At 38.6% G+C, this 258,567-nt stretch overlaps 3 protein-coding genes, 1 long non-coding RNA gene and 1 pseudogene across 17 annotated transcripts; 3 read left to right on the plus strand and 2 right to left on the minus strand.

The window, feature by feature from the left end:
* Window positions 1-5,762: 5,762 nt before the first annotated feature.
* On the minus strand, window positions 5,763-27,458 carry LARP6 (La ribonucleoprotein 6, translational regulator). Of its 4 annotated transcripts, none has more exons than XM_015142589.3 (3): window positions 27,185-27,458; window positions 10,513-10,723; window positions 5,763-7,316 (listed from the first exon to the last, which is right to left on the minus strand). In XM_015142589.3, exons 1-3 carry the CDS (start codon window positions 27,382-27,384, stop codon window positions 6,252-6,254), a joined length of 1,476 nt encoding a protein of 491 aa, XP_014998075.3. In that variant the 5' UTR covers window positions 27,385-27,458; the 3' UTR covers window positions 5,763-6,251. The 4 variants fall into 4 exon arrangements, with proteins under 4 accessions (XP_014998075.3, XP_077795778.1, XP_028706915.2 ...); XM_077939652.1 differs by lacking the exon at window positions 27,185-27,458 and adding an exon at window positions 26,646-27,114; XM_028851082.2 differs by lacking the exons at window positions 10,513-10,723; window positions 27,185-27,458 and adding an exon at window positions 9,058-9,252.
* A 4,410-nt stretch (window positions 27,459-31,868) lies between these two features.
* Window positions 31,869-33,454, plus strand: LOC699796 (keratin, type II cytoskeletal 8 pseudogene; annotated as a pseudogene).
* A 19,871-nt stretch (window positions 33,455-53,325) lies between these two features.
* Window positions 53,326-64,957, minus strand: THAP10 (THAP domain containing 10). Its single transcript, XM_001089200.5, has 3 exons — window positions 64,061-64,957; window positions 54,776-54,923; window positions 53,326-54,665 (listed from the first exon to the last, which is right to left on the minus strand). The coding sequence occupies exons 1-3, from the start codon at window positions 64,487-64,489 to the stop codon at window positions 54,469-54,471; spliced, it is 774 nt and encodes a 257-aa protein (XP_001089200.2). The 5' UTR covers window positions 64,490-64,957; the 3' UTR covers window positions 53,326-54,468.
* A 91-nt stretch (window positions 64,958-65,048) lies between these two features.
* LRRC49 (leucine rich repeat containing 49) lies at window positions 65,049-234,359 on the plus strand. 11 transcript variants are annotated; one of them, XM_077939643.1, is made up of 16 exons: window positions 65,049-65,159; window positions 65,798-65,869; window positions 68,043-68,130; window positions 73,083-73,185; window positions 76,744-76,947; window positions 84,316-84,382; window positions 91,706-91,849; window positions 109,095-109,156; window positions 144,037-144,184; window positions 160,323-160,406; window positions 164,289-164,452; window positions 180,937-181,174; window positions 182,351-182,536; window positions 185,341-185,450; window positions 222,221-222,374; window positions 233,690-234,359. In XM_077939643.1, the coding sequence occupies exons 1-16, from the start codon at window positions 65,112-65,114 to the stop codon at window positions 233,891-233,893; spliced, it is 2,076 nt and encodes a 691-aa protein (XP_077795769.1). In that variant the 5' UTR covers window positions 65,049-65,111; the 3' UTR covers window positions 233,894-234,359. The 11 variants fall into 11 exon arrangements, with proteins under 11 accessions (XP_077795769.1, XP_077795776.1, XP_014998076.1 ...); XM_077939650.1 differs by having other exon boundaries at window positions 65,798-65,854; window positions 109,095-109,198; window positions 144,016-144,184; XM_015142590.3 differs by having other exon boundaries at window positions 65,798-65,854.
* On the plus strand, window positions 164,492-177,225 carry LOC144329939 (uncharacterized). The gene is made up of 3 exons (XR_013395692.1): window positions 164,492-166,423; window positions 175,669-175,749; window positions 177,078-177,225. It is a non-coding gene; the product is annotated as an uncharacterized LOC144329939 (long non-coding RNA).
* Window positions 234,360-258,567: the final 24,208 nt, after the last annotated feature.

The following is a 258,567-nucleotide window of genomic DNA, read 5'->3' on the forward strand; positions in this document are numbered from 1 at the left end:
GGGTGTTGTGCAAACAGTTGCTCAACTGGACCTTGGTCCAAATGAAGGTAGCTTGGTTCACCAATGGGCTGTCTACACACTCCAGATATATTTCCCACTGACCCAGAATGAATTGCAAAGGACTGATGCAATCAACATGACTGTCATCCTGAGGGATGCTTCATGAGGATGAAGTACTAAGATTGTCACTTACAGGATTATTATTATTATTTGAGAGGGAGTTTCGCTTTTGTCCCCCAGGCTGGAGTGCAGTGGTGAGATCTTGGCTTACTGTAATCTCTGCCTCCCGGTTTCAAGTGATTCTTGTGTCTCAGCCCCCCAAGTATAGGCGCATGCCACCACGCCTGGCTAATTTTTTGTATTTTTCAGTAGAGATGGGATTTCACCCTGTTGACCAAGCTGGTTTCAAACTTCTGACTTCAGGTGATCTGCCTGCCTCGGCCTCCCGAAGTGCTGGGATTACAGGTGTGAGCCACCCCGCCTGGCCCAGAATTATTTTTTCATTACGGGAACTAGCACTTATCAGTATCTATGTCAGTGTTAGGAATAAAAAGTCCACATTCCTTGTTGATTCAATCCTTTCTTCCTTAGATCTTTGCTGTTAGTTTCTAGGTAGCTTTTCTGTCATGTTTACAACTTACAAGGAGTAGAGTAGATGGATGAAAATTACTGGGAAAAGCTAGCTCACATGTTACGGAAAAAGTATTTAAAAATAATCGATGAACAATATGTCTTCAATGAGTACTTGCTCATGTGTCTGTCTTGTGTGGCAGAAACCAAACAGAGCCTTTTTCAACCCAGCCACACCCTGGAGTGATGCAATAGTAAATGAGACACAGGCATGGTCACATATTCGGGATATGAAGCAGGCCTGCCAGCTCAGGAAGTTACCCCAGAGTCGGACGGGTGGTGGATCAAGGAGGAATGTTCAGAGAGCCTTCCCCACAAAGCACACAGCACAGCAGGGCATAACAGGCAGTTGGGCTCTTTTTCTCTGTACAGGAAGCGGCAGACAGCAATTTTTTATTTTTATTTTTTGAAATAAGGAAGGTATGCGACCAGAACCCTATTTTAGTAAGATAGATTTGGTAGCATGATGGCGGATAAGTTAACGCAGAGGCTTAGAGACAGAGAGACCTTGGGAGGAGGGTATGTGGAACTAAGTAAGCACTAGGGGAGAAGGGAGCATGTAAGAAATATTTCAGAGCCAAAAATGGAAGTTCTAGATTGTTGATTGAATACGGGAGATTTGGAAGGGAAAGGTATAAATATGGTAGCCTCACGTTCTTTGAGCATTTACCATAGGCAAATTACTAAGCATTTTACAAGTATTGACTCATTTGATTTTTTTTTTTTTTTTTTTTTGAGATGGAATCTCACTTTGTCATCCAGGCTGGAGTGTAGTGGCTTGATATCAGCTCGCTGCAAACTCTGCCTCCCAGGTTCAAGCGATTCTCCTGCCTTAGCCTCCTGAGTAGCTGGGACTACAGGCATGCACCACCAGGCCTGGCTAATTTTTGTATTTTTACTAGAGTCAGAGTTTCACCATGTTGGCCAGGCTGGTCTTGAACTGCTGATCTCAAGTGATCCACCCGCCTTGGCCTCCCAAAGTGCTGGGATTACAAGCATGAGCCACCATGCCTGGCCTGACTCATTTAATTCTAACAAATTGTATGAAATAGGAATTATTATTATCTACTGTTATTATCTATTATTTATTGGAGAGGAAACTGAGACATAGGGAGGCTCAGTCATTAGTCAGAGGTCACTTGGTCTTCAGAACCTGCATTCCTCACGTATTCCACATGGCCTTGTCTCCAGTCTGGGTGACTCAGGAGATGGTGATGCCACTGGCTGAGATGGGGAAGTCAAGGGAAGGAGCAGATGGGCATGTGTATGGAGCAGGAGGGAGGGCGGACAAGGTAGTGTTTTGGATATGTGTGGCTTGTAGATGTTCTGCCAGCACCTCAAGTGGAGATGGTCAGCAGGCCTCGTGTCCTAGTGTGGAGAGGGAACTGGTTTTCATTAAAAATAATGAAACATCTGTAAAAATACCGTTGGCTGAGTTTCTCAGTCAAGCTCCTTAAGAAAAGTTGGCTATGCTAACAAACAGGAAGCCCATGCCCCAGCTGAAGATTTGGCCAGAGAGTTACAAGGAGCAGGTTCATCAACAAAGTGCTCAGACCCCTGGAACACCTACAAGAGACCAGGACTAAGCCTTGAAAAAGGAGGAGGGAATTAATGTGCTCCTCATTCCAGTGGGCCAGAGCTTTCCAATGCTGCCAGCCCATTAGAATCGCCTAGGAGTTTTTCATTTTTAAATTTTCTTTTGAGACGGACTTTTGCTCTCGTTGCCCAGGCTGGAGTTCAATGGCACGATCTCAGCTCACTGCAACCTCTGCCTCCCAGGTTCAAGTGATTCTCCTGCTTCAGGCTCCAGAGTAGCTGGGATTACAGGCCCACGCCACCATGCCTGGCTAATTTTTGTATTTTTCTTTTTTTTTTTTTTGACACAGAGTCTTGCTCTGTCGCCCAGGCTGGAGTGCAGTGGCACAATCTCGGCTCACTACAAGCTCCACTTCCCGGGTTCAAGCCATTCACCTGCCTCAGCCTCCAGAGTAGCTGGGACTATAGGCACTCGCCACCACGCCCAGCTATTTTTTTTGTTTGTTTTAGTAGAGACGGGGTTTCACTGTGTTAACCAGGCTGGTCTCGAACTCCTGACCCCACGTGATCCACCCGCTTCGGCCTTCCAAAGTGCTGGGATTACAGGCGTGAGCCACCATGCCTGGCCGAGTTTTTTAATTTTTATTTTAATTTTATTTTTTTGAGACAGAGTCTCGCTCTGTCGCCCAGGCTGGAGTTCAGTGGGACTATCTCAGCTCACTGCAACCTCTGCCTCCCGGGTTCAAGCAATTCTGCCTCAGCCTCCTGAGTAGCTGGGATTACAGGCAAGAATCACTAGGAGTTTTAAAAAATGCTCATGCCCTGGCCTCACCCCAGAACCAATTACATCAGAATATCTCAGGGATGGCCAGAGGCAGTTGTTTGTTTTCTTTTGTTTTGTTTGAGACAGGGTCTCACTCTGTCACCCAGGCTAGGTGCAGTGGCGTGATCTTGGCTAACTGCAGCCTTGACCTCCTGGGCTCAAGCGAGCCTCCCACCCATCTCCCTAGCAGCTGGGATTACAGGCAAACATCACCACGCCCAGCTAATTTTTTATCTCTGTAGAGCCACGGTCTTGCTATGTGGCCCAGGCTGCCTCAAACTCCTGGCCTCAAGTGACTCTAAAGTGCTGGGATTGCAGGCATGAGCCACCATGCCTGGCCTATAGGCAGGTGTTTTTTTTTGTTTTTGTTTTTGTTTTGAGACAGAGTCTCATTCTGTTGCCCAGGCTGGAATGTAGTGGTGTGATCTCGGCTCACTGCAACCTCTGCCTCCCAGGTTCAAGCAATTATCCTGCCTCAGCCTCCCAAGTAGCTGGGATTACAGATGCGTTCCACCATGCCCGGCTAATTTTTTTGTATTTTTAGTAGAGATGGGGTTTTACCACATTAGCCAGGATGGTCTCGATCTCCTGATCTCGTGATCTGCCCGCCTCGGCCTCCCAAAGTGCTGGGATTACAGGCGTGAGCCACCGTGCCTGGCCCCATAGGCAGTTTTTAAAAGCTCTTTAGGTGACTCTAATGTGAGGCCACGGTTAAGAATTGCAGCAAAAGGAGGCTTGTCTTTGGAGGTGATGATCAGAGAGCGGGATAAGTAGTGAGTAATGCCTACAAAGTACTTTTCCATTCAGAAAGCACTTGCACATATATGACCTTATTTAAGGAACATCTTGTTGTTATTCACTGGTTTGTGGGAAAAACTGTGAACCAATAAAACAAATGACTTGCTGAAGGTCACAGTCGTTTAGTAGAAAAGCCACGACTTGACCTCAGATCTGCTGACCCCCACTTCAGTGTTCTTTTATAATGTCACACAGGGCAATGCGACCGAAGGAAGGCCAAGTTCATCTGTATTCACATGTAAAGGTGAGGGTGTAGATATTTTTGAAAGTAATTATGATCCACGAGGGTTAATCTAAAAATAGAGCTGTGGCTTGTATAACAGGCATAATGGGGTGGAACAGCCTTGAATGTCACTGGCCAAGAAGAGCTGGTGAAGCCCAGATGGCCCGATGGCCAAGGAGCAGGTGGAGTGGCTGCAGGGAAGCAGCAGGCAGGAGGCGATGGGAGCAGAGTCAGGGAGGGAAGTATAGGGCGGGGCTGGAGGGGGCCCTGGCATTGCCCAAGATCAGGAGGCCTGGCGGTCCAGGCACAAGCCTTCAGGCACCTACAGCTGGTAGTGGTGGAAATGGCAAATCCAGGACATTCCTGGAGGCATTTGCCAGTTTATTGGAACTCTTCTGCATCTTAAGGGACATAGCACCTTACTATCCAGATGATAATCACCTGCTAATTTGTATAGACCTGTGTCATTTAGGATATACTATCTTTGTCCATTTTCACAAGTTTAGGGTATTATTTTCCTACCTCAGCAGCTGCATGTGTGATACTGGCATAATAATACCTTATGATGGACACTGAGAGTAAGTGAAATGTGTCTAACCAAATGCCTAGCACGTAGGAAGCTGCTGAATAAATATTAGCACCTTTTAATAGTGGATTCTTTTTTTGAATGTGGATAGTAAAGATCAGAAATGTTGACCACCACTTAGTGGTTAAACAATGTGGGCTCCAAAGCCAGACCACTAGTTTCAAGCCCAACTCTACCAATCTAGCTGTTCAGCCTTGGGCAAGTTAATTACCCAAGTAAAGTCTGTTTTTTTCTGGAATAAAATTGAGATAACACCTGAACATTTCTCTTGCACTTGTTGGGCAGATTAAATGAGATAATGCATGGAAAGCTGTTAGCATGGTCCCTGGCACCTAATCAGTGTTCCATAATTATTAACAAGCTCTATTAAATCCTGACAAATAGCCAGTGCATAAGCCAACACTGGAATCTAGGCCAGTGCTCTTTCTGCTACACCAAGGCAGCTCCTGATGATAACAAACATGAACCCAAGTGAGAAGGGAAGAGAGCTAACATTTAGGGAGGGCCAGCTGCATTCCAGACATGGACATCATGACAAAGCAATTCACAGGGAGATGATGAGGTTCACGGGGCTTAGTAACCTTCCCAAGGTCACAAAATAGTGAGAGATGTGGGGGTCAAATGGACTGACCTCAAGTCCTGCAGCCTTTGTCCATCCGGTGGTTCTCTAGCATGCATCAGAATCACCTGCAGGGCTTGTTAAAACCCAAATTCCAGAACTTTCTCCCAGACTTTCTAATTCAGTGGGCCTGGGGTCGGCCTGAGAATCTGGATTTCTAACAAGTTCCCAGGTAAGATCGATGCTGTGGGTCCTGGACTGTACACCCTCAGTATATGCCAAGCGGCCTTTGCTCAGTAAAATTCATTGTGATGAGACACCTCTCAGGCTGCCAGGAGCCCAAGGAGAACCCTGGGGCTGCCCTGGGGTATAGTGAGGAACCCTAAGTGCCCTGACTTGATCACTATGCATTATAAACATGTAACGAAGTTTCTCATGTAGCCCATAAATGTGTACAAATAAAAAAATGTTTAAATGTTCTCTTAAAGAAAAGAAAGATGTCTCAGCTAATCGCCTCGAGGCCTCATGACATGCCACCCACAGCTCTGTTAGACAGGCACAGACATTTGTCAGGCACAATCTATAACCTCAAAGTCAGCACTCCCAGTGGGGTGTTTTATTATTTATTTACTTGACAGGTAACATCGATTTGGTCCTATAAGACACCATGCTAAAGGCTTAACTACTTGTTGTTGCACAAGGTAACTCTCCTGAACTCTCAGGAAGCCCTTGCATGGCCTATCAAGGACAGCTCAGTCACTGAAGGGAAAAACTCCATACCAAAGAAGAGAGATGCTGCCAGAGTTTCCCAAGGGAACCTCCATCCCACAGCCCTTCAGGGCCATCACACTCACTCACATCAGCCATCATCGAAATAGTGGCCACGCTGGGAAGAACAGGAGTCCTGAACTAGAAGGTGGTCTTCAAACCATGGCGTACCGGTTTATATATATTACAGATAGATAAATTAAGAGGTCTATATGTATACAAAATCTCTCAAAGAGGAATGAATTCCATTCTGTCATGCCAGGTATTTGTCAGAAACTTGAAAATGAAGGTGGTTTTCAGCGGAGCTGGTATTAAAAATAGAAGGTATTTATACACAGGCCCTGCTTCTCTCATGGCCATGAAATCCTCTGGTGTTGTCAGGGCCCCTGGGCAACCTCAGCACCCCCACAGGTAACCCATCTGCAGTCTGCATCTTCCGAGAGAGCAGGGGACTCACACCAGGGCTTTTCTCCTGGGTCCCCATCTCGGCTTGGCGGCGCCTCCGGACCCAGGGGCTGCCAGAGGGAGTGACGCTGCTGTCAGAGGAATAATCCATACACTTGCGGAAGATCTCAGGGCTGGTGCTGCAGTTCAGTCTACCTTCCTCCGCCAGTGGGGACTTTCTGGAAATGCCTTTGCGTTGGGCCAAGGGGCTGCTCCAAGGACTTGTGCACGGGGAGGCATTTGGACTCAGAAAGAGATTCTGGTGGCCAGAAGGGCTGAGCTTGTTGGTGGCCATGTGCCGTCGGCCCGCCATAGGGGACGTGGGGTTGCTCTCGGGGTCAGAGGAGCTGTTGGCAGAAGACTCATCACCCATGTACTGAAGCTCCTCCACTCTCTTGTTCAGGGACTTGTTCAGGTGGATGCTCGCAGTGGGCTCCTCGTCATGATTTTTGTCTTTGGCAGGTTTCTTTTTGGGTGGCTTCATACCAATCAGGACAGCTTTCATGTTCTCTTTGCCCTGAGATTCTGTGATCATGAACTCATGGGCTTTGATAGCTGCTTCCACCTCCTCGAACTCCACGATGGCACACTCCTGGGTCCCCACTTGGCTGTAGCGGCTGCTGATCCTCCGGATGTCAGGGGGCAGCTCTCTCCCAGGTTTGAGGATCCGCACTGACGAGATGACTCCAAAAGTCCCAAAAAGCTTGAGCAGGTGTTCCATCACCTTCTCCTGCACCCTGCCATTCTTCTGGGGGGTGGCCAGAGCCCACAGCTTAGGAGACAGGTAGAGATCATAGACCAGGAGCATCTTGCTGGGGAGGTTCTCGTTGGGGAACAGTGGGACGGGGGTGGTCCTCCTCACCTTCCGGTGGTCCTCATTCAACTCAAGGACCACTGAATACTTCAAGGCATGTGCTGTGGTTCTCCAGTCCCGCGTAAGGTGTTTCACCTGCAGAACAGAAAGCAAATCTGAAATAGTATCTAATGCCCTTGTCCATCCTTGTGTACACTATAAGCTCTCTCTCTCACTTCCTTATCCCTGTAACACCAGAATCCCTGTATTCTAGTGTCTAGAATCATACGTAGTATGTGTAAACACTCAAAAATCTAGTCAATGAATAAGTAAATGAAAACAAGTTCTACAATTTCAAACAAGGGCACCACAGCAGTGTTGTCCAACAGAACTCTCCATGAAAATGGAAATACTCTATTCTGTGCAAGTTTAGAGGTTAAATTGCAGGCTCTGGAACAAGGCTGTTGTATACACAAATCAAAGACCCACCTCTAGCTTGCAGTAAGACTTAGAAAGTTATTCAACCTCTTAGTGCCTCAACTTGCCCTGGAAAATGGAGATGTTAATAGTGCCGTCTCAAAGAGCTGTCCTGAAGATTAAACGAATAAATATATACATGTACATATGTATGTACAGACACATACAAACTCATTTACATATAAAACAGAACAGTGTCTAGCTCACAGTGAGCACCCAATTATCATGTGCTATCATTATTTCAAATATTACGTGTCATCATTTTGATAGGATTTGGAGATTTTAACATTCAAATGCTTCTCTAAAGCAGTATTTCTGCATTTCGGCATTTGATACAGAGAAGGTTCCAAAAGATCTTTCACATTTCACTGCAGTATCTCCTGAGAATGACATGAACTATTTCAACTTGAAATTAAATCCAACTTGGGCCTCACTAAGAATGGTGAAATAATCCCTCCCTCCTCTGTTGGTGGAAATTGTGTGTATCAATGTTGTAGTATATGAAAGCTATATTTATACTGTAAAACAGTAATTTTCTAGAGGCCCACTTCCGGTGAAGTGAATGCCAGGGGGAATGAGTCATCCCAAAGAAATAGTGAAGGTGGGTGGGGTGGGTGACCTGAGCCCGTAATGGCGAGATCCCCCTAAGTCCTCTGAGAACAGGCCAACATAGCTGCTCTGCAAAAGAACTGGGAACTCCAGGTGCCTCTGAGCATAAAGCAGGAACTTCATGAAATTCAAGAAGGAAAGGCTCACTCACTGAGCAGGATGGGGAAACCCTGGCAGACCCATTACTATACACAGGCTCCTAGAGAGATAGTACTGTCCACTGTAGCCTGCAGCCTCTGGGTGAAATGGCTCAGACTTAGGCTACTAGAAGAACACGGGGCCAAGGGCACAGAGAAGGCGGCCCAGGCCAAGGGTCGGATTTTAGGTGGACAGAGTTGAGGAATCCAGAAAGGGTGAAGCTGATGACTGCAGGTGAGTGTGAGGCTGGGGGAAAGCCAGGCAGTGGCTCACTGTGGGGTGAAACATGGTGGAGCCTTCTCCAAAAACAGCTAGGGAGGGAGCACTTGGGAGATAAAAAGAGACAATTTCCTAAGCCTGAAGCTTGAGCTAGGAGCACCTGGAGAAACTACAGCACTGCCTTACTCAGAAGGCTACAGAAGTCTGTGGGGGACCACATTTTGTTGCAAGAGAAGCAGGCTCTGCAAGGACTGAATATCCCTCCTGAGCCAGAAGCAAGGTCCACTGGAAAATCTCGGTTACAGTCCGAGCATCCTAAGCCTGGGTCCGTGACCATTCATAAGGAAGGTCCAGGTAGCACCTGAGAAAAGGGGCCAGGGAGCTTTCGTCCTTGTGCAATTACTAGAAGAACTCTAAGGTTTCAGAAACATTGTAATTTCCCTGTGTTTTTTACCTTTGTCATGTATGTTTCCCTTTTGTGATTAACAGGAAATCCTTCAGAATGAAAAGGATCTTTGCTCTGATTTTGGAGGTGTTAGGGAGTCTGTCTGTACTCTGCAGCCAGGTTTCAACAGAGAAGAACATTCCTAAATTGGTCCATAAGTGGCAGCTTAAAGAGGAAAGCAAAACAGGCTGACTCTCGGGGTCCCTGGGGAGGAATAAAGAGATGTGCGGGATGATTCCACTGGCTGCTTCATTTTGGAATCCCCCACAAACACTTTTCATATGAAGGCTTGCTCACTGTTCTCTGGTCATTAAAATATCCCTTCCATTCCCCTGTACCTAGAAAACTCCTACTCATCCTCCAAAATCCTATTTCAATGTCACCTTCTCTGGGAAGACTTCTCAATTCTCCAGACAGGGTTAGTCGCTCTGATCAACTAGCACCCAACAGTACTGTGTTCTCTCTTTTGTCCTACTGTATGTGGTCACATTGTAATCTTTCAGATCTCTCTCATTTATTGGACTGTGAGCTTGTCAAGTACGGGGGAGTACCATCTTCATTCTGTACATCCTGCGCCTGGCACACCACTCAGCAGAGACAATGAGTATATTTGATGAATGAATAAAGGAAAAACAGTGAGAGGGCCAGGCAGAGTACACCAGTGGGTGAGGCAGGGAAGAGGTCCAAGGAGAAAAGCTCTCCTCCAGTGCTCTCTGACAAAGTACACAGACAACTTGGCCGGGACCCACTTGTTACGCATCCCGTTATGCAACAGGCCGCGTGGTGCTTTTCCATTCTAGTAAATGCACTTCCCCCAAGGGAGACACAGAGTTCTTATTCCAACTCGTCTGTCAACTCTCTGAGAAGTAGACAGTACACAGCCCAAACACTGGATCTATATACGGCAGGGACAAGCAGTCTGCTGCCCAGATGGCAGCAATAATTACAAATCTCATCTCCCTATTGTATAGATGAGGACGATGGCGCCACACAGGCAGAGCATTTGTGTCTTAGAAAAGGTTCATTTCTGATAGAGCTGGGTGCTCATTCTCTCCCTTTACTTATTCAACTTGACAAATGAAAAGCTTGGATTTCATATAATTTTAGGTCTGGCAGGTATCTCTCAAGACCATCGAGTCCCTCTGTCCTGGTACCGCATCCTCCCGGCCACCCACTTGCCTGGCAAAAGTGCCTGAACTTTACTAAGAACAAGTAATACTTTTTCATAACTGCTGCCAGCTGAGATTTGTCCCAATGCCCAGGACCCTTTTAATAGTGTGGGAGTGTATTCCTAACAATCCTAAATCCCTTCTCCTAGCTATTTTTCTCTTTGTCAGGCACAGACTTAATTTTAAAAATTGTTCGTCATCAGGTTTCAAGGGAGTAAAAAAAAAAAAATGTTTAGAACCACAACCCAAAACACACTTGAAATCCTTGAAGCAGCTTCTGAGAACCAAGCCTCACCTTTTTAAAGGACGTGAGTAGCTTAACGCTCACATATCCCAGCTTGTTCCTCCTCACGTGCTTTAGCAAAAAGGCGTCCTTCTCCAGGTTTTCATCTGAAAAGTAGAATTCGATCTGATCCACCAGTTTCTTGATCAACTCCTCGTCCGGGGGCTTCCACTCCTGCTCCAGGTCCTCACGCTCATTCTCGCCTCCACTTGCAGTGGTGCCACTGAGACCAGAAGGAGACACCAGGTGTTAGGGGTTGAACTGTGTCCCCCAAAAATTCATATGTTGAAGTCCTGACCCGCAGTACCTTGGAATATGATGTTATTTGGAAATGGGGGTCACTGCAGATGCAATTAATTAAGATGAGGTCTTACTGGAGTAGGGTAGACCCCCTAATCCAACACAACTGGGGTCCTTATCAAAAGGGGAAATTTGAACACAGACATGCACACAGAGAGAACATCATGTGAAGGCGAAGGGAGACACTGGGGTGATGCAGCAAAACCCAAGGAATGCCAAAGACTGCCACTAGAAGTGAGGAAAGATGCCTGGAATGGATCCATTTCTAGTACTTTCAGAGGGCACTTGATTTCAGGCTTCAGACCTCCAGAACCATGAAACAATATATTTCTGTTGTTCTAAACCATCCAGCTCATGGTATTTTGTTATGGCAGCCCTAGGTGATGACACTGGGTCACATGGTCACAGAAGGAGAGATTTGCCCCCAAACAGCTAAGAAGTCAATCTTTCGTTTTTAACAAGTATGGAAGATCATAAAAATAATAACTGGCCAGGCATCGTGGCTCCCATCTGGAATCCCAGCACTTTGGGAGGCCAAGGCAGGCAGCCTGAGCCCAGGAGTTTGAGACCAGCCTGGGCAACATAGCGGGACCCCTGTCGCTACAAAAAACACACAAAAAAATTAGCCAGGTGTGGTGGTGCAGGCCTATAGTCCCAGCTACTTGGGAGGCTGAGGTAGGAGGAGAGCTTGAGCCTGGAAGGTCTAAGTTGCAGTGAGCCAAGATTGCACCACTGCACCTCAGACTGGTTGATAGAGTGAGACCCTGTCTCAAAATAAGAATAATTATTATTATAACAACACCCTCTGCTGACATGTATGTGGCGCTCTGCCCCCATATGTTTTTCACATATGGCAAAATGTTTTTCACATATACCCTCTTATTCTTCCTCTTCTACTCCACCCCCTCAAATCCTAGTTTCTAGAAGACAGTATAGCAGAGTCACTTGACCTTTCAGTAAGATCCTCCATATTTATTAAAGAAAAAAAGCTTGATTTCTTAGCTGGTTCAGGACAAGACCTGGAGTGCAGTGGTGCGATCTCCATGTGGATACATGATCACTGACTCTCAGGAGTCACTGCAGTGGTGCGATCTCCATGTGGATACATGATCACTGCCTCTCAAGCCACCTGCCTTGGCCTCCCAAAGTGCTGGAATTACAGATGGGAGTGTAATTTCCTAGGGCTGCTGGCTCTAGGAGTCCTGGCTTTAGAGTTAAGACTGCCTGGGTCCAAATGCTTGGTTCAGACTGAGTATCCCTTATCCCAAATGCCTGGGACCAGAAGTGTTTCAGATTTCCGATTTTTCCAGAGTTTGGAATATCTGCAGATACGTAATGAGATATCTCAAGGATAGGACCCAAGTCTAAATGCAAATTCATTTATGTTTCATATACACCTTCTACAGATAACCTGAGGTAACCTTATGCAACATTTTTAATAATTTTGTGCATGAAACAAAGTTTCTGAACCAGCGGAAAGCAAAGGTGTCGCTGTCTCAGTTTTTAACCCATGTTAAACCTGTGGTGTCATGGTGGCTCAAAATGTTTCCGATTTTACAGCATTTCAGATTTTGAATTTTTTTATTAAGGATGTTCAACCTGTACCACTGTTTATTAGTTAAGTAAATTTAGGCAAGGAACTCCACTGCATCTCACTTCAGTTTCATCACCTGTAAATTGGGAATCATGATAGTCCCTACCCTCATGGGAGTGTTGTGAAGATTCAATGAATTAATACGTGAAAATATCCAGAAGAGTGCCTAGCATACCCTCAAAGCTCAGTAGGCACAGATAAATTCCTTCACTCATTCATAGGAGGCAGATCTAGAATTTAAACTCAAATCCTCTGTCTCCAAATCCAGTATACATAATAGCTTATATGTTTTGCTAGGACCCTGCAATGGACTCTGGAAACAATCCCGTCACCAGGCTCTTCTTAATAAAGCCCACCACCACCAGCAGCACCACCTGGGTAGACTTCCTTCTCTCCCTCTCCCTAAGAACATTAGGTGACGGGAACAAGCCAAAGCAATCCTGGACAGAGCTTCCTTAGGAAGGCTAATCTTTCATAAGGGGATTATAACAATTTCAAACCAATAAACATTTAGAGAATACTGATTATCCACATCATAACTGATGCCATTATTAGAAGTTAGCAGAAAGTTGCAGGTAGGTAGTTATAGGAGTTGGTTTAGCAACTCAATGTCAGGACCAGTAATCTCAACAGGCCTATTACTGTGATTGCTTAACGCTGGAAAAGACACATACATATATGTCCTTCAACAAAATTTTCATTGGCTCTCAGCCTCACAAAGAAAAAAAAGAAAAGAAGCAACTGTGGAATACTCAAAATGAGGGAAAAAAATATGGCAAGAGAGAAAAAAGCAAATAAATCTATTTAATAATTTTTCAAATTCAGAAATTATAATTAGTATAAAATATAGGCATTGGTTGATTAAAAATAAAGAGTTTTAGCTATTTGCCTGTAGGCAGCCTGGGAATGGCTTTTAAAATACCTTATTGATGTCTCAAGGTAAATACGGAGTGAAGAGGCCTGGCGCGGTGGCTCACACCTGTAACCCAGCACTTTGGGAGGCTGAGGTGGGTGGATCACTTGAGGTTGAAGTTCAAGACCAGCCTGGCCAACATGGTGAAAGCCCATCTCTACTAAAAATACAAAAAAGTAGCTGGGTGTGGTGGTGCATGCCTGTAATCCCAGCTACTCGGGAGGCTGAGGCAGGAGAATCCCTTGAACTTGGGAGGTGGAGGTAGCAGTAAGTGGAAATCACACCACTGCACTCCAGTCTGGGTGACACAGCGAGACTGTCTCAAAAAAAAAAAAAAAAGAAAGGTATAGTGAAGAAAATAACAGGGAGACTCAATTTTAAAGTTTTTTTTTTTTTAAGTCTTCTTAAAATGGGATGATAAAAATCAGGCATTAAGCTGACTCACCCAACATCCAATAGCAAACACTTTCTCAATTGCTTTCTTCTTCTTCTTCTTCTTTTCTTTTTTTTTTTTTTTTTTTTTTTTTGAGAAAGAGTCTTGCTCCATTGCCCAGGCTGGAGTGCAGTGGCGCGATCTCGACTCACTGCAAGCTCCGCCTACTGGGCTCACGCCATTCTCCTGCCTCAGCCTCTCGAGTAGATGGGACTACAGGCGCCAGCCACCACGCCCGGCTTCAATTGCCGTCTTTACTCTAGAGGCTATAAAAACTAAATGTTATGGCCGGTAACGCTTAAGTGAAAATCTCTTGGCCCTGCCCCTTCCCCTTTTATCTTCTTTGAATGTGGATGCGATGGTTGAATCTGTAGCAGCCATTTTACTACCATAAGGAAAAGGCCAAGAGAATCAGCTTGGCCTGATTTGTTGACATTATTGGCCCTGACATTATTAAGTTGTTGGACAAGCTCTTGCAACTATCTACCTGCAGATTTTTTATTATTACATGAGAAAGATCAAGTCCAATTTGTTTAATTCACTTGTTGGGTTTTCTATTACTTAAACAGCCAAATACAATAGTAACCTCAGCAACACTGCATGGAGAAAAGAGGTCCTCAAAACATCCCGAAGGCAAAACATCAGCAGGACAACCAATAGAATGAAAAAGGAGATGCAAGAAGGACAGAACAAATTTCACTTTATTAGGGAAAGTTTACCCCCTAAATAGTAATTAAAACAGATGGGTTGAGGCCAGGCATGGTGGTTCATGCCTGTAATCCCAGCACTTTGGGAGGCTGAGTCGGGCGGATCACCTGAGGGTAGGAGTTTGAGACCAGCCCGGCAAACACGGTGAAACCCCACCTCTAACAAAAATATAAAAATTAGCTTGATGTGGTGGTGGTCGCCTGTAATCCCAGCTACTTGGGAGGCTGAGGCAGGAGAATCGCTTGAACCCGGGGGATGGAGGTTGCAGTGAGCCGGGATTGCACAACTGCACTCCAGCCTGGGCGAAACTCCATCTCAAAACAAACAAACAACAACAACAAAAACAAAAAACAGATGAGTTGAATATAACAGACAAAATAAGTACAAATGCAAAGGGAATTCCTGGCCCAGCTAACAAAGATGTCAATAAATCACAGGGGATGGGGCCAGGTGTGTGCTAATGGCCAGTGAAGAGTTTTGAGCAGACTCAGGAGTATTGGCAAAATGGTCTAACTTACTACAAATAGCTAGTATCTCAGAAATGACTGCACTACCAAAGAGAGCCACAGGCAAGTTAGTCCTACTCCCAAACCACAGCAATAGATGCTATGACAAAAGGTAAACTCATAAACAAATAAAGCATAACGGAAGAAAGACAGTATAATTTCTCAGTCTCTCTAATGCTTATTCCAGAGCTTCCCAATCTTCCCAAGGCCTGCCATGTCTGCTTTACTGCCTGCAGATGATTCTATCTCAGACTGGATGGAGAAGATGGAGTTCATCCAATCAAGTTTCTCTAGACCTTCATTGGGCAACCCCTTCTCCCTTTTCCCAACCTTTGCTCTAGCTTCTTCTGTGTCTCTAGACATCCATCAAAGAACTTGTAGCCATATCCAGGTGTCTCTTCTCCATCTTGGTTCTTGATATAGTTTGAATGTATGTCTTAGCCAGATCTCATGTTGAATTGTAATCCCCAGTGTTGGAGGTGGGGCCTGGTGGGAGGTAGTTGAATCAGGGGTGGTTTCTCATGAATGGTTTAGCACCATCCCCTTGGTGCTGCCCTTTTGATAGTAAGTTCTTGTAAGACTTGGTCATTTAAAAGTATGTGGTACTTCCCCCCACCCCCACCATCACCAACTGTCTCTCTTGCTCCTGCTTTCATGATGTGATGTGCCTGTTCTCCCTTCACCTTCTATACCACGATTGTAAGCTTCCTGAGGCCTCACCAGAAGCAGATGGTAGTGCCATGCTTCCTATACAGCCTGCAGAGCCAAGAGCCAATCAAGCCTCTTTTCTTATAAATTACCCAGTCTCAGATATTTCTTTACAGCAATGCAAGAATGGCCTCACACAGTCCTCTTGCCCCAATGCAGGATCTGACACTATTGACCACCTTCTTCTTGATACTCTCCCCCTGGGCTTATGTGACTTATTCTTTTCTGATTCTTGTCCCCATTTTACTGCCCTCTATGTCTCCTCTTTCTCTCTCCATTTATTTCATTTTATTCATTTATTTATTTTTTGAGACTGGATCTTGCTCTGTCGCCTCAAGTTGGAATGCAGTAGCACAAACACAGCTCCCTGCAGTCTCAGCCTCCCAAGCTCAAGCAATCCTCCCACCTCAGCCTCCCAAGTAGCTGGGGCTACAGGCATGTGCCATCATGCCTGGCTAATTTTTCTATTTTTTTTTTTTTGTAGAGATGGGGTTTTGCCTTGTTGCTCAGACTAGTCTTGAAACCCTGGGCTCAAGTGATCCACCCACCTCAGCCTCCCAAAGTGGTGGGATTACAGGTATGAGCCACCATGCCTGGTTTCTCTTCATTTCAAAGTGTAGGTGTTACCCAAGTATCTATCCCTGACACTTTATCCCCTAGCAACCTCTACACTTCAGCTCCTATAAGCTCATCAAATTCAAATCTACCCCCACCAGCCTGTCTGCCCCACACCTTCCTCTCCTTCCTGAGCTCCAGTCCTCGATTCCTAACTGCATGCCAGACATAACTGCACTAGGACAATCTGATGTAGTATCAGATTAAATATGTCCACAGTCTAACTTCTCACCTTCTGCAGAACCTGACCTTAGGCAGGACTGAAGCCTGGGCCTATCAACAGGCATTCTATCTGGGAAGTTGACCTTCCTTTCACACAGTCTCACAGTAGACTATCCATAATGTATCGGGGGTGACTCTGCATCAATTATTTGCACCCACTGAGCAGACAGGCAGATAGCCAGAGATTCCAGAACAGGTGAGTGATACTGTGGAGGTGACATAAACCCCTATGCAAGTGCAGAGGTGAGCTTCTTGGGCTTGGAGGACTCCACCCTCTGCATGAGTGCTGTCAGCAGCAACTGTGCATCTCCAAAGGGGGATCTTGGGGGAGTTGGAAACCCTATGTTATATCCAGGAGCAGGCTGCATTGTTTCCTGTTTGTGAAATAGCCTTCAAAAGGGAAAAGATACCATATCTTTTAAGAATATTAAGTTTATATCCTTTAAGTCTGAATATTGTCAACTTTTTGTCGATTACAACCATCCTGTGAAAATCATGTATCTTCCCTCCCAATCCACCCCGCCAACTACTTTCCCTATTCACTCTTCTATGTACTTAAACTCAAGACGTAGGATGTATCCTTTCACTCTCTCTTTTGCCCCCACATTTAGTCAATTATAAAGTGCTTATTTCATTTTGAAGGGTCTCCCATCTGTTCTCTCTTTGCCAGTCCAACCATCCTCATTATTTCTCCCTTGGACACAATATCTCATTGAAACATGATTCCAAAAAATTAAAGTAATAGATAAACATAGCAAAAACTAAAATAAAATAGTAGGGAACTTATAAAGAAACCAATAATTCCCCACTCCACCCTTCCTCCCTAAAGGTAACTTCTCTTCAGCCATTTAGTTCTTAGGAGAGTTATCTCATAGCTCTATAAAATATGCTTATAGCTCTATTTCTCACTTGCCAACTGTAGTCATTCTCTATTCATGTCTTACTATATAAAATGAGGATTTGGGGTCACTTATGACTTATGTCCCTAAATAACCTTCTTCAAATTTTTAAAATTTTCTTTTCATTTTGGTCCTTCTATTAGCCTTCTATTTGTGGTTTTAGTGTTTTTCTTCTTTCTTTTTTTTGAGACGGAGTCTCACTCTGTCGCCCAGGCTGGAGTGCAGTGGCATGATCTTGGCTCACTGCAACCTCCACCTCCGGGGTTTAAATGATTCTTCTGTGTCAGCCTCCTGAGTAGCTGGGATTACAGGGGCACGCTGCCATGCCTGGCTAATTTTTTGTATTTTAGTAGAGACGGGGTTTCACCGTGTTGCCCAGGCTGGCCTCAAACTCCTGAGCTCAGGCAATCTGCCCACCTTGGCCTCCCAAAGTGCTAGGATTAAGGCATGAGCAATCACACCCAGCCTTTTTTTTTTTTTTTTTTTAAGATGGTCTCACTGTCGCCCAGGCTGGAGTACAGTGGTGCGATCTCGGCTCACTGCCACCTCTGCCTCCCAGGTTCAAGCGATTCTCCCACCTCAGCCTCTCAAGTAGCTGGGACTACTGGCACGCAACACCACACCCGGCTAATTTTTGTATTTTTAGTAGAGACAGAGTTTCACCATGTTGGCCAGGCTGGTCTCAAACTCCTGACCTCATGTGATCTGCCTGCCTCAGCCTCCTAATGTGCTGGGATTACAGGCGTGAGCCACCATGCCCGGCCCTATTTATGTTTTAAAATAATACACTTTAAGTGGTTTCTTATTCCATAAACATTAAAAAGTATTTTTCAATTTCTTGCTACATATGATATATTAATACACACTACTGTCCTATCCTCTTTTCCATCTCACCTATTTCCAACCTTCCATATTGCATCAGATGTACTTTTATTTCATTTTGCCATGGTTGATGATAATATATCATTCTATTAGGTAACTAATATTCTATATTTTATCTATAGCTACGTACTGAAAATTGAAAGTCAATCAGTTGTATTTTATTATTATGACGATGTAAACACTGTTTCCTAATAGGGCTAAGTCATTTGCTAAGATTACATTTCTTGTCCTAAAGTTCTATTAGTTGACTGACCACGTGGATTGGTCCTCTATGTTTATTTTTCCTTCCATATGATCTGTCCTTGTTTTTGTTTGTAATTTACACACTAAGGGATTTCTTTGACATTATATTCTAACCTTTCTTATGGAATTTTTAAATTTTAGTAGTTATTTATTTAGTTTCTAAGAACTCTTTTTGGTCCTTAGATCATTGCCTTCTAAGAGCTTCCTACTCTTGTTTTGTGGATGCAGTATCTTAAATTCACTCTCAGGGTCCCAGTTGGAGTATACATTTTTGAGTCCTTTGTTTCAACATCATCACCTCTGTATCCTTTGGGGTCAGTTCTTCCATTTAACTTTCATGCCACTGATTTTCTTCATGTGACTAATAAATGATTCATTTTTTCTTTATTAAAGAGTTTAATAAACTTATTTTTGAATAGTTTTAGATTTACAGAAAAGTTGTGAAAATTGTACAGAGAGTTCCCATATATACACCCAGGCTTGCTCTGTTATAAATATCTTGCATTAGTATGGTACATGTGTTACAACCAATGAACTAATTGCAATTAGTTCATTAGTTCATTATATATTATTATTAGCTAAAGTCTATATTTTATTCAGATTTCCTTAGTTTTTGCCTATTGTCCCTTTTTCTGTTCCAGGATCCCATCCAGGACACCACAACACATTAATACATTAAGCTGTCGTGTCTCCTGAGGCCCCTCTTGGCTGTGACGGTTTTCCTTGTTTTTGACGACCTTGACAGCGTTGAGAAGTACTGGTTAGGTATTTTGTGGAATGCCCCTCAATTGGGATTTTTCTGATGTTCTTTGTCACGATTAGATTGGGATTACGGGTTTTGGGGAGGAGGACCACAGAGGTAAATTTCCATTCTCAGCACATCCTGTCAGGGTACATGCTATCAACATGAATGATCACTGTGGAAGTTAACCTTGATCAGCTATCTGAGGTAGCTTTTGTCAGGTTTCTCCCCTGTAAATGCCTTTATCCCCATTCCCATACTGTGCTCTTTGGAAGAAGGTCACCGTACACAGCCCACACTTAGGGTGTGGGGAGTTATACTCCACAGCCATTCACTGTGAAGGCAAAAGGTACGTGTGCTTTTTCTTGGAGGGTTGTAAGTTGTACACTCCCACTGGTTTTCTTCCTAGATGGCGCTATGTACACAGGTGGGGCACGCCAAGTGGCAGGCTTCACATGAGGGTGAACAGGCAGGGAATCATTAAGCTGGGGGCTCTACTCAAATGGGGAAGGCTTTACTCTGCAGCTGCCAGCTCTGCTTTCGCATCCCTAGATCTCCGTAGTGAGCTCATTCAATTCCTTTAGAAAATAATCTTGTCTCTTTTTTTTCCCCCCTTAAAAATAAAATACCTGCTACTTTTCACTGGCAGACAGAGAGGCTAGGAAATGGTTCTAAAGGAAGAATTTAAATTACCTTTCAGATATTTGTAGCCCTTTTTACTCCTGCATCTTTGGTATATTTCCCAACCACAGTCTTTCGAGGGTTCTGTCTTCCCACCTCCTGCCACCTCCCGTGTTATATTTTAGGCTACAGCCTCCTCCACTCTGTGCTGTATTAAATGTTTTGAAGAACAGCTAGAATATGTCACTGCTTTACTTGATGTCACTGATTTACTTTAATAGTAATAATAAAAGGTTTTCTATTTCCTGTTAAATAAAATTCAAAATCTTCAGCTCCCAACCAGGCATGGTGGCTCACACCTGTAATCCCAGCACTTTGGGAGGCCAAGGCAGGAGGGTCATTTGAGGCCAGGAATTCGAGACTAGCTTGGGCAACGTAGCAAGACCCTGTCTCTACAAAAAATTTAAAAATTAGCCAGGTATGGTCGTGCACACCTGTAGTCCAGGCTATTTGGGAGGCTGAGGTGGGAGGATTGCTTAAGCCCACGAGGTCAAGGCTACAGTGAGCCATGACCGCACCACTGCACTCCAGTCTGAGTGACAGAGTGAGACCCTGTCTCAAAAACTACATACATACATACATACATACATACATACATAATAAAAAAACCCTGTCTCAAAAACTACATACATACATACATACATACAGAATAATAATTAAAAAAACCCACAAAGTCTTCAGTTCCTTATTCAGATTCATTTAGAATCTGGCTGTAACCAGCGTCAAAACTTATTTCCATCGGTGTCCTTTCAGATCCTTTGCTCCAAACAAACAGAAAGACATGGCTATCTGTAAGTGTCACAAACTTTCTGGACTCTGTGCCTTTGAACTTGCTGTTTCTGTCTCTGAATGCCTTGCTCCTCTCTCTCGGGTCTAAATTCTAGTCACACATTAAGGTCCATCTTAAATGCAATTCTCCTAGGAAAAAAAAAGTCATTTCTACTTCTCCCAATACTTATCTATATTTGTATTATAGCTACTTGTGTGCATATTTTATTAGCAGCCTGAACACTGAGTTGAGAGTAGAACTCGAGCTGGTTTCTTTCATTATAGTATTACCCCAGAGCCTTGCACGTAATGGGAATTTAAAATGTATCACCAATGTAAAGCAAACAGTTTTGAGGGCAAATCATACCTATCAGGAGGGAGGAAGGATGGTTTCTGATGAATATGTTCTCAGCGGCCTTTCAAGGAGGCTTGAAAAAGTTTTACACTTAAGGTTTTGCTTTGTTTTGTTTTTTAATAAAACATTGTAAAACATTGTAAACTGGGAGTGATGAGGTCTTTTGTTATAGCTATAAACCTGTGAGAAATGGGTAGAAATAAAGGGGTACATTTTAAAACAGATAATTGGGTTCCATGAATCAGTGTTGAATTTTTTTTTTTTTTTGGATATTGTCTCACTCTGTCACCCAGGCTGGAGTGCAGTGGCACGATCTTGGCTCACTGCAACCTCTGCTTCCTGGGTCAAGCGATTCTCCTGTGTCAGCCTCCTGAGTAGCTGGGACTACATGTGTGTGCCACCATGCCTGGCTAATTTTTGTATTTTTTAGTAGAGACAGGCTTTCATCATATTGGCCAGCTGGTCTCAAACTCCTAACTTTGCGATCTGCCCATCTTGGCCTCCCAAAGTGCTGGGATTACAGGTGTATCATATTTGTAAATGATTTAGAGAAACAAAATGATTTGTAGCATAAAACATCCAAGGCTACTTTTTAAATAAAATATCGAATCTGGTTATACTGATTGCACAGTTAATCAAATGATACCCTACAGGAGGAAAATATCCAAACTAAGATGGTGGAATAATGAGACCCTCGCCACAACTTTCAATCCAGGAATGATTTCTCAGACGCATCATCTATCATTGTAGATGGCGGAATATGGTATTTTGACCACCAAGACCAAGAAAATGGTGGACACCAATAAGGAAGGTACCAAACACAAAAGAGAAACATCATTTCTGAAAAACATTGGGGTCCAGGTCCTGTTTGTGTGAGATTTCTTTTGACTCACCTCTAGAACAAGATAATGAATGTGAAATGGCTCAAAAAGGGCAAATTGATAATGCAATATAAAAACACCAGGGTAGATTCAAAAGATAAAGATTCTTCACTGAGACAGATTAAAAACATATACAGGTATGTTCTCAACTTTGTTAAAGGCATCACCCTTTTACAAACCATATTTTGGATGGTGCTAGCAGGGTCACATCTTATGCTTCGGTGGCCCATGGGTTCTTATATATTTATTACAGAGACACGAACTTCCTCTCTGACCCTGTCTTCTGCAATGCTGTTCTGGCATAAGCCCTTGAGCCTGGGAAAGGGATATACAACTAGTGGATATCTCTGCAGGTCTAAATAATGATTTGTAGTACGGAGTAGAGACTACATATATAAGGCACTTAGTTCCACATCTGACAAAAAATTGACATTAACAAAAAAGTAGAGGCCAGGGTTGGTGGCTCATGCCTGTAATCCCAGCACTCTGGGAGGCCAAGGCGGCCAGATTACTTGAGGTCAGGAGTTCAAGACTAGCCTGGCCAACATGGTGAAATCCCATCTCGACTAAAAATACAAAAATTAGCCGGGCATGGTGGCGGGCGCCTGTACTCCCAGCTACTCAGGAGGCTGAGGCAGGAGAATTGCTTGAACCCAGGAGGTGGAGGTTGCAGTGAGCCAAGATTGGGCCGTTGCACTCCAGCCTGGATGACAAGAGCAAGACTCTGTCTCAAAAAAAAAAAAAAATTATATATATATATATCTTAGTTCTGTCCACTGAAAGGCTCTGAAAGCAACAATACCCTGGCAAAAGTTAGCTTTCTTAGTTCCAGGTCTTGGTTTCTAAATACTTTCTTACTAGTATTTGAAAAAACCAGAGATTCCTGTGGAAATGGCTGAATTCCATGACTGGAGTAGGAAAAGTACAAATTATGCCTGGAATATCTAGTACCAGAAAGCAAGGAAGTGCTTAAAGACTAATGGGCATGTTACAAAAAGACACAAGGAGGCCAGCTTCAAGGGGGTCTGCTAGCTGCAATATAGGCATTTTGAGCACCAGAAATGACTGTGACTAATTATTAAAAAGTGAATAAATACAAATCCATGAATTGGAGAGAGAGGGAGAGTATGAGCTTGAGGAAGAACCCTCATTTAAATTATTTAGTGTAACTATTATATCAAATTATCTCTTTGAAAACTGTAATTAAAGGGAAATAATTAAGCATTTTTTTGCCTCTTTAGGAGAAACTTTTGTTCAATCCAGATGATGAGACAAAACTCTTTAAAAAAAAATAGAGCAATGCTAGCTAATAAGTGTACAAAAAAATGTGAAAATTAGAAAATCCTCAATTTTCCATCCCTGGTGAAATAACCAACTTAGGTAAGGATCATCAATAGATGCTAAAATAATTAGGTGAAAAGTCACTGGGGAAAGAATATTGCAAGAGGAATGGATAACTTAGAAGAAATGCACAAATTCCTAGAAACATGCAACCTACCAAGACTAAATTATGAAGAGACAGAAAATCTGAACAGACCAATAACAAGTAAGGAGATTGAATCAGGAATCAAAAATCTCCTACCAAAGAAAAGCTCAAGGCCTGATGGCTTCATTGCTGAATTCCACCAAACATTTAAAGAACAACTAATACCAATACTTCTCAAACTCTTCTAAAACTTTGAAGAGGAGGGAATGCTTCCAAACTCATTTCAAAAGGCCAGCATAACCCTGATACTAAAGCCAGGCAAGGAAAAAAAAAACTATGGGCCAACATCCCTGATGAACATAGATGCAAAAATCCTCGGCATAATATTAGCAAACTGAATTCGACAGCATCTTAAAAGGATCATTCACCATGTTCAGGTGCGATCTATCCCTGGGATGCATGCATGGATCTACATATGCAAATCAATACATGTGATACATCAACTTAACAGAACCCAGGATGAGAAGCCCACAAATAACTTGTTAACTGCAAAGGGAAAGACAACCTGTACGATGGAGAAATCTCCTAATTGAATGGTCAAATTTAGCATCACTAAAGGTGAGATGGCTCCTGAGGTGATGCAACATAAAGTTCCAGGCACAGAGTATGAGGCATTCTTGCCAAAATGTTTAAACAGAATCAAATCAAAATCTTAGCCCTAACTTCCAGTTTATAAGAAGCACATGGTACAAAGGAGCAAGTAAAATAAGACCATGAACACATTACCAGACTAATCAAAAATGTGAGACATTCAACAAGATATCTGGCCTCTTCTGTCCAAAATAGCAAAGCATTAGGGGAAAAAATGGTGGAAATTTCTAGATAAACAGATTCTAGAGACATAAGAAGCAAATGCCTCAACCCAGACCATATTCTGGTTTGAGGGGAAAAAATAAACAGCTGTAAAAGACAATTGTGGAACAATCTGGGGAATCCTGAATGTGGAACTTGGCGATTAGCTTATCTTCAGGATTATATTAGGGAATGATAGGTAATTTTCTCAGTTGCAATAATAGTGTTAGGGCTTTATAGGGAATGTCATTATTAGGAGTTACAAAATGAAGTATTTAAGGTATAATCTTGTGTAAAACATATCTCAAATGGTTCGGGGGAAAACACATACATTATATATCCATTCACTAAATATGGCAAAATATTAAGTGTTAAATCTAGATGATGGGTCTATGAATTCTCATAGTACTGGTTTTTCATATTTTCTTTATGTTTGAAAATATGTATGTTAAAAAGGTGAGAATAAAAGGAAAGGCATCTTTTTAATGAATGAGATGTGGGGAGATGATCCATGAACATTTTAGAGGTTGTAAAGGCTTTTCTTTATTGTTCGTTTATTCTCTGTTCCCTTATATAAGCCAGGTATTAGGCTAGGTATGGAAATACGAAAAGGAGTAAGATAAGGCAGCTGCTTTCAAGGATCTCACTGTCTAGGGGAGGGGAAACACACATATCTCAACACCATGGAGTGAGTGTGATGACAGAGATATGCATTTGGTCAACAAATATGTCCTATGTGCTGGGTGCTGTGTTAGGTGCTGAAGATACAATGAAGGAAGCAAGCATGGTCCTTGAATTCACCGAGCTCCTATCCCTGTGAGGGAGACACAATGATAGAATCACAATTGTGGAAGGTGCTAGGCATAAAATGTACAGAGTACTACAGCAACAGAGAAGAAAGGAAACACAGCCAGCTCTGGGGTGGGGATTGGGGGTGGGTGGAGAAGAGGCGGCAAAGTTTTAAAGGCTGACTAGAAATCAGTCAATCAGAGGACCTAGAGGTGGGGGTGCAGAGACATGTAGACACAAAATAGCCCCCTGTGCTCAGGCAACTAGATGGAATTGCGGGAGCAGGGAAGGAAGCAATGGGCTGAGGAGATGATGTGAGTGGGTGTCGCATCTTAATGAGCAGATTGAGGAATCTGGGCTTTCTCCTGTAGGCTCCAGGAGCTGAGAACATTCACATCAGGTGATGGCTGCTGCCATGCAAGGCTGGGCCCAAACAGGGGATAGTGTGAATCCTGTTCTTGGCTACATCTCCTCGTGCTTTGGGTGCCTGCCCACTGGGCTCTGTCGGCTCCCTGAAGAACCCCAGGGATTTTCTGGGGTCAACTCTATGCCAGTGGGCAGCAGGAAGGGCTTCAGACTGAACACTTGCTGAGACTCAAGCCATGGGAGCTGGGAATTCTGGAGGAAGAGCAAGAGGGGTTCAGGCAAGAGGCCCACCCATACTGAAGCTTGGTTTCTCCTAGACTTCCATAGGGGATCTTTCCAGGCCTTAAACATAAGTAGAGCTTTAATCCTGACTAATGATACAATCTCACAAATTTAGCCCTCAGGATAGGGATGGCTATTTGCCACTGCCGCAGGAAAATAAAGTTATAAGGATAAACTACTCGGGGCTATTTTACGTACTCGGATATTATCTAACTAGGTGACTGCCTTCTCAAGACTGTGAGCTGTCAGTGACTATGGGTTCATCATTTTTACGCTCTCGGTACTTAGCACAGAGCTAAATGAATCAGGCCTTGCATTATAAAGCCACAGATCTATCTACCGCGTCATATGCTATGGTCCAGCTTTCCTGCCCTACCCTGGTGGGCTGACTTTTCTCCCCTAATAACTGTCTCTACTGGTCTGCCCCGAATCTCGGGGTCCAGAAATCTGACCCTTTAACCTGGGGAAGGGTCAGCCAGTAATAGAGAATGGCTCTGGGCCCAGTATTCATCCACCCTTAAGTTGAGGATTCTCCCAATGAAGTAGATATATGCCTGCCAGGACAATCCTGCAGAACGTTAACAGCTAAACGCCTGGGAAAGGGTCCTAGAAGAAAGAAAGCTCCTAACAAGTGCCTGTTGGCATCCCCCAGAATGTGCAAGTTCTGTCATTTTCCCACTCTCATGTCTATGTCTATGTTGTATCTCCTTTCAACAGCAGGAACAAAACCCCAGTCCTTAAGGGTCTGGGCATTAGTGGACAGGAGCCAAGGTGCCTGCGGACAAAGCTCAGGACCCGGGACAAGGTTAGACAGGTGCCATAGCAGCTCCAAACTACCCAAAACCCAGGAACCCACCTACCCAAGACAGCAAGATGATGATGCAAACATAAAGGTCGGGTGGGAAAGGCTGTGTGAAAATGGGAATCCCCCCAGAGCGGGAGGATGTAAAGCAGCAAGTCCTGTATCTGTCTCAAATTACCATGAAATCCCATCTCCTGGAATCCCCCATCAGCAAGTGTCCGCTGTACCTGGCCTGCCACCACCTAAAGACTGAGCGCATCCAGCGGGACTGGGAAAGGCAGGGCGATGCTGGCAGTGAAGGGTAAGTGGGACCACTCGCAAGGAGAGGGGAAGGCGGGCAGGGATGCACTTTGCAGGGATGTGGGGGTGGTGTCTTGAGGGAGCCCACAGAGAAGAGGCCTCCTCCAGAGGAGCGGGTGGCTTGGATGGCCCGTGAAAGTCCTCCTGGATCCCTGAACATCCCCACGTCCGGGCCCCTCAGATCCCGGCCGCCAGCCCTGGGAACCTCGGTGGGGCGACGAAGCTGCGGACTGGGGCACCGGCTGCCTCCACGGGCCGGTTCTGACTCAGGGGCTCGGCCCGGAGCTGCTTCATCCGCAGCGGGGCTGACTCAACCCCCTCTGCCCACTGAGTTGTCGCGCGCAGTCAGCGCCCCGAACTCGCGCGCGGCCTGGCGCCCCCTCGGGGCCCACCTCCCTGGCCGGCCGCCGCGCCTACCTGTGCCCGCGGCTCGGCTCCTCCTCGCTGGCGCTGCCCCAGCCGGGGCTGAGGTACCGGGCCGGGTCCCCGGCGCCCCGCGTCTCCGCCCCCTCCTCCTCGTCCTCCAACTCGTCCACGTCCTCGGCCTCCTGGATGGCGACGCGGATCTGCACCGCCGTCTCAGGCCCGGGCCGAGCCTCCCCGCCAGACTGGGCCATGGCTCGCGGGACTGCGGCGCTGCCGGGGTCCTCACGCCGCGAGGCCCAGCCAGCCGGTCGGCAGCGACTGCAACAAGGGGGCGGGGGCGGTGCGAGCGCGCCCGCCGCTCGGCCCGGGGGAGGAACAGGGGTCGCGGCGCCCCGCCCCGCGCCGCCGCCGCCGCCGCCACCACCACTACCACCCCGACCGCTAGCTGAGCGCCCGCGCAGGCGGGGCCTCGGAGGTGGAGGGCGGCTTTCCGGAGCTCCTCCCGCGGAGGCCTGTCCCGGAAGGATCCCCGCGACCCCCGATCCCTCCCTCCGTCCTCTCGCCGCTGTGGGGCCCTAGCCGGAGAAGAGGCGTCAGGGCTCCCTCCTCCTGCGCCTACTTTCACGGCGCTGCAAGGATGGGCACAGCACAGCTGACTTCTGTTTGTGCTTGACTCCGGGGGTGGCAGGCGCAGACCACAGCTCCAGGGGCTTCCAGGCCTCCTGCGTGTCTTCCCCACTGACGTGCCAAGATGAGAAAATCTCCATCGTTAGTCTCTTTGACATAATAACCACTCTAGATCGTGTCTTAGATCAGGGGCTTGGCTCCTGCCATGCCCTGTATCAGTTTTTCTCCAAGTGTGGTTCCCAGATCAGGAGCATCAGCTGTACCTGGGAACTTGTTAGAAATTGAATTCTTAGGGCTCATCCAGACCTCCTGAATCAGAATCTATGATTCAGAACTTTGTGTTTTAACAAGGCCTCTAGGTGATGCTGAAGTTCACAAAAGTTCGAAAGCCGAGGGCCTATAGAGTATGCCCTGCACATAGTATGCTCTCAGATATTTGTTGAATGAATAAAGGGAGCTATTGAAACGTCAGGATGTTCTAAAACACTGCCACCTTTACACGTGTAGCTTCAAATTGAGTTCCATCTCACCCCTCCAAATGTGACCCAGAAACTAGGGACAGGAGCGTAGAAATGAATAAGACCGGTCGGGCGCAGTGGCTCACGCCTGTAACCTCAGCATTTTGGGAGGCCGAGGCTGGCGGATCACGAGGTCAAGAGATTGAGATCATTCTAGCCAACATGGTGAAACCCCGTCTTTACTAAAAAAATACAAAAAGTAGCTGGACGTGGTGGCGTGCCCCTGTAGTCCCAGCTACTCGGGAGGCTGAGGCAGGAAAATCACTTGAACCTGGGAGGCAGAGGTTGCAGTGAGCCAAGATCGTGCCACTGCACTCCAGCCTGGGCAACAGAGCCAGACTCCAAGAAAGAAAAGAAAAGGCAAGGCAAGGCAGGGCGGGGCAGGGCAAATGAATAAGACCTGAATCTGCTTTCGTGTAGCACTTTATTTAGAGCCTTAAACATAATTTATCATATTAATTTTTCACACTGGGACCCCCAAACAACAGAACCCTGCACCAATATATTTGTTCTGATATAGGAAAGCAAGTTAGGATCGGCTCAGGAAATGAGGCCTCCTGGAGGGCAGTGTCCTTGTAAAAGAACACCGTGTATAGGGTCCTGGGTTTCTGGGCAGGGCTGGGGAGAGATCCAGGGGCCCAGCGAGGACAGTCCCTCTTCTTAAGGACACTAGAATCTGTGTCCCTTTCTTTCTCGGATCTCTCTTTTGATAGAAGAGGTCCTAAAATAAGTAAGTAAAGGAAGAGAGAGAGACCTTTGGTGCTATTGCTGTTTGTGCACCAGAACAGCTCACAGCCCTGGATCTGAGCTACTGGGAAAGGAAGAGGCAAGAGGTTGACAACATCTTTTTCCAGCCAGCTGTGCCTCCCTCCAGGGCTACAGAGGCTATAAGTCCTCTGCACAGACCTGTGATGAGGCTCAGAAGGACAGAGCTGCATCAGCCACCATGCCTTCCAGTTTGATAATTTCGGTTCCTGACTTTCACAAAGTGATACCCATTATCTGTCTCATTTAAGCCATCTCGTGTGGCAAAGACATCAGGGGTTATTATCCCTACCCACAGTGATGGCTCACATTCGTCTCAGGTTTTATAGTTTATGAACAATTCATACATGTCATTTCAGGGTTTCCAAATGCCTGATCATAAGAGTCCCCTGGGGACTTTTCTTAAAATATAGATTCTGAAAATATAGTTTGAAAACTGACAGTTGGTGGGTGAATCTGGGCTGCAAAAGTGTTTTACTTGGTGAGAGTTTTGAAAAAAAGAAATTGAATTTATATGCCCTTACATTCAAACATATCTGCCTATGTTGTTTCTGTTATTACTAATTTCGGACTCCTCATAAAGGAATTTTGGATCTAGAAAGAATGCCAGACATCATCTAGCTCGGAGCTGCTCCTGGTAGGGAATGGGTAGTCTGGCAGAGTACCCAAGAATGGGTACTCTTGGGGGTACCCATTAAGTCATAGGATAAATATGCGGCATCTTTCTGGGGTATCAATTTTACTTAGATGTTTGAGAGAAGAGCCACAACGTGTATATTAAAACAACTTGTAATATCTGTGAAATCAAATGCAAAACTTGCACAGAATGTTTAAGGCAACTCACATAAGTTTCTCATTTATAGTAGTTGGCTTAGAATAATGCCTAGAGGAGCGGAGGACAGAAACCCTCATCTGCACTAGGGGTACTTCATGGGAGAAGTACAACTTGATCACTTTTGCAATGAGGAGAGTGAGTCTCAGTGAGGCTTAGAGGGAAGGGCCTCTTCTTCCACTTTGTTGCACCCCATTTTGTCTAGCAGGGAGCCTTGCATCTGGGAACACTTGCTGATTTGCTTTGATTAGTCCTACCCACATACCCACTGTTTGTGTCACTGGTGAAGAAACCAGGGCTTTTAAAGGGCTCCTTCCGGTTTCCAGCTTATTCCTCCCCAGAGCTGTGGCAGGGGAAGGAGACCAGTCCCACCCAGGCCTGTCTTGAACATTGTTGCAGGGAGTTTGCATCACCACTGAGATGACTAGCAAAGCCTCTTTAAACAAAATCATGACCTCAGCCTGGAGCTGGCATCTTTCCCTTCCCTGGAATCTTGACAGCTAATTTTCATAGTAAACTCACAATGGGAAACAGCTTTTTCCATAGCTCCTGAGGATGAAACAAAAGGAAATACATTGACAAGCCATCAGGATGGACTGAGATTAGGTTGAAGGAAAAACTCAACCCTAGAAGACCTTTCCAGTATATACAAGGGTGTTGTTTGGAATCAACTGGAAATATTTTTGAGTGTGCCTGGCACTACAGCTGGAAACAAAGGACTTGGAATAAAATATTGTGGTGAAGCTGGGAAGTTGGGACAAGGCTAAGTGTTGAAGAGAAGAAGTGCAGTCCCAGCTACTCGGGAGGCTGAGGCAGGAGGAGCCCTTAATCCCAGGAGGTCGAGGCTGCAGTGAACCATGATGGCACCCCTGCACTCCAGCTTGGGCAACAGAAAGAGATCCCATCTTCAAATTAAAGAAAAAAAAAGAGGTCAGTTTTAGCTGTAGGTTAAGAGGACTCATTTAATCATTTGTTTAAGCATGTACCAAATACCAGGACCTGTGCTATACTCTGTTTTGTAAAATGCCTAAGACATGATCCATGAATACCAAGAGATGGAGGGAGCCTAGGAAAGACAGCCTTCAATAATAAGACTGTGTCTATGCACTAAATGCTGTGACAGAAATCCATACAGGGAGGCACAGCCAGTGAAAACATCCCCAAGGATGCTTTGAAACTGGCTAGAAAAGCTCACACATAAGCGGCAGGGTATAATGGAAACATGCTCACTTTGTCATCAAATAGATCTGAATTCAGACTCCAGCCTTGCTGCTTCTTGGCTTCATAACCTCTCTGCTGTTCAGTTTTCTTACCTGTAAAATGTCCTGAATGATCCTTACTTAATTGAGTTGGGCACACAGATCAAACTAGGTTGTTTGTGAAAAATGTCTAGCAAAGACCTGGCCCAGATTAGACACTCAGTGTATGCTAGTAGATTATGATGCGGCCTTCCAGGAACCTTCATACCAGGAAAACCTAGACCTGAATGGGAAACACAAACATTCTAGTTGCTGAATGTATATATTGCTCCATTGTAAATTAATAAATCAGGTTTTTTTCTAGATGCCATACTCTTATAAGTTGAATCTGGTCTGCAGAAGTGTTACTTCAGAGCCAGCCTCATCCTGAATACACTAACAAAATGGAGGACTTCCCTGGGCCAGAAACCAGCATTTTTCTATAGTGTTTTTTTTTCTTTTTATGTTTCGAGACAGAGTCTCACAGCTGGGTGCAGAGGCTCACGCCTGTAATCCCAGCACTTTGGGAGGCCGAGGCAGGCAAATCACTTGAGGTCAGGAGTTCAAGACCAGCCTGGCCAACAGTAGTAGTAGTAGAAACTCTGTCACTACTAAAAATTAAAAAAATTTAGCCGGGCATGGTGGCAGGCGCCTGTAGTCCCAGTTACTCGGGAGGGTGAGGCAGGAAAATCGCTTGAACCTGGGAGGTGGAGGTTGCAGTGAGCCGAAATTGTGCCATTGCACTCCAGCCTGGGTGACAAAGCGAGACTGGGTCTCAATTAAAAAAAAAAAAAAAAGGACCAAAAAGAAGCTTCTCCACTCCTTCTGGAATCTCTGCCTTATTCAGCCCACCTGCCTCCACTCCTGCCTCCACCATGTCCACCAGGGTGACCCAGAAGTCCTACAGGGTGTCAACCTCTGGTCCCCGGGGCCTTCAGCAGCTGCTCCTACACAAGTGGGCCCAGTGTCCACATCAGCTCCTTGAGCTTCTCCCAAGTGGGTAGCAGCAGCTTCCGGGGTGGCCTGGGTGGAGGCTGGGTGGTGGGGCCAGCGGTATGGGTGTGTGTCACTGCTGTCACAGTCATCCAGAGCCTGCTGAGCCCCCTTAACCTGGAGGTGGACCCCATCATCCAGGCTGTGCACATCCAGGAGAAGGAGCAGATCGAGACCCTCAACAAGAAGTTTGCCTCCTTCATAGACAAGGTACCGTTCCTGGAGCAGCAGAATGAGATGCTGGAGACCAAGTGGAGCCTCCTGCAGCAGCGGAAGACGGCTTGGAGCAACATAGACAACATGTTCCAGAGCTACATCAACAACCTTAGGCGGCAGCTGGAGACTCTGAGCCAGGAGAAGCTGAAGCTGGAGTGGAGCTTGGCAACATGCAGGGGCTGATGGAGGACTTCAAGAACAAGTATGAGGATGAGATCAATAAGCATACAGAGATGGAGAATGAATTTGTCCTCATCAAGAAGGATGTGGATGAAGCTTACACAAACAAGGTAGAGCTGGAGTCTTCCCTGGAAGGGCTGACTGACGAGATCGACTTCCTCAGGCAGCTGTATGAAGAGGAGATACGGGAGCTGCAGTCCCAGATCTCCGATATGTGTGTGGTGCTGCATGTGTGTGGTGCATGGACAATAGCCGCTTCCTGGACACGGACAGCATCATTGCTGAGGTCAAGGCGCAGTACGAGGAGATCGCCAACAGCAGCTGGGCGGACGCTGAGAGCATGCACCAGATCAAGTATGAGGAGCTGCAGATGCTGGCTGGGAAGCCCAGGGATGACCTGCGACTTATAAAGACTGAGATCTTGGAGATGAACCGGAGCATCAGCTGGCTCCAGGCTGAGATTAAGGGCCTTAAAGGCCAGAGGGCTTCCCTGGAGGCCACCATCGCAGATGCAGAGCAACATGGGGAGCTGGCTGTTAAGGATGCCAATGCCAACCTGTCCAAGCTGGAGGCCGCTCTGCAGTGGGCCAGGCAGGATATGGTGTGGCAGCTGCGTGAGTACCGGGAGCTGATGAATGTGAAGCTGGCCCTGGACATTGAAATCACCACCTACAGGAAGCTGCTGGAGGCCGAGGAGGGCCGGCTGGAGTCTGGGATGCAGAACATGAATATCCATATGAAGACCACCAGCGGCTATACAGGTGGTCTAAGCTCGACCTATGGGGGCCTCACAAGCCCTGGCCTCAGCCCCAGCCTGGGTTCCAGCTTTGACTCTGGTGCGGGCTCCAGCTTTCCTTCAGCCGCACCAGCTCCACCAGGGCTGTGGTTGAAGAAGATCGAGACCCGCGATGGGAAGCTGGTGTCCCAGTCCTTTGATGTCCTGCCTAAGTGAACAGATGTGGCAGCCCCTCCCAGCCTACCCCTCCTGCGGCTGCCCCAGGGTGCTGGAAGGAGGCCACTGTGCAGGGTATCACAGGAGACCCACCTGAGGTTCAGCCCTAGCCCTCAGCCCACCTGCGGGGGAGTTTACTGCCTGGGGACCCCCCTTGCCCGTGCCTCCAGCTACAAAATAATTCAATTGCTTTTTTTTTTTTTTTTGGTCCAAAAATAAAACCTCAGCTAGCCCTGCCAACTGTCAAAAAAAAGAGAGAGACAGAGTCTCACTCTGTCACCCAGGCTTGAGTGCAGTGCAGTGATCGTAGTTCACTGTATCCTCAAACTCCTGGGTTCAAGCTATTTTCCTGCCTCAGCCTCCCAAGGAGCTGGGACTACAGGCATGCCAACACATCTGACCAGTTTAAGTTTTTTGTAGAGATAGTCTTTCTATGTTGTCCAGGCTGGTTTCTAACTCTTGGCCTCCCAAAGTTCTGGAATTACAGGTATATGGCATTGTACTCTGCCCTATAGTTTATTTCTAACTTCAATATGAATTAAGATAGTTATCCATAGGTGTGAGATTTTTATGAGAATTGTCCATTAATATTTATTCTTTCTTGTCTAACAATATCAATCCCCAGTTTTAGATGTCTATATGGCCACTTAATTAGTGATTACATTTCCTAACCTGCCTTGCATATTGGTATAATCGTGTGACTAAATTCTGGCCAATAGGATGTGAACAGAAATGTTTTCTGGCACTTCTGGGTTGTGCGTCTCTGGCTTTTTCCTCTACCCATTGGCTAAAGTTGTCTTGTCCAATCCAAGGATGGAAGTCACGTGTTAAGGAGAGTTGAAGCAACAAACACGCTCTGTGCTTGTTTGCTGGGCCATAATCTGCATCATTATTTTAGAAAGAAAGAATCTCATACCTTGTCTAATAGACTGTATTTTGAGATATTTTTGTCACAGACTTAACCTATATCCTACTTAATATCTAATACTAATGCCTAATATTAATACAAGATTGAATTGTATAACACACGGAAGTACCTAGTTCAGGGCCTAGGATATAGTAGCTACTCAATAAATTGGTGTTGAATTTGAATGTAACAACTTAAACATTTATTGCATGGCAAAAGCACGCAAATTATGTGGTCAGATGCAGGAGTCCAAAAGGAATAGAATGTAGTTTCCCCATTAGCATAGGAGCTCGTGTTCTAGTGGGGGAACTAGATTCTTTATTCCTTCTTCTTCTCTCCCTTCAGAAGAATAGCATTATCAGCATTATCAATGGAAGTCAGGTCATTGCTGCAGGTGGTAAAAACAGTGGGGTTTTCTAAAAGGCCCTCAGTACTGTCTCCCACTCCCGTAAGTTTGAGGTGCTCCCCACAAAGCAACAACATCCCTAGTTTGGGTCCCACCATTTAAAAATAACGTCTTGCTCTCATTAATTTCTGTGTAGCATATTATCAAATTGTTTTGACACATAGTTTGGAGCTTATATTTGAGCTTTACCTGCCATTTATGTCTTGTGGAGGATTGGTTTATCAAACTGATGTGGAATGTCACATGTTAAAAATAGATGGAGACCCTAAGCCGGGCGTGGTGGCACACACCTGTAGTCCCAGCTACTCGGGAGGCTGAGGCAGGAGAACGGCTTGAACTCGGGAGGTGGAGGTTGCAGTGAGCCAAGATCACACCACTGCACTCCAGCCTGGGCGACAGAGCGAGACTCTGTCTTAAAAAAACAAAACAAAACAAAACAAAAAACAGATGGGTTCTATTTTAAAGGGGTGAAAGAAGGACTAGATCTAGGTGAGTGATCAGTAACCACAGGTATAAAGGTGATTGGTAGAAATTCTGAGAAACACAGGCACAGGTTCTCACTTTGTTCTTGAGGGAAAACCTGAAGAACTTATACAAAGCTGGACCACATATAGCAAGAGAGCCAGCTGCCTACTCCGGCCTGAAGAGCGAGCCCACCCTGGTCCTCCATTCCCCAGGAAGACACACAGCAGTCAGTGCTTCTCCCTGATCACGGTGAGGGCTCCATTAGGTCAGCGATTCTCAACTTAAGCTGCATGTTAGAATCTTAGAATCACCTGGGGGGCTTTTAAAAATTCTGATGCTGGCCAGGCATGGTGGCTCATGCCTATAATCCCAGCACTTTGGCAAGCCAAGGTGGGTGGATCACGAGGTCAGGAGATCGAGACCATCCTGGCCAACACGGTGAAACCCTGTCTCTACTTAAAATACAAAAAATTAGCTGGGCATGGTGGCATGTGCCTGTAGTCCCAGCTACTCAAGAGGCTGAGGCAGGAGAATAGTTTGAACCCTGGAGACAGAGGTTGCACTGAGCTGAGATTGTACCACTGCACTCCAGCCTGGGTGACAGAGCAAGACTCCATCTCAAAAAAAAAAAAAAAAAAAAAAAAAAAAAATCTGATGCCCTGCCAATTAAGTTCTGGGTTAAGACCGAGGCATCAAGCATCAGGCATCAGACCTAGCTTTCAAAGCTCCCAAAATGATCCCAACATGCATCCAAATTCAAGACCTCTGTGTTCGATCTTTCAAGCCATATTTTTCAGGTTCCTCCCAACAGGTCTGGAGATGCTGGCTACTGGTTCATCTGATCTCCAGGTGCAAGTAACCAGCACAATTCAACCCCAGCATCTTCCTAGAGTTTACTGAGGGACTGGGTGACTTGAAGATGCATTTCTCATGTGCACTATTTCTTTGCAGGAACAGGCATCAGACCAGGCTGCTGCAAACAATTGTTCAGGTTGTGCACAGCACAAGGATGCTTGGCAAAGGGGATAAAGGGATGAAATGACTGCCTAAACTGTGCTCACCAATCTGTCACCCTGGCCTCGGACTTGGTGCAATTAGAGGGGGAAGAGTAACTATTTCTAATTCTCCCCAATGAGCTGAAGTGGCCCTTTGTGCTAATAGTGGCCCTGGTTCAGGCCTGCCTAAGGTAGAGGCAAAGTGAAATTCGAGGACCACGTGCATCAGAATTATTAAGGAGCTTATTTAAATGTATATTCCTGCATCTTCACTCCAGATCGAATGAGTCATATCTCTGAAGATACAATCTAGAAATATGTGTATTTCACAATCTCCCAAGTGGTTTCCATCAAGCTGAAGTTTGGTGGCCACTGACCGAAGGTATGGGATGGTCTTTCAGTAAAAATAACAAACTGAACATCTCCTACATGCCAGGCCCATGCCACCATTCAAGGATATGAGAGCGAGTAAGACCCCATCCTTTCCTCAAGTATTCTGGTCTAATAGAAGACAGACAAAAGCTGTGGGTCCCAGGAGGAGCCCAAACTATGACCTCTGCTGGAGTTCAGATATCTGGCATATTCAGAGAACCAGTTAGCAGATCCAAAAATCCCTACAGGAGGGACTGAAGCTCCTCCGAGAAGAATAGTCATCCCGGAGAAATAGGAGCCAGGCACCACAAGCCTGATCCACTAACAAAGTCTCCATTGTCAGAAAGGATGAGTGATTTGGGGGACAGACTAATATCTGATATGTGTTTGTTTGCCTGTGGGCCAAGGCCCTGCTACCCAACCTCTGTGGTCATATATCTGAGCCCCATGGAAAGCTAGGGGACTGTACATGAAAACTGACCTGTTTCCCTATCACCCCCATAAACTATTTCAGCAGAAGGAATATGACTTTGGGACCCCACTATCTGAGGGTGCACATCACAAGGGGAGGCATTTTTTGCCACTGCTCACAATAACATCTCACAGCTTTGGCACCTCCTGTGCTGCTCATCAGCTGCAGGAGGAGACTCTGGTGCCTGGTGGACACAGTTGTGCCCAGGGAAGTGCCTGTAGTGCCCATTGGACAGGGTATTGTCTGGCAGAGGCTGGGGCAGTAAAGGAGAGACCACCTGCAGACACCAGGTGGTGACTAGCTAGATTCATCTATGAACACATATGAGACACCCCCAGGGAATGTTCACAGATACTTGGGCAGTGTTTGAGGGGCTAGGATCATGTATTAATAACATTAGTGGGTAAAAGGAGGCAAGTGGAAAGAGCTCCCCCCGGAATGGGTGACAGACTCGCTTTCTCTCCATTTGTCATCACTTTTACAGCAAGAAATTGGTGCCTAATCAGGATGACTTCTAATTTGTAGCCCAGACTGCACATTCTAAAGACACTGAGATGCCCTGAGGCGTAGGCGCCAGGATGGATGGGGCATTGGGAGGGAAGGAGCAGGGCCCTGGAGTTCCTGAGGGGAGAGGTGTGAGTGATTTCCTTTGCCTAGTTTGGAAGGTCTAGTGCATTCTGGCTCCAGGCTGCCTTTCCACCCTCAGCTTGTGTCCATCTTGCCCTCATTCCCTCTGCTCTGGCCATACTGAATTTCTCTTAGTTTATCTCAAGGCACCACTCTTCTGTCCTTTAAATGTGCGGTTTCAGATGTGTGACATGTTTATTCTCTCCTTTTTACCTGGCCAACTTCGAATCTTTCAGATTTTAGCTAAGATATCACTCAGGGGAACGTTTCTGGATTTGCCAGTTTAGTGTACAGGACATTCAATGCCGTCCATAAACTCAGATGTGGAGAAAATGTAACTCTTTGGGGTGATGGAAATGGAATCTCAATTTCAATTTGGGTTCTTCTCATAACTTTTGCTAAGGTCAAAATTCCAGGTGTCTGCTCATCAGTCATCTGTGTGTCCAGGAATCTATCAGCGGAGATGTCCATATCATTAATTCAGGGCTCTCTTAGCTGCTTCAGTGCCAAATTTGGGGCACTAGGGTCTTTGCTAGGCCCTCTATAATCCCATGTGCCTAGAGTCAACACCACCAGCACACAGTCATTTGCTTCCTTTTTTCTCCTGCTTCCATTCTGGAAGAAGTCTTTTCCAATTCAGGGACAAGTTTCTTTCATCTCAAACTTGGATCCTCCAGCAATCCTCCTGCCTCGATCTCCCACAGTGCTGGGATTACAGGCGTGGGCCCCATGCCTGGCCATTTCTCTTAACCCAAATCCCTGTTCTCCTCAGTGGTTACTGACTTCTTGTCCAAAACTTTGTATTAGTTTCATAAATACAGAAAGGTTGAAATAATAATAAAATGAACATTCTTATACACTCTACTGAATTCGAAAATCGTTAAAAATTTATCACCATCTTTTTTTCACCTCTTAGTACTAAAGCCTGTCTTCTAAAGAGAAAGACATTCACCTACAAAACCACAATCAATACTGTGGTTGCATCTAACAGAACTGTTGATAGCTCCGTAAAATTGTCTAATATCTAGTTCATAGTCATTTCCCCAAAATGTTTCATTCCAAGAATGTTTGTTATGCTTCAGAACAAAAACCAGGATCCAATTTAGAGTCACACATTGCATTTGCTGTTTATGTCCTTCTAGTTTATTTACATCTAGAATAGTCCCTCCACCATTTTATATTGTTATTGTTGCTTCATGACATTGAATTTTTGAAGGATTCATGTCCATTATCCTAAAGAATTTAGGCTTTTGAAAACAAAAGCCAGAGAACTCTGCCCCCAGACTTTCCCTGAGGCAAGAAGTATAACCTACCTGTCTGGTTTTTCGAGGACTGAGAGTTTTCCCTGGCCATGGGACTTCCAATGTCAAAATCAAGAAAGTCCTGGGCAAGCCAAGATGAATTGGTCACCCTAGAGGCAAGAAGGTATGGAATTGGATATTTGCTTGAATGGTTGCAAGGCATAGAGTGAAACATTATTTAAAATGAATAATCCAATATTATGCAGCCACACTTGGTTAATAAGTAGGTTTATAACATCCTGTGGTTATACTCTTGCAATATGCATCATATTTTTGACTCTGTTTGACGTCTGAATTTCCCAATAGGTAGTAAACTCCATGAAGGCAGAGACATGTATATCTTTCTCATTACTCTAATCTCATTGTATCCCCATAGTTCTGGTACATGTCAAGTATTTATTTATTTATTTATTTATTTATTTTTGAGATGGAGTCTCACTCTGTTGCCCAGGCTGGAGTGCAGTGGTGTGATCTTGGCTTACTGCAACCTCTGCCTCCGGGTTCAAGTGATTCTCCTGCCTCAGCCTCCCGAGTTGCTGGGACTACAGGCGTGCGCCACCATGCCCGGCTAATTTTTGTATTTTTAGTAGAGACGGGTTTTCACCATGTTGGCCAGGATGATCTCCATCTCTTGATCTCATGATCCACCCGCTTCAGACTCCCCAAGTGCTGGGATTACAGGTGTGAGTGACCACATCCGGCCACTAAGACATGTTGAAATAGTAAGGCTGCAGCCTACTGGTAATTTCCACACCCCTGTTCACTGAGTATTATTAGGTTAGGTTCCTGCATAGAAATCTTAACAAGCATTCTGTGCAACTGTCCTGGCCTTACAGATGAGACTCCAGAAGTTTAAATCATCTTCAAGATCAAATTAAGACCTTAACTTCTAAGTCCTCAGGGTCTTCATGCAGTGAGGGGATACAGATAAGGGTAGAAAAATATCTGGGAATCTGGAGATACTTAATCCATTGGCTAAGCAGCACTGGACCATATACCAAGGTCCTAAGGAAATCAATCACACCTTAAGAAAATTTAATTAAACTGGACAGAAATTAACATAATAATTTCATTCAGTCCTTGCCTTATTCTCCAGATTTGAATCCCCCAGGGTCATTAAATGATTGGTCAAGGAGAGGTTAGGGTTGGGAAGTTGAAATAAGGTATAATTCAGAACCCGGCCTGAACTCCAGATCGACTCAAGGCCAAGTCTGGCCTTTGGAAAGATTTAACCCCAAAGTCTGGCCTTTGGGGTTAAAGATTTGGTAATGGACTTATTGTATTATTGGGTACCTGATTATAGAGAACTCAGGTGGAGGCTGATCGGAACGGAATCCTGAAGGCCGAGTGCCCAAGGCTATCAAGGTCCAAGCGGAAGACAGCACATCTCAATGCCTGCTCTCTCATTCCATTCACCCTCTTTGGAAGAAGGTCCAGTTGAAACCCGTGCTGAGTCATATAGGCCCGCCTTTGTGACAGGAATCCTCATATCAAACACACTCCAGAGAAAGAGGTGATACTTCACCACGAAGTATCAAAAGAATGATAAACAAGAGCATAGAGAAGAAAAGAACTTCCTATGAAGAAGTTTTGAAATGCATCATGAGATTTGTTTTTTTCTTCTGGGCGTCCACAGAGTATTTTTCCTGTCCTTCACATCAGGGTGAAGAAGACACCAAAGTACTGTCCAGGACATGACGGGAATGGCCATTTTTGGAGCAATTACTGTGTACTTGGCCTATGACCTCATTTAGCCCTTGCAGCAGTCCCAAGTCACAATGATCCCAGTGAGGTATTGTTAGAAAACTGAGGCTCAGCAAAATTAAGTAACTAGCTAAAGGTTATATGGCTGGGATATGGAAGTGCATAAAGATTTATCCTCACGCTGTCAGACTCCAAATCTATGCTGTTCCCACCATCCCACCCTGCACTCTTCTGAAGATGCCATGGGCCTAACAGTCCTAAACAGTCTCAGAAGTGGGGGCATTATTAAATCCAGGTGAAAAAGACAATCATTGCTGGAGTGCTGTATGAAAGGCACTGGGAAGACTTTTGCTCCCCAATTTTCTCGACCACATCTACCACAATGCCTGCAATCTTGGCACGCATTTCTTTGAGATGAATATTGGGGTCCCGCCTCTGAGAGCCATTCAAAGTGGACTAGTCTGATCTAGAGGTTGTGGGGTGAGGTGCTCTGTACTCCTCTCTGTCATCTCTATTTTGACACATCCCAGATACTCCAGCAGCTCCATTTCTGGGTATTAGCTGTGAAGTTGAAAACAGAGTATTTTTCCTTCTCTTTGGCTTGATTGTCTTTCACCCTTGGGGGAAAGGGAGGGGGTGCTAATGGCTTGGAGGGTGGCCAGACTATTCCATTTTGCAATCTCCAGCCACAGCTGCTAAAGAAAACTTACATTGTGTTTTCATTCTGTGGGGAAAACATGTTTTGTTTTGTATTCTTGTGTAACCATGAAACATCTGGGGTAACCTTAGCTAAAACTTCCTTCCAGTGTCGTATTTGGGCTCAATGATACAGAGAAATTTTCACCTTGAAATGTAAGCTATGACAGTGTAATAAGTTATTATGACTTGTGCTTGGATGCACACCCAGTAGGGAGCCATCCAGTTCTTACAACTCAGGCCCTCTAAACTAAAACCCCTTACCCTTATGTTACATCACACTGTCCCTTATAAATGGTCAGGGCCGAGAAAATGATATTTGGGCGCTCAGAATTAGGGAAACACTGTGAGGGCTTAGGAAGAACTCTTCAATGCTTTCAACTGGTGGCTCTCCAACTGCAGCATGCATCAGAATCACCCAAAGGGCTTGTCGAAACTCAGATTTCTGGCTCCCATCCCCAGAGTTTCTGACTCAGTAGGTCTAGGGTAGGGCCTGAGAATTTGCATTTCTAACAAGTTCCCAGGTGATGCTGATGCAGCTGGTCTGGGGACAGTAAGAATCTCAGCTTTAAACTTTTTTTAAACTTGGGTCAACCCAAATGCCGAATCGAATAAAATACAAGGAGAGGCAAAAACTATATACAGTGACAAGCTTCAGTTTCATGCTTTGTTTTGTTTTTCTAAATAGGTAAGGGCTGATGCTAAGATGAGATGACCTCATCTAATCATTGTCACTGGGAGTACAGGTTGGTATAAACATTTTAGAAAACAAATTGGCAGTAAATAAATATTTCTAGGCATTGATTCCACTTCCAGGTACCTCTAAGAAAATAATCAGAAATATGCACGAAGATTAAGGTACAGGGATGTCTATGGCAGCTTTACGTAAAATGATAGATACTTGGAAATCACATGAATATCCAATAGTTTATCAGTTATAATAATATCTCTACAGTGGAGTGTTATTAAAGTAATTGGAGAAAAAAATTTAATGACAAGAAGAAATGTTTATGATAAATTATTGTAATACGTGAAAAGCTAAGGTCATAGAGCTACATGTATCATTTATCAACTATATAATACATATGTACTTCTACAAACAGCATACCAACTAAGGAAACACACTGACATGTTAACAGTGATGATTTCTGGATAGTATTATATTTGTTCTAAGATATCATTCACTTCTTCCCTGCCTAATCTTCTAAAATAATCTATCCCACTCGAAGCCTCCCCTCTTCATAATATCCTCTTCTGGAAGGAGCTCTTAGGCTGACATATTTAAACCAAATGATCCCACCCTTTCAGTGGTAGGCGGTTGGCTGTATGGACATGTGACCCAAGGTGAACCTACTAGTGAGTGTCTATCAAACACTTTACTGCTAACCCCAGAAACTAGGGCTAGAGAGCTGTGGGATGTACATATATTGAAGTAGGGCTGGTGGGCATTTTAGGCTGTGTGCAAGCAGAGGAGGCTACTACAGGTCTGCTGCTTTATCAGCGATTACTGTCAACACAATACAGGCCCAGGAGCTAAGCAGCACACACATGCAGGAGCCCACCCACACGGGCACAAATCCTCCTTAAAAAGCAGGCAATGGGGAGAGGTTGTAAATATTAAACTGTAATACCCTTGTCTGTGTTATGCTTTCAATATTCTCCCTTTTTGCCTTGAGCTAATGAGAATGGGTTTCTCTTCTTTGCAATTGAGTCCTAAATTAACAGGTGATTTTTATTTGCTTATTTGCATGTGTTTGTTTTTTTAAAATCAATTTCCCACACTGAGTTTATTACTGATTTTATTAACAGAAAAATATTAAAATTAAAATCATGAGTTACGGCTAAAAAAAAAAAACTTATTTAGTGAAAGTTTCCTATTTGCTCACTAGCCCCTACATCCAGACCCTTTTATTTCTGACACTCCGAGCTTCAGGAAACTGAGAGGTATTCTTTGGTTTCTTTCAGTTTGGGACAAAATCCAGAGGACAATTTAAGTTTGGAGTGTGTCCAAGCAAAATTCTTTCTCTGTACTGAGCTAAGAGGATTCCAACAGCAAAGACCGATGCAGAATAAAAGATATAGAGCATGGTTTTCTCCATCGATTTATAAACATGAAGATTGGAATGGATGAGTCATCAGCAAATTGAATTGGGAGGGATTGCTGCAGAGCAGCCCACACTTTGTCATAAAAATTCTGCTGCAGTATCACACTAGCTCAACTGTGGTTTACCATTTTTAGAAACATGAGCAAATGCACTATAGTTGGTTACCACTTTTTTGTGACACTTGAGGTTCATGTGAAGTTGTATCAATCCCAAAGAGTGATACAGTTCAAGACAGGACCATTTGGTATAAGCAGTAGGTAATTTTTTTTTTTTTTTTTTTTTGAGATGGAGTTTTGCTCCTGTTGCCCAGGCGAGAGCACAATGGCGTGTAATCTCGGCTCACTGAAACCTCCACCTCCTGGGTTCAAGCAATTCTCCTGCCTCAGCCTCCCGAGTAGCTGGAATTACAGGCATGTGCCACCATGCCTGGCTAATTTTGTATTTTTAGTGGAGACGGTTTCTCCATGTTGGTCAGGCTGGTCTCAAACTCCTGACCTCAGGTGATTTTCCCACCTTGGCCTCCCAGAGTGTTGGGATTACAGGTGTGAGCCACTGCGCCCGGCCAGCAGTAGGTAATTCTTAACCCTTTCAAGGTCATCATCTCAATTTCTTCCCCACCGGGAATCAAATTGTAACTAAAAAATGATTGCAACTTGTTTTAAGAAAGATATGCTATAAGATATTTGAGGGCAGAGATGGATTCTGCCATGCTTAGTTTTATCTCTGGTTTGTTGAATGACTGAAAAAACATTCATATTGATGCTAAGAGATGAGCCTAGGGAATAAGTGCTTGGGAAGTAACTTTCCAAAGGGTCCATTTCCGGGACTGGGTTTAGAAGCTTGAGATGATGTCGAAGATAAAGTTGTGATACGCTTTAGGGTTTCCAAAAGTATGTGTTCTAAAAGGATGAGGTAATTGTCAAGAAGGAAAAATTGCTGACATTTTTAAAAAAGAGGAAGTTGAGACCAGAGAAGTTCCATAGGCAGCATCTCAGAAAGCTCTCATATCCACCGAGGAGAGTGATTTGCATCTTCAGCCATGGAGACCCTAGAGAGAAAGGGGACCTTTTCTCCAAGAGATTCTAAGACATGTGAGAGAACCGACTCTGGCTCAAAATGTCTTATAAACTTGACATAACTTTTTTTCTGAGACGGAGTCTCACTCTGTCACCTAGGCTGGAGTGCTGTGGCACGATCTCGGCTCACTGCAACCTCCGCCTCCTGGGTTCTCCTGAGGCAATTATCTGCCTCAGCCTCAAAAGTACCTGGGATTACAGGTGCCCTCCACCAAGCCCAGCTCATTTTTGTATTTTTAGTAGAGACAGGGTTTCACCATCTTGGTCAGGCTGGTCTTGAATTCCTGACCTCAAGTGATCCACCCACCTTGGCCTCCCAAGGTGTTAGGATTACAGGTGTTAGCCACTGTGCCCGGCCAACTTGACATAACTTTTAAAAATGGATTGCCAAGATGAGGTAAGTCTACACATTCAGTTGACATAATTTTGTGTAACAATTATGCTCTGCTATCTCCTCACTGAACTAAAACATCATATGTGGTCAAAATACTAACTAAAGCTGTTATACAAGAATAAAAAACAGAGGGTTATGATGAGGAGGGAACAGGAAGATAGTGATTGCCTTTTCCTTAGGGAGTCTTTACCACTAGTGTATCAGGTAGTGCTTGCTGCATGACAAACAGCCCTACAATTTAATGGCCTAAAACACAACCATTAATTCATCTCACAGTTGCATGGGTTGACTGGGCAGCTCCTCTGTCTGGGCATGCTTGGCGGATTTGCTGGACTTTCTCATCCTTCTCTGGTCAGCTGGCATGTTGGAGGCAGCCAGGTGATCTAGAATGACTTCCCTCATGTGTCTGACAGTCGGAGGGCTCTTTGCAAGGGACCAGCTGCTTCTCCACATGGAGTCTCAACCACAGTGGGCTAGCTTGAACTCAGTCACATGGTAGTCCTAGAGTTCCAAACACAGCAAGAGGACAAGCCACTTTTTTTTTTTTTTTTTTTGAGACGGAGTCTCACGCTGTTGCCCAGGCTGGAGTGCAGTGGCGCGATCTCGGCTCACTGCAAGCTCCGCCTCCTGGGTTCACGCCATTCTCCTGCCTCAGCCTCCTGAGTAGCTAGGACTACAGGCGCCCGCCACCGCGCCCGGCTAATTTTTTGTATTTTTAGTAGAGACGGGGTTTCACTGTGGTCTCGATCTCCTGACCTTGTGATCCGCCCGCCTCGGCCTCCCAAAGTGCTGGGATTACAGGCTTGAGCCACCGCGCCCGGCCGACAAGCCACTTTTAAAGCCTCAGTTTATATTACCTTTGCTAATGTCCTATTGGCAAAAGTAAGTCACATGACTAAACCAAAGTCAAGAAGTGGAGAAATCGATTTTACCTCTTGATGGGAGTGGAAGAATTTTTGGCTGTTTTTACAATCTACTGCAACTAGATGGTAAGGTTAGTAAAGAAATAAACCAATAGGTACATGGAACTGTAGAAAAGGATTGAGATATCAAGGATACAGTCCTTGACTGTAGAAACTTTACATTTCCTGGGTGTTGTTAGCAAAACAGTCTGTGAATATCATTTAGTCCAGCTAGGGAACCTTCTTTTGGGGGATTTCCCTGGGTTATGTTATCTCAGAGCCCAACATAACTTTTGGGACTCTGATCAGAACTGCAAACACCATCTTGGAACAATCCTGGAAGTGTTCTAGACGTCTGGGATCCTTCTGTTCTGACACTAATCAGGGAGGAATATCTGCAAACCCATCCCTGCTGGTTCAGGTGAGAAAGAGGATCTACCTTTTCTTCTCAAAGACAGGGACTAAGAGCCAGGAGGTACAAAGGGCAGGTGGGTGGGCAGCAATGATAGAGTAGGCTAGTTATTTGAACTGGGGTCAGGAAAAGGAAGGATGGAAATAGTAAGCCTGCTCCAAGAGGGAAGTAATCAAATTGATAATTTGATAATAAGCTGGAGACTATGACCTGGAGACAAGGTTAGGGAACATTTAAAGGGCAGGTGGAAGAAGTTTGACAGTTTCTTGAAGCAGTTTGCATTTTTTGGTTTTTTAGATGACAAGCTAGAGAAAATTCTAATCTCAGTTCTGCCACTAATCAGTTATGTGAGTATGGACAAATTGCCTCAGTTAATTTTCTCATTGACAAAACGAGTCATTTTAACTGGAAGATTTTTCTAGCTATAACACCTTCTGGGAATCTAGAAAAAGAAGAAAAGGACTGACATATATATGAAAGGAATAAGTCTACATTAGAAGGAATCCCCTTCAGAAAGCATTGGAACAAGTACCGAGGAAGATTTTCAATCTCTAAAGCTTTAAAAACATGATAGATCCCTATAATTCTTCAACAAATATTAACCGAATGACATGCTAGGCATTGTAGACAGAGTAGTCAGCGAACAACAACAGCAGCATGCCCCTGTGGTGCTTACAGGATCGTTTGAGTTTGATCAAATGGTTCTAGACAATTTCGCTAAGTAAGAGTTGCAAGCACATCCAGCTTCGTTTTGCAGGCAGGGATTATACCAGATAACTTCTCTGATCTTCAGTTTCTTCATCTACAAAATAAAAAGTGTGAACTAGATCATCCCTAAAGTTCCATTCAGCTCCAAAATTCCAATTCGGCTGCCCAGCAGTTCTTAGGTGCTTTAGCTCAGCAACTCCATCTAGTGTCTCTGTGAAATGAACTTAGAAAACATCCAGTGTACTAACTATTCACTAAAATGAGAGACCACTAAAGAGACTGGACATAATTGAAGGCTGGTCTCAGAATCAAGATATATGGGCAAGGGGTTGATGGGTTATATGTCATATTTAACATAATGTTTACAATGTGTCAGGCGCTGTTCTAAGTGGTTAGCATATATTTAATTCTCACAACAAACCTATGATCGAGGAACTAAAAACATCCCTACTTTACAGATGAGGGAACGGCCCAGAAAGGCACAGTAACCTGCCTAGCAATCGGCAGAACTAGAATGGAAACCTAGGTAGTGGGTTACAAAGTCCATCTTCTTAGTCAATATCCTTTCCTGCCTCTAGCTAAGAGTTGTGGAACACTTACCATGTGCCCAGCAGTGTTCTAAGGTTTTTCATATTGTAACTCGTTTAATCCTCTCAACAGAAATATGATGTAGGTACTAAAATCACAATTTTGCATGGGAGTAGACTCAGGCCCAGAGAGATAATGTAATTTATCTAAGTACACTATAGCTGATAAGTGTCTTGGAGCCTAGATTGGAACTTCAGTATTCAGCCAGGGTGAAGGAAGCATCCAGGCTGTTGCCATGTCCCAAGAATTTTTTTCTCCCACTTTCCTAAATGTCACCGATCATGATTCTTGGTACACAAAGGGAAGATGCAAGCAGCAAGTGCTAGACAGTTTTTTTTCTTTTTTTCTTTTTTTCTTTTTTTTTAGCATATTATCTGCAGAGCCAACTCTTGAATATTCAGAAGTTAATTCAATTAATGGATAAGACAGGCTTGGGTGCATTTTCTTAGTCTCTCCTGCTTCTCATTTTCAGATCAGTTTTGCCAGGTAAATAATGAAGACTTTAAGTGCCACAGGAGGTTTAAAAATTCTCCTTTAGGGGATCCTACATGATGGTTTCAAGGATCACTTTCATGTAAATGCCTTTGAAGGCTGCATCTCTATGGCTAACTACTCTAATTGCCTGAGAAACACATCTGCTTGTCTGTTTCATTATCTTCTGAAACTCAACATTCAGTATTCATTTAGCAAATACTCGTAAACACTTACTATGTAGGAAGAACATTTGGAAACCCCTTAGACCCTTAGAACAGTGCTTGGCACAGTTAACTACTGTCTTTACCTTCGGGTTGTGCAGAGTCCAGTGGGGGAGATTAGTAAACAGTCTCTTACAACACAAGGTGATAAATGCCGTGATGGGCTATGCATGACATGCTTTGGTAGTCTGCAGTGACATTTCATCCAGTCTTCAGAGAAGGTAAGCGTAGGGTCAGGGTAGGTTTCTCAGGCAACTCATTTCTAACATTGAAGTCAGCACCTTTCTCCCCAGACTGGCTTCTTCTTATGTCTACTAATAGTACTGCCAGTTCTTGTTACTCACGCTTGAAAACTCATTGTTTACTCTTTCCTTGTTCACAAATCCATAAAGTAACCACCATGTCCAGTCAATTCTTCCTTTTCTATCTTCTCCTTTTTTTTTTTTTTTTTTTTTTTTTGCCTTTCCTCACTCTAGGTCAATCTTTCACCGGCTCAAGCCAGGACTATTGCAAAGGCATGTCACCTCCAACAAATTTAATCCATTCCAATTCTTCCTGCACTATCCTCCAGATTCATTTGCCTGACATACTTTCCTGCCTCCAAATCTGAAAAGTTCATTCGGTGCCCAAAGGTTAAAGGCCGTTCCTCTTGTTCTGGCAACATTCTGCTTGTCGGTCTGAATCTTTCAGAACTCCCTTGTAAATCTTCAGTCTAATGATGCCACCCCCCTTCTCACTCATCCTTTGCTTTTTAAGCATCCATGTCTCTATTGACTTTTTCTGTGCCTTCAGTTCTTTGTGTTGGTTTTTAAAGCATATTTATATCCTCCCTCTCCTTAAAGGACCATTACAATTTCACCTATTTTGTGAAGCCTACCTTAAGAAACTACAGATTTTATTGCTTGAACTAGTCATTTGGCAAAATAATAGTGTATTGCTTTTTCTTTAACATGCTTTATGAAGGTATAATTTACATACAACTATTAATACAATTCATGTGTTAATGTAACCCTTATCACATTAGGGTATAAAACATTCCATCTGCCCTAAACATTTCCTTGCATACTCTTGCAGGGAATGTCCCCCTGCCCTAGTCCCAAGCAACCACTGATGGGTTCCTTTCTGTCACTATAGATTTGATTTTTTCTTTTCTAGAATTTTATACAAATAGAAATATAGAATGTGTACTTTTATTTGTGCCTGGATTTTTTTCACTCAGCATAATGCTTTCAAAATTCATCCAGATTGTTTTGCATATGTTTGTTTTATTTCTAAGAGATCATTATTTGGTTATACTTCAATTTCCTTATCCACTCACCTGTTGATGGACATTTGAGTTTTCAGACTTTGGTTCTTATGAGCATTTGTGTAAAAGTCTTTGTGTGGACATGTATTTTCTCTTGGGAAAGTACCCAGGAGTGAAATTGTTTGGTGGAATGATATGGGTATGTTACCTTCATGAAAGTTTGCCACATTGTTTTTCAAAGTGCTTGTAGTATTTTTATATTATTACCAGCAATGTAGGAGAGTTCCAGTTGCTATTGCCCTCCAACACTTTGTTATTTTAAACTCTTTGCATTTTCCATATTGTAAATGAAACTGGTTTTTTATCTCACTTTCCAACTGTTCATTGCTAGCATATAGAAATAAAGTTGATTTTTGCACATTTGATTTGCTAAACTCACTTACTGGTTCTAGTAGCTTTTTAATAGATTTCTTAGGAGGTTCTATGTACATAATCATATCATTTCTAAAAAAAGGACAACTTTATTTCCTCCTTTTAAACATCTATGCATTTTGTTTTTCCATCTTTCTTCCTTTCTGCCTTCTTTCCTTTTTTTCCCTTTGCCTTTATTGCACCGACTAGGATCTTCAGTATGATGTTGAATAAAAGTGTTGAAGAATGGACATCCTTACCTTTTTCTTGATGTAGGGATAAAGCTTGTAAGGGAACATTACCTATGGATATTAGTGGCATATATTCATGGCTGCTATTAGGTGAAGAAAGTAAATTCCTTTCTATTCTTAGTTTGTTGGTAGGTTTTATCATGAATAGATGTTGACTTTTGTCAAATGTTTTTTAAATCTAGTAAGATGAAGGTGACACGATTTTTCTCTTTCGTTCTCTTAATATGGTGAATTACGTTGATTGGTTGCTGAATGTGAAACCAACCTTGTGTGGCTGAGCTAAACTCTACTTAGATGTGATATATTATTTCTAAAATATATTGCAGGATATGTTTGCTAATAGTTCGTTAAGATACACATATAACTTCACAAGGGATGTTGGTTTATAATTTCTTTTCTTGCAATGCCTTTGCCTAGTTTTGGTAATAGGTTAATGCTGAACTCATGAGATGGAAAGTGTTCTCTAGTCCTTTTCTCTTAGAAGAGCTTGTATAAGGTTGGTATTCTTTCTTATGTTATTTGACAGAATTTAAAAGTGAAGTCTTCTGGGCCTAGAGTTTTCTTTGTGGAAAGGATTATAATTGCAAATTCAATTCCTTTAACAGATACAGGCACTTCAGACTTTCTGTTTCTCCCTGTGCCAGTTTCAATAGCTTGTCTGCTTTAGTTCTAGAATTTCCATTTGGTTCTTTTTTTAGTTTCCATTTCTCTGTTGAGATTCCTCCTATCTCTTCATTGTGATTACATTTTCCTCTTGGAATATATTTATAATAACTGCTTTAAAGTTCTTGTCTACCAATTCCAACTTCTGGTCATCTTTGGGTTGGTTTCTATGATTCCTTTCTGTCTTGATATTAGGTCACACTTCCTAATTTCTTCACATGACTAGTAATTTTATATCTTATACAGGACATTTTGGATGACAAATTGTTATCTTCTTCCTAAACACTTGAATTTTGTTGTAACAGCTGGTTAACTTGGCTGGACTCAAACTCCAAACTCTATTTCCACTGTGATGCTAAGACTTGCACCTGTTGTTTTATGCTGGGCCCCCAGAGGTCACAACACAGGCATAGCTCATGATTAGTCAGAGGTTTGGGTGGAGTTTATAAGAGATTTGGGGCCTCCTCCCCTCTGGGTTTCCTCTTTGCCATGACTTGCCCCATCACTTTTCACTCTGGCAGCACTGAATTCCTACCTCTGATTCCTCAGGCCAATAAGACTGCAGCTTTCCAGAAGTCCCACAGAGGAATATTTTTGACTGAATAAGATTTACGTTCACATACTCTTGACATGTCCCTCATCTCTCACCTGAAGCCCAATGATTTTTCTTTTTTTTTCTTTTTTTTTTTTTTGAGACGGAGTCTCGCTCTGTCTTCCAGGCTGGAGTGCAGTGGCCAGATCTCAGCTCACTGCAAGCTCCGCCTCCTGGGTTTACGCCATTCTCCTGCCTCAGCCTCCCGAGTAGCTGGGACTACAGGCGTCCGCCACCTCGCCCGGCTAGTTTTTCGTATTTTTTAGTAGAGACGGGGTTTCACCGTGTTAACCAGGATGGTCTGGATCTCCTGACCTCGTGATCTGCCCGTCTCAGCCTCCCAAAGTGCTGGGATTACAGGCTTGAGCCACCTCGCCCGGCCGAAGTCCAATGATTTTTCATGTGTTTTCAAGTAAGTTTAAGAAATAAATACTGGCAGATAATTAAACCAGTCATAAGAACACATTTAAAATAGAATTTAAGCCCAGAATAAAAATTCCTGATTGCAGCCTCTGATACCGTAACATGGTCTGGTCCTATATACCACTCCAACTTCATCTCTTACCATTCTTTGCCTCGTTCATTATCTCTAGCCACCCTAGTCTTCTTACTGTTCCTCAAACACACCAGAGCAACCGCTATTCCTATCACCTGGAATTCTCTTCCCTCAGATCATTGCATGGTCACTCCTTCTGATATCCAGGTCTCTGATCATACATGCTCTCCTTAGAGAGGTCTTTTCTGATTACCCTATCAAAAACAGCTCAACAAACCTCTCCCCCCACCTCAATTAACATCTTCTACTTTATCTTCTTCAAAGCACTAATCACTATCTGAAATTATTCATTCGTTTTCTTGTTAATTGTCTGGCTCCCCCACTAAAAGGTAAGCACCAAGAGGCCAGAATCTTTGTCTTAATCACCAATGTATCCTTAGTGAACAGTTGTCCGGCATAGAGTATATGTTTGATAAATACTTATGAATAAATAAATGAAGAATGAGATGGGAAGTACTAAGGTAAATCTAAATTTTCCTCCCAACTAAACTGATCTAGCAACAAAATAAATTAAAATTATTTGTGCAAAAATCAAACAGTATAATATAAACTATGAGTTCCTTATATGTCATTTAAAATAAAGCCAGTATTTCCTTTTACTGTGTAGGGCAGTGAAACATTACACAATAAATTATGAAATCATGTAAATCAACAAATCAAGTACAAATACTCAATTGGTAGAAGAAGGAAACTAAGTGAAGAGTGAAAAAACAGTGTTGACATGGCTGTCAAAACTGTTTAACATATAGAAATGAAGTAGATTCATGGCAGTGAAATTTGGGGACAAATGGGCATGTAACTTCATTATGGTTTGAATTAAGGAGATAGGCTATTTCAAAGCTCAAAGGGTACTTATTGATGGTATTTAGCTTCAGAAGATTTATATGATTCATTTTAAAACATAATGCTCTCTTAAAACAGGCCAGGTCCAGTGACTCATGCCTGTAATCCCAGCACTCTGGGAGACCGAGTGGCAGGATTGCTTGAGGCCAGGAGTTTGAGACCAGCCTGGGCAACGTAGTGAGACCCCATCTTTACAAAAAATTTAAAACACAAATTAGCTGGGTATGGTGGCGCACACCTATAGTCCAAGGTGCTTGGGAGACTGAGGTGGGAGGATCATCTGAGCCCAGGAGTTTGAGGTTACAATGAGCTATGATTGCACCACTGCATTCCAGCCTAGGCAACAGAACAAGACCCTGTCTCTCAAACAAACAAGCAAACAAACAAAAAACAGTCATCTCAAATTCAAGTCAAAATAGCAATAACAATAATGAAAGTAATAATAATGCTATGTTTTTACACAATCATTGTTCAGGCTCACAACTCCTATTAATATTTTATTTTATTTTCCTTAAAATTAAAATTACACTATTCAAATTAAAGCAGACATAAAATTAGATTTGGAAGAAAATAACTTTGATGTATTATTTAAACCTTCTAGGATAAAAATACATGCAAATTCTTCTAATCATCCAGAACTAAGAAGACATATGAGGTGTAAAATGGATATTTATTTTTGTTATTCTCAATGGAAGATCAAAGTTATAGTATGGTTCTCAGAAACTATTGTAACAGTTTACTTCATGGTCCAAAATTGCCATAGAAATTTTTCCTGGTGAATGGCAGATGGGGCAGCTAATATTTCCATGTTTATTTCTCAAATGTAGAATTCAAAAGAGAAGTGTCGACGAAAAAAAACCTAACACCTGCAATGGGAATACGTTAGAAATGTAGTATTTTTTTTTTTCATGATGTTAATGATTCTAATCTAAATTAATCAAGCTAATTAATGTGTTGCAGTAAGCACTGATGCAAACAGATTTCATTAATAAGTTAATGTAAGTATATGAAAACTCTATCTCTAAATTGATTCCCTTTGAAAAATTTCTGTAAGAACCATAGATTCATCAGAAATGCTCACAGGACAGATCCATATATGTTACAAATGGACAAACTAATAAGTAAATAACATAAAAAATAGTCAAGGGTAGATGTCCTGGCTTCACTACCAAATCATTTAGTAGTGTCAGGCTTGGCTGTGCTCACTGTTACTGTGTTATTGCTCTATACCTTCAAATTATTTAGAAGAGTAGTGACATTCTAACTAGCAAATGTCAAGTCCCGTAGGAGCACTGCTTCTGAACTAAGCTTAAATAAATATTCAATGCTTAATTTTGATTAGGAAATGTTGTTGATATTGTGGTTTTGCTTTGTAATCTGATTTCTACCAAAAGGATTAAAAGAAAGAAAAAAAAAAAGGTGAAAGTAGAGAATAGGCATGTTTGTGGATAGGGATTATCTTCATTGTGTTGGCAAGCAAGCAAATTTTGCCTTAGAGCTAAACAAATTTTGCTGATACTCAACTGTCAAATTATCTTGAGGTGAAAGATTTATAATAGCAAAGAGATAATTATGTGAGTAAAGATTTGAAAATCTATAGCACATCAGAGCATTTGATGTTGAGTTTTTAACATGTTTCTTCTTTCACCTGTACAGCTATATAAGACAAATCACTCTGTTCACTCTTGATATCCCAGTCTGTATCTGTTTCTGAATCACTGGAGTAAATGTCAAAGAGAGAGGAAGCTCTAGACCACAATTCATCTGTCTGAGTAGTTGCATTACACAGTCTTTTTCCAAACGCTTTCACTTTGGCTTGAATACCTGAAAGAGAATAAGCATAAGTACCTATGAGTTAGACTTTGCTTTTCATATATCTTTAATATACAAAAGATCGATTCAATTGCTTAATCCATTGAAGAGTCAAAACATACCCACACTACGGTGACGGGGCCTTTTCAAAGAAATTTGTGTACTTTTATGCACTGGGCCTTCTTCACAGTGAGTAGGTACTGAAGTGACAGTATTAGATGGATTATCAGCATGGGGTTGGGTTTGCACAACTTCATTTTCACACGTAATCTAAAAATATAAATCGGAGGAGAAATATATTAAAGTTTACCTTATAGGGTTTTATCTTTCAAAAGTTACAAGTAGTAAAAGAGTATAGCTGAAAATTTTCAGTCACATATTAGTAAGGCTGATACTTGAACCTAGGCAAGGTGACTCTATAGTCCAAGCTTTCATGAATTCTGCCATACTGTCTTTTTTCCACTTATAAATCATGAACTCTGGTCAGCCAGAATGTATAAGCTATTTGCTTACAACTAATTATTTTTTTCTTAAATCAACAGCTAGAAGAGATAATACTTTTTTTATTTTTTGAGACAGAGTTTTGCTCTTGTTGTCCAAGCTGGAGTACAATGGTGCGATCTCAGCTCACTGCAATCTCCGCCTCCCAGGTTCAATTGATTCTCCTGTCTCAGCTTCCCAAGTAGCTGGGATTACAGGCAGGTGCCACCATGCCTGGCTAATTTTTTTGTATTTTTAGTAGAATCACGGTTTCACCATGTTAGTCAGGCTGGTCTCGAACTCCTGACCTCAGGTGATCCACCCGCCTCGGCCTCCCAAAGTGTTAGGATTATGGGCGTGAGGCACCGCGCCCAGCCGAGATAATATTATTAGTATTAACTAATTTGATATCTTAGCAGTCATATTATTCTAGAAAACCTAATCATTTGTTCTTTATGCTTTATAGAGGACTCCTTTAATAAGATAAATGACTTTTAATACTTTCCTGAGAAAAATTACATTGTGAAATGGATTTTTTTCTTTTCTTTTCCTTTTTTTTTTTTTTTTTGGAGACAGGGGTCTCCGTCTGCCACCCAGGCTGGAGTGCAGAGGCATGATCTTGGTTCACTGCAACATCCACCCCCTGGGTTCAAGCAATTCTCGTGCCTCAGCCTCCCAAGTAGCTGGGATTACAGATGCCTGCCACCATGCCTGGCTAATTTTTTGTATTTTTAGTAGAGATAATGTTTCACCATGGTGACCAGGCTGGTCTCAAACTTCTGACCGCAGGTGATCCGCCTGCCTCAGCCTCCCAAAGTGCTGGGATTACGGGCGTGTGCCATTGTGCCAGGCGGTGAAATTTGATTTGTGGGGGAAGTAATATGGGTCAGAGGTAGAAAGAGGGAGGGTTTTGATATGTAAAAGGTAATATAAGACAGGGTACCTACAGATTATGTGGAAGAGGGTAAGAAATATCTGGAAAAGTCAAGAGGGCCTGGGAGGAGAGAAAATAAGTGATAGAGAAATGAAAACAAAATTAAAGTGTTTAGCAGTAGTGGCAGCTGCCTTCAAACCACTGAAAAAATATTTTAGTAGGTGTCTTTGGTGGCTGTACCATAGGCCCAGGCTATTGATACCCAAGTTAAAGAAACTTTGTGGCCAGGCACAGTAGCTCATGCCTCCCAGCACTTCGAGAGGCGGAGGCATGTGGATTACTTGAGGTCAGGATTTCGAGATCAGCCTGGCCAACATAGTGAAACCCCATCTCTACTAAAATACAAAAATTAGCTGGTGTGGTGGCACATCAGCTACTTGGGAGGCTGAGGCACAATAACTGCTTCAAACCGGGAGGCAGAGGTTGTTGCAGTGAGCAGAGATCACACCACTGCACTCCAGCCTGGGTAACAGAGTGAGACTCTGTTTCAAACACACACATACCCACACACAGGAAAAAAAAAAAAAAAAAAAAAAAGATACTTTGTAAAGAAATTTTTGTGAAGAGTCCCTTTGTAACATGATTCTTATTTAAAGGGTTTATCTCCATGTTTAAAAAATCATGACCAATTTTCACTAGTTATATCTACGTCTAAGTCAAGCATTGTCAAAGTCCAGAATAAGCACATATTTCTTTACAAAGAGGTGTATTCTGGATAAAATCGAGTTTTAGAAATTTAATCAGGGTTTGAAAAATAACTTTTGTTCTCTTTATAACAATAATACATTTTTTACTGCAAAAATTTGCATCATACAGAGAAGCAAAAATAAACTAAAAATTTGTCATAATCTCATAATCCATAGCTAAAACTTTATATTTTGATGTTTTTTGTCTTTTTCTGTGTATTTTTAAAAATTGAGATAATATAATGCTTTATAACCTAGTTTTGCCACTTATTTTATATATCATCTTTCTATGTTATTAAATATTCTACATCATAATTTTTATTGCCACATAGGAATGTATTATACAGATATACTACAATTTATTAAAACAATCCGTATTACTAGAAATATTTGAACATAAATCTCCTACGTAGATATCTGATTGCTTCTTCAGATTAAAAGCTTAGAGGCAGAATTTCCAAGCATGTATTAATCCACTAGGACATGAGTCAAAAGAAAATATCTAGAATGAGGCAGAAAGAGACAAAAGGAAAACAGAAAATACAGAAAATGTCATAATAGACATAGGGGATAAGATTTCAGAGTATAACATAAAATGGGGCAGACACAGTATTTGAACAAATAACAGCTGAGAATTTATCAAAATGGATAAAAGGCATTAAGTCATGGTTTTGCAAAAGTACTATAAACCTTTTCTATTTATCAAAATAAAAACAACAGAAACCAAACCTATGCACACTACAGTAAAACTGGAAAATGAAGAGAAAAACTTAACAGCAGTCAGAGGAAAAAAGATACATTCTCTTCAATGGAGTAACCATAAGACAGAATAATGCCTAAACTTTTTTTTTTTTTCTTTTGAGACGGAGTCTCGCTCAGTCGCCCAGGCTGGAGTGCAGTGGCGCGATCTCGGCTCACTGCAAGCTCCGCCTCCTGGGTTCATGCCATTCTCCTGCCTCAGCCTCCCAAGTAGCTGGGACTACAGGCGCCCGCCGCCACGCCCGGCTAATTCTTTGCATTTTTAGTAGAGACGGGGTTTCACCATGTTAGCCAGGATGGTCTCGATCTCCTGACCTCGTGATCCTCCCGCCTTGGCCTGCCAAAGTGCTGGGATTACAGGCGTGAGCCACCGTGCCCGGCCATGCCTAAACTTTTAAGGACAACACAGAAAAGACTGAAAGTAGAAGGATGGAAACAGATGTACTATACAAACACTAAGTTAAAGAAACCTGGTGTTGCTATATTAGCACTATATACCTAGTAACATAGCCATGCAAGTTTGATTCAAAATATATACATACCTAATAACATTGCTAATAACCTAATAACTTCAAGATATAGACCACAAAATGGGTAGAATTTGAAGATTAATATGTAAATTCAAAATCGCAGTGGAAGATTGCAACATCACTTTCTTAGTAATTAATTGAATAAGATAAAAATTCCAAAAGGATATAGGAAATTTAAATATGATTAATAGACATAGCGGAACACTATCCAAGTGCAGTACGCACATTCATCTCAAGTACATATGGAACATTTAAAAAACTATTTTGGGCATGTTACAAGTTTCAACAAATTTCAAAAGAGTAAGTCCATATATTGTAGTTTCTCTGGCAGTAGTGTAATTGACCTAGAAATCTATTGCAAAAATTTAACTAAAAAATGCCCAGAGATATGGCAATTAAAAAATATACTTCTAATTAACCCTCAAATAAAATATACAATCACGATGGAAATTAGATAATTTGTACTAAATAATAATAAAAATACTCCATACCTAAAACTTGTAAGATTCAGTAAAGCCATGTTAGGTGGGGACTTACAATCTTCAATGCACATATTAGGATAAAAAAATTAATTGGGCTTAATTTAGGTTGGATTTATTAATATCATGCAAAAAGTATTCCACAAAATATCTCGAACATATCCCCCTCTCAGGACCCAGGTTTTCCTCTATCAACACCATTCTACTGAATTCTACATTTGGGAAATCAGCTTGTGAAACTTAGCTGCGCCATTTACCATTCACCATAAAAATTCTGAAAATCAATGATATAATTTAACTTCGTAAGAAGTTAAAAACAGAGCAGTGGACAAAATTTTAAAATGTAGAGGAAGGGAATAATAAATAAGTGAAATAAATGAAAAAAAATTCTAGAAAGAAGATCAACAAGGCAAAGTTTCTTCTCTGAAAAAACTAATAAAAATCGATAAACTGGTGGGGCGCGGTGGCTCACGCCTGTAATCCCAGCACTTTGGGAGGCTGAGGCAGGTGGATCACTGGAGGTCAGTAGTTTGAAACCAGCCTGGCCAAGATGGTGAAACTCCATCTCTACTAAAAATACAAAAATTAGCCAGAAATGGTGGCAGGCACCTGTAATCCCAGCTACTCGGGAGGCTGAGACAGGAGAATTGCTTGAACCCTGGTGGCAAAGGTTGTAGCGAGCCGAGATTGAGCCACTGCACTCTAGCCTGTGTGACAGAGTGAGCCTCCGTCTAAAAAAGAAAAAAAAAAAAATCAATAACCCATCTGGTGAAGCTGATCAAGAAAAAATGAAAAAGCAAAAATTACTTCGCTCAAACAGAATTTTTTCAAATACAAGATTATCATGAAGGTTTTGTGTCAATACATTTAAAAATTTAGATGGAACAGACAAATTAAAAAACACTATTTATCAAAATGGATAAACAAAATACTATTTATCAATATGGATAAACAAAAGAACTCTGAATAATATTATAACAAAGCAATTGAATCCATCATAAAAAACCTTTCCAAAAGGAAAACTCCTGTCTTATCAATGAGTTCTACCAAATATTAATACCAAATTTATTAATGCATATATAATGGCATTTTATATAAACACTCCAGAGAATGAAAAAAGAGAGAACAATTCCAAATCTGTTGGCATAATCTTCATACCAAACCTGAGAAAGGCATTCCAAGAAAGAAAATAACTGTAGACCAGTTTCACTCATGCACACCGATACAAAAATCCTAAATATTTTATTTTAGTTAATATTTTATTAAGCAATATGGGAAAGGAATAAAGCACTTTGACCAAGTTGAGTTTATTTTAGCCATGGAAGTTTGATTCTATATTTTAAAATCAAGCGATATAATTTACTATAATTTACTATATTAACATAATAAAAATGTTATCCTTAATAGATTCAGAACAACCATTTGATAAAATTCACCATTATTTATAATTTAAACTAGGAATAAAGGGGAACATTTCTTTTTATTACAAAGAGAGCTATAAAAAAGTATAGTAAAAATCATATCAAATGGGGAAATATTAAAGGTTTTTCCTCTGAAATTAGGAATGAGAAAAGGATTCCCCTCACCTCTTCTGTTCCCCACACTGTACTGGAAGTTCAAGCCAGTGCAACAGGAAGAATATGAAATAAAAACACGAACATCAAACACTTTTTTCAGATGATATTTTTGTACATGTATAAAATTCAAGAGAATTTATAAACTATTGAAATTAATAAGTGAGTTTAACAAGATTTTTGGATACAAGTTCAATAAAAATTAATTTATCAATATATACTTATAGATTATAAAATTTAAAATACCACTTATAGTAGCAAAATCAAATAGCTGTGAATAAATCTAATGAAAGATATATAAGACCTCTATATCAAATACCATGAGTAACTTTTAAGAGAAATTTAAAAACCCAAATAAATGGAGATATGCGTTCATGGATTAGAAGAATCAATATTGTCAATATGCCATTTATTCCCACATTCATTTATGAATTCCATGGAGTCATAATCAAAATCCTAGTACATAATTTGTGAAAATTGACAAACCAATTCTGAAATGTATCTAGAAATCTAAAGAGCCCAACATAGTCAAAATATCCACAAATATGAACAAGAGGTATTAATAAATTGGATATTAATTCTTAATAAAGCTATATAAGACACTGTGATATTTTTGCTAAGACAGGCAAACAGATAAGTGAAACAGAATAAAGTATGTGGAAACAGACCTATGCATATAAAGGGCACTTGATTTATGACAAAGTTGACATTGCAAGGCCAAGAAGAAATGCTAGTAGTTTCAGTAAAAGATGCTGAGTCAAATGGGTATCAATGTTGGGAAAAATGAAACTTAAATCCTACCTCACACCAAACACAAAAATCAATTCTGAATTAGATCTAAATATAAAAAGTAAAAACAACAAAGTTTATTACAAACAGCATAGTAGAATGTTTTAAGTATTAAGCATAAAGAAAATTATTGGTAATTTGAACTACATCAGAATTAAGAACTTCAGTACATCAAAAGACATTATTAAGAACCAAGAGGCAACCCACAGTGGGAAATGATAACATTTAACTGAAAAAGGACTTCGAGGTAGAATCTATTAAAAATTCTAAATCAACAAGAAAAGCCAGACGATCCAACAGAAAAATGGGCTAGATTTAAAAGGGCATGTCACTGAAAGCTACCCAAATATCCAATTAATATTTGAAAAGGTATTTCCTTACTAATTTCATCAGTAATCAGGGGATGAAAAACAAAAACACTACTACCCACTCTGCAAATGGACTCAGATGTGAAAGACTAGAAATCCCACATATGGGCAAGAATGTGGAACAATGGAAACTATCATACTTCTGGTAGAAGTGTAAATTTGTACAAGTATTTTAGAAAACTATTTGGTATTATCTACTGAAGTTTAATACTATGATCCAGCAATTCTAGGTAGATTTCCTCAGAAATGTGTGCACATGTGGACCAAAAGACATGTACAAGAAAGTTTATAGTAGTATTACTTATGATATTCCCAATGGGTAACAACCCAAATGTTCAACAATAGACAGATAAATTTTGGTATAGTCATACAATGGAATACTACATAACAATGAAAATGAACTACTGTTATATGCAATAATATGGATATAGTGACTCCTGGGGTGCTAGCAATGTTCTGTTTCTCTGACCTGGGTTGTGGTTATACATGTTCAGTTTATGATAATTTAATACTTGTCCACTTAAGATTTGTTCACTTTTCTGTGTATTTGCTATAGTTCAAGTAAACAACTTAAAAAATTCAGTTGGGTTTTTAAAAAAAGAATGCACAATTAACAGTTAAGGGAAAACAATAATCAAGTCCCTTTCTTTCCTTGGAAGTGGTGTCTTATCTTTTCTGAAGCCCCCAAGGATATTTAACATTCACATTTGTATTTATCTATATATAGCACCAAGCACCCAGAACAGTGACTACAATAGCTCCTCAATAAATGTTGTAGAATGACTGGAAATATGATTTGTAGACAGCTAGTCCTGGGATTAGGAAGAAAAACATTGGGTGGGGGAAGAAGTCAGATAGACAAGCCAATTTTTTAGCGATGTGATTAGGGTTCTCTATCCAGACCAGGCTGAACATTTATTGCTATTAACTCAAAATCTTTTTTTTTTTTTTAACCTTATATACTTTTAAAGTGACTATTTTAGAACTCACGCATTTTTCTCGTAATTCAGCAAGTATATTAATGTACTATGGATTGTTATAAATGTTGGCTGGTTACACTTACTAAATGGAAAACAGATTTATTATGTATGCTGGATCTGTTTCCCAATGGTTAGTTTTGATGGGTTATAAAGACTTTGGTTGTTGGACTAGCTTGGCTTTTCTTCTCCAAGTTTTTGGTTAGGTTGTATAATTATGAAGAAGAAAAATGGTGTAGGGGGATGTGTGGGGCACATGTTTAGTATTTATCTCTCTTGCTATACACATATATATGTACATGGATGTACATGTTTGGGCAAAGTTTGTATAGGTGGTGATGGTAGACAGATGGTTCAAGGAAAGGACAGCTATCTTGACAGATATACAGCTTGGTGAGGAGGGAAACTGGCAGATAATTGAAAATTCAATTATAATGCAAAAAAATTGTTCTTATAATCATGTAATCATTCCATAAATTTTTATTCAACTACTTAAATTTGAAAATATTGTTTTAGGCACTGCAATACAATGGCAAAGAAATCAGACATGATCCTAGCTCTCATGGAGCTTACATTCTAATGCGAGAAACAAATATTAAGCAAACTACACAATTATTTCATGGCAATTACGGTAAGTGCTACTGAAGTATCTGTACTATTGAATCACATGAAGTACACGAAGAATGAGAGTACATAGAACTAAGTGATCAAGGGGAAAGATGTTTAGCTGACTTTTAAGGGAAAAAGACTTAATCGGTAGTGATGGGAGTGGGGGGGGGGGCATAGTTCCAGGATATTATAATACATAGAACAACTGAGCAAGTCTTGTTGGTAGGAAGTAATATAGTATGTCCAAGAACTGAAAGGTCAGCATGATGGTACACGGTGAGCAACAGGGACAGTGGCCTTGGATAGGGCTAGTGTGGTATGCAGGGGGAAAAAGCATGCGGGACCATGTAAATTGGGTTAATAATTTTGTTCTTTATCTTAATAATTGCAGGATGCCATTAAAGGGTCTTAAACACCCACCCCAATGTAGGAAGCAGGTTAGTACTGCAGAAAGAGTGTTGGTCTGGCAACTGGACCTAAGTAAGGATTACAAACTCCTGAGGAAATTACTAACCTCTTGCTATAATTTAATCTGTGTCATGGTGGTAAGGCTGAAATTTATCACAAGGAAGGCTGGAAAGTTTTCTTTAAAATGGTAAGTGGGGAAGAAGGTAGTAGTAACCAGATGCAAAATAAGTGCAAACAATGTTTAGAAGGAACAGAAAAGTAGGCAGAAGAGAGCAAGATGGGGAAATTCAGCTCACCAGGGATACTGAACTTAAAGGCAGCTAGAGCTAGTAACAGTCAAAAGGAAGTTTAGGGGTGGGAAGGGATTTATTAGCAAGCTCCATCTTCATCTGTAGCTCCACATCTCCTTCGCCCCATCATCTGTGACACAAATAAGGGACTTTCCTCAAGTTTATGTAATGTTATGCAAACACAGTTTCAAGCACCCCAATCCTGGAGATTTGCTCAAATTAAACGCTTTCTATTTAAAAACCCTGGAGCGGGAGTGAAAGCAACTCAGTAATCTGCAGGACAAGGCTGTGTGTGTGTGTGTTTTTTGGGGAGGAGCAGTTAGAAGGAATTAACTGGGTTACTTAATTCCAAAGTGTTAGTGCTAAATGGGACCTTGGAGATCACCTCTAAAGTACACTCCTAAATTTGCAGATTAGAAAACAGGAACTTTGGAGATGAGGTGCTTTTCCCAAGGTGACACTAAGTGGAGGAGCCCAGTCAGAGTCCAGGGGTCCTTCCAAAACCCTCGGTGGTCTCTCTTTACCTGTGAAGCCGCAGCCTGCTTCCCAGCTCGTGGACGTGTACAGGAGACTGCATCTGGGACAGTCTCAGAATGCCTGGCTGCCTGGAGCTCTCCTCCCGTGTCCGGGCGGCCTGCTTGGTCTCTCTCCTCTTCCCCCTTAGATGCCGGGGCGGGCACTCGGTGCAGGGTGGGCACGGCGCCTGCCACTAGCCTCAGGCGCTGGGAGAAGCGCAGGTTCTTCTGGATAACCGAAGAGACGTCAAAACAGGCTGGGGCAAAGTGGTCAGAGCAGATGACCGAGCGGTCATTGCCTCCGTACCAGTCGGCGCGGCAGCCCCGCACGAAGCGGTCCCAGAGCAGCCGCACGGCCCGGTCTTTGGGGAAGCGGAACAGCGACTTCCCAGACTTGGTGGTGTTGCCGCAGTGGGCGGCCACACAACGGGCCGGCATGGCGGCCGTCTTCGGTGCGCGGGAGCCGGGCTCCCTGGACCTTCGCCCTTGGGCACGCTCCTCGCAGCTGCCTCGGCGAGGCACGTCCTCTCCTCCTCACCTGTCCCCTCTGGGTCGGGATCGTTTCCTTCCCTACCTCTGGCCACCGGAAGTGGCGATCTGGGGCCCCCAATGGGAGGGCTCTTCGATGTCTTCCTCCTCCTCCTCCCTGCACTGCTCCCCAGGAGCAGGTGGACACAAGCAGAGGGATACAAATTTCGCGCGGGCAGCGCTGAGGTAGGCCGTAAAGAGGAACGGACCGGAAGTGGTGGTTGTCATAGCCACCAATGTGGCCAGGCTCTTCCCAAGCTTATCCTCCTCCCAATACTCCCGCTCTGTTTTTATGAGGCCGGAAAAATAGAACGAGGAAGTGGTGACGCACTGGGCTCTCACGAATACAACCAGAAGCTACAACAACTGCGTGGCCCTATGGATTCGGGAGAGGTCCAGACCGGAAATGGCCGTTTCCATGGTAACCCTGAGCCGGTTGCCTGGGAGATGACCTCTTTCGGGTCTCTTTGAATCTCTGCTGTAGCGTCACTTCGAAGGCAGATCTAACAGAGAACCTGGACTGTCTCCTATCATGATTCCTGGGAAATATCGCTCTGTTTCTGGCCGGGCTGCGAACAACGTAAGCTGGGCCTTCTACTTTCTCTTTCTTCCCATTGGTACTCTTTCTGACTGGCGTCTTTGTCCTAGGAGATGGGCTGTATTATTGGGACCAGGGCCGCTGGGTCTGCTCAAGCTATTGTCTGGCCGGCGTTTGAGGTTCGTGGGCTGGACCAAGGCACAATTTAATATTGTATGATAGGTACTCAAAGTCTTGTCCAGGATCTGGGCTCCCCAGAAGGTGGAGCTGGTCTGCTGTGAAAGGCTCGGGTTTATTTAAATTCCTTTGGCCAGTCAATTCCTTTTTCTTTTCTTTTCCTTTTGACTGTGAAGATAATTTATCATTAGGTAGTCCCACCTCTTTCACCTGTCCCATTGAGATATTTATTTAGACCTGAATGGCAAATGTTGAAAGCCTGAGTACTAACTAGAGGGTTAAATTGCTGCCGACATTTTGGAAAATAAATCAGTGAAACCTTTTAATTCTTAGATGTGATTTTATTGTTTTCAGCAAATCCTCAGAACAAGATCATTTACCAGAAACAGAAATCGAGCATTCTGTTCTAATTTTTTGTTATATTTTTATGTGTACCTTTTTTTTTTGGAAATATGTGTTTGTGTATGAAGAGCAAATTTTATGGTTTAATTTTTACATTTCAGGTGAACTGTGGGCTTCATCTGGTTATTCAAACATCATCGCTTCCTGAAAAAAACAAAGTAAGATTTAAGAAGGTTGGCCTTTAAATAGAAGATTGTTTTATTTTCTACACAAATAGCAGCATGATTTAAGAGTAGATTCTAAACTGAAAAATTTAAGTAGATTTACTTTGATTTCCAGTTTAAAGCTAGTTCTTACTTTCTGCCTACATAAAGCCAAAATAGCCCTCTTTAAAAAACTTAGTGTTATTTTATTGATTACAAAAGGTAAGGTTTGTGTGTGTGTGTGTGTGTGTGTGTTTTGACATTTACACTTTTTTTTTTTCTTGAGACAGGGTCTAGCTCTGTCACCCAGGCTGGGGCGCTGGGGCACAATTTTGGCTCACTGCAACCTCTGCCTCCCAGGCTCAAGTGATCCTCCTACCTCAGCCTCCTGAGTAGCTGGGACCACAGGTACCTGCCACCAAGCCTGGCTAATATTTTTGTATTTTTTGCAGAAGCAGGTTTCGCCATGTTGCCCAGGCTGTTCTCGAGCTCCTGAGCTGAAGCGATCCACCTGCCTTGGCCTGGCAAAGTGCTGGGATTACAGGCGACAGCCACCGCACCCAGTGATACTTACATATTTCTGAAATCAGGAGCCTTCTTAAAATTGATGGCATGTCATAGTTTAATTCTTTCTTAGTAGAGGGTAAAATAATGGTATGTCTTACTACTGATGACACCTTAGATAAAATGGTAATTGGGAGGGCATATCCACACATCCCATTTAAAATCAGGGAAGAAAAAAATAGGTTAGCAGTGGACAGATGTTAGACTTAATGTTATTTAGAAGTTACAATATGAATATGAGATTTTTTTCCCCCAGACTATTTGCCCATAATGTCTCTAGCATTTATAGAATTTCTGGCTTTTGATTTAATTTTTGAGATTTTGAGATAAACATGTTTCTCTTTTCCTTCTGTCTCACCTCAGCATTTATACTCACCTACTTTCTACACACTATGTCTCAAGACACAACATGATTTTTCCTCCTTTGACCATGTTGGAAACCTCTAACCATCACAATTCAGGTGTTTCCTAAAAAGTTATTAAATAGGCATCACTGGAAGAACTCTAAAGTGAAGGGCAGAGTTCACACATAACAGCATGAAGAAGGGTAAAAAAAGGCATGAGGAAGGTAAATGGAAGGACATTGTTAGTCAAGGAGGCAGCTGTTGATGACATTATGTATGAATATGAAAATAGTGAACACTTGGAAAATAGATCATTTGATCATCTCAAGCATCAGTTAGATTAATTTAAAAATATTCTTTATTGTAATCGAGCATAATGGATACCCTCCAGAGCTTTCCTAATTGATTTCTCTGGACAAATCCTTTCCCACCATTATAATGTTTCTAGGGACTGTGTGCCTCATCTAAACATTTTTTCTAAACCATTCACTTTCTCTTGTGTGGACATCTATTCAGAGAAAATACCTTCAGGTCATATAATTCCTAAGGATATAATGCAAATGGCAACATAATGTTTATAGTGTGGATACCTTAGAAGCATCTTAATTTATTCAGGGTACATATTTGGGTTTTTTTGTGGCTAATCATAAGAAGTTGTTTTGGGTTTTTTTTTCTCATTCCTCCTACCAGATAATTATTTTAGATCAGTTTTAGATCAAGTGAAAACCCTTCTTAGAAGACTTAAATATACAATTGTATTATGTTATAATAGGACATTTAAAGGGATTATAATGATCAAAACAGTGATGTTTTTCAACAGCATTTTATTTATATTGTGTGCTTTTTTTTGTAGCAAATGGTTCTTTTAATCATTGTATTTGTGGTGAGAGCATGGAGGGATTGGAAGTGTCTCAGCTTGGAGTATCTTTTATCTGACCTCATAAAATTGACCCTGATTTTGTGCGTGGTAAAATACAATGATAGAGGTGCAGTCATCACCTCTATCTAGTTCCAGAATTTTTTCATCATTCCAAGTGGAATCCCTATAGCCATTAAGCAGTTACTTTTCATTCCCTGCTTCCCTTAAATGCCTAGAAGCCACAAATATGCTTTGCATCTCTATGGATTTGCCTATGTGGTATTTTGTGTCAGTTTTCTTTGACTTAGCATGATGTTTTCAAGGTTCATCCACACTGTACCATGTGTATCAGTTATTATATGTTATTTTTTATTATCTTCATTGCTTAGTGTTAAATTTGCCTCCAAATATTTTTTTCTTTAATAATGTTTTTCAGGTTGAATTCAAGCTAAATAAAGACACATCGTCATTCCCCGGTAGACTTTTACAACATGACCTTGAAAGAAACTACTCAAGTAGGCAAGGTATTGTCAGTGAGTAGAGATCAGATGTGGTTCATCATCTTTAAATAATATTAACTGTTTAATAATGTTGAATTACTAGGTCCAAATAAACTTGAATTTAAAATGAAATGGTTCACTGGGACCAAATTGGTTTGGTATTTTTTAAAAAATCATTGGTTGTATATATATAGCATAGTAGATTATTTCCAATATAGGAAAAAGCTGTTATTATTTTCCTTTAAGGGTGGGCTATACACTAGAGAATGGAAAAAGAATGTTTCAGATACTGTATTAGAACAGTATTTGGAAGTCGCTAATTAGAGAGAGTAAGCGTATGGGAACACAAATATTAAGGAAATAAGGAAAGAATGGAAAGTCAGCAGTAGAGAAGAAACAATCTTTCCCTGTTACTATCACATATAATTATAGATTTTATATTAAAGGCCTTAAACTTTAGTGTCTATCACTTGGGATCTTGTTACAAATGCACATTCTTAGTGCTCCCCCTCCATCTTCCCCATTCTGATTTTGTAGGTCTTGAGTGGGATTTGGAAATGTGCATTTTAATAATGTCACAAGTGATTCTGAGGTATATGGTTTGTGGGTCATCCTTTGACAAATAGTGCCTCATATGATCTGGTTATATTTTTCAAATCAAGGAAAAATTTCCTTCACATTTGAATCTTGGTTTGTTGCTGACAGCCATTAGCTTTGTGTAATGTGCTCATGTTAAACACTTCTGAATCCACATATACAAAACTGCCTTTACCTCTTAGGAGTTTATATGAGAGGGCTGATCAATATAGACCTTTCCAGGTTGTTCATGTTATTACTGTGGGAACATATGGTGATTTTAAATATTGGGTAATTTTCTCTCTCTTTTTATTTCTGGGCCAACTTCTTGGACCCATCTAATCTGACATATCTTTTCTCTTTCCTACATTCTACACTCTTGTCTTGACCAATTGCTGGACATGACATCAGCCTAACTGCAATTCCACAGTTCAGGAAGCATCTATCTTTGCCTTCTTTGATTCAGTTCAGTAGATATTTATAAAGCAAGTATTATATGCCAGTCACTCTTTTAGGTACAGAATTATAGATGTGAAGCCTCAACAAGAGTTTTTATGCTTGCATTGTGAATTTCCTTAACATTTTTAGTAACAATATCTTAAAAGTTTTCCCGAAATCACGAATCAAAATTAAGTACTTTCACTAAGCTTTTCTTGAGTTAAAGTAGGGAGTTAGTAAACAGATTTGAGGACGGTTGGCCAGGCAAATTTATTTAAGTGGTAAAGTGTTACTAGATATTTGCTAATGAGGAAATAGTATGGATGTATTGAATTTTGTGAACTTGAGAGATGAATAAAGTTTTGTACATAAGTAATGACCCATTTAGTATGAATTAACTCTTTAGGGAAAAAAAACCTAATTGGTTTTTCATTTAAAAAATTTATTCAAAATTAGGTTTTGTGACAGGATACTCATTTAAAATGTCTTAAATGTGTACCTGGTTGCTTTCAATGTGCTCCCTCAATAGTTCCAGGCAGTTTCGTGCAAAGAAGGCCAGACAACTTAATTATTTTCTTGACTTTTGTACTCAAATTTTACTTCCAAGGGCAGAAAATTTTGGAAAAATTATAAGTAGCACTTCATCAGGAAAAGCTTAGGGATGTCTGTCTAATAAACTATCTTGATGCCCAAACATGATAATTAATTTCAGCCATTTCTTATTTTTCAAAATTAATCAAACATATGATAGCCTGTCCACACAAATTAACCAGTGGTACTCTCAGTCAAAAGTAAAGACACTTGATATTTTATTTAAGTTAGTGAGTTTAAAACTTGATATGTGATTTCTTTTAGGCTTCTTGTAATACTAAGAGTTAACCCCTGTGTCTTTGAGATTCTATACGTGCCATATATTGCAGGAACTACTATATAATAAAATTTCAGTTAACCTGACCTTATTGATTAAATCCCTTAATTAGGAATTTTAAAATATGTGTGTAGAAGGGAAGAGGCAATACTTTGTTCTTAAGATAATGATAAATCACTGGAAAATCTAGAGTTAAGATTTTCGTTACCAAAACAATCTCAAAGACAGGGCTGAATGGACGCACATATATGGCAATATGTATTATGCCATCCGTCCATCCACCTGTCTGTCCATCCACCCATCTGTTCATTTATCCATCCATGCATCCATCTCCTCATCTATATATTCATATATCCAACCAGCCATCCAGCCATCTGTGTATCTAGCATGCAGTGCAATGAACATTCTTACCAAATTTAGACCATTATACTTCTTAACACTTTGAGATGCTATTTATATTGAGATTTTTTTAAACAGAAATAACACACACAAAATAGATTTTCAATTAAGTCTTAGTAAACTGGAAAAACAATTAATTTGTCTATTGATTGCCTACTGAATTTAGATTTTACCAAGAATATAAAGAATATAAAATGAGGTTCATCACCCAAGGAGCTTGTAAATTTAATTGGGAAGACAAGGGCTACATATCTGGTAAGTTAAATAGTAATATAAGAAATAAATAATAACAGGCCGGTTGCTATGGCTCACACCTGTAATCCCAGCACTTTGGGAGGCCAAGATGGGTGGATTGCTTGAGCCCAGGAGTTCAAGACCCCATCTTGAACATGGGCAATAAGATGAAACCCCATCTGTAAAAAAATACGTAAATTAGCTGGGTGTGGTGGCACATGCCTGTAGTCCCAGCTATTCGAGAGGCTGAGGTAGGAGGATCACTTGAGCCCGGGAGTTTGAGGCTGCAGGGAGCAGTAATCATGCCACGCTGCATTCCAGCCTGGGTGACAGAGCAAGACTGTGTCTCAAAAAGGAAGAAAAATGAAATAAACAGTAACAAACTGTTACAATGAAAATTTTGCCACATAGTAATGTAGTTTTCATGTGGGTGTTTATATACCCACATATATATGTGGATATTTTAACTGTGGATCTCTCTGGTTCTCAGTTATTTAGAAGATCTTGTTGTGTGGTAGATTTAAGGCCTTTTACCCTAATCATTCTTATGGCTTTCTGTTTATTGTAAGCAGTATATCACATTGATAGTAAGTTCATTATGCTGATATTGATTATGACTTCTGTGTATAAAAAGAGCTAGAAAGTTTAAGGATAAAATTCCTTTATTCACTGAGTGTAAATTAAATTTAATCTTTGATTATTGCATCTGTATCTCAAGTTTTGTAAAGTTTAAATTTGCCTCTTAAAAATTGAGGATTGCCTTGAAGCCTTAGCAAAATAATTCACAAAACCTGACTAATGCTAACAAGAGATATTGAGGTTGTCTGCTGCTTGGAGTTTTTCAATCTTTTATCTTTAGTTGACCAATTAATCTTTAATTAGTTAATTCTTAGACTGCAGTCAGTCTTTAGACTGTTTTTTGTTTGTTTTGTTTTTGTTTTTTTAACCATCTTGACTTGATATCCAAATCAGTTTACTGACTTGTGGTTGCTTTTAGGTATCCTGCTAGCATATGGTCATGCCAGAAAATCAGTTTGTTGGTGAATATGATGTCAATTCTGAATGCTTATGCTCTAGAACATCATTATTATCTTGATATTTCATAATATTCAGAAAAGTGGGATGTGAGCACTGATATTTTGTTCAAGAAACTAGGGTTGAGATACTTCAGTTTATGCCTTGCAGACCTGAGGAAGCTAGCAAATGCCATTGCCTTATAGCTTTTTAATATGATTTATATAGAACTTGATTTTAAGTTGTCATTATATTGTCTGGTGACCTCCCAAAAAGTAGGTTAGCTTTCTAGATTTGGTTTTGATCTTTTTGTTAGTTTCATCAGCAGAATTCTGTGGTAACCTCAGGTTCTATTTTACTATTATATTTGCTGCTGCCTTTAAGCATTTCAACATCAGTTGCTGCTCAGAAGATTTTCTTTTCATAGAGGAAAATATGGTAGATTTCCTCTGGCATTCAAACTGTCACATTTGACCCATTACTCAAATCTTACCTCATTTCTGGAACTTCTCATCATTCCTTCTTGACCATTTACATTCTTCTAGTTCTTTAGAAAATATCTGAATATTCACCTTCCCCCAAACCCATCTGTAACCACCTTCATTAAGTAAAAAATAACCAGACACACTTATGTGCAAATTTACAAATAGGTATTCTTTTTATTCTGCATTTATGTATGTTGTTCTATTTATGAATTTCATATGTGTATTTATTAATTTCAGTCTGTTAGATTGAAGGCTACATAATGGCAAGCACACCATCTAACAAACAGCCTATAAACCTTAGAGGGGTGTCATATACTCCGTGGACCCTAACTATGAGAATACTAGATTTACTGACATCCACTTTGGTATCTTGGCAATATTCTCTACTAATAGTGGCTGAACATACAAAGAAAGAGATGATGCGAGGTTTACATCTGCTATCCAAAACTACTTTTTGTGTATTTCCTATGCATCTCATCTACAACAAATGTGACAGAACTATATGGGCTGGAAATGAAAACTACCGTGAGCTCCTTGTCAGCATTTGGAGATTCTTCCATTAAAATACCTTCAAAATCCAGAATCTGGCAGGGCTGTCATAGCACTGGCCCAAATATATCTGGTAATGAGGGACAATCATTTTAGTTATAGAGAGTTAGAATTTAAGACAAGGAGTTAGGATTCCAAAGGGATAAAGATAGCACTGGAGTAGTTCTGTACTTTTAACCAATCTGTAAGGCAAGGGAAAAATTATTTGGCATACATGGAACACATAGTTTAGGTTTCAGAAGGAAAGAAACAGATTCAACTTAGTAATTAATTTCAAATGTGGAGAGCTATGGAAACTATACTTGCTAGATAAGATATTTATGGTGCCAAAATTCTCCAAATATAAGGTGACTTTAGTTTCAAGACTTTGAAGGCTTTTCTTAATTAAGTAATTTGTATATCATTTTTAATAGGTGATCATATTAATTTGGTGAGCTCATCATTGTCATCATTTCCTATTCTTCAACGTTCTTCTGAAGAGAAAATTCTTTACTCAGACAGGTTGAGCCTAGAAAGGTGAGGACAATTTATTTTATTTTATTTTTTTTGACTAGGTAATACATAGACATGGTACAAGATTTGAAAGATGCAAGTCTCCCTCCTTCCTCCTGTTCCCCAGTTATTCAATTCTCCTATTTAGATATAATCATTTTTTAAACCAACTTTTTGCTTCTCCTTCCTGAGGTATGGTGAGGAATTTTATATCTATATAAATAAAAGAGCTTGACTATACTCCGCAAGAGTACTACAGCAATTCTAAAATATGACATTGATGAAAAATGGATTTTAGTATAGAAAAAAACTATAATATATATAATCCTCACATGAGCTTCCTGGGCCCTATCCAGTCTAGTTTCCTGTTACTTCACTGGCTTAATCTCTTCCTACACTCTCCTTCACTCACTGCTCCAATCATACCTGCCTCCTAGCTGTTCCTTGAATACACCAAGAGTGATTATACCTCAGGAATTTGGTACTTGCTATTCCCTCTGCCTGGAATGCTGTTCCTCCTCATATCTTTAGGTTCATTCCCTTACCGCCTTCAGATCTTTGCTCAAATGTCATCATTTCAGGGATGATTTTCTCTGGCCATCCTCTCCAAAATTGCAACCCCTTACACACTGAAGTCTCCAGCCCCCTTCTCTGCTTTCATTATTTTTCTTCTTAGCATTTATTACCCTATAACATAATAACTATTTACTTACTATGTTTATTGTCTGTCTCCTGCTAGAATACAGGTTCCATAAGCACAGAAATTTTTGTCCAGTTCTGTATTCTTGATATTTAGAACAGAACCTGGTACAAAACATGCTCTTGATAAAATTTTTTTAATGAATGAATATATTTAGAACTTGATCCCCATCTTTACATCTAGGAAACTATCCACAGTAACATGGTGGATGAAGGATCCCAACCTCTACCCCAGTGGTGTAACCAGCAGAGAAAACATCTCTGCTCTGCATAGCTGTAGCTTAGCAGTGCACATCTGACAACAAATTACAATGAACTGTCTGTGTGTATAGTTGGGAAACACTGCTGGAGGTTCCAACATGTTCTTTTGTATGGAAAGTAACACTGAAGGGCAATATCGCTCATGACATCTTTGCGGTATAGATGGTTTTTGAGAATGCTGTCTAATATTTATAACTTTCATTATATTTTATATATTTTTTTATATTTTAAAATGTTTTGAGGGATTTTTTTTGATAACTTTTCTTTTGATCTCTGAAAGACTGGCCAAGAATAGTACCTCAGCTTCCTTCCGTTTCATGTTACTTGATATTAACAGGAGCCAGTATTTTTAAGACTATGACATAACAAGTTAGGCACTTCCTTTGTAGCTTGGTGTGACTCAGGCAATTGTGAAGATGGGTCCTTAACAGCATGGGCCTCTGGGGTGGAGAAGCAAACTTTGATCAGGCAGAGACTTGCTTATCAAGAAAGTCAGGATTAAGAGAACTGACTCCACTTCATTGGTTGTGAAATGACAGAATCACAAATATATAAAGTTAGGCACCGTTTGACAAGAACCAGGATGTGCAGTCAAGAAAGTTTGGCTAGCAGCAAGAAACTAACTCAGGGATCACTTTTGAGAGCCAGTGGGTAGTGCCAGTGATTTCCAAAGGCAGATATGCCATGCTTTGCAGCTTCTTAGCTAGGGACTGAGGGGTCAAGAGCAGAATCCAACCCTGAGAAGAACTACTTAGAAGAGCTAGGCTCTGGCTCTTTTGGGAGTTAGGTTAGCCCTGGAGTACCAGAAAGACAGCTTATCAGCACCCAGAAGGAAACACAGAAGCAAAGGCATAGTCCATTAGATGTATCAGTAATGGGGTAGGAGGTGTAGCAACTCAAGAGTTTTGTAGGCCTAGAAACTCCCCTTGAGGGCACTGGTTCTCTGGTTATTATGTATGTTTGCTTGCTTGTTTTGTTGGAGTGACAGAGGTTTATGGGGTTAAGTGGTATACAAGTGAGCCTTGGCACTGGGACTTAACCACTGTGTTTAGTATCAGAGAAAGTGACTTTATTTCAATCTGTGGTAGCTTATGTAAGAGGGAGGTTGTAGGTTATTTATTTTCCTATCTTAGTGATGACCGATTCAAGAATTGGATGAAATAGAAGTTGGGGAATATCAGTAAGTTTAAGAGAAAAAGAAAAAGACTGAAGCAGAAGTGAGACGATTTCAATTTTTTGCTAAGCTGATGCACAAAGATACAAATCTTAAGGTAGAATACTTATAATTTATTAATTTATAATTTATATACTAAATTTATTGATTTATCACAGTTGTGATAAAATAGTTGGATAAAATATTGTGATAAAATAATTGGATAAAGTATTGTGATAAAATAATTGAATATATGTGAATTTTAAATATTCTGTGATAAAATAATTGAATACATGAAATGAATTATAAAATTAACCATACATTAAAAGAATTAAACTATTGCCCAAAATTTCCTTTTCTTTTCCTTTATCTTTAACAGGTTTCTTCAGAATCTATATTTTTAAACATCATATCTTTGTTAGCCATTAACATTCAGTTACTTTTTTTTTCTGCGAATCATTATTTTTTCTCTTTATCAGGAAGATTCTGATCACTTTCATAGTTTCAGTTATGCTAGTAACACTCTGATTTATTTTCTTTAAAGCTTACATTAACTTGATTTCTACAGAAAGAATTTCTAATAAACTTCCGTATTAGAGTTGTTCACACTCCGATAGAGCTGTATTTTCCTTGAAGACTCCTTTTGACCTCTCAGACTAGAATCATGCAGGACCTCCTGTCTGCCCCTATTATTTTACTACTAGAATTCTTAAAGGGCCCTCAACTTACTTACTTCACATGTAATACGTTACAACATTTTGCATAATAGAGGCTTACTGTTTTAAATACAGCTGAAAGCATATATTTTTAAGGTTTTGTCCTACCCTGTAGGACTCTAAATGTTCTGCAAAGTTCAAAGTGTTGAGCATGTAAACGTATACATAAAATCTTAGTTTCTGAGGAAATGTTAAGGACCACTTTGCCATTAATAAATCTCAGTATGAATTTTTTTTTAATCAAATCGAACGGTAGATGGCCGAATTTCTTGCTCTTTTGAAGATGTCATCTAGCTCAACAGTCTATGATTCCCTGAGAGACCCTTTTATATGTTTTTAACTCTGATGACTTAGTTGCCTGGGCAGTCGTTACATCAGTGGATTGATGCCAAGGGCACTTGTCTGGTTATGTGACAAGATTCAGTCATTTAAACCTCTATCACAAAAGACAATTATGTTGAATGTTTTCTCATGTTAAGTCAATTTCATGTGAAAAAAATTATATTTGAGTTTTTTAATATAATGAGAGCTTAGACATAATTTTAATAATAAACCCTGTCAAAGTCTATTGGTTTTTTTTTGTGAATGATTTGCAATTAAATATAGGTCGCTTAGTTCATGGGGGTTGGAAGTGGTCCAACTTATTTTTTTCTCCTCACAGAATGAGAGCACAAAGATACTACTACTAATATTTGTAAGAGGAGGTAGGTGGCTGAATCATAACCTAATTAACTTTTTAACATTTTTTTCTAGACAAAAGCTGACCGTATGTCCTATCATCAATGGGGAAGACCACCTTCGTTTGTTGAACTTTCAACACAATTTTATAACTCGGATACAAAATATTTCTAATCTACAGAAGTTAATATCCTTGGATTTATATGATAACCAGATTGAAGAAATCAGTGGGCTTTCTACTCTGAGATGCCTTCGTGTCCTTCTGTTGGGGAAAAACAGGTATTCTTTGTAGAGCAGTGTTTGTTTGTAACCTAATGTTATGTGTAGGATTAATGTGGAGATGACAACTTAGAATTGAATAATACTTAAGAAATGAATAGGCTAAAAATTTTTAAAAATTATTTGAATTATTTGAGTGGACTAAGATCCAGTCATAATTCGTTTCATGAGATTCCGTTTGACAATTTGTCACACCAAGTAACATTTATTATGTATTTTACTTCCATTGCTTTTCAGTGCCATATCTTATAGGGAAGTAAATAGCAGACTTTGGCCTTGATTTTGTTTCCTTAGAACTTACTTTAAACATGTGTATTCACTTTAGGCTTATGTATTTCACTTGTGACTCTTCCCAGTGTTTGACTAAGGGTACACACTCGATACTTTGTGATTATCAAATCACGAATTGATTCTTTTTCAGACGGTAGTTTCAGTTTGTATCTAACATTACATCCTATATGAACTTCCCCAGTTCCTTTTATACAACTCTGTTATGTAGTGCAACTATACAGTTCTTGACTTATTTCTTTGAGATTCATTCATTACTTTTCATTCTATTTTACTGAATAGCTTTTGCAATGCCTACAAAGAAGGGCTTTATAGTAAAATCCAAAAATGATTTTTATATTATCAAATGAAGAAGTTTAGATATAGTATCATAACCAGGCTAGGTTCTCCTCCCCCATCTTTCCCCGCCTCCCACCCTAGCATGGATCTTGGATTACTCCTTGCAGGGAAAAAAAGTAATATCTTTTCCTCACCCATCTCAAGGTTCATGGCTGACACTCTATAACAAAGATTAACAAGAGAAAAGCATTAACAATTTATTTAATACAACTTTTACATGACACAAGAGCCCTCATAAATGAATATCCTCCAAAACAGGGAAAACTGTGTATTTTTATGCTTAGGTTTGATAGCAAGTGGACAGTATGATTGGACAAAAGGAGGTATGAGCTAATGGTAATAAACTGGGGGAACTTAGCAAAGTCTATTTGCTCAGATTCTTCTTGGTGTCTCTGTGTCTTCATTCCCTTTTTTGGGGTATATTATGTATTTTACTTCCATTGCTTCCTTCCATGAGGGTCATAAGACCCTCATTCCAGAGGACTCCTGCCCTATACCCACAAAGGGAAGGGATAGATCAGATACTTCTATCTATCTGGAAGATAGATCAGAGAATTCTTTTTATGGCCTCAGGGGAGAAAGGGGAGAGAAGCTCACAGAGTGAGCTTAGGAAAGGTATCTTAAATTTAAGGTAGGGTAGGTAGATCAGAGAATTCCTTTTATGGCCTTAGGGAAGAAAGGTGGGAGAAGGTCAGAGAGTGAGCTTCCTCCTTTTTTTTTTTGAGATGGAGTCTCGCACTGTCACCAGGCTGGAGGACAGTGGCGCCATCTTGGCTCACTGCAACCTCTGCCTCCCGGGTTCAAGTGATTCTCCTGCCTCAGCCTCCTGAGTAGCGAGTACCTGGGACTATAGGCGTGTGCCACCATGCCCAGCTAATTTTTGTATATTTAGTAGAGACAAGGTTTCATTGTGTTGGCCAGAATGGTCTCGATTTTTTGACCTTGTGATCTGCCAGCCTTGGCCTCCCAAAGTGCTGGTATTACAGGCATGAGCCACCACGCCCAGCCTGAGCTTCCTCCTTATATGATTTTCTCAATTTCTTTCAGCTTAAATTACTCAGTATGCCAATGTGCCATAGTTTGGGGTGTTGTGTATTGAGCCTTGGCTGTCTTTATTCTCACTACCCAATGATAATATAAGATAGTTTTCCCAATATCATGTCCCAGAGTTCTAGTCTCTTGTTTGTCCTCCATAGTTTCTATGAAGGCTCCTATCAGTGTAGTTTATTACCCATAATTAGTTCAAGTGTTAAGCTAAGCGTTATGTAGTCTGAGCAAATTTGGAGCATATCTTAGTCTGTTTATGTTGCTATTAGGCAACCCATTGGGGGTCAAATTTTAACATGATGTTCGGTGGGGTCAGATATTCAAATCATAGCAGGGAGATTATAGAATCATAGCGTATTAGAGCTTGAAGTGACTTCAGAGAGTAGCTTCCTCTTTTTACAGATGGAGAAATGGAAAGGCAAAGTGACTTTTGCAAAGTTAGATATATACAAAGTCTATACAATAAGGGTATGCCACCAGAGCAGTTCACTGAGTAAGGTGAGAAGGGAAGTTCACTTTTCATACATTTAAGGCATTCCCTAGTCTCCCTATTCTCTTGCCCAGGTGCTTCCTATTCTCTTGCCCAGATTTCTTTACTAGTTTCTGATCCTCAGAGTTACTGATTTCTTTGCCTCGCTTATAATTATTCTTTAATACCATTGTCATTATTCCCTTCTTCTAGTCCTTGAATTAATATTTTTAGTGATATTTAAAATCACTTTCTCTAGTATTTAAGGGCTGTTCCTGGTTCCTACCATTTTAAGTCATCTTTCCATCTGATCTATCTTTCTATTTGTACTTTTCCGCTTCTCTGGCTTCTTAGAATTAACCCTTTAAGTTGTCGTTTTTGATAACTTGTGCCTTGAAGCCACCAGTCTATCTGAGCTTCTGACTTTATTTAAGGTCTTTTTGTTCTTTCAACTCTAAGAGACTTAATGCCTTTCTACTATATCATTATGTTAGTGAAGTAAAAACAATCTAATGCTGTCTCTTCTTCCTCTTTCTACTCTTCCATCTTTTTTATTTGTTATTTGTTTGGTTTTAATCTTATTTTATTTTTCACATAAAGGAGTAGCTATTGAACAGTTCTAGAACTATTAGTGTTCTTGAATCAAAAAGAAAATGAGTCAGAAGAAAACTTTCCATATTTTCCCCTATTGCATGTTTTTGAAGTGTCAGTAAAATGCAAGTCTGATACCTAAAACAAATGCCAAGTGCTCTCCAGCCAGCTGACTTTGTCACAGCAAGAGGCCTTTGAGCTGTGAAGATGGAAATCTATCATGTGAATGTTAGGCAAACCTGGCTGAGGATGCTGGTAAAGAGGGAAGTACATCTGCTACCCTGTCTCTTCATGCGTTTGTATTAGATGATTTGTTGCTTCCTGCTGGTCAACTTCAGAAAGCTTTCTCCTTTCCACATTACTCTGCATTGTCTTTTGGTCCAAGGCAGTGGAACCATATATGGAAATCCAGGGCAATCACGTGCCTCTGGGTTCAGGCAACTCCAACAAAGATTTCTACTCTAAAGCTAAGAAAGAACCTTGCTCAGGTTCTGTATGTGAGGTTTCCATTGATACTAAAGAACTCCCAACCCCACATTGCTGTCAAAGTTCTTGTTCTCTAATTGTTCTGCCTTCAGTATCTCCTGCTTATCCTCTCCAGGTCCTCTGCCACCCTTGTCATTACAGGCGAATGCAGAGAACTTCTCTGCATTTTCTTCTGATCACCCAGGATTAGAGATCAAAACTCTCTGTTAGAACCTGGGATTCTCTGTTTCTTTCCTTTTGACTCCTTGAAGTTTCCCACTTAAGGATTTGTTTCTGACACCTGAAAAGCTGAGCCTTCTTATAGGTCCTGTAGTGAGGTCTTTATCCTGGCATCAGTAACATAATGTGGCCTGCAGAGACAGGCTGTGATATATCCCTAGAGGTCTCAGGTGATGGGTGGGCCTCATCTTTTTCTAGTTTCAGTTTCTATTCAATGGAAGAGCTTCTTTTTTAAATAAATCTTTCAGGTCACATTGGTGTTAATGTAAAAATGGTCAAATGTGGGGGCACTGGCTAGGATTCTGCAAATTCCTCACATCAATACATAATCTGACCAGTGGGGGCCTTCTAGGTCAACTGATGCCTTCGTTTACCTCTGAATTCTTTAGAATTGGGTATGTTTTTAGGTCATTTCAGGTGTTTGGGGGTGGGAAGAGAATTTATGGCAAAGGCAACTCATGAGAACAAGAAAGCAAGATGTTTGGTTGGTCTTGGGTTTAACTGATTGAACGACTTGTCTGTTTTTCTTCCTGTTCACCTCGGTGATCCAAATCTGATGTGAGTCATAAAGCAGCTATGTGTCAAAGCTAAACTAATACCAGAAGTCATGTTATAGCCCAGTGGGTTCTTCTTGCCTGCTGCACAGAAAAGCCAATATACTGAGACAGAAGGTGTTGCAACTGAGTAAGAATTTAATAATCACAAGGCAGTCAAGTGAGCAAGATGGAGGAGGAGATATTTCTCAAATCTGCCTCCCTAAGAATTTGGAGACTAGGATTGTCAAGGCTTGTCTGGCAGGCAGGAGGCTAGGGAATATGGGTTCTGCTTATTGGTTGGATTGGGGATGGAGTCACAGGGGTGTTGAATCTGTCTTCTTGTACTGAGTCAGTTCCTGAGTGGAAATCACCAGTCTGGGTGGTATCAGTTGGTCTACCAGAATCTGAAAATATATCTGAAAAATACGTCAAATACCAGTCTTAGGTTTCATTAACAATGTTATCTATAGGGGAAATTGGGGAAGTCACAAATCTTATTACCATTGGCTCTGTGATTCCTGAGCAGTAAGCAATTACAAAAAGGCAGGTTAGAAAACAATGACTGGTTATCATTTAATTATGCCTCAGTCTTAGCAGAATTCAGGCCCCTAACATAATTCTAACCTTGTGGTCTTTCATTAGTTTTATGAAGATGTTTTTGGTTCCTGAACGAAGATGAGGTTAGTTTCAGGAAGGGACTATTATGATCCTTGGTTTAAAGTTAAACTGTAAACTAAATTTTTTCCCATAGTTAGCTTGGCCTATGTGCAGGAATGAGCAAAGACAGCTTGTATGACTAGAAGCAAGATGGCGTCAGTTATGTTAGATTTCTCAATTTTGCAAAGGAAGTTGCAGTCACAACAGATAGGGAGTGAATATGTGAGGCCCTGGTGGAATTCTGAGGGAATACATACTGCACATGATGGTTTCTCTGATTGAAGGGCATTAAAGGTGTTCAGGATTTCTGATAAAGACAGAAACAGACTACATTGGTTCTTCAAATCAGAGAACTTTGGGCTGATATAATCTCTGTTATCCCTGATGTATAATTTTCAAAGTGTTAAAAATATAATTCTCAGACAAATAGTAATCACAGGCCAGCATTTTAATTAATTCAATAATGTGGGAACCAGCAGGATGACAAAGCTGGTTCAAAGGAGAGTAAGAGAAACTAATAAACAGTGTTTTTACCGGCACTCCAGGTGATTCTGATAAATCCAGAAATTTGAGAACCACTGTTTTAGGGAATGTGAACTTCGAAGTATAAAGGAATGGAATAAAAGGCTTCTCTAATAGCTATGAGGTCAGGTTACTATTAGAACGCCTGGCTCTGTCCTAAGCCATATGATTAGGGTACTATAATTTTCTGCAACTGTTTTAGGTATTTCAGGAGCAAAGCAGGGAGAGGAAAAGTTGTGTTGAAAGTTGTACCTGGGCCGGGCGTGGTGGCTTATGCCTGGAATCCCAGCACTTTGGGAGGACGAGGTGGGTGGACCACCAGGTCAAGAGATCAAGACCACCCTGGCCAACATGGTGAAACCCTGTCTCTACTAAAAATACAACAATTAGCTGGGCATAGTGGCGCGCACGTGTGGTCGTAGCTATTCGGGAGGCTGAGGCAGGAGAATCCCTTTAACCTGGGAGGTGGAGGTTGCAGTGAGCTGAGATTGTGCCACTGCACTCCAGCCTGGTGACAGAGCGAGACTCCATCTCAAAAAAAGAAAAAAAAAGAAAAAGAAAAAAAAAGAAAGTTGTACCTGTTTTCCTATCTGGTTGGGCTACTAATTTAGCTATTTGAGAGATTTAAATTCTAGACAGGATAGTATTAATTGCCTGGCACTAGGTGAAGGCTAGTGAAAGAGTCCAGTGAGTCTGGAAGAATGCTGATGGTTTGGACGAAGTGAGGTAGGAGTGTTCAGGGGGTAGGGTACAGATTCTGTCAGGGTGATGATGTGAGAGGAGACTGATGAGGAGGTGGTGGTCATAAGGCAGTGTGGTGTGTGTGTGTGATAAGGGAGTGAGGAAGATCTACAGCTACGCAACGATGATACATGGTGAGCATATGAGAAATATTTTTATAAATTGAATTGGATTGAATTGGCTTGTAATATAATTCTTGATTTGGCAATGATATAAAATAACTGAGATCAAGTGCAGACAGAAATTAATTAAGTTTAAGTCTGCATGATGTTTACATGGTAATGATCGGTATGTATGTGTATACATACACACTATATATATCTCACATATATACACACTATGTATAGATAACATATATATTATTCAGTGGATGATCCAAGTTCTGAAAACACTTAGAGAGGTGGAAATGGTTCTTTGAGGCAGTAAACAAGGACAACAAAAATCGATGGTGATAAATATATGGTGATAAAGATGGGTTGTATGAACTTCATTTTTTGTTCTTTTTTTTTTACCATTGTTCTCATCTGGCATATCAAAAATTTCAAATAAATATAAGCATTTTACAAACTGAGCAGGTCCCAGTAGAAAGCATTTAGGTGGTATGCAATTTGTCTCTGTCATAAAGAATCCTGTTATGAATACCCTTGTGCATACAACTTATTCATTTAGTTAGTATGTTCATTCATTCACTAAACAAATATTTTTTGGGTACCTACTTGGCACTAGGCACTGTTATAAGTGCTGGGGATAGAGTAGAGAACATGTCAGAATGTCCTCTTAAAGCTCACATTTTGATTTGGCAAGATATTTTTTTAAAATGTAAACACAAAATAATATATTTTTAGGCTATGATCAATTCTGTGAAGTCAAAGCAGAGAAAGGAAACAGTGTAATGGGGACAGGAAGTGAAAACTATTTTAAATAGGGTCATCTGGAAGCATCTTTGAAGAGTTGTTTGATCTGAGACCTGAATAAAGTGAAGTTTTGAGGGAAGAACATTAGGGGAGTAGGAACAGCAAGAATAAATACCCTAAGGTAGAAATGTACTTGTCAGGTTAGAGGTACAGCAAGAATGCCTCTGTCGCTGGAGCAGAGTGAGTGAGTGAGCCTGTGGTAGGAGATAAGGCTGGCGGAAGAGTCAGCAGCCAGGTTAGTGCCTTGTAGGCAGAAGTAAGGAGTTTAGATTATATTCTAATGTGAAGAACTGCCTTGAATAAGTGCATTGACTTAAGGTTCTTAGACATAGGATTGTTCTTTTCTAATGATGACATTTAAACTCTCTTTCTCTTGAGTGGTATTGCATTTTTAAAAATTATAATAAATCAGAGGGAAATATATTATTGTTAAACATATATAACTATATATGTAGATAGAGTAAATTAAAATGAGTTACACCTTTACGCCTTAGCATAATTTGATTTACAGATAGATGTGATACATCCATATTTCTATTCTACTTATTCTGGTTTTCAGAATCAAGAAAATCTCAAATCTGGAGAATCTAAAAAGCTTAGATGTCTTGGATCTTCATGGAAATCAGGTATTGTAAAGCCCTTTCATTTCTCTTTTTTGAAAAAAGTTCAGGAAAATGGTATAAAAGTTTTAAGAATCATACTTGCATTGAATTTTTCAAGAGTTTCTTTATTGATTCACTGAAATTTCTAAGGCATCAAGGTTATTTATAGAAGATTTGGTAACTCCTCAGCAGTAAATGACAGATACAGCTTATAAAACATTTGGAATTCTTATAGTTATGACAATTTTGTTTTTTATTAACTTATTTTTAAAGTACACATTTTGCAACCTCAATCCAAGACCTAGAATATTACTGACTTTCGTCTACTTAGGTATTTCTTTTTTTATTCCATCTCCTTACTTCTGCATCACAGGTAACCACTATTCTAGATTTCATGTTTTTCATTCCTTTGTGGGTTTTTCAGTTGGTTTTGTCACATATAGGTGTGTCTAAATAATATATTCTTTACTAGTATTGTCTCTTAACTTAAAAAAGGTATACTGTATGTTTTCATCTAGTGTTTGCTTTTTGAATACAGCATTATATTACTGAGATTTAACTATTTCAAGTAGCTATAGTTTTATTTATAGTTGTATGTTCCATGGTAAGACTATACAAAACCTTTTGGCTTCAGTGTCTTATTGACAGACATTTGGGTTGTTTCCTGTTTTTGTTGTTGTCGTTTGTTTTATCTTGTTTTTTTGCCATTATGAACAGTACTTCTACGAACTTTCTTGTACATGTCTCCTCTTCTACATGTTCCATATGTACTCTAGAGTATATAGGAGTGAAACTGATGAGTCATAGGCTATTTAAATGTTTAATTTTAGAAGATAATGCCAAATTGCTTTCTAGAGGGATTGTACCAGTTGGTACTCATACCACTAATACATAATCCTGTTGCTTCCTATTCTTTTCAACATTTGGACTTGTCAGACTTCTTAATTTTTTTCTGATTGAATTGGTATAAAGTGGTATCACGTTGTGGTTTTGATTTATATTTTCCTGATTACTATATAAATCTAGGCTCCCAATTTGTTCAGTTTGTCTACTCCTGTATCTGTCTGAATTTCTGTATCTATTTTTTATGTTCCCTCTCTTTATTCTTCTCTGTCAGATCATATTGGCTGTTTTTCAGTCCTTTGCTCATCCATTTAAATTTTTGTCTTTGAAATGTATTATTTATGGCCGAGGTGGGAGGATCACGAAGTCAGGAGATCGAGACCATCCTGGCTAACACGGTGAAACCCTGTCTCTACTAAAAAATACAAAAAATTAGCCAAAAAATTAGCCGGGCGTGGTGGCGGGCGCCTGTAGTCCCATCTGCTCGGGAGGCTGAGGCAGGAGAATGGCGTGAACCCGGGAGGCGGAGCTTGCAGTGAGCCGAGATCGCGCCAATGCACTCCAACCTGGGCGACAGAGCGAGACTCCATCTTGAAAAAAAAAAAAAAAGAAAAAAAGAAATGTAATATTTATAAATAGTTACATGAGCTACATACTCATGCGGAATGTAAAGTGTCTTCTGCAGTGATAAGCCTACATCCTGGGATGATCTGGGAATCCCTGCCCATTGATGAACAAGGTCTTTCACAGCTGCTTACAGTTGGTCAGGTGCAAACCTCAGTGTGATCCGTCTAGGCTTTCTAACAGCTGTTAGTTTCGGTAGTTTTGGTGAAAAGCTAACGTAATTAATAAAAACCTTGATAGATTTAATAGGCCACATCTATTAGGTTTGAATCTAGTTCCAGCCTCATGTGTTTGTCTGTGTGTGCGTGTAGGGAGTGGGAGGAATGATGGTGGCCTGGGAATTGTCTGGCTCTGCAGGTTAGTTACTGTCTGTCCAATAGAGGAGAAGTTATTCGGTTAGATGGTGGTGGAAGGGGAAGGGGAATTAAAGAGTATTGACAGTAAAAGAATATCATATGCAAAGGCACTGAGATGGAAAACAACACAATAAGTATTTACCACCAGAGAACAGAGCATGTGTGGAAGGATGTTGAGAAAAGAGACTAGAAAGGTAGGCAATGGCTAGATTGTGGAGGGCTTTGTATGCCAGGCAAATGAATTGGTGTTTTATCCTCTATTTTAAAAACTGTTCATAAATGAAACATTTTATGATAGCAGTATTTTTCTTGTTTATTTTAAAGTGTATATATGAGCAATAATAAACATATGATTTTCAAATTCTAATATATCTTTAAGAATTTGTGAGTACTACCCAAGATCTTCAAGAGCACTTGACAAAGAATACCATATCATTTCATCTGTACCTTATGTATAGGCATTAGTTACCAATCATTGTGTTGATGCAAAATGTCTGTTCCTTGTTAGCTGACCTGTGTTATGTATTTTATAATTTCAGTGTATGTTTGTGATATTGTGTGTGTTAAACATTTGTACTGCACAAATTACTTCTCAAGTTCTATAACTGGAAGAACCTTGAGAAGTAATTTGTGCAGTACAAATGTTCTATAACTGGAAGAAGGAAGTTTTAAATGAAATCTGAGTCTTGTTTCATAATATATGAATCCAATAAGCAAAAATTCACAGTATTTCAAAGCAGAGATACAGTCTTAGTGACCTTAGGTTTCTAAAAAGCCAGGAAGGAACTATTCTAGATGAAATAACTAATGTCCAATTCTAAAAATTCAGCATCTTATAGTAAAAAAGCTAAAAGACATTAAGTGAATGTTTATTGTCTTCTGAATTTACTTCTATTGGAAATAAAAATATGCTTGGTGCACACTGTGAAATAAAACATAGTTGGTTTATGGATGTGAAATCATTCTGAGTAATGATGGTGGTGTTCAGGAAATGGAGTGGGAAGTAGAGACGGAAGGAGGGGAAATGGAGACAGAATAGTTGAGAGAAACTAATTATAATAATCTTGGTGAGACTGATGGTGGTATGAACTAAAGTAGTAGCAATAAGGATATGATAAGGGGGCAGACTGGATAAATATTTAAAAAGTAGAAACATTAAGACTTAGCAATTAATTGTATGTGAGTAGTGAATACAGAGGGATCTAGGAGGTTGACTAGGAGTTTCTAACCTAGATCTTGTGTTGGTTAACTGTAATTTTTTCTCTCAGTGAATTTTTGCTTTAACATAGACACAGATGTACTTCAAGAAGAATCTGTTCTTTCAGTGGTATCTTTTCCTCCAGGGAGAGCCTGCTATTTCTGTGGCTGCTTACCTGAAAGCAAACACTTGCCCTTTCTATATTGCTAGGGGGGAAGGTTATCTTTATCCAGGCAGAGCAATCTAGGTTACTCTCATACACAAAGGTTAATACTGGAGTATACAGCTTTCCTAGATGTGTTAAGCAGCCCTGCAGTCTATATTGGGACTCTATCTGATCCGTATGACCCATAAATGGGCTTTCCAACATTCCCATCATCTTTTTCTTGCTGTGAAGTATATCAATCAATCAAGACCTATGCTGTCACTTTATACAACCCTTTGCCTGAAGCTTCTATTATCTGCTTTATGCTTGTGACTTTGTCCATGGTTGTAACAAGTAATTGACCTTATTCCATAGCAGATGTTGTACATGATTCTGGCCTGTTGGGTTTTAAACCAAGAAGCCAAATAATATTCTTAGTGATTTTTAAAATATGGGTCTATATACAGGAATTAACCATGTTTCTTTTCAGACTTTTCTAACTAGAAGGTAACTAAATGCAGGCATTCTAATTGTAAACCCCACCAGGACCATGTGGAAGGGTAGTTTTCTAAAAGAAATGTCCAGAACTATTAGCAGAAGGGAGAAAACACACCATGCAGATCATACAACAATTGTCCCCCATAACTCTATATATTTATATATTTCTTGAGCTCAGGAAAGCTTTCTATATTTAAACACTCCTTCTTTTCCATTTATGTTTGTTATATCTATATTGTTTGTCTTCCATCTCTCCATCTTATCTTTTATTCTTCCTCTCTGTTTTTCCTTAGCATTTTGGGAAGATTTCTAAGCTTGTACTGACATTACTGATTTCTTTTTCTATGGTATCTATTTTGCTTTTTACTGGCTTCTTGCATTTTGAATTCTATCACCTGTTTAGTTTTAAAATGTGTTACTCCATGTCTTATTATACAGTTTTATAATCTGTAAATACTGATAATCTTGTTTCTTCTTTTTCAAATTTTATATAATTTTATCTTATTTTACATTAGTTAAATCAAAAATCTTAGAACACATTTTAAATGTGGTCACAGGTTACTTTTATATATTATTGAATTTATAATAAACGTTTCTTTTCTGGAAACTGGATGGAACCTAGATGGTGTTTCTTGAATATAAGAGTGTCCAAATAACAATGTGAAATATAGATTAGACATCTGAGAAAAGTTATTTTAGCTAACATCTGCTTTGAAGTGTTAGTGAAAATATTTCAAATATACTGTGATGGTAATAAAAATGAGCAAATTAATCTCCAGTGACGGTGAAATTCATTTTAATGTTCATCAGGTTGATGAAGTCCTCCATGAGGACTTCTATCTTGTGTCACGCAGTAACTCATCCCATTGTGCTATACTTGCTCTTTTATAATAGTGGAGCTTAACATCACTTTGAGCTCTCATCACTTCACAGTGTTAGTTTTTACTTACCCTCTCCTTAGTGTGCAGTTCAAACTTCTCTGCTGCAGTTCAGAGCTGATTATTATTTTTTATTATTATTATTTTTGAGATGGAGTTTCGCTCTGTCGCCCAGGCTGGAGTGCAGTGGCGTGATCTTGGCTCACTGCAACCTCTGCCTCCTGGGTTCAAGTGATTCTCTTACCTCAACCTCCTGAGTAGCTGGGATTACAGGCACACGCCACCGTGCCCGGCTAATTTTTGTATTTTTAGTAGAGATGGGGTTTCACCATGTTAGTCGGGCTGGTCTCAAACTCCTGACCTCAAGTGATCCACCCACCTCAGCCTCCCAAAGTGCTGGGATTACAGGTGTCAGCCACCCTGCCTGGCCTCAGTGCTGATTATTAATGGCAGCAGCAGGCCATCTGGAGTGGCTGCTGCCATCAGGCCAGCTGCAGCAGGGAGGCGTGGCCGGGGCTGCAGGCTCCATGGAGCCAGTGGGAGCTGGGGACAAGTGGGAGCCCCACCCCTTCCGAGTTGGGTCAGGAGCTCCCCGGGTGCTGCTACAGCCACCCAAGCCACGGCTGCAGACCTGGGCATCTGTGTGCTGTTGGGGCCAGGAAGCAGGCAGGAGCCTTGCCCTCCTGGGTACAGCTGCAGCCTCCCAAACTGCAGCCGTGGACCCAGGCATCTCTGCACTCTTGGGGACCCAGGAGGCTCCACCGCTGCTCTCCCAACAGGTTCTGAAGTGTCTGCTTCTGCTGTCTGGATTCTCCCTGTCAGTGCCTGCTCCAATCTCAGAGCAAAGTTGTGGTTAATCCTGGATGCTGTGGCAGCCTGGCCAAGTATGCAGATGCTTGGGGCAGTGTTTACACACCAGCCCTTTGTCACCTTAGCTCCCTTTGAATTTTTGGCACCAACAAGCATAGAAAGGAATCCGAGGGGGCCTGAGGACAGCTAGGTGCTGGCCTGCCGGTGCCCCTTCATACCTATAGCCTGGGCACCATGAACAGCAGCAGGAGGCAGACAGTTTCCTGAGCAGAAGCGGGCAGGTCCCTGGTGACTCCCCACCTTCAGACCAGGCCGCCAGTCCCACTGACTGGAGTGGGAACTTGTGGTACCTTTTCTGGGCCTGCCCATGACTGCCCATGGACCAATCAGCACACACTTCCTCTACCCTGAAGCCCATAAAAGCCCCAGACTCAGCTGGTGCTGAGTAGACATTGGCATAACCAGCTGTAGAAAGGAGCAAAGTACTCTAGGGCCTCCTCTCTGCTGACAGCTGCAGGGATGGTGGGATAACCAGTTGCAAAGAGGGGCTGCCCTTTCTGCTGATAGCTGAACATTTGTCAAGATGACTTCCTTGGTAGAGAGGAGCCACCCTCTCTGCTAGGAGCTGAACACTCATCAGAACACCCTGGCTGTGGAAAGGAGCTGCTCCCTGTGGGTTTCCTCTGAGCTCTTCTATCACTTAAGAAAGCTCCTGTTTGTCTTGCTAACCCTCCACTTGTTGTATACCTCATTATTCCTGGTCGCAGGACAAGAACCTGGGACCCACAGAATTTGGGACCCACAGAATGGTGAGGCTAAAAGAGCTATAACACAACAGGGCTGAGACATGCCCCTCGCTCGCCATGTTGCAGGCAAAGAGAAGGAAACTGTGGCCCTTTGGGTCACCTGGACTTGGGAGCTCCCCAAACCAGGGCTGTGACTCCCTCTTTGGGACCCTGAGGTTCCTCGCATATCCAAGCTTCTGGGTATCACCGTGTTCCTCAGTGCCAGCTGTGGAAGCTGTTTGCAGTGTTCCTGGTCCAGCCGCAGCCTCGCAGAGAGCTGGTGCCTGTGTCAGCACCTGGAGCTGCCTACCCCGCCGTAGCAGCCAGCATGTCTGACTGTGCACAGTGGCCAGACCCCACGCTCACTCACTCCGTTCGCAGTTCCACACCTAACTTGCCCTTAGCAGACATGGGACCCAGGCCAGTAGCATGAGCTGAGCGCAGCCTGCCAGGGTGGTTAGGTGAAATGAGCTCAGTGGGCCAGAACAAAACTCGGGCAAAGGCGCCATTGGCCACAGAGGTTTCTGGTCAGAAAAATGACACCCCAAAGATCCCGTAACATTATATGCACATGCATATTCCATGATTCAAGTCCTCTTGTTTTAAACAGTGTTCACCATTTTGTACCCTCACTAAATATTTTCCATCTTTATTAATGTAGCAGCTTTCAGTTAATTAAAAATAATTACCCTCATCTTCTACTGGGAATCCTAGTTCCTTGACCCTTTCCATTCAGACTTGACTGCTCTCAAGATCTTGCAGTTTAAATAGAATTAACAAGGGTAACTTGATGTCATTCCTTTCCCTTGCCTTTTCTGTCAGAGGCCAGACTTGCTTTATTAAAACATGATGAGCTTATGCCTTGGGATTACAGTATGTTTCTATTTGGCAGGTAGTATGTAGCCTGCACAGAACCTGGGACAGATTGGGCACTTAAAGTTGCCCAATGGACTAATTGATTATTTGATGACATTTACTTCAAGTGTTTACTATGGTCAAATTGTAAAATATGATCTTTTAGCTAATGTTCACAAGTTACGTGACTTCATGTTATCTACAACATAGGAAATTGAAAATAGATGTTTAAATGTCTACATATAAACTTACCACTGAATCCAGTGACTTTGAATATTTTATTTTTAGGGTTTTTAGAAGATGTGTATTTTAGGCTTTTGCCTGCTAATCATCCTTCTCCTATTTTTTTTAACAGATTACCAAAATTGAAAATATTAATCATTTGTGTGAGTTGAGAGTTTTAAATCTTGCTAGGAACTTTTTAAGTCACGTTGATAATCTTAATGGGCTGGATTCATTAACTGAACTGAACTTGCGACACAATCAAATCACTTTTGTGGTGAGTATTAAAATGGAATTGATATGTACTTTGTGGCTTTTTTTCAAAGAATTGAAACAAATGCTGTAATACGACTTTCTGCAAAGTAAGAATCTGCGGTTATTTAGTTTTTTTCTGAATTTAAATTGTGGATGTAATTATTAAGCTCTGTAATATGTTGATTTGGGAGGTATTGAGGTATTTTCCATTTTAAAGAATAAATATAATGTTAGAAACACAATAGAAGTATTATCAGAAAATGAATCATTTGGTGTAAATGAGTAGTAAATCCTTTCCTGTTTTGTCTTGGGTATAGAATTAATAAGAAAGAGGGTTACTAGTGACTGAAAGTTGAGAAATTATTGTACCAAGAGGGAAAAGGCACAGAGACGTGAGGTTGAGAGTTGTGAAGATACACATAAGTATTGTATGCTTTGCAGTTTTTAAAGAGGCAGCTTGGTATGGTGGGAAAAGCATTGCATAGGGCATCAGAGGCCTAATTCTGGTCTTAGCTTCTTCCCCCATTAGCTGTGTGACCTTGGGTAAATCACAACTCTCATGGCCTCAGTTTAGCTTTTTCTAAAATGAAGACATTGGACCAGTTTGACTCTAGGGTGTTTTTGGTTTATTGACTCTGAAAAAAGACATGAATATGGTAGAGAACTGGCATGTGAGCAGGAGGAAAAAGAGTTCGATTGTGGGGGCAAAACTATGGAAAGGGAATTCTGGAACTCTGAGATGAACTTGGTCAAATTTATGATTTTGCTGAAGGTCAGCAACTAAATAGAAGCTTGATGCTGAGATATTTTGTATTTGTACATATGTGAAGAGCATTAGAAATATAACTGTTCTGCTTTGTGATATGATACAGGTAATGAGGAACATTATTTGCTCTTTTAAGAAGTTTCGTTTGTTTAAATGCTATAGAAAAACTGCATTAGGTTCTCTCTGGTATCATTTATGCACTTTGAAAGACACAATATAACTCTTAACTCTTTCAACATTGAGTCCCCTTGTAAAGAATTAAGTGTACTCACTTTGGGAGGCCGAGACGGGTGGATCACGAGGTCAGGAGATCGAGACCATCCTGGCTAACACGGTGAAACCCCATCTCTACTAAAAAATACAAAAAACTAGCCGGGCGAGGTGGCGGGCGCCTGTAGTCCCAGCTACTCGGGAGGCTGAGGCAGGAGAATGGCGGGAACCCAGGAGGCGGAGCTTGCAGTGAGCCAAGATCTGGCCACTGCACTCCAGCCTGGGCGACAGAGCGAGACTCCGTCTCAAAAAAAAAAAAAAAAAAAAAAAAAAAAAGAATTAAGTGTACTGTAAATGGTACACTTGAAAAGGCTGGGGGACAGATGATACCTTATTTATAGGTCTCATAGTACAGATTGGTTTTTTTTGAAGGTTTCCCAGAAAATATGAGTCAGGTAATGCTCATCTCTTCTAGAAGGTTAGGACAATTTTAGTATGCTATCCAAGATACAGATTTATTCCAGAACTTCTACTTTCTGTCGAGCTCTTCCCAGATTAGATATAATACTGGAACTGGACTGTTTATTTAAAAGACATTCAGATTGGGATAACCTGTTACGTTGCTAAATCTCCAAGAACTGCTCAGTCAGGACTTAATTTGTCCTTAGGACTTTGGGTCTGGTAAGATTCCAAAACGCTTTGTTAGAGTAGGGAACAGGAATCTACTGGCCCTAGCATATTCCTGCCTATATTTTGGCTTTCGTTTGGAAAGTGCATAATGCATATTCAGGAAATTGCTTACTGAATTTTCCATTGAGTATTAGGTTTAATCACTACTGTTATAGTTTAGGCAGCAGTAAACAACTTATGGAAGAGGAAATTGTATTAATTTCTAAAAGTTAAAAAGACAGTAAGTATCATGCATATTAATTACAGTCATTTGCTATATATCAAATTTACTATATCCATATATTGTGAAATATATGGATAAATAAACTTCATCCAACTCTTATTTCTTTTTCAAAGCACCTCTTTCTTAAAATATTCAAGGGACTTTAAAATCTGAGGATACTTTTTTTTCCATCATTTTTTTTTCCAGGATCAGTCACCACACTTACTCTTTTTGCTTTTTTTTCTTTCATGGTTTTGATTTTCCTCAGTAGCTGGTAATCTTTAAATGAAGGACCATGTTAAGGAGTATCTGGGTATCCTGTGCAGTTGAGTAGATCTTTTTAACCATAAGATCTCACTCTAGAATGATCGCTAGATTTGTGTAAGTTCTTGAATCCCACACATTTGTGAATTTCCTTTTAGTGTAAGTGAAAGGGAAAAGGCAGACTCACTCAGTGACTGCCAAAATAAGACTTTACTTTCGGAGGTAGAAAGTCTTTGTTTTCATTTGTGCCAGGTGAAACTGCCATTTCTTTTTTCCCTCTGATTCTTATGTAGAGGTGGTTAATCATCTCTATAGATAAAACACCCACACTTTCCATCCTTTTTTGACAAATACTCTATTTTGTTTGGCTTAGGCTCTAGCTGAGGATTTCTTCAGCCAGCTGCTCTGCACATGTTTATATTCATGACAGGAGTGGGAGTGGGTGGGTTTGTTGGTATTCTAAAAATAGCTGTTGAGTAGACAGATCTTTAATTATACACCTACTTGATTCAGCACAGTTCACCATCGTCCATGCTTGTTCATTGTATGCACTGACCCAGCATGGAGTAAGATGGCATTCAGTCAGAAAGAATTGCTGCCTTTGAGTACAACATCTCTCTTGCAGTTCTGAGCTGCAGTTCTTCCTGCCCAGGGTTATCTCCAGTAAGGTTCCATCAGCTTTTCAACTGCCTGAAATTCATCAGAAGTGTTGGTCAGTTAATGATAACTCTTTTGTTAGGATTTTCATGAATGTACTCATTTGTGCGTATTTTTATTGCTTCACCCATTGAATCCTGGAAAGAAGGTGAAACAAATGCAACCTACTTGCCTTCTTGAAGAGAAACGTTCTGTGATGTTTTTGATGTAGAAAAATTATTGCTTGTTTGTTTATTTACCAATCTTTGTTTTTGAAATTTTATAAATTTCAAACCAAATATTTTTAGTTTGTATGGCATCTTTGTCTTTAAAAATTATGAAGTGTCTTATATTCAAAAGACAGGCAATAACAAATGCTGGCAGGAATGTGGAGAAAAGGGAACCCTTGTATATTGTTGGTGGGAATGTAAATTAGTACAACCACTGTGGAAAACAGTTTAGAGGTTCCTAAGAAAACTAAAAATTGTGCTACCATACGATCCAGCAGTCCTACTGTTGCGTATATTCCCAAAAGAAAGGAAGTCAGTATATGGAAGAGATAATCTGCACTCCTGTGTTTGTTGCAGCACTGTTTGCAATAGCTAAGATTTGGGAACAACCTAAGTGTCCATCAACAGATGAATGGATAAAGAAAATGTGGTACATATACACAGTGGAGTAGTAATCAGCCATAAAAAAGGATGGGATCCAGTCATTTGCCACAACATGAATGAACTGGAGATCACGTTAAGCGAGATAAGCCAGGAATGGAAAGACACACATCACATGTCATCACTTATTTGTGGGATCTAAAAATCAAATCAATTGAACTCATAGATATAAAGGTAGGAGAATGGTTATCAGAGGCTGAGAAGGGTAGTGGGGTGTTGAGGGGAGGTGGAGATGGTTAATGGGTACAAAAAAATAGAAAGAATGAATAAAACCTACCATTTGATAGCACAATAGGGTGACTATAGTCAATAATAAATTAATTGTATATTTTAAAATAATGTAAGTGGATTGTTTGTAATTCAAAAGATAAATGCTTGAGGGGATGGATACCCCATTGTCCATGGTGTGCTTATTACACGTTGCATGCCTCTATCAAAACATCTCATGTACCCTATAAATACCTATACCAACTATGTACCCACAAAATTTTTTTATTATTAAAATTAATAATAAAAAATTTTAAAGCAAAAAATTAATAAAACTAAAAAAAATCCTGAAACATTTCAGATATCCCCAAAATAATAGGAACTAATATTACCAACAATTGTATATGTCCTTTGTTTTATCTTGTTCTTTCTCAAGTTTTGTGTTGGATATTTTGTATATTAGTTTTCAGTCTTTTAAATTTTCTCATAAAAGCATTTAAGCCTATAAATTTCCCTCTAAAAATCACTTCAGCTTCTTCCCATAAGTCTTGAAATTTAGTATTTTTCTTATTGTTTAGTTCTAAGCATTTTCTAAGTTCTATGTTTCATTGTGATTTCTTTTTTGATCCATGTGTTATTTGGAAGTACACCTTAACATTTTGAAATGTATGGATTTTTTATTCTATGGTCATTCTTTTCTAATTTAATTGCATTGTGACTAGTAGATGTAGATTATGTGTAATTGGTACTTTAAAGTTTGCTGAGGTTTTTATTTACTTATTTATTGCCTGGTATGTGGTTAGTATCTATAGTTGATGCTTACTGTCAATGTATTTGTCAACTATTTGTCAGTATTTTGAAGTTATGTTTCTAGAAGCATACAAGTTTAAAATTAATATATCTTCTTGGTAATTGTTGCTTTTATTGTTATGTATTAACTCTCTTTATTGCTAACTCCTTAATTAAGCAAGTATTTTACGAGTATGGGCTATATGCCAGGCATTGTTCTAGGTAGTTGGGATATAACAGGACACTAATAATACTTATTACCTTAATGTTTATTTAATGTTAATACCAGGCTTTTCTGGTTATTTTTCCTTGGTATATCTTTTTAATTTCCTAACCTTTTAAGAAAAATTTTTAATTTGATATAATTTCAGAAAATGTTGTAATAATAGTATAAAGAATTCCCAGTACAAAATGCATCCAGATTCTCTAAATGATAACATTTTGCTACATCTGCTTTATCTTCCCTCTTGCTTACTTTCTCCCTTCTTCCTTATCTGTATATCAGTTAATATATACTTTTTTTCAACCATTTAAGAGTAAGTTGTTGGCATAATGCCTCTTTATTGCCACATACTTCTGTTATGTATTTCCTAAAAACAAGAAATTGTCTTCTAACAATAGTACCACTATCAAACTCAGGAAATTAACATTGATATGATGCCATTTATCTAATCTATAGATCTCATTTGGATTTTGCCATTTGTCCCAATAATGTCCTTTATAGCAAAAGATAATACAAGACATGCATTGCATTCAGTTGTTATATCTCCTTAGTCTTCTTTAATCTGGAAGAGTCTTTTTATGTATTTCATGACATTGACATTTGTGAAGCGTATGGCAGGAATATCAGAGAAAAGATGCTGAGTCTTTTTTTCAGTGTATATCAAGTATGTATTCTTTAACTTCCAACCTTTTTCTTATAAAGAATGCATAGCCTCCTTTTTAAACATATAATCTGAGAATCTGTCATAACCAGAGACTTTAGTCTATTATACTAATTATGATTACTGATATATTTAGATTTTTTACTTTGATGTTATTTCATGCTTCTTACTTGTTATGTTTTCCCTATGTTTTTATTTTCTTCTGTCTTATTTTGGGTTGATGGTGTTTTCTCTGTTCTTTCTTACTCACTTTAATGGTTACTCTTAGCATTTTAAAATATACACTTCACTTAAATCACAGAGTTAATACACATCTCTACCCTCTTATCAGATAAGGACCTTAGAATCATTTAATACAGTAACCTTTCCATTTTACATGTTTTTGTTGCCTAGTATTTTCTTTTTATTCTTTTGCCCCCCAAATTAGACATTTTAATTGCTATTGTTTCCAGTCAGTGCTTATTTGGATTCACTCACATGCTTGTTTGGGTTCATCACTCCTTTCTGCATCTCTGTCTATCCTTCTTCCCAAAATATATCATTTAGAAAAAGTTTCTTTAAGATAACTCTGAAGTCTCTCGGTTTTTGTTTATTAAAAAATGAGTTTATTTTGCTTTTATTCATGATTGATGATTTGACTTGATTGACAGTTATTTTTTCCCAGATGTTTGAATATCATATTCCATTGTCTTTGAGCTTCTGTTATTGTCATTAAAATGTCTACTATCATTTGTGTGTGTGTGTAGGGTATCTTCTTTTCCTTCCTCTGGTTGCCTTTAAGTTTGTAAGATTTCTTTTTGAAGTCCTTCAGATTTACTATGATATGTTTAGGTGTGAAACTATCTTATTTTATTAATTTGAAACACACATTTCCCATATTCCAACAACTCTGAAATCTAGATATGTCTTACAATCTATAGCATGCTTAAATCAGTGTTATACAGGCTACAGCAATTTCATTGCTTAACTATATGTGGACTTGGTTATAGCTGTTTATACTATTGTCATTTCAGTTGTTGGTACTATATGTTTTGAGTTTTGTCACTGTTCAAAATGCATTTTAAAATATTACACCATGATTTGGCATTGAAATGAAACATTCTATTCAAAAAGCTATGGAAATAGAGCAGCAAAGACATTAAGTTTAATATTAATGAGAAAAATTATTTTTCATTGGAAGAATGGCCCCAATTCTACCTTCTCTTGCTAATTAACAATCAAACACTTTAAAAGGAAGATAGCCATGTATTGTTGAAGCTGTATTACATTTGTTACTGAGATAGATTCAGAGAGATTGCCTATCATGTGTCAAGCAGTGCAACTGAAGGCAGAATAAATTGAGGAAACCCCTTGGAATAGATGAAAGAAATTTCAAAATAACAAGAAGCTGTGTGAACAATTCATGTTGGTGCTTTCCTTATCTTACAAAATCAAAACATATAGAATGGGTATCAGTATTTGGAAGAAAATCCCATAGACAATAATGGAAGACACTTTTAGGATATACTGCATCATCAATGTTTTTAATGGCATAGAAGACAATATTGTGTGAAAAGCATGCACATTATTAGTTGAAAAGTGATTGAGAAGTTTAAATCCAAATATGAAGACTTTTCCTCTGTACTTTGTTGAGGGATAATTTAGGTACAATAAAATACACAATCAGCTGTACAGTTCAATAACTTCTATTTAATCTGAGTAATTGCATATGACTGTCACTCAGATCAAAATATAAAATATTTCTATCACCTCAAAAAGTTCCCTTGTGCCTCTTTCTAGTCAGTACCCTCCCCTGCCCCACAGATATTCTGACTTCTATCCCTGTGGATTAATTTTGCCTGTTTTTGAAAAGCACATATATAAAGATTATGTACTCTCTTGTATATTCAACATAATGTCTTGATATTCATCCATTTTGTTGTGCATAACACTAGTTTAAAAAATTACTGAGCTGTATTCCATTGTAGAAATATCATACAATTTGCTTATTCATTTTTCTGTTCACAGGCACATTGGTTATTTCCAATTTTTGACTCTTACAAATAAAGCTGCTGTGGATATTCTTGCAGTTTTAAAAAGTTATTTATTTATTTAGAGGTAGGTTCTCATTATGTTGCCCAGGCTCGTTTTGAACTCCTGGGCTCAACTGATCCTCCTGCCTCAGTCTCCCAAAGTGCTGGAATTACAGGCATGAGTCACCAAACATGGCCATAGTTTTAAATTTACATATATATTTTGGTGGACAAATACTCTCATTTCTCTTAGGTAAATATGTAAGAGTGTTATTACTGAGCCATAGGGTAGGTGGGTGTCTAAATTTATTCGAAATTACCAGTTTTATGAAGTGATTATACCATTTTATACTCCCAGTAGCCAACAGAGAGTTCTCATTGCTCAATATCCTTGCCAAAGTGTGTCAGTCTTTATAATTTTAACAATTCTGTGATTCTCATTGTTCTTTTAATTTGCATTTTCTTTATTACTAATGATGCTGTACATCTTTTCAAGCATCTTTTCATCTTTTATGAAGTATCAGTTCAAATCTGTTACCTGTTTGAAAAAATTAGGTTATCTTTTTATCATTCTAGATTCAGGTCCTTTGTTTGAGATATATACATATATAGAGAGAGAGTGTATTTTCTCCATGGCTTGCCTTTTTACTCTCTTAACAGTGTTTTTGATGTGTAGAAACTTCTAATTTTAGTGAAGCTCAGTTTATCAATTTGTTGTTTTTAGTTGTTTTTATCTTTTGTGTCCAGTCTGAGAAATCTTTGCCTATCCCAATATTATGACTATGTTCACCTACATTTTCCTCCAGAAGGTTTATAGTTTTACCTTTCTATTTAGGTATGTGATTCATTTTTATTTTCATTTGTTTGTTTATTTATTTGAGACAGAATTTCACTCTGTTGCCCAAGTTGGAGTGCAGTGGCTTGAACATAGCACACTGCAGCCTTGACCTCCTGGGCTGAAGCAGTCCTCCCACCTCAGCCTTCCGTGTAGCTGGGACTACAGGCACAGGCCACCACACCTGGCTAATTTTTAAATTTTTTGTAGAGACGGGGTCTTGTCATGTTGCCTAGGCTGGTCTCGAACACCTGGGCTCAAGTGATCCTCCCATCTTGGCCTCTTACAGTGTCAGAATTTATAGGCATGAGCCACCATGCCCAGCTGCAATCCATTTTTAATTAAGTTTGTGTATGCTGTGAGGTAGGGGATTATAGTTCATTTTTCCCACATAGGAATATCTATTTTCTTCATTACCTTTTATTTGAAAAAACTTGCTTTCCCCACTGAATTAAATTGTTGTTGTCTTTGTTGAAATCTAGTACTAATCAAATGGATCTTTTTTCTGGACCCTCTATTCTGTTCCATCTGTTTGTCTACTTACTATATATCAGATCCAGTCACATCTTTAGGCTCCACTTTTAGTTCTAGTTCCTTTGCCCTTTCTACCACATCTGTATAGTAAGTGGAGATATTTTAGAAGTTCAACTTTATTTTGTGGTAACTTACTTTTTATGTATGCATAAAAATGATATTCAGTAAAAAAAAAATCTGGTTAAGTAAATCTAGAAGAGCTTTTTCAGTAATAAATACAAATTTAAGTGATATATTATTCTACTGTAAGTTAATTATAAGTTTATTTTCCCCAAATGCTGAATAAAATAGTTGTAAGATAATGTTAGATTTAATAAAATGTGGTAATTTTATTAGCATACCTAATATTTGTGTTTCCTGAATCTGCAGATTTGTAACATTTATTTATGTATGTATTTATTTATTTATTTATTCTTTTTGAAACAGAGTTTCACTCTTGTTGCCTGTGCTGGAGTACAAGGGTGTGATCTTGGCTCACTGCAAGCTCCACCTCCCGGGTTCAAGCCATTCTCCTGCCTCAGCCTCCCGAGTAGCTGGGATTACAGATGTGTACCACCATGCCCGGCTAATTTTGTATTTTTAGTAGAAACAGGGTTTCACCATGTTGGTCAGGCTGGTCTCAAACTCCTGATCTCAAATGATCCATCTGCCTCAGCCTCCCAAAGTGTTGGGATTACAGGCATGAGCCCCCCGCACCTGGCACGTATCTTTCATTTATTATGGGAACATTCTGAGTCTTTATATTTTCAAATATTGCACTTCCACTTTCTCTCGTTCTACTTCTTAAACACCTACTAGATATAGTATGGACTTTTTCATTCTATTCTTTGTTTCCTAATCTCTCTTATAATTTTCATCATTCTTATTTCTCTCTGTTTCGTTTCTTCATTCTTATCACTTATCTGGTTCTACCTTTGAATTCACTGACTTTATCCTCAAGTTGTCTAATTTGATTTTTAGTCCATCCATTGAGTTTTTAAAAATGATCATAGTTTTTTCTTTGTAGAAGTTCTACATGAATTTTTTTCGTAAACGCCCAGATTTCTTTATTTCTAATGTAGGCATACCTTAGAGATACTGTGGGTTCAGTTCCAGACCACCACAATAAAGCAAATGTAGGAATAAAGTGAGTTGTATGAAGTTTTCAGTTTCCCAGTGCATATAAAAGTTATGTTTACTCTATACTGTAGTCTACTAAATGTGCTATAGCATTATGTCTTTAAAAACAATGTACATACCTTAATTCAAAAATACTTTAGTACTAAAAAGTACTAATGATTGTCTGATCTTTCAGCAAATTTTAATCTTTTTGCTGGTGGAGGGAGGGTCTTGCCGTGATGTTAATGGCTGCTGACAGATCAAGGTGGTGGTTGCTGAAGGTTGGGATGGCTGTGGCGTAAAAATCAGACAACAATGAAGTTTGCCTCATTGACCCTTCTTTTCATGAAAGATTTCTCTGTAGCATGAGATACTGTCTGATAGCATTTTACTCACAGTAAGACTTCTTTTGGAATTGAAATCCATCCTCTCAAACTCTGCTGGTGCTTTATCAACTAAGTTAATGTGATATTCTAAATTGTTTGTTGCCATTTCAGCAATGTTCATAGCATCTTTTCACTAGGAGCAGTTTCCATCTTAAGAAACTATTTTCTTTCCTCACCCATAAGAAGTGACTCTTCATCTATTCAAGTTTGGTCATGAGATTGCAGCGATTCAGTCACATCTTTAGGCTCCACTTTTAGTTCTAGTTCTTTTGCCCATTCTACCACATCTGCAGTTCCTTCCTCCACTTAAGTCTTGAATACCTCAAAGTCATCCATGAGGGTTGGGATCAACTTCTTCCAAACTCCTGTTAATGTTGATATTTTAACCTCCTCCCATGAATCATGAATGTTCTTAATGGCATCTAGAATGGTCAATTCTTTCTAGAAAGTTTTCAATCTACTTTGCCCAGATCCAGTAGATGAATCACTATTTAATGCAGCTAAAGCGTTATGAAATGTATATCTTAAATAATAATCCTTGAAAGTTGATATTACTCCTTGCTCCATGGACTGCAGAATGGATGTTGTGTTAGCAGGCATGAAAACAACATTAATCTCCTTGTACATCTCCATCAGGGCTCTTGGGTGACCAGGTGCTTTGTTAATGAGCAGTAATATTTTGAAAGGAAAATTTTTTCCTGAGCAGATCTCAGTGGTGGGCTTAAAATATTCAGTAAACCATGCTGCAGACAGAAATACTGTCATCGACATACAACTTTGTTGTTCTGTTTATAGAGCACAGGCACAGTAGATTTAGCACATTTCTTAAGGGCCATAGGATTTTTGCAATGGCAGAGGATCATTGGCTTCATCTTAATGTCAACAACTTTGTTAGCTCCTAACGAGAGAGTCAGCATGTCTTTTGAAGCTTTGAAGTTAGTTACTGACTTCACCTCTCCATCTATGAAAGTCCTAGATGGCATCTTCTTCCAATAGAAGGCTGTTTCATCTATATTGAAAATCTGTTGTTTAGGGTAGCCACCTTCATCAGTTATCTTAGCTGGATCTTCTAGGTAACTTGCTGCAGCTTTGACATCAGCACTTGCTGTTACTTCACCTTGCCCTTTTATGTTATTGAGATGACTTCTGTCCTTAAACCTCATGAACCAACCTCTGCTAGCTTCCAGCTTTTCTTCTGCAGCTTCCTCATCTCTCTCAGCCTTTTTAGAATTGCTGAGAGTTAAGGCCTTGTTCTGGATTAGGCTTTGCCTGAAGAGAATATTGTTGCTGGTTTGATCCTTCCAGACCATTCAAACTTTCTTCCTGTTGTTTTTATTTATTAATTGTGTGTTCCACTAGAGTAGCACTTTTGATTTTCTCCAAGAACTTTTCCTTTGCATTCACAACTTGGCTAACTGGCAAAAGAGGTCTGGTTTTCAGCCTATCTCAGCTTTCGACATGCCTTTCTCACTAAGCTTAACCATTTCTAGCTTTTGATTTAAAGTAAGAGACTTGTGACTCGTTTTTTCACTTGAACACTTAGAGACCATTGTAGGGGTTATTAATTGGCCTAGTTTTAATATTGTTGTGCCTCAAGGCAAAGGTAGGCCCAAGGAGAGGGGGAGACATGGGGGAAGTGCCAGTGAGTGGAGCAGTCAGAGGACACATTTGTTGATTAAGTTTGCCACCTTCTATGGGCACAGTTTGTGGTGCCCCAAAACAATTACAATAGTAATATCATAGATCACTGATCATGGATAATCATAACAAATATAATAATAATAAAACTTGAAATATTGTGAGAACTACCAAAATGTGACATGTGAAGTGAGCACATGCTGTTGGAAAAATGGCACTGATAGACTTGGTTGATACAGGATTGCCACAAACCTTCAATGTGTAAAATTTTAAAAAAGCACAATATCTGCAAAGCATGATTAAATGAGGCATATATGTACCTCATTTTTTCTTGTTTTTCATTTCTTTCATTGCTCTTATAAATTTAAAAATAAATATTCCATAGTCTTTATCAAGTTACTATATTTTCTTAATTTTTTGGCATTTCCACATCTGTTGCCTGAAAGTTCTACTGACTGTTACTCACGGCAATTTTTTCTTTATAGTTTAGTAGTTTGGAATAGTCAGGATGTTGCAAAGCCTGAATTGAATTCGTGTCTTTCCAGACAGTTTTGCCAGGAGTGTTAGGGTCATGAATGCCAGGTACCGTTTTTTATGAGGGGTCTTTTTAGATGATGTTTGTGATGTAAATTTGAACTGTAAATTCCAGTGAGGGAAAGCCTGTGGCTATAAAATTGAGGCTTTTTGTTGATTTCCTCAAAGCTGTTAAATCTAACTCTCCTAGATTATAAAGACTGGACATTTCCCTAATTAGTCAGCATATCAGTACCTTCTTACTGGTCTGGTTTTAAGTTCCCTTTCAGTTTTTGCTCTGGGGTAATAAAACAGTGTATAGAAGAAAATCAGACTGGAAGAGTAAGATGTAGCTGAATTGACTGATATCTATTGCTGTGTAATGGGTAGTAAACAAGCACAAAAACTGGATAAGCACATTAATGCCTTTGGATAACAGAGCCAAGTAATGGACTTTTTTCATTGGCATTTATATATATGATTAGAGTTTTCATATGATGGCTTGCAGCTATTAGTCCTCATATAATATGTGTCTGTGTCACAAAGTGATGGGTGAAGCAAGTAGTTATTCTGGAATTAATTTAATAAGTCTTCTTATAAAAAGGAATACTTTGTTGTTTTTTGTTTCCAAGCTTGTTTGATGCTTTGTGAATGGATCTGTTTACAGCTCTCAAAGTTAGAACAATTACCCCTGTATATTTTTACTTTAACTTGTTTCATATGAAAGCCTACATAGTAAAAATGAGGGTAGCTGTGATTTTATTATAGTCATCTTTGCCCTACATGGTGCATGTCAAAATCCTTATCTGTTCACCTTTCTTCTTCCTTATTCCTCTAGAGGAAGCTGCTCTAAAAATAGCTCCAGTGATAGATGTTCCCCCACGTGGTCAGATTGCTGAATCATTTAATTCTTTTTTTTTTTTTTTTTTGAGATGGAGTCTTGCTCTGTTGCCCAGGCTGGAGTACAGAGGTGCGATCTCAGCTAACTGCAACCTCCGCCTCCCGGGTTCAAACAATTCTCCTGTCTCAGCCTCCTGAGTAGCTGGGACTACAGGCACACGCCACCGTGCCTGGCTAATTTTTGTATTTTTAGTAGAGATGGGGTTTCACCATATTGGTCAGGTTGGTCTCGAAATCCTTACCTCAGGTGATCCACCTGCCCCAGCCTCCCAAAGTGCTGGGATTACAGATGCGAGCCACCGCACCTGGCCATTTAGTTCTTTTATGCAGTTTAGGGATATGGACAACAGTGCCTGAGCAGAGTAGGACAAGCATTTTTCTCAGAAAACAAGTCGGTATTCTTTTGAAAAATAAAGAATTATAATCCTCTCAGATAATCTTGTGGTAAATAATTTTGTCTATTTTTCAAAGGATTATATTTTCCAAATACATGAAATAGTTTTTAATTTTACTTCAAACAGGTTTTGAATATTATTTTCAGTATTATGTTCTATTAAAAGTAATACATTTAAGATAATGAAGAAATTAATAACAGATGAGCTATAAATATTTCCCTACATGTAAACATTTTATTTCATTTTTTTCCCTCTCATCTTAGGTATGTTAACATTCTGGCTGCTTTGTTATAGTTTCTCTGATGCTGAAATAGTTACCTCCAGAAAAGAAATGTTAGGGGTATTTAATGCTTGACAGTAAAATAAATACTTTTTCTTAAAGAGTTGAGAATTTAGCTTTCTTACATTATCCCTAACCCCCATTTCCACTTTCCCTGTCATTCCAAAATAATTTTTAGGTAAGCAGATTGAGTGCTGGCTCCTGCAGAGTACCACCAGAATGATTAGTTGATAAAGCAAAGGAGAATTTATTACTGGCAAGTAAAAGCACACTGCCTTGACATAGCCTTGGCTGTATCTTCAAAGGCAAAGACAGGAGATTTAGTTTGAAATTTCTTGGGGTTTTGGTTTAGGGTAGGTCTTTCAGTGCAGGAGCTTAATGAAAATGGATAGATTTATGATAGAATAGATTAGGATGGTTGACAAAGCAAGGTGAGGTTTTCAAAGTGAGTCTTGGACCATGATGTTAAACTTTTGTTTTCCCTGAGATTAATAACTGTCTCAATTTAGGGCTTAACTATCATTAATTAATGTCCAAAATCTTCAACAGAACCCTAAAATTCCTCTCTGTATGGGCAGAGACTTCAGGTGATCTATGTTTCATTTTTACCCCTTGGAGATACCCTTCTTGAGCCTCCTGTCCTCTGTCTAATGTAGCCTGCTTGCATTTAGCCCTGCTATACAGATTTCATCGTTGGATTTCTCTTTGCCCTTCCCGGATAATGAATTGTACTCCCTCGATCTTATATATATCCCATCTTTTGTTTACTCTCTCATATTGGAGGAGCCATCCCCTAGTAGTTTTTAACGGGTCTTTCTTCTGTAAATAATGCATACATAGATAATTGATATGGTAAATATGGTGTTTTCTTTTTGTCTATTATAATGCTAGAGTTTCATTACAAAAGTGTATCACAGAATTGCTAAAAATTTGGAGAAAATGAACGTTTTCTTACAGAAATGAAATGTGGAACAACAAAAAATGATTGTGGGTAATTATTTGCTTTTTAAAGTTCTGGAAAGCTATCTATGTAAGTGATTATGAGGATATACAGAATTGAATTCTGTATTTTAATGTTTCAACTTGTGAATATTTTTATATTTTTGATAACTCTACTAGGCAATGACATTTAATGATTTTGAAAATTTGATAAAGACTTGTGGTAAAATTTTCTCTCATAAACAAAGATTAAATAATTATATTGTAATTTTATCAAACTTAAAAAACTTTTTTCACAAATTATATCCTGATGGAATTTGAGTTTTATATTTTAATTGACAAAAGTTATGTCTTAGAAGGTGTTTATAATCTCTGAAGATGGCATGCTGGAGCTCAAAGGGACAAATGTATTTTTTAAATGAGATGCTTGATTCAAAGGATTTAAAATGTATTTTTAAAAGCTGCTGCCTCTCCGTTTCTCCAGGTTGAGTGCCAGTAACAATGATTTGTGCCTAGAAATATATCAGGTAGATTCCAGGAAGAATTTGGGAGAAGAGATTTACCTAGGATTACAGAGGGTTTTCAGTCTGGCTGTGACTTCATGTTTCTAGAGACCAGATAGACAGTAGGCTGCCATTTCCTTTGGAAACTAGGGCCCTGGAGTGAAATGAGCCCTATACCACTAGTCTATCACTCCTCCTCCATTTGTGGGAATATCAGAGAGAATTAGCTGAAAGAGATGATTTTAAAAGTTTGCCAACATTTGAACTATATCACCTACTGAGGGAAATTTGGCTGCCCTTCTGTTTCCATAGACTTACTCCTTGGCCATGAAAAGCTCTAAAAATCATTATCTCACATCTGCAGAATAGGCTTTGTGGGAGTGGGCCTCAGAATGATAATGTCAAACGAATGGTATACATAGCCAGTGTTTTGATCATGGACTATTGTATTGATTTTACACTGTTTAGGGTCTAAAGGGTTGAGAGAAGTTTGGAGAATAGTACATAGGGAAGGCAGAAAAACAAGGCAGCTTCATTTTTCCTTTGCTCTCTGAAAAACCATTAAAAAGTGGTTCTGTCATAATTCTATCACTTTTATATTTTCTTTTAATAACAAAAAAATACAGCATTTTGGGAAAAGCTAGGTTTGTCAATTATTTTAATGCACTTGCCTAAACTCTTACTCAGGTCTTAGAAATGGTAGTTTTCAAATGGAGGGAAGAACAGGAGGGGGAGAAAGAAAGACGATGATTTATGGAAACAGTGAAACAAGTTTTGATTTAGGTTTAAATATTGGTCACAATAACATGTCAAATATACTTATTTTTGTATTATTCAAATTAATATAACTGAGAATTACTGCAAATGATGCTGCCTTTGAAAAACATTTTATATGAGACATGGCAGTATGTAATACTTTGAGGAGCACAGCACTGGAAGTCAGGGTAACTGGAATCTTTCCCTGTCTCAGCCTCTAGGGACTGACTGTATGTACTCCTGGGCCACCTTCCCACCACACCCTTATTCTCCCCCTGCAATAACCTCAATTGGTCACTTTTCTAGGCGAATAATAAGGTTGTAGACTTGGTAATTATGAAGCTTCTGTAAGATTCTGTTACTCCATTATATATAAATCTTTTCAGAAGGTTTATGTCTTTTCATGATTAGGTAGCTTTTACTTATTTTTTATTTGTGTGTTTTTTTTTAAAATAATTTGGTCCTAAACAATTCAATATTTGTTAAGGTTAACTGTATTTAAACAGCAGTGGTGTGTTTTTGGAGTGGTGTACATAAATATAACAGGGTAGATTTCCTATTGTAAGAACCTCTGATATGAGCTTGGATGAGAAATTGCCCTTACAGTGCCCTTCAGTGACACTTACCATTATTTGCTTTTAGTTTTATGGGAGAATCATTAATGTATTGGTTCATTTGTAACTGATGGTTTATTTCCAAGGTTTTCAGAATAGTGAGTTAAATAGCTTTAAAATTCTCACTATTGTTTAGAAGGCTAACTGTATAAATTTAAATGTTAAGGCTTTTGAATGGCTTCTTTTTAACAGTGATTTTTTAACAAATGTTTGATCATACTGTATTTGTGCTACAGTTGAAATGCTGAAGTAGCATTTTGGCATCTTTCCCAAAAGCATGCTTAAAGAGGCTAGCAGCAGCATCTCTCCCTGTCTCCTCAGTGCTTTTTACCTTGCGAGTGGTGCAGCTTGTTCTGCGGATGTACTGAAACCCTCCCATTTAATCTGCAGTGGAGGAGAATGGAGCTCACTGACCAGTAGAAATCAGTGAGGTAGCAATGTTGCAGTAAATAGAAATGATTATATATTTCAATAGCTTAGCAAGAAGATATTTATAGTATTTTTTTCTTTCGTCTGATTAATTTTTGCTTTCTGTTTTCTTCCAGAGAGATGTGGATAATTTGCCCTGCCTCCAACATCTCTTTCTCAGCTTCAACAATATATCTAGGTAAGTGGAAACTCTCAAGTTGTCATTTATTATAACTTGATTGTATGGATTCTAGCACTTTAGATTAAGATTGGAAATACCTTGGAGAATTTTACTAGCATGGAAGATTTTAAATTAGAAAATGATAAGACAAAGTTCTTTGTGGAAAAGCAAAGCTCTTGTGTGTATTCTTGCCTGTAATGCTAAGATGATGAAATTAATATAGCATGTGCTTTTGATTTAATTATGCTTTAGAGTTGTCCTTTTGTAAAACATGAGTACATGGAAATTTCAACATATATTTTGCTGTCCTTTGTTTGACATTCACAGCACTGGTCAGTTGAATTAGAATTTCTTTCATAAATTGTCAGCTACAAATTGTATAGCTACTAAGCAATTTTAATACAGCAGGCTATATTTGTCACTGAGCCACTTGCTAATTAGGCCAAACTGCCTTCTAGCTTAGTATCTCTACTTAAAATTAATGCTGCTAAGAGACAGTGGATTAGAATATAGAAATGTATACATTTAGTTTTCTAACGATTTGAAGCATATTATCCTTTATATTGAGATGATGTCTCATTTAGAATTGGAGCTGAGACGTACAGTAAGACTTTTCAATGCAAAAGGGCCCCTACTTTTTCTCTAATTCTTTCCTTCTCCTCCTTCCCAGGAGCCACTTAGTTTGAACTGGGCTTTTTAATGCCCCCCCCCCCCCCACCCCCGTTCTTTAGTTTCACTTTAAGGCTGTTCTTTGAATCTGCTTTTATAAGAGGGTAAAAAATATATATAAAAAGATTTAGAGCGTATCTTTTTCTGAACTCCAGGTCTATGCTTGTGTATTAAAAACCAGTTTAATTTTTGTGTGTTGTCTGCTGGCATGTTTTTTGCATGTCTGCCATCAGACTTGTTTTAACCCAATCATCCTGTACTATGTCTCTAAAAGATAGAAATTATCTAAAGACAGTGAGCTTTGCAAATAGACATTATTTTAAAGAAAATACTGTTACTCTTTCTCTTTTTTCTCTTCTGTGGGAAAAAAATATTAAAGTTTTTTGATAGACTTTTCATATTCTTCTTAGTGTATTTTGAATGCGACATTCCAGGTGCCATTCTATCTTGTTGGGGAGGTAGAATTTCTTTTCAATGGCAATGGAAGGGTCACTCATTTTTTTTTAAGGGAATTTCTTCCTAAAAATCATGAACAACTCTTTGGAGAAGAGATAGTCTCTCATTTTTACAATATGTGAAATATTCTTTGTTTAAGATACTACAAACTTATAGATTCCCCCCACCTGTGGTGGAACTCATTACTTCTTTTGCTTCTTGTTTATGGGGAGTAATTTAAAGAGAGATGTAAATTTGGTTATATAGGGGTTATGATGTTCCCAGGTCCCCAGGATATCTGAATTTCTGAACTCCTAAACACCTAGCTCTGTAGGAAGTTGGTGTTGGTTGCCTGTATCTGGAAAACTTTCTTTCCAACCTGGAAAGGAGTTCCGCTCACCCAGCAAAATAAAGTTAAGATTAATGAGATTAATATTTATAACTTTTTAAAAAAGTGTGATTTCTCAAGAAAATAAAGATAGAAGTCAGCCAACAATTTTGAGGCTTTTATTCTCTCTGTGATTGCTTTCTCTGTGTTTTTATATAGCTTTCACAGTATACCATCCTCTAGTGTTTCCAGCAGATCTGCTTTTGAGGCACAGTGTATTTCCTGCTCTGTTTTTGTTGACGCTTGTGGTCCAGGAGGTGGTATAACGAATATATTAGATCTGAGGAGGGAAAAATCAGAGAGAGCAACTTTGAAAACATTTCTGTGAACTTTACTCAAGATACAGATATCTCAGATAGCTGGGCTGTCAGATAACCTGTAGTGATAGCTACAGTATATATTCAAGGCACAATTGTTCTTCTATATCCTGGCACAATAGAGTTGCCAGGTTTTACAGTCCCAGCTTTCTGGGACCTATCTATCATGGACCCTAATTCAGTAGTAAACTTAAAAGTAGGGCTCAGGAATTTGTACCTTTATTTTAAAAATGCAGCTGACTTAAAAATACCAATGGTCTGTGTTTTTTAACTTCAGGTCAAAACCCATATAGGGATCCTAAGGTCAATTTAGTGATTTAAAACCAGGTAAATTAAAATGGAATGGAAAATATCAGAATTTGTCACACATTTTAAGAGCATACACTGTTTCATAAAAATTTTCCAGTTTTAATTATATATGGGTATGTCTATGTATGCATATGTATGTATGTTATTTTACTATAGACAATGTGGAAACTGGGTTACAATGTAAATAATGTTTCTTACTGTGGGTTAGATGAAAAAATTTGAAAAATTCTGTGAGATCTTGCTACATGCATTTATAGCTTCCTATATTTCCACTATTATTGCAGTGTTAGAGTTTATTGTACTTTCATTTTATATTGTCCCTTCTGTTAGACTGTAAACTTGACAAAGGCAGAAGAATATGTCTATACTGCTCACTACACCCTCTTCAGCATCTAGCATGTATGTGTTCTTAGTACAGGTGTTACTAGCTATATTTAAAAGATTTATAAGGAGAGGCCGGGCACAGTGGCTCACACCTGTAATCCCATCACTTTGGGAGGCCAAGGTGGGTGGATCACGAGGTCAGGAGATCGAGACCATCCTGGCTAACAGGGTGAAACTCCGTCTCTACTAAAAATACAAAAAGAAAATTATCTGGGTATGGTGGCGGGCGCCTGTAGTCCCAGCTACTTGGGAGGCTGAGGCAGGAGAATGATGTGAACCCAGGAGGCGGAGGTTGCAGGGAGCTGAGATCGCGCCACTGCACTCCAGCCTGGGCAACAAAGCGAGACTCCATCTCAAAAAAAAAAAAAAAAAAAGATTTATAAGAAGAATTTAATTCCTCAAACGGAAATAGTTTTCTGTGTGATCTAAGAACTCTGGTATGTCCTTTTTTATGTTATTACTAGGTCATTTAGTCTGTGTTTAATGCGTGGACCTGTGAGGTTTAAAGCCATAAGCAAATCAAAGTTCTCTTGGCAGTTGTTTTGGGATTCCAGGTTAGTTTACTGATTTGTCAGTAAGGATCTTGCCCATAATTTCTAGAGAAACTAAACCTTTTATTTATGCAGTGGGGTGTATCAGGGGTAGGGTGGTGGGTGTGGTGTGCCCCAGGATATAGACGTTAAGGAGGTTCATTTTCTGTAAGGCATTTAAAAACAACAAAACTGACAAAAATAGTGTTGCTTTTTATTGTCACCTTGTACTGGAATTTCTAACCTATGTCACTGATAAAATTCTCTGCCAGGGTGACCTCTCATACCTCTTTTCTTACTTTAGTAAGACAATGTTGTTTGGACTCAGCTTTTTCTTTATGATGTCACTGAAAATTTTAAACTAGGTTTCTTTCTCTTTTTTTTTTTTGTTTTGAGGAAGGAATGCTGTTTTAAGTTCTCTAATGACCTTTGTTAGTACATACAGTATGGTTAAAGGTCACTGAAGCACACGCTTTGGGGTGTGACTTTTCCTTCTTCACTATTCTCCAAGTCAAGATAATCCTCTAGGCTATTTTCAAAATTTTGCTGAAAATGGTGTATAATTTTACCTTTATCAGGAAATCATTCTCTTTGCATTTTTCTTAAGCTATATTTCAACTTGATAAATCACCCTATATCAATTATATTTCTAGAAAAGAATCTATTTCTATTTAGGAAAACTTAAACTGCCCTGCAGGTGTCTAATTTAGTACTAGTTGATATTTTAAGGAGGAAATTATTTCACTGACCTTCAGAATATATGGATATTTTTTATGAGCTCAAGTTGTTAGACAGTATTCCTGTAGATGAGATATAAGGTTTTACTCCTGTACCTTCCAGGATTGCACGTGTCACTTATGTTATTTTGGCTTGACGGAAATTCATTTCCCTTCGTTCTAGTATGCAGCATACTGTTAGAATGCCTTTACTTTTCCTTTGTTAACAGATAATCAATGATATGCAAATCTTCTTACTGAGTTAAACAGAGGAAATCAACTATTGACAGATATTTTCTGACCATCTGCTAAGTTTTAAATTTGAGAAATGACTACATGCTTGTCAAGGAAATTTCATTATCAGTACCCATTTATCTACTGAACTCCTCTTGAGGGGTTTACCAAGTGGTTGATGTGTGATTCACCTTCAGACAAACATTTAATTGCATTTTTCTAAATGTGGTGGGCATAATGTAATGGGCACAAAAACAAGATTTAAAAATAGGGGCATTTGTTTTCATCCATGCTGCTTTATTCCTTCTTTGTGAGTAAACCCCTCCGAGTATGGTAAGGTGGCATGTAGTGCCTTAGTAGGTCTGACTGTAGGGCCTAGCTACAGCTTTTGAATTCTTTCAGTTAGAAAATAGGTGAAAAGAGACATTCACAACTAATGACAGATATGTTCTACCACTTCAGAAAAATAGACGTTGAGGTAAGATCAATTTGTTTGACCATCCTCAGGGCTGATGTAATTATTGGGTCGAAATTTATTTCATTTGAAACATAGCACTTATACTAAAATAATTTTTCTATAGTTTTTCATTGTATCTTATTTCAATGCTACTTTATTAAAGTGCTGTTTTTCCTTTTAGAGATCAAAAGCAAAAATTATTCTAAAATGTTATAAAATAGAAGTATGTTTAAAATGAACTAACTTTATTTTCCTCATTGTTCTTAGGACATTCAGTTTGTTATAGATGATTGTGTTCTGGTTGTAATGCTTTATACTCTAATATAAAGTCTTATTTTAATTTTTTTACACAAGTTAAGGATTACTCAGTTTAGTTAATTTTTATTTTGTTTTATTGTTTTATTTTTGTATTATAGTCAAAATGACTTCTTATTTCTATTAGTTCAAATGTATTTGCTGATGTCATGCTAGACAGATTATTGACTATATAGGCAGGACATTAACACCACGTACTCTTGTCAAGTGGCAGTATGATTGAAGACATTGGAGATTTTCTTCTGATTTAAGGGAACCAGCATTACTGCCATTTACACTTGTAAGATTATTCTATTAATGTTTCTGTAGAGGTAAATGAGCATTAGAAATCAATTTCTTTATATGCCATACACATCTTTACAGCATTTTGCCCAGTTGTAAATTTTATAAGTTTATTTGCTTTAAACTAGCATTTAAAATGAACAGAATACATTTGCTTTATATCTTCTAATTTACTAAATTGCATGTAGAGTTTACTGCCATCTTGAAATTATATAAATGACAGGAACAGAGGTTAAAGGCTTCATTCGGATGTATTATTAGGGGGCCCCTGAAAACCAGGTGACTCTGTGACTGAAACAGAGTCAGAGTTTGTATAGGCTGTTGAAAAGTTGAGTATGTGACCTTGTGATTTTATCTTAAGCAGCAGTTTTTGGATTTAACCACCCCTCACTGTTGAGGGTTTTCCTGTTTTCATGCCTCTTGCGTGAGGTCCCAATAAACATCAGAATGATAGTTTCTGAGGACGATTTTTCCGCAAGCCTTACAATTTACTGAAGAGTCAGAGTTCGTGGGGCAGGGGTAGTAGACAGTAAAAAAAAAAAAAAAAAAAAAAAAAAAAAGAAAAGAAAAGGGGGCCAATGTACAAGGTAATGGGGAAACTGGGGACCCTATATTATATTTGTTGTATTCCTTTTGCATTACCTTTGAAGCAGAGAAAAAGCAAAAAAACCTAATGTATAGCAGTCACTTTTTAAATTATTATTACATACCTTCTTTAATTATCTTCCTTATATCAGCACCTATAACCATTTAAAGCATTAATTCTGTAAGTACAAAAATACATACAGATACTCCCATGGATTTTATTTATAACATTGTAAAGTGGGGAGTGATACCATGTATGCTCTCCAACTCCATTTTATAAAATGTTGTTGAAATTAATCTTTCCAAAATTGTAATTGTTTTCTACTAAAAGATTGCCTTTCTTTAATGGACATTATGAGTCAATTGGAGGGTTTTTTACCTGTACCTTCTCAACCAACTTATAAATATATATATGATTGCAAACTCACAGGAAATTTTCCAGATACTCTTCTATAATTGTAAGGCACCATTTTCATTACTGTAAAGGGTGTGTGTGTGTGTGTGTGTGTGTGTGTGTGTAAGAGAGAGAGAGAGTTTTTCTAAAAAAAAAAAGGCTTCTTGAACTAAAATTAATCTAAGGCCTGGGAGCAGGCTGCTTGCATACCTTGTGTCAGTCTGAGTTCACACACACATAGTTAAGAGGCTGATAGCTATTCATGGCAGTGAGGTAGCAGTTTTGAAAACACTGATGTACCAAAGGTCCCTTTGGATTTTATTCATGTGAAGGTTCTAAAAGTTGCAGGAAAAATGTTGGTGTATAGTATTAAAGACAAGGGCCTTAAAATTACTCATGATTACATATTGGGTGGTGTTTCTAGGTTCAGAAATAAACAAGTATGATAAATTGAGACCAACATACGTTTTATGATTTTCTTTGTATTTTGTTTTACAAAGGCATGGAAATTCAAAGAATATTCAGAAACAAAGTATACGTAGATTAAATTCAAAATCCACTTAGAAACAAACTTAAGATATGTAACTAGTTTCCCCTAGTGCATTTCTTGTACTTATATTATAGAAATACTTCCAAAGGTATTTGAGGTAGTGTCAATGAAAATAGTCAAACTCTGTAAAATATTTGAAGAGATTTATTCTAAGCCAAATATGAGTGGCCACGGCCCATGACACAGCCCTCAGGAGGTCCCGAGAACGTGTGCACAAGGTAGTCGGGGTGCCACTTGGTTTTATACATTTTAGGAAGGCACGAGACATCAATCAAATACATTTAAGAAATACATTGGTTTGGTCCAGAAAGGCGGGACAACTCGAAGTTGGGAGAGAAAAACAGAGACCTTGCTTCAGCTGTTTCCTAACTCATTTGATGCAAAGGTAAGATAGCCCTCTGTCAGAAGCAAAAATATCTACCTGATTGTATAGATTTTAAAAATCTATAAAAATAGCTGTTTTAAAGTTCTTATCTACTAATTCCAACATTTGTGTCATCTCTGGTACTGTTATAGTGACTTTTTTTCCTCGTTAATGTATGTTTCAATTTTTATTGCTTCTTCCTCATCTGGCAATTCTTTTTATTGTATTCTGGGCATTGTGGATGTTCTGTTGAGAGATTTAAGGATTATTGAGTTTTGTTTTGATAACTACTAGAGAATCAGGTTGATCCTGTTGAGGTTTATTTTTAGTTTAGTTTAGTTTTTTTTTTTTTTTAAAGAAGATCTAAAGTGATCCTTCTTATAGAACTAGAGTGATATGTTTTTATATCTGTTACCAGTGGCAAATCTGTATGGGTCTGCAGCAACCTCAGTTCTTGCCTCCTCAGAAGAAAGAATTTGACTGAGGGGTATAAGGCAAAAAGAGAGACCAAGGCAAGTTTTAGAGCAGGAGTGAAAGTTTATTAAAAAGCTTTAGGGCAGTAATGAAAGGGAGTAAATTACACTTGGAAGAGGGCCAAGTGGGCAACTTGAGAGATCAAGTGCCCAGTTTGGCCTTTGATTTAGAGTTTTGTACGTTGGCATACTTCCCAGGTCTTGCATCCCTTCTCCCCTGATTCTTCCCTTGCGGTGGGCTGTCCACATGCACAGTGGCCTGCCTGCATTTGGGAGAGGCTGCATGCACAGTGTGTTTACTGGAGTTGTACACATGCTCACTTGAGGCATTCTTCCCTTACCAGTCAACTGTTCCTAGAAGGTCATATACCAGTTAAACTCTGACATTTTGCCTCTTAATGCACATGCTTGAACCCACTGGCCCAACTCCAGTGCGAAGCTACTAATTATCAGTAGATCTTATTGGGAAGCTACTAATGATCAGTTTCAGGGTTTTTTCTATCTATTAGGAGATTGCCTTTCCCTGGTGCCTGCTGCAACCAATTCTTATTTTAGAGAAACAGTGTAACAACTGCCTGACCATCACCTGAAGGTCGCCTGACATTTCTGGTTGCTGGGGAGCCCTCTCCAGCCCCGCTCAAGCCTGGCTAGCTACTTACTGTAACATATGTATATATATATTTTTTGTTATGACAGTAAACACAAGATTTGTGTATCCAAGGTAGACTGATTATTTACCTGCAGAATATCTTGTGTTAGTTTCCCATGCTCCATTATTTTTTTCCCATGGTGCTATGTGATAAATGCATATGTCACCTGCATGTATATGAGGAGGGGCCTCTAGTACATGAGAGAAACCCCAAATTATTAATCTTGAAGCTTATGTAGAAGCTGCTTACACAACTACACCTTCTCCCCTCCAGGAAAGAAAGAGAACACAGAGAGAAACTGAGACCTTATCTTCCTAATGTAAACAAATCCTCTATGAAGAGAAAAGTCAAAGGTGTTTTAGCCAATAATCTTTTGGAATGTAAGCAAATGGCTCCACATTTTGATACCCTTTGAAATGTAAACACATAGTACTTAGAGAAAAATTTCCATATTACTCTTTTTTTTTTTCTTTGAGACCCAGTCTCACTGCTCTGTCGCCCAGGCTGGAGTGCACTGACGTGATCTTGGTTCACTGCAACCGGCGCCTCCAGGGTTCAAGCAAGTCTCCTGCCTCAGCCTCCCAAGTAGCTGAGACTACAGGTGTGTGCCACCATGCCCGACTTACTTTTTTTACTTTTAGTAGAGACAGGGTTTTACCATGTTGGCCGTGCTGGTCTCAAACTCGACCTGAGATGATCTGCCTGCCTCGGCCTCCCAACGTGCTGGGATTACAGGTGTGAACCACTGTGCCCGGCCTGAATGTCCATGTTGCTCTTATCATTTCTATCTATTCAGTCACCCTTTAATCAAAGTGCCAATTTTCTTTGCTCAGAAAGCCCTTACCATGCAGAAACATGAAAATATTCACATTGTTTCTTGACACGGAGTCGCCTTACACCTAAGGCATGGCCGTTCTTGGACTTCAGATATATAATCTGGGTAGTCATTGATGTCTGTTCACTCTGTTTGGTTGGAATTGCAGTGTCTCCCAGTTCCATGTGACCCATAGATACCCTTCATCTCACAGACCCTCAATAGTTATATTTTGCTAGGCTTTGTGGAATTACACCCTGTGTACCCACATCCTAATATTTAGCCAAATACTCAAGAGACCCCTATGCAGACTTCTGGAGTTCCTTCTCTACAAGATTCCCTCCTCTCCATTCCCCTTCACCCAAATTCCAGTAGCCTCAGCAGACCCAGATTCTGACTTCTATTTCATCTACCCAGTGACACCTCTGTTCTCTCTCTAGCTCCCCTTCCCTGTGCTATGATCTGGAAAGTATCTTCAGGCAGAAAGCCAAGATGAATGTGGCTTTTATATGTCTGTCTTCTCCCAAGTATCACAGCCCTGAGCTGTCTGTTGTTCAGCATCTGCTTCATGTATTTTGTCCAGTTTCATAGTTGTTTACATTGGGAAGGTGAGTCTGATGCTGTTATGGCAAAAATTGCAAGCTCTATCTACCAGATTTTCGAATTGTCATCATTGTATATCATCTCTGCCATTTACCTGTCTGGTACTTAAAGAATATTAATTCCCTTTAAATCAACAATACATTATTTCTGTATTTAACAACCTGTGTGTGGGTGTGTGTATATGTCTGTCTAGGTTATTAGATGGGGTGAATTTATTTCCTTTATATTTGTTTTTAGTATTATAGATGACTTTTTTTTTGTAGGGATGAAACTCAGCTTGCTCAGGAAGGAAAATAATTGCCTGATCACTAAGGGCACTGGGCTTGGTTAAAAGAGGAGGCTATTTTCTTCTTTAAAAATTTGTTTGCATGCCAATAAGGAAGCTGGGATTCTCCATAAGGAGGATGCTTCTGGAAGTGAAACAGTTAGGCTTGTTTATCCTGGATGCACAGAAAGGTATCACAGTGACTTAATTATACACCCAGAAATATCTTAAAGAGTAGTTTAGAACTGTCAGCTAGTCTCTGGGCATTGTTTGGTTTTGTGTTTTTAAACATTTTTAAAATGAACAAATAAAAGTTGTATATATTTGTGGTATACAAGATAATGTTTTGAGATATGTATATATACACATTATAGAATGACTAAAACTGATTAACATATATGTTACTTCACATACTTATCTTTTTTTGTAATAAGAACATTTAAAGTCTTATTTAAAGATTTTATTAAAGAACATTTGAAGTCTTAGCAATTTTCAAGTATACAATACATTGTTATTAAATATAATCGCCATGTTGAACTAATTTCTCCCGTCCAAACAAAATTTTGTATCCTTTGACCAACATCTCCCCAATCACCCTACATGACCATAGCCCCTGATAACTACCATTCTACTCTTGGCTTCTCTGAGTTCAACTTTTTTAGATTCCTCATATGAGTGAGATCATGTTGTATTTGTCTTTCTGTGCCTGGCTTATTTCACTTAGCATAATATCCTCCAGGTTTGTCCATGTTGTCAAAAATTACAGGATTTACTTCTGTTTGAGGCTAAACCGTATTCCACTGTGCATATATACCACATTTTCTTTATCCATTCATCTATTTAAGGATGCTTAGGTTGATTTCGTATCTTAGTTATTGTGAATAATGCTGCAATGAACATGGGAGTACAGATATCTTTTCAACATATTAACTTTATTTCCTTTGGAATATACCCAGAAATGGAATTGCTGGTTCATATGGTAGCTCTAATTTTAATATTTTTAGGAACCTCTATACTCTTTTTTATAACAATTGTACTAATTTATATTGCCAGCAACAATGTACAAGGGTTTTCTTCTCTCCACATCCTCACCCACACTTATCTCTTGTCTTTTTGATAAAATACCCATCCTGACAGGTGTGAGATGATATCTCATTGTGTTTTTAATTTAATGAATTTCCTTGATTGATTTTTTTCCGTCTATATTTTGGCCATTTATAATCCTCTTTTGGGAAATTTCTATTATAGTCCCCTTTATTTCCATAAAACTTCCTTTTTATGGCTTAAAAAGAAATAGACAATGTCAGTTGTAGACCCCCAGGTTAGAGACCATAGTTTTTGGTTTAGGAATATCCTGGGAAGCACTCAGTAAATGTGAAATAAGATTAATAATATTTTTCTGCTAGTTTCTTTGAACTTGTTTTTGGGGCTTGCTTTTTGGCATTTCATGGGTATTGGCTTGTTATTCTCCAAAATGACCTACTTCAGGGATTATGAGTGATGCCAGTTTTTCATAGCTGGATGGGTTTAGGATCTAAGGTTATCTTAGGGATATCCTGAGGATGTGTTATTTTTACCTCAATAGTGATAGCTAGTAGCTGATCCTCCTCCTTCCTGTCCTTTACAATTTCATTAAAATACCTTCTCCATCTCTTTCATCTAAAGAATTCAAGTTTTTTTCCAAGTTGGTTGTTGAAGAACATTGATTATGCATCTTTATGTATAAAACACCAAAAAAAAAAAAGGCATTGTGGAGAGTAACAGAAGTTAAACATATGACTTTCGTTTTCTATGAGTATATAACCTAATGACAGAGAACACACAAAGATGTGAGTGACAGAAATATGAAAAAAAACCTTGCAGCTTTTGGAAAAGCCAACAGCCTAAGAATCACAGTCTGTCACTTAGCAGCTCTAGTATAAAGAGTGCTTCGTCCCTGATTGCTCTGGCAGAAGGTTCTGAAGAGCCTTAATGTTCAAAATTGTGTCCCTGAACCAGCAGTACTAGCATCACTGGGAAGCTTATTGGAAGCCCAGGATCTCAAGCCCTACCCTAGACCTTCTGGGTGAGAACTGTCATTTTAAAAAAGTCGCCTGCTGATTTAAATGCACATTACAGTCTGGGAAGCACTGCTGCAGAGGATTCTGATTGTATTTGTTTACATCAGGTGCTCACTTGGAAAGAATCACCACAGCCAGGGACATACATAACATACTGAATCCTGGGACATATGGTCCTTATCCCCTAGGACAACGGGTGTGGGATCAGTTTGTGGACTGGGTTTACTACAGGAAAAGGGTGTTTTGTTACCAAGGGAAGGGAAGTTGGAAGAGAAGATAATAACAATAGATGTCCAATAAACTTATTTCCTCTTTCATGCCTTTGCTCACATTAGTGTTAGAACTAGCTAACTCCATTACTTTGGGTCATTTCGTCCCATTTCCTGTGTGTGTGTACGTGTGTGCACGTGTGTGTTCATGTGTGTTCTACTTTCAATTCTCCGCCACCCCTCTTTGCCATCTGTCTGCCTGACCTAGATATTAGAGGTTCTTCCTTACTCCACAACATGGTTCTGTCCCTCTCAGAGAGTTCATATCTCTCAAATATATATTAACACGTTATGGATAAGCACACACATATCTCTGCCTAAGTCTAACTTTACCTCATTGCACTCCTGATAGAGCATGTTTGCTTTACCCACTGCTTTTCATTCTCCCACTAAGGCATTAATCCTTCGAGTCACGCTTTTTAAAGCTGCGAATATTTGTTAAAATGTACTTGTATTAATATTACAGGGGGTCAGGTCATACTTTTAGCTCTCAGGAATTATGATTCCATTAGCAAAGTTTTTTTTTATACAGGGAACAAAAGAGGGATGTAATCATTTACTATTATTATTTTGATGTTCAAATTTTCTCTGATTTCTCAAGCAGACTCCTGTTCTCTTTTGATGTATCCTCATTCTTTAAGTTATTTCTTCCCTTCTGGCCCAACAAATTGTTCCAGGCTCATCTTATACTTTTGCAATCCTAGCTCTGGAATCAGCCATTTCTCCAAAGAGTTCTAATGACTTTTAGTGGAGAATGCTGTTTAGAAACTGAGATTTGAGTGCAAGGTGTGCTTATCCTTTTTGAGGTATCACCGTTTCTGGGCCATCTCAGTGGATAGAATTAGGAAATATGCATGTGTATATGTATGTGTGTATGTGTGTATTTAGATAACTTAGATTGGTATCACGTACATGATTCTTTGCAGGCCAGGTGGTCTCTGTTTCAAGTACTTAACTTTTCCTGTGTAACACAAAAGCAGCCATAAATAATATGTAAATGAATGGACAGAGCTGTATTTAAATAAAATTTATTTATGGACACTGACATTTGTGTTTCGTATCATTTTCACTTATGACATAGTCTTTTTTGACATTTTTTCTAACCATTTAAAGACATGGAGGCCATTATTAACTTGTGAGCCATATAAAAACAGGTGATAGAGCGTATTTGGCCTGTGGGCTGTAGTTTGCCAAGCCCTGGTCTTTCTGAAACACTTTAGGTTTACATACAACACACATACCTATATAGTCATACACTGCATAACAACATTTTGGTCAACGATGGACCACATTTACAATGGTGGTTACCTAGACTATATAGGAGCTGGAAAACTCCTATTGTCTAGTGATATCATAGCCATCATAACATCATAGCGCAACTCATTACATATGTGTTTTTGGTGATGCTGATGTAAGCATACCTACCGAGCTGCCAGTCATATCAAAGCATAGCATATGCAGTTATGTATGGCACACAATACTTGTTAATTATAATAAGTGACCATGTTTTTGGTTTATGATGTACTATATAGTTTTCCCTCCATATCTTTGTGGGATTGTTTCTAGGAATCCACTCGCCCCCTCCCATGGATACCAAAATCCACCAATGCTCCTCAACATAAAATGGCATAATATTTGTGTATAACCTATGCACATCCTTCTGTATACTTTAAATCATCTCTAGATTACTTACAATGCCTATTACAATACCTACACATCACTTCATTTGTGTGAATACAACGTAGTACTTGGCACACAGTAAATTCAAGTTTTACTTTTTGGAACTTTGTGGAATTTTTTATTTTACATTTTATTTTTATTTATTTTTAAAATTTTAAGTTCGGGGGTACATGTGCACGTTTGTTACATGGGTAAATTGCGGGTCACTGAGGCTTGGTATGTGAATGATCCCATTACCAAGGTAGTGAACACAGTACCAGATAGGTGGACTTCCAAGATATGCCTTCTCTCCACCCTCCCCCATCAAGTGGTCCCCAGTGTCTTTGTTCTCTTCTTTTTGTTCATGTGTATTCATTGTTTGGCTCCCACTTATAAGTGAGAACATGCAATATTTGGTTTTCTGTTCTTATGTTAGTTTGCTTAGGATAATGGAGTCTAGCTGCATCCATGTTGCTGCAAAAGACATTTCATTATTTTTTTATGGCTGTGTAGTATTCTATGGTATATATGTACCACATTTTCTTTATCCAGTCCACTGATGATGGGCATCTTGGTTGATTCCATGTCTGCTTTTGTGAATAGTGCTGTGATGAACATATGTCTTTTTGGTAGAATGATTTATTTTCCTTTGGATATATACCCAATAGTGGTATTGTTGGGTCAAATGGTAATTCTGTTTTAAGTTCTTTGAGGAATCTCCACACTGCTTTCCACAATGGATTGACTATTTTACATTCCCACCAGCAGTGTATGTGTTCCCTTTTTTCCAATGTATAAGTGTTCTCCCTTTTCACCAGCATCTCATTGTGGTTTTGATTTGCATTTCTCTAATGATTAGTGATGATATGAGCATTTTTTTATATATTTGTTGGCCACATGTATGTCTTCTTTTAAGAAATGTCTGTTCATGTTCTTTGACCATTTTATAATGGGGTTATTTGTTTTTTGCTTGCCGATTCAAGTTTTTTATAGATTCTGGATATTAGACCTTTGTCAGATGCATAGTCTGCAAATATTTTCTCCCATTCTGTAGGTTGTCTGTTTACTCTGTTGGTAGTTTCTTTTGCTCTGCAGAAGCTCTTTAGTTTAATTAGGTCCTACTTGTCAATTTTTTGTTTTGTTGCATTGTTTTTAAAGACTTAGTCATAAATTCTTTGCCAAGGCCAGTGTCCAGAATGGTATTTCCTAGGTTTTCTCCTAGGGTTTTTATTGGTTTAGGTCTTAGATTTAAGTCTTTAGTCCATGTTGAGTTAATTTTTGAATATAGTGAGAGGAAGGGGTCTAGTTTCAGTCTTCTACATGTGGCTAGCAAGTTGATCTCAACACCATTTATTGAATAGGGAGTACTTTCCCCATGGTAGTTGTTGTTGACTTTGTCAATGATCAGGTAGTTGTAGGTGTATGGCTTTATTTCTGGGTTCTGTATCCTGTTCCATTGGTCCATGTGTCTGTTTTTGTACCAGTATCATGCTGTTTCAGTTACTGTAGCTTTGTAGTATAGTTTGAGGTCAGGTAATGTGACGCCTCTGGATTCATTCTTTTTATTAGGATTGCTTTGGCTATTCCAGCTCTCTTTTGGTTCCTCCATGTGATTTTTAGAATAGTTTTTCTAATTCTATGAAAAATGACATTGGTAGTATTATAGGAATGGCATTGAATCTGTAAATTGCTTTGGGTAGTATGGTTATTTTAACAATGTTAATTCTTCTTATCCATGAGCATGGAATGTGTTTCCATTTGTTTATGTTGCCTCTGATTTCTCAGCAATGCATTGTATTGCTCATTGCAGACATCTTTCCCCTCCTTGGTAAGTTGTATCCCTAGGTATTTTACTCTTTTTCTGGCTACAATAAATGGGATTGTGTTCTTGATTTTGCTGAGCCTAGACATTATTTGGTGTATAGAAATGCTACTGATTTTTGTACATTGATTTTGTATCCTGAAACTTTACTAAAGTTGTTTATCAGTTCTAGAAGCCTTGTGATGGAGTCAACGGGTTTTCCTAGGTATTGAATTATATTATCTGTGCAGATAGACAGTTTAGCTTTCTGTCTCCCTAATTTAGATTCCTTTTATTTCTTTTTCTTGCCTGATAGCTCTGGTTAGGACTTCTAGTACTAGGTTGAATAGGAGTAGTGAAAATGGGCATCCTTGTCTTTTTCCAGTTCTCAAGGGGAATGCTTCCAGCTTTTGCCCATTCAGTATGATGATGTTGGCTATAGGTTTATGTTATATGGGTCTTATTATTTTGAAGTGTGTTCCTTCGTTGCCTAATTTGTTGATGGTTTTTAACATGAAGGGATTTTGAATTTTTGTGAAGGCCTTTTCTGTGTCTATTGAGATGGTCATATGGTTTTTGTAATTAATTCAGTTTATGTGGTGAATCACATTAATTGATTTGTATATGTTGAACCAACTTTGCATTCCAGGAATAAAGCCTACTTGACCATGGTGAATTAGACTTTTGATGTGCTTCTGGATTTGCTTGTATTTTGTTGAGGATTTTTGCATCTGTGTTCATCAGAGATGTTGACGTGAAGCTTTTTTTTTTTTTTTCTGTGTCTCTGCTAGGCTTTGGTATCAGAATGATACTGGCTTTGTAGTCTGAATTAGGGAGTAGTCCCTCCTTCTCAATGTTTTGAAATACATTTAGTAGGATTGGTACTAGCTCTTTGTATATCTGGAAGAATTCAACTGTGAATCCATCTGGTCTAGGGCTTTTTTTGGTTGGTAGACTTTTCATTATTGATTTAATTTCTGAGCTCATTATTGGGCTGTTCAGGGCTTTAATTTCTTCTTGGTTCAATCTTGGGAGGCTGTGTGTTTCCAGGAATTTATTCATTTCTTCTAGGTTTTCTAGTTTGTGTGCATAGTGGTATTAGCAATAATGTGATGATTTTTTTTTGTATTTCTGTGAAGTTGGTTGTAATGTCACCTTTGTCATTTCTAGTTGTGTTTATTTGGGTCTTCTTTTTTTTCTTTATTAATCTATCTAGTGGTCTATGAATCTTTTCAATCTTTTTAAAATCTTTAATCTTTTGAAGAACCACCGTTTGGTTTCATTGATCTTTTGTATGGATTTTTGTCATTCAGTCAATGTCATTCAGTTCAACTCTGATTTTGGTTATTTCTTTTCTTTTCTTCTGCTAGCTTTGGGGTTGATTTGCTCTTGTTTTTCTAGTTCCTCTAGGTACATTAGGTTGTTAGTTTGAGATATTTCTAACTTCTTGGTGTGGACATTTAGTGCTATAAATTTTCCTCTTAACACTGCTTTAGCTGTGTCCCAAAGATTCTGATATGTTATGTCTCCATTTTCATTAGTTTCAAATAATTTTTTGATTTCTTCCTTAGTTTTGTTCTTTACACAAAAGTCATTTAGGAGCAAGTTGTTTAACTTCCATGTAATTGTATGGTTTTGTTAGATCTCCTCAACATTGATTGCTATTTTTATTGTGCTGTTGTCCACCTGTGTGGTTGATTTGATTTTGATTTTTGAATTTGCTGAGACTTGCCTTGTGGCTGAGCATGTAGTCAGTCTTAGAGTATGTGCCGTATGCAGACAAGAAGAATGTATATTTTTCTTGTTGGTGGTTGGAGTGTTCTGTAGATGTCTTATTAGGTCCAATTAGTCAAGTGTCAAGATTAAGTCCGGAGTATCTTTGCTGGTTTACTGCCTTGATGATCTGTCTAATGTTATTAGTGGGGGTTGAAGTCCTGAGTATTATTGTTTGGTTGTCTGAATCTCTTCACAGATTGCTAAGAACTTTTTTTTTTTAATCTGGGTGCTCCACTGTTGGGTTGGGTGAGTATATATTTAGAATAATTAAGTATTCTTATTGGATTGAGCCCTTTATCATTATGTAATGCCCTTTCTTTGTCCTTTTTGATCATTGTTGGTTTAAAGCCTGTTTTATCTGATATATGAATAGCTACCCCTGTTTTTTATTTCCTATTAGCCTGATAGATCTTTCTCCATTTCTTTACTTTGAGCCTATATATGTCGTTACTTGTGAGATGTGTCTCTTGAAGACTGTAGTCAGTTGGTTTGTGCTTCTTTATCTAACTTGGCACTCCATCCCTTTTAAGTGGGGGCATTTAGCCCATTTCCATTCAGGGTCAGTACTGGACTGTGAGGATTTGATTTTGTCATCATGCTATTAGCTGGCTACTATGTAGACTTGATCATATAGTTGCTTTATAATATCAATTAAGTATGTGCTTAAGTATGTCTTTATGGTGGCAGATATCATTCATTAATTTCCATGTTTAGCGCTTCCTTTAGAAGCTCTTGTAAGGCAGGTCTAGGGGTAATGAATACCCTTAGCTTTTGCTCGTCTGGAAAGGATTTCATTTCTCCTTTGCTTATGAGGTTTAGTTTGGAATGATATGAAATTCTTGGTTGGAATTTCTTTTCTTTAAGGATATTGAAAGCAGACCCCAAATCTCTTCTGGCTTATAAAGTTTCTACTAAAAGGTACATTGTTAACCTGATGGGGTTCCCTTTGTAAGTTTTTCTCTAGCTGCATTTAAGAATTTTTCTTTTGCATTGACCTTGGAGAATCTGATGACTGTGTCTTGGGGATGGTCATCTTGCATAGTATCTCACAGAGGTTCTCTGAATTTCTTGAATTTGTATGTCACCCTCTCAAGCAAGATTGGGAAAATTTTCGTGGACTATATCCTCAAATACATTTTCCAAGTTGCTTGTTGTTTCTCCTCTTTCTGAAATGCAAACGAGTTATAGGTTTGGTCTCTACATAATCCCCTATTTCTCAGAGATTCCGTTATTTTTTAAATTATTTTTTTCTTCATTTTTGTCTGCCTGTGTTGCTTCAAAGGAGTGGCCTTCAAGCTGTGAGGTTTTTTTTTGTTTTGTTTTGTTTTGTTTTGTTTGTTTTAGACAGAGTCTTGCTCTGTCACCCAGACTGTAGTACAGTGGCGTGATCTTGGCTCACTTGCAACCTCCATCTCCTGGGTTCAAGTGATTCTTCAGCCTCAGTCGCCCGAGTACTTGGGACTACAAGCATGTGCCACCACACCCAGCTAATTTTTGTATTTTTCATAGAGATGTGGTTTGCCATGTTGGACAGGCTGGTCTCAAACTCCTGACTTCAGATGATCCACCTGCCTTGGCCTCCCAAAGTGCTGGGATTATAGGTGTGAGCCACCGTGCCTGGCCAAGCTGCAAGATTCTTTTCTCATCTTGGTCTGTTCTGCTTTTAATGCATCCAATTGTATTTTGAAATTCCTGGAATTTTTCATTTCCAGAAGTTCAGTTTGGTCTTTTTTTAAATGGTTATGTCATCTTTCAACTATTGGGTTGTTTTACTGTTTTCCCTGGGTTGGGTTTCAACCTTTTCTTGTATCTCAGTGTGCTTCCTTATCATCCAGGTTCTGAATTCTCTGCCTGGCATTTCAGCCATTTCATTCTGGTTAGGATCCACTACTGGGGAGCTAGTGTGATCATCTGGAGGTAAGAAGACACACTGGCTTTTACAGTTGCCAGAGTTCTTGTGCTGGGTCTTTCTTCTGTGACAGTTGATGATTCTTTATTATTTGAAGTTGTTGTCCTTTGGGTGAGGCTTTTTGTTTTTATGATCTTTATTGCCCTTAGGGTTTTTTGACTGTGGTGTAAGTTGGGTATAGTTGAATCGCTTCATTTCTGGATGCTTTTAGGGGGCAAGGCTCAGCTCCACACTGCTGGGATGCATGCTCTAGCCCTGTGGGACTGGGACTGGGTCAGCAGCTTTGTCCTCTGGTCTCTCACGGTTGAGCTTTGGCTGGGATAGAGAGGCTGAGGTGTTCCCAGACCATTGACAACAGCACTCCATAGGGGACAGCAAATGGGGCATGGGTGTAGGTGCTCCAACAGGAGCAGCAGGGGCACTGTGGGCAGGATGTGCTCCAGTGGGCAGTGCTGTGAGCAAAAGGCACTCTGGCAGGGGCACTGAGGGTGGGAGGTGCTCTGGTAGAGGGCACCGTGGGCTTGGGAGGTGTGCGCCAGCAGAGGTGGTGGAGGCGTTCTGGCCGGGAGGCACTCCAGCTGGGGGTGCTATGGGCAGGGTTGCTTCTGCAGGGGGAAACCATGGATGGGTGGGTTGCTGTGGCTGGAGGTGCCACAGGCAGGAGGCCTGGAATTTTCTTTTTTTTTTTTAATCTGAAGTTGATTGAATTCAAAGATGTAGAACCCATGGATATGGAGGGCCAACTGTACCATACATTTTACTGTTATTTTAGAATGTATTCCTACTTATTAAAACAAAGTTAACTGTAAAACAGCCTCAGGCAGGTCCTTCAAGAAGTATTCCAGAAGAAGGCATTGTTATCTTAGGACATGACAGCTCCATGTTATCTTAGCAGATAAAGCCCCTGAAGACTTTTTCCTGGGACAGTTGTGGTCTGTGGTTACAAGTAATCAGGGAAAAGTTTTCTACCCTTTCTGGTCTTAGCCCCAAGCTTTGAGTTAGGCAATATTTCAGGGGCTGTCAGTAAGAAAGTTTATAACTAATCAAATTTTGAGGATCTTGCTCTTGGGGTCCCAGATTTATCAACAGGTGTCTACTAGTTAGACTCTCCAACTTGAGTGGCTCCTAGGATTGTCTTCTATCCCTCAGCCTTGAAGATCATGTAAACCAAATCTCAATTTCATTAGGTTTAGCAAAATGCCGTCACAGCATAAAGGTCAGTTTCTACATTCTGTTTCCCTCTCTGGGTTCCTACATTTATTTATTGATTTATTTTTCTATGTAGTCCTCATTTGTTTTTTCAGCAGATTGTGAATGCATTTGAGACCAGTAGTTTTAGTTCATCATTCTCTCAGAATACAAATACCTGCATTATGTGCGCTTTTCTTTAACTGTGCATTACTCTTTAATATTTGATCATATATTATACATCTTTCTAGTTATTTTATGTTTGTCAGTTATGTATATTTCAGTCCTCGTGAGCACAGTTGATGATTTATTCTATTCTTCCATTTCACTTCAGCTCTCTAGGCAAATAGCAAAATTCTCACTGATCAATATAAAATAAGTGAGCTTTTCATTAAGATTATTTCAAGATCATGGTACCTTGCTGGTATAAAAGAGTAAAACCCCCTTTTCTAAAGTACTTAGCTTACTTAGAGGAGGAAGATTTCTAGTTGGAGATATTTGACTGTTATTTAGGAATTGTTAGTTAAATATCTATGTTGTGTGATACATGCATATATGGGAATTTTATTTATTTCTCTGTATTTTATGAAGTGAGCATAAAATGGACTAAAATATTTTCTTTTCCTTTTGGGATATGAATTTTGGTCAGTTGGGACAGATTGTTTCTCTATAGGTTCTTTAGTAGATAGGAAGCAGATGTGGCAACGTGAGGAGACTACTAGGGGAAGAACAAATGTATGAGTAGTCTGGAAAAAGATTAAAGTCAATTATAAGTTAAATGTCAGCCTTTAGACCAAAGCTTTTTCATTCTTGGTACTCTAAAGAGATGAGAGCAATTGAGTGTTCTTAAACCCTCCACAAAAAAAAAAAAAAAAAAAAGGAAGGGGAGTGGAGAGAGAGAGAGAGAGACTGTTTTTAAAAGCTAGTATTTCACTATACTTACTGTTTTATTTCCAGATTTGTTTCTTTTTTTAAACAGTCTGCTTTTGATTTTCTTTGGTTAGGTAAAACATAACCCATCATTAGCCTGTATTTGTACTTAAGAGTATTGTTTTATTTGGTTAGCGAATGTCTTTAAAATCATATGGTCTTTGTCAGTGAGCTTCTAGGAATGTCTGGCATGTTTATTGGTCAAATGCCTGGCAGATGGAAGTAAAATTTTGTGAGGAATCTTCTGGATCAAATACAGGTTTATTTTTACTTTAATAAAACTATTCAAAGCATAAAGACTCCAGTCTGAGTGTCAACAGTAGTAGCTGATCTGGGAGCAGTTGCCCGGATAGTACCTACTGAGGATCACAGTGATGTCCCCATTCCTGATGCCACTTTTTTGTTGTGCTTGAATTATAGACATAGACCATATGGGCATCTACAGGTCTTTTAGATCTCTGAAGTTCTTTATAATGTGTACTGGGCATACTGTTTTCTTCTATACATAAAAAAGTGCTTTGTATTTAATTAAATGAAGATATTGTTTAGTTTTGTGTGTGACACCACCCATTATTAGACCAATTCCATTGGCAATCATTAGATCAATTTAATTCCCCAAAGGAATACTTGAGAGACAGGGCTGGGAACAGTTACAATCACTTTAGTTTAAAATTATACTTAGCAATAAGAAACGGATCATAGACTCTACAATCTAGCTTGTAAATAAATAGTAAATAGCAATAAAATTAGAATCTGTCTATAATAAAATTAAGTTTTCCAGCTTGTCTGTGCTTTTGTATATATTATTTTCACTTTTAAGTGCATCTGCCTAATTAGTAATGTATATTGTAATGATGCTTAAATATCATGTGTTATCTTTTAAATAATAATTCCAAGAAAAGTGTAAGAGAATTCACTCCTTCACTTTTTTAAAATAAAGGATAAGCCCTTTGGAATTATTTCAATTCATCACATTTTTTCATTCATTCACCAAAACTTTATTGCACACTTACTAAAGATAGGTCTTAAGTTAGGTGTTGGGGCAGTGGTCACAGTGTCTTTCCAGTCTTCAAGAAACTTACAGTTTAATTCTATTGAGTTAGGTTGAGTATTGGAAAAAAAAATACTCTTCAACATCTACTGGTTCTCTTACCTCTGCTCTTCACATTAGTTAATACCTTAAGGTTGAAATTAGTGAGCCCATCCTGTGGTCGCTGCAGGAAAACTTAGTGAAAACCCTTTTGAATTATGTCTTTATAGCCATTGGCCACCAAAATAACAGTGTTCCAGGAAAAGGAGACTTGATAGGTGAAAAGATAATCTGTCAAATATATATTTTTTATAATTTAAAATTTCTCTGTAAATCAATTTTTAAAGATATAATTTACCTATAATAAAATGAACACATTTTAAGTGTGGAGTTCAATGAATTTTGACAGAGTACGAACGCTTGTAACCATAACTCTAGTTGTTCACTTGAGAGACAAACTTGGAGTTATTCTAGATTCCTTTCTTTATCACATCCAAATGATTACTAATTTCTGTCCATGCTATACTCTAAACTTCCATAGAACCTATCCCCTCTTTACTCTCCTGACTACTACCTTGGTTTTTAACATGTTAAGCCCTGTTTTTCACCTCTATTACCGCAATCTACTTTATAACTAGCTTTTGATTCTTATCTCTTTTCTTTTTCATATACCCTCCATGACGTTATTAAGTTGTGATTTTTCTAAAATACTATTCTGATCATATTACCCACCTTGCTTAAAATCGCTTCATGACTCTTTAGAGTTCCCATTCTCAATTATTGGTTTGATGGTGACATCATTTATCAAATAGAAAATACACATAGAGAAGCAGATTTGTGGAGGGAAGGTGATGAGTTAGTTCACTTTAACAAGGTGGAAGAAATAAAACATTGCCTTCTGAAGCATTTTTATTTGATTCAAGCTTTATGTACACAACCATGGGGGAAGGAGAGAAAAAGCCATCACAAATACCAGGAACTGTTCTGAGATTTTTATATTGATGAAGAAAATGAATTTTGGCAATGCTAGGTGGGAAAAATCATGTTTGTTCAAGCTTGTTTATACTTGAAGTGATGATTAAGTTTAAATTTATAAACTCACATTTTCACCTTCATATACTAGTTTGTTAAAAAAATGCCTTCCCATATTTATCTAAACACGTCTCGAACACTATGAGTTGCATATAAATCGTGAGGTTTACCTTTCAGATTGGTAAAGATAAGCTCTGAAGTAAAATAATTAATAGCAGGGTGTCTTTTTACATTCAGTGTGAGGAAAACATAGAATAAATACTTAAATATGACAATAAAAACAGTGAACTTTATTCTTGCTGTAGAACTTGCCTCAATCTTGTTAGTACCTATTTATTATTTTCTATACCATGAATATTCTTTATAATCTAGCTTTTCTTGACACAGCGAGAAGAGATATTTAATTTAGTGCCTGAATAAATAAAGTATTTATAGTACTATAAAGTACTGGTAATTTAGTGCCTGAATAAATAAAGTATTTGTAAAGTATTTGTGTACTGAATGAGAATGACTGTAATATAAATGAGTTTTACCAAGGTGCCCTGTGGTATTATTTAGAAAAGTGATTATTTCTTTAAAAAATGAAAATCCTGGCCAGGAGTGGTGGCTCACGCCTGTAATCCCAGCACTCTGGGAGGCCAAGGCGGGTGGATCACCTGAGGTCAGGTGTTCAAGACCAGCCTGGCCAGGGTGAAACCCTGTCTCTACTAAAAATACAAATAATTAGCTGGGCGTGGTGGTGCACTCCTGTAATCCCAGCTACTTGGGAGGCTGAGGCAGGAAAATCACTTGAACCCAGGAGGCGGAGGTTGCAGTGAGCCGAGATTGTGCCATTGCACTCCAGCCTGGGCAACTAGAGCGAAACTCCATGAAAGAAAGGAAGGAAGGAAGGGAGGGAGGGAGGGAGGGAGGGAGGGAGAGAAGGAAATCCCAGTCAAAATCTCATAGGTTATAGATATCAACAGTTGGATTCTAAAGTTTATATGAAAAGGCCAGACCTAGAATAGTGACACAATACTGAAGAATGAAGTTGGAGGATTCACACTAACCTTTTGCAAGAATGTTTTCTATTGTTAAAATAAACAGATGATCAAAATATGTTTTCACAAATCACACAGTTTATTGCCATACAAAGAGCTTATTATGTTTATTCATAATGCTCAAAGAATGGAAGAATAACAGGAACAAATATCACAGGGAATATACTCAATAGATAAAGTACATTATCCACATATTGAACGAGTTCCATTTTAGTTTAGAGTCCAGTTATTAAAGTCTGTTGCTAAATTAGGATGGAAGCATGCCTCTGCGGATGTAAAGTCTAATCAAAGTTTGGAGAGTACTTTTCTATATGTGGTTTCAGGAGGGATGGTTTGATCACCACAGTGTACATCCATAACAATGTGCAAGGTCCCTCAACACTAGCAAGCGGTGCCAGTGTTGCTGGGCTTTGGAGGATAGTTCAAAGGCTGCCAGACAGCAACCCTGCTAGTCTGATATTTTGGTCTTTGGAGAAGTGTCTGACATAGAGTAGCCCCGACAAAGCCTAAGTTATCAATCTGTCAAAATCTTGGGTTTATATGTGTTTTTAGAGTCCAGTAGTTGAGCCCAATAACTCATGTATGTGGTCTGATGAGGAGTGATAGAACATTCTTACAGGGAGAGGAATTAAACTTCATGTTCTTATCACAGCAAAACACGTGTCTTTCATGTAGTAAATAAACTAAGTGTTTAAATCATTTCAAAGCTACATAATAAAGATCCCGTATAAAACTACAGTCATGATGACAGTGTGGTAGTGGTGAAAGAGTAGACACATATATCAATGGAACCAAATAAAAGGCCCAGAAATAGACCCATATAAATATAGTCAGGTGATCTTTGATAAAGGAGCAAAAGCAAGTCAATAGAGAAAGGATAGTCTTTTCAACAAATGGTACTGGAACAATTGGATGTCCATATGAAAAAAAGAAAGGAATATAGACATGGACCTTACACCTTTCACTAAATTAACTCAAAGTGGATCATAGACTTAACTGTAAAACAAAACTATTAAACTTCTAAAGAAAACTTAGGAGAAAATCCAGACAACCTTGGATTTGGCAATTAGTTTTTAGATACAAGACCAAAAAGTAGGATCCATGAAAGAGAAAATTGTTAAGTTGGGCATCATTAAAATTAAAAACATCTGTCCTGTGAAAGACACTGTTAAGAGAATGAAAAGACAAGCCACAGACTGGGATAAATATTTGCAAAACATATATCTGATAAAAGACTTGTATCCAAATTTTCAAAAAAATCTTAAAATTCCCCAGTAAGAAAAGAAAGAATCCAATTTAAAATGGGCAAAAGAGCTGAAAACACAAAGAAGATACATGGATGGCAAGTATGCATATGAAAAAATGCTCAGCATCTTTTGTCATTAGGGAATTGCATATTAAAACAATGAGATACCACTATGTACCTCTTGGAGTGGCTGAAATCCCAGAACACAGATACCAAATGCCGGTGAGGATGGGAGCTGTCAAGATTGCAAGATGATACAGCCACTTTGGAAGGCAGTTTGGCGGTTTCTTACAAAGCTAAAATAAACATAGTCTTACTGTAATATCCAGAAGTTATACTCTTGGGTATTTATCCATTTGGGTTGAAAACTTGGCCGGGCGCGGTGGCTCAAGCCTGTAATCCCAGCACTTTGGGAGGCCGAGACGGGCGGATCACGAGGCCAGGAGATCGAGAGACGATCCCGGCTAACACGGTGAAACCCCGTCTCTACTAAAAAATACAAAAAAACTAGCCGGGCGAGGTGGCGGGCGCCTGTAGTCCCAGCTACTCGGGAGGCTGAGGCAGGAGAACGGCGTAAACCCGGGAGGCGGAGCTTGCAGTGAGCTGAGATCCGGCCACTGCACTCCAGCCTGGGTGACAGAGCAAGACTCCGTCTCAAAAAAAAAAAAAAAAAAAAAAAAGAAAACTTATGCCCACACAAAAAGTTGCAGGTGAATATTTACAACAGCTTTATTCATAATCAACAAAAACTGGAAGCAGCCAAGATGTCCTCAGTAGGTGAGTGGATAAAGAAACTATGGTACATCCATACAATGGAATATTGCTCAGTGAGGAAAAGAAATGAGCTATGAAGGCACAGAAAGACATGGATGAAACTTAAATGCATATTGCTAAGTGAAAGAAGACAATCTAAAAAGGCTACATATTACATGATTCCAAGTATACAACATTCTAGAAATGGCAGAACTGTAGTGACAGTAGAAAGATCAGTGGTTGCCAGTGATATGGGAGGAGGAGAGGAGATCAAATGGCTAAAGTACAGCAGATTTTTCTAGTGTCATGAAACAGTTCTCTAAGATACTTTTTTTTTTTTAAATTATACTTTAAGTTCTAGGGTACATGTGCATAACGTGCAGGTTTGTTACCTATGTATGCTTGTGCCATGTTGGTGTGCTGCACCCATCAACTCGTCAGCACCCATCAACTCGTCATTTACATCAGGTATAACTCCCAATGCAATCCCTCCCCCCTCCCCCATCCCCGTGATAGGCCCCGGTGTGTGATGTTCCCCTTCCCGAGTCCAAGTGATCTCATTGTTCAGTTCCCACATATGAGTGAGAACATGTGGTGTTTGGTTTTCTGTTCTTGTGATAGTTTGCTGAGAATGATGGTTTCCAGCTGCATCCATGTCCCTACAAAGGACACAAACTCATCCTTTTTGATGGCTGCATAGTATTCCATGGTGTATATGTGCCACATTTTCTTAATCCAGTCTGTCACCGATGGACATTTGGGTTGATTCCAAGTCTTTGCTATTGTGAATAGTGCTGCAATAAACATATGTGTGCATGTGTCTTTATAGCAGCATGATTTATAATCCTTTGGGTATATACCCAATAATGGGATGGCTGGGTCATATGGTACTTCTAGTTCTAGATCCCTAGTTCTAGATCCTTGAGGAATTGCCATAATGTTTTCCATAATGGTTGAACTAGTTTACAATCCCACCAACAGTGTAAAAGTGTTCCTATTTCTCCACATCCTCTCCAGCACCTGTTGTTTCCTGACTTTTTAATGATTGCCATTCTAACTGGTGTGAGATGGTATCTCATTGTGGTTTTGATTTGCATTTCTCTGATGGCCAGTGATGATGAGCATTTTTTCATGTGTCTGTTGGCTGTATGAATGTCCTCTTTTGAGAAATGTCTGTTCATATCCTTTGCCCACTTTTTGATGGGGTTGTTTGTTTTTTTCTTGTAAATTTGTTTGAGTTCTTTGTAGGTTCTGTATATTAGCCCTTTGTCAGATGAGTAGATTGCACAAATTTTCTCCCATTCTGTAGGTTGCCTGTTCACTCTGATGGTAGTTTCTTTTGCTGTGCAGAAGCTCTTTAGTTTCATTAGATCCCATTTGTCAATTTTGGCTTTTGTTGCCGTTGCTTTTGGTGTTTTAGACATGAAGTCCTTGCCCATGCCTATGTCCTGAATGGTATTACCTAGGTTTTCTTCTAGGGTTTTTATGGTATTAGGTCTAACATTTAAGTCTCTAACCCATCTTGAATTAATTTTCGTATAAGGAGTAAGGAAAGGATCCAGTTTCAGCTTTCTACTTACAGCTAGCCAGTTTTCCCAGCACCATTTATTAAATAGGGAATCCTTTCCCTATTTCTTGTTTTTCTCAGGTTTATCAAAGATCAGATGGCTGTAGATGTGTGGTATTATTTCTGAGTGCTCTGTTCTGTTCCATTGGTCTACATCTCTGTTTTGGTACCAGTACCATGCTGTTTTGGTTGCTGTAGCCTTGTAGTATAGTTTGAAGTCAGGTAGCGTGATGCCTCCAGCTTTGTTCTTTTGACTTAGGATTGTCTTGGAGATGTGGGCTCTTTTTTGATTCCATATGAACTTTAAAGCAGTTTTTTCCAATTCTGTGAAGAAACTCATTGGTAGCTTGATGGGGATGGCATTGAATCTATAAATTACCTTGGGCAGTATGGCCATTTTCACGATATTGATTCTTCCTATCCATGAGCATGGTATGTTCTTCCATTTGTTTATGTCCTCTTTTATTTCACTGAGCAGTGGTTTGTAGTTCTCCTTGAAGAGGTCCTTTACATCCCTTGTAAGTTGGATTCCTAGATATTTTATTCTCTTTGAAGCAATTGTGAATGGAAGTTCATTCATGATTTGGCTCTCTGTTTGTCTGTTACTGGTGTATAAGAATGCTTGTGATTTTTGCACATTAATTTTGTATCCTGAGACTTTGCTGAAGTTGCTTATCAGCTTAAGGAGATTTTGGGCTGAGACAATGGGGTTTTCTAAATATACAATCATGTCATCTGCAAACAGGGACAATTTGACTTCTCCTTTTCCTAACTGAATACCCTTGATTTCTTTCTCTTGCCTGATTGCCCTAGCCAGAACTTCCAACACTATGTTGAATAGGAGTGGTGAGAGAGGGCATCCCTGTCTTGTGCCAGTTTTCAAAGGGAATTTTTCCAGTTTTTGCCCATTCAGTATGATGTTGGCTGTGGATTTGTCATAAATAGCTCTTATGATTTTGAGATACGTTCCATCAATACCGAATTTATTGAGAGTTTTTAGCATGAAGGGCTGATGAATTTTGTCAAAGGCCTTTTCTGCATCTATTGAGATAATGTGTGGTTTTTGTCTTTGATTCTGTTTATATGCTGGATTACGTTTATTGATTTGCGTATGTTGAACCAGCCTTGCATCCCAGGGATGAAGCCCACTTGATCATGGTGGATAAGCTTTTGGATGTGCTGCTGGATCCGGTTTGCCAGTATTTTATTGAGGGTTTTTGCATCGATGTTCATCAGGGATATTGGTCTAAAATTCTCTTTTTTTGTTGTGTCTCTGCCAGGCTTTGGTATCAGGATGATGTTGGCCTCATAAAATGAGTTAGGGAGGATTCCCTCTTTCTCTATTGATAGGAATAGTTTCAGAAGGAATGGTACCAGCTCCTCCTTGTACCTCTGGTAAAATTCAGCTGTGAATCCATCTGGTCCTGGACTTTTTTTGGTTGGTAGGCTATTAATTATTGCCTCAATTTCAGAGCCTGCTATTGGTCTATTCAGGGATTCAGCTTCTTCCTGGTTTAGTCTTGGGAGAGTGTAAGTGTCCAGGAAATTATCCATTTCTTCTAGATTTTCTAGTTTATTTGTGTAGAGGTGTTTATAGTATTCTCTGGTGGTAGTTTGTATTTCTGTGGGGTCGGTGGTGCTTTCCCCTTTATCATTTTTTATTGCGTCTATTTGATTCTTCTCTCTTTTCTTCTTTATTAGTCTTGCTAGTGGTCTATCAATTTTGTTGATCTTTTCAAAAAACCAACTCCTGGATTCATTGATTTTTTTGGAGGGTTTTTTATGTCTCTATCTCCTTCAGTTCTGCTCTGATCTTAGTTATTTCTTGCCTTCTGCTAGCTTTTGAATATGTTTGCTCTTGCTTCTCTAGTTCTTTTAATTGTGATGCTAGGGTGTCAATTTTAGATCTTTCCAGCTTTCTCTTGTGGGCATTTAGTGCTATAAATTTCCCTCTACACACTGCTTTAAATGTGTCCCAGAGATTCTGGTATGTTGTATCTTTGTTCTCATTGGTTTCAAAGAACATCTTTATTTCTGCCTTGATTTCGTTGTGTACCCAGTAGTCATTCAGGAGCAGGTTATTCAGTTTCCATGTAGTTGAGTGGTTTTGATTGAGTTTCTTAGTCCTGAGTTCTAGTTTGATTGCACTGTGGTCTGAGAGACAGTTTGTTATAATTTCTGTTCTTGTACATTTGCTGAGGAGTGCTTTACTTCTAATTATGTGGTCAATTTTGGAATAAGTGTGATGTGGTGCTGAGAAGAATGTATATTCTGTTGATTTGGGGTGGAGAGTTCTGTAGATGTCTATTAGGTCTGCTTGCTGCAGAGATGAGTTCAATTCCTTGATATCCTCCTTAACTTTCTGTCTCGTTGATCTGTCTAATGTTGACAGTGGAGTGTCGAAGTCTCCCATTATTATTGTAGGGGAGTCTAAGTCTCTTTGTAAGTCTCTAAGGACTTGCTTTATGAATCTGGGTGCTCCTGTATTGGGTGCATACATATTTAGGATAGTTAGCTCTTCCTGATGAATTGATGGCTTTACCATTATGTAATGGCCTTCTTTGTCTCTTTTGATCTTTGATGGTTTAAAGTCTGTTTTATCAGAGACTAGTATTACAACCCCTGCTTTTTTTTGTTCTCCATTTGCTTGGTAGATCTTCCTCCATCCCTTTATTTTGAGCCTATGTATGTCTCTGCATGTGAGATGGGTCTCCTGAATACAGCAGACTGATGGGTCTTGACTCTTTATCCAGTTTGCTAGTCTGTGTCTTTTAATTGGAGCATTTAGTCCATTTACATTTAAGGTTAATATTGTTATGTGTGAACTTGATCCTGCCATTATGATATTAACTGGTTATTTTGCTTGTTAGTTGATGCAGTTTCTTCCTAGCCTCGATGGTCTTTACATTTTGGCATGTTTTTGCAATGGCTGGTACCTGTTGTTCCTTTCCATGTTTAGTGCTTCCTTCAGGGTCTCTTGTAAGGCAGGCCTGGTGGTGACAAAATCTCTAAGCATTTGCTTATCTGTAAAGGATTTTATTTCTCCTTCACTTATGAAACTTAGTTTGGCTGGATAGGAAATTCTGGGTTTAAAATTCTTTTCTTTAAGAATGTTGAATATTGGCCCCCACTCTCTTCTGGCTTGTAGAGTTTCTGCCAAGAGATCTGCCGTTAGTCTGATGGGCTTCCCTTTGTGGGTAACCCAACCTTTCTCTCTGGCTGCCCTTAAGACTTTTTCCTTCATTTCAACTTTGGTGAATCTGGCAATTATGTGTCTTGGAGTTGCTCTTCTCGAGGAGTATCTTTGTGGCGTTCTCTGTATTTCCTGAATTTGAATGTTGGCCTGCCCTACTAGGTTGGGGAAGTTCTCCTGGATGATATCCTGAAGAGTGTTTTCCAACTTGGTTCCATTTTCCCCCTCACTTTCAGGCACCCCAATCGACGTAGATTTGGTCTTTTTACATAATCCCATACTTCTTGCAGGCTTTGTTCATTTCTTTTTCTTCTTTTTTCTTTTGGTTTCTCTTCTTGCTTCATTTCATTCATTTGATCCTCAATCGCTGATACTCTTTCTTCCAGTTGATCGAGTCGGTTACTGAAGCTTGTGCATTTGTCACGTATTTCTCATGTCATGGTTTTCATCTCTGTCCGTTTGTTTATGGCCTTCTCTGCATTAATTATTCTGGTTATCAATTCTTCCACTTTTTAAAAGATTTTTAGTTTCTTTGTGCTGGGTACGTAATTCCTCCTTTAGCTCTGAGAAGTTTGATGGACTGAAGCCTTCTTCTCTCATCTCTTCAAAGTCATTCTCCGTCCAGCTTTGATCCGTTGCTGGCGATGAGCTGCATTCCTTTGGAGGGGGAGATGCGCTCTTATTTTTTGAATTTCCAGCTTTTCTGCCCTGCTTTTTCCCCATCTTTGTGGTTTTATCTGCTTCTGGTCTTTGATGATGGTGACGTACTGATGGGGTTTTTGTGTGGGTGTCCTTTCTGTTTGTTAGTTTTCCTTCTAATAGTCAGGACCCTCAGCTGTAGGTCTGTTGGAGATTGCTTGAGGTCCACTCCAGACCCTGTTTGCCTGGGTGTCAGCAGCAGAGGCTGCAGAAGATAGAATACTGCTGAACAGCGAGTGTACCTGTCTGATTCTTGCTTTGGAAGCTTCCTCTCAGGGGTGTACTCCACCGTGTGAGGTGTGGGGTGTCGGTCTGCCCCTAGTGGAGGATGTCTCCCAGTTAGGCTACTCAGGGGTCAGGGACCCACTTGAGCAGGCAGTCTGTCCGTTCTCAGATCTCAACCTCCGTGTTAGGAGATCCACCGCTCTCTTCAAAGCTGTCAGACAGAGTCGTTTGCGTCTGCAGAGGTTTCTACTGCTTTTTGTTGTTGTTGTTGTTGTTTAGCTGTGTCCTGTTCCCAGAGGTGGAGTCTACAGAGACTGGCAGGCCTCCTTGAACTGCTGTGAGCTCTACCCAGTTCCACCTCCCAGGGCTTTGTTTAGCTACTTAAGCCTCAGCAATGGCGGGTGCCCCTCCCCCAGCCTCGCTGCTGCCTTGGGGTTAGATCGCAGACTGCTGTTCTAGCAATGAGGAAGGCTTCGTGGGCGTGGGACCCTCCCGGCCAGGTGTAGGATATAATCTCCTGGTATGCCTGTTTGCTTAAAGTGCAGTATTGGGGTGGGAGTTACCTGATTTTCCAGGTGTTGTGTGTCTCAGTTCCCCTGGCTAGGAAAAGAGATTCCCTTCCCCCTTGTGCTTCCCAGGTGAGGTGATGCCTTGCCCTGCTTCAGCTCTCGCTGGTCGGGCTGCAACAGCTGACCAGCACCGATTGTCCGGCACTCCCCAGTGAGATGAACCCAGTACCTCAGTTGATAATGCAGAAATCACCTGTCTTCTGTGTCTGTCACGCTGGGAGCTGGAGACTGGAGCTGTTCCTATTCAGCCATCTTGCTTCGCCCCCTCTAAGATACTTTAATGGTGGATACATGACATTATGCGTTTGTCAAAGCCTGTAGAAATTTACATAATAAAAAGTAAGCCTTAATATATGCAAATTTTTAAAAATCACTTAGGAGTTTAGAGGATCTCAGAAAGGAATGCAGACTGACAAGAGAATCTAACTGCATTACAAATATATGAAACAACCTCCCTAAAGGGGTGGGGGAAAAGGCACTGACCTAAGAAACTTTGGAAATGAGCCTGTAAGACTAAATGCAAAAGCAATTACACCTAATCATTGTACTTCAGTTGATAAAGTTGTTTCTCGTTGGGGGTACACATTAAAAATTCTGATACCTCTATACATACATACTGGAATTGAATAATTAAGTAAATGGAGAGTTGATGGTTTGAAGCCAAACTTCTTGTTGAAGTAGAAACTTTCAGATAAGCAAGGGAAAGAGGCTGGAATGGTTCATTTGGTGATGGATTAGAGGTGGAAACATCAGTATGAACTCATCTTTAGCTTAATATAGACACAGATGGCACAGATAGTTACTTAGAGAAATATTTATAGATATATGCATATACACAGGTTTCTGTACACACATATATTTTTTTGCTGTGTCAGCTGAGAGGAACTAAAGGAAATGACCCCACAGTAGCAAGAAGTACACTTAGCCCCCAGATCTTTGTTTCTAATACTAGCCTCCAATAAAATGAACTATGGCTCCTCAGAAATGGCTGATACTAGGACCATGGCAGAAATTAGTCTAGAAAATACTTGAGTCAAAATCTTGTAGTGCCAGAAAGTAAGAAAGTGCTCAGAAAAAGAAAAAAAAATCCACATCGATGGGAGCCAAAGGGGCATAGGAGCCAATTGCAAGAGCTTCCAATGGCCAAAGCTGGAACAATTTGAACAACAAAATAGTAAAATTGTATTGGATAATAACCCAAAGCATAAAATAAATATACATGAGTTCAGACTCTCTGTCCTCAAGGAGGAGGAGCTTAACTTCCCACTCCCTAAGTGTGGGCTGCACATGGTGACTTCCTTACAAATAGTTGAGTATGAAAAGGAGAGGATGCAATGGTAACTTTACATTGGAGAAACCTGAAGAACATAATCTCAGCCTCAGCCTTGAACATGTTGATCAGGGTCAACATCAACAGTAATAAGTCATATTAATAATATATACCAACTGGGCATAGTGATCATGCCTGTTAATTCCAGCACTTTGGGGGGCCAAGGAGTTCAAGACCAGCCTGGGCAACATAGTGAGACCCTTTTCATTTTGTAGACAAAATAAGAAGTAAAACATTAGCCACACATGATGGTACACACCTGTAGTTCCAACTACTTGGGTTGCTCAGGTGGGAGGATTGCTTGAGCCCAAGAGTTTGAGGTTAGGATGAGTTATGATTGCACCACTGAAACCCAGCCTGGATGACGGAGTGAGACCTGGTCTCAAAGAAAAAAAAAAAAAGGAGTTATCTTAACCCCCATCTAATCATGAGAAAAATATCAGACAAATCCTGATAGAGGGTCATCCTACAAAATAACTGATGAGTATTCCTCGAAACTGTCAAGTCATCAAAAACAAGGCAAGTCTGAGAAATTGACACAGCCAAGAGAGCCTCAGGAGGTATGACAACTAAATGTAATATGATATCCTCCATGGGATCCTGGAACAGAAAAAGGACATTAGATAAAAACTAAGGGAAACCTGGATAAAATAGGGGCTTTAGCTACTAAGAATATGTTTATATTGGTTGATTAATTGTAACAAATGTACTATACTAACACAAGATGTTAACAATAGGGGAAACTGGGTATGGGGTATATGAGAACTCTCTGTACTATCTTCTTAATTTTTCTGTAAATCTAAAACTGTCCTAAAAATAAAGTCTATTAAAAATGAAAGCATCATTTTAAGACCTCAGAATAATCAGTGGTTTCTGTCTCTCCTGCAGTTTTGACAGTGTTTCTTGCCTTGCTGACTCTTCTTCCCTCTCTGACATCACCTTTGATGGCAATCCCATAGCTCAAGAGTCATGGTACAAACACACTGTCCTTCAGAATATGATGCAGCTGCGCCAGCTAGATATGAAGAGAATCACGGTGAGAACCCTTCCAAAGTGTTCACCATGTTGTTGTCCTTAGTGTGGATTAGGAAATTGGGGGGCATATTCTTTGCTTGAAATGCTTCTTAATTTTACTGAACTATGGGTTATCATGATTGTATACTTCATAATTGCAGTTATGTAGTTTTTACTGCCTGACCCCATCCCCAGTCTAATTGAACAGGACTTTAAAAATTCCTAGCCTTCTGTTTAAATTAATCATCATGTTTATTTTTCATTCTTGCTTAATATCCAACTAATAATTTATTTTGAAATGAATGAGTGAGAATTTTGTTAAGTTACAACGCGTAGTGGTTAAGAGCATGGACACTGGAGCCAGATTGCCTGCATCTGAATTCTGGCTTGACTGCTTTCTAGCCATAGGCCTTTGGCAATGTATTTAACCTTTGTATACCTCATTTTACTCAAAGTAAAATGGGGATCAGAATTATGTCATAGGGTTGTCGTGAAGATAAAATAAAGTACTACTACACCTTAAAAAATAAGGTACTACACCTTAGACTGCGAGGCTTTTAGGAGGCATTTGTATGTAGTTGTTATTGTTGATGTTATACCTCCCAAAGTAGCTACCTCTTTTTATTCATTGTATCTCCATGTTAAGATATTTTCTACACTTAGGTGTTTTAATATGGTTTCTGATCTAAGTGGAATGCTGTGCACAATATCCCCCTCTTTTTAGGTGTACAATGTGTATTAGCATATTATAGGCTCCAAGAAGTTCTGTAATTAAATAAACTTATTTAACTTTGTTTCTTTGACCAGGTTTATTTGTTATTAGAAAATGCATTTTAATAATCTCAGTTCGATAGTCTCTGACCTAGAAAAATATCCTAAGCCTCTACCTATTTTCTCTCTTCTGAACTGCTGTTTTTCATGTGAATTCTGATGATCACCTAGGTTTATGCAGTTGCCAACTGACCTATTTCTTTGTATATTAGGATCACAATGTGTGCAGTTTTCATTTATGCCTCAGCAATACTGTGGACCTCTAAGTTGGCTAGCTAATAGCTAAAAGTGTGGATGAATTGATGGATACCAGAGGTCTTCTAGGGTTCTGCCTCTCTCTCTATTCCATGGTGGAGCTATGGTTCTTTGTCCTCTTAGTTAATTCGGCTCTATAGTGTCAACACTGTTTCATACTTTTGTGGTAACTCTTTACCCTTATCGCCATGTCTTTCTTAGTTAAGCATCTTTGCTACTTCTTAAATTGCTCTTTCTAATGAGGTTGAGATGAGTGGGATAAGAGTTAGAGCTAGCTCATTTATATAAATTAGTACTTAATTATGTGGTATGTTCCTCATAGTGAATTTATTTGTCATTCTTGTCTACCCAAACAATATATAGTCTTTAAGGGTAGAAACCATTCTTCTTTCTTGCCTGGCACCTACAGATTACTAACATCTAATTCTCACACCACATTCAACTTTTACTAGTTATGTCAATATTGTTCTTTATAGCATAAAGATGCAATTTAGAATTATACATTGCATTATAGATGAATTTTGTTGTCATGTCTCTAAAGTCATCATTTTTCTGGAACTATTTCTCATTCTTTCTTTGATTTTCATGACTGATATTTATGAAGATTACAGGTCAGTTTTTTTGTAGAATGACCCTCAATTCAGATTTTTTGATGTTTCCTCATGATTAATTTTTACTTATAGGTTTTTGGCATTAATATCATATTAGTGATTTTGTATTCTTCTCATTGCATCTTAGACCAGCATGTTTTACAACATGTTATTCATATTTATCTCTTTATTGAGGATGCTTACTTTAGGAAGATTTCTATCAAACTTTTCTTTGTGAAGTTTCTCTTTTTCCCTTTGTAATCCCATTCCTCATAAAAATTTAAATTTATTCATTCATTCATATCTATATGGACTTATGGTATTTAGTCTCACCTTTTGTTTATAACTTTTTAGTAATTTTAATGTGGAAGCTGTACCTTTTTAAAGGACTTTTTATAACAAATGTCAGCAAACAGCCTATGAGCTGGCTGCCTGTTTTTGTAAATAAAGTTGTATTGGAACACAGTGATGCCCATTCATTTATGTATTATCTATGTCTGCTTTGATGCTGCAACGGCAGAGTCAAGTAGTTGCTATGGATACTATATGGCCTACAAGCCCAAAATATTTATTATCTGGCTGAAAAAGTTTGCTGATGTCAGTAACTATTTTTGCTTTTTAAGAAACAATATCTTAATTGAATTTTTGTGTAAATTACCATATAAACATTCTTACTGTGGTGGATTACACAAATATTTAATGAACTTCTGTGCATTGGGGCAGTGGTTCCTAAACTGCATGCAGAGGATGCTGCAGTGAACTCATAGGGAGTGAATATTTTTAACTTCCAAGGGAAACATAGTGAGATTTGACATTTGTGAGACTGTGAGCAAATTAGTAGCTCAAACAGTTTACCATTTCAACATTAGTTCACGCTATATTTCTTTCAATCACATCCTATCTTTGAAAAGCTGAATTTTCAGTAGTTGTTGTAATAAAAATAAATACCTTGCCAAAATCAGTGTGGAACAGGAAATGAGGGTGGCAGTGTCCAATGTGATTCTCTGTTTGAGAAGTTGTATAACATCCTCCTGGTTCTACACATTCCATTGATAAGTAGCTGTGGTTATTTAAAAATGATATAAAATTTTTTCTTTCTATTTACATATATTATTTTTTAATTGCTACTAAATTGCTAGACCATGAATACATACTAAATTGTTTGGACCTAACTATTTAGTAAACAGAGTTGTCACATATTTCTTTTGGCCTAGAGGCACTGGGAAAAAGTCCCTGAGACGCTTAGGTATCTTGAACTCAGGAGTTTCTGTACTAGGATATATATTAGACAATATAGATGAAAAGAGCAAAATCACAGTTCATGCTCTAAAATTAGTCATCTGCAGAGGCAACCATGCGGCCGGATTACAATGCAAAATGGCAATCTAGAGAGATGAGATTGCTAGATGAATCAATAGAGATATATGTTTGTGTCAACACACTTATACTCAGGGCAAAGTGATGTCAAAGAGCAAAGCAATCCCAAGTCTACCTGAAAAACAAAAAAGTTCCAAAGGAGAAAATGACTGACTCAAGACTTTAAGAGTGGTAAAGAAGAAGGAGAATGTATTTATGGAGAATAAAGGCATGCAAAATACAGAAGGAAGCTGAGAGAATATAGCAGCTGATAGCAGTTTAAAATGGCTAAGCATTGAATGTACATGGCTGAGGGGCATAGAGGGAGACAAGTAAGTCTGACAGGCAAGGACAGGCAAGGGCTAGGGCATTTTATATCATAATAAGGAGTTTAGATTTTTGTCTTGGACATAGTAGGAGAAACCCTTGAAGAGTTTAAGGTAGTTAAATTGGATTTGCCTATTAAGAAGACTGTCTTTCTGGGTTCAGCCTTGAAGATGGATTGGAGAGGATGTGATGGGTGATGAGATGAGAAGCAAGATTAATCAGAGTAAGACTCTGGGCATCTGATCCAGAGGAATGGCAAGAGATAATATGATGCCATCTATCACTGGCCTCAACTCCTATTTTGCTTTATCTTTCTTAAGAAGAATGGGTTTTAGTTTGTAAAGATTACATAAAGATTAATAAGATAAAAGTGAAACTTAGGATAGGTGAATAAATAAGTTGGAACTCAGGCCCATATCTAGAGCAAGGGTTGGCAAATTTTATCTATAAAAGACCTGATAGTAAATATTTTAGTCTTTGGGGCCTGCATATTCTCTGTTGAAACTACTCAGTTCTCCCATTGTAGTATGAAAAAAGGCATAGGCAATACATATATGAATAAGCATGACTCTGTTCCAAGAGAATGTTATTTAGAAAAACAGGTGGCTGACTTTGGCCTGTGTCCTAGAGTTTGGCAGTCCTTAATCTAGAGCACTGAATAAATCACTGAGCCATTGAGAGTTGTGTCTAGGTAGGGGTATAGAATAATGGAGCAGCTGAAAGGTAAGATGAACTAACTTTTTTTTTTTTTTTTGCAGTATTACTTTATTTATTTATTTTTTATTATACTTTAAGTTCTGGGATACATGTGCAGAACGTGCAGGTTTGTTACATAGGTATACATGTGCCATGGTGGTTTGCTGCACCCATCAACGCGTAATCTGCATTAGATATTTCTCCTAATTCTATCCCTCTCCTTGCCTCCATACCCCAACAGGCCCTGCTGTGTGATGTTCCCCTCCCTGTGCCCATGTGTTCTCATTGTTAAACTCCCACTTATGAGTGAGAACATGCAGTGTTTGGTTTTCTGTTCCTGTGTTAGTTTGCTGAGAATGATGGTTTCCAGCTTTATCCATGTCCCTGCAAAGGACATGAACTCATTCTTTTTTATGGTTGCATAGTATTCCATGGTGTACATGTGCCACATTTTCTTTATCCAGCCTAAGATTGATGGGCATTTTGGTTCCAAGTCTTTGCTATTGTGAATAGTGCTGCAATAAACATATGTATGCATGTGTCTTTATAGTAGAATGACTTATAATACTTTGGGTATATACCCAGTAATGGGATTGCTGGGTCAAATGGTATTTCTAGTTCTAGATCCTTGAGGAATTGCCACACTGTCTTCCACAATGGTTGAACTAATTTACACTCCCACCAACAGTGTAAAAGCATTCCTATTTCTCCACATTCTCTCCCGCGTCTGCTGTTTCCTGACTTTTTAATGATCACCATTCTAACTGGCGTGAGATGGTATCTCATTGTGGTTTGATTTGCATTTCTCTAATGACCAGTGATGATGAGCTTTTCTTCATGTTTGTTGGCTGCATAAATGTCTTCTTTTGAGAAGTGTCTGTTCATATGCTTCCCTCACTTTCTGGTGGGGTTGTTTTTTTTCTTGTAAATTTGTTTATGTTCCTTGTAGATTCTGGATATTAGCCCTTTGTCAGATGGATCGATTGCAAAAATTTTCTTCTGTTCTGTAGGTTGCCTGCTCACTCTGATGATAGTTTCTTTTGCTGTGCAGAAGCTCTTTAGTTTAATTAGATCCCATTTGTCAATTTTGGCTTTTGTTGCCATTGCTTTTGGTGTTCTAGTCATGAAGTCTTTGCCCATGCCTATGGCCTGAATGGTATTGCCTAGGTTTTCTTCTAGGGTTTTCATGGTTTTAGGTCTTACGTTTAAGTCTTTAATCTATTTTGAGTTAATTTTTATTTAAGGTGTAAGGAAGGGGTCCAGTTTCAGTTTTCTGCATATGGCTAGCCACTTTTCCCAACACCATTTATTAAATTGGGAATCCTTTACCCATTGCTTGTTTTTGTCAAATTTGTCAAAGATAAGATGGTTGTAGATGTGTGGCATTATTTCTGAGGCCTCTGTTCTGTTCCATTGGTCTGTATATCTGTTTTGGTACCAGTATCATGTTGTTTTGGTTACTGTAGCCTTGTAGCATAGTTTGAAGTCAGGCAGCATGATGCCTCAAACTTTATTCATTTTCTTAGGATTGTCTTGGCTATGTGGGCTCTTTTTTGGTTGCATATGAAATTTAAAGTAGTTTTTTCTAATTCTATGAAGAAAGTCAGTGGTAGCTTGATGGGAATAGCATTAAATATATAAATTACTTTGGGCAGTTTGGCCATTTTCCCGATATTGATTCTTCCTATCCACAAGCATGGAACGTTTTTCCATTTGTTTGTGTCCTCTCTTATTTCCTTGAGCAGTGGTTTTTAGTTCTCCTTGAAGAGCTCCTTCACATCCCTTGTAAGTTGTATTCCTAGGTATTTTATCCTGTTTGTAGCAATTGTGAATGGGAGTTTGCTCATGATTTGGCTCTCTGTTTGTCTATTATTGGTGTATAGGAATGCTTTTGATTTTTGGACATTGATTTTGTATCCTGAGACTTTGCTGATGTTGCTTATCAGCTTAAGGAGTTTTTGGGCTGAGACGATGGGATTTTCTAAACATACAATCATGTCATCTGCAAACAGAGATAATATGGCTTCCTCTCTTCCTATCTGAATATGCTTCATTTCTTTCTCTTGCATGATTGCCCTGGCCAGAACTTCCAATACTGTGTTGAATAGGAGTGGTGAGAGGGGGCATCCTTGTCTTGTGCCGGTTTTCAAAGGGAATGCGTCCAGCTTTTGCCCATTCAGTATGATATTGGCTATGGGTTTGTCATAAGTAACTCTTATTATTTTGCGATATGTTCTATCAGTGCCTAGTTTGTTGAGTGTTTTTAGCATGAAGCGGTGTTGAATTTTATCAAAGGCCTTTTCTGCATCTATTGAGATAATCATGTGGTTTTTGTCATTGGTTCTGTTTATGTGATGGATTATATTTATTGATTTGCATATGTTGAACCAGCCTTGCATCCCAGGGATGAAGCCGAGTTAATCGTGGTGGATAAGCTTTTTAATGTGCTGCTGGATTCGGTTTGCCAGTATTTTATTGAGGATTTTTGCATTGATGTTCATCAGGGATATTGGCCTGAAATTTTCTATTTTTTTGTCTTGTCTTTGCCAGGTTTTAGTATCAGGATGATGCTAGCCTCATAAAATGAGTTAGGGAGGAGTCCCTCTTTTCTATTGTTTAGAGTAGTTTCAGAAGGGATGGTACCAGCTCCTCTTTGTACCTCTGGTAGAATTCAGCTATGAATCCGTCTGGTCCTGGGCTTTTTCTTCATTGGTAGGCTATTAATTACTGCCTCAATTACAGAACTTGTTATTGGTCTATTCGGGGATTCAACTTCTTCGTGGTTTAGTCTTGGGAGGGTGTGTGTGTCCAGGAATTTATCTATTTCTTCTAGATTTTCTAGTTTATTTGCATAGAGGTGTTTATAGTATTCTCTGATGGTAGTTTGTATTTCTTTGGGATCGGTGGTGATCTCCCCTTTATCATTTTTTATTGTGTATATTTGATTCTTCTCTCTTCTTTTTCTTTATTAGACTGGCTAGCAGTCTATCTATTTTGTTGATCTTTTTGAAAAACCAGCTCCTGGATTCATTGATTTTCTTTCAAGGGTTTTTCATGTCTCTATCTCCTTCAGTTCTGCTCTGATCTTAGTTATTTCTTGTCTTCTACTACCTTTTGAATTTGTTTGCTCTTGCTTCTCTAATTCTTTCAATTGTGATGTTAGGGTGTCAATTTTAGATCTTTCCCACTTTCTCTTATGGCCATTTAGTGCTGTAAATTTCCCTCTAAACACTGTGTTAGCACTCAGAGATTCTGGTACATCGTATCTTTGTTCTCATTGGTTTCAAAGAACTTCTTTATTTCTCCCTTAAATTCGTTATTTACCCAGTAGTCATTCAGGTGCAGGTTGTTCAGTTTCCATGTAGTTTTGCGATTTTGAGTGCGTTTCTTAATCCTGAGTTCTAATTGATTGCACTGTGGTCTGAGAGACTGTTATGATTTCCATTCTTTTGCATTTGCTGAGGAATGTTTTACTTCCAATTATGTGGTCGATTTTAGAATAAGTGTGATGTGGTGCTGAGAAGAATGTATATTCTGTTGATTTGGTGTGGAGAGTTTTGTAGATGTTTATTAGGTCCACATGGTCCGGAGCTGAGTTCAAGTCCTGAATATCCTTATTAAATTTCTGTCTCATTGATCTGTCTAATATTGACAATGGGCTGTTAAAGTCTCCCACTATTATTCTGTGGGAGTCTAAGTCTCCTTGTGGGTCTCTAAGAACTTGTTTTATGAATCTGGGTGCTTCTATATTGGGTGCATATATATTTAGGATGGTTAGCTCTTCTTGTTGAATTGATCCCTTTATTATTACGCAATGCCCTTCTTTGTCTTTTTTGATCTTTGTTGGCTTAAAGTCTATTTTGTCAGAGACTAGGATTGCAACCCCTGCTTTTTTTTTTTTTTTTTTTTTTTTTTTGCTTTCATTTTCCTTGGTAAATCTTCCTCTATCCCTTTATTTTGAGCCTATGTGTGTCTTTGCACATGAGATGGGTCTCCTGAATATAGCACACCGATGAGTCTAGACTCTTTATCCAATTTGCCAGTCTGTTTCTTTTAATTGGGGCATTTAACCTGTTTACATTTAAGGTTAATATTGTTATGTGTGAACTTGATCCTGTAATTATGATGCTAGCGGGGTTTTTTTGTCCATTAGTTGATACAGTTTCTTCATAGTGTCGATGGTCTTTACATTTTGGTTTGTTTTTGCAGTGGCTGGTACTGTTTTTTCCTTTCCATATTTAGTGCTTCCTTTAGGAGCTCTTGTAAGGCAGGCCTGGTGGTGACAAAATCCCTCAGCATTTGCTTGTCTGTAAAGGATTTTATGTCTCCTTCACTTATGAAGCTTAGCTTGGCTGGATATGAAATTCTGGGTTGAAAATTCTTTTCTTTAAGAATGTTGAATATTGGCCCACACTCTCTTATGGCTTGTAGGGTTTCTGCAGAGAGATCCAATGTTAGTCTGATGGGCTCCCTTTTGTAGATAACCCGACCTTTCTCTCTGGCTGTGCTTAACATGTTTTCCTTCATTTCAACCTTGGTGTATCTGACAATTATATGTCTTGAGGTTGGTTTTCTCAAGGAGTATCTTTGTGGTGGTCTGTGTATTTCCTGAATTTGAATGTTGGCCTGTCTTGCTAGGTTGGGGAAGTTCCCCTGGGTAATATCCTGAAGTGTGTTTTCCAAGTTGCTTCCATTCTCCCCGTCACTTTTAGGTACAGCAATCAAATGTAGGTTTAGTCTTTTCACATAGTGCCATATTTCTTGGCTGCTTTGTTTATTCCTTTTCACTCTTTTTTTCTCTAATCTTGTCTTCATGCTTCATTTCATCAAGTTGATCTTCAGTCTCTGATATCCTTTATTCTGCATGATCAATTCAGCTATTGATACTTGTGTATGCTTCATGAAATTCTTGTGCTGTGTTTTTCAGCTCCATCAGGTCATTTATGTTCTTCTCTAAACTGGTTATTCTTGTTAGCAGTTCCTATAACATTTTTTCAAGGTTCTTAGCTTCATTCCATTGGGTTAGAACATGCTGCTTTAGCCTGGAGGAGTTTGTTACTACCCACCTTCTGAAGCCTACTTCTGTCAGTTTGTCAAACTCATTCTCCGTCCAGTTTTGTTCCCTTGCTGGTGAGGAGTTGTGATCCTTTGGAGAAGAGGCATTCTGGTTTTTGGAATTTTCAGCCGTTTTGTGCTGTTTTTTCCTCATCTTCATGGATTTATCTACCTTTAGTCTTTGCTGTTGGTGACCTTCGGATGGAGTTTTTGCGTGGTTGTCCTTTTTGTTGATGTTGATGCTATTGCTTTCTGTTTGTTAGTTTTCCTTGTAACAGTCAGGCCCTTCTTCTGCAGGTCTGCTGGAGTTTGCTGGAGGTCCACTCCAGACCTTGTTTGCCTGGGTGTCACCAGCAGAGGCTGCAGAACAGCAAACATTGCTGCCTGCTCTTTCCTCTGGAAGCTTCGTCCCAGAGGGGCACCCACCAGATGCCAGACGGAGCTCTCCTGTATGAAGTGTCTGTCAATCCATGCTGGGAGGTGTCTGCCCATCAGGAAGCAAGGGGGTCATGGACCCACTTGAGGAGGCAGTCTGTCCTTTAGCAGAGCTCGAGCACTCTTCTGGGAGATCCACTGCTCTCTTCAGAGCTGGCAGGCAGGAACATTTAAGTCTGCTGAAACTGCACCCACAACCGCCACTTCCCGCAGGTGCTCTGTCCCAGGGAGATGGGAGTTCTATCTATAAGCCCCTGAGTGTGGCTGCTGCCTTTCTTTCAGAGATGCTGTGCTCATAGAGGAGGAATCTAAAGAGGCAGTCTGGCTACAGTGACTTTGTGGCATGGTGGGTTTTCTTATCTCAAAAGTAGAGAATATAAATTCCACAAATTGTGGCAGTTAACTTGATGTTGATTATGAAATAAATTTAAATTACATTATTAAAAGATGGTTTGTGGCCCAGCATGGTGACTCACTCCTGTAATCCCAGTACTTTGGGAGGTTGAGGTGGGCAGATCATGAGGTCAGGAGATTGAGACCATCCTGGCCAACATGGTAAAATTCCATCTCTACTAAAAATACAAAAAATAACTGGGCATGGTGGTGTGTGCCTGTAATCCCAGCTACTCAGGAGGCTGAGGCAGGAGAATGGCATGAACCAGGGAGTTGGAGGTTGCGGTGAGCCAAGATCGCATCACTGCACTCCAGCCTGGTGACAGAAGGAGACTCTGTCTCAAAAGAAAATAATAAAATAAAAAGATGGTTTGTGAGTACTTGGGAATTGGTCACTAGGAGGCAGCATTAGCTCACTAAAAAACAATTCATTCCAGAAAAAAAATTAGTTTCCTGCCCTAGAAATTACAAATAAACCTTGTCAGAGGAGTGCTATCGACAGTGTTTTGGTATTTAAGCAAAACATTTGACAAAGTCTTTCATGGCATCATTTTGAGTAAATTATATGACATGGTTATATAGATTTTTGATTCAAGTGTACTTACAGAACATGAAGTAATGGATTAATGCCAGCCTTTAAAGAAATCTGTTCTGGCATGCCATGAGGCTTTTTTCCTCCAGCCCATTCTATTCACGTTTTTATTAATGTCTAAGAGAAAATATTTGTTATTCTGGTAAAGTATGTGAATGGCAGAAACTAGAGAAATTAGAGTTCTTGATATATTGGTTGATCAAATGAGAATCCAAAAGTACCTTCATAGTCTAGAACAGGGTTTGGCAAACTACAGCCTATGAGCTAGATCCATCTGGCAGCCCACTTTTTGTACAAGTTTCAAGCTAATAATGGTTTTTATATTTTCAAAGCATTGTAAAAAAAAAAAAAGAAAGACCAACAAAGAAGGATATGAGATAGAGATCACATATAGCTCACAAAGCCTAAAATATTTATTATACTATCTGATCCTTTACAGAAAAAAGTTTGTTTATGCCTAGTCTAGAAAAGTAAGCAGAATTTAACAACATAAAAAAAATAGATGAATTGAAAATCCTGGACTTTACTCCATAGCAACAATCAAGCAAAACAATTCTTAGTACAAATATAGTATATTATAGAAGATTAGACTTAGCAGCATGTATTAAAGTGACTTGGAATTGCCAAATTCAAGTTGAATTAATTATGAGATGTGATTATTAAAAGTTAATATGGCTTAAAACTTCATTTATGGAAAAAGAGAATTCAGAAAATGGAGACAGTCCCATCCCATTTTTTTCTACAATGGTCAGATTACACTGAACTATTACTAGTTTTAGAGGGCAGACAACAAACTAGAGCATTTCCAAAGAATCTGACATGATTAGTTGACAAAGGAGAAGACATAAGGAAGATACCCCAGTAATCTTCACCTGTTTTCACAACTATTCAAAAAAAAGAGAGAATAGACACATGTTGAGGGGCTAGAACAAGGACCCTTGTATAGAAAATTCTGGGAGGCAGAATTTTCTCTTTTTTTATTTCTAAGGCAGCATTTTGTGAATGCAGGCAGTATTCTCACAATTCTGAAACAGGGCCGGGTATGGTGGCTCATGCCTGTAATCCTGGCACTTTGGGAAGCTGAGGCAGGTGGATTGCTTGAGGTCAGGAGTTCAAGCCCAGCCTGGCCAACATGGCAAAACCCTGTCTCTACAAAAAATACAAAAAATTTAGCCGAGTGTGGAGGCATGCACCTGTAGTCCCAGCGACTTGGGGGACTGAGGCAGGAGGATCACTTGAATCCAGGAGGTCAAAGCTGCAGTGAGCCAAGATCTCGCCACTATACTCAAGCCTGGGGGACAGAATGAGACCCTGTCTCAAAACAAAACAACAACACAATTCAGAAACAAACAATGTCTGAAGTTTTCACCTCAAGCTCACATTTAATTGGCTTAGTGTGAACTTGTTTACAATTTGCTCTTCACACACACACACACACACACACACACAAAGGAGCTCGTCTCAGGTGTAAGTTTTCTGTTTTGGTAGACATTACTTAATGTTCACCGATATGCTCTGGTTCCCCTCCTTTTTGACATGCGGGAAGATGTTTGGCCAATGAAATGTGAGCAGAAATAATGTATATAATTTCCAGGCAGAAGCATTTAAAAGCGTGATTCTCATGCTTCCTTCCCATGTGGTAGTCACTGTGGAAGCCTATATAAAGTTGAGGATGCCATCAGATCGAAGCACTCAGGAATACTTAGCCACTACATTGAAGACAGTTGCAGTGTTCTTTGCGTGATCAAGAACTAAACTGTTTTAAAATTATAAGCCAGTGAAAGTTTTGAAGTTGTTACAGCAACATAACCTACCCTGTTCTGGCTATTTCCCTCTCCAGCATTTTACAGATAATATCCCTGGACCAGAAGTCAGGGGACATGACTTCTAATCTCTAACACTAGGTGTGACCCTGCAAAAAAGTCAGTTTTGTTTGCTAAAAGTGATTGTTTGAGTAAAAATTATTGACCATCTCTTTGAGGGAAAAAAACCCTATGATTTTAAAGTCTGTTTTAATATTTTGTATGTTCAAAGAAAATAATGTTTATAACTAAAGTATATGGTTAAAACACACCTTGCCATTTGATTTTTTAAATTTCATAAAATAAATTGCTGCCTATATTAGGACTACTATTATTTATTTTGGATCAAATCTTCTTGTGTAATATATGCATTGTTTTAGGCCTTAATATCTGCTAACAAAGTATAATCTAGGTTATCAAACACCTATTAAATCACTGCATGGCTTCATTGACTTGAAATCATTTCTATATTGGGTCTGCATGGCCAAAATGAAGTGAGGAAAAAGTAGTTTTTTGTCCCAGATTCCCCCCCAACTTATTTAATTTTTTTATTTTTATTTTTTGCTATATAAAGAATATGGCTTTTGTCATATTCAAGAAGATGCCAGAATTTTAGTTTTTCTTTCTTACCAACAGATTTATAACTTATCTTCACAATTAGAGGTTTATTTTTATTGCTAAGTTTAGTTACTCAGTAATTATTTGGGCTGAAATATAGCTCTCAGATACATAAATTCCTTAAAACATTCAGTATTTGAATTGATTTGGTGTAAATCCAGTTTTCCAAGGTTTAGCTTTCCTTTAAAGCCCTACTGCCTTTAATAGAAGCTCAAATTCTTTTCAAAAATCTGATGAAATCATCTCATAAGTATGTGTAGTACGTGATCCATACAGTTTCCAGTACTGTTTGAAATTGGCTCTTTGAAAAACCAATCTGTTTCTAGTTCACATTTTATAGATGAGTCAACAATTGAACATCAATATATTTTGCTCTTTTAAACACTTTATTCTGAAATAGATTGTACTCTGTAGGTACCAAATCAGTATTTACTGAATAAAAGAATTTAACAGAATTATTGAAGCTAGGATTCAAAGTTCTGCATTTTTAGTTTAGTTTATTTCTCCTCATTAAAAGTTAAGAATAATTATTTTCCAACAGGGCATTGGTGGCTCATGCCTGTAATTGCAGCACTTTGGGAGGCTGAAGTGGGCAGATTACTTGAGGATAGGAGTTTGAGACCAGCCTGGCCAACATGGTAAAACCCTGTCTCTACTAAAAATACAAAAATTAGCCTAGCATGGTGGCACATGCCTGTAATCCCAGCTTCTCGGGAGGCTAAGACATGAGAATTGCTTGAACCCAGGAGATGGAGATTGCAGTGAGCCGACATTGCACCACGGCACTCCAGCCTGGGCAACAAGCAAGACGCAAGACTCTGTCTTAAAAAAATAATAATTATTATTATTATTTTCCATATTGTAAAAGACACTTAAAATTCACTAAAATAACATTACGTTTCCATTTCCTTTAAAACAACTAAAACATATGGCAGATCACTTCTGAGTTCTAAACTCTTCTTTATCTATCTAAAATCAGTAAAATTAATTTAAATATATCTTTATTATTAAAAAAAAATATGAATTTTGTTTCTAGCAGGCCATGGCTTCTGGTCCTGATCCTGGCCTTGTCACTAGCTATGTGACCTCATATAAGTTACTACTGTCTTAGAGCATTCGTTTCCTTATTTCTAAAATTAGAATTGTCTAGTGTATGCTTTCTCAGTTTTCTTTTTTAACTCTGTGTTGGTTTCTGTTTGTGCATTTTTAAATATAATTATTTAATCTAGGGTTTTTCTTTGTTTTCAGGAGCATGTATAGTGGTCCATCTTCTAGAACACATTTTCATAGTCTCTTTGACTTTCTTTAATTCTAATATAACATATATATACTGGTCTGCATAGGCTAGATTGTGCTGCAATAACAGCTTCTCTAACTTCAGTGAATTAAAACAACAAAGTTTATTTCAGGCTTCTAATACCTGTCTGCTTATGATGTGTGATTTTGGATCTTTGCTCTGTGTTGTCCTCATTCTAGTACTCAGGCTTTCAAAGTACCCACCTGTGGAGTTTTGCAGGTGCTACAGCAAGGTGAGAGAGAGAATAGTTGTATCATACATTGTCTTTGAAAGTTTTCAACCAGAAGTAAATACATGTCACTTTTGTCGATATGACATTGGCCAAAGCAAGTCACATGGCCACATCTAACTTCTAGTGGGCTAGAAGTGCTATCTCACAATGTGTCTTGGACATGCGAAGACACAAGAATATTTGGTGAACAGCTTTCATGACTAACCATCAGGTTTTAAATCAAATGTTGAAATCTGGTAGGAGTGTAAATTAGAACTGCATTTATGGTTTGCAGACATATCAAAAGGATAGAAATATGTCTATCATTTGATGTAGCAGTTTCGGTTTTAATAAATTACTGAACAGACATGGTTCATGCATTCATAGAGCTTATTTTATGGCGTGGGAGGCATGAGGGATAGCACCAGAAATAATTAAAATGAAACAGGTTAAGTGCTATGATAGAGAAGTATGTGGGGTGATACTAAAACATATAGAAAACATTCTCATCCTCTATTTTCCAGTTGACTGATCCTGTCTTCAGCTGTGTATAATCTGCTATTAAATCTCCCTTTGTTGAATTTTAAATTTCAATTCTTAGAATTTTTTGTTTCTAAAAGAGTAATTCTTCAAATCTGCTAAGTTACTTGTTATGGTTTCCTATCTCTGAAGATGTTTTCAAGCTTGTCTTTTATGAATAAATTGTCTTCTCAAATTATCTTATCATTTTGAGAATCTGCAAATCTTTTGGTAATGAAAATTAAAAGTTACATGGTTATAATTTATTAAAATCAGATAGTCTTCAGGGGGGAAAATGGTCCAGATTGTGTATATAGATTATAACCTTTAAAAATTGCTCATAGTGAATATTATCAACTGATACACAGAAATTGTAAGATTTGAGTTAGGTGTATGGGATTATGATTGATTTTTAAACATTTTTGTAAACTGTCTATGTTATTTTGTCGATTCTACTTTTTTGAGCTTTGTTGAGGTATGATTGACAAAAACTATATAAAATTAAGGTGTACAGTGTGGTGATTTGATATATTTTATAAAATGATTACCACAATCAAGTTAGTTAACATTTCTATCACTTCACCTAATTATATATATATATTTTTTGTAGTGAGAACATTTAAGATCTATTCTCTTAGCAAATGCCAAGATTATAATACAGGATTATTAACTACGGTCATCATGCTATATTTCATAGCTTTTAGAATTTAAAAAATGAGACTGGGCAACACAACTTAAAAACAAACCAAAAGTCATTATATTAATGGAGAATAATTTATTAATATAATTGGAGTTTTAAAAGATATTTAGCCTTGTTTTTTTCATCAAAAAAGTTCTGATTTTCTATCACAGATCCAGTCAATATTGTTAGATGTATTACTTTTATCCTTCTTACCTTGATGATAGAAACTTTAAACCTATGTGGAACCATGATGCACAGAGTACAAAAGGAAAATTATGCAAACATACATCTCCTTTTCTTCTCATTCTTTTTCCTTTCTTGTATGAGCTAGGTTCACGTCACCTCCAGAGCTGGGAACAGAGTTAGGAATGCACAGATTTTTAGCATTAGGAGGGAAGAAGAAAATAAAGAGAAACATACTAACTTTTTCTTTGAGAGTATATTTTCTGCTAGCAAATACTATGCCTCTCAAGAAGAAAACTGTACTTAATAGGACCAATGATATTTAGCCTTAAAAAATGGTTAAACTCTTCATAATACTTTTTGGAAAATGTCTTTTAGGAAGAAGAAAGGCGTATGGCATCTGTTTTAGCCAAAAAAGAGGAAGAGAAGAAGCGGGAAAGTCATAAACAATCTTTGCTTAAGGTATTTTCTCTGATGTCTACGTGGATGTGTGTGCACACGTAGACACACATACCCCAAAGCTGGCTAGCTAGTCTACTGGAAAAGTGGTTTCTAAACTTTGTAAGTTTTTTATTCCTATCAACAGAATGTATGCACCCCTAAAACTTTTACAAGTTATTATCTATAAATAAACCTGTACTTAAGAAATACAGTATGATATACATTATAAAATAAATGCAAAAGCTAGTTTTAAAAGGAAGAGATGAAAAATAAATATAATTGAAGTTATAACGCTTTTAGTTCATACCAGTGCATCATCTTGTGTATCCCATGGCATATGCACTTCATTTTGGAATGTACTGTAATTGACTGTCATCTTTACTGATGTATTTTAATGAGCTCTGCTATTTTTTTTTAATGATAGCTTTTTAAATTTAAAAAGTTTATGATATAGAAGTGATAAAGATTTTGTGGAACTTAAGAATGCAAATTTGTTTTAAACTGGTTTTAAATGATTTAGCAGATATTAATTTCCTTAAATAAAATATTCTCTTTTTAAATATTTTATACACAAAGTATAAGTAAAGACAGCTTAAAGTTTATAGTTCATAATATGTATCATGCTGTGTTCTAAAATTAAGGACATCACCCTGATTATCATTACTCATTCATGTTCTATATAGATGCTTTTCTTTTTAAAATTAAAATGGCACTCAGAATTTTAAAAAAAATGACTAGCCAGGCAAGGTGGTATGTACCTGAAGTTTTAACTACTTGGGAGGCTAAGACAGAGGATTGCTTGAGTCCAGGAATTAAGTGCAGCCTGAGGAAAATAAGTGAGACAAAACAAAATGTCACTAAATAGGACTCTTTAGTTATGAGGTTTACTCCTTATATTTATTTTTAGTAAGGGGAAAAGCATGGGGAATCAGGAGACCCAGGTTCTAGCCCTAACTCAGATTTGGAATCATGATACAACAGACCCTCAGCATTTGCTGAGGATTGCTCATGCAACTCTAGATATGGACATTCTCAGCAAACTAACACAGGAACAGAAAACCAAACACTGCATGTTCTCACTCATAAGTGGGAGATGAACAATGAGAACACATGGACACAGGGAGGGGAACATCACACACCGGGGCCTGTCAGAGGGTCGGGGGGCTAGGGGACGGATAGCATTAGGAGAAATACCTAATGTAGATGATGGGTTGATGGGTGCAGCAAATCACTATGGCATGTGTATGTAACAAACCTGCACGTTCTGCACATGTATCCCAGAACTTAAAGTACAATTTAAAAAAAAGAAGAATGCAAAAAAAAAAAAAAAAAAAAAAAAGAAAGAAAATGGGATGGATTGGGTACAGGAAGAGTGTATAGATACTGTCTTCTGCCTTGTTGCTTTTCATTTTCCTTGTAACCTTAGAAGTGAAGGAAAGTGAAACTGATGGCATATACTGGTGTGGTCTTGCCTGGACCATGAAAAATAGACTCAAATGGCAGAAATTGGAATTTGGCACCTTCTAAAATATTTGTCACTTTAGCACAGACTTGGCCATTTATTGGCACCTAGCTATTAGAAACATAATTGTCACTGATATCCCAAATGACTCTGTGATCTTTACACTTTACTTTGGGTACCCCCTTATGCCTTGCAGAATCTCTAGCATTCTCTAACCTTTCTTTTGCTTCTTTTTTTTTTCCCCTCCACAGATGCCCAGAGCCCTTATGTGTCCTCCTGGCCAGCCGTTAATCCCCACCTGACATTAAGACAGGCTATACTTCTGTCTTAAAATATGTCTTCCCTTTTCCTGGCCCCAGTAAAATTAATCATTCTCTTAGTCAACCTGGTAATTATCTGATTTTAATAACCCAAATTAAAGAAGCTTAATTTTGGCACTAATATAGGAAAACGTTTGCATTTTCAAAGCCTATCTTGTTATAAACTTGTTAACATACTCAGTGGTCTAAAGATATTTTATGCCCTTTCTCTAAGCACTGCTATATCTACCTCATTCCAAATATTTCTTTCGCCTACCCCTGCCAGCCAGAAATCCAAATGCATGAAGCCAACATGAGAACCATCATCCATTAACTCACTGCCCTGGCCTCTTTCAAAGTGGCCTTGATACTGAGTTAAAAAAAAAAAAAAACAGTTGCTTAGATTAAAAATTGGGTTGGCATAGTCATCAGTAAGTAACTTAAATAGAATTCCTTAAGGTAAGAAGCCTTTTTATTATAGAATAGGGAAAAATGTTTTTATTTAAAAATCGCAGATTTCTACTTGCTTTATATAAGGAGCACATGCATAGAATGTCAAAAAGTCCCCAAAGTATATACATATTAAATATAACCCACTGAATTGTGCACATAAATTTGAAACACCAAAAAACCGAAAAAAAGAAAGCCAGGCCCAAAACATTTTTTTTTTTTTGAGATGGGGTCTTGCTGTGTTGCCTAGGCTGGAATGCAGTTCACAGGTGTGACCATAGCACACTACAGCCTTCAACTCCTGCAAGCAGTCCTCCTGCATTAGCCTCCCAAGTAGTTGAGATTTCAAGTATGCACCACTGCACTCCCCCAAAAAACATTTTTAAAACAGAAATAGAACTTTTAAAACTTTAGTTTTAATATTAAACAAGCCATATCACTTTTTATTCCTATCTAATGTCATGCATACATGCTAAAATCTTAGATAACCAAAAATTACTCAAATATATGCAAACAGGTACAACTACAAAGAATTATTCTACGTGTACTGAAGGAGTGGCCAGAGAATCTTCCTACTAGCCTGCTCTGGCTCCAGGGCCAGCAGGTGAAGAGGGGTCAGTGTCACACTCAGCTGATTTTTCAATGCAGGATTGTAGTCTTAGTAAAGAGGAAAAGGAAAGTGTCTATTTTCAGCATTCTGATCTAATTGATAGACTGTAATTAAGTAGTATCTTTTGATAATGGAAACTTTACCAGAATAGGGATTTTTTTCTATTAATGTATATAAGTTGAATAGAAACACAATTTCAATTTAGCACAATTTCTTTCAGTAGTCTAGATCTGCTTTTTCACAACAGGGTTTCTATGAGAGGATTGAACTCCAATGCTGTAAGTCAGTGGTTCTCAAAGTGAGGTCCATGAACTAGCCATATTAGAATACTTAGGAGCCTGGTAGAAATTCAGATTCTCAAACACTATTCCAAAAACTCTAAATCAGCAATCATTTTAACCTCCAGGTGATTTGAGGTACCCTGAAATTTGAGAACCACTACCTTAAGGCATCTATTGCTTATAATGAATTAATTTCTTTCCTATTCATCTGGAATGGTACTAGTTATCTAGAGACACTTCAACCCAGTACAATTTCTTTTAATAGTCTAGAGAATAATTTTTAAATTTCAGACATTATAATTTATTCTGAGAAACTTGGAACATTGATCAACTCCTTCCTTTCCACCCTCCAAGATTATTTCACCTTACTAGTCTTAATTATTGAGTAGAAAAACTAAAATATCATTAGGTTTTTCTTACTATGTTAGAGGCATATAAATTTCTGTTTAAAACTTCAGGTAACATTAAGTATGTAAAAATTTCTGTGAAATTAAAATTTCAGATTTTGAATTTTTAATCTCTAGTTGATTGTATATTTATTTTTAATAAAATTAAGTTCCTAAAGAGCAATAATTGCATATTTTTTTCCTTTAGAGTGTTAGATGATTATTGAGATTTTGGATGCAGAGAGTAAATACAGGCCTCTTGAATCTTGTTTTAGAATGTATTGGGTATCTACTTATAAGGGACATGTTCCTTTTAAAAGTATTACAAGAAGGTACAAACAATATGCCCCTTAGATGTCACTTCTGCTACAAAAATTGCATTATATAACTTTTGTCACAATTAACTTTTTAATAGGAGAAGAAAAGGTTAACAATTAACAACGTAGCTCGACAGTGGGACTTGCAACAACAACGAGTAGCCAATATTGCTACAAATGAAGATAGAAAAGATTCTGACTCTGCTCAGGATCCCTGTCAGATTGATGGAAGCACCCTCTCTGCATTCCCAGAGGAAACAGGGTATGCAATGGTATTCTTTCAAGATACGAGCATCTTTAGATAATTGAATTTGGAGTGGGAATTAGAAATCATTTTACATATAATTATTTTAAAAGAGTTTTCTTAAGAAAACTTGCTGAAATTAGAAATTAAGATGGAAAAATTGAAAATATAAATCTTACTACAACACTCTCCTAATACAACACCCTTCATAGGGCATTTCATATTTTTTATAGGGAAAAGTCTAGATTGCTTAATATAGTCTATGATGTCTTTTGCCCACTTCATCTCTTTTATCTCATGCCATCAACCATGTTCTTCTGCTATTGCAGCATCACTGTCTTTCAGTTCAGTTACTTCCTACTTCAGAACTTTTCTTATAGGAATAGTGTTTTTCTGCCCTGACACCAACCACTTCCCTGCACTATTTCTCTGATCCCACCCTAGCTAACTTCAGCTCACCCACAGAGGTCTGAAGTTTAAACTTCACATCTTCCAAAAAAGCCTTCCCTAACTCCAAGCTGGTAGATAGTTGTTTCATGTGTGTCTTCCCCATTAGAATGTAAGCTTCATAAGGAAAGGAATCCTGCCTGATTGACTTGACTCCTGCTGTGTCCTCAGCAGCCAGCACAAAACCTTACTCTTTAACTACTCGTAGTAAACAACAGGGCATGTAATCTGAAAGTTACTCCAGCTGTGATCTATATTTCTATTCCAGTGGCTCACAACCTCTTTTCTTCTATGATACATTTATCACATGATAACATATCCCTAGGTTTATGAGCAATGCTGAGTGCATTATCTAGACTCCACATGTTTCTCTTCCTCTCAGAAAAGCATATTGGAATCAAGTAAATTCAGAGGGACATAAAGCATCTATATCTTTATAGTGCATGTATACTTTAAATATATATTTGTACAGCTTCCCCTCAGTATCCACATGGGATTGATTCCAGGACCCCTGCAAATACCCAAATCTGCAGATACTCAATTCCCTTATATAAAATGGGATAGTATTTGCATATAACCTACACTCTTCCTGCCATATACTTGAAATCATCTCTAGATTACTTAAATAGTATCTAATACAGTGCCTACACATCACTTGATTTGCATGGATTTGTTATAGTACTCAGCATGTGGCAAGTTCAACTTTTGCTTTTGGAACTTTGTGGAATTTTTTTCAGATATTTTTGATCCATTTGGTTTAATCTATGGATGCAGAACCCACTGATACTGAGGGCTGACTATATTTACATAATTTTAAAATAAAGCCTAAAAATCAAAGATAGAATACGTTTTAATTTTGTTTAATTTGATGAAGCATGTATGTCTTATTACCTTAACTAAACTCTGATTGAAACACCTTTTAAAATTAAATATAATATAGCTTTTACTTCAGGTTTTTAGCTGGAAGTCTTTAAGCCTTTCATATGCAAAAAATATATAGTGAAGGAATTAATTTGAGTGACATGAGAATAATGTTTTGGAAATTATCTGCAGTTAGAGTCTAATATATATTTAGGCAAATATGCTTTTTAACTTTTAGCTATAGAATTAACTTATATCAGTGTATTTCCTTCAGCTCACTTGGGATCCACATGTAGACCTCCTCAGCTCTTTCAGCTACAAAAATAAAGCAAGAATAAAAATTCTAATGAAGTGACAATTTATATAACTAATATACCACTCTTATATAGCCCTGGAGCTATATTTAATATTATTTAAATGGCAAAATATAATTTTACTTCGTTAGAACTATAACACTTTATAATGTTAAAACTTTATAGCATTGGGCTTTAGATTTATGAAATAATGTCAGTTCTATTTCTAATTTCTTTTTTAAAAATTATTTTTTTCAGTTTCAAGTTTATCCAGGTAATCTGGAATTTTTTATTCTAAAATTATAGTAAGGTTCTAAAAGTCCTTCAATCCATCAAATTTTTTTTTTTTGGAGACGGAGTCTCACTCTGTCACCCAGGCTGGAGGGCAGTGGCGCGACGTTGGCTCACGTCAACCTTCACCTCCCAGGTTCAAGCGATTCTCCTGCCTCAGCCTCCTGAGTAGCTGAGACTTTACAGGTGCCCACCACCACACCTGGCTAATTTTTGTATTTTTAATAGAGATGGGGTGTCACCATGTTGACTAGGCTGGTATTGAACTACCGACCTCAAGTGATCCTCCTGCCTCGGTTTCCCAAAGTGCTAGGATTACAAGCGTGAGCCACCGTACATGGCCTCAAACTTATTTTTATACACAGTGTTAGATAAGGGTCTAACTTGATTTTATTTCAATTGACTACTCAATTTGCTAATAGCATTTTAAAAATTAAACTATTCTTCTGGCCAGGCATGGTGGCTCATGCCTGTAATCCCAGCACTTTGGGAGGCCGAGGCGGGCGGATCACGAGGTCAGGAGATCGAGACCATCCTGACTAACACAGTGAAACCCCGTCTCTACAAAAAATACAAAAAAATTAGCCAGGCTTGGTGGCGGGCACCTGTAGTCCCAGCTACTCTGGAGGCTGAGGCTGGAGAATGGCGTGAACCTGGGAGGCGGAGCTTGCAGTGAGCCGAGATCATGCCACTACACTCCAGCCTGGGTGACAGAGCAAGACATCGTCTCAGAAAAAAATAAACAAAATAAATAAAAATTAAACTATTCTTTTTTCACGAGAATTCCATCTTTATCTCACGTTAAGGTTTTGTAAATATGTGCATATATTTCTGGACTACCCATTTCACTTACCTATTTTAATGCCAATACCAGACTCTTGATTATAGTAATTTTGTAGTAAGTTTTCACAACTTGTAGGGGAAATAGGTTTCCACTGTTCTTTTCAAGTTCAATTGTCACACACCTATTCTTCCATATGAACTTTATTTATTTATTTATTGAGACAGGGCCTCATTCTGTTTCCCAGGCTGAAGTGCAGTGGCGTGATCTTGGCTCACTGCAGCCTTCGCCTCCTGGGCTGAAGCAATCCTCCCACCTCAGCCTCCCTAATAGCTGGGACTATAGGCGCACACCACTATGTCCAGCTAATTTTTGTAATTTTTGTAGAGGTGGAGTTTTGCCATGTTGCTCAGGCTGGTCTTGAACTCTTAGGCTCAAATGATGTGCCCGCCTTGACCTCCCAAAGTACTGGGATTACAGGCATGAGCCACTGTGCCTAGCCTCATATGAACTTCAAAATCAGTTAACCTAAATAGAAAAGAAATGGTGAGAATCTTGTTCAAATCACATTTAAGTTTACTTATTAATTTCAGAAGAATTAGCATTGTTTTAACAGTAGTGACACTTTTTTAAGAAACAGGTCTTGTTTGATATCCAGAGGGAGCTAATTGGGAAAATGTTGAAAGTCTGAAGGAAAATTCTGAGGAACTAAATGAGGTTAGAGACCATGAAATTATAGCAACTTTAGCCTGAATGGTTGAGTGAGTTTATTCCAAGAGCGCAGAGTAGCTAAGTATAACAGAAGAGAAGCTAAATGTCTGATAAACAACAAAGAGACAAGGGATCAAAGGCAAGGAATAAAAAAATTCAAGTGTGATGATAAAGGAAAAGGTAGAAATGATGGGTCAGATAGTCTAGGCGAGATTTTAAGGAATTAAAAAACAGAAGATTGGCAACAGATTGGAAGAAAATTTTGTTTCTGGGACGGGAAGTCTGATTAAAGTTGCAGATGAGGAACATATAAAGTAAGAGCATTAAAAACGAGATGGAATAGTGGGAATTTATGGTCAAAGTAAGTTTTTGAGGTTAAATATTTTAGAGGTAGAACACATTTAAGTAATGAAATCTAAGCAATATGGAAGCCATTATTGTGGTTATCAGAGCGGATTGTTGGAAAAGAGTAGAAGTGAAGGTCACCAGAATAAAGAAGATCCATTGAAGCCATTATTGTAGATATTGAAGTTACTGATGGTAGAACAAGGTATGGTACGGTACCAGAGGCCATGCATCGTGTTCTCTTGTGACACGGCTATTCACTGTTTAAGTTTTACTAGTTTTGGCAGCTTCAGTGAATGCAGGAGTATCTTTTTTATTAAATGACTCTTTTATCTGGCAAAACTATCTCTGATCAGTGGATTGCAGACTATTAACATGACTTTCATGACATTTTGAACTTTTAAAGTGGCATATGACCAAACATTTTATGACCCTCTAAAATAATTTAAAATCATAGGGTCTTTATGGTCTCAAAAACAAGCAAGCTGTTCCAAGAGAAAGAGGAAGTATTTGTTAGTGAAAATTGTTGTGCCTTATGCTTACTGCCAAGAGTTTCAGAATTTTTATTAGGAGTTCCACAAAGTCATTAGCTTTTAAGAAGGAAGCATAGAGAAAGAGTTTGGGAGAGATGGGAGAAGAGATGTAGGGGTTCAATGGAGAGGATGTAAAGTGTAATGATGAATCATTAGGAAGGGGATCCACAATTTCTGGCAAAAGATTTACTTTCTACAAATGTATGTTTAAAGTGTCATGGAAACACTGTTACATTCTCTTAGTTTGATTCTTTTTTTTAATGACCTAAAAACTAGCAAGTTGAGTAGCCACAGAAGATATTTATACATGAAGGTAGAAAAATAAAATTTTAGGACAGATAGTATATAACTCATAGGGATTATAATGCAAAATCAGTTACTTACAACTTCTACTGGTTGTAGATTTTTCTTCAGTTTAGTTTGTAGTTATCTGATTCCTGTAAAATCTCCTAGAACTGAAATTTAGAGATATTTCTAAAAGAATTTATTATACCTTGCATTTTGTCTAAACAAGGAATTCTTAACCAGAGCATTCAGTTTGACTTTTTGAACTGTAAGTCCTTATTTTACTTGACCTCCTTACAGCATTTGACATAGTTGAAACTCCTCATTCACCTGATTTTCCTTTTATGTATGTGGCTACTCTTTTATTTTTTTTAAGTGGTATTTTACTGGCTCCTTTTCTACCACATCTTTAAATGTATATTATGCAGTTTTTTAAATTTGTAAGATTTAGATATACTACTTGTGCTAATAGATGAAGATTCAGCTTCCTCACCTCTTTTCCTCCCAAAACTATATATCTATAGTTGCTTTATTGGTAGCTTTTGTAATATGTATCTAAATCTCTATTTTTTTGTTTCATCCACTATAGGCAACAGCCCTCAAGTCTGCATTTGCAAGATGAGTCTATCCTTTTTATTTTTCCCACTTTGTACATTGCAACTTCTATCAACTGTACTTTTGTAATTTTCCTTGTGATTTCTTCTTTCATCCAATGGTTGTTTAAGACTGCAGTGTTTAATTTCTGAATTTTCCAGATTTGTTCATTGTGGTCAGAGAAGATATTTTGTAGAATTTAATCTTTTTAAATTGATTGAGACTTGCTTTATAGATGAACATATGGTCTATCCCAGAGAATTTTCCATGCATACTTGAGAAGAATATGTATTCTGCTGTTGTTGGGTGGGGTTTTCTATACATATCTGTTAGTTGGTTTTATAGTGTACTTCAAGTCCTCAGTTTACTTGTTGATCTTCTGTCTGGTTGTTCTATCCATTATTGAAGGTAGAGTATTGAAGTCTCCAACTGTTATTATGGAATTGTTTCTTCTTTCAACTTTGTCCATTTTGCTTCATATATTTTAGGTTTTAAGTGCATATACCTTTGTAATTGTTATACCTTCCTTAGGGATTGACCGATTTTTCAATATAAAATGTTCTTCCATGACTCTCATAAAAATATTTGATATAAAATCTTTTTTACATAATATTAGTAGATACTCTGGCTCTCTTGGCTACTGTTTGCATGGAATATCTGTTTCTATTCTTTCCATTTCATCCTATTTGTGTCTTTTAATCTTGTAGAAAGCATATACTTGGATCTTTAAAAAAAAAAAATCCTGGCTGGGAGTGGTAGTTCGCACCTGTAATCCTAGCACTTTGGGAGCCTGAGGCAGGTGGATCACCTGAGGTCAGGAGTTCGAGACCAGCCTGGCCAACATGGTGAAACCCCATCTCTACTAAAAATATGAAAATTAGCGAGACGTGGTGGCACATACTGTAATCCCAGCTACTCAAGAAGCTGAGGCAGGAGAATCGCTTGAACCCAGGAGGCCGAGGTTGCAGTAAGCCAAGATTGCATCATTGTACTCTAGCCTGGGCAGCAGAGTAAGACTCCATCTCGAAAACAAGAAAATCCTTTCTGCTAATTTCTGCCTTTTAATTTGAGTAGTTTAATCTTTGAAGTCCTGATAAGGAAAGACACATGTCTCCCATTTTGTTATTTGCTTTCTATCTGATGTATATTGTTTTTTGCTCCCTCAATTCCTTCATTGCTTTCTTCTTTTGTATTTAGCTGATTTTCTTAGCGTACCATTTTTGATCCCCTTCTTGTTCCTTTTACTATACATTTCCTAGCTATTTTCTTAGTTGTTACCCTGGGGATTACAATTAACATTTTAATTTAGCTAGTTAGAATTAATACCAATCTAGTTGTAGTAGTATATAAAAACTTCGCTTCTGTTTAGCTCTACTCCCTTTTCTGTTACTGTTTTCAGAAATTACATCTTTAAACATTGTGTGTACATTATAGATTTATAATTATTTTTAATGCATTTTTCTTTTGAATCATATTTTAAAAAAAGGATTAACCTAAAAATTCAGTAATACTGGCTTTTATTATGCACCTGTGTAATTACCTTTCTTGATGTTATTTATTTCTTCATATGACTTCAAGTTACCAACTAGTGTTCTTTAATTTCCAGAGAACTTCCTTTAGCATTTCCTGTAGGTCAGGTATACTAACAATAAACTCCCTCAGCTTTTGTTTATCAAGGAATGTCTTAATTTCTCTCTTATTTGTGAAGTCCAGTTTTGCCATATATAATTCTGGGTTGACAGGTTTTTTTTTTTTCTTTCAGCACTTTAAATATGTCATCCACTACCTTCTGGTCTCCATGATTTCTGATGAGAAATCAGCTGTTATTCTTATCGAGGATCCCTTGTCCATTATGAGTCACTTCTCTCTCACTACTTTCAAGATTGTCTCTTTATTTTTGTCTTTCAGTAGTTTGGTTATAATGTGTCTTGGTGTGGATCTATGAGTTTATCCTAGTCAGAGTTCATTGAGCCTCTTGGATATGTTGTTTTATGTCTTTTATCAAATTTGGGAAGTTTCTGGCCATTGTTTTTTCAAAAATTCTTTCTGCTTTTTTTTCTCTCATGTCTGTCCTTCTGAAACCCCCATTATGTTTATGTTGGTATGCTGGATAGTGTCCCACAGTTTTCCTGGTTCTGTTCATTTATCTTTACTCTTTATTTTCCCTCACTCCTATGTAATTTAATTGACCTATCTAAGTTTACTGATTCTTTCTCCTGCCTACTAAAATCTGCTGTTGAAGCCCTCTAGAGAGCTTTTTAGTTATTGTACTTTCCAACTCCAGAATTTCTATTTGATTCCTTTTTAATTTCCATCTCTTTATTGATATTCTTTATTTGGTGAGACATTATTCTCTTGGTTTTCCTTAGTTATTTCAGCATATTTAAAATAGTTGACTTAAAAGTTTTTGTCTAGTAAGTCCAATGCCTGGGCTTCCTCAGAAACAGTTTCTGTTCATTTCTTTTTTCCTGTGAGTGGGTTAGACTTTCTTGTTTCTTTGTATGCATCATATTTTTTGTTGAAACTGGACATATATGTGACAACTCTGGAGATCAGATCATTCCTCCCCTCTAGGGTTTGTTGTTGCTGCTTATTTTGATTGTTGTCTTCTATTTGTTTAATGACTTTCCTAATTATTTCTGTGAAGACTATATTATTTATCATGTATACCCACTGAAATCTCTGTTCCATTAGCTTAGTGGTCAGTTAGTGATTTTCAGAGATTTTCTTAAATGCCTGGAGAAAAAAGGAAAAAATAAACCTCTCCCAGCCTCTATAGATTGGTTCTGTTTTGAGGCAGTCTTTCACGGCTTATCTAGACAGTTTGCCACTCTGCCTTAACCTTCATTCCTGCTTGTGTAAAACCTGAAGATCAGCCAGGGGTTAAGTTTAGGGTTAAGATTAGTATCTTCTCAGGTCTTTTCCAAACATGTGTCTGACCCTGGACATGCATGTGGCCTTTTAGATTCCCTGGACTCACAGGAGCTTCTCAAAACTCTATTCTCCCAGACATCTCCTTCGCCAGCCTCTTCCTTCTCAGCCTTTTTGATCTGTCTGTTGCTTGCTGCAGCTACTATCCCTTGTCCAGTGTGGTGGCAGCTAATACATTTTTGCCTTTCAATACTTTCAACAAATGCCACTTAGAAGCCACCTCAGCCCCAGGGAAGCTCCAAGGCAAGTGATCCAAAGGCAAGCCCTTGAGCTAATCCTTCAGAGAGTCACCAAACATGTCAAAACACACAACTGCAGTTTTTTGAAAATATGGTCTATATTGCTTCCTCTGTTGCCAGCAGCCTGCACCAGGAATGTGGGCTGTTCAACTTCAAGGCCACCACCAAGCTGGGGAGTGGGGAGTGGTAACAGGGTAAGTTAAAATGCTTCAGAACTCTCTTATTGAAATTCAACAGTTTTTCTTTTCTTCATTGTTTCCCTGGTTTTGTAATTTATTAGATTCCAGATTTCTGAAAAAGTTGATTTTGTTTTTGGGAGTTTTTTGTTGCTAGCATATTTGTTGCTTTTGTGGAGGGATGGAGTGTTTTGGCGTTCCCTACTCTAGCATTTTTGCTTTCTCTTTGGGATTCCAATTTGGCTATATTCTATGAGCTATACTTTTACATTTCAGATTAATGTCATTTATATCCGTTCTATAATCATAAAACTTTGTCAGTTGGTAGCATTTAAAACTTGAAAACTGGTAAACAGTATTTAAGTTTCTATAATATAACAATCTTTTACTTTACGGTAAAGGATTAAGCTATGATTATGTCTCCTTTTCTGCTTCCTAAGCCACTCTAAGAATAGTCATAACATCAAATTCAAATGGACCCCTCTTCATTATACCTTAAAAGTTGTCCAAACCCATGTCACATTTTAGTTTGTTTCATATTTTAGCCATGCTTTTCATATATAGTTTGTTTTTTTCTGGAGTTTCTGATTGCCTTTTAAAAAAATTGAACAAAGAAATTTACTGCTGTTTCTACATTCTGACTTCTAGAATCTACTCTTTTTGAAGCCTGTCTCTGTAATCTAATTTAGAGTCATCATTTGCGTTTGGCCATTCTTTATAGTTTATCATTTTATATCATTATTAGTAGCCTTTGATTTTCTCTTGTATTATGTGTCTTTCTCATATCTTCAAGTATTTCTGTCCTCTCAACCTCTTGATGGTAGAGTTCTTCGGATTTTGGTCCTGGGCTGTCTTTACACTCTCTGCTTTCCCCCTAGGCAATCTCCTACATGGCTTTGACATTAAATACCATTTATATACTGAAGACACAAAAATATATACCTGTTCCTTTATGGCTTACCCACTTAGATTGTGTTTAGGAAAATAATTCCTTTACCACATTGAAATTTTAAAAACATTCTCCCATTTTGTCTTCCTAAAGGTTTAATATTTGGCCTTTTTATATTTAACTTTTTATTATACCGGTAATTGATATTTATATTTGAGGTTAAGGTCTGATTTGGGTGGGGAGGGGTTTTCTTTGCATAGGAATAATCAGTTACCCTAGTGCTATTTATTGAGTGTTCTTCCTTTCTCACTGAACTGCAGTGCCACTCTGTGAGACTTGTTGGCAGTGAGAGAAGTAGGTGGGAGAGACCTTTTACAGATCTTCAATTAATGCCCCTGTGTTCAGTCTCACTTCTCACTCCCATCCTCCATCATACTTACTGTTTGTTGCTTTCCAGAGTTCCACTGAGCAATTTGGCTGCCATCTTTTTCTTATTTCCAGGGCTTATTTGAGAATACAGCCCTTTTTTATCCTTCTTCATCATTTAACACTTTTTCTTTCTAGCTTCCAGAAATTTTCTGAAATCTCCTGCTGCCAATAGTCTTCCCCTGCTGCGCTTGTTGTTGTTGTGGGTTTATGTCTTTTTGATTACTTTACTATTCTTCAATGGGGTCTTGGAGGGAGAGGTTTTAAACACATGTGCTTAGTCTGTATGCTATTTTTATCTGAAAGTACAAAGTGAAGAATTTTAAACATTAGAGGTTATATTTCTACATTTTCTGTAAGTCTTCAAAAAGATAATTAAATTTTATCATTTGGGACCCTGAATGATACAATTTAACTATTTCTGAACATACAAAGCTAGTCAGAGGGCCGCAAAGTTTCTTACCTAGTGTTTCAATTTGTGTTTTAATACTACATAAGGTTTTCCATTTTTAATAATCATTTATATTTATAGTCTTTAGTATTTCATAATGCCAAAAAAGTGGATAATTCTTGGGTTACAATGTTCCGTAACCTTTGGCTTATGGGTGTGTAACTAAATGCCTGGAAACAAGTGTCCATGAAAAAATTATAGACACAAAAAGGGAAGAAATTCTCTAAAACTTTGCTATATCCCACTAATGATTTCACTGTTCACTGTACTTGGGACAGCTCTCCAGTAAAATGACATATTGCAGGTTTCTTTTCTCTGGCAGAAATTGGAAAGTACTTGGTGTAATTTTTTTTTTTTTTTTTTTTTTTTTTGCTTACATTGGATGCATGCAGTGAAGCTGGTTTATTTTTGGTCATTTCCTGTCTACGAACACTGTGGTATTTTAGCCAACACTACTATAATAAAATATAATGCATACAATGAATTTTCACACCTACGAATGTTGTAATAGAAATTCATAAAATAAATTATTATAGGAATCAGCACCACTTATTCATTGGGAAAAGAATCTTCCGCAATACTTTAAGTCTTTCTGTTCAGGCCTGTTATGAAAAGCCTAAAGGTTAAAAAAATAATCATAATCCTCCTAAATAATGTCTCTTTTCATCTAGACATTTAAGAGTATGTTCTACATTTAGCCTGGCTTTCAGAGTCATTATTTTATTGCATTGAGCTAGTCACCCTGTCTTTTCTTAGGGTCCTTTATTGAAAAGGCATAGGGTATTTTCCTGACTTTTTTTTTTTTTTTTTTTTTTTTGAGATGGAGTTTCACTCTTGTTACCAAGGCTGGAGTGCAATGGTGCAATCTCAGCTCACCACAACCTCTGCCTCCCAGGTTCAAGCGATTCTCCTGCCTCAGCCTCCCAAGTAGCTGGGATTACAGGCATGCGCCACCATGCCCAGCTAATTTTGTATTTTTAGTGGCGATGGGGTTTCATCATATTGATCAGGCTGATCTCTAACTCCTGACTCTGTGATCCACCCACCTCGGCCTCCCAGAGAGCTGGGATTACAGGCATAAACCACTGTGCCCAGCCTCCTGACTTATTCTTATGTAAAGATCAAGTTGAATAGATGAAACTTTGGACTTAAAATTAACCATAAAAATCTTGAAGAGAATTCATATTTGATGTCATTCTGCCTGCTATTATATAATTAATATTTCAGTTGGAGAATGTAATTGGAAATGTATTGGACTTTATGGGAAAACAAATTTTAAACAGATCCTCCAGAGAAGAATACCAGCTTTCTTAGAGTACAAATTTAGAGTAGACAGAGGTAGGAAACTGGGTCAGATGACCAGTTACCCACTCTAGAAATTTGAGTCACACTTAATTCCACCCTTTCCTTCATTCTCTAGTCAATCACTAACTCTTACTTTTATTTATTCTTAAATGTCTGATAAATCTGTGTTATCTTTTATTAATAATCATGAAAATATACTGAGCTAAGTATGAGGCATAGTTTAGAATATTTTTTTCTAATTTTCACAACTCTGAAAATATGTGTATTATGATAATCATTTTCATACAAGGAAACTGAAACTCAAATAATTAAGTAACTTGCCCCAGAAGTCATCAGTTACCAATGGCAGATCTGGAATTTGAACTAAAGTCCATCTCATTTTCTTGACATTGCCATTTCAACTACACCATACCATTTTTTGTTATGCCTGCATATGGTCTAGTTGACACTTTTGCAATGGTCTTGCTCATCCCCTACATTCAGCCTCTCCCTACTATGTCCTCCACAAAGTTGATTGACTTATCTGTCTGAATTGGGTCTTTGAGAGCAGAGTGCATATCTTATTCATCTTTGTATCCCTAACACCAGTACCTAGATTCATGCATGATACTTTGGAGGTTCTTAAAAACTTGTGTTGAATATAATCTCATACTTTTTAAATTTAAAAACCTTTTTCTGCTTCTGAACCATGCAGGATAAAATCTGACTTTTCAGGCTCATCTCCAGCTCCTACTCCCCTCCATGTTTCAATGTTCCTGCCCCATATTTTAGTGTTCCAGCCATAGAAATATTGTTCAACCCAGCAATCCCATTATTGAGTGTATACCTAAAGGAATATAAATCATTCTAGTATAAAGACACATGCACATGTATGTTCACTGCAGCACTATTCACAATAGCAAAGATATGGAATCAATCTGAATGCCCATCAGTGATATACTGGATAAACAAAATGTGGGAGGCCGAGGCAGGCAGATCACTTGAGGTCAGGCATTCGAGACCAGCCTGGCCAATATGGTGAAACCCCGTCTCTACTAAAAATACAAAAATTAGCTGATCATGGTGGCACATGTCTGTAATCCCAGCTACTTGGGAGGCTGAGACATGAGAATCTCTTGAACCCGAGAGGCGGAGGTTGCGGTGGCCTGAGATTGTGCCACAGCACTCCAGTCTGGGCGACAGAGTGAAACTGTGTTAAAAAAAAAAGGAAAGAAAAGAAAAAGAAAGAAAAGAGAGAATATGTGGTACATATACACCGAGGAATACGATACAGCCATAAAAAAGAATGAGATCATGTTATTTGCAGGGACATGGATGGAGCTGGAGGCCATTATCATTAGCAAACTAACACAGAACAGAAACTCAAATACCACATGTTCTCACTTATAAGTGGGAGCTAAATGATGAGAACACATGTACACACTGAGTGGAAAGACACACCAGGGCCTATTGGACGGTGGAAGGTGGAAGGAGGAGGAAAAATAACTAACGAGTACTAGGCTTAATACCTGGGTGATGAAATAATCTATATAATAAACCCCCATGACACAGTTTGCCTATGTTACAAACCTGTACATATACCCCTGAACTTAAAAGTTTAAAAAAGAAATTATTCTTACATAAGTATATTATACATAATCAGGTTTTATTTTCCATACAAAATAAAATCTGTGTCAGGTTTGCACATGTGCCCCTGAACTTAAAGTAATCATTCCAGCGCCCTTCTTCATTCTGTTTTCCCAACTTCTGCTCCTGCTAAAAATCTGCTATTTATCTCTCAAGGATCAGTTCAAACGCAACCTTCCTTTTTAAACTTGACTTTTCCCCTCTGGAAGAATTAGTCATTCCTTTCTCTGTGTTCCCTTAGCATATGGTTTAAATATTCATTATATTACAATAAGCACATTATATTATATTTAATATATATATTCATCTTCCTCTCCACTCCACCCATCCAGATTGAGAGCTCTTTGAGGGCAAATATATCTTGATTTATTTTTATATCCCCAATGCCTAACACAATATCTGACACATAATAAGCTCTCCACAAAAACCTATTTGTTTAATGTGATATTGAGGTCATTTTAGTTTAAAAATTATATCCCATATGTTTGTTAGTTTGATTGCTGAGTAGGATTACAGCAGTTATATTTCTGAAACTATCACCCAGTAAAAGTGAGCAATAATTTTGCTATATCCAGAAACCTTTGTATGATCTCATCGTTGATTGTTCTTATCAATACACATGATTTAGTGGCATTTGCCAAAATTCTTAGCACAGTGTTTTGTAGAGAGTGGGCTTTCAGGACATGTTTGGTGAATGAAAGAAAGAAAGAATTAATTAATTAATTAATATGTGTGTATGTATAACTAAAAAGATGTGCCCATATCTGCTAAGGATACAAGGAAAACTAGAAGAACAATCCCCAATATATAAACATTGTTTGGCAAGCTAAGTCATTTTTTCATGGAGCTCCGAACACACCTTCCCAGAGGAGCAAATTTGTAAACATTGGCCAGAGTTTAAGGCTAAACTCAAAAGCTTCCTTCAGAAAATAACTGAAATGGGTTAGGTGCTATATGGCCTATTTACTAGGTGCTACGTTTCCTAGTGAAAAAGATGAGCCTGTCTGCAGCCCAGGAGACTTGCCATTTGTTTTTACCAAATGGGCACGTAATAGCTATATAAATTGGAAATTCTGCTTTGTTTTCTAACCATGTCACTGTTTTGCTGAATGTAGCCTTGTTTATTATGTCACTTATTTCCTGAACAGTTTACTTGACAAGCCCTTTACACAAAATAAATAATCCCTTTCTGATGACAGACTTTTTATTGTGGAACTTATATTCTTAAACTTTTAATTATGTGGAAAAAGAAAGGCAAGACACTTTTAAACATATGATGTGGAGCAACATCATTTCCCAAAGGATTTGTTGATGTTTTTGATACGTAACTCTAATTCCCCATCATTTTTACATTAAACTTTTTTGCTGGTTGCTGTGGCCATCAGGCGTCCCTCTGTGGGTAAACCTTCTTGCTAACCCTTATTCTGTGCCTATATCACTGATTCTGCCCCTTTACTGAAACCATAGCTTATGGTTCAAACATCCTTCTTAAGATATGATACATACTCATTAAAAACTTCGTCATTGTCCCACTTCATTAATTCATCCAAGAAATATGTATTGAGCAGAGCGCGTGCTAGGCGCTGTACTAGATTTTGGATCTACTATAGTAATTGTGACAAATTTCAAGCCCTCAAGGATCACTGTGTTTAGTAAGAGAGAGACATAAGGCAACAAGTAATTGCAGTACAATGTGACAAGTATTGTAATAGCAGTATGCACTCTTTTCATCAAGCCTTCTTTGTTTTAGTGGCACTGAAACTGTCCTTTGTTCTGTTCCAGTATTGATTATATAATCAACCTCAATGAGATATAATCTAACTCAATGTATCACACAAAGCAAAATGTATGGAACTAATTTTTAAGTTAGTTTTTCCTATTATCAGCCTTCACCTTTCTGAGATTATCATCTAAGACAATTCATATACTACTACTCATTGGATATTTGATTTTTGTCACATAATAATCATTGTCTTAAGTGCTAGTCTGGTAGAAATCGAGCCTTTTTGTATTTTCTTGATTGCATATTCACTTAAAGTAGACTGATGTTATTACTCATCTTGTTATTGAATAAACAAATGTGTAGAAGGTTAGCTGGTACCTCTGAAATAAGTATGATAAACAACAGAGTGGTGCTTTCTTAGTTTTATCCCTTAACATCAACACTGTAAAATGTTTGAAGATCTTTAATAATTCATTCAGTATACATTGTTAAAAGCTAATTACTAGGTTTTGCGTCCCCAAAGATGAAAAAATATACAATCTCTAGCCTCACTCATTATCTGGAATAATAGGCAAAATTGTAAGCATAAAATTGTAATATAGTTATGAGAAGTGTGTTCCAGGAGTGTACCAAAGACCATGGGAGCACAAATAAGAGTGAGACACTAATTTTAGTAGGGTCAAATAAATACTGGATGAAAGCAGAAATCCCAGAAGGAAAATGCAGAAACAAAAACCATGCTTTGTTTAAGTTTTGAGGTTGGGTAAAACAAATAGTTACATGTCTATTCACAAGGCAGAACATATGAGTTGGATTAAGATATTTCATTTATTCTCTAGCTATCATTTAGATAGCCTTATATAAAAAATGTGGCTTCTACCTTGGAAATAATAATTACCAAATTCAGTGCAGTATGAGAAGCAGGTGTGTGTGTGTGTGTGTATATATATATATAGTGTGTATATATCATATAAATAATGATTCCTCCTCACTATTTCTTATTTCAAAGTGAGGAGGAAATCTACACTGATTTTACTGATTATAACTATAGTATACACTTTAAAAATTTCAAAAACCATTGAAGTAGCCAAAAGTAGAAAGTTAGGGTTACCCCCTAATACAACCTCTGAGAAATAAACTATTTTTAGCAGTTATTACTTGGTTTGTAAACATATTTTTATATGTATGGTTCTTACTATAGAAATACTAATTTGTAAACTGCACTTTTTTTCTAGTCAGAAAAATTTATAGATTGGGAAAACCTATCTGTATTGAAATGAAAAGATAACCATAATGTAGTAAACAGGTTGTTTTAAAACTAAAGGGAATATTAGTTATCTTTCATGGATAGAAATAATTTGGGTTTAGAGGTGATCTTTTTGTTCATAATGTGCCTCTTTTTAAATTAAAATATATGATTAGAATAGTACAAAACTTCCAGATAGTTTATTGAAAATTAGTCTTTAATGCTCTAGGTTTAATTATTGAAATGAAAAAAGAATATAAAATTGTGAAGAGCTTTTCTGACAGGTCATTATACTGTTAGGTATTCTGCATGATGTCTTTCATTTAAAATCATACTTTGGATTTTCCAGGCCTCTAGACTCAGGACTCAACAATGCTTTACAAGGTTTATCTGTCATAGACACATACCTTGTTGAAGTGGACGGGGATACACTTTCCCTATATGGCTCAGGAGCACTGGAATCTCTGGATAGGAATTGGAGTGTTCAAACGGCAGGAATGATCACAACTGTCTCCTTCACTTTCATAGAATTTGATGAAATCGTCCATGTGCTTCCTAAACTGAAGATTAAGTTTCCTAATTCTCTGGTAAATATTTCCTTTTAGTAGTATATTTGAATTGTTCTTAGTCAATGACTTGTGTGTTCAGGCCAAAGACCTGTTTTAACTTTTATTTATGTAGTTTCTATCTGGCAGGAAGATTAAAGTTTTGTGTTAATTTTCTTGAGCTAGGATTTAAATTAGTATTCATAAATGGCCTTGAAGTTTTATGTTAACATTTGAAATTAAATCTCAAAAAAAAAAAGATCCTTTGTGGAGTAGAAAAAGACTGATATAATTTTATTCAAGTTATTTATTTCTACTTTATAAAGGATTCACCTTAACACATAGCCTTATGTATTCACCTATTATACCTGGTAATGGTGAAATGTATATTTATTATATAATTTTTACGGTTGTCCCCTAACAATGTTGAAAATAATTTTAATAGCTCATTAAAATTACTTTGAGAAATTAGCCTTCCTCAATTATGGTGTCATTGTATTATTTAGTATGCATTTGTAGAAACCATGATTTCTATAATGAGTTGTCTCTTATTATTGTTTTGTTTTTCTCTGTCAGCCAAGAGACTTCCCTCACCTGCCTTTTTGGTGGGTTTTTGTTTTTATTTTCACTTCATTCTCCCTAAAAAAGATAGGGGTGGAGACAGTGTGTTTAGAAAAGAGCATCTAGATTCACAGACAGAATGCTTGCATTAACATTGCAGTTTTAGTGATTTGATTTTTCTGTAGCCAGTGTAACTATCCTACATAGTGTTTGGCAAGATACAAGTAATCACAACTAACTAGTTCTTCTCAGGAAAATTGTGGGGCCTGTATTTATAAAGCTCTGACATTTTCATTTCTAGTCTTTTTTAAAACATTTATTTAATGTCAATGTAAAGCACATAAAATCAATAATTCCTGAATCTGCATTATTTGATATTTATGTAACTTTAAAGAATGTTTGTTTATAAGTGAGACTGTCATTTATAGAAAGAGTCACCCAGAATTCAATATTGGATGGATTCCATCAATGGTGCATTGGATGAATTAAAGTTACGTAAGTTTAGTACATTCAGTTGATTTAATGTAATTGAAAACATACTTGCTAAGCCTAAAGTTTACATATTTACTTGGGGAATGATTAGTGAAGCTTTAATGTTAATATTTCAATATGGTTAAAATTAATGTTCCAATCTGTATTTGTGTTTTATCATTGCAGCACCTTAAATTCAAAGAAACAAATCTTGTAATGCTGCAGCAATTTAATGCACTAGCACAACTCCGTCGTGTTGACCAGTTGACAATTGATCCTCAAGGAAATCCAGTTGTCAATTTTACACTCTGGAAATACTATGTACTGTTTAGGCTAAGCCATTTTAGTATGCAGAAAATAAATGGAACAGAGGTAAGCTAAAAACTAGATGAACTATAGAATAAAAATATTCCTTCTTAGGGGAAATAGTTACGTTAAATGGTTAGAAATTTAAGTAACCATGATAGAACATTTGAGACATTATTTTTTTTAAAATATAGACATTTAAAATGTCAAAAAACCTAAGAATCTATTTTAAAACTTCCAAAGAACTAAACAAATTATAAAAATAAAATAGTAACCAGGTTGTAGTGAATGGCAAATGCTTATACTGTTGTTTGTAAGCATTCAGTGAAATAAAATGGTGGGGCGACAGTTAAAAATAAAAATAAAAAATAACTGTTTTATAAGTAATGTGATCTTTGTATTTTTCAAAGTACTTTGCAGACTGCGTGGTATGCAAGAGGGGATAAGGAAGTAAAACCTAAATGTCAACTAATAAGGGTCTTGTGGTAGAGAAAGGGAAGAATAAAATGGAAAAAAAAGAGGAGGAAGAACATGATTTACAAAAAGAAGAGATGAAAAGGAGAAATAAGCCAGGAAGAAAGATAAAAGAAAGTGAAAATAAGAGAAAAAGAAAATAAAATAAGTATAAGTAAATGTCTGGACTGCTTTGTTAATAGCTGGTAGCAACCACTGTGCCATGACTACATTGGGTAACTCAGGTCTGGAGCTGAATAGCTGGAAAATTATTAGTGAAAAGTTATTTTTAGATTGATTCTGCTAAGCTTGTCACAAGGTAATCCCCCAGCTACTCAAAAGCCATGTTCTTTTAAAATACTAATTTGGAAGAAAAGAGAAGCTATGCTTCTACCTCTACTGAATTTAAATACTCTTCCAAAGGAAAAAAAATCTTTAATATGTTGTTAGTCTTATTACAATATCTCTTGAAATTCGGAAGACCTCTTTATTGTAAGATTAACTGTAATCAACTTTCTGGCACAGTAACTGTATTTCCCTGCAGCTGATACACTACAGGCAGATACTTAACTCCAAAAATTCAGCATACTATGAGGAGACTGTACATCTCTGGATCAATGTACAAGCAGCTATATGAAATTTGCATCAACCATGGTATTTCTATAACCTCAGAATCAGCCATCTGCTGAACATGTTGGGTAAATCTGAATCTTCAGATGACTTTTAATTTCTCCAGCTAGTTCTCAAGAGGGTTGGCTCAGTCTTGTGTATTCATGTATACTATTTGGTACTTCCCCAGAGGTGAGGTTGTGAGTCCCTGGAAGGACCTAATAATTAGTCCTAATGGTTTCTAAAGTTAGCTCAGACTGGAAATAGAATGGTTATTTTTACTATGGGTGAGTGATTCTCCCTTAATTGAGGTAACAAACCATTACCTCAGTTAACCCTAAATAGTGTATTTACCCAGATATGGATCATTACTAGAAGAATACCCATTATTACCAAACTTTGAATTAGGAAGGAATAGTATAGTTATGTAAAGTGGAGAAGAATTAGAAAGAATTAGAAAGAACCAATATAATTTATTCTGATTTAAATTTCTGAAAATCCCAATGCCAGGGATATTTGACACTTTATTAAAATACCTAATATATATTCCTGTTTGTAAAGTCCTTGACCTTACATAGTAATGTTACACTGCATTTTTACTTCTCCGTGTATAAAAAAGAATGATATTGCTTGAGGTAGAATTAAATTGAATTATGAGCATCAAGAAGGAAAACATGGAGTAGTGGCCTGCATTGGCCACTAGGTGACTATATTGGACCAAACACAACTTAGTTATTAGCTAAGGAAGGATTTGAAGTGACAGAAGTCTCCTTAACTGTTAAGATCCAGGGAAGGGAAGAGAGCTAGCCTGCACTGATTCATTATGTATAAAATGTTTGTGAATTATTGGTTTGTTTTTAAGAAAATGCCTGTGAAGAGTATTACAGCTAGTGTCAGGAACAAATTTTCAAAAGATCTAAAATTTAATTATACCAGGGTTTCTAAACCTTGGCTCTGTTGACATTTTGAGCCAGATAATTCTTTGTTGTGGGGGCTGTCCTCTGTATTGTGACATGCTTAACAGCAACCCTGGTCTCTACCCACTAGATGCCCGTAATGTCCAGAAATAACTAAATATGTCTCTAGACATTGCCGATTGTTCTGCAGGGCGCAAAATGGCTCTTGGCTGGGATCACTGAATTATGACCAAAAAACAGTATTTAAAATGTTAGCAACCCTATTTTGTATTAAAGAAAATATCCCCAGATAGTAATACAGGTACTGCTTTCAGCTTTTAGTACTTTCTTGGTTAATGTAAGAATGGGTCCTCGTAGGGTATACTTGTGACAAGTTATTCTTTTTGGGGATAAAGACTGATAGAATGAACGGGAGCATCCTTGCTAATTCAGTGAAGTTCCATCTCTCAGGAAGGGACAAAATTATCTCTAAAGGAGCAGGTATGTCCAACACCTTGGCTTATCTTTGATATATTATTAAAATGCATCTATCCCATTGACACTTGGGAATTTTTTTCCTCTAAATCATTCTAATCCAAGAAGCTATAGGATTTCTGGGGAAAAAAATTACTAAAAATTGAAGTGTAATTCTCAGGAAAGACAGCTTCTAAATCAGAGCTAACTCATCACCTCCAATCAACTTCCATCATCATGAACCACAATTGTACATCTTCTTTTAACTCAAGAAAGAAAAATATCAATGAAAACTCTTCTTTCTACAGCACAGGAGAATGTGCTTTTGTGGGCTTACAAGATAATATTTAATCTGGATCTCTCTCTGGGATTATATTAGTTTTATCCAGCTAAGAGATGGTGTCATTTTTTTTACCCCTTTCTATCGTATCTCTTCAGGTGACACAGAATGATATGATAATGGCTGAAAGGCTCTTTGGAATCCTAGCACATGTAGCATCTTCTGAGTTACCCCAGTATCGTCTGATTTCCATTCTGGGTGATGCCAGGTAACCTTTAATTTTTATAGTTTTTTATAGAATCACTGTTACACTAGAAAAAGAAATAAATTCCACGTACCTCTTAACTATGCTAATTATGTGTTCCATAAACATGTATCCTAGACTGGCCCTATTGAAAGTGTTAGGGATATTAAATAAGATGATCCTTATTCTCATATGGCTTATAGTCTAATAAGTTAAAGATATACACAAGCAATGAAAACATAACGTTTCAGGTGCTATAAGGGAGGGCCGTAGGAGAGACTAACCACATTTTGGAAGAACACTGGGGAAGGCTTCACAAAGGAGATAACATTTTATCTAGTTCTTTGGGAATGAGTAGGAGTTTTCAGGTAGAGGATATGGGGAAAAGATATCTGCAAAAGCACAAGTAATTGTAAATAGCTGAGTATAATTGGAACATGGGATGATTATGAATAAGTGATAGGAAATTAAGCTAGAAAGATTGATTGTGGTCTGACTTTGAAGAGCTTTCCAATCCATGCCAAGCAAAAATGAAAACTTGTGTTTTGTAATGAAGCACAAGCAATCGTATAATTGGATTTACATTCTAGAAGACTGCCATTTGAGCAGGCAGAGGTTGAAGTAATGAAGATCAATCAAGTGGTTACTCTGTAGGCCAGGAGAGATTATGAGGGCCTGAGCCAAGGCAGCAAGATGGAGAAGAGGAAACCTGACAGAACACACTAACTGACGTGGTGGAGCAGGGATGAAGAAATAGTCAAGGATGGTTGACCAGCCATGATTCAGTTATAGATCATACAAGTCACTCTGGTTAAAGTAAGCAAGGAATTAGACATCTACAAAATACTTGAAAGCGTTGAGGAAGCAGTTTCTAGACTGAGCCTCCAGAGATGTCTCCCAGAATACCATAGAACAAGCCCACAAAGGAAACTGCCTCCTTGCTGTGGTCATGGAACACTTTGCTACAGTCAAGGACAACAGGAGACTGTTGTCCCAGCTGTGAGCACCAGGATCATACCACTTTAACTGTGCTGGGGATCAGGAAGTTCCCTACTCTGCTCCCCAGAATCTGGCTCCAGAACCATGTTACCCTACTATAATTTACACTAACAAAGTGAGTCTTTTGCATGCTACTCCTACTTCCCCACTTAGCCCAGTTCTGAATTTAAATCTTACCCAGGTGTATCTGATTGATGGAATATAAATCCCATCTAAAACCCACAAAACCATTCTGAGAAAAGAAAGGAGGCATTGAATTCAAGAAACAATGCCTACATAATGAAAGAAATCAGTAAAATTTATAGTTGTCTGAATAAGTATTAATGTATAATGTTAAAAAGATTAAATAACCTAAAAATAAAAATCCAAGAAAATCCTAAGAGAATGGAAGTTAAAGTTTACTTTCTTTCCCTGTTTAGGAGAGATAATAGGTAATAATTAAAAACAAAAATTGATGGAAAAATACACATTTGTGTGTATTAAAATATTAAGGGTTTTCATTAGGAAAAGATTAGATGGATAATTCCTAAACTACTAAAAGGAAAACGGTGATCAACAAAAAGCAGGAAGAAAAAAATAGCATTTGGGTTATCACCATAAATACTAATAAAGTCTTCTATTAATAGATACTAACTCTCAGATTGAATTAAAAACATGTTTTATCAGAGATACTCTAAAAACCCCTAAAGGCTTAAAAGGGATGGAAAATGTATAATGAGCTAAATGCCAACAACAAACAAATACAGGAATATTAGTGGTTAATAATGATAGAATTGATGACACTAAAAACTACAATCCACCAGAAAATAGTTATGAAACAGTGTAACTAAGACTACAGCTTTTAAACATATCAACAAATAGAAGCATATATTGACAAATTTTTCAGTTATTGTAATAGACATTAATATGCTTCTCTCATAAATCAGATCAAATCAACTAAAATAAGAAAGACTATAGAGGATTTGAATAACATAGTTAACACGTTTTATCAAATAAATATACTTAAAATCTTGTGCTCACAACCTTATTCCCAGTTCAGGAAAAAAAACCACATATTTTATTCAAACATCTATGGAATGTTTGTAAAAGGTGATCATATATTAAACTCAAAGTAAATCTTCAAGTATCTCAAAAAGCATACTCATACAAATCACATTTTCTAATCATAATATTATAAAATTAGAAAATAATGGGTCAGGATAGCCAAAAACTTATCTAGTTGGAATTGGAATGGGAAGTGGGGTAGACAGCAGATGCAAGCTTCCAGAAAACAAAATACAAATGCCTTTAAACTTAAAAAAGAGGATGTTTGATCAAAGTCATAGACTTTGAGATAACTTTGTGGGAAAAGACTAGAAATGTGATGATATGCAGCAGCAGTCCTCAACCTTTTTGGCACCAGGGACTGGTTTCATGAAAGACAATTTTGCCACGGACAGTTGATTTTTTCAAAATGCTTACCTCTAACTGTTGAATTGGAGGGAGACACTAGGATTCCAAAGTACATAGATACTTTTTACTCTATGTTTCTATGAACCTCTTGAATTATCTTCTTGCTTTTTGTTCTATCTCTTTTTTTTTGTTTTTTATCCTTTTTAAAAAAGCATTTAAAAATACTTTAATGCTTTTGAATTAAAGAGGAAATTAAAGCTAAAATAATAAATCATATATAAATGAGTTTGACAATAAGAATACTATATGTCAAAACCTCTGGGATGTGACCAGAGCTGTGCTGACGGGAAATTGTATATCTTTAATGTAGTTGTTAAAAAACAAGAAAGATTAGAAAGTAATGAATGAAGCTTTTACTTCAGGAACCTAGAGAAATACCAAAGTAAGGCAAAATTCTAAAAATTGGAAAAAAGAAGTTCATAAAGATAATAGCAGCTTTTAAAGAAATAAGAATTTGAAAGAGAATAGTTAACCAATAAAAGCAAACACTGACTCTCCAGAAAATCCAAGAATTCAACTATTAAACTTTTTGAATCAATCGGAATGTATAACAATGAGGCCAGATACTAGATTAACATATCAAAATAATTAATATTTTTTCATACCAATAATAAGCTGTTGAAAATAGTATTAGAAAAAGTACCCCATTTATAGAGGCAAAGAAACTATGAAATACCAGAAAATACACCTTATAAAAAGTAACTCTGACATACACAATAAAATTGGGAACAGGCCTGGCATGGTGGCTCATGCCTGTAGTCCTAGCACTTTGGGAGGCTGAGGCAGATGGATCACTTGAGCCCAGGAGTTTGAGCCAGCCTGGGCAACATGGCAAGACTCCATCTCTAGAAAAAACACAAAGACTAACCAGGCATGTGGCTCGTGCCTGTGGTCCCAACTACTTGTTGGGGCTGAGGCAGGAGGGAGGATCGCTTGAGCGTGGGAGGCTGAGGCTGCAGTGAGCCGTGATCTGCGCCACTGTACTCTGATCTGGGTGACAGAGCAAGACCCTGTCTCTTAAATAAATAAATAAATAAATGAAAATACAATTAGGAACAAAAAGGAAGTTTAAAAATGAATATTTACAATGTTAACAAATTCCAAGACTTAATATTGTAAAGATGCCAATTTATCCAAATTAAATTACAAATTTACTTAATTCTCAATCAAAAATCCCAGTATGATTTCTCAGGACCCTAAAACAAGATACATTTTATATCTTAGAAAGGCATTTATCATCTCATGTTAATGAAAATGTTCTACTATACTTTCTCATACTTCCTGAAGGTTTATAACATGTAGCTCACATTTTTACAGTTTTATATGATCATCATATAGTGAAAATACATAAGCAGACAGGAGAATATATTTTCAGCATGTTTAACAAAATTTTTAAGAAATCCTACAAATTTAGTAAGAAAAAAGACAGTCGAGATAATAGAAAAAAAGGGCAAAACATATAAAGAGAAAACTCACAAGAAGAAATATGAATAGCCAGATAATGTAAGCCCAAACTCACTTGTTATCAGAGAAATACAACTTAAATTAAAATAATGAGATGTCATTTTTGCCAATGATATTAACTTAAAAATTTAAAAAGCAATAATATCAGTGACTTTTTAGTATTTAGGATGATGTACACTGTACATGTTGGTAGAAGTGTAACATGACTTTTGGTGGAAGGTAGTTTTGCAATGTCTATCAAAATTTAAAGCATACATATATTTGAACCCCTTAGTTTTAGTACTAGGAATATAGTCTATTGAAATACACATATGCACAAGTTATTTATGTAGTAGGCTACCATGCTTTATTGTTTGTAGTTACTTAACTTTGGAAAGTAAACAAATGCCAAATAATTGGTAAAACTAAGTATATCATAGTACTTCTACATTTACAGATGTAGAATCTATATGATACTATTTATATTATAGTAGATAATATGACTGTAAAAGAAGGAGGAGGAGGGGAGAAAGATTGAGGTAAATCTCCTGTTCTGACATGAAATGATCCAGAGACAGTTCATTGAATGAAATATGGCATAAAACTATTTACATTATGACCCAATGTTATTTAAAACAACATAACAAATATGTAGACATAAAAATATGGAAACACAGAAAGGGAGTTGACAGGATGAACACCTGGGAGGATATAGATATGAGGAGTCGTGGTAGAGTAGTTGAAGAATGATTTTCAGGTTTTATTCTATGTCTGTACGGTTTGAAAAGAGTAGTTTTTGAGTTTTACTCTGTATATATCTGTATAAGATTAGGAATATATTGAACTTCTGTTTCTGAAAATGATGAGTTTGGTTTTTTTACCATTCCTTGAGTTAAAAACAATACAAAATGCTAGACAAAATAAAAACCTTCATAAAAGTTTTGGGGAGCCAGGAAGGTATAACATAATTACCAGGCCAGAATCTATGGGAAAATGAGAACATTGAAAATTAAGGTAGACACAAAGCTCTTAGAAACAAACTTACTTTTCCTGCTTTTACACACCATTCAACACTTCCGATGCCAGATATGTGAGGGGGTTTTCCCCACACACCAGCCTGGCAATTCAGCAGCAGACATCAGCTGGGTGCCCTCTAATTCAATTTAATTCGGACACTGCCTACCTGGAGATAGTGTCAGATCCCACAGGTTGAAAGATCAGTCCCACAAGACAGCTCCTCCCCACCAAACCCAGCCTCCCTATATCACATGCCAGTTGCAAGCACAAGTTGTGACCTGTGCTTCTGCCTGATCAGCTATAAAGTGAGATTCTGACAACCCCCTTCTTGGGGAGGTTCTATTAGTTTGCTTAGAGTGGCTCACAGAACACAAGGAAACACTTTAGTTACATTTACCCAGTTATTATAAAGGATATGACAAAGGATACAGATGAACAGCCAGATGGAAAAAATGCATAGAGCAAGCCATGTGGGAAGGGGCATAGAGCTTCCATGCCCTCTCCAGGCATACCACACTTCAGGAACCTCCACGTGTTCATCTATCCAGAAGTTCTCTGAATCTTGTCCTTTTGGGTTTTTATGGAGACTTCATTATGTAGGCATGATAAATGAAATCATTGGCTATTGGTAATCAAGTCAATTTTCAGCTCCTCTCCCCTCCCCTGAGGTTGGTGATGGGGCTGGGGGTCCCACCCCTCTAATTATGCCTTGGCCTTTCCAGTGCCCAGTGCCCATCCTAAAGCTATCTTGCTCACACACCCCAGGTACCAGCCATCTCATTAGCATAAAAACATTCTCATTACTCCTGCAATTCCGAGGGTTTTAGGAACTTTTTGCCAGGAAATGGGAATGGAGAGAGTACAGGGATGGACAAAGACCAAATGTATATTTTATCATATCATAGAGACTGTTTGATCCAGAGGCATTTCAAGGAAACATACATTTTTGTTTTGCTAGCCTAGAACAGTAGAAATCATGGAAATCAAAGCTCAGGGCTCCATCTAAAGTGGTAAATATAAATTGACGTCTTCCTAAGATTAAAATGAAACCCCAGTGGCTATACCATCAGGTCAGAAATAAGCCTACCTCTTCTCCCCACTCAGGAATTTCCAAGGAAAGTTGCCTTGATATGAGCAGAAAAGAGGAAAGTTGTCCCTAAGCAAATGTAAACAAAAAGCAGTCCTCATATAGATGTACAGCCTGAATTCATAACACATAGCTAGTTTAAAATAATATAAAAGTTTAAGTATCACTGTCTGTAAATATCTGGAAAAAGCAAATGTACCTCCTCTCTGGAAGAAGCTACTTTCACCTTGTCTCAAAGAATCCTCATGGCTAATTTTTAAGGGCAATTACCAGCATACAATGAAAATATAAATAACCAGTCACACAAGAAAATAAGACATTATGTAAAAGAACTGGAAGGAAAAAACAGACTACAGAAGCAGATCCATGAATACTTTAAATATTGGTATTATCATGCATAGACTATAAAACGACTGTGCCTAGTATATGTCATGATATACAAGATAAGCTTGAAAATATCTGAAGAGAATAAGAAATTGTAAAAAATGATCTGGCAGACATGAAAGGAAACCAAAAGAAATTATATAAATGAAAAATGTAATACACAAAGTTAAAATTTAATGAGGAGGTTTAACAGCTGACTAGATGCAGTTGAAAAGAGATCCATAAACTGAGAGACAGACTAGAAGAGATTTTCTGGAATGTAGTACAAAAAGGAAAGAAGATAGAGTATATGAGAAAGTGGCTACGAAATTTGGAGAATAAAGTGAGTTGGAAGGTTTAACATCTGACTGAAGTTTCAAAAAGACACAATGGAGAGCATAGAGTAGAGGCAATATTAAAACAGATAATGGCAAATATTGTTCAGAACTGATGAAATACACAAACCACACATTAAATAAGCCCAGCTAATCACAAAAAGGATAAATGAAAAGAAATCTACACCTAGTCACATCACAGTGAAACTACAGAATTCTAAATATAAGGTGAAAAGTTTTAAAACAACCAGGAAAAGAGAGGTTACCTTGAAAAGAGTGGAGATCAACAAATTGATTTCGTAACAGCAGCAGTGGAAGCCAGAAGATAGGATAATGAATGATGTGTTCAATGTACTGAAGGAAATTACCAACCTAGAATTCTATGCACAGCAAATATGTCTTTTAAGAATGAAGGTGAAATAAAGATATTTGAAACAAAATAATAAAAACAAAATCTAAGAGAATTCCCATTAGTATTCTTACACTAAAAGAAATTATAAAGCTTATAATTAAGGCAGGACAGTGACCCCAGTTAGCAGGTCTGAGATGCAAGAAAAGCTAAGGAGCAAGGAAAGTACTAAATATGTTGGATAAGGCTAAATGAACATTGGCCATATAAATTAGGGGTATCCAATCTTTTGGTTTCCTTGGGCCACATTGGAAGAAGAATTTTCTTGGGCTACACGTAAAATACACTAACACTAATGACAGCAGATGAGCTAGAAAAAAAATCACAAAAAAAATCTCATAAGAAAGTTTACAAATTTATGTTGGGCCACATTCAAAGCCATCCTGGACCACATGTGGTGGCCCGTCAGCCACAGGTTGGACAAGGTTGATAGAGATCAACAGTAACAACATTTTGTGGGGTTTAAAAATATAAAATTAAAATACACTGCAACAGTAGTATATGTAGCAGGAAGGAGTAAATGGAGATATTGTATTTTAGGACCTTGTATTATCTGGGATGGAGATAAATATAGCGATTAACTTTATATATTAGTGGGTTAATGTTGTTCGTGTTGTAATTTCTGTGGTAACCAAATAATAAGCAAATATATAGCTTCTAAATTAGTAAGGTAGGCAAAGAGAAAACGAAAAATAGAACATGTGGATTAAGCAGAAAGAAAAGAAAATGGTAGATTTAAACATAAATAGTGGTATATCAGCATGTATGTTCCTATCACTACCAGTACTGCTTAAAACAAGAAGCATTTATTTTTTTTCTTTAAGTCTATAGGTCAGCTAGGTGGATCTTCTGCCTTCAGCTGGGGTCCTCATGTATCAGTAGTCACCTGTGGATTGGTAGGCAACTCTGCTGATCTAACCTTGGCTCTCTCACTTGTTTGAGGGTTGGCTGGCTGTAACCTGGTCTAGGAAGGCCTTAGCTGGGACAACCTGTCTCTGCTACACATGGTCTCTCATACTCCAGAAATCTGCCTGGGCTTGTTCTCATGGCAGAGGCAGGGTTCAAAGAAAAAGAAACATGCAAGGCCTCTTGAGTCCTATGCTAAGAACTGACATACCATCATTTAACCCACATTCTTCTGGTCAAATCAGATAACAGAGCAACACTTAAGGGGTCTGAGAGTAGGCCTTATGTAGCTGTAAAATCACATTGTAAAGGACATGGATGCAAGGAAGCCATAATACAACCATCAATGTAATGAATCTATCTTAATGATAAAATGCAAATATACTAATTGTTCTGATTGAAATGCAAAGATTGGCCGGGCCTGGTGGCTCGTGCCTGTAATCCCAGCACTTTGGGAGACCAAGACAGGCAGATCACCTGAGGTCAGGAGTTCAAGACCAACCTGGCCAACATTGTGAAACCCCGTCTCTACTAAAAATACAAAAATTAGCCGGGTGTGGTGGAATGTGCCTGTAATCCCAGCTACTCAGGAGGCTGAGGCATGAGAATCACTTGAACCCAGGAGGCAGAGGTTGCAGTGAGCTGAGACCGTGCAGCTGCACCTCAGCCTGGGTGACAGAGTGAGACCCTATCTCCAAAAAAAAACCAAAAAAATAAAATGCTAAGATTGTCAGACTGAATAAAAAAATGAAGTTCAACTACATGTTGTTTACAAGAGATACATCTGAAATATGTTTACATAAATGTTGAAAGCAAAAAAGTGAGAAAAGATAAACAACATAAATACTACCAAAATAAAAATGGAGTAGCTATTGAGGACTCAATAGACTTGAAAGTTGAAAGTAATACTAGAAATAAAAAGGATCATTTCAAAATGATAATAGGTTCGGTTCACTAGAAAACTATAGGACATTTAAATTTGTATGCACTTATTAGCATAACCTTAAAAATGTATAATCCCAAAATTGATAGAACTACAAATCCACAATTACAATTAGTGGGAAGTTTTAATACATCTCTGAGTAATTAATAGAAAAAGGATATAAAATGCTTGAATAATGTGATAAATTTGACCTAATTACCACTTAGAGAACATTGCCCCCAGCAGCTACACATTCTTGTCAAGCATACATGGAACATTTTAAAAAATTGACCAAATACTATTCATAAAGCAAATGTCCAGAGATTGCAAAGAATTGAAATCACATGGAGCATGTTTTCTATTCAAAATGCAGTCAATCTTTAACCTGACTACAAAATGATAACCAGGAAATTTCCATATATTTGAAAATTAAGAAACACATTTCTAAATAACCCACAGGTTAAAGATAATTTCATAATAGAAATCTGAAACTACCTTGAACTGAAATATAATAAAAATACCCATTTCAAAACTTGTGGGATCAAGTTAAAGTGGTGCTAAATGGAGACAACCTTGACATGGGTGTAGTAGGAAAGAATAAAAGCTGAAAATGAATGCGCTAGAACACTTATCTCACCAAGGTAGCAAAAGAGCAGCAAAATAATCCAGAAGAAAGTTAAAGAAAAAGAAATGATGTTAAAACAGTATTAATGTAAAGTTGATTATGTGAAAAGACTAATAAAAATGATATAAGATGTGTATAGGCATTACTTTTGTAATTTAAAGAAAATCAGTAAAGAAAGTAAATGGAAATAGGGGCCAAGATGGCAAATTAGCAGTAGCTGCGGTTGGAGACTCCCACTGAGAAGAACAAAATGGTGAGTGAATCCTGCACCGGCAACTGAGGTATCCAGGCCCTGTTATTGGGACTGACTGGGCATTTGGCATGACCCATGGAGAGAGAGGAAAAGCAGGGTGGTGCGATGGCCCACCTGAGAGCCACACAGGGCAAGGGGAGCTCCCACCCCCAGCAAAGGGAGGCAGTGAGTGATTGTGCTACCCTGCCTGGGAAACCACACTTTTTCCATGGATCTGTGCAACCCACAGATCAGGAGATCCCCCTCATGAGCCCATGCCACCAGGGCCTTGGATCTCAAGAATAGAGCTGTGCATATTCTCAGTGACCACTTGGCTGGATACTGCCTAAGGCTACCGAGTTCCTCAGGGGAGAGGCAGTCACCATCACTGAGGCTGCCTGCTACCTCCTTGGGACAGATGCCATCACTGCAGCTGCCTGCTGCCTAAGATGACTGAGCTCCCCAGGGGAGGGGCAGATGCCATCACTGCATCTGACTGCTGCCTAAGACCACTGAGCTCCCAGAGAGAGGGGTGGCAGCCATCACTGCAGTAACCCATCCTGCTTACTAGGTGGGGCCTCCCTGCAGGAATTTCAGCAACTCCAGCCAGGGGTTTAGGGACAGAACTCTGATCTCTCTGGGACTGAGCCCCTGAGGGGCAGCCATAGTCTCCACAGATCAGCAGACTTAGTCTTTCTCCTGCTGGCTCTGAGGTATCTGGGTAGTCCAGACAAGTGGGATTCCTCCCAGTGCAGTGCACCCCTTCCACTAAGGGACAGCCAGAGTGCTTTATTAAGCAGGTGCTGGATCTCATGCCTCCTGAGTGGGTGGGACTCCCCCCAGCAAGGGTTGCCAGACACCTTATACAGGAGCATTCCCACTGGCATCATATTGGTGCCCCTCTAGGACAGAGGTCCCAGAGGAAGGAGCAGGCAGTCATCTTTACTGTTTTGCAACCTCCACTGATGACATCTCCAAGTGCAGGAGGGACCCAGGCAAATAGGGTCTGGAGTGGACCCCCACAAACCACAGTAGCCCTACAGAAGAGGGGCTGACTGTTGAAAGAAAGCAAACAAAAAACAACAACAACAACAACAGCACAACAAAAAAGTCCCCATAAAAACCCCACCCAAAGGTTAGCAGCCTCAAAGATCAAAGCTGAATAAACTCACAAAGATGAAAAAGACTCAATGAAAAAAACACTGAAAACTCAAAAAGCTAGAATGCCTCTCCTTCTCCAAATTATCCCAACACCTCTCCAACAAGGACACAGAACTGGGTGGAAGGTGATATGGATGAATTGACAAAATAATGCAAAGAAGCCAAGAACCATGCTAAAAGATTGCAGGAGCTGTTAACCAGAATAACCAGTTTAGAGAGGAACATAAGAGGCCTGATGGAACTGAAAAAACACAAGAACTTCACAATGCAACCACAAGTATCAATAACTGAATATACCAAGCAGAGGAAAGAATTTCAGAGCTTGAAGACTGTCTTGCTGAAATAAGACAGGCAGACAAGATTAGAGAAAAAAAGAATGAAAAGGAATGAACAAAACCTCTGAGAACTAGGGGATTATGTAAAAAGACAAAACCTACAACTGACTGGGGAACCTGAAAGAGACAGGGAGAATGGAACCAAGTTGGAAAACATACTTCAGGATATCATCCAGGAGAACTTCCCCTACCTAACAAGACAGGCTAACATTCATATTCAGGAAATCCAGAGAACTCCTGTAAGATACTCCATGAGAAGATCAACCCCAAGACACATAATTAACAGATTCTCCAAGGTGGAAATGAAGAAAAAAATGTTAAGGGCAGCCAGAGAGAAGGGCCAGTCACCTACAAAGGGAAGCCTATCAGACTAACAGTGGACCTCTCAGCAGAAAGCCTATAAGCCAGAAGAGATTGGAGGAAAAGCCATTATCAGCCACTGCAAAAACACACTGAAGTACAAAGACCAATGACACTGAAGCAACTACATCAACAAGTCTGCAAAATAACCTGCTAGCATCATGATGACAGGACCAAATTCACACATAACAATATTAACCTTAAATGGGCTAAATGCCCCAATTAAAAGACACAGAATGGCAAGCTGGATAAAGAGTCAAGACCCATCAGTGTGCTGTATTCGAGAGACCCATCTCACGTGCAAAGACACACAAAATAAAATAAAATGAAATAATAAAGGGATGGAGGAAAATTTACCAAGCAAATTGAAAGAAAAAAAAAAAAAAGCAGGGGTTGCAATCCTAGTTTCTGACAAAATGGACTTTAAACCAACACAGATCAAAAAAGACAGAGAAGGGCATTACATAATAGTAAATGGATCAATTCAACAAGAAGAGCTAACTATCCTAAATGTATATGCACCCAATACAGGAGCACCCAGATTCATGAAACAACTTCTTAGAGACCTACAAAGAGTCTTAGACTCCCACACAATAATAGTGGGAGACTTTAACACCCCACTGTCAACATCAGATCATTGAGACAGAAAATTAACAAGGATTTTCAGAACTTGAACTCAGCTCTGAATCAAGTGGACCTTATAGATCTACAGAACTCTCCACCCAAAAACAACAGAATATACATTCTTCTCAGCACCACATGGTACTTACTCTAAAACTGATCACATAATTGGAAGTAAAACACTCCTCAGCAAATACAAAAGAACTGAAATCATAATAACCTGTCTCTTGGACCACAGCTCAATCAAATTAGAACTCAGGATTAAGAAACTCACTCAAAACCACACAACTACATGGAAATGGAACAACCTGCTCCTGAATGACTTCTCGATAAATAATTAATTAAGGCAGAAACCAAGAAGTTATTTGAAACCGTTGAGAACAAAGAGTCAATATACCAGAATCTCTAGGACACAGATAAAGTAGTGTTAAGAGGGAAATTTATAGCACTAAATGCCCACATCAAAAAGCTAAAAAGATCTCAAATCGACACCCTAACATCACGATTAAAAGAACTAGAGAAGCAAGAGCAAATAAACCCCAAAGCCAGCAGAAGACAAGAAATAACAAAGATCAGAGCAGAACTGAAGGAGATAGAGACATGAAAAACCCTTTAAAAAATCAATGAATCCAGGAGCTGTTTTTTTGGAAAAAATTAATAAAATAGACCTTTATCTAGACTAATAAAGAACAAAAGAGAGAAGAATGCAATAGACACAATAAAAAATGATAAAGTTGATATCACCATTGGCCCCACAGAAATACAAACAACCATCAGAGAATACTATAAATACCTCTATGCAAATAAACTAGAAAATCTAGAGGAAATGGATAATTCCTGGACACATACAGCCTGCCAAGACTGAATCGGGAAGAAGTTGAATTCCTGAATAGACCAATAACAAGTTCTGAAATTGAGGCAATAATAAATAGCCTACCAATCAAAGAAAAGCCCAGGACCAGATGGATTTACAGCTGAATTCTACCAGAGATACAAAGAGGAGCTTTTATTCTGTACTTCTTTTTTTTTTTTTTTTACTTTAAGTTCTGGGATACATGTGCAGAACATGCAGGTTGTTACATAGGTATACATGTGCCATGATGGTTGCCTGCACCCACCAAACTGTCATCCAGGTTTTAAGCCCTGCATGCATTAGGCATTTGTCCTAATGCTCTCCCTCCCCTTGCCCCCACCCCCGACAGGCCCCAGTGTGTGATGTTCCCCCCCTGTGTCCTTGTGTTCTCATTTTTCAACTCCCACCTATGAGTGAGAACCTGAAGTGTTTGGTTTTCTGCTTCTCTGTTGGTTTGCTGAGAATGATGGCTTCCAGCTTCATCCGTGTCCCTGCAAAGGACATGAATTCATTCTTTTTTATGGCTGCATAGTATTCCATGGTGTATATGTGCCACATTTTTTTATTCAGTCTATCGCTGATGGGCATTTGGGTTGGTTCCAAGTCTTTGCTACTATAAACAGTGCTGCAATAAACATACATGTGCATGTGTCTTTATAGTAGAATGATTTATAATCCTTTGGGTATATACCCAGTAATGGGATTGCTGGATCAAATGGTATTTCTGGTTCTAGATCCTTGAGGAATCACCACACTGTCTCCCACATGGTTGAACTAATTTACACTCCCACCAACAGTGTGAAAGAACTCCTATTTCTCCCCAGCTTCACCAGCATCGGCTGTTTCTTGACTTTTTTTTTTGTAGAAATAAAAATATTTATTAAGCTTTCTAAAATACAGATATTTAAGATTTGATTGTATTTTAACTTTCCATTTTCATTTTTTTCATTTGAAAGAGAATTAATAAATTTAAGGCACCTTTTACTAAAATTACTATTACTTTTTTTTTTTCACTTTTCTAAGAATTCTTTTTTTTTTCTTTTTTTTTTTTATTATTATACTTTAAGTTCTAGGGTACATGTGCACAAGGTGCAGGTTTGTTACATATGTATACATGTGCCATGTTGGTATGCTGCACCCATTAACTCGTCATTTACATTAGGTATATCTCCTAATGCTATCCCTCCCCCTACCCCCTCCCCACAATAGGACCCGATGTGTGATGTTCTCCTTCCTGTGTCCAAGTGATCTCATTGTTCAATTCCCACCTATGAGTGAGAACATATGGTATTTGGTTTTCTGTTCTTGCGATAGTTTGCTGAGAATGATGGTTTCCAGCTACATCCATGTTCCTACAAAGGACACGAACTCATCCTTTTTTATGGCTGCATAGTATTCCATGATGTATATGTGCCACATTTTCTTAATCCAGTCTGTCACCGATGGACATTTGGGTTGATTCCAAGTCTTTGCTATTGTGAATAGTGCCGCAATAAACATACATGTGCATATGTCTTTATAGCAGTATGACTTATAATCCTTTGGGTATATCCCCAGTAATGGGATGGCTGGGTCAAATGGTATTTCTAGTTCTAGATCCTTGAGGAATTGCCACACTGTTTTCCACAATGGTTTAACTAGTTTACAGTCCCACCAACAGTGTAAAAGTGTTCCTATTTCTCCACATCCTCTCCAGCACCTGTTGTTTCCTGATTTTTTAACAATTGCCATTCTAACTGGTGTGAGATGGTATCTCATTGTGGTTTTGATTCGCATTTCTCTGATGGCAAGTGATGATGAGCATTTTTTCATGTGTCTGTTGGCTGTATGAATGTCTTCTTTTGAGAAGTGTCTGTTCATATCCTTTGCCCACTTTTTGATGGGGTTGTTTGTTTTTTTTCTTGTAAATTTGATTCAATTCTTTATAGGTTCTGGATATTAGCCCTTTGTCAGATGAGTAGATTGCAAAAATTTTCTCCCATTCTGTAGGTTGCCTGCTCACTCTGGTGGTAGTTGCTTTTGCTGTGCAAAAGCTCTTTAGTTTCATTAGATCCCATTTGTCAATTTTGGCTTTTGTTGCTGTTGCTTTTGGTGTTTTAGACATGAAGTCCTTGCCCATGCCTATGTCCTGAATGGTATTACCTAGGTATTCTTCTAGGATTTTTATGGTTTTAGTTCAAACATTTAAGTCTGTAATCCATCTTGAATTAATTTTCATATAAGGAGTAAGGAAAGGATCCAGTTTCAGCTTTCTACTTATGGCTAGCCAATTTTCCCAGCACCATTTATTAAATAGGGAATCATTTCCCCGTTTGTTGTTTTGGTCAGGTTTGTCAAAGATCAGATGGCTGTAGATATGTGGTATTATTTCTGAGGGCTCTGTTCTGTTCCATTGGTCTGTATCTCTGTTTTGGTACCAGCACCGTGCTGTTTTGGTTACTGCAGCCTTGTAGTATAGTTTGAAGTCAGGTAGCATGATGCCTCCAACTTTGTTCTTTTGACTTAGGATTGTCTTGGCAATGTGGGGTCTTTTTGGTTCCATATGAACTTTAAAGCAGTTTTTTCCAATACTGGGAAGAAAGTCATTGGTAGCTTAATGGGGATGGCATTGAATCTATAAATTATGTTGGGCAGTATGGCCATTTTCACAATGTTGATTCTTCCTATCCATGAGCATGGTATGTTTCTTCCATTTATTTGTGTCCTCTTTTATTTCACTGAGCAGTGGTTTGTAGTGCTCCTTGAAATAGGCCTTTGCATCCCTTGTGTGTTGGATTCCTAGGTATTTTATTCTCTTTGAAGCTATTGTAAATGGGAGTTCATTCATGATTTGACTCTCTGTTTGTCTGTTGCTGGTGTATAAGAATGCTTGTGATTTTTGCACATTAATTTTGTATCCTGAGACTTTGCTGAAGTTGCTTATCAGCTTAAGGAGATTTTGGGCTGAGACAATGGGGTTTTCTAAATATACAATCATGTCATTCTGCAAACAGGGACAATTTGACTTCTCCTTTTCCTAACTGAATACCCTTGATTTCTTTCTCTTGCCTGATTGCCCTAGCCAGAACTTCCAACACTATGTTGAATAGGAGTGGTGAGAGAGGGCATCCCTGTCTTGTGCCAGTTTTCAAAGGGAATGCTTCCAGTTTTTGCCCATTCAGTATGATATTGGCTGTGGGTTTATCATAAATAGCTCTTATTATTTTGGGATATGTTTCATCAATACCAAATTTATTGAGCGTTTTTAGCATGAAGGGCTGTTGAATTTTTTCAAAGGCCTTTTCTGCATCTATTGAGATAATCATGTGGTTTTTGTCTTTGGTTCTGTTTCTATGCTGGATTACATTTATTGATTTGCATATGTTGAAGCAACCTTGCATCCCAGGGATGAAGCCCACTTAATCATGGTGGATAAGCTTTTTGATGTGCTGCTGGATTCAGTTTGCCAATATTTTATTGAGGATTTTTCCATCAATGTTCTTCAGGGATATTGGTCTAAAATTCTCTTTTTTTGTTGTATATGTCAGGCTTTGGTATCAGGATGATGTTGATCTCATAAAATGAGTTAGGGAGGATTCCCTCTTTTTCTATTGATAGGAATAGTTTCAGAAGGAATGGTACCAGCTCCTCCTTGTACCTGTGGTAGAATTCAGCTGTGAATCCATCTGGTCCTGGACTTTTTTTTGGTTGGTAGGCTATTAATTATTGCCTCAATTTCAGAGCCTGCTATTGGTCTATTCAGGGATTCAACTTCTTCCTGGTTTAGTCTTGGGAAAGTGTAAGTGTCCAGGAAATTATCCATTTCTTCTAGGTTTTCTAGTTTATTTGTGTAGAGGTGTTTATAGTATTCTCGGATGGTAGTTTGTATTTCTGTGGGGTTGGTGGTGATATCCCCTTTATCATTTTTTATTGTGTCTATTTGATTCTTCTCTCTTTCCTTCTTTATTAGTCTTGCTAGTGGTCTATCAATTTTGTTGATCTTTTCAAAAAACCAGATCCTGGATTCATTGATTTTTTTGGAGGGCTTTTTGTGTCTCTATCTCCTTCAGTTCTGCTCTGATCTTAGTTATTTCTTGCCTTCTGCTAGCTTTTGAATATGTTTGCTCTTGCTTCTCTAGTTCTTTTAATTGTGATGCTAGGGTGTCAATTTTAGATCTTTCCTGCTTTCTCTTGTGGGCATTTAGTGCTATAAATTTCCCTCTACACACTGCTTTAAATGTGTAGATTCTGGTATGTTGTATCTTTGTTCTCATTGGTTTCAAAGAACATCTTTATTTCTGCCTTCATTTCGTTATGTACCCAGTAGTCATTCAGGAGCAGGTTGTTCAGTTTCCATGTAGTTGAGCGGTTTGATTGAGTTTCTTAGTCCTGAGTTCTAGTTTGATTGTACTGTGGTCTGAGAGACAGTTTGTTATGATTTCTGTTCTTTTACATTTGCTGAGGAGTGCTTCCAACTATGTGGTCAATTTTCGAATAAGTGCGATGTGGTGCTGAGAAGAATGTATATTCTGTTGATTTGGGGTGGAGAGTTCTGTAGATGTCTATTAGGTCCGCTTGGTGCAGAGTTGAGTTCAATTCCTGGATATCCTTGTTGACTTTCTGTCTCATTGATCTGTCTAATGTTGACAGTGGGGGTGTTAAAGTCTCCCATTATTATTGTATGGGAGTCTAAGTCTCTTTGTAAGTCTCTAAGGACTTGCTTTATGAATCTGGGTGCTCCTGTATTGGGTGCATATATATTTAGGATAGTTAGCTCTTCCTGATGAATTGATGGCTTTACCATTATGTTATGGCCTTCTTTGTCCCTTTTGATCTTTGATGGTTTAAAGTCTGTTTTATCAGAGAGTGGGATTGCAACCCCTGCTTTTTTGTTTGTTTGTTCGTTTACCATTTGCTTGGGAGATCTTCCTCCATCCCTTTATTTTGATCCTCTGTGTGTCTCTGCATGTGAGATGGGTCTCCTGAATACAGCAAACTGATGGGTCTTGAATCTTTATCCAATTTGCCAGTCTGTGTCTTTTAATTGGACCATTTAGTCCATTTACATTTAAGGTCAATATTGTTATGTGTGAACTTGATCCTGTCATTATGACATTAGCTGGTTATTTTGCTCACTATTTGATGCGATTTCTTCCAAGCATTGATGGACTTTACATTTTGACATGTTTTTGCAATGGCTGGTACCTGTTGTTCCTTTCCATGTTTAGTGCTTCCTTCAGGGTCTCTTGTAAGGCAGGCCTGGTGGTGACAAAATCTCTAAGCATTTGCTTATCTGTAAAGGATTTTATTTCTCCTTCACTTATGAAACTTAGTTTGGCTGGATATGGAATTCTGGGTTGAAAATTCTTTCCTTTAAGAATGTTGAATATTGGTCCCCACTCTCTTCTGGCTTGGAGAGTTTCTGTCAAGAGATCTGCTGTTAGTCTGATGGGCTTCCCTTTGTGTGTAACCTGACTTTTCTCTCTGGCTGCCCTTAAGATTTTTTCCTTCATTTCAACTTTGGTGATTCTGACAATTATGTGTCTTGGAGTTGCTCTTCTCAAGGAGTATCTTTGTGGCATTCTCTGTATTTCCTGAATTTGAATGTTGGCCTGCCTTACTAAGTTGGGGAAGTTCTCTTGGATGATATCCTGCAGAGTGTTTTCCAACTTAGTTCCATTTTCCCCGTCACTTTCAGGCACACCAATCAGACGTAGATTTGGTCTTTTCATATAATCCCATATTTCTTGGAGGCTTTGTTCATTTCTTTTTACCCTTTTTTCTCTACACTTCTCTTCTCGCTTCATTTTGTTCATTTGATCTTCAATCGCTGATACTCTTTCTTCCAGATGATCGAGTCGGTTACTGAAGCTTGTGCATTTGTCATGTAGTTCTCATGTTATGATTTTCGTCTCTCTCAGTTCTTTTAAGGACTTCTCTACATTGATTATTCTAGTTAGCCATTTGTCAAATCTTTTTTCAAGGTTTTTAGTTTCTTTCTGCTGGTTACGTAGTTCCTTCTTTAGCTCTGAGAAGTTTGATCAACTGAAGTCTTCTTCTCTCGACTTGTCAAAGTCATTCTCCGTCCAGCTTTGTTCCATTGCGGCGATGAGCTGCGTTCCTTTGGAGGGGGAGATGCGCTCTGATTTTTTGGATTTCCAGCTTTTCTGCCCTGCTTTTTCCCCCATCTTTGTGGTTTTATCTGCCTTTGGTCTTTGATGATGGTGACATACTGATGGAGTTTTGGTGTGGGTGTCCTTTCTGTTTGTTAGTTTTTCTTCTAACAGTCAGGACCCTCAGCTGTAGGTCTGTTGGAGTTTGCTTGAGGTCCACTCCAGACCCTGTTTGCCTGGGTATCAGCAGCGGAGGCTGCAGAAGATAGAATATTGCTGAACAGCGAGTGTTGCTGTCTGATTCTTGCTCTGGAAGCGTTGTCTCAGGGGTGTACCCCACTGTGTGAGGTGTGAGGTGTCGATCTGCACCTAGTGGGGGATGTTTCCCAGTTAGGCTCTTCAGGGGTCAGGAACCCACTTGAGCAGGCAGTCTGTCCATTCTCAGATCTCAACCTCTGTGCTGGGAGATCCACTGCTCTCTTCAAAGCTGTCAGACGGGGGCATTTACCTCTGCCGAGGTTTCTCCTGCTTTTTGTTTAGCTATGACCTGTCCCCAGAGGAGGAGTCTACAGAGGCAGGCCGGCCTCCTTGAGCTGTGGTGGGCTCCACCCAATTTGAGCTTCCTGGTGGCTTTGTTTACCTACTTAAGCCTCAGCAAAGGTGGGTGCCCTCCTCCAGCCTCGCTGCCGCCTTGCAGTTAGATCTCAGACTGCTGTGCTAGCAATGAGGGAGGCTCCGTGGGCGTGGGACCCTCCAGGCCAGGTGTGGGATATAATCTCCTTGTATGCCGTTTGCTAAGACCCTTGGTAAAGTGCAATGTTAGGGTCGGAGTTACCCGATTTTCCAGGTGTTGTGTGTCTCAATTTCCTTTGGCTAGGAAAAGGAATTCCCTTTCCCCTTGCGCTTTCCAGGTGAGGTGATGCCTCACCCTGCTTCAGCTCTTGCTGGTCGGGCTGCACCCATGGACCAGCGCCAACCGTCTGACATGACCCAGTGAGATGAACCGGTACCTCAGTTGAAAATGCAGAAATCACCCATCTTCTGTGTCACTCACGCTGGGAGCTGGAGGCTGGAGCTGTTCCTATTCGGCCATCTTGGGCGTGCCCCTCTTGACTTTTTAATAATCACCATTCTAACTGACGTGAGATATTATCTCATTGTGGTTTTGATTTGCATTTCTCTAATAACCAGTGATGATGAGGTTTTTTTCATATATTTTTTGGCCGCATTAATGTCTTCTTTTGAGAAGTGTCTTTTCATATCCTTGGCCCACTTTTTGGTGGGGTTGTCTGTTTTTTTCTTGTAAATTTGTTTAAGTTCCGTGTACGTTCTGAATATTAGACCTTTGTCAGATGGGTTGCTTGCAAAAATTTTCTCCCATTCTGTAGGTTGCCTGTTCACTCTGAAGATAGTTTCTTTTGCTGTGCAGAAGCTCTATAGTTTGATTAGATCCCATGTCAATTTTGGCTTTTGTTGCCATTGCTTTTGGTGTTTTAGTCATGAAGTCTTTGCCCATGCCTATGTCCTGAATGGTATTGCCTAGGTTTTCTTCTAGGGGTTTTATGATTTAGGGTTTTACATTTAAGTCTTTAATCCATCTTGAGTTTATTTTTGTATAAGGTGTAAGGAAAAGGTCCAGTTTCAGTTTTCTGCATATGGCTAGCCAGTTTTCCCAGCACTATTTATTAAATAGGGAATCCTGTCCCCATTGCTTGTTTTTGTCAAATTTGTTGAAGATCAGATGGTTGTACACGTGTGGTGTTATTTCTGAGGTCTCTGTTCTGTTCCATTCATGTATATGTCTGTTTTGGTACCAGTACCATGCTGTTTTGGTTACTGTAGCTGTGTAGCATAGTTTGAAGTCAGGTAGCGTGATGCCTCCAGCTTTGTTCTTTTTGCTTAGGATCACCTTGCCTATACGGGATCTTTTTGGTCCCATACGGAATTTAAAGTACTTTTATCTAATTCTACAAAGAAACTCACTGGTAGCTTGATGGGAATAGCTTTGAATCTATAAATTACTTTGGGCAGTATGGCCATTTTCATGATATTGATTCCTTATATACATGAGCATGGAATGTTTTTCCATTTGCTTGTGTCCTCTTTTATTGCCTATTTAATTCTTTGTAGTTCTCCTTGAAGAGGTCCTTCACGTCCCTTGTAAGTTGTACTCCTAGGTGTTTTATTCTCTTTGTAGCAATTGTGAATGGTAGTTCACTCATGATTTGGCTCTCTGCTTATCTGTTGTTGGTGTATAGGAATGCTTGTGATTTTTGCACAGTGATTTTGTATCCTGAGACTTTGCTGAAAAGTTGCTTATTAGCTTAAGGAGTTTTTGGGCTGAGACAATGGGGTTTTCTAAATATACAATCATGTCATCTGCAAACAGAAACAATTTGACTTCCTCTCTTCCTGTTTGAATATACTTTATTTCTTTCTCTTACCTGATTGCCCTGGCCAGAACTTCCAATACTTTGTTGAATAGGAGTGGTGAGAGAGGGCGTCCCTGTCTCGTGCCAGTTATCAAAGGGAATGCTTCCAGCTTTTGCCAATTCAGTATCATACTGGCTATGGGTTTGTCATAAATAGCTCTTATTATTTTGAGATATATTCCATCAATAACCAATTTATTGAGCGTTTTTAGCATGAAGGGATGTTTAATTTTATCAAAGGCCTTTTCTGCATCTGTTGAGATAATCATGTGGTTTTGTCATTGGTTTTGTTTATGTGATGGATTACGTTTATTGATTTGTATATGTTGAACCAGCCTTGCATCCCAGGGATAAAGCCAACTTGATCTTCCTGGATAAGCTTTTTGATGTCCTGCTGGATTCAGTTGGCCAGTATTATATTGAGGATTTTTGTATCGATATTCATCATTGATATTGGCCTGAAATTTTCTTTTTTTGTTGTGTGTCTGCCAGGTTTCAGTATCAGGAGAATGCTGCCCTCATAAAATGAGTTAGGGAGGAGTCCCTCTTTTTCTATTTTTTGGAGTGGTTTCAGAAGGAATGGTACTGGCTCCTCTTTGTACCTCTGGTAGAATTCAGCTGTGAATCCATCTGGACCTGGACTTTTTTGGTTGGTAGGCTATTAATTACTGCCTTAATTTCAGAAGTTGTTACTGGTCTTTTCAGAGATTCAACTTCTTCCTGGTTTTGTCTTGGGAGGCTGTATGTGTCCAGGAATTTATCCATTTCTTCTAGGTTTTCTAGTTTATTTGCACAGAGGTGTTGATAGTATTCTCTGATGGTAGTTTGTATTTCTGTGGGATCAGAGGTGACCTCCCCTTTATTATTTTTTATTGTGTCTATTTGATTCCTCTCTCTTTTCTTCTTTATTAGTCTGGCTAGCAGTCCATCTACTTTGTTAATCGTTTCAAAAAACCAGCTCCTGGATTCATTGATTTTTTGAAGGGCTTTTCATTTCTCTATCTCCTTCAGTTCTGCTCTGATCTTTGTTATTTCTTGTCTTCTGCTAGTTTTAGAATTTCTTTGCTCTTGCTTCTCTAGTTCTTTTAATTGTAATGTTAGGGTGTCAATTTTATATCTTTCCAGCTTTCCATTGTGGGCATTTAGTGCTATAAATTTTCCTCTTAACACTGCTTTAGCTGTGTCTCAGAGATTCTGGTACGTTGTCTATTTGTTCTCATTGAGTTTAAAGAACTTCTTTATTTCTGCCTTAATTTCATTATTTACCCAGGAGTCATTCAGGAGCAGTCATTCAGGATTCATTCTGGACCAAGGTTCACTTGGTCCAGAGCTGAGTTCAAATCCTGAGTATCCTTGTTAATTTTCTGTCTCATCGATCTATCTAATATGGACAGTGGGCTGTTAAAATCTCCCACTATTGGGGGGGCGGAGCAAGATGGCCAAATAGGAACAGCTCCAGTCTCCAGCTCGCAGCACGAGCAACATAGAAGACAGGTGATTTCTGCATTTTCAACTGAGGTACTGGGTTTATCTCACTAGGGAGTGCTGGACAATCGGTGCTGGTCAGCTGTTGCAGCCTGACCAGCAAGAGCTGAAGCAGGGCCAGGCATCGCCTCACCTGGGGAGTGCAAGGGGGAAGGGAATCCCTTTTCCTAGCCAGGGGAACTGAGACACACAACACCTAGAGAATCGGGTAACTCCCACCCCAATACTGCACTTTAAGCAAACCGGCACGCCAGGAGATTATATCCCACACCTGGCCAGGAGGGTCCCACGCCCACAGAGCCTTCCTCATTGCTAGCACAGCAGGCTGCGATCTAACTGCAAGGCAGCAGCAAGGCTGGGGGAGGCGCACCCGCCATGGCTGAGGCTTAAGTAGGTAAACAAAGCCCTGGGAAGATCGAACTAGGTGGAGCTCACAGCAGCCCAAGGAGGCCTGCCAGTCTCTGTAGACTCCACCTCTGGGGACAGGGCACAGCTAAACAACAAAAACAACAAAAAAGCAGCAGAAACCTCTGCAGACGCAAACGACTCTTGTCTGACAGCTTTGAAGAGAGCAGTGGATCTCCCAACATGGAGGTTGAGATCTGAGAATGGACAGACTGCCTGCTCAAATGGGTCACTAACCCCTGAGTAGCCTAACTGGGAGACATCCTCCACTAGGGGCAGACCGACACCCCACACCTCACACGGTGGAGTACACCCCTGACAGGAAGCTTCCAAAACAAGGATCAGACAGGTATACTCACTGTTCAGCAGTATTCTATCTTCTGCAGCCTCTGCTGCTGACACCCAGGCAAACAGGGTCTAGAGTGGACCTCAAGCAATCTCCAACAGACCTACAGCTGAGGGTCCTGACTATTAGAAGGAAAACTAACAAACAGGAAGGACACTCACACCAAAACCCCATCAGTACGTCACCATCATCAACGACCAGAGGCAGATAAAACCACAAAGATGGGGAAAAAGCAGGGCAGAAAAGCTGGAAATTCAAAAAATCAGAGTGCATCTCTCCCTCCAAAGGAACGCAGCTCATCACCAGCAACGGATCAAAGCTGGACGGAGAATGACTTTGATGAGATGAGAGAAGAAGTCTTCAGACCATCAAACTTCTCAGAGCTAAAGGAGGAATTACGTACCCAGCGCAAAGAAACTAAAAATCTTGAAAAAAGAGTGGAAGAATTGATAACCAGAATAATTAATGCAGAGAAGGCCATAAATGAACGGACAGAGATGAAAACCATGACACGAGAAATACGTGACAAATGCACAAGCTTCAGTAACCAACTCAATCAACTGGAAGAAAGAGTATCAGCGATTGAGATCAAATGAATGAAATGAAGCGAGAAGAGAAGTCTAAAGAGAAAAGAAGAAAAAGAAATGAACAAAGCCTGCAAGAAGTGTGGGATTATGTAAAAAGATCAAATCTACGTCTGATTGGGGTGCTTGAAAGTGAGGGAGAAAATGGAACCAAGTTGGAAAACACTCTTCAGGATATCATCCAGGAGAACTTCCCCAACCTAGTAGGGCAGGCCAACATTCAAATTCAGGAATTACAGAGAACGCCACAATGATACTCCTCGAGAAGAGCAACTCCAAGACACATAATTGCCAGATTCACCAAAGTTGAAATGAAGGAAAAAATCTTAAGGGCAGCAGAGAGAAAGGTCAGGTTACACACAAAGGGAAGCCCATCAGACTAACAGCAGATCTCTCGGCAGAAACTCTAAGCCAGAAGAGAGTGGGGGCCAATATTCAACAATCTTAAAGAAAATAATTTTCAACACAGAATTTCATATCCAGCCAAACTAAGTTTCATAAGTGAACGAGAAATAAAATCCTTTACAGATAAGCAAATACTTAGAGATTTTGTCACCACCAGGCATGCCTTACAAGAGACCCTGAAGGAAGCACTAAACATGGAAAGGAACAACCGGTACCAGCCATTGCAAAAACATGCCAAAATGTAAAGGCCATCAATGCTAGGAAGAAACTGCATCAAATAGCGAGCAAAATAACCAGTTAATATCATAATGACAGGATCAAGTTCACACATAACAATATTAACCTTAAATGTAAATGGACTAAATGCTCCAATTAAAAGACACAGACTGGCAAACTGGATAAAGAATCAAGACCCATCAGTCTGCTGTATTCAGGAGACCCATCTCACATGCAAAGACATACATAGGCTCAAAATAAAGGGATGGAGGAAGATCTACCAAGAAAATGGAGAACAAAAAAAAGCAGGGGTTGCAATCCTAGTCTCTGATAAAACAGACTTTAAACCATCAAAGATCAAAAGAGACAAAGAAGGCCATAACATAATGGTAAAGGGATCAATTCATCAGGAAGAGCTAACTATCCTAAATATATATGCACCCAATACAGGAGCACCCAGATTCATAAAGCAAGTCCTTAGAGACTTACAAAGAGACTTAGACTCCCATACAATAATAATGGGAGACTTCAACACTCCACTGTCAACATTAGACAGATCAATGAGACAGAAAGTTAACAAGGATATCCAGGAATTAAACTCATCTCTGCAGCAAGCAGACCTAATAGACATCTACAGAACTCTCCACCCCAAATCAACAGAATATACATTCTTCTCAGCACCACATCACACTTATTTCAAAATTGACCACATAATTGGAAGTAAAGCACTCCTCAGCAAATGTACAAGAACAGAAATTACAACAAACTGTCTCTCAGACCACAGTGCAATCAAACTAGAACTCAGGACTAAGAAACTCAATCAAAACCGCTCAACTACATGGAAACTGAGTAACCTGCTCCTGAATGACTACTGGGTACATAACGAAATGAAGGCAGAAATAAAGATGTTCTTTGAAACCAATGAGAACAAAGATACAACATACCAGAATCTCTGGGACACATTTAAAGCAGTGTGTAGAGGGAAATTTATAGCACTAAATGCCCACAAGAGAAAGCTGGAAAGATCTAAAATTGACACTCTAACATCACAATTAAAAGAACTAGAGAAGCAAGAGCAAACACATTCAAAAGCTAGCAGAAGACAAGAAATAACGAAGATCAGAGCAGAACTGAAGGAGATAGAGACACAAAAACCCTCCAAAAAATCAGTGAATCCAGGAGTTGGTTTTTGAAAAGATCAACAAAATTGATAGACCACTAGCAAGACTAATAAAGAAGAAAAGAGAGAAGAATCAAATAGACGCAATAAAAAATGATAAAGGGGATATCACCACCGACCCCACAGAAATACAAACTACCATCAGAGAATACTATAAACACCTCTATGCATATAAACTAGAAAACCTAGAAGAAATGGATAATTTCCTGGACACTTACACTCTCCCAAGACTAAACCAGGAAGAAGCTGAATCCCTGAATAGACCAATAGCAGGCTCTGAAATTGAGGCAATAATTAATAGCCTACCAACCAAAAAAAGTCCAGGACCAGACGGATTCACAGCTGAATTCTACCAGAGGTACAAGGAGGAGCTGGTACCATTCCTTCTGAAACTATTCCTATCAATAGAAAAAGAGGGAATCCTCCCTAACTCATTTTATGAGGCCAACATCATCCTGATACCAAAGCCTGGCAGAGACACAACAAAAAAAGAGAATTTTAGACCAATATCCCTGAAGAACATTGATGGAAAAATCCTCAATAAAATACTGGCAAACCGGATCCGGCAGCACATCAAAAAGCTTATCCACCATGATTAAGTGGGCTTCATCCCTGGGATGCAAGGCTGGTTCAACATATGCAAATCAATAAATGTAATCCAGCATAGAAACAGAACCAAAGACAAAAACCACATGATTATCTCAATAGATGCAGAAAAGACCTTTGAAAACATTCAACAGCAATTCATGCTAAAAACGCTCAATAAATTCGGTATTGATGGAACGTATCTCAAAATAATAAGAGCTATTTATGACAAACCCACAGCCAATATCATACTGAATGGGCAAAAACTGGAAAAATTCCCTTTGAAAACTGGCACAAGACAGGGATGCCCTCTCTCACCACTCCTATTCAACATAGTGTTGGAAGTTCTGGCTAGGGCAATCAGGCAAGAGAAAGAAATCAAGGGTATTCAGTTAGGAAAAGGAGAAGTCAAATTGTCCCTGTTTGCAGATGACATGATTGTATATTTAGAAAACCCCATTGTCTCAGCCCAAAATCTCCTTAAACTAATAAGACACTTAAGCAAAGTCTCAGGATACAAAATTAATGTGCAAAAATCACAAGCATTCTTATACACCAGTAACAGACAAACAGAGAGCCAAATCATGAATGAACTTCCATTCACAATAGCTTCAAAGAGAATAAAATACCTAGGAATCCAACTGACAAGGGATGTGAAGGACCTCTTCAAGGAGAACTGCAAACCACTGCTCAGTGAAATAAAAGAGGACATAAACAAATGGAAGAACATACCATGCTCATGGATAGGAAGAATCAATATCGTGAAAATGGCCATACTGCCCAAGGTAATTTATAGATTCAATGCCATCCCCATCAAGCTACCAATGAGTTTCTTCCCAGAATTGGAAAAAACTGCTTTAAAGTTCATATGGAACCAAAAAAGAGCCCACATTTCCGAGACAATCCCAAGTCAAAAGAACAAAGCTGGAGGCATCACGATACCTGACTTCAAACTATACTACAAGGCTACAGTAACCAAAACACCATGGTACTGGTACCAAAACAGAGATATAGTCCAATGGAACATAACAGAGTCCTCAGAAATAATACCACACATCTACAGCCATCTGATCTTTGATAAACCTGAGAAAAACAAGAAATGGGGAAAGGATTCCCTATTTAATAAATGGTGCTGGGAAAATTGGCTAGCCATAAGTAGAAAGCTGAAACTGGATCCTTTCCTTACTCCTTATACTAAAATTAATTCAAGATGGATTAGAGACTTAAATGTTAGACCTAATACCATAAAAAGCCTAGAAGAAAACCTAGGTAATACCATTCAGGACACAGGCATGGGCAAGGACTTAAGGTCTAAAACACCAAAAGCAATGGCAACAAAAGCCAAAATTGACAAATGGGATCTAATTAAACTAAAGAGCTTCTGCACAGCAAAAGAAACTACCATCAGAATGAACAGGCAACCTACAGAATGGGAGAAAATTTGTGCAGTCTACTCATCAGACAAAGGGCTAATATCCAGAACCTACAAAGAACTCAAACAAATTTACAAGAAAAAAATAAACAACCCCTTCAAAAAGTGGGCAAAGGATATGAACAGACATTTCTCAAAAGAAGACATTCATACAGCCAACAGACACATGAAAAAATGCTCATCGTCACCGGTCATCAGAGAAATGCGAATCAAAACCACAATGAGATACCATCTCACACCAGTTAGAATGGCAATCATTAAAAAGTCAGGAAACAGCAGGTGCTGGAGAGGATGTGGAGAAATAGGAACACTTTTACACCGTTGGTGGGACTGTAAACTAGTTCAACCATTATGGAAAACAGTATGGCGATTCCTCAAGGATCTAGAACTAGAAGTACCATATGACCCAGCCATCCCATTATTGGGTATATACCCAAAGGAGTATAAATCATGCTGCTATAAAGACAGATGCACACATATGTTTATTGTGGCACTATTCACAATAGCAAAGACTTGGAATCAACCCAAATGTCCATCAGTGACAGACTGGATTAAGAAAATGTGGCACATATACACTGTGGAATACTATGCAGCCATAAAAAAGGATGAGTTTGTGTCCTTTGTAGGGACATGGATGCAGCTGGAAACCATCATTCTCAGCAAACTGTCACAAGAACAGAAAACCAAACACCGCATGTTCTCACTCATAGGTGGGAACTGAACAATGAGATCACTTGGACTCAGGAAGGGGAACATCACACACCGGGGCCTATCACGGGGAGGGGGGAGGGGTGAGGGATTGCATTGGGAGTTATACCTGATGTAAATGATGAGTTGATGGGTGCTGACGAGTTGATGGGTGCAGCACATCAACATGGCACAAGTATACATATGTAACAAACCTGCACATTATGCACATGTACCCTAGAACTTAAAGTATAATAAAAATAAATAAATTAATTAATTAAATAAAATAAAATCTCCCACTATTACTGCGTGGGAGTCTATGTCCCTTTGTAGGTCTCTAAGAAGTTGTTTTATGAATCTGGGTGTTCCCATATTGGACGCATACATATTTAGGATAGTTAGCTCTCTTGTTTTGTTGATGCCTTTACCATTATGTAATGCCCTTCTTTGTCTTTTTTGATCTGTGTTGATTTAAAGTCTGTTTTATCAGAGACTAAGATTGCAACCCCTGCTTTTTTTGCTTTCCATTTTCTTGGTAAATATTCCTCCATCCCTTTATTTTGATCGTATGTGTGTCTTTGCAAGTGAGATAGGTCTCCTGAATACGGCACACCAATGGGTCTTAACCCTTTATCCAATTTGCTAGTCTGATTATTTTAATTGGGGCATTTAGCCCATTTACATTTAATGTTAATATTGTTATGTGTGAATTTGATCCTCTCATCGTGATGCTAGCTGGTTATTTTGCACATTAGTTGATGCAGTTTCTACATAGTGTCTTTGGTCTTTATATTTTGGTATGTTTTTGCAGTGGCTGGTACCAATTTTTCCTTTCCATATTTAGTGCTTTCTTTAGGAGCTCTTGTAAGGCAGGCCTGGTAATGACAAAATCCCTTAGCATTTGCTTGTCTGTAAAGGATTTTATTTCTCCTTCACTTATGAAACTTAGTTTGGCTGGATATGAAATTCTGTGTTGAAAATTCTTTTCTTTAAAAATGTTGAATATAGGCCCCTACTCTCTTATGGCTTGTAGGGTTCTGCAGAGAGATCTACTGGTAGTCTGATGGGCTTCCCTTTGTGTAACTTGACCTTTCTCTCTGGCTGCCCTTAACATTTTTTCCTTTGTTTCATCCTTGGAGAATCTGACAGTTATGTGTCTTGGGGTTGCTCTTCTCAAGTAATATCTTAGTGGTGTTCTCTGTATTTCCTCAATTTGAATGTTGGCCTGTCTTGCTAGGTTGGGGAAGTTCTCCTGGATAATATTCTGAAGTGTGTTTTCCAACTTGGTTCCATTCTGTCCTTCACTTTCAGGTACACCAATCAATCGTAGGTTTGGTCTTTTCACATAGTCACATATTTCTTGGAGGCTTTGTTCATTCCTTTTCATTCTTTTTTCTCTAATCTTGTCTTCATGCCTTATTTCAGTAAGTTAATCTTCAGTCTCTGATATGCTTCCTTCTGCTTGATTGATTCAGCTATTGATACTTATATATGCTTCATGAAGTTCTCGTGCTATGTTTTTCAGCTCCATCAGGTCATTTATGTTCCTCTCTAAACTGTTTATTCTACTTAGCAATTCCTGTAACCTTTTATCAAGATTCTTAGCTTCCTTACATTGGGTTAGACTATGCTCCTTTAGCTCAGAGGAGTTTATTACCCATCTTCTGAAGCCTACTTCTGTCAATTTGTCAGTCTCATTCTCTGTCCAGATTTGTGCCATTGTTGGGGAGGAGTTGCAATCATTTGGAGAAGGGGCATTCTGGTTTTAGGATTTTCCTCATCTTTGTGGATTTATCTACCTTTGATCTTTGAGGCTAATGACCTTTGGATGGGGTTTTTTTGTGGGGATCCTTTATGTTGATGTTGTTGCTTTCTGTTTGTAGTTTTTCTTCTAACAGTCAGTCCCCTTTTCTGCATATCTGCTGCAGTTTGCTGGAGGTCCACTCCAGACCCTGTTCACCTGAGTATCACCAGCAGAGGCTGCAGAACAGCAAAGATTGCTGCCTGCTCCTTCCTCTGGAAGCTTCATCCCAGAGGGCCATTGGCCTAATGCCAGCCAGCACTCCTCTGTATTAGGTGTCTGTTGGCCCCTGTTGAGAGGTTTCTCTCATTCAGGAGGCACGGGGGTCAGGGACCCCACTTGAGGAGGCAGTCTTTCCCTTAGCAGAGCTTGTGCACTGTGCTGGGAGAATCTCTCTTGTCAGGATCAGCCGCCCTCTTCAGAGCTGGCAGGCAGGAACGATTAAATCTGCTGAAGCTGTGCCCACAGCCACCCCTTCCCCAGGTGCTCTGTCCCAGGAAGATGGGGATTTTGTCTGTAAGCCCCTGAATGGGGCTGCTACCTTTCCTTCAGAGATGCCCTGCCCAGTGAGGTGGAATCTGGAGAAGCAGTCTGGCCAGAGTCACTTTGCCATGCCCAGCCTAGACCTCCCAGCCTCCTTAGCACTGTCAGGGGAAAACTACCAACTAAAACCTCAGTAATGGTGGACACCCCTCCCCCCACCAAGCTTGATCCTCCCAGGTCAACTTCAGCCTACTGTGCTTGCAGTGAGAATTTCAAGCCAGTGGTTCTTAGCCTGCTGGACTCCGTGGGAGTGGGACCCACTGAGTGAGACCACTTGGCTTCCTGGCTTCAGACCCCTTTCCAGGGGAGTGAACGGTTCTGTCTCACTGGGGTTCCAAGCGCCATTGAAGTATGAAAAAATACTCCTGCAGCTAGCTCAATGTCTTCCTAAGCAGCTCTCCAGTTTTGTGCTTGAAACTCAAGACCCTGGTGGTGTAGGCACATAAGGGAATCTCCTGATCAGCAGATTGCAAATTCCTGGGAAAAGCGTAGTAACCCAGCTGGGTAGCACAGTCCCTTACAGCTTCCCTTGGCTCTGGGAGGGAGGTCCCTGGCTCCCTGGACTTCCCAGATGAAGTGATGCCCCACCCTGCTTCTGCTCACCCTCTGTGGGTTGGACTCACTGCCTAACCAGTCCCACTAACCAGTCCCAATGAGATGAACTGGGTACCTTAGTTGGAAATGCAGAAATCACCTGCCTTCTGTGTTGGTCTAGCTGGGAGCTGCAGACTGGAGCTGTTCCTATTCGGCCCTCTTGGCTCCTTCTATTCTGTACTATTTGTTCCAAAACTATTCCAAACAATTGAAAAGGAGGGACTTCTCCCTGTCTCATTTTATGAGGCTATTATCATCCTGATACCAAAACCTGGCAGAGGTACAACAAAATAGAGAACTTCAGGCCAATATTCCTGATGAACATTAATACAAAAATCTTCAGTCAAATACTGGCAAACCAAATCAAGCATCACATCAAAAAGCTTATTCAACACCATCACTTTGGCTTCATCCCCGGGATGCAAGGTTGGTTCAGATAGGCAAATCAATAAACGTAATTCATCACATAAACAGAACTAAAGACCAAAACCACATGATTATCTCAATAGATGCAGAAAAGGCCTTTAATAAAATTCGACATCCCTTCATGTTAAAAATGCTCATAAACCAAGCATTGATGGAACGTACCTCAAAATAATAGGAGTCATTTATGATAAACCCATAGCCAATATCATACTGAATGGTCAAAAGCTGGAAGTATTCTCCTTGAAAACCAGCACAAGATAAGGATGCCCTCTCTCACCACTCCTATTCAACATAGTATTGGAAGTTCTGGCCAGGGCAATCAGACAAGAGAAAGAAATAAAGCATATTCAAATAGGAAGAGAGGAAGTCAAACTGTCTCTGTTTGCAGATGACATGATCCTATATCTAGAAAACCCCATTGTCTCAGCTCAAAAGCTTCTTAAGCTGATAAGCAACTTTTCAGCAAAGTCTCAGCATACAAAATCAATATACAAAAATTACAAGCATTCCTACACACCAATGTTAGATAAGCAGAGACCCAAATCATGAATGGACTCCCATTCACAATTGCTACAAAGAGAATAAAATACCTGGGAATACAGCTAACAAGGGAAGTGAAGGACTTCTTCAAGGAGAACTGCTTGTTCTCTCTTCAAGGAGAACTATAAACCACTGCTGAAGGAAATCAGAGAGGACACAAACAAATGGAAAAACATTCCATGCTCATGGATAAGAAGAATCAATATCATGAAAATGGCCATACTGGACAAAGTAATTTATAGATTCAATGCTACTTCCATTAAACTACCATTGACATTCTTCACAGAATTAGAAAAAACTACTTTAAAACTTATAGGGCACCAAAAAAAAGTCCATATAGCCAAGACAATCCTAAGCAAAAGAACAAAGCTGGAGGCATCAAGCTACCTGACTTCAAACTATACTACAAGGCTACAGTAACCAAAACAGCATGGTACTGGTACCAAAATAGACATATACACCAATGGAACAGAATAGAAATCTCAGAAATAAGAACACACATCTACAACCATCTGATCTTCAACAAACTTTACAAAAACAAGCAATGGGGAAGGGATTCCCTATTTAATAAATGGTGCTGGGAAAAGTGGCTAGCCGTGTGCAGAACATTGAAACTGGACCCCTTCCTTACACCTTACACAAAAATTGACTCAAGATAGATTAAAGACTTAAATGTAAAACCCAAAACTATAAAAACCTTACAAGAAAATCTAGGCAGTACCATTCAGGGCATAGGCATGAGCAAAGATTTCATGATGAAAATGTCAAAAGTAATTGCAACAAAAGCAAAAATTGACAAATGGGATCTAAACAAATTAAAGAGCTTCTGCACAGCAAAAGAAACTATCATCAGAGCAAACAAGGCAACCTACAGAATGGGAGAAAATTTTTGCAAGCCACCCATCTGACAAAGGCCTAATATCCAGAATCTACAAGGAACTTAAACAAATTCACAAGAAAAAAAAAAACCCCGTCAAAAAGTGGGCAAAGAACATGAACAGACACTTCTCAAAAGAGGACGTTTATGTGGCCAACAAACATATGAAAAAAAAGGTCAACATCACTGATTATTAGAGAAATGCAAATCGAAACCACAATGAAATGCTATTGCATGCCATTCAGAATGGTGATTATTAAAAAATCAAGACACAACAGATGCCGGTGAGGCTGTGGAGAAATAGGAACACTTTTTGACACTGTTAGTGGGAATGTAAGTTAGTTCAACCATTGTGGAGGACAGTGTGGTGATTCTTCGAAGACCTGGAACCAGAAATACAATTTGACCCAGAAATTCCATTAGTGGATATATACCCAAAGGAATATAAACCATTCTATTATAACATGTACATGTATGTTTGTTGCAAGACTATTCACAATAACAAAGACATGGAATCAACCCAAATGCCCATCAGCGATACACTGGATAAAGAAATTATGGTACATATGTACCATGGAATACTATGCAATCATAAAAAGAAATGAGGTCATGTCCCTTGCAAGGACATGGATGGAGATGGAAGCCTTTAGCCTCAGCAAACTAACACAGGAAGAGACAACCAAACACCACATGTTCTCATTTTTAAGTAGGAGCTGAACAATGAGAACATATGGTCACAGGGAGGGGAACACCACACATTGGGGCCTATCAGGGGGCAGGAGGAGGGAGAGCATCAGGATAAATAGCTAATGCATGTGGGACTTAATACCTAGTGATGGGTTGATAGGTGCAGCAAACCACCATGATACATGTTTCCCTGTGTAACAAAGCTGCACATCCTGCACAGGTATCCTGGAACTTAAAATAAAATAAATAGAAATAAAGATTTATATGTTATTCACATTTTTCTTTACAAAGGTGAGAAAATTATACTATGTAACTATCCTATAAGAGGAACCAATTAAGTAAATTGTGATATATATCACAGTTGATTTTTATTCAGGTATTAAAATTGTAATTTTTAATGATATAGAAAATACTTATATAGCATTAAGTGAAAACAGTATACAAAGTTATATGTTTAGTACAATCTTAATTTTTCACAAAAATGTATAGAAAAAGTTTGCAAGGAAATATGTCAAATGTGAACATTATTATTACTTTTTTAAAGATCTTTTTTTTTCTACTTTAAGTTCTGGGGTACGTGTGCAGAATGTACAGTTTTGTTACATAGGTATACATGTGCCATGGTGGTTTGCTCCACCCATCAACACATCACCTACATTAGGTATTTCTCCTAATGGTATCCCTCCCCTAGCCCTCCACCCCCTGACAGGCGCCGGTGTGTGATGTTCCCCTCCCTATGTCCATGTGTTCTCATTGTTCAACTCCCACTTATGAGTGAGAACATGTGATGTTTGGTTTTCTGTTCCTGTGTTAGTTTGCTGAGAATGATGGTTTCCAGCTTCATCCATGTCCCTGCAAAGGACATGAACTCATTCTTTTTTATGGCTGCATAGTATTCCATGATGTATGTGTGCCACATTTTCTTTATCCAGCCTAAGATTGATGGGCATTTTGGTTCCAAGTCTTTGCCACTGTGAATACTGCTGCAATAAACATATGTATGCATGTGCCTTTATAGTAGAATGACTTATAATACTTTGGGTATATACCCAGTAATGATTGCTGGGTCAAATGGTATTTCTAGTTCTAGATCCTTGAGGAATTGCCACACTGTCTTCCACAATGGTTGAACTAATTTACACTCCTGTAAAAGAACTTCTATTCTTCCACATCCTCTCCAGCATCTGTTGTTTCCTGACTTGTTAATGATCGCCACTCTAACTGGCGTGAGATGGTATCTCATGGTTTTGATTTGCATTTCTCTAATGACCAGTGATGATGAGCATTTTTTCATATGTCTTTTGGCTGCATAAATGTCTTCTTTTGAGAAGTGTTTGTTGTATCCTTTGCCCACTTTTTGATGGGGTTGTTTTTTTTTTCTTGTGAATTTGTTTAAGTTCTTTCTAGATTCTAGATAAGCCCTTTGTCAGATGGATAGGTTGCAAAAATGGTCTCCCATTCTGTAGGTTACCTGTTCAAATGTGAACATCATTAATTTATGAAAACTTATGGGTGGTTTTTATCCATTTCTTTACACTTTTCAAATTTGTACTTCCTAAAATCTCTAAAATGATTGTGTTATACTTTTAGATCAGAGAAAAATAATTTTTTAAAAAAGTTATATTCCTCTTCAGCCCTCAATCTTCAGTATACAGTTCACAGTAAAGTAGTAGTATCATTTTGAGACACCCTAAGTGGTGGAAGCCAAAAATCCACCTTCATGAGGATGAATCATGGCTGATGGCTCTGTAAGTTATACTGTGATCACTGTATATGTTCCTCTTCATAATCAAATGAGGCTTCTTGTTTCAATATTTAACCTCCTACTAGAATCTTCCCATGATATGCTCACAATTGGAGGTTTTTGGTTTTTGGGTTATTTTGGTTTTGCCTAAACTTGAGCCAAGATCCCATTCCATTTTCTAGCTATGAGTAATATTACCAAACTGCATAATGGAATTATTAACCATTTGTGTGATTTATAAGTGGTAATTAGCATGTTTTATGGGACATAAAGACTTTGAAAGTTTGACCTACTATATCTTTTTGGGTTGTGTTGTGCTCTGTGATTAATTTTTGTATTGATTTTTATTAAAGGAGAGTGTTTTCCATTTTAGAAATGCTTGAGACATATTTTCATTGATGACTGGTAGTTATGGATAAAACAATTGGGATTGAATAGATTAATTAGTAGAAAGATTGGGGTACCAAACTGAACTCAAATAAATCATAAACTCAAACTCATTAAAATATATGTTCAAAAAAGTATATGTTCCCCTCTAAAGTCAACAAAAAATAGACATGTTTTAGTAAGTCTGATAAGTAACTCTCTAAATCTCTTTACTGTCTTTCTACAGGAAAAAGCAATTTCGGTATCTGCTAGAATCCAAAGGAAAAAAACCTGGTATTATCAATGAAGAAAATAATGACAGCAAAAGACTTGTAGGAGAAAACACAAATCGTGCTACATTAAATTATACTACGAGAGACTTTTACAATGAAAAGCTAGAGGTAAAACTACTGTTAATCTTTGCGATTTAATGCCAGGATATATCCCACATGCTTGGAATTTGGGGGTTGTACATTTTACCCTTAGTTAAGATAACTTTTTTGTTTTGGAATATTTGTCAACCTTACGTTACAAAGCCGAGGACAGAAGGTACCCAGGCAATTAGGGAGAAATAGAGCCCTGAAATGAAGAAGAACCAAAGGTTTCAATATTGTTATTTCAGCAGAAGAAAAAAATGTTCAAAAGAAATCTGTACTGTAAATCTGTAGCAAAAATCTAGACCAAAGCAGAACCAAGGGTCCCAATCTGTGTAAGAAGTAGGTTATAGGCTTGCTGTAGGTACTTAGCCACGTCATGCCAGACCATCAGAGAACACAGCAGGACCTCCGTTTTTGTTCTCCTTACTGGGGCCATTGATGTTTTAATTCATATCTTTCATTCTACACCATTTTCTTATAATTACTTAATCATACAATTTCAACCTGTTCTATTCCTAATATAGCACTTAGCCAGGAAAATGAGAACTAAACCGTTATGTTTTATGTGGTCAGAGGTTCAGAGTGTTTTGTTTATGAGTCTTAAAAGATAAAATATAGCTGTATTGCAAAGAGGAAAGAGGCAGTTCTGCAAATAGCACAGTGCAAATAAGGCATAGAAGTATAAAACATGTAAGGAGAGGGCCAGGAACTATAAGCAGGTCATCGTTGTGGAAGTTCAGAGATTGAGATAGACAGTGTTAAAAGATGAGACCAGAAAGATAGTAAGAGGACAATGCAAAAGAGATTGAACATAATCCTTTGGCCAATAGGGGTTTCCCAGTGTTGCCAAAAGAAGAAAATGAAAGCCAAGGTGGCAGGATTATGTCTCCTTCTCTTCCTGAATACAGCTGGTTCTATGAGTGAAAAAATTAATATGTATATAGTTGTGTTGGGTATCTATGGGGGATTGGTTTCAGGACCTCCTGCAGATACCAAAATGCACAGATGCTCAAGTCCCTGATAAAAAATGACATAGTACATAGTATTTGCATGTAGCCAAGGCACATCCTCCCATATACTTTAAATCATTTCTAGATTACTTATAATACTACAATGCAAATGCCATGTAAATAGTTGTTATACAGTATTGTTTAGGGAATAATGACAAGAAAAGTCTGTACAGATGTGATTTAAAAAAAAATTTTCAATCTGCAGTTGTTTGAATCCACAGATGCAGAACCCATGGATATGGAGGGCCAACTATATTTAGTAAATCTAAACATGCCAATTTACATTAAAGAAATTTAGTAAAACATCAAAGAGCTGCATTTAAACCAAGAACAGTTTCACAGTAAAATCTACCAACTCTTTAAGAAACAGAATTCTAATGATTTTAAAATTGTTTGAGAGTATTGAAAAAGAAGGAAAACTCTTCCATGTTTTCAATACAGACAGCATAACATTGATTCCAAAAATGCTAGCATTGCATAGGAAAAGAAAAGCCAAACCATACATTTTAAAATATTGGTGCAAAACTCTTTAAAATATTGTCAGCCAGAATACAGCAGAACATTAAATGAATAACAAACATTATACCCAAGAGTAGTTTATCCTAGAAAGGCAGGAAAAATTCAGTATTAGTGAATTAATAGATCTAATGTGAAAAATCATGATTATTTCTATAGACATTGAAAAGAAATTTCACACAATTCAATACCTATTCTTAATTTTGTAACTCAATCAATAGGATAAATGGAAATTGGATAGTAAGTGTTATGCTTGATGGGGAAACTCTGGAAACACTAGCATAAGTAGTAGGCAGAATTCTAACTAAGGTGGCCTCTGTGATCCCCACACCCCGGTATCCATACCTTGTATAGTCCCCTCCTATGGGTGTAGGTAAAACCCGTGTCTTGCCTTTAACCAGTGGAATATGGCAAGGGTAAAGGGGTTTTGCAGACATGATTAATATCGCTAATCAGTTGACTTTGAGTTAATGAAGAGGGAGATCATCCTGAGTGAGTCTGACTTAATCTGGCAAGTCCTTTAAAAGAGGATTCAAGCGACCGGGCGCGGTGGCTCACGCCTGTAATCCCAGCACTTTGGGAGGCCGAGGCGGGCGGATCACGAGGTCAGGAGATGGAGACCATCCTGGCTAACACGGTGAAACCCCGTCTCTACTAAAAATACAAAAAAATTAGCCAGACGTGGTGGCAGGCACCTGTAGTCCCAGCTACTTGGGAGGCTGAGGCAGGAGAACGGCGTGAATCTGGGAGGCGAAGCTTGCAGCCAGCCGAGATCGCACCACTGCGCTCCAGCCTGGGCAACAGAGTGAGACTCCTTCTCAAAAAAAAAAAAAAAAAGAGGATTCAGGCTTTCCCTGAAAGATTTTTCTGTTGGCCTTGAAGAAATAAGCCCCCATGTTTTGAGAGGCCCACATGGCAGGGAACTGCAAGAAGCTTTTAGGACCTGAGAACAGCCCCAGACCAGCAGCCAACAAGAAAACAGGGATTTCATTCCCACAGCTGCAAGGAACTGAATTCTGCCAACAACCACTTAGGCTTAGAAGAAGACTCTGAGCTTCAGAAATAAACACAACCTAGCCAACACCTTCATTTCAGCTTTATGAAGCCCTGAGCAGAATACCCAGCTAAGCCGTGCCTGGGTTCCTGAAACATGGAAACTGAGCTGATAGATGCACGTTCTTTTAAGCTGCCAAGTTTGAGGTAATTTGTTAGACAGGACTAGAATACCAATGCATCACTGAAGTAAGTATCAAGCAAGGATGCCTAATATCACTATTATATTTTTCTAAATACAGATAATACAATGAAACAAGAGAAGGAAATCAATGGTTACCTGAAAAGAAGGCAGTAAACTTATATTTGCAGATAATATTATTGAATACCTGGAAATCCCAAGAATATTAATTTAGAAATCATAAAAAGCTATAAGAAAATTCAGTAATGTAGCAGAAGTCAACAGCTTCCATATTACAAGTAATAAGCAGAAAGAAGATATAAGGAAAAACCGAACTCACAGTAGCAACACAGAAAGATAATGTATCTTACAATAACCTAATAATAAATATACAGGATCTAAAAAAAGAAAACTTTTCAAACATTAGTGAAGCATACAAAAGATTTATACAAATGGAAAAACATACCATGTTTTGGATAAGAATCTCAAGCAAAATATGTCAATTTTCCTTAAGTTAACTTAAAAATTTCATTTAATCTCAATGAAAATGCCAAAAACTTTTTTGTTGAGGCTTTTTGACAAGTTGATACTATAGTACATGTGGAAAAATAAACATAATTAGCTACAAAAACTCCGAAAAAGAAGAACAATGAGAAGAAGGCTAGCACTATTAGATATTAAGGCATATTATAAATACCTACCAATTAAAACAGGGTGGTTGTAAAGAAGTAGTCTAATGGGATAAATGATACTGACGAAATGGGATATTCAATTAGAAAAGCATATTGAACCCCTTCTTTGCACTATGCAACAAAAAATTAACTCCAGACCAAATAAAAACCCAAGTATTAAAAGCAAAAGTTTCAAGTTTTTATTTTAATAAGAAGAGAAAATCTTTATGATCTTGATTGGGTTGGCTATGATTTTTTAACACCATAGATGCACAAACCATAAAGGAAAATGTTTTGGTAAATTGGACAGTCATCCAAGGTGATTGTGGTTTTTTTCTCTACATTGCCCAGTCTGTCCCTGAACTCCTGGGCACAATAAATCCTCCTACCTCATCCTTCCAAGTAGCTGAAACTACAGGCATGCAGATTTTTAAAAACAGATAGCTTCAGTGCAGTCATGTAAGCCTTGTTTCCCATTTATAAAATGGAGATATGGATTAAATCCTAATACAAGTACCATTATAGTTAAAATTGCTCTGTAACAAACCCCACTGTTGACCTTTTTCCCAAACCATCTTGATAACAACAAAATTCTAGTTTAATGAAATAATATAAACCATATTGTATAGAGTTTATCTCATCAGGATTGAACCTGTAAAATACTTGCTTTATGAATCCCACAGGGATATTGTGAGACAAAAAGAGATGAGTATATGAAAGCATTTGGGAATGGAAAAAGCATTACCCAAGGAGCAACAACTCCTTGACGGGTCAGGGCAAGAGAGGAAGTAAAGACAGGGAATGTTGACTCCTGCTTTGAGAAATTTTAAACAGGAAAGAAGGAATCTGAAGCCCCAAAATATTTGGAAAGAAACACTAATCTAACAATCAGGAGATGTGGATTTGAGCCCCTGATTCTACTTCTGAGTAATTGAAAGACCTTGCTCAAGTCCCTTAATCACTCTCTCGACTCACAGCCTAGCATTCCTTCACTTATACCACGCTCCTTAAATCTTGAAAAATATTTAAATCACTGCAGCACAAAGTGCTCAGTTTCTCTTCCATACATCCTGAGTTGTTGAGAAAATTAATTGAGGTAAGTTCTTCCAAATCAGGTTAAGCAGACCTTTTCATTATGCATGTCATAAATCTGTTGCTTGGTAGTTGTCCATCTATTCTCCTGACTCATCTAAAAAAGATTTAAGATGGACATAGAATCATAGTGCCAAAAGGGACTTTAAAGAATGTAATCCTATTCTTAGATGAGGAAAACTGGAAACTCAGATGAGTTACTGAGGGTCATGTTGAATTATTGACTGAGCCACCTCTGGAATGGAGTCCTGATTCTGACCTTGGACACGTTCACAATATATCATGGTGCTTTCTCAAGTTTTCTTGACCATCCCATTGCAAAGGGCTCTCTCTTTTCTGAGCACTGTTCGTAATTTGCTGTCTGAACATTTTACTCAGTATGTATCTACTGTTTTATGTTTTTAGCTAACTTTTTATATGTGCAGGCCATCTCCCAACTAGACTGTAAGTTCTTCAAGGGCTAGATTAGAGAGTTTTCTCTACGGAAGTATTAATAGAAGATGCTTAATCCTGAGCAGATCTCTCAATCTCTATAGACCTTGTTTCCCATTTATAAAATGGAGATATGGATTAAATCCCAATACAAGTACCATTGTAGTTAAAATTGCTCTATAACAAACCCCACTGTTGACCTTCTTTTTCCCAAACCATCTTCATAACAACAAAATTGTAGTTTAATGAAATAATATAAACAATATTGTATAGAGTTTATCTCATCAGGATTGAACTTGTAAAATACTTGCTTTATGAATCCCACAGGGATATTGTGAGACAAAAAGAGATGAGTATATGAAAGCATTTGGGAATGGAAAAAGCATTACCCAAGGAGCAACAACTCCTTGACAGGTCAGGGCAAGAGAGGTGTCTCTAACATGCTTTCAATGGGATCATCCTGGACAGGCTGAGTGAGTTGTCCTGGCAGACACCTGATGAGTTATAGGGTATATTGTAAGGAGATGCAGAATAATTGGCTTGGAGGAGAAGAGAAATGATGAAGTAAAAATGCTTTCAAACACAGTTACTAAATTAAGGATTATTATAGAAGATACAATTCTGTATCAACATGTTCCTAGAGAAACAATGGAAGTAACTATAGCAGAAAATTTTAAAGCACTGTAAATTATACTGTGCCAGTTATGAAGAATTATTTTCATTTGTATAATATGTAAATGATTTAACAAAATATATCATTTACTTGTTTTAATTTTTGTTATCCTAAATTATTATAAAAAATCTTCCAATCTTAACTAGAATTTTGTCTTTTTAAATTCAAAATTCTATTTTAAGCAATTTAGAAATCTGTAAAAGAAGCATTCACTAAATGTGCTCTATGCCTTCTACTTGTAAATGCATTGCTTGTAAAATATTGCTCTAAAATGAGCAAACTAAAATGTTGCTGATCTCTAGTGATTCACACTTGTCCTTCTTTGTAAGAGTTCCTCTGTAGTCCAGATTTACTGAGTGCTAAAAGGGAGCAGCTACATTCTGTTCTCATCAACAAGCTAACTTAGTATATATAGGTGGCTAAGGTTCAGATTGTAGTATTTCAGAGTGAGAGAAGTTCATCAGAGAAGAGGCCAGCTGGAACCATTTGTTGCTTATCACACATCAAAATCTGTACATACTTCTGTGATTGGTCAATCTATGACTTATTGTTTTAGTACATGACTATATCAAATCAGCATGTTGACCCATGAATGATGATTACTTAGAGGTGCCTTATATGTCATAAGAAAATTCTTAAAATATGCCTCTGTTAAGGAAAGTTAGTGCAATTTGGACTTATTATTAACTTACATTAATCAGGAATTTAAAACATATTTTGTTTTAAAAATCATAAGCATTTGGGCCAGGTGCGGTGGCTCATGCCTATAATCCCAGCTCTTTAGGAGGCTGAGGTGGGTGGATTTCTTGAGTTCAAGAGTTTGAGACCAGCCTAGGCAACATGGCAAAGCCACGTCTCTACAAAAAAATACAAAAATTAGCTGGGTGTGGTGGTGCACGCCTGTGGTCACAACTGCTCAAGAAGGTGAGGTGGTAGGGTCGCTTGAGCCTGGGAGGCAGAGGTTGCAGTGAGCAGAGATCATGCCACTACACTTTAGCCTGGGCATCAGAGTGAGACCCTGTCTCCAAAAAATAAATTAAGTTACATTAAATTAAATTAAATTTAAAAATCATAAGCATTGGGAAAAAGAAGAAACATATTAAAAAGGAGGAAAACATACTAATGTTCTCAGAACTCAGAAACAATCTTTCTTTCTTCCTTCCCTCCTTCCTTCCTTCCTTTCCTTCCTTCCTTCCTTTCTCTCTCTCTCTCTCTCTCTCTCTCTCTCTCTCTCTCTCTCTCTCTTTCTTTTTGAGACGGAGTCTCACTCGCCCAGGCTGGAGTGCAGTGGCGCGATCTTGGCTCACTGCAAGCTCTGCCTCTTGGGTTCACTCCATTTCCTGCCTCAGCCTCCTGAGTAGCTAGGACTACAGTCACCTACCACCACACCTGGCTAATTTTTTCTGTTTTTTTTTTAGTAGAGATGGGGTTTCACCGTGTTAACCAGGATGGTCTCAATCTCCAGACCTCGTGATCCACCCGCCTCAGCCTCCCAAAGTGCTGGGATTACAGGCGTGAGCCAAGAACTCAGAAACAATCTTAATGAGACTTCAATATATTTCCTTCAATAGTTTTTATGCATTCTTTTCTAACTTTTTAATAAAAACTTCAAACATACAGCAAAGTTGAAAGAATTTTACAATAAACATCCATACATCCAAAACCTACACTCAACTATTAGCATCGTACTATACAGTGTACTTACTTTATCACATATCTATGTATCTATCCCTCCATCAGTCTACCTTGGGATTTTTTAAATTCATTTCACAGTGATTGCAGACATTAGTGTGCTTCTGCCTAAATAATTTAGCGTGCATTTCATTAATTGGAATTCAGTATTCTATAGAGTATTTTTCTTTGTAAATTTTACCATTTAGAGGTAAAACTTACATAGTGAAATGTAAATCTTAGGTGTACAATTGCTGAGTTTTGACAAATCATACATTCCTATAACCCAAACCCTATCAGAACATTTTTATTTTTTTCACATATCATTATGATGTAAGCATTTTTTCTTATTATGAATCTTTCTTATTTTTATTTTATTTTACTTTTAAATATTTTATCTTTTAGATACGGGGTACAGTGCAGATTTGTTACATGAAAGTATTGTGTGACACTGGGTTTTGGAGTATGAATCCTGTCACCCTAGTAATGAGCAGAGTACCAGATACGTAGTTATTTAACCCACACCCCTACTAGCGTCTATATTGTTCCCATATTTATGTTGTTCCTGTCTTCCATGTGTGCTCAGTGCTTAGCTCCCACTTATAAGTGAGAACATGCAACTTAGTTTTCTGTTTCTGCATTAATTTGCTTAAGGTTATGGCCTCCAGTTCCATCTATATTGCTGCAAAGGACAGGATTTCACTCTTTGTTATGGCTATGTAGTTAGTATTCCATTGTGTATATATACTATATTCTGTTTATCCAGTCTACCATTGATGGGCACCTGGGTTGATTCCATGTCTTTGCTATTGTGAATAGTGCAGCAGAGAACATACGAGTGCATGTGTCTTTTTGGTAGAATGATTTATTTTCTTTGTAGTATATACCCAGTAAAGGGATTGTTGGGCCAAATGGTAGCTCTGTTTTAAGTTATTTAAGAATCGCCAGACTGCTTTCCACAGTGGCTAGACTAATTTAATTATATTCCCACCAGCAGTGTATGAGAGTTCCTTTTTCTCCACAGCCTTGCTAGCATCTGTTGTCTTTTCACTTTTTAGTAATAGCCATTCTGACTGGTGTGAGGTGGTATCTCACTGTGGTTTTGATTTGCATTTCTCTGATGATTAGTGATGCTGAGCACTTTTTCGTATCCTTGTTGGCCACTTGTATGTCTTCCTTTGAGAAGTATCTGTTCATGTCCTTTGCCCATTTTTTAAATGGGGTTATTTGGTTTTTGCTTGGTGATTTAAATTCCCTATAGATTCTGGATATTAAGCCTTTGTCAGATACATAGTTTGCAAATATCTTCTCCCATTCTGTAGGTTGTCCGTTTGCTCTCTTGATAGTTTCTTTTGCTGTGCAAAAGGTCTTTAGTTTAATTAAGTCCCATTTGTCCATTTTTGTTTTTGTTGCAATTACTTTTGGGGACTTAGCCAAAAATTCTTTGCCAAGGCCAATATCGAGAAGAGTTTTCCAGAATTTTTATAGTTTGAAGTCTTACATTTAAATTTTTAATCCCTTTTAATTTTTGTATATGGTGAAAGATAGGAAAGGTCCAGCTTCAGTCTTCTGCATATAGCTAGCCAGTTATCTCAGCACCATTTATGGAATAGGGAGTCCTTTCCCCATTGCTCGTTTTTGTCAGCCTTGTTGAAGATTGGATGGTTTTTGGTGTGCAGCTTTATTTCTGAGTTTTCTATTCTGTTCCATTGGTCTATGTGTCTGTTTTTTACCAGTACCAAGCTGTTTTGGTTACTGTGGCTTAATAGTATAGTTTGAAGTCAGGTAGCATAATGCCTCTGGCTTTGATTTTTTTTTTTTTTTTTTTTTTTTTTTTTTTTTTTGCTTAGGATTGCTTTGGCTATTTGGGCTCTTTTTTGGTTCCATATGAATTTTAGAATTTTTATCTAATTCTGTGAAGAATGACATTGGGAATTTGATATGAATAGCATTGAACTGTAAATTGCTTTGGGCAATATGGCCATTTTTATGATATTGATTCTTCTAATCCATCAGCAGGGAATGTTTTTCCATTTATTTGTATCATCTCTGATTTCTTTCAGCAGTGTTTTGTAGTTCTCCTTGTAGAGATCTTTCACCTTCTTAGTTAGCTGTATTCCTAGGTATTTCATTGTCTTTGTGGCTATTGTAAGTGGGATTGTGTTCTTGATTTCACTCTCAGCCTGGATGTTGTTGGTGTATAGAAACGCTACTGAATTTTGTACATAGATTTTATATCCTGAAGCTTTACTAAAATTGTTTCAATTCAAGAGCCTTTTGGCAGAGTCTTTAGGATTTTCTAGGTATAGAAATTATATTGTCAGCAAAGAGAGATAGTTTGACTTCTTTTCCTATTTAGATGCTTTTTAATTTCTTTCTCTTGCCTGACCGTTCTGGCTAGGACTTCCTAGAAATCTTCGTAGGTATAATTTTAATGACAATATCTGCGATTTTTAGAATTTTGTTGGTTTGTTTTGTTTTGTTTTTTGAGACAGAGTCTTGCTCTGTCACCCAGGTGGAGTGCAGTGGCATGACCTCAGCTCACTGCAACCTCCGTCTCCTAGGTTCAAGCAGTTCTCCTGCCTCAGCCTCCCGTGTAGCTGGGACTACAGGCGTGTGCCGCAACCCTAGCTAATTTTTATGTTTTTAGTAGAGATGGGTTTCACCATGCTGGCCAGGCTAGTCTCGAACTCCTGACCTCAAGTGATCCACCCGCCTTGGCCTCCCAAAGTGCTAGGATTACAGGTGTGAGCCACTGCCCCGGGCCAAATTTTTTTTCTTTTTTTTTTTTAGAAACAGGGTCTCACTCTGTTACTCAAGCTGGAGTGCAATGGCATGATCATAGCTGAAACTATAGCCTTGAACTCCTGGGCTCAAATGATTCTCCCACCTCAGCCTCCCAAGTACCTGGAACTGTAGGCATGTGCTATTACACCTGGCTAAATTTTTTATTCTTGTTTTTCTGTAAAGATGGAGTCTCACTATGTTGCCCAGGCTGGTCTTGAGTTCTTGGCCTTAAGCGATCCTCCTGCCTTGGCCTCCCAAAGTGCTGGGATTACAGATGTGAGCTACCATGCCTGGCCTATGATATTTTAAATTTAACTCATTTAATTTATCTTGAAATTATTTTGGTGTTTTGACTTGACTTGGAGATTTAAATGGATCCTTTTCCAAGTAGTTAAATCTATTGTCTCGTTGATATTTATTACTTTCCTTCTTCATTGATGTGCATTACTTCCCTTATAATTCTGATTATCTGATGTGTTACATTGATTCTTCCATATATATTATACTTTCCATGATCATGCCTTGATGCTGTCCAGAAGTATCAATAGCCAAAATAAATGTTAAACTCTTGCATTAAACAAAATCACTTTGTTTTAGCCTCTGTGATGAAATTGGGGCACAATGCTCAAATATCCTCTGGCCCCAAAATTCCTCTGTTGTGTTTAGAACCAGGTTTTTCATTTGCACACTGCCAGACCCAGAAGTTGAGTGGGAGACCTGTTTCTTTAGAAGGCAATGTACTGGATCCCAGGTTTATATATGTTTACTCTTCCTCCTTGTACACTTTTCCCCCAACTTTCTCCAAATGGTCAAGGCTGCATAAGTCAGTGTAGTGTACCATTTTATGCTTTTCCGTAATAGAGGGTAAATTCAGAGTATAGGTACTTAAAGTATTACATAGATATTAACTAATATCATACCAATTGAAATTATCACTATCTGTATCCTGATACATTTACCACAGGAATCTGTGAGTCTGCATTCAGCTGACTTGTATGAGCTAAATGACCTGAACTGAGATAGGAGAAATAGTAGTTATGGTTCAACAATTCCAGTAAAGAAACACATTTTCTAGCAGAGCTGTCCAACAGAGGTAGGAGTAGACTGAGAAGGACTGAGGCCCTTGCTGTTATCTTTACTCAAGCAGAACTCTCTGTCAGCAGTGACTAGGAAAGAATTCCTGCTCTGAGGAGTAGGTGGGGGAGGGATGGGGGTCAGAATAAATTATTTCCATTTTTTGTGGCTCAGCTAATTGTTGCTTTGACTTTTGGATTAGTTATGATTTAATGCAAAACTTTCTTTTTTTTAAACAGGAAATAAAGGAAAAGAAGAAATTCTGTAAAACGTATATAGAAGACCTTGTGAAGGAAGCCACAGAAATCAACATGAAAAATGAGGCTTTGCAGAAGCTTTGGCCACAGATGTTCATTGAGCTTGTTAGGGATGCAGTTATAGAAATTCGCAATAAAAATTCCTATATGAAGCTCTGCCTACAGCAGATAACAGACCAAAAATAAAGATGGCCTTTAGGTACAGTTGATTTTGGCAGTTTTATTTTTTGAAAGTTGAAAATTTGCAGGTTATACATGTTAAAACAACAACACTATCCTATAAACTAGAAAGACTAGTATTAAAGCATTATTGCCCACTGTTCTCATAGCTAAAAGTTAAGAAGGAAAGGAGAAAGGAAGGATTAATTTCCTGTATGTGATGACCAAACAACCTCTGGGAGCTAAGCAGTTTTCAGAGCTGGCGTGGCACTGCATCCTTGGTTCTTGCTTTGATTGGTGCCCTGCTACAGCCCAAAGCACGTAGTATTTGCTGATGATTCAGCATGAGCTGCATCTACCTACTTTTAGCTGATAATTTTCAGTTATTTCCCTTTTTATTTTATGTCATGATTTCAAAACCAAAAATATGTTCTTTTTATGAGTGAAGAATAAACTTACTAATAAATTAGTAAAAATAAAGTATGTTTGCCTCGATTCAGTCAGAATTGTCATATTTATTGTATGTTCCTCTTTAGTTAGGTACGGTCCCTGCTGTTCACCTATATGGAGGATGCCCCATTCTTCTAGGGATGCATTCTCAGGGAACCACAGGAGGTCCTGGGAATCACTATGGACAGAAAATATGAAAATGAGTCAAAACTGGGATAGGAAGAAAATGTTTTGTCTTAGGAGATCCTGAGTGATTGTAAAATGCTGTTACAAATCAGTAAGTCTGCTTCTCTGCAAGGTGTTTCCTTCCATTATTAGCTCTCAGGGGCTCTTAATAGACATGCATGTGTACCTGTGCCTCAGAAGTATTAGGGATGCATGAGTGAAGGGTTCTAATTTTTAAAATTTCATTTGAAGATCAAATTCATGCTGGTGAGAAGGGTAGTAGGAGCCTATTACCATAGCTAGAGATTATGCCACTTCAGAAAAACAATCTTAATAAATAAACTGAATTCTTCAGTTTGCTTAGATTTTACCTACCAGCTATTATGTCAGCAGGACCACCAGGATATGGGAAAACAGGACTAGAAGATGTACTACAGCAAAGACATGCAGAGACTTGCAGAGACACCTGAAAGGAAGCTAGGTAAGCTGCTATTGCGGTTCTGAGAAAGACCCACATCCTTAAGATCTCTTAATTACTCTTCTCCCAGAAGGAGTGCTTAACTTTAACAGGTTACCATTTTTCTGATCATAGCCTTAAAAAGGCTGTCCTGGTTTTTTCATCTTGGCACTTAGGCCATCAGCTTACTAGTGTGTAACCTCAGTTTCCTCCTAATAGCACACACTTCATAAGATAGTCATGAGGATCAAAAGAAACAATACATGTAAAGCATTTCTCGTCATGCCTGGCACACAGCAAACACCCAATACATTGAGCTTTAATTATTACTCTTTTGGATGTAGGTTGAAAGGGTTGGTGCCCTAGGACAGAGGAGCTATTAGCCTTGCTTTCTGATCCTTTAGCCTCTCCAAACTGAAACATATGGACCATTTCTCATCTGGCTAGTAAACAGTTATCTCTCCTGGGGCTTATGTCTTGTTTGGTATAGAAATGAGATCCCAGCTTGAAAGTGATATTCAGAGGAGAACCAAAAGTGTATTGTCTGTGGACTTCTGCCAGACTGGAAAGACGTAAGAACTTGTGACTCTTCGGGAGTCTTCCCACTCTAGGCTTTGCAGATGAATGGTCTGGCTGTTTAATACTCTGTCCAGCTTCCTGCATGTCTCTCCTCCCCTAACCCTCCCATCCCTGATGCTAAAGAGACTTGACACTCACATGCTTTCTTGGCCCAGCCATCCTGGGAATTTTAGGAACACTAAGTCAGCATTCAATGAAATGGCAGCAAGCCGTCCCAGCCACTGCTGGCTCTACCCAGACCTGCTTCAGGCCTGGTAATAGGGTCTTTCTCTTGTCCCTGAAACCAAGCCTCTTTATTCCTCAGCTTTCGTCTCTCCTTCCTTCCTACCTGAGTTCCCTTTCGCTCCTACCTGCTCCCACTATCCCATACTGATTTCTACTTCTTGAATCCTTATTTTGTCTGGTCTCAAACTTCCAATGGCGGTCCTCCCATCTAGTTTTACCCTCCAAGCTCATTTTGCTTTCTGAAGTTCCTGGGTGACGATAATCCCCAGATAAAAAGACAAGGAGACCTGGGTCTGCTGGGTTAGGGATCAAGTGAGGGTCCTATGTTGTGAGTGAGTGGTGATCTAGGGAACAAATTGCCATTTCTACTTGGAATTTTCCAGGGTTTCCAGGGAAGGGGAAGAGATGCAAATCCACAGTCTGAGACTCTCTAGGCTAATGTGTGCTGAAGAATTGCTTTTTTCCAAAAGGGATCTTATGCAGAAACAAAATTGCATTTGCCTCAAAAGCAGAAGCATTCAGTACTCCCATTTAGGGAGATACTCTACCCCATGTTCTGGTACAGTGGCTGGATGGTGAAGTGTGCTGCTAGACCTGGGGATGGTTACCACGTGTGCAGGTGGACCTGAGGCTGGTTAACTGTGCTGCTGAGTCGGAGGATGGTGCTGGTATCAGCTCCTCACTTCCTGAGCATCATTCCACTGAAGGCCTGGCACATAAGACAGTGCAGCCCTACCATGCTCCTGATCTATTCCTGATCGGGCAGGGAATGCACAGGGATTCATATTCTCTTCAGTGAGTAACCATCTTAACAACAAAGATTCGTTGAGCAATGTCTTGCACTATTATCAGCTCTTTATATACATTCTCATTTAATTTCCTAACGCTGCGATATATATATGATAGCAATCCCATTTGAACACTAGAAAACTGAGGCATAGAGAGGATAAAAAAAACACACCTAAGGGTATTTCAGCCAATAAATAGTAAACAGCACCCACATTCACTGTTAGTCTTAAGGATCTGGCATCTGGGAAGAATTTTGATGCCCATGGTCGTTCCTGATCTACTTTCACGTTTTGTCATTGTGCTGAGGAATAGGAAATAAAAGATGAGAATTTCTCAACTGTGTCTACATGTGAAGCATATTGTAGACACTGTGTGCAGTATAAATACTAGCATAAATGTATAAGTACACATGTACAATACTGTGTATTATTTAAGCATATACATATTAAAGTATAAAATATTGGCAGCTGGATTCATTGCAATAATGTGTAGAGAATCAACTTCAGGAGAGGGCAATAAATAAATTAGGGGGACCAGTTGGGAAGGTGCTGCCCTGTTCTAGGCAAGAGATAATTGTGACTTGGATCAAGGTGGTAGCGGCAGAGGTGTCAAAAAGTAGTTGGATCATGGGTGTATTTTAAAGATAAAGCCAACAAGCTTTACTGACAGAATTGCATATGGAGTATGAGAAACATTAGTCAGTGATGGCCCCAAGGTTTTTGGCTCAGACTACCGAAAAGATTGAGTTGCCATCAACTGAGATGAGAGCAATCTGTGAATGGAGCATCTGTTGGGAGGAAGAATCAGGAATTCCATCTTATGGAATACACAATGTATCTCAACATGTACAATATATAGAAGATATACCACACATCTCAGCATATGTTGAGAAGGTTGTTAAATATCCAAGTGCAGGTGTTAAGTAGGTGTGAATATGAGTTGGGAGTTGAGAAGTGTAGATGGGTTAGAATTGTAGAATTTGGAGTCATTGGCATATAGCAGTACTTGTTTATGCTATCTTTATATTTAAGAGAATAAACCTTTCACTTGCTAAATAAGATTATCATAGTGTACTTGCCTTTTCTTTTCCTTCTTTTTTTTTTTTTTTTTTTTTTTTTGAGACAGAGTCTAACTCTGTCGCCCAGGCTAGAGTGCAGTGGCACAATTTTGGCTCACTGCAACCTCTGCTTCCTGGGTTCAAGCAATTCTCCTGCCTCAGCCTCCTGAGTAGCTGGGGCTACAGGCGCCTGCCACCATGCCCAGCTAATTATTTTGTATTTTTAGTAGAGACGGAGTTTCACCGTGTTAGCCAGGATTGTCTCGATTTCCTGACCTTGTGATCCACCTGTCTCGGCCTCCCAAAGTGCTGGTGTTACAGGCATGAGCCACCGCACCCGGTCTGTACTTGCCTTTTTATTTTCATTTTTATCTGAGTTTTTCCTTCTGTTTTTCTTTGTGATTTTCCTTCTGTTTTTCTCCTATTGTTTTTCTTTGTGATTTCGTTCATCATAATTCAGAATTTACTGCTTATTCAGAAAGCAGCTAATGATTCACCTATATTTTCTCTTGGTTTGATTCCATGATTTTCTATCATTAACAGTTTGTTGACAGACCAAAAAACATCCTATTCATCTCTTTGGGCAAACCTGGGCTTTATTCTCCCATCTCATAGTTTATTTAATAAATTTAAAAAGGAAAGAAAAGAGAAAGAAGGGGGACAGAGAATCTGGCTAGTTAGCTGCAGGCAAAATGCAAAATAGAATAAAGACAGACTACTCAGGAAAATATTTTATTTAAATCTTGAAGAACAAAGGTTAGTTTTTATAATCTGCTTTTATGGGTCAGATGGAGATGGAGTGGTTACTGTTGCCAAGAACTTCAGAGCCAAGTTTGAAATTTAATCACAGCAACTGTGTTAACCAGTATTGATGGAATGTTTAGTATATTTGATCCTGATTTTCTACTTATGTTTATGTTTTCATGATTCATTGTACGTGTCTTTTGTTGCAAAATACCTCAAATCCTTTATGGAAAGAGTTAAGGTATATTCAAAGCTCCAAAGAATAAATTACTCCTAAAGAATAAATATACTCCTTGGGGAGTGGAATAGTTTGCCATTTCTCTTCAGGAGACAATGAAACTATTTATTAATCCCATATACAAGTGCCTCTAAGCCTGAGCCCTCAGAGAGTCGACTTCTTCTCTTTGTTTATCTTGAAATATTTCAGTGTGCAGAAATGCCTGAAGAATCGTATCTCAAATAAATGCCCTGTATCTACCACCAAGCATAACATCTTAATATTTTTCCACATTTGCTTCAGATTTTAAAAATCAAACATTACAAGTAGACGTGGAGCCCCTGTGCACCTTTTTTCCCTCCCTCCAGGTAACCACTATTCTGAGTTTTGTGCTTATTCATGCATATTCTTCTTCTTCTTCTTTTTTTTTTTTTTTTTTTTGATACGAAGTCTTGCTCTATTGTCAGGCTGGAGTACAGTGGCATGATCTTGGCTCACTGAAACCTCTGCCTCTCAGGTTCAAGCGATTCTCCTGCCTCAGCCTCCTAAGTAGCTGGGATTACAGGAGCACACAACCATGCCCAGCTAAGTTTTGTATTTTTAGTAAAGACGGGGTTTCACCATGTTATCCAGGATGGTCTCAATCTCCTAACCTTGTGATCCGCCCGCCTCTGCCTCCTAAAGTGCTGGGATTACAGGCATGAGCCACCACACCTGGCCTCATTCATATTTTCTGGCTGTTCCTATTTATGCATAAATGCATAGGGAGCTTATTGAATTAAGTTTTTATATTTTCTAATTTTATATAAATGGGGCCATGCAATATGTATTCTTCTGCATTTTTTCACTCAATATTATGTTCCTGAGGATTATACTCATTGATGGGAGTAGTTCCACTTCTTTCATTTTTGCTGCTATTTTGATATTGGGTTGTACAGCTCATGAGTGATTTATGTATCTGTTTTCCTGTTGGTGGGCATCAGGAGATTTCTAGTTTAAAACTAGTACAGACAATGCTGCATTGAATATGCCTGTTCATATGCGTGCCTTAGGAGTACGCAATTAACTGTGGAATTGCTGAGCCATATGGACACATTCAACTGCATTAAATATTGTCAAATTGCTTTCTAAAGTGATTCGTATCAGTTTACACTCCCACAAGTAGAGAATACAACTTCCAGTTGTTCCATATATTCACTAACAATTAGGACTTTCGTTTTTTACAATCTAATGTGTTAGTGAGCCTCTGTGTGTGTGTGTGTGTGTATATGTGTGTGTAATTGAAAGTGGCTTTTTGTGTACAGAAGAGATCTTTCAAGGATTTTTTTTAAAAGATAAAGTTTACATATGGAGAAATGCACATAAGTGTATAATTTGATGAATTTTGAAAATATCAACATCCCAATTAAGAATTCCAACATTTTAATCACTTCAGAAAAGTTTTCTTAGTCAATCCTTGGCCATCCCCTATAAGCAAGTATTGTTCTAATTTCTTTCACCATTGATTAGTTTTGTCTGTTCTGGAACTTTCTGTAAATGGGAGCATATAATAGGTACTCTTTTGTGTCTGACTTGTTTTACCCAACATAATGGTTTTGAGAATCATTCATATTGTTTCATGTATCAATAATTTTTTATTTCTTAGTATAAATGTATCATGGTTTTCTTATCCATTCTATTGAGTTGTTTCCAATTTGGGGCTCTTGTGATTGAAGACATGTTTGTACAAATCCTTTTGTGCAGTGGAGCTGCTGAGTCAGAATAGTTGAAGTTTAACTTCATAAGAAACTGCCATTAATTTTTTATAATAGTGATTGTACAATTTTACACTCCTTCCATCAATGTATAGAGAGTTCTGGTAGCTCCACATATGTGCCAACATCTGTTGTTTTGAACTTTTTAATTTTCAGCTATTCTAGTGTGGCCTCTTCAGGTTGTTGCTTTAATTTTATTTTCCTTGATGTGTAATGATATTGATCACATTTTTATGTGTCTTTTGGTCATTTTTATATCTTATTTTATGAAGTAAATGTTCAGATCTGTTGCCCACTTTTCTAACTTGAATTGTCTTTTTATTATTGATACATGTAAGTTCTTTATACATACTAGATACAATGCTTTTGTTTTGAATTATGAGAAAGTCTAATTCATCAATTTTCTATGTCAAGTGCCTTTTATAATCTCTCTAAAACAGTTTTCCTGCCCCAAGTTTGCAAAGACATTCTCCGCTACTTTCTTCTAGAAGCTCTATTGTTACTACATTCACGACCATAATTCTTCTTGAATTAATTTTTGTGAATGGTTTGAGGTAGAGATACAACTTCATTTGCTTTTCTCTATAGAAACCCAGCATTCCAGCAAAATTTGGTGCAAAAAGTGGCTTTTTTCCCCATTGAATTGCTTTGGCAATTTTATTTTTGGAAAATTAATTGACCAATATATGTGCAGGTCTCTTTCTAGACTTACTGTTCTATTTCATTTATTTATTTTTTCTATTTTTACACAAATTTTACGGCACAGTTTTGATTGCTGTAGCTCTGTGTAAGCCTTGGAGACAGGTAATATAACCCCTCAAATTTTGTTGTTTTACAAAATTGTTTTAATTGTTTTAGTGAGTCTAGGTCTTTGCATTTCCATATACATTTTAGAATCAGCTTGGCAATTTATTTTTAAAATGACTTTTAGGATTTTTAGTGGGATTATATTAAATTTATAGATGAATTGGAGAAGATCTTCCAATCCATGAACATGGGATAGCTCTTCATTCATTTAGATCACTTTTAAAGCAAAATTTAGTAGGTTTCAGTTTAAATTTTATTCTGAAGCAGATTTATTCCTAAGCGTTTTATATTTTTTGCTATTTTAAAGTTATTTTAAATTTTCATTCCCAAGTTTTTTTTGCAAATACATAGTAATACAGTTGACTTTTATATATAGTTGATCCTCATTATTTGCAGATTTTGTATAATTTGCCTACTCACTAAAATTCATTTGTAGTCCCCACATTCATTTGTGGATATATACAAAGTGATGACAAATTTGAGCCCCCAGTGCACATGTTCCCAGCTGAGGTTAATCAAGGCAATACTCTCCCTTCTTGTTTCAGTTATCAGAAAGTAAACAAGTATCCTTTTCACAGTATATTTAATGCCATGTTTATTGCATTTTGTGCTTTTTGTTGCTTTTTGTGCTTTTTGTGCATTTTGTGCTTTTTGACTTTGCTCTTTACAGTGCCCCCCAGGGGTAGGCCTGAAGTGCTCTCTAATGCTCCCAAGCATAAGAAGGTGGTGATGTGCCTGACATCACAGAGGAATGACATGTGTTAGATAAGCTTTGTTGAGGCATGAGTTACAGTGCTGTTGGCCATGAGTTTGATGTTGATAAATCAATTATATATATATATTTTTTCATGATGCCGTTAAACAGAAACACACATATAACAAGGTTAAGTATTAGTTGACTAAAAATATTGTTCCAGAGTCTCACAGGAACTTAAACCTATATTTCCCATCAGAGCAAATGTTCAGTAGTATTCACTAATTTTATGTTCAGGACAACTTTAGAGGCCATATTCACCATAAATAATGAGAATTTACCATAATGACTTTATGCATTTGTATTCTGTAAACATGCAATATTAATTGCTTAGGATTTTCCACACAGATAAAATCATTTTTTCTACAAATAAAGATGGTGTTACATCTTCCTTTCCAGTCTGTATACATTTTGTTTCTTTTTCTCGCCTCATTGCACAGGCTAGGACTGCCAGTTCGATGTCTTTTAAAAAAGTGGTAGGAGTGGTCATTATTGTCCTTTTTCTCTTTCCCTAATCTTAGAGTGAAAATGTTCAATTATAAGTTTACCTGTAGGTTTTAATTTTTCTTTTCTTTCTCTCTTTATTTCTTTTTCTTTTTTCTTTTTCTTTTTCTTTCTTTTTTTTTTTTTTGACAGGGTCTCACTCTGTTGCTCTGGCTGGAGTACAGTAGTGCAATCATGGCTCACTCTAGCCTCTGTCTAGTGGGATCAAGGGATCCTCCCACCTCAGCCTCCCAAGTAGTTGGGACAACAGGCACACACCACCATGCCCAGCTAATTTTTGTATTTTTAATAGAGATGGGGTTTCACCATGTTTCCCAGGCTGGTCTTGAACTCCTGGGCTCAAGCAGTCCACTCACCTCAGCCTTTGAAAGTGCTGGGATTACAGGCATGAGCCACCATACTCAGCCAGCTGTAGGGTTTTCACAGATAGCCTTTATCAGGCTGAGAAAGTTTCCTATTATTCCTACTTCGCTGATAATTTTTTTTTTTTTTTTTTTTTTGAGACAGAGTCTCGCTCTGTCTCCCAGGCTGGAGTACAGTGGCACGATCTCCACTCACTGCAAGCTCCGCCTCCCGGGTTCACACCATTCTCCTGCCTCAGCCTCCCGTGTGGCTGGGACTACAGGCGCCTGCCACCATGCCCGGCTAATTTTTGTATTTTTAGTAGAGAGGGGGTTTCACCGTGTTAGTCAGGATGGTCTTGATCTCCTGACCTCATGATCCGCCCATCTTGGCCTTCGCTGATAATTTTTTATCATGAATGAAAGAATATTGGCTTTTATCAGATATTTTTCTACGTCTATTGAAATAATCATATAGTCCTTCTCCCTTATTCTTATGTTATTGATTACATTGATTGATTTTCAAATGTTAAACCAACCTTGCATTACTAGGATAATGTAATTATATATTAACCTTTAACATATTTCTGAGTATTATTTGCTAATATTTTTTTAAAAGTGTTTGTGTCTGTGTTTATTAGTGATATTGGTCTGTAAAAATTTTCTGTTGTGCCTTGTGTTCTCTCCTACTCTGTTTTCTAAAAGAAAAGTGGAAAAGCCATATTCTTTGAAATATATCCTAAATTTTCTTGTGATTTCTTCCCTAACTCAGAGGTTACTTATAGTTAACCTCTGAGTTAACTTGGAAATTGTTCCGTTTCCAAGTATTTGGCCCCATTATGTGAGTAATAAACCATTTCATGGCTTATTTGGTGTATGTGTTTGTGTGGTGTCATCAGTATTAACATCTGAACCAAAGTTTGACTGAGGGGTCTGTCTCATTCCCAAAAGGTGACCATAACATTTGTGTATATTAATTAGGTGAAAATTCTTACGTATAGTGTTCAAATCATCTGTCTTCTTTTCTGGCTGTTCTTATCAATTATTGAAAGACTCAAATCTCCACTAAGACTGTGGATTTGTCTGTTTCTGCTAGTACTCTATTATTTTTTGCTTTATGCATTTATTAAGGGCATGTTATTAGGTATATACAAATTGAAAACTGACATATCTTCCTGTTGAATTGATGTTTTTGACATGAAATGAGTCTTCTATCTCTAAAAATTCTTTTTGCCTTAAATTCTAATTTGTTCAATATTAACATAGGTATACCAACTTTTTAAAATTAATATTTGAATGAGATCTTTTTGCATGATTTAATTTCCACCTTTCTATATTCTTATGTTGTAGATATGTTTCTTTTAAATAATATATAATTTAAATTTATATTTGTATCCAATTCAACAATCTTGCCTTTTAAAAGTTGAAATTAGTTTTTTAGAACAAAATCCACTGATTTTAAATTAAACATTTTGATATGTATTTTTACTTGTGCCACCTATTCCATGTTTTGTTTTACTTCTTTTTTCCCTTCAATTACTTTTTTAAAATTACTGGGTATTTTTTAACCATGTTTCCCCTCTATGAATTTAGAAGTTATACACTCAGTTTCTTATTTTATAAATGATTTCCCTAGAACTTATATCACAGATCTTTACCTTCTCATTGATTAACATTGGTTTCTAATGTTAATCAATATCTTTATCATCCTTCTGGAAAATACAAGGACCTTGGAACACTTTAACTCAAACTACTTCCCCTCTCTTTTTTTAATACGGCATTTTTTATTTTTATTTTCAGTTGATACATAATAATCATATATATTTATGGGATATTGAGTGAATTTCTATGCGTGTATATAATGTGTAATGATCAACTCAGGATAAATAGCATTCCATCACCTCAGCGTTTATCATTTCTTTGTGTTGTGAGCGTTCAAAATTCTCTTTTAGTCTTTTGAAAATACACAATAAATTATCATTAACCATATTTACCCTACAGTGCTGTAGAACACCAGAACTTACTCCTTCCATCTAGCTGTAATTTTGTATTTGTTAACCAACCTCTCCCCACGTTCCCCTCCCTGCTACCCTTCCTAGCCTCCAATACCCACAATTCTACTCGTGACTTTCATGAGCTAAAAAAATGTTTAGCTCCCACATCTGATTGAGAACATGCAGCATTTATCTTTCTGTGGCTAACTTATTTTGCTTAACATAATGTGCTCCAGGCACATCATTGTTGCTGTGAATGACAGGATTTCATTCTTTTTTATGGCTGAATAATATTTCAATGTGTATATATATCACATTTTCTTTATTCATTTGTCTGTTGGTGGACATTTAGGTTGATTCCATATCTTAGCTATTGTGAGTAGTGCTGCAATAAACAAGGGTACAGCTGTTGGTATTCCTTTGATACACTGATTTTCTCTTTTTTGGATAAAAATCCAGCAGTGGGGTCATTGGATCATGTGGTAGTTCTATCTTTAGTTTTTTGAGACATCCCCACACTGTTTTCCATAATGGCTGTACTAATTTAAATTCCCACCAACAATGTATAATAGTTCCTTTTCTCTGCATCCTCACCAGCGTGTGTGTGTGTGTGTGTGTGTATATGTGTGTATAATAATAGCCATTCTTTTTTTTTTTTTTTTTTTTGAGACGGAGTCTTGCTCTGCCGCCCAGGCTGGAGTGCAGTGGCCGGATCTCAGCTCACTGCAAGCTCCGCCTCCCGGGTTCACGCCATTCTCCTGCCTCAGGCTCGCGAGTAGCTGGGACTACAGGCGCCCGCCACCTCGCCCGGCTAGTTTTTTGTATATTTTAGTAGAGACGGGGTTTCACCATGTTAGCCAGGATGGTCTCGATCTCCTGACCTCGTGATCCGCCCGTCTCGGCCTCCCAAAGTGCTGGGATTACAGGCTTGAGCCACCGCGCCCGGCCCAATAATAGCCATTCTAATTGAGGTGAGATGATACTCCTTGTGGTTTTGATTTGCATTTCCCTGATGACTAGTGGAGGTTGAACATTTTAAAATACATTTTTGGACATTTGTATGTCTTCTTTTGAGAAATATCTATTTATTTCCTTTGCCCACTTTTTGATTGGATTTTTTTTCCTGTTGTCTGAGTTCCTTTCATATTCTGAATATTAGTTCCTTGTTGGATGAATAGTTTGCAAATATTTTCTTCCTTTCTACAGTTGTCTCTTCCCTCTGTTGTTTCCTTTGTTGTACGGAAGATTTTTAGTTCATGTAATACCATTTGTCAATTTTTGCTTTTGTTGTTTATGTTTTTAAGGTCTTATACATAACATTGTTTCCAAGATCAATGTCGTGAGGCACTTCTCTTATTTTTATAGTTTTTTGTTTCATGTTTAAGTCTTTACTCCATTTTATGTTGATTTTTATATTTGGTGATAGGTAGGGGGTCTAATTTTATTCTGCATATGGCTATTTAGTTCTCCCAGCACTATTATTGAAAAGGGTGTCCTTTCCTCAATGTATGTTTTTGGTGCCTTTGTCAAAAATCAGTTGGCTGTGAATATGTGAATTTATTTCTGGATTCTGTATTCTGTTCCATTTGTTTATATGTTTGTTTTTATACCAATACTATACTGATTTGGTATCTCTTAAAGTAGGCCTTATTCTTAACAACTTTAACAAACCCCATCCTGCAGAATAAAAGACCCGCATCGGCAGCTCGACAGAGACCTGCAGGCCCAGCAACGCTAGGGGCGGAAAGGCTATATAGCATTATTAATGTATATTTTAATCCAATATATTTCAATCCCATTGGATATTTTTTTTTTAAGTCAGTAATCATTTAGAGCTCCTCGTATATTCGCCACATATTTTGCTCTTCATTCCTTCTTATAACTCGGAACTTCCTTCTGGAATCACTCTTTTATAATCTAAATATTACATAGCCTTTAGAAATGTTTAGTGCTGTCCTTGTGATGGAGAACTCTCTAAGGTTTTTTGGTTTTTTTGTTTTTTTTTTTTGAGACGAAGTCTCACTCTGTTGCCCAAGCTGGAGTGCAGCAGCACAATCTGGGCTCACTGCAACCTCCACCTCCCATGTTCATGTGATTCTCCTGCCTCAGCCTCCCGAGTAGCTGCGACTACAGGCATGCACCACCATGCCTGGCTAAATTTTTTTGTATTTTTAGTGGAGATGTGTTTCACCATATTAGCCAGGCTGGTCTCGAACTCCTGACCTCATGATTCGCCCACCTTGGCCTCCCAAAGTGCTGAGATTACACGCTTGAGCCACCGTGCCCAGCCAGGTTTTTTAAATCTGAAAATGTCTTTATTTCACCTTTATTTTTCAAAAAAGTTTCATTAGAATATAACAATCATATAGTAAAGTCTACTATGGGGTCACTACTAGTATGGGACCCAAGTTCAGGGCTTGAAATTTAATTTTATGGTTGTTGGATTCTTAGTTCTGTTTCCATCTCTCTGTGATGTTATCAAAACAAAAGTCCTAGTTTTCCAGGACTGGCAAGCATCAGAGGGTCAATGTGTCTTCCGTGCTCTTTTACCTTTCTGGATTCACATTTTTACTTTACTTTGACTTTATAATTCCTTACAGTCATGTTTTGTCTTCGATGATTTTACAGTTTTAATATATTTTATCTAACTGTTTAAAATTTTTATCCAGTGACATAGTTAATTCAAATAACATAGTCCTCCATTACTAAAAGCAGAAAGTTCCCATGTTGAATTTTTAATTTTTTGCTATTATAATTTTAATTTTTAAGAGCTGGTTTTTGTTTTTTGTTTTCCAAATGCATTTCTTAATTAATATCCTGAGCATCTTTCACAGAGTTTATTTGTAATTTCCCTCCTACCTACCTGTCTCATCCTCCAGTCTGTAAGTTCCCTACCCATGTCTGTCTCCTTCCTTCATGGCTATATCTCCAGCACTTAGAAAAATATCTGGATGAGGCCAGGCATGGTGGTTCACACCCAAAATCTCAGCACTTTGAGAGGCCGAGGTGGGCAGATCACTTGAGGCCAGAAGTTCGAGACCAGCCTGGCCAAAATGGTGAAACCCTGTCTCTACTAAAAATACAAAAATTAGCTGGAAATGGGGGTGCGTGCCTGTAATCCCAACTACTTGGGAGGCTGAGGCACAAGAATTGCTTGAATCTGAAAGGTGGAGGCTGCAGTGAGCTGAGATCGTGCCACCACACTCCAGCATGGGTGACAGAGTAAGATTCTGTCTCCCCTCCCAACCTCCCCAAAAGAAAAATATCTGAATGAGTAATAAAGCTTTATCTTGGGTTTTGCCTAGACAAATTAGTTTCATTTAAGCTGGATTCCTATTTCAGAGACGATTCTCAACTTCTGAATTTTAACATCCTTACATCCTGCAGTTTTGAGTCCTATGCACCTCCCAGATGTGAAGTTCAGGCTTTTATAAGCCAGCCATCAAAGAACATTCTGAGCTACTCCATTGTGGCTCTGCCTGGCAGCCAACTGTTCAGTCTTGTAAGCATCACCATGTGTGCACAGCACAGAGAGTAGAAAAAAAAAAAGTAAATCTGATACTGGTGATAAGAAGTGAAACCTCACAGGTACTACAATAGAGTCAAAGATGGATATCATTAAACATGATGAAAGTGCCATTAAGAGCAAGAAAAGACCAAAATGTAAAGAACATGTACAAAATGCTGGAAATATATCATCAAAGATGGAATCCAAAAGGCAGGACATGTTACTATGGATTTTATCTTTTTTTTTTTTGTTTTGGCTCTCTGGGAATGAAAGTCTTCCATAACACATAAATTTTCCTCTTCAACTTTTGGATTCTTAGCAGATATACAGGGACTCATTGTGCGGTAAAAGATAGGACCACCTATATTAAATAACGTGTGAGGCTCATGAAGAGTCTACATTAGCGATGCAGATGAAGTTTAATAGTGATCAGGTGTCTGTCTTGAGAACTGATGTTGACCATGGTGACAGTAAGAAATGTGGTCTGAGAGGAAAACTTAGATGCATCTGTGCCTGTCACAAGCGGGGGATCATACAGGTGGTTTTAGGACTGGCAAGACACCTTGTAAGCAAAGACCTACTGTCATTATCCTGGGAAACATTTCTCAAAGAATGGCCTGAGTAATATGCTAGTTACGCTGTATACATGTTTCAATGCATGTATTCAAATGTAACACTAGACCCCATAAATATGTGCAATTATTATATGTCAATAAAAAATAATAATAAAACTCATGTTTTAAAAAAAGAATGACCTTGGGACACCTATCTCAGCACCACTTGTGGGAATCTTACAGTCTGGTTGCCTGCCTCCATTCCATTTCCTCAGACCCAATCTCTGTGGGTGGGTCCCAGCATTTTTAACAGGCTCCCAGATGAGTCTTCTGCATACTGAGTTGTGGGTCCAATGCTTAGGAAGATGCTGACCCTGGACCCATTACCCCTTTTTCCTCTCCCTGAAATCTGGAACGGAGTCCACATTAGACTCACCACCATGAGAAAGTGATACAAGTCTCACTTTGGGTGGGGCCCCAGTGATACAAGTCTCAATTAACAAAATTAACAATTTGCAACAAGAGAACCAGAAGAAAAATCCAAAGAAATTTTGCAATCAGCTTTGAAAATGCTACCTTTACACATTTTTAAATGTACAAGGCCTATGCCGTTCTTCCCAAGCCAACATTGGAGTAGCAGATTTGGGAAGTCATTCTTCCAACACTTCTATGTTAATCACTACTCATGTGTCCAGCTGAACATGAATTGCTGTATGGGAAGAGAAGGTGGCCAGTAGCCAAGCATTTCATAAGACTGTGATGCAGACTGAAGGCTTTAAGTATTAGTAAGATTCCTGTTTCTGACTTCCACCCTGTGGAATAGACTGCTGACAGTGATGGAGATGGTAACATGATAGAACTCATCAACCATGTGTGTGGCAAGCAAGACATTTGACTTTCAGCTAATCCCAGCATGGAATGTAAGAATGCAGAGGTCATCGGCACCATGGTTGGTGGGAAGTGAGGTGTAGTAGCTGAACTTACATAGCCTGTTACTCTACAATGACCAATGAGATGGACTTGAAGATGCTGCAGCCAAACATGAGCCTGATGATTGATACCCAGCAGAGCCAAGCAAAAGAGAAAATGGAAATATGTCTCTAATCCCACAGAGCTCAGACCTTAATTAGTCTATATCCTACATAATGGATTTGAGTTCAGCTAAAACCATTCAAATCTAGCTGGTTGTTTCAGTCAGTGAATTTACAGCTTGTATTTATTGTCCCAAACAGAAACTATGTAAGCATCTCACTCTCTTTTTTTTTCTTCTTTCTGTCCACTTTTCTTCCTTTAGTCTCCCAACATTGTTTTTTCATATCTTCTCATATCTTGCTGCAAATCCTCTCTCAACATCAATCATTTTCTCCAAATCTGTCATCTCGCCCTTTGTTTTTTGTCCCAAATCTCTCTGTAGCCCTCTTGCTATCTTCTCTTCCATCCCCTCAGTGCTTACTCTCCCACACATTTCTCATCATGAAAACACAAGTCCCTCCCTCTCATTCCATTATTCTCTGGATGTCATCGTTTTGTCCCTTTGTGTCTGAATGTCTGCAGATTTCAGTCTTTCTTTGTGTCCTCATCTTCCAAGACCTTCATGGCCGTTAAAAAAAAATGCCTCTATTAATCTCAATCTCTACAAAGTTATTTCCAGTGGTATTATGTGGCAAGGCATGTAAGCTATTCTGACAAGGAACAGCTAAGGCCCTATGACAAGGAGAAAAGAGGAGCATGCTATATCCAGCTTATCTCATGCTATCCTGCAGCCCTCAAAGCAGAGATAGTACTTGGACTGTGTTAGGGGCATATATGTTTATTAACCTGGCTGCTATTACTGGGGAGAAAGTCTTAGTATCAGATAATACCATTTACTGTAAGGAAAGTAGAGTTCAGCAATATAACATTGATATGGCTTTGTGTCCCCACCCAAATCTTGAATTGCAATCCCCATAATACCCACATGTCGAGCGAGAGACTGGGTGAGAGGTGATTGGATCATGGGCGGTGTCGACACCCCATGCTGTTCTTGTGATAGTGAGTGAGTTCTCACGAGATCAGACGGTTTTATAAGTGTCCAGCAGTTCCTCCTTCACTCTCTCTCTCACTTGCTGCCATGTAAGAAGTGCCTCTTCCCCTTCCACCATGATTATAAGTTTCCTGGGGCTTCCCCAGCCACATGGAACTATGAGTCAATTAAACCTCTTCTCTTTATAAATTACCCAGTCTTGGGCAGTTCTTTATAGCGGTGTGAGAATGGACTAATACATACATCTTTAAATTTGAAAAATCTTTGGAAACCATGATTTATTTTTTAAAGTCCCATTTTCAAGTGCAAATAGGTCAACAGCTTTGGCAGGACTTTTGCCTGTCTCCTTTTTTATGCATCCACCCATAACCACCATTCTAATGCTATTGTCAAGTAACAGAAACCAGAACTCTACAGAGGACAGATGACTCTTTGTTCAGAGAAATTAAAAAAAATCAGAATGAGCCTAGAATATCCTGTTATTACCAGAAAGTAAAAATCTTATTTTTAAAATGTTAGGGACAATATCAAAAAGCCAAAGATCCAATTCAAGGTTTCCATGGACTAAGCTGTGATAATTTTAGCGTGAAATATTATTATTATGGTTACTTGGAACATGTTAAGTCTATAAAAGTCCACAGATTCATAATTATACTCAACAATTGACATAATTAGTACAAAAATATGGTTGTAATAAAAAATAGGTAACCAATTATGAATGTTTTTTTTGTTAATGGATTTTAACAAGTGAACATTGTTTATATATGGCGATTTTATTTCTCCTATTGAATTACTTTCTTATAAAAGATATATATGCACATATTTATTTCTGAGGAAAAAATAAAATTATGGAACCAAGTAACCTCCTTCAAGAAGAGGGAGGACTGAATTGGTTGGTACTGGGATTAACATATGATAATTTAAGCAACAAAAAATTCCATATTTAATCAAGATAAATGATCACACAAAATTACCAAGTAGAAGAAAGATCCAACAGGGTTGTCTTAGTGCATTTGGGCTGCTATAACAAAATGCCATAGATTGGGTGGCTTATAAACAACAAATACCGATTTCTCAAAGTTCCAGAGGCTGGGAAGACAAAGATCAAGGTGCAAGCAGATTTAGTGTCTGATGAGGGCCTGTTTCTCATAGATGGCACCTTCTTGCTGTGTCCTCACATGGTGCTGGGGATGAATAAACCTCTGGGTTTGCTTTTACCTGGGCACTAATCCCATTCATGAGAACAGTTATAATTTAATCACCCCCAAAGGCCCCTACCTCCTAATCTCATCATATTGGGGTTAGAATCTCAGCATATACATTTGGGGGGAACACAAACATTTTGTCCATAGCAAGGGTCTTCCAAACAGAGGAATTAGTCACATGTCCCAAAGAGAAAGAGTATATTATGCACACACAATGTCTCATCTCACAGGAAATGAAACCACTAGATGGCCCTGCTCATTTTAATAAAACATCAGTAAGGAATATGTAATTCTTTAAAAAGGTAGCAGACCAAGTCAATATATCATACTGATAGGGCCTTGCAAGATTTTGTAACTTGGGCCAAGTGAGATTTTAAAAGTACATCATTTCCTGAAAGACACCAGGTTGTAAAAAAATAAAACCTAAGTGAAGGTGTGACTTTAAAAATTGTATTGTAGTAACACCAGGAGTTAACTCAGCCTGATGATGAGTCCTGAGGCCAGACCAAAAATGGATCAGCCAGTAATCCAGATCCTGCAGCCTTGGCTGGGCCAAGCACGTATACTTTTTCTTTTGGGTCTAGTAATATTACTCCACCCCTGGGAAGAAATAAAAATATATTACTGAAACCCTAGGAAGATATTAAAATAAGTATACTAATATCCCCCAGGAAGGTATAAAACAAGCACATAAATTATCAAAGAAATGAATAAGTCCATTGTTCTGAGACTTTAGAATAGGTTCAAGTGTAAGTGTAATATTAATAATAAGCTGTGTAGTCATTGCATTTGTGAATGTTTTATAATATTTGAAGTGTTGGGGAAAAATCATAGTGAATTTATAATTGCGTTTTAAATGATTTAAGATAATGTAATCAAATTATAGTCATCTTAAATCATCAAGATAACTTCTTTTTAAAATTTGTATTTATTAGGTATATGAGTTCAATAATTTCAGCATTAAACAAAATATAGGTTTTTAGTTCCTGAACAAGAAAATTAAGAAACCTGGGCTGTGAGTTCCCTTTCCCAAAACTGACCCAGTAGAAATTACAGACAACGATTGAAACCTTTGTTGCCCATTAGAATCACCCAAGAAGGTTTGAAATCTATTGCTAATCTCCCTCCTTGGACCAATTGTATGATAATCTCCAGAAGCAGAATCTGGACAATGGCATTTTAAAAATACCTTTCAAGTCCTTCTAATATGCAGCCAGGGTTGAGAAACTGAAAGTGGGAAAGAAGCCATGGTCTGAGGAATTAACATAAAAACTCTGAGAAGGCCAGAGGAGACCAAAGACAGTTGTGAGCTGGTTTAGAAGCTCATAGCAGTCTGGGATTGGGACACGGTGGGGCAGTAGGTGCAGCTATGGAGGATAAATTTTGCTCTTACCTGTCCCCTACATTGCTTTGCAGGATCACTTTTCTGGCCTCATCACTTCCGTAGAACAGAAATTAGCAAGAGCAGTCCAGATGCCAGGGGTGTGCGTGTGTGCGTGTGTATGTGTGTGTGTGTGTGTGTGTGTGTTGGAAGGTGGGACAGAAAGGTTGGGGAGGTGGGGAGAATATCATTGCAACCTCAAGATCCTGCCAGGTTGAGAATCTGGTGAGAATATATGTTATGATGACTAGTTGCCCTAAGGCATTTATTTCCTCATTCCCCTTCTCTCCAGGCCCTCAACAAAATGGATTGCAACCTAATATTTAAGGAAGATTCCCTGAAAGAGGAGATGCCTGGTGTGGATACTGGGAATGAAGTTGGTCTGCAGGTTGTGTGGTGTGTGGTGCTCAAACTCATGGAAACTTTCCCCACCCTTCTGCATAAATAGTTCTAAAGATCTATATTGCACAGACTGTGTTCCCTGACCACAGTGCAATTTTGTTAGAAATAAATTACAAAAAAATAATAGTTGGGAGAGAATGCTGCATGGATTTCTCATGTTTCTGCATATCTTTTGAGCAGAGGCATTGTTAACTTTTGTTCTGGACTGTATTTTCAAAGATGTTTATATAGCAAACAGCCTTGGAAAATAAAGATAGTATCTCCCTTCATGGCAGAGGGCAGGTTTGTTTGCTGTCCAGTAAAATGAAGATAATATCTCCCACTGGGGCAGCAGTCGGGTGGGTTGGCTCATAGCCTCCTTATTGGAGTTTCCTAAACTCAGAGTTCCTCAGCTGTTACTTAATCCCACCTCCAGCATCCTCCTGGACCCATGTATGTATCACTCTTGTGGGGCTTGTGAAGCAAGGGGAACTAATAAGAAAATGAAGTAATTAAATTATTTGTCTCTGATCCAGGAGTCTTATGTCTTCTGCCAGCATTTTTGAAACTGTGACTGGCTGGTTTGTTAACTTGCGAGTAAGATAAAATTTAATACTCTTCACAGTTCTTGGTAATAACTTTTTAAAAATCCCATAACTCTGGATATTAAATAGCATAAAACTAAATAATCAATAGATTAAAAAGAAGCTCACAAAATATTGAACAGAATAAACTGAAGGCATTTAATCCAAAATATATGAACATAGCTAAAGTAATAGAGGGAAATTTATAAATCTAAATAAATTTATCACGAATGAATAAAGATTGAAAACTAAAGAGCCAAATGTTTAATTCAAGAAGAAGAAGAAAAATCAGAACAAACTAAAGATATTAGAAATAAGGAAATATTAAGGGCAGGAACCAAAGTAAAGAACATGAAAAACAGTAATACTGAAGTGGCGTCGTTTGGGGAAATACCCAAGGTTCGTTGTCTTGCACTAAGGAAATCGAAGATGCGGACACACAAGGTGTGAGTTTAAAAGCAGAAGTTTAATAGGTGAAAGAAAGGAGAGAGAGTTTCCTTTCGCAGAGGAAGGCCCGAGCGGGTTTCTGGGTTTAGGGTGAGATGCGGTTGGTTTTACAGACGAACTTGAGGAGGCAGTGTCTGATTTACATAGGGCGTAGTGGATTGGTTGGACCAGGTGGGTCATTTACATAGGCTGTGACGAGCTGGCCAACCCACCCTAACTTTTTATTATGCAAATGGAGTCTTTACCTGGCCAGCGCCATGTTATCTGAACACGCGGAGACAAAGGGAAGAGGAAACCTCCATGTTGAATACACTTGGCTTCCAGGTATTCTTTTTCTATTGGCACAGCTGCTGGCACTTACCTATACAAGCTTGCAGCTTGTTTATCTATGCTTGCAGCTTGATTTTTCTGGCTGCTTTTTGTTAGAAAAGAAATTATTTTGGGGCTGGTTTTTATTAAAAGGAAAACCTTACCGAAGACAAAATAACAAAATTAAAAGTTGCTTCTTTAAAAAGATAAACAAGGCCGGGTGCGGTGGCTCATGCCTGTAATCCCAGCACTTTGGGAGGCCAAGGTGGGCGGATCACAAGGTCAGGAGTTCGAGACCATCCTGGGTAACACGGTGAAACCCTGTCTCTACTGAAAATACAAAAAATTAGCCGGGCGTGGTGGCGGGCGCCTGTAGTCCCAGCTACTTGGGAGGCTGAGGCAGGAGAATGGCATGAACCCGGGAGGCAGACCTTGCAGTGAGCCGAGATGTGCCACTGCACTCCAGCCTGGGTGACAGAGCAAGACTCCGTCTCAAAATAAATAAATAAATAAATAAACAAACAAGATGGTCTTCTGGAAAGACTCTTCAAGATGAAGGAAAGATGATATAAATAAAACAGAATTATAAATGGGGAAATAATAGCAGATGCATAAGAAATTTTTAAAAAATAAAATATTGTGAATAACTGTATTTTCATATCTTTTAAATCTTAGATTAGTTAGATTTTGTTCTACAAGTATTTAAATTACTCGACAACACGTAAATCTTAGGCACTGACTCATCAAGATGGACAGTTGATCCACCAGAAAGGATGCCATACTAGTATGTACCAGCTCTGTATTTCTGGGATCAAAATTAAATTCCCAATTGGCCCAAGAAGAAATACAAACATCAACTAGAACAGCAAGCATTCAAAAAGTGAAATGGTAATCAAAGCTCTCCTGTTCCCAAAACCTGTAATCCAGAAGGTTTTCCATTTGCAAGTTTTCTAGGTGAAAGCTTTACAAACTCATTGGGATTAAAATCAATTAGTTTTAGGGGAGGAGGTAAAAAAAAAAAAAAAACTTACATATTAAAATAGTCTCTGCCCTGTAAAGGGTCATGGTACACAGATACAGTATGTGGTATTAAATTTTATGGTGGAGCCGGGCATGGTGGCTCAAGCCTGTAATCCCAGCACTTTGGGAGGCCGAGACGGGTGGATCACGAGGTCAGGAGATCGAGACCATCCTGGCGAACACGGTGAAACCCCGTCTCTACTAAAAAAATACAAAAAACCAGCCGGGCGAGGTGGTGGGTGCCTGTAGTCCCAGCTACTCGGGAGGCTGAGGCAGGAGAATGGTGTAAACCCGGGAGGCAGAGGTTGCAGTGAGCTGAGATTCGGTCCCTGCACTCCAGCCTGGGCGACAGAGCGAGACTCCATCTCAAAAAAAAAAAAAAAAAAAAAAAATTTATGGTGGAAGATTAGAAAAAAAATACGCCTAAAAAGGCCCTGGGGGAGGGAGTGAGTATAATGGAAAAAAAAAAAAAAGGTTGAGAAACATTTCCTAATCTTATTCAAGAAAATGGAAAAAGAGAAAAAACTTCCCAGCTCATTATAGCATTTTAAGAATTTTCTAATCTAAAACTGGATAAGAACACACACACACATACACGTATCATATACTTATATACACATATGTATGTATTTATATTCAAAAGTAAAATGTGCTCCTCTACATATATAAGTCATGTTCAGTTATAAAAATGAATTGAAAAATCCCCCTTATTAATTCAAGGAGTTCAATAGAGTATTAAAAATATGTCATGGAACCAGATTTACTCTCTTGCCTTAATGAGAATAACTGGAAAAACATGTGGAATAACTGTATTAAAATATTGGACAATAGGGAGATTAGGACTGTAATGCAAGAAAGAAAGGAAGCAAATGAGGTAAGTCCAATATTCTCTGTGCCTTTCTACCCCAAGGTACATTCTGTAAAGCAGAGTGACTAGGATAATCCCAAGCAAAACGCAGTGGTCTCTCTGCATTGAGGAGCAGAGATTTGAGTTCAAAGAGTCTAAGGTAGCTAGAAGCTGTAAAGCAGAATTTCAGAGAAGAGAGAATTACGTAGAAAAACAGCTCCAGTCTTTGTTTAATACTAAGATATATAAGCATAGAGTGAAACTCTTCAAGAAATACATGCACACACACACACACATTTTAGTGTATATATGTGTATATACATATATTAAATTATTTAAATGTAGATTATGGTAATTAGAGCTTTTTGAAATTAACCCTAAGACAACTATTAAATATGAAACAGTGTCATAACTAGTAGTCCCCCAAAGGAGGAAAAAAAGATTTATAAAATATTTAATTAATTCAAAAGAAGTCAATAAAATAGAAAAAGCTTTACATATAATAGATTGAATAAGTAGAAATCAAACAGTAAAGTATAAACATATAGCCAATTGCATTAAAGGTAAATGGTATAAATGCCAAATTAAAAGGCAGAGATGGTAAGACTGGATAATAAAACAACATCTACCTATATCCTGCGTACAAACAATCTGCTTTAAATGTAAAGATATAATAAATCAAGAGTGAAAGAATGAAAACAATACATCAAAATAATTCTGATCGAAACAAAGTTGGAGTATCTATACTAATACCAGACAAAGTAGATTTCAGGACAAATAATATTAGCAGAGATAAAGAGGGTCATTTAAAATGATAAAGGGGTCATTTATGTCTCAAAGGACATAACAATTCTCAATTTTTTTGCACCAAGTAACAGAAGATCAAAATATATGAAGTAAAAACTGGTTGAACATGAAAGAAGAAATAGACAAATTTACAATTAAAGTCAGAGATTTCAGAATCTTCTTTCAGTAATTGATAGCACAAGTAGAAAATCAGTAAGGACACAGAAGATGAAAAATAAAATAGATATCATAAACCAAACTATATTTATGTTTATATTCATAGAGTATTCCACTCAACAACAACATAATACACATTCTTTTCAGGTGCATAGGAAATATGTATTAAGGTAGACAATATTCTGTGATATAAAACAAGCCTTCATAAATTGAAAACAATTCAACTCAAAGTATGTTTTCTGACTTTAATGAAATTAAATTTAAAAACCACACACACACACACACACACAATAAGATAACTGAGCATGGTAGCTCACGCCTGTAATCCTAGCACTTTGGGAGGCCAAGGCAGTTGGATCACTTAAGCCCAGGAGTTTGAGACCAGCCTGGACAACGTGACAAAACTCCATGTCTACAAAGCATACACAAATTAGCTGGGCATAGTGTTGCCCACCCTGTGGTCCTAGCTACTCAGGAGGTTGAGGTGGCAGGATCTCTTGAGCTCAGGAGGTCGAGGTTGCAGTGAGCTGAAATTGCGCCACTGCACTCCAGCTTGGGCAAGAGAGTGAGACCTGTCTCAAACAAAGCAACAACAACAAAAAACAATGGGATAAAGATATCTGGAAAATCCCAAATATCTGG

The sequence above is a fragment of the Macaca mulatta genome, chromosome 7, assembly GCF_049350105.2.
Source record: "Macaca mulatta isolate MMU2019108-1 chromosome 7, T2T-MMU8v2.0, whole genome shotgun sequence".
Taxonomy (NCBI): domain Eukaryota; kingdom Metazoa; phylum Chordata; class Mammalia; order Primates; family Cercopithecidae; genus Macaca; species Macaca mulatta.

Excerpts from the sequence above, each read along its gene's own strand:
- LARP6 (XM_015142589.3), bottom strand. The coding sequence starts at position 27,384 with ATGGCCCAGTCTGGCGGGGAGGCTCGGCCCGGGCCTGAGACGGCGGTG. Across the intron at positions 10,724-27,184 it reads GAGCCGAGCCGCGGGCACAG|TGGCACCACTGCAAGTGGAG; the intron begins GTAGGCGCGGCG and ends TTCTGGTCTCAG. Across the intron at positions 7,317-10,512 it reads TACTCACGTCCTTTAAAAAG|GTGAAACACCTTACGCGGGA; the intron begins GTGAGGCTTGGT and ends TCTGTTCTGCAG.
- THAP10 (XM_001089200.5), bottom strand. The coding sequence starts at position 64,489 with ATGCCGGCCCGTTGTGTGGCCGCCCACTGCGGCAACACCACCAAGTCT. Across the intron at positions 54,924-64,060 it reads AGCAGGCTGCGGCTTCACAG|ATTACGTGTGAAAATGAAGT; the intron begins GTAAAGAGAGAC and ends TTATATTTTTAG. Across the intron at positions 54,666-54,775 it reads GCCCCGTCACCGTAGTGTGG|GTATTCAAGCCAAAGTGAAA; the intron begins GTATGTTTTGAC and ends ATTCTCTTTCAG.
- LRRC49 (XM_077939643.1), top strand. The coding sequence starts at position 65,112 with ATGATTCCTGGGAAATATCGCTCTGTTTCTGGCCGGGCTGCGAACAAC. Across the intron at positions 65,870-68,042 it reads ACAAAGTAAGATTTAAGAAG|GTTGAATTCAAGCTAAATAA; the intron begins GTTGGCCTTTAA and ends AATGTTTTTCAG. Across the intron at positions 164,453-180,936 it reads GCATTCCCAGAGGAAACAGG|GCCTCTAGACTCAGGACTCA; the intron begins GTATGCAATGGT and ends TGGATTTTCCAG.